Here is a 227062-nt window from a genome sequence, read left to right as displayed (position 1 = left end):
AAGTACTACATACTGTGGGGAGAATTATCTCTTATGTTAGTTATTGATTAGTGATGGTCATAGTCATTACCAGGATAGTTATGATATTTTTATTCTTGCAAGATCATCGATATTATAGCCCTAACAGAATAGTAGTAAACCAAACTCGCGCGCGTGTGTTTCTGCCCCTCCATCGGGCGCGTCCTAACGGGTTTCGATGACGTAGCCACTAGAATACTTAGTCAGTATGGTAATCTTGTGTATGGTACGGGGGTTATGTTACACGTTATTTTTGTATTATACACCCGAGATTATCAGATCATCAGTAAAATCAGTAAAACAATCAAGATCTCTTGTTTTCATTTGCCAAGACTTCCAACCCTACCAGATTACCCAGTAATACCTGTAGCTTAGCGAAGAAAAGAAACAAAAAGAACAAAAATATTGTTTTTTTTTCTCTGAGCCCTATCCACCGGCTACTCACTGCCACAACCATACTGGTAAATGTGGTAAACTCCGACTCCGAGCCCCGTCAAAGCGCGTGATCGGTTTTGCAACCCCACGTTCTAGGAAAATTAAACGACCGAGGGAAGAAAAAAGCAAAATGCTACCTGCAGCCCAGCATGCACATGGCCTAACTCAAATCCAATCAGAAATTTCCAGATACATACTCTATGTAGATGTCCAATTTAATTTTTCCTTTACAGCGAAGTTCGGAGAGCCCTGCCGATGATTATTCTAGCGGTGACTCAATAAGCGCAAGGGGGTCTTTTTTTGGGTTGTGTTTAGGACTGTGTGAGTACTGTACCTACTACAGTACTCCATACATAAAATGTCGTTGTAGTGTGGCAGTAATACTAGTACATACCTCTTGCCAAGTCTTCTAGGCGATAATCTGTTTCTTCTTGCCCTACCTTCCTAATTGGCAGGCCCAACCTGAACATGGGCCGAGTCCCCACTGGCTGTCGCCAAGAGAGAACGGGGGTTATATACATACTGTACGAAGTACTCCATACTTAGGATAAATACTACACACTTCGTACTATACGCCATGCAGACTTGATCTTTCATTGGGTTCCATCCACTGGTAGTAAGTAATTTTCTTTTTCCCGACATCGGGCACCTGCGGTGGCCCCGTTATTGTCCATCGGTAGACTTTTCTATTTCTTTTTCGATTTCCTTTTCTTAGTCAATCCCTTATTACTTATTTTCTTTCGTAATTCATGCCATTGCTTTTTCACATCTCTCTTGTTTTTCTGGTCTGGCTGCATGGCGTCTAGGTGCAGGAACATGGGGAGTGACTCGCAGAGTGGGGTAGTAGCATAGCTTGGGAAGAAAAAAAAAGAAATGTGGTATAATAGATCAACTCATAAAGAGTATATCGTATTATTCATTTATCTTAGTCCCAATTCCAGTCCCATTACACCGAGGTAATAACCCGGAATCTCTAGGAGAACAACCGATTTCATCGGGAACAATGGTGGAGACTGATTGATAACCAGAACCTTGGGAATAACACACCTCTTTAATCCTCGTCAACAGTCGGTCTTTTCTTCATCTTAGCGACCTTTTCCCCTAACTACTTCTTGAACTAGTGCTAGTCTCAATCTCGGTCTCATCATATTATTAGTCGCACGTTTCCGAATCAACTCCACTTTGAAGATGATTTTTTTTATCTGATCCGCTTGGACTCTCTCTTGTGGAGCCTGCGGGCAGTGAAACGTATTGTACGGGACTGTCAATTTCTTATTTCCTGTCAGTTTGAACTTGGTTTAATATGCTAATATCATCATTTAACCCCACACTCCATCTTCTCTCGCCGGCTTTCTGCTTTTTTGAATATCGCACCACCTTTTCGCATCGATCCGACCACCGAATTCTCCGGAGACCTGCTGGATGGGATCAGCTGTGGTCTTGTCCTCCCTGTGTACATAACCCAGACCTACTCCTCCTCTTCTAGGTCTTCTTGTTTTTACTTTCTGCATTAGCCTAGCTTCCTTCTTCTTTTTAAGCTCAGGCCCTCTCCGGTCTCTCTCTCTCTCTTTCTCTCTCCGCAGGTTGCTTTGCCTTTCCCTAGACCCGTACGATTGACCCTGGACTCAATCTTGTCTGTCTGGTTTTTATCCTTCTCTTTTTAATTCTCCCCCTTGGTCCCAACAACATAATACACAATGGAGCCGATTCCTCGAAAGTCCGAGCTCCCATTCCACTCCGAGATGGCGCCGCGCACCCAAGCTCCCACCAACCGCACTCTCCTCCGCTCCGTCCCCGCCGACGAGATGCACGACCTTCTCTGCGTGGGCTTTGGTCCGGCCTCGCTAGCCATCGCCATCGCCCTACATGACGCCATGGACCCGGCTCTGTCCCGCGCCGCCTCGGGCTCCTTCAAGCCCAAGGTATGCTTCCTCGAGCGCCAGAAGCAGTTTGCCTGGCACTCGGGTATGCTGGTCCCGGGTTCGCGCATGCAGATCTCCTTCATCAAGGACTTGGCTACTCTTCGCGATCCCCGCAGTAGCTTCACATTCCTGAACTACCTGCACAACAAGAACCGCCTCATCCACTTTACCAATTTGGGGACCTTTTTGCCGGCCCGGATGGAATTCGAGGATTATATGCGCTGGTGTGCGCAGCCGTTTGAGAATGTTGTGAGCTATGGAGAGGAAGTTGTGGATGTTGTTCCCGGGAGCAAGACCGATGGCGTGGTTGACTACTTTGTTGTGCGCTCGCGCAATGCGGAGACGGGCGAGATTTCTTCGCGGAGAGCTCGTAAGGTCGTTGTTGCGCTGGGTGGTAAGGCTAAGATGCCCCCGGGTTTCCCTCAGGATGCCCGCATCATGCACTCTTCCAAGTACTGCACCGGACTGCCCAATGTGTTGAAGAATGAGTCGGCTCCTTACAATATTGCTGTCGTGGGCTCCGGCCAAAGCGCCGCTGAGATCTTCCACGATCTTCAGCGTCGTTATCCCAACTCGCGCACGACACTGATCCTCCGCGATACCGCTCTTCGACCTAGCGATGACTCGCCATTGTACGTTCAAACCCTTCCCTCTTCGTACTTTGTAGGCTCCAGCTTGCACTACAAACCACCATTCATGAACCCCCACTAACACCCACCCAGCGTCAACGAAATCTTCAACCCAGAGCGCGTCGAAAAATTCTACCAACTCCCCCAAGAAGAACGCCACGCGCGCATCGCCAAAGAAAAAGCCACAAACTACTCCGTCGTCCGCCTCGAACTCATCGAAGAAATCTACAACACAATGTACCTCCAACGCGTCCAAAACCCCGACGAATCAACCTGGCAACACCGCATCCTCCCCGAACGCAAAGTCGCCCGCATCGAGCACCACAACCCGGCCCACCGCATGCGCATCCACGTCAAGTCCGTCAACGACGACGCCTCCGATGGCAAGGAGGTGCTGGAGGTGGACGCACTCATGGTGGCGACAGGTTACCAGCGTGATGCGCATGAGCAGCTCCTTGAGCAGGTTTGTGGTTTGAGGCCTGTGGGTCAGACGGCGTGGGCGCCTGGGAGGGATTATCGGGTTGAGTTGGATGGGGGGAAGGTTAGTGCTGGTGCGGGGATTTGGTTGCAGGGATGTAATGAGAAGACGCATGGGTTGAGTGATAGTTTGTTGTCTATTCTTGCGGTGAGGGGTGGGGAGATTGTGGACTCGGTGTTTGGGGATGAGTTGGCTGGGAAGACGGTGCAGGATACCCGGTTGCGGGCTATGCTGTGAGTGTCATGGACTGAGCTGAACTGTGAACTGGGAATTTTGGATGTTTTGGATATCGTGCCATGAGTTCACGGAGAGGAGGGGTGATACTAAAAGATCTTTGTTTTCTATCTGGCCGTGGGAAGAGGCATAATTGAGGCCTTGAGGATTTACACCACGCATACCTCGTCTTGTCTTGCCGCTACGCTGTATGCTATACGCTATGCTATATTAGACACCTATCATGTTTTCTAGATCGTTGGTTTGTTTTATCTTATTTGGTTAGGGTTTTGGTTCTGGAATTGTGTTATTCATTTATTTGTCACTTTTCTGCTCTCTAATGATATCGTGTCGCTTATTGAATATGAATCAGGGGGATCGAGATCTATTGGAAAGTCAATGCTCTATAGACTCTACCTGGACATGCAGAATAGAATCTATCAGTATAATTTCCGAGGTCAAAAGCAACAAAGTACACCCCGTTCGCACGTTTACTCTACTCCCAAGCTAGAGCCTTTTTCCTGAGGACACATGTAAGACTGGCCCGCCAATTCCTTAAGCATTCACCTCTTTCCTTCAGAAAATACTTAACTCCGAATCCCCGCCAAGACCTCCAGAGAAAGGGGTCTTCGGATATCGCGCGAAACACGGAAGTGAACCCTGCAGAAAGGGTTTGAGGGTTAGTACTTTAGGAAGGACATGGATTTTCCTATCTGGGCTAGCTAGATGGACCTGCAGAGACTTGCTTTTTCGCTGCTTTGGGGTATGAAGAAGCCAGCCTTGTCTGAGTGACAGAAGGTCTATGTGTGGTCATCCTTGCAGGTACTGGGTGGTCAGTGTAGGGCTATGTATAAATACTACTACTACAGCAGGTCTCTTTCTTTGGCGGGTCACTCTTGTCGTGATGAACAGGCTAAAATACACTGGCGGACAAGACAACGATGGATGGTGAATATAAGTCTCACCATGGCCTACAGCTATCTTTTTTTCCTCTTCAAGCTCCAGGGTAAGCAAAAGCAAGCCTGGACTGCCCAAAATTGACGCTGATCGCGATCGGCAATTACTGACCACGACCACGACCACATCCAAGCTCGGCCGAGGCCGAGCCTGAAGGACCCTCTTGCAGATATCCACGCAGAAAAATAATATTAATTGATTAGAAATAATCAGAGATGGAGGGCGTATTACATCTTGTATGAGGGCTTGTATAAATTTCCATCGTACCCAGTTTTGGATACGAGAAAAGTGGGCTGGAACATGGGCTTGGCTCGGGATACTGTAGACGAATGGCATACGTAGGTCTTGATTCTTAGTCCCGGTTAGTCTGGTCTTGGCTGTAATGTTATGATCTGATAACGAAATCTCCCGCATCGGTCTTTTATGGGTCAGATCCGGTATCGCAGGGATTTTTTGGATCTCTGCGCTACACGCTACAGAGCTCTCTCTGTACGAGACGAGGTAACTCCCACACTACCTACGAGCATATTAGCTTGTAGGAGGTTTGAGCTTCCAGGAGGAAATGCCTACTCTTTCCCTAGCATCCATCACTAACGGTGAAGATCTTTCGTGTCCAACAATTGTTAGACTAGTTCCCACAAAAGATACAAGTGTACCCGTCCTTTCCTCAGTTGTACGAAGCTAGCAATGACTTACAGTACCTTAGTTCTTACTCCCTGTGTACAGTAACAATAGTACGGTCGTACGTATGTAGTACCGATGTTCTCTTTGTTTCTTTCCAGGCCGAGACATAAAGTGGATCCCCCCCTGCGTGGCGCCATCAGATAACACAGTTTTAATATTAAAAAGGCTGGGAAAATTTTTATCTGATCAGAACGCCACCTCCGATTCCCGGTTCCGTGGATTAGATTATTTCTGTTTCTGGTTTGTTTTACTTCGTACTTTATACACCGTAGTATAACTAGGGCCCGGAGGAATTGACTTTGGGTTCCATTCTTTTGTGTGTTTCTTTAGCACTGGAGACTGACGGATTGAATTTTGCTCGGTTTCCTCGGGCGGAGGGATTCCGTATGGCGCGGCTTGGGGTGATTATAAGCTTAGGTACGCATACTAACATAAGGCACTGCATCCACTGTATAACCACTGTGTTTTCTGGATTACGGACCTGATTGTCCCGTCTATCACTCCCCTTCTCCGCCTAGTGGGATGGAGCCCTCGAAAACGTGATAAATTACTAGGTCCTCTGCCCTGCCCTACCCTGCTCTGTCCTGTCCTGACTTTCCGTTTCTGTCCCCGCCCTGCCCACCTACCAGGCGCTTTCAACCGAATAAGACATCTACTTCTTGTAGTAATTGCTGTACTGTATGTAGGAACTTGCATATGCCATATGACTAGGCAATGCATCCCCATTAGTAGCTCAATCCGTCTGTCATGAACATTCCCATTGCGATTACACTACACTACACTATACTACGGACACGTAGCACAAAGCGCAGCCTACGTACTGAACCGAGGGACCCGCTATATACCCATTCAGGCGAGGAATCCCGAAGTGGCTCGCGCCTTGTCCTGCTTCAGTCAGTCCAGTCAAATCCACTTCAGTTCAGTTTCGGTCTGGCCAATGCAGCCATGCAGGGGCAAGCTGCCATTCCGATTTCGTATGTACGTACCTCACCATGAGGCATCAGGCATCAGGCATGGACTAGACTAGTATCCTTTTGGACTGGACTCCACTAGATGAGTGGCATGTTGCAATGCGATGCGATGCGGTGTACAGTACATACGTTGTTGTTATAGTGTTATGCTCACTGCTGTCCATCTGTCAAACTACTCCAATTCCGAGACCGGGACATGACTACGGCCGAGTCAGACATCAGATGATCCTGTAGATACCGATGCCAGCGACGATCCTTTGTCCGCGTTAGCCGCACTTCAAAAGTGGGTGCTATGTATTGTCAAGAGCATGAGGTAATTCAAAGGCAGTACAAAGAGTACCTAGGTATTCGTTTCCAATGTAAGCTTCTTCAGAAGCCCGCGTGATAGCTGCAAGCTACTCTATTGCCACTCGAGATGCTATGCTGGTCACTCGTAAATACAGCCCTGTATCTTGGCCTCACTAGCCCAGGTATCCAAATCGGACTTGTAGTTGGAATCGGTATTCTTCGAGGAAGTCGTATAGAACTCTCGTGCAGAATTCAATGCAGGAATCGACCTGTGTCGGCAAAGTCCCTCGTGCTAGAGTCCTAGGTAGATTTGGTATGAAACTACCTTAGCTGCAGGACCCCAGGACTCTATCTTGATAACAGCTGTACTGCGGGAAGAATATTTGATACTTAGTCTAGTACGCTAATGTAAATAGACCAAGAAAAAGAATGACTGTATATACGATAAAGCACAAGTCAATCCGAAGAAAAAAGTCATTTCTAGCATTCATCCACTGTACAAAATCTCTAAATGCCGTCAAAGAAGCAGGAAAACAATAACCAAAACAGGTGAAAAGGAAAAGGGATACAAAAATAGAATATGCCACGCAAACAATGCAACACTGAGACGAGACGCTGCAGCTCAGTTAAGTTCATACATGAAAGGGTAGGGGGGGTCAATAGTCAATAAGAAAACGTAGATTATTATACGTCATCAATGCAAAGTCTCCAACACCAACACCATCGCTGGTCAGTTGAAATCTTCGTCTGCATATGTCACAGGGGTAGGGGTGGGGGAGTGGTAAATACTATAGTCAGGTAGAACGTCCACAATGGAAAAGGGTTCAAGGCATGAGATCGAAGAGGAGAGGAGGAATCATTTCAAACCATCTGCTCGGGATCATCACCCGCCACACTGCGATACGCAGCACCATCACCGCTGCGACTCCCACCCATACGCATGCGCGTCGGAGTCTCATACATATCGTTGTAATTTACAACCTCACCACCCAGCATCCCTGAGCCCGTGGTACGTTTACCAAAGATAGGCGCCGGATCACACCAGAAGTCGCGGCAATTGGTAGCGATACCGTGGGAGAAGGGGTTACGTGGTCGAGCAGCCTGCGGTCCATCGCGAAGACCGTCCCTTGCTGTCGCGAAGAACGTGTCGATGCCCAGCAGGGAGGACCACTGTGTGCAGAAGCCGTGTCGTCGGCGGGGTGGACCGGGGCGGGCGAGTGCTGGGTTGGGGCCGGCGCCGGAGGCAGTAAGACCGGCGCCTTCGAGGGAGGTTGTGCCGGCTGTCATGGCAGAGGCGAAGGCTTGTGAGCTTGGGTATGATCGGTCGATGTGGTGGCCGCGCATGTTCTCGTATGTGGTTTGGTTGCGGGAGACTTGCACGAGCTGGACGGCGCAGAGCATCGTGACCCAGACTAGCTGGAGGATGATCCAGATATCGAGGACGAGAGTGAAAGTGTCGCGAGTCACGATGTCACATAGTGTGTCGTTAATAATGTTGCACTTGGCGCCGGTGACGGGTGGTAGACCTTGGATATCTATGGAAGCCAAGTTAGCAAGGTGAGTCCTATCAAGCGGGTGAGTTTTTTCACTTACAGCCAATGCTGAGCTGCACAAAGAGAATGATGCCGACTTCGAGAGAGACAATATACATGACAAAGTGGCGCAAATTGTTCGCTCCAACGCAGTTGTCAATCCAGGGGCAGTGACTTGGGCTAGTTAGCAAAAAGATCCAAATGATGACAGTCAGTTTGGTACATACTGGTCATGCTTGGCAACACAGCGGCCACAGCGGCGGCAGTGCTTGCTACGAAGGGGCTTTCTCGACATGCAAGGAACGCAAAAGTTCTCTTCGTCAAACTTCCACTGCTCAAACAGCTCTTTCACCATCTCCCTCTGCTGGTTCCGGCTGCTGAGCTTGGGCACATAGCCAGGATCTTCAATCATAGCCAAAGTGTAGAAGTAGGCCGTGAGACTAAAGAAAGCGGCAAACAGGATATTCAAGATTGGGGCAGAAGAGTAGGTAGCTGTCATCATCGGTCAGAAATGGGTTTGAAATGGTTGCTAATTTTGAAAAACTCACCTGGCAACACTTTGAAGGCATAACGGAATCCAACCCAGAACAGCGTCGCTGCAAAAACACCAGCCAGATACGGCTAATCAAGTCAGTTTAAAGTCAGGATAACAAAATACCCATTAACAAATGAGAACATACCGTCTTCTGCAAAATCCGATACTCGGCAGGACCCCGATTCGCCACCTGCTGCGCAACATATTGCATACCAAACACCGTCGCAGCCGTAAACGGAACACCAAACCAAATAGGCATATGACTGAGCATCCAAATAGCCAGCAAAAGAGTCAAGAACGGCCACAAGAAGAAGAACTTGCCCATAACGCTCTTATTCCGCATATACCCCGACAACCCCATCGGTACAGCCTTCTGCGTACCATCAGGCTCGTACCCCCGCTCAGCAAGAGCACGCAACCAAACGCGCGAAGTGTTCATTTCCTGCGCAACAGTACTAGGAGACTTGCCATCGCGCGTTTCCGCAAATCGATCCGCGCCGTACTCCAGCAGCTTCAACACGCTGGGTAAAGAGCCCTTGACCAGCGCCCAGTGCAGCGGTGCCAAACCACCCTCGTCCACGGCGTTGGCATTCGCGCCCCATCGCAAGAATAAATCCACGCATGCTGGATAGCCCTTGTACGCAGCCCACATCAGACCCGTGTGTCCCTGCTGGTCGACTACATCGACGGGGATCTCTTGGTGTAGGAGGAGGAGCACGAGGAATGCGTTGCCGTCGATGGTCGCCAGGTGAAGGATGTTGTAACCTTGCACGTCGGTCAAAAGCGGGTCTGCACCGTAGGAAAGCAAGAGGTTGACAATGTAGTAGTGGCATCGCTGCGCTGCCCACATAGCCGGTGTAGCTACTGATTCTCCGCCTTTGGCGTTTACGTCGGCGCCCGAGTCGAGGAGGAACTTGCACATGGCATATTGGTTGTTGATAGCCGCCCACTAAAAAAGAAGAAGCTAGTTAGCCAACATCCACCCACACTGTTATATTACTCCCTCTCTGAGCGCACGCAGCTCGGAGATACCGATAACCGCGCCGTCTTTCTCGGGGATGGTAGAAACGGAAACATACATGAAGCGGCGTAATACCCTCCTCATCCCGATGATTCGCAGTCAATTTCTTCGTCGCAAACATATTCTGCATGGCGCCAATCTCGCCAATCCGAGCCAACTGCATAATATCCTCACCCAACGGGATCGAGCCCTTGGGCGCATCGCGCTGGATAGGCTTCATCTCGACCTCGTTTGCGGGCGACGCGGTCTTGCTGTTCATCGATGTGGATCCCGAGGTGGTGCCCGCGGGGCTACTGCCCTCTGTATCGGGCGACGACGTGGAAGCCATGTGCGCGGAGCGGATGTGTTGTGTTGCGAGTATCGTCGTGGGGAGAAGGGGAGAACGAACGGGAGGCCCGCCGGACACGACACGGGCACGGGGTTTGGGTGGAGGGAGAGGCGATGCGGGAGGGTTAGAGAAGTGGCGAGGTAGTTTGCTTTTCTCTAGTATTTCATTGCGAGTTTTTCCTTTTGTTTCCCGTTGTACTGTTCGTGAATCTGGTCGACCACCGATAAAAAGGGGAGTTGTTGTCGGAGATGATCGACCTGGAGAAAGCGGCGAAAAGGCGGAACCTTTTTTTTGGAAGTCGGGGAACAACTGTCTAGTGCTGACGCTAAGGTTGCCCCTAACACCTAATGTTGAGGTGTACAAGATGGTCGATGGAATAGATGTATCGTCTTTTATTTCTATATCTCAGAGATTTTTCCTCTAACCTTGACTATTATCGATGCCTACAGTATGCACAGCCGTACTCGTGTTCCTGATTCTTCTTAACCGTGGACCTGCACTGTGGAGATTACTCAGCCGCATAGGCAGCCGCATTTCCTTGGCTGGTCAAGACAAGAAGCATTTGAATTTCGAATTTGGATATGGATTCGCTATTTACATTCACTAGTACATATGAGAGACACGTTGTCAAACAAGGGAGAATGAGGAGGGAGAGGGAGGGAGGAAGCGGAATAAATCAACCACTCTTCTCCTCCAGAAAATCAGTTTCAGATAACTGCAAATGTCCAGTGCAGTGTATCCTCGCCTCATCCATCAGCATCCGCGCATCCACACGCAGGTCAAAGTCAGCCAAGAAGCAAAAGGCCACTTCCAGTTTGGAGAGCTCCTGCTCAGAGACTCCGCCGACTTTGGCCACGCGACTATGCGGGAAACTGAGATCTTCAAGTGCCTTCGTGGCAACTAAAAGTCCCGCAAGAACGAGTCGGTGCATGTTCTTCGGTGATGGACGAACTACTTTCTCCACGAAGGCCATCCTCGTGATATAGACGCTCGCAGCGAGAAGGACCGCGGTCGACATGGGACAGTATCGGTGTAGACGCTGGAGGTAATCCTTCAGCGCAATCGGGGGGATATTCTTGGAGAGGAACTTTCGCGAGAGCATCCGTAGTTGAAAAGTGTCCTCTTCGGATCGGTCGCCGTTCCCGTCCTCGGTATCACCACAGTGTAATCCTACACTCCTCATCGGTGGTTCTTCTTCCGTCGGTGTCTGGGGTTCCATCGGGGTCGAGCCATTGGAGTTGGGATAAGAGGAGGTAGAGGCAGGCAATGTCTCAAAATGCGCAACCAATTTTTCGATATTGTTGCAGATCAGTAGGAGCGCAGTCTCGGGCGCAATGTCAAAAACACTGGTGGCGCCCTTCAGCAGCGCTTCTAGTCCCATCGACTCTGCATCGTGAGGCGGCGAGCCCAACTTTAGTACAGAGCCTGGGGATAAGGTGTCGTCCGAAGAGACGCACTGGGTTTGTGTCATGACCGCGGCCATCTTGCCGGAGTGGAATTATTGTCTGCTGCGGGAGTAAGCCGCAAGCGCGGCTGTCGAGTATGGAAGAGCACACCTGGACCTGCAGGTTGATAGCGGCTCCCCAGGTGGAACTCTCATTGTATAACCGCAGACCACAATAGAAGGAGGCTCTTCGGGCGGATGTGGTGGTGTGATGTCAGAGCTGTTCGGCGGAGGAAAGATAAGGGAGGGCGGAAGGTAACGTTGGGACGAGTACGACGACTTGGGAGGTCGAGGCGGGCGCAGTAGAAATAAAGTGTTTCAGCGCAAGATATGGGAGATGCGATCGATCGAGGTTTGTGAAACCTGTACGGAGCTGGCTGCCTGATGGTTAACAATGTCCCCTGCCCGAAAAGCCACGGCAGAAATACCACAATGCGGCACTCACTGCGGTCCAATCGTTCACGGCGAGGGCGGTCGGGAATGGTCAGAGTAAGAGCGCTCAATGATGAGCTACTGCAGATTATATATAGAGGGTCAATGCATAATAAACCACTGATGGGGGGGAGGAATCGAATGGCTAGGGGAAGAGGCGACAGAGCGAAAGATAAGGGTGTTCTTCGGTCCGCCTGTGACGCTTCTTACCGGATTGGGACATGCGATTCCCCACTGTTTCCACTGTTCTGCTGCCACATGGATAAGACTTCCAAGTTTGGGCCAGTTTGATTTCTAACCAGGAGGAATTGTGGCGTTATGCTCTCGAGATTAACGTGCTTGTTTTACCGAGGGGCTTTATACAATACATAATCTCTAAGCGAGCCCATGTAGTGGTGGTGCAGTAGTAGGTCGATGATTACCTGTGGATATATATCGGATCGACACCGAACCTTGAATTAAAGTGTGCACTAACCTAATACTCTGATACTCGACCGAGAAAATTTAACAAACGAGAGACTGATAAGTGACATCATCATAATTATCATCATAACTCTGAAAGAACCCAAAACAATCGAGGGATAATAAGCGCCGAACCTTTTCTATGAAATTCATCCAAACGCTGCCAAAGACCAACAAACAACCATAAATAAGACAAACAACAACAAAGGAAACAAAAAAAAAAAAAATGAGAGTCAAACATCAGACATCAAACATAACGCCTTGAATCCCGTACCCTCCTCCCCTGCCCTCTCGGCTCCCGATACTCATACATCACCCCCTCACTACTCACATGCTGTCGCTCTCGCCCTTGTCCTCGATATGACAGCCCACGCATCTCACCCATTGGAGTCAACCCTGATACCCTCCGCTCACCACCAGGCCAACTACTCCTAGGACTCCGCTCAATAATCCTCGCCGAACTTGTCCTCTGCGGCTGCACCACCACTACCGACGGTCTTGACCTTGACCTCGGTCTAGGCTGGGTGCTTGCACGAGACGGCGAACCAGGACGGCAATCCGAATCAGAGCCCGAGCTAGAGTCAGAGTCAGAATTGAAGTAAACCGGGCCACCAATTTCTTCGTGACCCTCCACAAAGCGGACTTTCCTTGATCGGGGCGGAGAAGTAGTTTCCGGGGAGTGAATGCGTTTTCGGCGGTTTATGCGTTCGCGAATGGAGTTGTGTGTTTGAATCTCTACGTTGTGTGGACGGGAAGGCCCTGGATGAGAGGATGGGTAGGGTCGGGTTTGGGGGGAGATGCCTCTGGGACTGCGTTGGATTATGGTGGTAACTTCTCGTCGTGAGATTGGTTCTGGCGGGGGGAAAGGCGAAATACGTCTTCCGCGTCGAATAGGTATCCGTTCATTTACCGGGCTGGATGGTCGTGCAGGTCGTACCGGTGAAGCTCTCGGCCTGGTATACACTGATTCCTGTGGTCTGTGTATATCTCGTCGGGAAAATTCATCTGAACGAGGACGCAAACGTGGTTCGGACGATATAGACCGGACGACTCGTCGTGGGAGAGAAACACCTCGTCGACGAGGAGGTCGTGCCCGTGGAGGCGAGGGTGCACGTCGAGGTGGATTGATCCTTGGACCTTCCCATCTATACTCATCCCTGTACCGCGGATCAAGATCAACGAGTCGAGTGTACGTGTATGTGTATGTATCTCGAGGTTGTCTCGGCCGTGGTCTTGTTTCCTTCTTCCTTCGCTGGAAGATATCAAAGTACTCCGATTGGAAGATTGAGCGCCAAGAGCCTCGTGGCCGGTCCCGGTCCATATCCACGGTTATGAAGTTCGATCTTGAATTGTGCGCGGTGAATGTCCTAGCCCTGGTTCTGGCCCTGGGGGATTGAATCCAGTACAGATCTTCGGGATCTGAGAAGCTGGTATCTGAGAATGAAGTCGGAGTGTAGGTATACCTCCGGCGTAGACTTTGACTGGAATATACACGCCGACGGAGACGATAGCGTTTTTGTTCGTTCGGTAGACAGGTATCGTAGTAGTTATGATTGGAGCATGTATCTCGCAACCTGAGTCGACGCAGCTGTAGGCGTAGTTTCTCGAGCATGGAGTCAAGGAACACGGCGAGGACGTTATATAAGACTTCAACAACCCTTGTTCAAATAATGCCCCGAACGATACGAAGATTCTCAAGTGAGGGTTAAGCAGAGACAAAGGCATGATCGAGGGAGAACGGATGGATGGAGGCGGCACAGTTGTGTTTCGAGTTGACTACGTTCGTAGTCAAAGTATTCGTAAAGTGTAAAGAAGAATAGAAAATAGAAACAACCTTCATGAAGAAAAGAATAACAACGGGAGAAAGATGTTAGAAACAAAGAGTCAGGACTGGTGAATATCCTGTGCAGGTGTGTGGGTAGCAAGTCATAGGCCCGCTGCAGGTGATACTTACATACAGTAGTCCTCCCGTCTCTTTGTCCTGCGCGATCAGGGACGGCCCATTGTTTTTCTTGTTTTGTTTCTGGATTTAGATTTCTTTCTTTTGTTAAAAAGATTTTAGCCTTGATGCTTTGTTGAAGAATGTATCAGGATCCGATCCGATCAGAATAGAAAGATGATGTGGAGGCTGGCTGGTCTTTACAAAAAAGAGCCTGGCACAAAGACCGTCGAGTCTGGCGATGCAGCGCCCATTTTGTATGTTGCACTTTGGCTTTTAGCGTAGCGTTGATATTGAGTCTTGCTCTGCTCTGGGTATGGCATAAGGCAACAGTCTGGATCTAGTGTGTTTTTCTTCCATCTTTTCGATTTTTTGAAGAGCCGCAAAGACTCGAATCGAACGATTTTGATATTCGGGAATTATCTTTTTGTTTCTTTTTTGTTTTTTTTTTTGTCTTTTTGTCCTTTGGGTCACAGGGGCGCAGTTCGAGTCAGCAGGGGCCACTGGCCACTTACACAGGTGACTCGGCCATGTTATGTTATGATGAACAGGATCATATTTTAACCATCACAATAGGATCATGATTATTGATATTCAAATAGCGTTCCCATTATTTGGATCAGAAACTTTTGCTTCATACACAGTCCATTGTAAATAATTATTCATGACACCGTTCATAGCCCATCACCATCACCGTCCATCCCCCAGTATCCTCAGTCCTGCGAGTCAGTCAGCCTCACGGGAGCGACCGTCCCGTAGCCGACGCTAATGCCCGCAAGAGGCTCTTTGGTGCCCGATAGGCACAGAAGTAAGAAAGTAAAGAGAATGAGTCCCTGGCATAGGGCGAATTGACATCATGAACAATGCGCGAAATAACGGTCGAGAATCAAAGCTGGGCGAGACAGTCTAGTCTAGACTAGAGACCAAAGCAAACGAGCACAGCTGTGGCGCACGTCTTGCTGCACCAGCCACACTCCCAATCGAATCAGAGACTCAGATGTAGAATCAGACATGCGGGCAGCGGTGCCTGGTGCCTGATTCTTACCATGATGTGCTTCTCATAGCGGGGATTCACAGGATGAGAAGCTATGAAAATGGCCCCGTGGCTTGGACGTGATTCTGTCTATATCTGTGCCCTCCATGATATTGCGGCCCACCCACCGCTTCCGCTTATGGGTGCGCCCTAAATCCCCGTCACCCCTAAATCCCCGTCACATTTTTACCATTCGATTTCAACTCCCTTTCCCAACCACCCAATATGCCTAAATACTCCAATTTTGACGAGGATCGCCTGCAGAAGGCCTGTAAAGCCGTTCTACACCAAAAAAAGCCGAATATCGCTAAAACTGCGCGTGAATTTAGCGTGTCTCGAACTACCCTTGCCGATCGCGTCAAGAAGGCCCGATCGCCCTTTTCTACCACTGAATCGCGCAAGAATGCGCTTACATCACATCAGGAGAAGGCTTTGACTGCTTGGATAGTCAAAATGTGCGATTGGAACCTACCGCCTACTGCAAAGCTTATAGAAGCGTGGGCAAATCAGGCCCTTACGCGCGCTGATGCGGGTCGGCAGCCGGTTGGCAAGAATTGGGCATACTACTTTATATCACGCCTTCCAAAGCACCTATCCCTCGCTCCAGTGAAGCAGAATCTAAAGGAATCAAAGCGCATTCAAGCCGAAGATGCAGGGGCTCTCTCTTTCTGGTATGATCAGCTTGCAACCCTGCTAAAGGATATCCCTGCAAGGCTAGTCTATAACTTCGATGAGTGTGGTTTCCAACCTGGCCAGGGCCAGTCTCGTAAGGTTATTAATGGTAGATTGCACTGCCCTGACCTTGCTGAAGCTGAGCGAGGCGAAACTATCACTGCACTCGAATGTATTGCTGCTGACGGCTGGCAAATGGATCCGCTATTTATCTTTAAAAGCGGCGGGGTCTTTATGGAGAGCTGGTTCCATAATAGTGAGGATTTACCTCTAAACACACTTACTGCTACCTCACCGAATGGCTGGATTTCTGATGAAATTGCTTCTGAATGGCTATATCATTTTATTTCAGCTACTGCTACACCCGACCGTCTAAAAAAGGGTGAAAAGCGCTTCCTACTCTTTGATGGCCACGGAGCACATCTTACCCTCGAATTCCTTGAGATATGCGAGTTAGCTGATATTATACCATTCGGCTTTATACCTCATTCAACACATCTCTGTCAGCCACTTGATGGTAAGCCATTTTTGAGCTATAAGCAGCAATTTCGGCTTATGAATAATGAGCTATCTTTCTGGGGTGGTCAGCCATGTGGTAAACCGGATTTTCTACGGGTAATTGGGCCTGTACGAGCGAAGGCATTTAACCAACGAATTATTCGGCAATCCTTCAAAGATCGTGGTATTTGGCCAGTCAACGGCCAAAATATAGTGGATAAACTAGCTAGCCAGCTAGAATTTACTCCTCTTCACGCACCTGATCTTCGCGCTCATGGAGAACCCCGAACTCCATCACCGGAGCCTACAAATTTACTATCATCAAGCGTGGAGAATACCCCTCCGAAGTCAATTGAAGCGCTAGAGAAGAATCAGAAGAAGATATCAAAGAAGGTGGCTACCTTTGACCCGAAGGTTCAGCGAGATATTGCAATGCTTCACAATCACCACAGGATAATCTACGAGCGGCTTATGATGGCGGAAGCGACTGTTTCGCGAATTAGGGCCGCTCAGGAGCCCTTGAGGCGCCCAATTACCAAGCGCCAGGTTAAACCGCTTAGCCAAACTGGTATACTAAGCGTTCGCGATGCGAATCGGTCAATCAAGACTAGAAAGGAGAAAGAGGCTGCTGCGGAGGAGAGGAAGCTTGCGAAGCAGTATAAGCAGGCTACTGGTTTGGATATGCCAAAGAGGCCCCAGGAGGATATTGATAGGTCTACCGAATCGGCTAGAGTAGCCCTGGAGCGAGGAGATCTTTTTTATTTAGGCTAGTTATCTAATTTGATGGTTTTTTTAGACGCATGGTAAAAATGTGACGGGGATTTAGGGGTGACGGGGATTTAGGGCGCACCCATAGGCGGAAGCGGTGGGTGGGCCGCAATATCATGGAGGGCACAGATACTCAGTGGCGAAAATCCAACATATACCGTTGTTGGGTCAGAAATCAAGTAAAGGAATGATGTATGTCTATGGATTGGCATCATCTACCGTGTCATTTTCTAGGCAGCATACCCTTACAGACTTCTATTCCCCCCTGTGCTCTAACCTTAGCCCTCATCCCAGGTAGGAACAGTCAATTCCTCCTACCCCCATCGCTCAACAAACCGATCCCGCATCTTATCCCGCTGATGCAAAACATCCAAATCAAGCCCCTTTACACCCCTCTGCAACTCTTCAAGCTCCCCCTCCAACCCATTCAACCCCCTCTCCAACTCAGTATCCCGTAAAGAAACCTCATAATCCGAGTTCACATTTAACGCCGACTCAAGAAGATACAGCGCCCTATCCGCCGGAGCTAACTCCCTAACCAGCGGCGTATCAACCGCCATCCCCAGTGCGCGTAGAGTCTCAGATAATTGGATCCTCTTTTCGTGTAGACCCTGGGCCCCGCCGTCCTCGGCTCGTGGGCGAATCACTGATTCGGCGGATACACCGATGCGTCGGAGGAGGCTTTCTAGCGCGGGTTGTTCGGGTAGCGTGGTGGGATTGGGTGGGGTGGTGAGGAGGAGGTTTGTTTGTATGGAGCGTCGTCGGAGGGATTCGCGACGTGAGGGTGGCTGGGTAATTTGTTGGGTAGTGCCTACTTCGGTTTGGTAGAGGGTTGCTAGTTGTTCGAGGAGTTCGTGGGAGGATTCTTGGTTGTTGAGGTTTTGGGTGAGGGTCTTTTTGGATTCGGTCATGTCGATGAGGACGTCGAGGGCCTGATGGAGTGTTAGCATGAGAGATGTATATTTTCTGTGTAGCGGGAAGCGTACCCGTTCTAGCTTTTCCTTAGATGTAGCGTGGAGCTGGTTGTGTTGGTTATGGATCTCGCGTAGGATAGGCTCGTGGAATTGTTGTTTCGTAGACATTTCTGCCAGGATTTCGATCTCGGGGTATAGAGACTCGAGCTCTTCTTCTAAGGCCGCTACAGTTTCACTTTCTGTGCCGATTTGACTTGATTTTGACGGCCTAGACTGGATGGATTCATGGTGGATAGTTTCGAGGTATAATCGGTCAAGACGGTAGTGAATCTCTTCTGCGTTGTAGTCTGCTAGCATGACGCTGAGCTGACTAGCTCGTTCAACCGTCTCTGCATCGTTGCCGTTCGATTTAATCCCGGTTATAAGCGTCTCGATATCCGCGAGAACTTTGTCATCTTGCTTTAGTTGGCTAGAAAGTAAAGAGAGAATTTGCTTGTTCTTCGTACTCGTCTTCTCCGTCGCACTCCTAAAGCTAGCCTCGAGCTCGTCCGAAAGGTCGTTGGCCTGTAACAGTTTTTATAAGCTTTAGTTAGCGATGACAGCCATATTTTGAGTAGCAAATAGGCTAAGTTCGAGTAGTAAATACTAACTGCAATAATCGTGCTTTGCCTTCTAGCTTCATGCTTCTTCCGCAGACGTGCAATATCCCGACTTCGATCTTGTTCCCAGTTCACCTGTTGACGCAATTGCTTTTTGAGCGTCTCACACTGGAAAGACAGAGTCTCTGTTTGTTTCTGAATAGTAGCTGTCGACGCCTCGAGGGATTCTATCGCGGACCGAATTTCGTCCTCCAGAAAGGGTCGTGTCGTACCGAGTTCGGGGTCGCGGAGGATTGGTTGGAGGGCACCGGAATGTTCGAGCTTGTTATATCTAGGTAAATAGTGTTAGCTGGAACGCCACAATGCTGGAACGATGCAATGAGACAATCAAGCCGAGACACATACAAGACGAGCTCCTCCCGCGAGAGCAGAGTGCTTGGGTTTAGGTGTTTTGACCCCCATTCTTCGGTCGCCGGATCCGTTAGAGCCGATTCGATCACCTCCCGCTTCGCTAGAAGGTCTCGTTCCTTCAGGGTGGCGAGGATCTTGTCGGTTAGGGTGTCGGTTTGCATGATGGGCGGGTTGTTTATGGCTCGCGGAGTCGCGGGGCCGCGGCGTGGAATTGGAATGCGGCAAGCGGAGCTCGGCAGGGGTGGGGCGAGTTAACAAAGGGGAATACTGCTTCAAGCAAGTCCAGCAGCAGCTTCGGAGTCAACAGGACGAGTCTCCTGGTCTGCAGAGATGTGGCCAGCTTAATTGTCAGATGTCCACTTGATGTGATCAGTCTTTTAATAATTTGTGACGCGAATGTTGTGGTATCTACAATCACGTGATGGTATACAGTTTCCTGCTTTGAGTGAAGAAACACGAGTGAAAGTGAATGCTGAAATAACCCCTGCTAATAGGATGACAAGACATTATAGTACTGTAGTAGGTGCAATAGCATGCATATTTGGCCAATATCACAAGAAATTTCCCCCGCCTCCTATCACCAAATGATGAATGACGATGATCAGGCACTGTTCGTCGCAGCAATGTCCACCTTAGGGTAGTACCACGAGGTGACGGCAATAATAAAGTAAACGAGAACACACAACGTGCCCTCCAGGTAATTCGACTTGCCGTCACGTAAGAAATTGCCAACGACCAAAATGGACAACACAAGTAGAACGACCATGAAAATCTCGAAATTGAGACTCATATCCTTGCCCAGACCCCAGCCCACAAGCACCGCCAGCGGGGCATTGAGCAGGGCAGTCTGGATAGAGGGTCCGAGACAGTGGAAAAGGGCAAAGTTGATCTGGTTGTCCCAGGCCTCATCGACAGCAGTAAGATGTTCGGCGGCCTTTTCGACGAGGGGGACGAGAATCAAACCCATGAAGTTATCGGACACGCCGAGTTCGACAATGTGTTCGATTTCTTGGACTAGGAATACGGCAGACATGCAGACGCAGGCTAGCGAGATGACAATGGCGAGAATGCACTCGGCAAAGGTGAGTTTGGCTCGTCGGAGCTCCATGTGTCGGTCTTCATCTTGTGCCTCGTCCTTTTCGAGGATCTCGTCGAAGATCGAGTTGTGGCTGTGGAGGTTGAAGACGAGATATCTATTGTTATAAAATAGTGTTGTTAGTCATGTTCAAAATGTAGCTAGGAACTGTCAGGACTTACGTCACGAAAGCGATGAGGAGAATAACAGCCGTAGCACGACTGATCTTCAGCGAATAATCACCCAACATCTCGATTGTGAATTCTTCGTTGACAGCGCTCTTTAGCGCAGAGTAGAATGCGCTGGGAATCAGCAGACCAAAGCCTGCTACCAGCAGCAATCCCGTTCCAACCTCGCTAACTGCCTCGTGGAAGACCTGCTCAGACCGCCGAAGACCACCGACAAAGAAACACGTTCCCAAACAGAGGAGCAAATTCGCCAAAATCGAGCCAAGAATCGCAGCCTGAATGACAGGGAGTAGGTGGCCGTCATGATCATTATGGAGCAAGACCATGAACAGCACGATTTCAACCACCGCGCCCAGGAACGTCTCTAGCAAGATTCCAAGCACCTTGGGAAGCTTCTTTGCCAATTCACCACCCGCGAACCCGAGGACATTCGCCGACGGCACCATTGCGATATAGTTGAGGGCGAAGACCCACACGTGCAGGTCCGGGCGTGCGAAATGCATGGCGATTGCGGCCGGTACGAACGGCCATAGGACGTTCACGATCATTGATGCTGTACAGATACTCTTGAAGGTTACCTTGAGAAAGTGGACTGGGTGGATGCCCGTCCGCCCGCTCTCGCCGGCACTGTCCACGCGAAAGAGACCCAGCACATACCGGGATGGATGGTGCTTGTGCTGGTGGTTTGTTGGCAGGATGGAGTTGGAAGTCGCCCTTGTCACCTTCTCCTGGGACATGGATTGGAGTCCATCGCCTGCAGAGGTCACGCCCGTGGCGGACCTGATGGAGGCCATTCCTCTCTGCCTGGAAGCTGGAGGACCGGGAATCAGGTCAAGAGAGATAAGCGAGGTTGCTCACGCGGAGTCGAAGCTTGGAAGAGGATGATGAAGATGATATGGTATACAAGCTGGGTAGAGTCGACAGGAGAGAAGAAAAGAGAGCACGAGGGTCGGTCAAAGATGAAGTGGGAGGTTCAGGTGAAGCCACCACAGGGAAAAAAGCAAGTTATCAGTAGTGGAATTTCGTATAGAGTTACAACCATAAACAAGCGACAGGAGGGCAAATCAAAAAGCTCCTCTCCACACTGCTTCGCTGGCCGTGTCGCGCAGCCAATCATGAGGAACAAGATTGACTGACGGGAAGCTGCAATGAGCCTGGAAGGTCTTGGCAGTCCACTCCGATCTGATCTCGCTTTGACCCTTTTCCTCCTTTTTTTTTCTGTGCTGAGTGCAGGACTGTACTGCAGGCGTGTACAGTGTTTTTGTCTGCCCAACCCCCCTCCTGCACTGTACGCCCTTGCCAGCAAGCAACTCTGTCATCCATCACTGGATGCATTGAAACACTCCCAGCCAGACAGAGACATGTCATATTATTGTGCCAGATTCTCTTTCCTCAGGGATGAAACACACCCGAATTGTGGGGAACAATCACAGAGCGCCATGGGCTATGCACAGCCACACGATTAGCTTCTGGCCATCTCCGCTGGCGCCGACCCCTGAAGTTAGGATCGTCTGTGGTGGCGAGTCTGGCGACTAGACTAGCGGAAGTTTCATTCACGGTTGGGTGTGATGTTCTGCGGTAGTAGAGTGGTCCTGAAGAGTGTTATTAAGGTTGAAGATGGAAGGACAGAGGGGAGTAGAAATCAATAGGATGAAACTCAATGACGAAGTGCATACCACAGTCTCGGTATGCAGAGGAACCGCAGGCCTGGAAAGTGGAGCTTTTGCTGCAACGAGGTGGACAGGCAACTGCTTAATTCTGGTTAAGCAGCCGATGAAGTACAACTTGCAGGTCGCATCAATAATAATGAACAGGAATCGGGTGCATCTTAGAGTGGAGAAACTATGAACACTGATCTTATACTATTACTGCTGACCGAGGTTCATACAGTACATGGCTGGTTTGAGACTGCTCCTTACTTAGTCTCAAAGGGTGCGATCGTCCATAATGTTTACTCCAAAAGGTTTGCAGAAACCGTCTATACCTTTCCATATGCTAACCAGCTGAATATATTGGATCTCTTTGAAAAGTACTCGACATATTCAACCCGAACACCAATTCAAGAAATGGTAAGAAGCCTGCCTCCAAACTTGAAATCACGAGACTGTGTTCGCGCATCTCCATATGTACTTATCCCACGCGCCTTGAGTGTCTTTCGCAGCGTCTCTGCACACACAGGTAACTCGAGGTCCGTCACAATCTGGTGCGCAGACTTGGAGCGGTTATCCGACGAAGCGTGCATCCATTCAATCACACCGTCTATCCGATCTTCCGAGAGCTTTGAACGGCGACCACGGCCTTTTCGTGGGGTGGCTTGATTCAATTTGCATACATAGTGGACTTGGTGGGATGTGCAGCCCATTTTGATAGCGATTCGATCATAGGTTTGGCCGGTCTCGCGTAAGGTGAGGATTTTGAGGCGTTCGTCGCGAGAGAGGTGCTTGTGAGTGGGTGTGGAGGGCATTGTGACAATGGGTGATGGTTATGAGTAAGTTGTACAGGTTGAATGGTAGCTGATTGCTAGAGAGCTTCGTGGATCTTTTGTTAATTAGATTTCTCTATTCATTTTATATGATGTTTGTTTACATATGAGCTCATTGGTATCTCTATCCGGTAGGCGGAGGAGGAGTTGGCGAATCTGTACCTGCACGAGCCGGATACTACCTTAAAAAGGACGTAATATGTAGGACGAAATAAGGATTCGATGAGACCGTCGAAAGGAATAGCTTAAATAATTTAAGATGAAGATCCTATCAATATGCTATGCTAATCAAGACTGCATAAACTTGTGTCGCCGAGTTCAGATCGAAGATCCTACTGGAGTGATAGATAAATAAGCTCAGAAATGATCGCCACGGAAGGGCCCCTCAATATGTATGATAGCCTCGATGCGATCCCTATATAAAACTTGCACCAGCAAGATGTACTTAGTCACCCCCTCTTATTAACTTAGACATTTCTCCAATGTTTTTAGAAGACTCTCTCTCCCCCCAATTTACATTTGTCACAGGGCCAAGACTGGGCCCTGTCAAGATCCACCAGGTGAAAAAACGAGACCCGCGGTTACCCTCGGGCGGGGCGATAAACCTTACAGGAAAATCCCAATCCGATCAGACGATGGCGAAATCTTCCACCTGTCCTTCTTCCACCTCTTCTCTTCACCACCTCCTTCCTCCTCCAAATCTCAACAATTGGGTGCTAGAAACTCGCATCCATGGCGTCGACTACTAAGCCCGTCATCCCTCCGGTGACGCTGGACTCCATCACCCAGAACATCGGCAACACCCCTTTGGTCCGCCTGAACCGTCTGCCCCGCAGCCTGGGAATCGATGCTACCGTCTACGCCAAGTGCGAGTACTTCAATGCTGGTGGCAGTGTGAAGGATCGCATTGCCCTACGCATGATTGAGGAGGCTGAGCGCGAGGGTCGCATTAAGCCGGGTGATACTCTTATCGAGCCGACAAGTGGCAACACGTTCGTTTTTCCTGGTGCCGGAAGTTGATGTTGGGAATGCACATGCTAATTCTTCTTGACATGACAGTGGTATCGGTCTGGCGCTGGTTGGTGCCGTCAAGGGTGAGTTCGAATTCATTGTTCTGAGATTCAATCTTCGGTGATACTAATTATTGTTCTCTCCAGGCTACAAGACCATCATCACCCTTCCCGAGAAAATGTCCGCCGAGAAAGTCGCCGTTCTCCGCGCCCTCAATGCAACCATCATCCGTACTCCCAACGAGGCCGCTTACGACTCCCCCGAGTCCCACATTGGTGTCGCTAAGCGCCTGGAGAAGGAATTGCCTAATGCTCACATCCTCGACCAGTACGGCAATGTGAACAACCCCAATGCTCACGAGTTTGGCACCGCCCAGGAGATCTGGACCCAGACCAACGGTCAGATCAACGCTGTCGTGGCCGGCGCGGGTACTGGTGGTACTATCACAGGTATCGCTCGTGGCCTGAAGAAGCACAACCCCAACGTGGAGGTCATCGCGGCCGATCCCCACGGCTCTATTCTGGCCCTGCCTGCGGCTCTCAACGATCCCCACGCCAATGAGCCTTACAAGGTTGAGGGTATTGGTTATGACTTCATTCCCGATGTGCTGGACCAGAAGATCATCGACCGCTGGTACAAGACTGGTGATAAGGAATCTTTCCAGTACTCGCGCCGTTTGATCGCCGAGGAAGGTCTGCTTGTTGGTGGTAGCAGTGGTAGCGCCATTGCTGCGTTGGTGCATGCCAACGAGGAGCGCAAGTTCTCCAAGGACGATGTGGTTGTCGTTGTGCTCCCTGATAGCATCCGCAGCTACCTCTCCAAGGTACGACCTCATTACCGGTATCAATGGGTTCTTCACAAATGCTAACTCTTTACTACAGTTCGCCGACGACGACTGGCTCGCCGCCAACGACCTCCTCCCTACGCTCCCCACCGAGCCCGCCAAGACTCAGCAGCCCCCTGTTACTGCTGACCCCCTGGCTGGCGCCAAGGTCAGCGCTCTCCGTCTGAAGCCCATCACCGCCGTGACCTCCACCTTCGCCTGCGAAGCCGCCATCGAGATCATGCGTGACAAGGGCTTCGACCAGCTGCCGGTCCTTGCCCCCTCTGGTCGCCGCCTCGTCGGTCTGGTCACCCTGGGTAACGTTCTCAGCCGCCTGACTCACGGCCGCGCCACCGGCAAGAGCCCTGTCTCCGAGGTCATGTTCGACTTCTCCAAGATCCCGGAGGTTGTCACCGACCCCCGCGCTCTCGGCCGCTCCGCTGGCGCTGGCGCTCGTCGCCAGTTCATGGAGATCACCTTGGATACTCCCCTCACCGTGCTGAACCGCTTCTTCGAGTGGAACAGTGCCGCCGTGGTCACTGAGAAGGACGAGAGCGGTGCGCTGAAGCCGTTGGCCGTTGTGACCAAGGTCGACCTGCTCACTTGGATGCTGCACAACGGCAAGGCCAACGGCGCTTAGATGAGATGAAATGATTTTGACGACTGTTTGCCTGTGGTAGGATGGGTTACTATTGGGTTCATCTGCATTCTGCGAGGTATTGAATGTACCTCGTAGATGGAGTTTCAACATCCCTGGATTTTTGAATGATTTTTCTTTTACTTCTGTTTTTGTTTGGGAAAGGCGTTTTCTTCTTGAGGGAGCTGAGATGCCCCCCCCCCGATCTGGTTCAACACAACTTGTGGTGGAAAGGACTCTTCTATATATCATGCTTCGCGGATGAAACGCGTTGCATCTATACATAATACACATCTTCTATAGATCCTCGTCAAATTGACATGGACAAGATTAAACCTGTTTCGAAACATGAACTTTGTACTTTGTAGGGTTGAGGTTTTCTTGCTTTTTTTTTAATTGTCGCACTGGTCGTGGGTATGACATGACGTAGGTATCTCCGATTATCTGTCACCTTATCGCCTCCGAGCTTTAAGCTTAGTTTACTTTAATCTAGACAACTTCCCACGACAATTCACTCAACACATTCAATATCACTCAAAATGTCAGGAATTTTTACATATCACAATTTCTCGTTGCAGGATACACCATATCTGGAAGGTCAGGTCGCAGTGGTAACAGTATGTCTAAGACACACACTAGTTATCTACCACACATGCTAACTAATTTCTCAGGGTGGTCAAGCAGGCATCGGAAAAGGTATGCCCAAATCATCTCTACGCTTTCCGATCAGTATAAAGAGACCCATCGATCTCATATTTTCCCCTTTTCAAATATAGAAATCACAGCACAACTCCTACTCCACGGCATCGAAAAGGTCATTGTTGTCGCCAGGGACGAGAACAAGTTCAAAACCGCCTATGATGAATGGAGAGTTAGGAAGGGAATTGAACTTACTCAAGATGATAGCCGAGTTACTTTTGTGAAGTGTGATCTGGGTGATATCGAGGATGTTTATGCCGCGGCAAAGAAGATTAAAGAGCAGACGGAGTATATTCATATTTTGATTTGCAATGCCGGTATGTGTATACCCCCAATCCTGGTTCATACATACCTTCCAAGTATACACTAATCACGACTCTTCAATCCAGGCCTCGGCATCCAACCCATAACCCCCCTAAACAACCATGGAATCGACCCAATCTTCACAACAAACTGCATCGGCCACCAAATCCTAACAACCCTCCTCCTCCCCCTCCTTAAAAAAACCACCTCAACCACTCCCCACGGCACCCGAATAGTAATCTCCTCCTCCAGCCTGCACCAACTCTGCCTCACCCTCTCCCTTCCCGCCCTAACCCATCCAACAAAAAAATGGCCCGCAATTCACGACTCCGTCTGGCGCTACGCCCGCTCAAAACTAGCCAACATCCTCTTCGCAAAGGAACTAACCCGCCGCCTACAAGAAGACGACGATCCCGGCGCGAAAAAAGTGTACGTGAACTCGTTTTCCCCGGGGAATGTGGTGACTCAGCAGTGGCAGGGGTGGAGTGAGCATTTAGGGAGGGTGGTGGGCGTCGTTATTAGGGGTTTGGGGAGGTGGTTGGGTCAGAGTGTTGAGGAGGGGGCGGCGACGGCGGTTTATTTGGCGACTAGTCCCGAGGTGAGTGAGAGGGGGATTAGGGGTGGGTATTTTGTGCCTATTGCGAAGGGGGAGGAGCCGACGAGGTTGGCGAGGGATGGGGACCTTGCGAGGGAGGTTTGGGTAGGTTTGAATTGCTTTTCTTGGTGATGATTGTGGTGATTGTTGTGCTAATGGGTTGATATAGGATTGGATTGATGATCGGGTTGCTCAGATGTTGGGGGAGAATTGGCAGAGTGGGAAGTGACTTTGGTTCTTTTATTACTGTTCAAAGCCGTCACTATCTATTCCCAAGAAGATTGAATATTGGGCTGTCTAGTCTTGAAACGTGGGATAACGCATATAGGTTACCTGGCTAAACACGAGTCAAGATGTGTGGGTAGTTAATACCGTGGAATTTTCAATTTTTGTAAGATATTCCTTAATTTACTACCTTTTAATGCAATACGCTCAGAGATTTGGATCGAATTCGTTGCGAACCTGTAGTAAATTCCCTCGAGCCTCGAAAATACTAGGACTAGATCAGTCTACCGAGGCCATTCGCGACGAGATCAGAAAACCTTTTGATCAGGTTGATGCTCGACTGCTCTCATCTGGGATTGATATTCGAGCCTTATCCAAATGGGCAGTACTTTCCAAATAGCCACAGCCAAATATCAAACATTTGGAAAGGAATCGAATCACCACTCTCATGAATCGAACCGCTGACCTTCTCCTCCCCTATATACTTCACCTTGTTACTTCATCGCCATCCACGGACACCGAAGAACATCGCCAGTCCCACCCCGCTTTTTATATACACCATTACACCCTCATAACACCTTTGAAATGGCTATTAGAGAATTGAAATAATATAACAATAAGGCATAGTAGGAAAAATCTATGTCAGAAAATAACATAACTAAAAAAATCTCCAAAACAGAAACTCCCCCCGCCTAGCGGTGTGCCCGGCCGTCCGTGGAGCTCGAAGCGTCAACACTGGCTCAGTAATTTCTTTTCTTCTTTTGTTTGCCCTTTCCTCCAGGGCACACCATTGGTTCACCAATTTATGGTGGATACCAACTAGGCCATCGGAGGGGGTGGAGTTGTTTGCTTGACCTTAAGAATGGCAATAACCCCCGTTATTGCCTAATTGGGATTGCCTTCTTGGATCTTGACAGAATCAGCGAACATGCCTACTGTTTTGCTCAATCCAGAAGCAATACTGTTATATTTTATAATCTTCTGTATGCTCAGATCTGCCTCGTCCCTCCAGGCGAACTCTCGGGCCTGTGATAGCCTTGATCTCTCTGGAGCCGAAGTGGCTAGACTATGTTGTCGGCCTGACTGGAACGTCACTATGAATTAGTAGGACTGCAGATCAGGATATTTAGTCACGGTACAAGGTTCAATACAAGATGGTTCTGGGAATAGCGTTTTTGAATAAGATTGATAAGCGGGGAATTTGATTTCATCAAGGGCCGAGCTTGTGATGCTACCTGCGATCACAACCAGCAGCCCAGTATAGGTACAAGAAGTGCATGTCCAATCCAAAGGTCAAGGCTAGATCCAAAAGTGCACCAGCGATAGCGCAAGAACTATTCAGAATATCATAGCCAGAATAACTCCAGATCAAGCGAAAGCTTGGAGATTCTCATCTCTCACAGGCACATGCCCACCCACTCTTCCCAGCGACGCACGCCAGAGCCAAACTCCTCCTGTTGGTCGCCCTTGACGGCACCACCAGTCACGTCAACCTTGATGCCAACTTGCTCCAGAAGCTTGAAGCCGAAGACACCCTGAGCATCATCGTCGCCCAGAACATCCTCCTCCTCAGCATCCAGGGCGGCACTGTCCATGCTGGCGTCCATGAGACCCTTAGTCTTGGACTTGCGGATACGATCAATCTCCGCTTCCAGTTTCTCCCGCACTGAACCTGGAGGAAGAGCCGTGAACAGGTCCTGCTTGTTCGCGGCGACCAGAACGGGGATCTCGGCGGCCCGTTTCGTGGACGACTTGCCCTTGCCCAGCGCGCGCTGCTGAAGAACCAGAAGAACATCGTGCAGGTAGGTTGCGGTGTCCCGGAGAATGGTCTCATCCACCAGAGCGGCGGTGTCTACCATGAAGATCACGCCACGAAGCTTGGTCTTGGTGTCGGTGGATGTGGCCATTGCCTGGAGCTCGGCGATGCCCTGGGAGGCACGCAGCTTGCCATGGCCGGGGGTATCCCGCAGGCGGTACTGGACCGGGTTCTTCGAGGCTTCTTTCAAAGAGGGATCATTCACGGATCGGTAGCGGTTGGACGCAGTGGGGACCGTCGGGGGTAGAGTGACTGTGATGAGAGTTGAGGTCTGGGAGGTGTGCGTGCTGTGCAACTTTTTGGTAGCTGGCGCAGACTTGGATTCGAGCTGTGGAAGAGTGTAAGTGAGGAGTTTCGTACTAAAAACATGAGAAAGGCGGTCTTACCAGGGTCGTGAAAGCTGTCTTGCCAGCTCCGCTGGGGCCCAACAGGAGAAAGTTACTCGACGGCGGCGACGCTGCTGCGCGATAGAAGACGAGATGCAGAAAAATGGGAACGCCGAAGGCGATCACGATCGCAATAGCAATGGCAGTCAAATTGCCATCCAGCAATAGGGTCGCAATGCCCGTTACTGAATTCCAACCTGCTTGACTCGACATGGTGTGGGCTGATGCGGATGGAGAAAGCGGCGAGTCGACTGACAACGGAACAGAAAGGCCCCCGATAGCACGGGCCACATGGGCTTATCGTCTTATCGCGTTATGGCCTGATCCATTAACTTATCGCTTATCTTAGCGCTGCATATCATTTGCCCATCTTGGAACTACATTGGAATGAGACACTCGTCTCCCTTCTTCACGACGTACATACCAGGGGCCAAGGGGGGTGCAAAGAGGACAGCAGAACCTCCCTTGGCCCAGTCGTGTCTTCCAATCTGTTCTTCTCCTGTTCAATCTCCCCGACAAACCCCAGTATGAGATTCGACCGATTGTTGCCAGCTCTATACTCCTTGTTTACAGCGGCGTCGGCCCAGACTCTGAGTGGTCTGACCTTTGATAGCCGCGATGAAGTGAGTCTGCTATGGGCTTTCGATGGCCAAACAACGGGAAGTTATGACTTCTATCTTTGTGCTGGTGACGAGTCAACGGGGGCATATGTGAGTGGAACTGTAACTACAAGGTCATGGTCCGGAACTAAACAGATCTATACAGGAGTCTCTAACTCGTGTAATCACCGACGGTACCTTTGCACCTGGAGACTTCGTGTCCTTCCGAGTTGCCCAGGACGTCGGCGGCAATGACCCTAATGCATAGTACGGTGACACAAAGAGCCCAAACACCAACAATGGCAATTCCACCTATACTAACAATACCCGAATCAGCTTCCTCAAGGTCGTCCCTTCAAACTCCAAGGATCACTGGTCTGGATTTACCTCGCATTTCACCTTAATCAACATGAAAGGCACATTTTCCACCACAGTGTCCAACGCAGTCAAATCAATCGAATTCATTACCCTCCCCATGATCCCAGGCGCAGACGCAAACCTTCTCGACGCATCCAACCTACCCCCAACCCTCAACGGCTCAATCCTCACCAGCGACATCAACGATGATACGAAGAACTCGCTGCTACAATTCCCCACGCCGACCATTCCCACCGAGATGGACCGACATGAGCTGCGAAAGCGTTACGTGGATCAGCACACTGTTCCCTACGGAATGCAAACGGGCCTAACCAAGTATGCCCCGATGCCAAAGCGAGCCGGTACCACTATTGCAACCAGATCACCTACACCTCAATACCCGCCTTTCCCTTTCTCTATTGCGACTACGTACCTGGGGGCGCCGACGGTTCAATACACTGATACGGCGTATTTGACCTGGACCACGCACAGCATTGAGAATACGGTATGTAGAGAGTGTGATATCAGTTCTTATAGAAATATGCTAATATGTGTAGGCTGCCCCTGCTGCTGCGCCTACGCTGGATAAGAGAATGCAGCAATGGTTGGAGCGTTGGAAGGATTAAACACAGACTTTTTGTACCATCTATTTACTTCTGCGGAGTTGAATTGCGGGCTTGACGGTTGAGTGCAAGTGTTGAACTTGCGCTCGACTTTTCAAAGTGTTGATTCTTGATCGTCTAATGTTTTTTTCTCGCCATAATCGCAATGCGATGAAACTTTTGTGCTGTTCCCAGCATCCTTTATAACCTCCAACCAGTGATGGTGGCCTGGAAAATGTTCTCCTAAATCTCATGCCTTCGTATTTACAGCTCCACATCTATGAAATTTTCCCCTATTCTTTCATTTTCACATTATTCGTGCAACGTTATGAACGCCCGTTGGGTGGTGACCGGGGCGATCTGGGTGATTTCCACTCCTCCAGTGCGGGAGTAAGACACGGCGTGACCGAACGGCTTTCTTGCGGGTGGAAGGAGATATTCTCCCGCAAGGCAACATATTCGCTTTCAGACCAGCCAAGCAATGACTCAATATGTGTGCTTCGGTGGCCCTTGATGAGCGCGATCTCCATGGAGCCGTAATTCACCAGTGCGCGACCCACTTCCCGAGGCTCCTGCGCGTGGTGGATAAAGTCACCATCAAGGGCATCAGGCGAGGGCTTCTCCGCGACTACCAGCCGCACGGCTTCTTGCTGTGCGAAGTGTCCTTCGACACCGACTACTCCAGCGGGAAGTAGACTGGCCTTGTGGTTCAGGATCGCGTCGTAGGCTCCTTGGTCGATGTATAGCGTGCCGTGGGGTGTCAGGCCATGGAGTAACCAGAAGGTGACGGATTGGATTGGGGTATCCGAGGGGAGGAACCGAGTATGGAGAGGAGGAGGTGGGATGTCGGAGGCCTGCTCGTCGGGGTTTTCTTGAAGACGTTGTAAGTACTTGACAATGTCGTGAACGTTTCCGGGCTTGGAGCTCTTGGTAATGATAGTGGTCACACCAGCGCTAGTTCCGAGCTTGGCAGCCACAATTTTAGTGCTCATGCCACCGGTTCCAAGGGCTGAGCCGGCAGAAGAGACATCAGCCTCCAACAGCGAGATATCGGATACAACTTCGATGGGCTCGGCGTCTGGGTTTGTCCGAGGGTTGGCCGTGTAGAGACAATCAACATCGGTCATCAAGAATAGATAGTCGGCCTTGACGGTGGCCGCTGCAATCGCGGAAAGGGTATCGTTGTCGCCAAATTTGATTTCCTAGAAGATATTAGACCGGGTTCTTTTCAAGCTGACGAAGGGACGTCCATACAGAAACAGCAAGGGTATCATTTTCATTGACAATGGGAACAACACCCATCTCGAACAATTGCTCAAAGGTATTTTGAGCATTGATGTATTGAGTTCTCTGTTTTGGTGTTAGAGACAGGCCATGCATAGATAATAGGGGTTTGCATCTTACATCTGCAATGTCATTTCTCGTCAAAAGAATTTGAGCCACTGGGACTCGGAGATGTGAGAACAAGTTGTCCCAGAGACTCATTAGCCGACATTGGCCAACGGCAGCGAGTGCCTGTAGAGCTCCATTGTCAGCATTACCACCCAGAAGCATGTTGCCCTCCATTCCAACATCACTGCTTGTTTAATCATCAAGCTCGTACCTGTATTCGGGGCAGGTGTGTAGGCCGTTTATCCCAGTCCATCCTCCGCAAGCCAACACCAACAGCACCAGACGAGACCAATACCACGCGGTGACCATCTTTGCGCAATCGGGCTACCGTCTCGACAATCAATGTGAGAATTGAGAGAATTGGCTCGTGGGTTTTTTCGTCGACAATTGAACTGGTCCCTGCCAAAACATAGAAAGTGTTAGTTGAGTCACACCTCTAGTCAATCGCAGAATATATATCTCCGCACCCAGCTTAATCACGATCGTCAGCCCCGTGGCTGCCATGTTTGCGCAAGAAGATCAATCAGTAAGAAACAGACCCTCCCCCGAGGCACTTGATCGCAATAAATAGAAAAAGATCGCTGTACCCCGCAGTTTGTCTTACGGGAAAGATTCGTTCATCCCGCCTGCATCGGGGCATCTTCGGCCGTTTCTGCCGGCATCTTCCGCCCCATCGGAGTTTCTTCGTCTCTGCCGACGTGCTTCTTTGGAGTCCGCGAGCCCAAGATGTCCGATTCTCAGTCGCCAGGTGCGGCTGCACCTTCAAATGACAAGCCGGAGACTGGATATGTTGCTGGAGATGACACGTTCACCCAGTTCCGCAATATCTACCGGATCTTGACGGGGAAGATGACCTCCGAGGGCATTGAGCAGTTCCGCGTTGCGCGAGACTTGCGCAATGAATCTGCGGATTGCAAGCGCTGCGAGGACCAGCGTGATTATTTGCTTCAGTACAGTGAGTGACAAGATCCTGGTGGAGTATAGTCAGAATGGAGAGACTGAATTTTTATTTTTACAGGCCCCGTCATTCGATTCCTCAGCGATAACATCCGCCAGCTTGGAGGCGATCTTCACAGTCACAACATCTACTGCCGCCGATGCACGAGTCGAAAGGCAGGTGGATTTGATCCTGAATTCGGCATTCTGCTGTGCGCCAATGAGATGAAGGATCAGGGTCATTTGGAGGACACCATGGCTCACGAGATGGTCCACGCATACGACCACTTGCGATTCAAGGTCAACTGGACGGACAACCTGCGACACGCTGCCTGTACAGAGGTATGTACATTCAGTGGGAATCCGTGCCTCCATCATTCTGACCTCCTGCTGACTGTTTGACTCGTTCTAGATCCGAGCTAGCTCCTTGAGCGGCGAATGCAGATGGGCGCGAGAGTTCTTCCGCCGAGGCCAATGGAAGTTCACCCAGCAACATCAGGAGTGTGTACGCAGGAGAGCAATTCTCTCTGTGAGGGCACGCCCGACCTGCCGAGATGAGGCTCACGCGGAGCAGGTGGTGAACGAAGTGTGGGATAGCTGTTTCCGAGACACGAGGCCCTTTGATGAAATTTACCGATGATACCAAGTTCCCCCTGCCGTTGTGTTTCTTTTCTGTCTACGACTCCACTCGCCCTGCACACCGAATACTCTGTACCATAGAATTGATTTGAATGTACCATATTTTGCATTGGCATCGATTGAAAAACAAAGATTAAAAAGCCCATATTTCCCCATATCGCAAATGCCTGCCCGACTATACGCCGTGAAAGAAAAACAACTCCAATGATGCACAAAAACCGACGCCTAAAAACCTTGTCGTAGGCAAGGCTGGATGAAGAAAAAATAGAAACCGGAACACCAATCTGTCATGCATAGTTCATCATGCTTTCCCATCCTTGGAAGAACCTGAGCTTCGCTTTGGGTCCTTCACACAGTGCTTGACAATCCAAGGGTGACGCTGAATCTCGTCAAGGGGAATGCGCTTCTCAGGGTCGAGAACGAGGAGCTGTACTGAAGTTAGAAATTGAGTTCGTAGATGACATTGAGGGGGAAACTCACTCTCTTGATCAGATCCTTCGCCTCGGGGCTGACGAAGGACGGCACAGACATGTCTGCGCGGGCAATTCGTCGCTGGGTCATCACCGGGGTATCCTCGAAGGGCGCCTCGCCAACCAAGAACTCATAGGTCAAAACACCAAGACTCCACAGATCAACCTTCTCGCTGTAGTAGTTGTCCTGCGAGCCGGGCTTCAACATCTCTGGGGGCAGGTAGTCGAGAGTTCCACACATCGTCTGGCGCCGGTTGTTGGGAGCGTGGACACTCCAGCCAAAGTCACTGATCTTGATCTCGCCGTGGATGCCGACCAGGATATTCTCAGGCTTGATGTCACGGTGCATGACATGCTTCTTGTGGAGATACTTCAAAGCTGCTGCCATCTGAGCGATGTACTGCGCAGCCTTCCATTCCGGGAAGCGGTGCTCCTTGCGAAGATGCTTGTACAACTCTCCACGACCAGCGAACTCAAGGATCAAAAAGATGCGCTTGCTGTCATGGAAGTGACCATACAGTCTGAGGACGTTGGGGTGACGGAGGTTGCTCTGGATCTCAATCTCACGACGGACCTGCTTTTGGACACCACCCTGCTGCAGCTCCGACTTGTGAAGCACCTTGAGAGCGCAGACGAAGCCCGAGGATCGTTCCTTGGCAAGGTAGACACGGCCAAACTTGCCCTTGCCGAGGGGCTTGCCGATTTCAAACATGCCCAGGTGCAGCGACCTGGGCTGATCGTAGAGTGGAGTGGCGCTGCGCTGATCACCGTTCTCATCGGTATTCCGAGACACAATCGCACCCTTGCCAGGAGAGGGGGGAACATTCATCGAATTGACCTTGTTGTCGTTGGTATTTTGGAGAGCCAGCTTCAGCAAGTGTGCCCGGTTGGAATTGGACGCGGAACCACCAAGACCAGACAGAGAGACGGCGGTCGAGACGGAGCCCTTCAGCGAGATCGAGTCAGCATGTTATTGTTTTGTCCCATAATTGAAGCTCGGTAATACCTTGTGCTTTCCATATGTGCGATCGTTTCCGGTTTCCTTTTCGTCCTTAACGGACAAATGCTCGAATCGAGCTTCCAGCGTCTTGGTCGCCATTGCTAGAAAAGGGTGCGAAAAATGGAAGAAAGCGATGGAAGGGAGAAAAGGGAGAAGTGTGGTTGGTGTTGGTGGGCAAAAAGCAAAGGAACACAAAAAAATCAATTCAAGCCTTCACCAGCATAGTTCAGGTTGGGGTGTTTGTCGAATTGGTCGGATGGACGGATGGAGAATGGAGACGGAGATGGAGAAGAGAGGAACGGATGTTTGGGTGCCCGCCCCAGCCCGTCGTCCCAGCAACGCATCGGCCCGCCTCTTTCTCCGTGCGCCGCGGGGCTATCGCTATCAGCACGAGATCGGTCGCTAGGCTAGATAACGCTTTCTCTGTGACGATATGGTCGAGTTTTGATCTGTCCATGGCTTCCAGACCCTCTGCCGCGCCTACGGGCCATGGGGCAGTCTCCCCTGAGACGCAAAGGCCTCATGTGATTTTTGTTGGGGGGTTCCGCATCGCCACCCAGAAGCTCCCCATCCTCAAAGCGGAGCCCATTGAGGAGATGACGAAGCAGCTGGGCATTGCACCGCCTGAGATGATCTTCGGAGACAACCATGTCACCATTGAACATGAGAAGACTGGTTGGGGAATCGACTTCAACGCGTTTGACGCGCTCGACCGGGTTGACAAGACTGGGCAGTCCATGCTGCAGGTCGCATATTCAAAGGAATGGCAACAAAGCAGGTAATGCAAGTGATTCCCGGTGAGGTACTCGCTTTTGGTCTGACAGGATACCTCAAATAGAGAGAAAACACATGAAGGAATCAAAGAGGTCGTCAAGCCGTTCGACTGGTCCTACAGCACCGATTACAAGGGCACACTCAGTCCCAATGCGCCCCCATTTGAAGAGACCGAGAAGCCGATTCCCATCGAATTATTGAAGCGCCCTGACCCTATCCTTTTTTTCGACGAAGTTGTGCTATACGAAGATGAGCTGGCCGACAATGGAATTGCAATGTTGTCTTGCAAGATTCGTGTCATGCCTGGCAGACTCCTGCTATTGTCGAGGTTCTTCATGCGTTTGGACAATGTTTTGATACGTCTTCGCGACACTCGGGTTTACGTTGACTTCGAGACTCGCGAGGTGATTCGGGAATACCAGTCGAAGGAGTGTGAATATGAGAAAGTTAGACAAGTAGGACCCCTTTGCCAGTGTCGTGTCTCGGTAGAACATACTGACATTTCCCAGATCCTAGCAGGTACTCGCGATGACATTCCAGCATTGATGAGAGATCCAAACCGGCTGTCAGAGATCTTGCCTATCGTGGAGAAGCGCTCCGAACAAGTGGTTCTTGGTGGCTAAAACCCTAAACTATTCGGGGTCCCTTAGGACTCCGTTCTCAAGCCTATGAAGTATGAATATCACGCAAAATGAGAAAGAGACGAAACAAATATTCTCAATTGAAAATAGAAGGTCAATCAGACTAAGCAACATAGCCCTTTCATCTGTGATTTGCACTGGCAATGTGAAAAGTCAACCTGGAGGTTTTAACAATTTGGTAATCTAAAAAAGCCGATCATGCAAGCGCTGTCTCGCGATTGCATCTTGTAGCACTGCATCCTGACATGGCTACTAGCTAGACGACTCATTGTTCTTCTCATCAAAGCATATACACAATGCGGCGATCAATGCTGCATCAACTCCTGGAGCCACCACGACGGCGTAAGTCTGCTGGCCAAATATAAGATCACGGCCACTAAGCAGCTTTCGGTCGATGCGGGCCACAGTTTTACCGCTTCTTTCATCTACGATGTCGGCGGTACGGTCGAACCAGCCCCCTTTCATTTTCAGAGTCACGGCCTTCCCTTGCGAATCAGTGAAAGTGGCGGTTGCTTTGGAGCCGAGCACTAGTATAATCAGCCTTCTGGTGACATTCAAATTCCAACCAGATATTAGGATAGGCGGAGATTGATAACAGATGGAACTTACATGCGAGGCTGTTCTTGACCTCAGCAATCTTCTTGCCATGCGAGTCTTCAATCCCATAGGTCGTATGCAGGTGCAGATGCTCCTTGACAATATCAAAGAGATGCTTTCCATGAATGTCTTCAACCTTCTTCCGACCGGAAATCGAGACCCAGGCTCCGTGAACTTTCAGAAGTGACTGCCCACTGGCTAACTTGACCTCAAAGCTATCACCAGAGACAGAGAGGACTTTCTCCTTCATAATAAGCGTCTGGGGCTCATTCGCCACGAATTGGTTGAAAATGGCAATAGGTTCGAGGAAAGGCTCGAGATTGTGGTTACCGAGGATACCCATGGCGGTGGTATAATACAATATGGCAATGAGATTGACTCGAATCGATGAGATAGATGAATTATTATTTCAGAAGTCCTTCATGGAAGACTCGCGGGGCAAGATCGCCTTTTAAGTTGATGATCACCTAGATTAAGCGGGGCAGGGGGGCTGTCGGCCCAATCCGGCCTTGTGACGAATTACCCAGTTATATTTGGTCTACCCGACCGCCTACATTGGCTATACATATAGAGTACTTACATAGCTTATCGAAAAGTGAAAGTGAAGAGGCAATAGGGTCTTAAGATTGGTGGATGGAGTGACCAGTTCAGCTTCGGGCAAGGAGTCAATTTAGTCAAATTTGTCCAGATCCAGTGCGAAACGGAAATTCAACTGCATTACGTGCCCAGGCATGTGCCTACAGTATATCATAGCCAGGTTCTAGCTGATCCATATGTAGATGAATATTCGAGCAAACTATCACAGCGACAAGGCCTGATTCCGCCTTGAGAGGCACTCTAACTACCAGTTCTTCTAAGATCTTACCTATCCCGACCCGGTGGTGGCTAAGTGCATATGTTCTCAGCCCAAGTGGGTCAAATAAGTCGGTTTGGACGAATAGTATCAAGACCAACTCATCATTCAGCGCATAGCCTGGTCCAGCAAGCGTGCGGCTGATTATTATCCTATCAACTGTGAAGTGAATGTATTATGTATTTGAGGATGCTAAGCGCCCTGCTAGGCCCTCTTTCACAAGTCTCAAATCGCCCCTTCAGGGATTAATCGACCTTCAGTACCTGACCAAGGTAAATTTCAAGTATAAGTTGTTCACAAGATTGAACTTTCCACGACCAACGATTTTTAAATCTCTCCGCGTTGAGGGTATCCACCACTCGGGCCAAGCATGTCTCAGACTCGGCAGTTCGTCCACAGGGACTATACGGTTGGATGGATATGTGCTTGCCCAAGACCGAGCTGGTGGCAGCGACAGTCATGCTCGATAAAGAGCACCCGATTTTTCCGGCAGTCGACCCAAAGGACAAAAATTCATACATCCTTGGCGAGATCGGTACTCACAAGATTGTCATCGCATGTCTGCCATCTCAAGCAACAGGCAAGGTTTCAGCGGCCACCGTTGCTAACGACATGCTCCGCAGTTTTCCATCCGTGAGATTTGGACTCATAGCCGGACCGGTTGTTCAAATCAAATGTTGTTCATGTGGACAAAAAGAAGTCGTGCAAAATATGTTGTGGACCGGACAACGTCAATCTTGTCAAGCGAAATCTACGCAATGGAGCCGATCCTCATATTCATAACGGGACCATTGGCTCTGCGGACGACGTGATGAGGGACGCCATCTTGCCGGATAAGTGGGCCCGCGAGGGAAATATTATTTGTTTTGAGATGGAGGCTGCAGGTCATTTTGGCACACTACGCTAGTGGCATTTCTAACATCTCTGGTAAGATTGATGGACTCGTTTCCCTGTCTTGTCATTCGAGGCATGGGCAACTACGCCGACTCTCATAAAAGCAAAGCCTGGCAGCCATATGCAGCGGCAACGGCGGCCTTCTACGCAAGACAACTTCTACAAGTGATACCAGGGCAAGAGGTTGAGAGTCTGCCTTTGGCCAAGCAGCGTATGTAACCTAGCAAATGTAAATTAAGGCAGATCATCTGCTGAAGATATGACATTTCGCAAATCTAACAGAAGATCAGGGATGAATATGTTAAAAAGAAATGGGGAGACAATCGAAAAGATTAGATCTAAGCTTGATAAAAGGGAAGATTGCGAGATACTTGACTGGATCACAACCGTCAATTTTGCATCTCAGCAAAGGGACTATTTTCAGACGACAGCCTGGGACCGGCGAATGGTTCCTTAACTCTATCGAATTCCAGAACTGGCGCCAAGAACGCCGAAAGACCATGTTTTGCACTGGGACTCCAGGGGCTGGGAAGACCATCATCACTTCGATTGCAATCAACGATCTCCTTCAAAATGCCGTTAACGACGAAGGTATAGGTATCGCCTATTGCAATTTTCGGCGCCATGAATGAGCAACGCATCGGAAGTCTACTCTCGAGCCTGCTGAGACAACTAGCCGAGACACGTTTATCTTTACCGACAGAAGTGAAAATGCTGTTTAAGCATCATAGCGAAGGAACACTACATTTAATCGAGGAGGTATCAGCTACCCTCGTCGCTGTGGCGATGAGCTACTCGAGGGTATTCATCTTCATCGACGCCCTTGATGAAGGTCCGAGCTCTGAAGGTGGTCTCGAGAAGCTTTTAGCAGAATTCAAATTACAAACCAAGTGCGGAGCTAACGTTTTGGAAACATCGTGTGAGAGTACTGAGATACAGAAATATTTTGGGAACAAGAAGCTATTTCGAATTTATGCGCTTGAGGACGACGTGACAACATACCTCGAGCAAAAAATGATGCTCCAAGATCCAGAAATTTGGGACAATGCCCTAATGCAAGACGTTAAGAGGAAGGTTGTTGGGACTATTGATGGAATGTTAGTTTGCGGTTCATGGAAATCCCGAGAGATGCAATATACTGACAACTGCAGGTTTCTACTCGCGGAGCTTTACATCAATTCATTGACTCCTTTACCAACGAAAGGGCATGTCAAACATGCTCTGCGAAAGCTCAAAAAGGGTGCTATTGGATTGAATAACCTCTACAACGATACAATGGAATGGATTGGGAATCAAATTCCAGAGAGACGAGAAGTTGCAAAACAAGCACTAGCCTGGATATTCTTCGCGAAAAGACCGCTCATGATTGCTGAGCTCCAATCTGCTCCTGCCGTCAGACTTAATTCCGGGTCTCGGCCCAGGGCCGTCACCAGACACAGCAAACAGGAAGACACAATTCCGTCTGCTTTTGATGAGCCATTTGATGCTGAACATCCAAAATACTGGCGGTTGTGTCTAAATGAGCCGCTACTGATGTCCTTCGGCGACCGGCTTCAACCGCGAGTACCAAGAGGAATGTAATACAAACAAAATCCAAGCAAGTAACACACCCAAAGAATTCCAGCCATGGTTCCGAACTGCTTCAGTGCTCCCTGGGCAGTATACCAGTCGACCGTACAATAGGTCATGGCAAAGGAAAGAAGGTACGTGATCATTTGCACAACAAGTCCAACATGTCCAGCTTTTTGCTTGAATCGGTCGATAGAATAGGTCAGTAGAATGCTGCAGGAAGACGTGATCCCGAATGCCAGCATTCCCCATCCTGCAGCAAAGCCCATCCAATGCCATTGGTTTTGGAGGCTCAGGCCCATCAGCAGACATCCAAGGGGGGATATGATACCCCCGATCAGGAGGAGAACCAGACGACCCCTTGGATCAGGGTCTTCCTTGTTTTTGGCGATATAGAGAATTACCTTGTCAGCCACCGGGCCTCCCAGTGGGAATCCAAGGACAAGGCCAACAAAAGGGCCCAAGTTGAGAAGACCGATTTCCTGGCTACTCCAAGAGAATGGAGGACTACCATAGTAGATTGCCGACATAATGGAGGCAACCAGCACCCACCCAATTGTACACGCCCACATGAGGACTGTGACAATTATTTCGGGTGTGATAAGCAGCAACAACAGGTCAAGCAGGTACTGGAAATACGGCTTGTAACTCTTAACAGTTTGCGGAACATAAAATGATCTTTCAAACCACAAGTGGATGAGAGGCTGTCTTTGAGGAACTTCATCGACATGTTCAACAGTGTTGCAGTGGTCGCTCTCCTCATTAGATTTGCCCTGTTCGAGGGATTGGCTTTCTTGGCTGGGGTCGCGGTGGTTATGGTGAGTTTCTGGCAGCATAGCGAGACAGGAAAGGAGGTTGGCTCCTAGAAGGATTGATGTTATCCTGAATAACCATCGCCAATCATGCAGATGATCCGCAATGATGCCCGCAAATGTAGGCCCCAACGACGATCCCATAGACATAAACAGAACATACACTGCCATCGCCTTTCCAAGCTGATTATGTGGGAACATCTGGGGTATCATCATTGGTCCTATACCCTGTACAATTCCAGCGGCAAAACCCCCAATGATTCTCGTGGCGCGGAGAGAGCTATAGGACGCTGCGAACGCTGCCCAGATATTGGAGGCCAAAAACAGACTCAACGACACCAAAACAGTGTATCTTGTACCCAAAAGATATACGGCCGGGAACATCGCTAGATTCTGAAGACTTTAAGGTCAGTAATCAAGTTGACCATATTGAACACACTTGAGCCTACCGCTGCGCCTATGGTAAGCACGGCATAGGATGCAAGTTGAGCTGCGTCATTGGGTGTGATATGGAAGTCCGCTATAATGAGGCCAAAAAGAGGAGAGATGTCAGAAATAAATGCATTGGTCATCATGCTAAAAAAGCTGAGGTTCAAGAGGGCGGAAGTCCGCCACCATAGGGGCCATTCCTGCGTGGGTTTGTTAGAGATCACAGTCGTTGAGAGTTGCGAGTCACAAACCTGCGAATTCATATTGACAGTCGACAAAATTGCCTAGCTTTGAAAATATGGTCTAGTTTTGAGTTGTTGCGAAGGTAAAACAGTTGATTTATACTTCAACTTTTCGTCTCTACATATGTCAACACACCCGCCCCCCCCACGTCCTTTCTGTATCCATCCCCACATCCCCCACAATTTCCTAATTCCCCAGATTGATCTTTACAATGGCTATTACCAACGAACGAGCTGTCAATGCTTCAAGCCATCTAACTACGAACACGCGGGACCAAGTTCTGGAAATGGCGAGGCACGCTTCTGATTGGTCATACGTAGCTGATCCGACCCTTGTACCAACCAAACGTGCATCCTACACCCTGTATCGATGTTCGCTTAACCCGGGGGAAAAAATTCATTACAGTCCCGCAGAGCGAGCTCTTCGAGTTATGCTGGGATCAGACTCGGAGGCTCTAGCCCCGATGACTCCCCGTCTTACTACAGTTCCTAAATACTTGCGCCACGTGGCTGTGTTGCCAGTCAGGCACCTGACAGCAGTTGATATCCTCATCTACATTCTCAATCATGATAAACGTTGCGAAATTCGATCCTGATACTCCCTTTCCCTTCTAACTACAATGCGACTGAAATGGTATTGTCATATCAGATATTCTTGTTGCTCCACTTGGTGGACACGAGCGTGTCCTGGCCTACTGGAAAAAGAGCCTTCTGAGTTGATGAAAGGTCAGAAATAAATTATTAAAGTTCAACTATACAAGGAACGGGCCAGAACAATATGCTTACGGATATTCCATTGTGGGAATCTATTGAAGATTTAAGAAATGTTCTCGCAAGGCCTGAGTTCCGGGAAGTCGCAGAAGTCTACCCCAAAGGCACAGTGGTAAAATGACATATTTACCAGAAGGATGCAGTATGTGCTTAGTATGGTTTAAAGCAGTGAAATATATTCCATTCTTTATTTTTGTTTCCTATTCTTCCAAGCTGCTAGCAAACTTTGCAATGAGGACACTGATAGAGCATAGCAGCTATCCTTCGTGTCTTTTCGAAGGCTTTCTCTACCTCTTAGCTTATATCGCAAAATTCCTCAGTATACAGCTTTCCAACGCCGTAAAATTGTCATTGAATACTACCTGCACGTATCACGCAGTCCAAAAATGCATATCGTGACGTTGTACAGCTAGTCAACTCATTGATTTTAAACCAGCAAATATCATATCCACCCTAGAACTACTAGACCTTAACAAATTTACTGCTTCAGGAGACACGGAATGGTAGTGACACAGAGTCATTGTGTGACGGCTTCGCACCCCCGCCTATCTCGTTTAACTCGCTCTGCGAGCTATAAAGAATGCCATGGCGCTGGTCAGCCCACAGAGCAAGCTTACCGTTGTGGGACATCCGACAATACCGACAGCTCCCCGGGATTGAAGACTAAACGAACTTATTAAAATATCCAATGTAATCGTCATGAGTACCACCCCCGAGGATAAATGTGGATAGGAGATGAGATAAGCTGAGGCTAATCGCACGCCAACTTCTGCTTTCGCACCACAGACTATTCTATTTTCGGATATGGTGGAGAACAGGTAGACTGGATCCTTGATATCTAGACTAGGGGAACCATTTCAAAATGTAAATATATATGCTTTAACTTTCCCTTTATAAAAGATCTTTCTAATAGTCTTTTGAACAGTCTTTTGAATAGCTTCGGGGAAGGGCCTAGTAGGTATTATGAGAATATCTAGGTACTCGGTGCACCTGTTATCCACCATATCTGAAAATAGATTAGTCTGTCGTGCGAAAGCAAAGTTGGCGTGCGATTAGCCTCAGCCATGAAATACTGAAAAAATCCACGGAATCTGCCAAAGCCCGCGCAAAACCCGGTCCCCCGAAACCCGGCCTGAAACACGAGTACCCACTACAAGACGTAAAACAAGTAAAAGGGTCTGTCAACTCGCTTCAATTGCACTGTACTGTGTCTTCCACCCCCATATGTGGCCTCATTTCAAAGCATAGTATAGCTACACAATGACTTTATTAATCTCGCCGAAAGTTACCTCCCTCTACATCCAACTGGAATGCAGTAACGTAACTCCATAATCTCTATTCTCTTTTCGCCTAGCCTATAATACGTAAAGCAAGGAAACACTCCGATCTTTTCGTAGCGTCACGGTTTTTGGCATCACCGGTCTTTTCGTAGTATCTAATCTTTTCGTGGCATCACGTATCACGATATTTCGCATCGCAATTTTTAGCATTATGGCCTTTAGCTCAATAACTTGGTGGGATTCCGATGTTTAGCACAACAATTTTCAGCATCATGATTTTTTCGTGGCAATCCTTAGAAAGACATATTGTGCTATACTACAACAATTCCGACGGTTATGTCTATAAAAATCGTGAAAATTCCCCCGTGTTCAGAATGATCACAACTCCTACATCTAGGTGTAACTAAACACTAATATTTCCTGGAAGTTTAGACCGCAGAAAGTCAAACAAACTTAACTAGATTCACCCTGTATCTATTCAGGTTGCTTGATGTATTGACTAATTTTGTATCACAGATGTCCGGCATCTTGATAATAGCGCTTTGCACCATCATGAAGCGGAACCGGTGTTTGAGCCATCTTAACAGGATCAAGTGGATAGGTCAAGGGGGACCTGTTGGGTTTGAGGTGCATATATTGACCTTCAATCGCAAACCTAGTCTCCACTAGGCACCAGGTTAAGAGATGGGCGACATCCTCCGGTAGGTCCTCACGAACTAAAATGACAAAGTCCGAAAAGTCGAGCGTAGAGAGGGGCTCAGCGAGGGTCGACCAGAATCCCGCCGGGACAGGATTGGCCATCATATTCGCCGTGTTAGGGTAACCCTTGGCGAAGCGCTCTAGAGCCGCCGGCTCCGCGGGCAGGGCATCGTATTTGCGATTCTCCATGATTTCCGCCCACCAGGGCGTCATGATAGCCTCTTGTAGTAGCGCATCAGCCTCGCCGGCCTGAATGAGGCCGATGGCCTGCTCAGGACGGTGCGCTGTGACATACTTGCCACCCCAAGACTCGAGCACCTCAGGTGTAATGCCATGGCATTCCATGAAAGCGTAGGCCGTGAAGCCTATAAAGTTGGTGCCGTCATTGGTAGATGTGGCAATGCGCAGTGGAGGGCGCTTCTGGCGCAAGTCCTCGAATGATTTGATCCCATACTTGGGGTGGATGGCGAGAATCAGACGGTCATTTTGGGGCAGCACACCGAGGGCACGCAACGAGGGCATAGGGCCGTGAGGGGCGAAGATGCCCTGTCCGGTGAGAGCAGTGCTCATCATCTGTGCGGGTGTCGCAATGGCAAGCTGTGCCTCCCCGCGAAACACCTCCAGCACAGCTTCGATGCCGCCATAGCGTACATTCCAAATCCCCACGCGACTATCCGGCCCTGCTCGATCGCAAAACTGCTGTGTCAACCACGAGCATATGCGATGGAAGTTTGCCATGCCCCAGTCGCCCACGAAGTTTAGTTTAATGGACCGTTCCAGTCGAGGGCCGCGGCTCTGCTGTTCGATCATGTCCTTCACATTGGGCGTGGCCATGATTTCTGTCTTTGAACGGGCAGTTGGATGATATGATAGGATTGAGACGAACAACCCTCTATGTTTCAGAAGGACCCAAAAAAAGGAAAGAAGATCAAGAAGATTGTAACCAACAATAGTGATGTGAATAAGGAGGGAATCTAGTCAAAAACCACAGGCACACCTCTTGGCAATCTATTCAAAGGCAAGTGTACATTGCCCGCTGGTTCCGTTCGTTCCCCGGCACGTGGATGGCTTCAAACTCCACTGGATTTGGCCTGTGTGAATGTCATACAAATAAGATCCTTGGAAGAGGGACGAGTATGAAAGTGCTCTGAGCAGCTTGACGAAAAGGATTTGTCAAGATCACCATAAAAAGCAGCCGTTTTTGTATCATTTGATAGAACATGAAATCCACTATTTCTTGTGATCTAGCTAAAGAGCTTTTGACATCTTTGATATGCAAAATTCAGGGTTCAAGTCGGCCCCGACATACAGTGCTTCGGAATCCCGAACGGCCGAGCCCCCGCCATGTGTGGAGATGTGGAGACTTTAGTGGGTCAGTGGCTAACTTTTTTGGTAAAGTTGTGTAAACACCGACAAACCGAACCGTCCAAGTACTACATACCTCTACTATTGCGAGCATTACCAAGCAAACTCGGATCTGGGGTACATTCTTTGAATCAACAACTTTCCGCTGGTTCCCCGGACCCGGGATCGAGTCGACTTGATTTAACTACCTGGGGAAATGGTTCAAATAGTTCCAAATGAGCGGTTGAACGACAGGAATCCGGTACAGCATTTCAATCGACGGACCTCGTTTCTCTTTATTCCACCTACTGCCTTGCAGGAAACTCTTTCTGTTCACGATGACAACAATGTTGGCTTTACATGCGCAAGACGCCTCATCTGGGCTGAAGCTAAAGCAGCTGCCAGTACCCTCGCTAGGACCTGAAGATGTACTGATCAAAGTATACTCGGCGGGAATCACGCCAGGAGTAATGAAGCTCCTGAAGATGGGCCAGTCGGCCGTGCCAACCACTGTGGGCCACGAGGCCGCCGGAGTGGTAGAAGCTCTTGGTGAAAACATCAAGGACGGCTTGAATGTCGGTGATCGTGTGCGCCTCCACCCCATTCTGTCCTGCGGTGAATGCCACCAATGCCAGCTCGGGTTCGACTCCATGTGCGATGAGGCGGCACAAATGGGCTTCGCCAAATTTGGAGAAAGGACAGGTCTCTACGCACAATATCACGACGGGGCGCTTGCCGAGTATGTCCGCGTGCCGCGCAGGTTCGTCGACCGCCTCCCTGACAACGTTTCCTTCGACATTGGCGCCAAGTTACACGATGCTGCCACTGCCCTGCGTGTCCTTAAGTTGGCTGAGGTCACCAAGCCCAACTCGACTATAATTCTTACGGCACCAACTGGAACCATGGGCACGGTGACGCTGAAGCTGGTCAAGTTTTTCCCCAATATCAAGAAGATCATCCTTGTGGGCCGGTCAAAGGAACGCCTCGAATCCATCCAACATTTGACTGAGGTTGAAACAGTTGTTTTTCCCATCTCGGCACCATCCCAAGATTCAAAGCCTTCGTCGGGGCCTCCAGGTGAATCCATTCCTGGCCCTCCCCAGCCCTCTCCGATCGTCCGGCAACTCAGGGAGCTGGCACCTGAAGGAATCTCTGCAATCATCGATTACGTCCCCGCTGGGCCAACTCTCAGCCAGATTCTACCAGCCCTAGCTACCCGTGGAACTATTGTCCACATGGGTGGGAGCCCAGCGCCTTTGCAGATCCCGCTGGTTTTTATCATGAGCAAGGCCTGGCGTCTTGTGGGCAATCGTGCCCACACGAGAGATGACGCTCAGGAAATTCTGGATTGGCTACAAAGTGATCAGCTTGTCATTTCTGACCTCATCACGCACCGTTTTCCGTTAAAGGACGCTCATCGTGCTATCGATGCTATAGAGACACGGGATGAGCATGTATGGATGAGCATCATTGAAGTCATTCCGGAGAAAGTCTAAGCGAGAGGCCTCCATCACCAATTCAACTGTCGCGAAAGGAGAGGAAGATCAGACAAGAAATATATTCTGCGATTGCAGTTCTCTCTGTTATCCCGTTGTAAATCTCTCCCTGGTGGAAAGGAGAGTGTACAGGGGCACGCTAAAAATTGACAAGGAATGAAAGAAGCTGAACTATCTAGAGGATGAAGAGATCTAAATAGTAGTAGATGGGGCCCACCATGTTCTAATCTAACACTCCCATATTGTACATCTCTCCAATTACACTCTCTGGCATTATAAATCCCTCCCATTGTACATATCTTCCTTCCCTAAACGACATTTCTTTTGGCAAAGGTTTGTATTTTATTTCCCGAGAGCCTTCAGTGGCTAATATTCTACTCATTTCTGCCAGTAGTAGGATGTAGTAGCCGATGTGTCGATCTCTTCCATTTAGTCGTCTTTGACTGCTCGAGAAAAGTACGCGTCTGAATGGCAACCATGAATATTTCTCCCAACCGCGGCTAAGAGATGAGAAGTTACGGCTGATTCTACGATTCAGGGGGCTAAATAAAATCCTGAACGAGGAACAGAGTGCGACACAACTTCAATTGTTCTCATTTTGAGCTGCCAGGCTCCGGGATGATGTTTACTCTGGATTTAGACCGAGACTTCCTTCCTTATGGCTTCCACCTTCTCTAATGTGGTCTCACTGGCCGCTTTACTGTAGGGCGCCTTGACCGGCGCTACCTCGCTGGTCAAGATCACAACGTACTGACACTGGCTCTTACTTATGTTCGTGTATGCGCAACCTTTGGGAATGCATATGTAGTCTCCTGGGTGCAATTCGATAGTGCCACGCTGGGTTACCAGAGTGCGGGAACCTTCCAGCTGGTACTGTATAGCGTCGGCGCGACGATGACGGTGATAGACTGTTCCGTCTGTCTTGTCGAGGCTGACGTTGCCGATCCAAACGGTAGCCGATTTGTATAACCACTCGGGGTTCTGTGGCTGGCTACCAGATACGGCCGGAGTGACAGCGCGCTGGATTAGAAGAGCTTCTTCAGGCTTTGCGAATGATGTGCTTTGGGCAAGAGATGGGTCGAGTAAAAACTCCTCGTCGGCCAGAGACACGGCCATGTCGCACCCCCGGGCTCCAAGACATTCGGTCATCATCTCGATGGTAGCCGGAGAGGCCTTCTTCCAACCAGGAAAAGGTCCTTCTTTCTTGACCTCCGATCGAAGCGTGACATGGCCGACATCGGTGACGGGGGCAATAATATAGAAGAGCAAATGGACCTCCTCGCGGCCGAAATTATCATGAGCCACACCGACTGGGATCCTTGAGAAGTCACCAGGGCGCAGCTCGACGCTACCTAGCTCAGTCATGAGCGTGCGTTCCCCGGAGACCTGGAGGGAAATCTCGTCAACGTCGGCGTTGCGGTGGTAAAAGGGCTGACGGGCATTCATCTGTTGCCACTCTAGACGCAATGTATCGCCGCAAAATACATCTTTCGGGGGTGAGAACTTGGCCGGGATGTAATCGTTCGGAAAATGAACCGCTTGGAGGAGATCATGCTCGCGCCACATCTTCATGGGGTTTTCGGGCGGTGGTTGCAGCAAGAGGTCCTCTCGCCGAGGGATGACGCGGACGTCATCGGCCAAGGGCCAGGCATCCAGTAGCTCTGTGATAATCGCCATGTTCAAAATTGGAATCGAGAAATAGGTCTGGGTTGCACTTTTCTGGGGGTGAGGATGGCTCTATACAAGCTAGCTGGGCGGGGTACGGTAGATATATGTAGTGGATAGATTGGCATACTCAACATGCCAACCTCGCTTTGTGGCAAAGTATTCAGCGAATGAAGACAGGAAGTACATTTAATAGAGCCCGTATCTGACCACGTCTAGTAGCAGCAGTCGATCTTTCCGGCTCTACCCCACGACCAGCGGGTACAGCTCCCATCATCGCTTCCTCTCGGGGCAAGGCCGGGATCCTCGGCGCTTCGGCTTTTGGAGATTAAAATACGCGCCGACACAAAGACATCACCCATATGAAGGTCCTTTTGTAGTTTCAAGTTCGGCAGATACTTTTGGTCCGATAGCAGTAATAGACCATTACTGGCATCTCAACCCGGGAGATCCCCGCCCAAACACCGTTTATAATACGTTCTGAATACACTCACGCGTTCCTTCCACTAGGATTTGGCTCTCGTGTCCAAGAAGGCCTCTTCTGGATAAATCTCATGGTTGCTGGATTCGCGAAATAAATTGACGAATGCTTGTTATCAACCCACGACGAGAGAATATGTCTCCAGAAAACTCTTTGCAGCAGACCGCTGAGAGATCAGCCCTTGAACAAGCCTATTATCGGAAACTTGTGGACGGCTCTCATATTCTCCACTACCACAACGTCCTCGATGCATACGGCCATCTCTCTTTCAGACACCCCTACAAGACCGGCGTGTTCGTCATGTCACGTAGCGTTGCACCTGGGTCTATCTCCGCGGCGGGTGACCTCATCAGCTACAGAATTGAGGACGCCGAGCCGCTCGATCAGGGAGCGGCCAAGGGATACGCTGAACGTATGATTCATTCTGAGATCTATAAGAGACACCCCCATGTCGGAGCTGTCGTGCACAGTCACTCAGAGGCCGTTGTTCCCTTCAGTATATCCCAAGTGCCATTGAAAGCCTGTTACCATATGGCACCATGGCTCGGGACTAGGAGCAATGGCCCGGATAGCGCGGCGCCACCAGTCTTCGATGTGACTGATTATCTGCGTCCTAGTGATGTGCCAGACATGCTCGTCAAGTCACCTCATTTGGGTCTGGCTTTGGCAAAATGCTTTGACGGCGGTAATGCCGTCACCTTGATGCGCGGTCATGGCATGACAATTGTAGCCCCGAACATTGAGAGTGCAGTGCTTCGGGCCATCTATACACAGAAAAACGCCTCCATCCAAACCACGGCTCTGCTGATGCAAGCCGCTTATTTCGGGAGTGGCACGACAACACGCGTTGCAAGGGATATTGGCGCTGCTGAGGTCAATGCCACCACTACCGGTGAGGGGATCGATCTCCATTATCTTAGCGCGGAGGAGTCTGCTGCGGCCACGGAAGCGACGATTTGGTCCGTTCAACGGCCCTGGGATCTCTGGCGTAAGGAGGTAGAGGCGTGCGGATTGTACTCGAACTCCATATAGTTAAAATATAAATTTTCAAGGACGACTTCCTGATCCTTTCCTGCCATGGCACGAGGGGAGGGTAATTTCAAAATTCTGTGTTTTGTACTGGAGTTGGATATGGAAACGGTCAAAAACAAAAGGTCACTGAGTAGTAGTTTTAGAGCGTCACTCAGATTTATTTAGGCAAGTGAAGATATGTTTTACGTGCAACTATCACCTATAAAGCTTGCTTGACCTTGACAACTTGCGCAGCTCGATACAGATAAACGGCCCTGGAAGTAACCTAACCCTCTGCTATTAAGGGTCATTCACTAAATTGGCATGAGAAAAGAGTACAGTATCTAGCTTCGGTGTTACTACGCGGGCCCGAAGGGCCTGTCTGGACTGTCTAAGATCGGCCCGTCCGAGGAATTAGCCTCAGGATGCAGCCATACCCACTCTGCAAGAAGTTTTGCAAACGGGGATTTCTAGCCGACGTACCCCCGTCGACCTAAGTATAGTTCAAATTTAAATGTCATTGACTGTTATAACCTTCACTTCAAAAGCAGAACTACAGCAAACACCCCTGCGTTAGTCGGCCGCTGTAAGGTACTCACTTGATATTTCTCTGTGGCTTGAAAATGGCTTCCAACCCGCCTGGTCACTGCTGCACCGCCGGATTCCAACATGAGTAAGTTGAACTCGAATTTCTCTCTACTCCATTATCAACAGTCCTACCTGAATGTCTCCCAGCTCCCTCTAGTTAGGCCTTGTCAACCTTGCTCCTTCTTCTCTATTTTGCTGCGCAACTACTTGAGTCATGGGCTGACCGATGTCGGTTTTCGTTAGAGGAGAGCTGGTCGGATCGATGATCAAGATTGCAGATGGAATCAATGCTTATCTTGCGGTTCCCGCCGCTGGGCGGGAAAAGAAACTCGGGACAGCATTGCTGTATATTCCAGACATCATGGGCGTCTGGCAAAACGCCAAGCTCCTTGCTGACCAGTATGCCGCTCGTGGATATCTCTGTCTTGTTCCCGACATTTTCCTCGGCGATCCCGTCCCTATAAATCGACCTGATGACTTTGATGTCAAGAAGTGGATCATGCAGGGTTCGGATGGGAGCTCTCCTCACACATCAAACATTATCGATGATATCGTAAAGAGGGCCATTTTGTATCTTACCAGTCAACATGGCGTTGTCAAGCTTGGCGCTATTGGCATTTGCCTTGGAGCTAAGGTCAGTATCTCTCTCCAACCTAATAATTGACTTCATAGATGACTGACCTACTTTCGTAGTATGTTGCTCGTCACTTCAGCTCCGGGATAGCTGTGGGCTTCATTGCTCACCCAGCATTCATGGAGGAAGCGGAGTTGGAAAATATTACAGGGCCCCTCTCCATCGCTGCCGCCGAGAATGACTATATATTCACCACCGAAAAGCGCCACAAGTCTGAGGAAATTCTATCTAATAAGACACCTAAGGTCCCGTACCAGGTTTGTCTGTACTCAGGAACTACCCATGGATTTGCAATTCGTTGTGATCGGAGTATTCCTGAGCAGAAATTTGCTAAGGAACAGGCGTTCTTACAGGCTGTTAACTGGTTTGATGAATATCTTCTTGGATAAGCGTTTGAAAGATTGTATTTGTTATTTGAAACATAAATGTATGCTGTCTTGCATATGGATACCTAGTGAGCCTCAGGAAATCCGAGCTGCGCGTTGGAAGGTTGCGGGAGAGCCTTTATCTCTTCCCATATGGATCAGACTTGTAGCAACTCATACCTTACCCTCGACTTGTTGTGAGAATTATCGAGTTCAGTAATTTGTCACGAGCAATAGATTGCACCGGAAATGACTGCCGACCGGAGCATTTGCTACCATCTTATTGGTAGTGAGTAGCGTCCTTTTTCCGACACCCCTATAAATAGAACTATGTGCCTGTACATCAGTATGAAAAATGATCATTTAGGCTATCCGTGAGCAAATTACATCCTTCTCACCCAAATAGAAAATCTCTTTTCTACAGTCTTGTCTTAGGCCATCATCTGGTAACTTTTTAGGTTGTGAAGCAAAATGCTTCGTGAAATTGCCTTGAAACAGTATGACCTCTAACCTTCGCCCTCTTAGCCCCTGCAACTCAGAGATAACACCATCGCCAGGGTTAATAAAATCCTTTCAACCCGGTGTTCAACTTCATCGTATGGTTTGATTGAGCTACGTCTTCACTTCCAAATCATTCCTCCGATCCTTGCTTGAACAGCACTTTGTAGATGTCTGTGAATCATCCTTGCAATGTCTTGGGGAAATGCCAAGTAATCGAAATAAAACTGGCCATCATGAGCATCCTTGATGATTTTCATGGCTTGCAGTATATCGGCGTCATTGGATTTAAGATTACGTTAATTAACTAAACAATAAGCTAGCCATCTCAATCAGCGGCACCCAAAATAGAAGACTAAATAAAAACGAGAGGCACAGCACAGGTTTAACAAAACCTCGCTTAGTCGATTTTCTCCACATTCGGTGGGTTTTAGCGGGATTTTAGCAGGGGTTGGGCTTTGGGTCGGGGTTTGGCTGGACGGATTTTGGCGGGCTTTGGCCGTGGTCGGCCCATGCCGTTATTACCCTGCCGCCTACGATAGAAGTTCAAATAGCCATACAATGGCTTTGTTGCTTGTCGTATTACCTGTGGCAAATTCTTTCTAGATTTATGAACCTCACGTCCCACAAGGCTTTTTGTCCCTCGGGGAAACGTCGGATATCTCTGAAAGGACTTAGACTAAAGTCTACCGTATTTATTTGGGGTTGACTCGAAGCTTTGAATTTACTCTTTGTCTCCGCTGGTTGTCTCACCCTTCTCGCCGCTCCCACAAATCGTCCTCTATCAAATATGGCGATCTTCTTAGACAACATTAGCCCCGCGAAAGCGACTCTGCTGTGTGGCACTGCCGGAATCGTTTCGAGCTCTGTCTTCTACTGCATGAACACGACCATCAACTACTTGACCTTCCCAACAATTCTTCTTGGTCAACCTCCCCGCCCAGGATCCAAAGCCTCTGGAAACTTCTTTGTACACGCTATGGATGTCCCAGCGAGCAGTGTGTCGCATCTGAACCGGCAGTGGCAGGAGATATATTTCAGAGGACACCGCATTGGCCCTGCATTGGCCATTATAGGAGGAACTGTGTTTAGCACCGCTTCGTACCTTTCTGATCAGGTTTTTGTCAAGCAAGTCTTCGCAGCGGCTACTATATCATCGTTTGCCATTGTCCCCTACACACTTTTGTTCATGCTCTCGACCAATGACGAGCTTCATCGGCGCTCATTCGCTATCGTCAAAGATCCGTTGGCCTCAAAGAACATGGATGAATCAGAGACAGCTGCTCTAATATCAAAATGGGTTGCTTTGAGCAAAGTTCGGGCAAACATTGCTTTGTTAAGTGCATGCCTTGGTGTCGTCGGCATCATAGCCTTGAGCTGAGCTGAATAGCAAGTCATCTTGAACAATGTCTGATGTATTTAGCAACATTGACGGATTTGATACTACGATAATATCACACTGCCGCTAAGACAGTATAATCTGTAATTTATTAGATCCCTGAGTACAAGAAATTAAGTTGTGTTGTGCGACCGAATCCATGTACGTTCAAATTCTCTGGGTTCTTTTTCTACGTTACCTATCTAGCATCCAACAGCTTGAGCCGCAGAAATTCAGTGTAGCTAAAGGGACCTGGACCCACGCTGATGATGGCTTAATTTCGGATGAGAAATCCAAACAATCCAAAATGACTATAGATATATATGCTTCGACTTCTAATTCTATAAAAGATCTTTTTTAACGTCTTTTGAACTGTCTTTTCAAATGGCTAAAGTAAAAGGCTTAGTAGGTATCATGAGTATATCTAGGTACTCGATATACCTGTTATCTACCATATCCGAAAATCGAATAGACTGGCTTGCGATTAGCCTCACCCTTCTTATGATAGCTTCAGCCTCCTTACCGTGGTTTGGAGAACTCTGTGAGTTGCTGTGACATATATTCAGTAAGTGAAAAAGGCGATATGACAAAAAGATGAATGTATGTTTCCTTACTGACGGTGTGGTTGGGTAGGGTATTCACCTTGAACGAAGGCGTACCTCGTGGGAGTAGACTTTATTTCGGAGATAATAGTCAGCTCAATTATTCCTAGCGAATCAAAACTAACAGAGGCAAACATTGCAACAAACAGCCAATTCGAGCCACGGATCGGTGTATGGAGAACGAAGGGTCAATTCATGGCGAGGGCTGGATGTTCTGTTTCTGACAGAAATGCTTGTCGCCATATGATCAAGTCTTGGGAAGTAGGTATTTAAAGGGGGAAAAACTTTGTTGGATAAGTTTCCGGGAGCCATTGGAATGTCCTGACCGTATCTTGCCCTTATTACGGAAAATATTGTATTGGCAAAATATTGAGCCCAATGACTTAAGAGAGACACTGCCTGAATTCACCTTTGAGGACTTGCAGAATCTGCACACTATATTTGTGACTTTGTTGAAGTCCACGTTCATTTGAAGTCGACGTTTATTACGCACTCCAATCTTCCCAGATCTTTCTCATCATCACATCCAATCCAGCGATATGTTGGATGAGGATCAAAGGGTTTTAGCAATCAAGGTGATTGTAGCCGTTTTCATGCCAGTGGCATGACAATGCAATCTAAGGACAGAAAGCCCTATCCGCATCAAGTATCACAAGAGAGGTGGATTTTCAGGCCACAATATCCGGACCGCAACGCACTTGCGCTTGTACTGTAGGATTACGATGGGGAAAAGAGTGGGACTGTGGGACCCCGGATACGCAAACCGGATGCGCTCTCCGGATACAGGCTCTCAGAAGGCCCGCACAAAAGGAACGGCGGCGGAAAGGCTTTAGCACCTGTTTTACATAATTCCGTCGAGGCTAATCCCTCGAGGGCGAAGAAGAAATCTCAATCACGTTCAATATTATATCAGTAGCCAGCCGCGACCCAATCCACCAACATCGGAGATCTCACACATCAAAGCGTCGGGGAAGTCCTCTCGTTTCCAATGATCTCGAAGGATCTTTGAAGCACCGATCACGTTTAAACAACTCGTTGAGTCCCAGAGTGCCCGTAATGATTCCATGACGAAAGCCTGTTGGCTCTTTGCCCAGCTCTCTAGCCCTGCAATAAAGGTCGGCCAAAGGAGACACTTGAAAAGTATGGCATCATTCTGTAAAGCTTCGATGAGGCTAAGCAATTGCGAAACTAGCTTCGCGTTATTGGATGTTGGTTGTGTGCTTAGGGCGCTGAGCACCCGTCTTCCATATAGTAGAGTCGCTACTTTGTATGCTTGTGATAACATGCATAGGCTTTTGACTTCCGTTGTAGGAGAAGCTGCTCGTCGCTTAAAGTCTGACGCCCACTCGAGAGAATCAAATCCTTCGGTCAGCTCAAGCATTTCCATGATGTCTCGTAAAATTGAAGAACTTGGAGGGTGCTCTCGTTCCTTGACGTCCGCAATCAAACATCTTTGGTCGGAGAAAAATTGGACTGCTCTCAGAAGAAACCCTGGGCACCCAAGGAAACTCCTGACAACCGACTCTTGATGCTTGGTTCCATCATTCCCGGTAAACGCTTCAGACACTGTCTTGGGATATGAGAGCGCACTTCCAAGAGTTTCAACCCTGTTAAGTGTCAACGACGAACTCCATGAATTTTTCGGATAGCGTACAATAGTAACTGTTCGATTATGAATTGTCTCGTATCTCGCACCGTGTCTCCAGGATCGATGTTCGAACCACGTTCTGGATTGGGATCGACGAAGCACTGGTTGAGCATAAGCAAGCTTCTCGCACCTTGGAGGTGAGAGTTCCAGCCGTCAATCCCGGACTCGAGAAGGTCTAGAAATATGAGAAGAAGAATAGTCGCCATTGTTGTTTCCAATCTCCGGGACCCCGCGTCTAGCAGTGACGAGGACAACGCCTCGATGGTTTGCGTTTTGAACACAAGCGCATCCGTGTTAGCTTTCATAAATCGAGATGGGGCAACCGCATCGGTCGCATCAAATGAGTGGCCTGTATTGGCAAAGTGTCGAGCTGCAAGAGCGACTATGGATTTTTGCAAAGCCAAGTTCTCCATGCCTAACGACAGCAAGTTCCGGAACGGATTTTTGTCACTGTCGAACAAGATATATAAGTTGCATATTCGTTTGTTATCTGTGCCCAATTTTTAGCATACTGAGAAATTTGCCTTTCGTGCCTATCAGTATCGAGACTTACAATAATCGATATAGTACTTTGATAACTGATCCAAATTATGTATACGGGGATCTTCCATTGCAAAGGAGGGGGTATGGAGGATTTGTAGCCGCTTTGCTGAAGTGAGCGAGACTTGATTCCTGCCTGGTCGTGCAGTCCGTGGATTTCCAGATGCCTTAGACGTTTGCTCAAAGATATGACCCCGTAATTTACCTCGAATCGCCACACCTTTGACCCATCTCAGAGGTCTTTTATCATGGCATTCAAGCCCCGCTTTCTCGCATTTTGAGCAAGGAGACCGGGATTGATCGCATTGAATCGTTCGGCTGCGGCATGTCCAGCATGGCCTAAGCATCTAGTAGAGTTCTTGCAGATACTTTGCGCGGGTATGAGTGACTAGATTGCAAGGTGAGAACAGGCTACGAAAAAACTGAAAGATACCTTAGTTACACTGGATGCGACAAGATTGTGACTCAATGACTCTGATCGGAACGGAAGTACAATAGCCCGCTCCTCTTTCTGTATGAAACTAGGTAGTTATGCTTGATCTTCAGATTACAAAGAGGTCTTTAGACCGCCTTTAAGCAATTTGACGCCTTCTGATTAGTTCTCTTATCGGCTCATAGCGTATTAATGTAAAAGCTTGGCGGTAAAAATGGGCTTATTCAACGCTTTGATCTCAGCGGTTTTAAAAGAACTTTGATCTGAATTCACAATTGACAAATGTCAGTTTATCGTGCCTTTAATTGTCAAGCTACTGTCCTCAATGAATTTAAATAAAGATAAGTGTAAACCCCCTTTCATGAGGCAGATGCATCAGCGATTTCGATTCATCCGTTTGACTAGTGATGTTTAACATCGAAGTGTTGGATTTTGGAGCGCCACATGTTGCAACTTCCTATCTCGAGTACAGCTTACCAATTCGACAATAGGTTAGAAATCGGTCTCCGTAATGATCCCGAATGATTTTCTAAGATACTGAAGTTTGCCTCTATAGGTGCGTCATGGATGCATGTCATGAGAGTAGATTTGGGGGTTGCGAAGGGTATCATCGAGGCCCCACATGTCATAACTTCCTAATCAGGTAAGGCTCCACCAGGCTTAGCAAACCATCCGGGGTCCCGAGCAATCTTCGGGGTGGCGAGGGCAGTGTTTACTTACGAATCATGGCAGATAGAATGGGTAACAGCTGGGTAACGGCTCATTCTTTCCTGGGAAGAAGGAAACTTAATCATCTATATCCAACTCCATGATGGAGTGTAGTCATAACGGAGAGCATTATTTAATAACTCCAACCCCTCCCCGTGTATGCTTTTTCTTTTCCAACTCCAGACAGAGACTTATATTCGTTCAGCATTTGAATTCTTTTCATTCCCGCGATTGCTTCCACCACCATGTGCCACGAAGAGATTGCAGCTAATGGCTGGACCAGCATGCCAGTCAACGCTGGTGCCATCTTCGGCGACCGGCCTTTCATCAACCAACCAGGGTCTCTATCTCTCAGTGACATCAAGTTTCCATTCGATGACCCCACGGTCGCAAGAACTCTGAAGTATGCAAAGGAGACCCTGCACCCCAAAACCTTCAATCATTCGATGAGAGTCTACTTCTATGGTATGCTTGCAGATGGCCCGTAGCTCTTTTCATGCTAAGGTCTGTACCTAATCTTTGTCTAGGAATGGCAATCAGCAAGCAGCAGTTCCCTGAGCAAGCTGCTGCTTTAAGCCCAGTGACATGGGCTTTGACATGTCTACTACACGATCTCGGTACGGCTGAGGAAAATCTGACAGCAACCCGAATGTCCTTCGATATCTACGGCGGTATCAAAGCTCTCTATGTTCTCAAGGACTTTGGTGCCAGCACGGATCAGGCCGAAGCAGCTGCCGAGGCAATCATCCGACACCAGGATCTGGGAGTTGATGGAACCATCACGTTCATCGGCCAACTCATTCAGCTGGCTACCATTTACGACAACGTCGGTTCCCATCCCCACGTCAAGGATTTCGGTGAAATCATCCACGAAACCACTCATGCCGCAATCAATGAGGCTTATCCGCGTAACGAGTGGTGTTCACTCTTTGCGAGCATCATTCGTAAAGAGGAGGAAATCAAGCCCTGGTGCCATTCTACCCATATTGTCAACTTCGACAAGGAGATCGAGGCCAACACCCTCATGAAGAAGTGGGAATGAGGGCTGATTATGAGCCAACGGCTACAATGCCCTACGCTCATAGTTCCCGGGAGCGTCCACTCAAATCTAGACTTATTTCTTGGGTTTTAATCTTTGGATATTAGACTGTTATGAATGAATTTGGATAACGAAAAGCTTGACAATCTTCCTATACCCGCTGGGTGATTTATCTACGTCCTCATCGGGCTCCTGCAGCAGCTGTAGTAGACAGCCTGCAGTGAATTCGTACGCTAGATTATTTCAAAGCTTTCCTGCTTTTTCTAGGTTGACTAGAATGGTTTGATTCATGAAAATCTTTCTAATAATATTTTCAGCGTGTTGGTACTTTCAAACGGTCGCGAGGGGCAAAATTGTTTAGTTCGGACGCTGAGATTACAGCTCAGAAGGACAGTATCCAGGTAAGTAACTTGTAGGTCACCACATGGCCTGGGAAGCAGGATATTCCGTAGTACAAATTATCGATTCAAGACTCACAGTAGTAGATCTGAAGGTTCAAGCTTGTCCGAATTAGGCAGTTGAAATAGTTGGGGCTTCATGGTGGAGTTGTGGAAGCTTCCGCACGATCGAAAGGCTCATTCAACTCTTCCATTTCATATTTTTCATTAATCAGCTCTGTCCATTCAGAATTTTATCGAGAATTTATGACCTGCAAACAATTAGGCGGCAACTCGCGCCAATCCTAACATTTGAAGACTCCTCTGGACATAAGGGAATTAGGTCCGGTGCGGCCTAAAGGGTCGTTGATTCGCTCAAAATGGAATAGGAATACACAGTAAATAGTATATTGCTGGGTAACGTTTGACCCTTGATGTCCCATGGGTAAATCATCCAAAACTGGAAAATCTGTCGTAATCCACATCACCTGATAAATTTGCCCTGTATTCATCTCATGTCCCGGTCTCCTCCACCCGGCTTTCTTCATCCTCTCTTGCTTTGACTGAAACACCACCACTACTGCCAACTATAACTATGGGGTTTCAAAGTTATTGTATTGAAAGATACCTCAAGCGCCCACAAAAGGAGATCAGCCCTGGTTCTGAGATTCCGTGTATCACTACACTCGCCAGACTCCCTCCAGAGCTGTTATTGTCAATATCCGACTTCCTTTCACTTGTTGACCTCACTTGCTTGTCCTTATGCAATCACCGCTTCTTTCAGACATTCATGGAAAAATTGAGCCGGCTACATCATTTCTCATACGACGAGAAGTTGAATTCTTAAGCCTATTACAAAGAGATATTCCAGGAGTTCGGGCTTGTGATCTGTGTGATACCCTTCATTGACGACGGATCTGACCGGTTTAGACTCGGTGAACATCCTCGCGAGAGATTTTGCCGCCTCTCGTGTGTCCGAAAGGGCAGGTGCGGTTTGATGTTGATAGAGATTCCCTCTTATCGGTAGATTTCTTGTTCATCCAGCACTGCGCCTTTTGGCTCTTTCCTGTAGCCCGCCTATCCTTGGCAATGTCTTGCGAATAAATTGCCGTTCCAAAAACAACCCCGTCAGCTCTTCCCTGGTTATCTCCAGCCTCCTCTTCTCCAACGAAGCCACACTTTGCTCCGGCTTTTTCGCCCCGCCGCCCTGGCTGGTCTCCTAATTCGGGCTTCTCTTGAAGCTGTGTACCCAAGCTCGGATGCCCTGGTCATCCTTCTCCACATTCACTTGAGTCTTTGCCTCCTGATTCATCCACTAAGCCACGCCCTTCTCACTGGCGAGGATGCCGTCGGCCGGGATACCTGGTCTTGTAATTCTTGTGATAAAGGAGTCGAACAGGTCAGCTTCAACATTGTGGTCCGCCGTTCATGTATGCTAGGTTAGAATATCCTCGGATTCAGACACCAAAGCTCACGTTTCTGAAGCGCTCGAGAAATTTCGGTCGGCTGAGCAAGATCGACAGAATATCGACTGTCCGAATGTGGACTGGAAAGAGGACCAAGAGGGCCCGCAACGAGCTCGTCCAGGATCATTTGTAGATTTATTAGTTAGTATCTGCACGGGTGCACGAGGTTGATTCACAAAAATTCAATATTCTATCAAGTCTTACCAACCAGGGTCATCAAGAGACTGAAGGAAGATTGAAACAAATGTGAGAAGAAGATTTACTAATGGAACTGATAAGAAGTTTCAGTTAGACTTACTCTGGATACTTCAATTTCCCTCTTTTAAAACACCTTTCTAAACATATTTTAAATACATAGTTTTAGAGTTAACTCTCACGTCATCTTTCGAAAAATAATTATAGGATGATTTTGAGGATCAGGCTTTAGTCGAAGATAAGTACACCCGTGCGCTTTTACGGATTTGACTGTGAATTATGCAATATTTATCATAAGGATGGTTCCGAGAGGGCCATTGCCAATTCCCCTACAAAGCTCTGTTCTATACAGACTCGCTGTCTGGCAGGCAATCGAGCTAGTGTAGCGTCGTTATTCCTGTGAAACCCGATTTGATCCGTCACAAGTTTGCAATATGCCAGAGGCGAATTCAGTGCATAATAATCGCGGTAGCTTGAATCTTCTGTTTTACAAATACTGTCCAGCTGCCGGAACATCTTCCTCGTGGTAGAAAAGCCTAGTATATGAACTACTACCGCCCATAGAGCGGAGGATTAGCAATGTGACGTATTGTTAGGGCTGGCGGTTGGCTGTATCTCTCCCAGTTACGTAGAGACCTGCCCTTTGATCTACGACATGCGTTGAATAGTAGTTGTTCTTAAAGGCCTCAGTAGGCGTGGAAGAAACAGGCCAATCTTCGTTTCTCAACCTACTAGCATTGAGAGAAAAAAAAATACTGCCAAGTTACTTGAAGAGAACTTGTTCCTTAAGCACCCGCTTTTATTGTCTGACCGAAGTTCTTAGCGACCGCCTGGGCAACATACTCGCCAACGGTTACGGGGGCACTAAAACTGTCAAGGTCAGTCAAAGGAACTCATATATGAGGTTTGGTTTGCGACATGCTATTTTTTCAGCGGTCCCTGCAGTACAAAATCGCGCCTTGCTTGATTGAAATAAGCAATTGAGTATCGAGACGGCGATATACCCTCGTCTTTGGCCCGCACTCGGTGAAAGTTGGATTTCAAACGGTCATCAGACCACGCCACTTTGAAAAAGTATTTGTGTTAGCTGAGCTCAGGCCAGGTTGGACTTGTCCATTTTCTCCACTTACTGAGCATGTCTCCAATATTGACGACAATGGGACCTGTTTCAGCTGGAAGAGGAGTGAAGACATCGCCGCTTGCAAAACTAGAATGGCTTTCTCGGCCTGGGCAGATTTCAAGTCCGTCTTCTCCATCGCGCTGGAACAAAAGAGTAAGACATCCAACATCAGTGTGACTTCCGGCTCTCCATGTTCCGACAGCTTTTTCGGACGCTGGATAGTGTATTAGTCGGAGTTGAGTCATGCAGTCCGTTTGAGAAGGATCGTTCGCTATCTTAAAATAGTCTCACTCAAACCCAAGTGCAGTGGCGAAGCATGTTACTAGATAATGTCAACAAAGATCTCCTACTAGGAGGGATTTTCACAGATTTACATACAAACCTGGTCCGAAATGCCAGCACATTTGCTCATGAATTCACAGGTCGTATCCTTAAACCCCGGCACATCATCATCACTTGGCCAATCAGAATTTCGTTGGAGCTAAAGCGACTCCTTCTGGTTGTATGTGCCGGTACTGGGACGCAACTGGGCCTAAATAAGGGAGTAAATATCAGATTGCTGTCTCAGTGGTTCAAGAGCTTACCTTATATTCCCATCCGCTGTTGGTTATGGGATCATGGGCAGTCTTGCTCTTTATCTCGGCTGGGAGATCGAAGAATGTTTTAGAAATGGAGAATTGGGCCTCGATTTCTGACTTCGAAATGCCATGATCAACCAAAGTGAAGAAGCCATCATTTTCGGCCGCTTCGATCAGCTTTGCTGTGATTTCATCCCTGCGTTGCTCAAAGTCTGACATATATGAGTTGGGTATGCGGCATGAGGCATGATCGAGATCTCACCTCTGAGCGAAATGACAGGAACCTGTCTTTCGGCCATGATTGTTCTTCGTAGCTTTGTTATTTTGAAGTTTCGTGTTGAATATGCGAGAGAGTCTCTTTCAATGAGTCATCTTTATACCTTGCTGTGACTGGTGCCATCGGCAATGTACCACATCTGCGCATCGCTGACAATACCCGAAGCAAGACCATGGAAAGTAGGGTACGGGGATAAACTTTACTAAAACTGAAGGACTACAGGCTCTCTCTATTCTTCCATGGGCCCAAATCCGAAAAATCGGGGTAGAACGAACTCGAACAGATTAAGCGCCAGATTAAAAATTGCTCGAGAAATATCAAAACAAAATATTTCAATTTTTTCAAGAAGTCGTCGGTGCTAAAACGCTTATCTTGTCCAAGGCCCTAGGTGTCGGTCTGGACTACTCTCACCCGAGCAACCTATAGAACTTATATGGAGGAGAGACTACGAAGTGAGTATCTGGGTAGCTCTCTGAGTAGAATAGACTTGAGGACTATAAATATGATATACGTAGTGGTTCTGGGTGCTGATCTAGAATCCTATTATTTTGCAGTACTTCTCGCAGCTAAAGACCGATCTATACAATACTATCTCGAGCATAGAGTGCTAAGACTATAGGGACTTCCGCACACTTTTCCAAATCTGATTCCCATTACTAGCCACATGGACCGTTCGATTCGTTACGCACTACGTTCGCAGAAAGCCAAAACAAACTGCATTAGGTAGTACTGACCATCTAGTGGATGATTGTTTTTGCCCCGTACGCTCAGCTGGGAAAAATGGGGTCCTGTGATGAATTGACGGGGCACCCAGAGATTCGTTCATTTCTTTTTTCATTTCTTATCATTTTACAAAAAAGAAGATAGTAAAATCCTACTCTTACCACCGAGTTCATTAATCAAGGGAATCATATCATTCATTGCGTTAACCAATTTCTGCCACCAAATTCATGATCACGTTGAACCCAAGTTACAGCTAAAAATGAATTTCACAGTCTCCCTGTCTCTGCATGGCTGTCGAGCAAGAACAGCAAACTGAACCGAGAAAAAAGAAACAAAAATTCTCTGCGACCTAGAACTCCTCCTTTTGTTCAGTCCAACTGAGCCCAGGTAGCCATGACACGCGGTGCTTAGAGAATAATTCCACCATCGGCTTTGCCTGTTCAAGTCCCTGTGGATCGTCCAAGGTTCCCGCGAGGATAACAACCATCCCAGGGAATAACTCGTGTGTCTTGTAAATAGTCGTTCCGCAATCACCACAGAAGTAGACTGTCAGCTTCTTGCCGCTCTCGTGGGTCCCAGTCCAGTTCTTAGCGGAGCCAGCAATGACTTTGAACTTGTCCTCTGGGAGCAGAAGATTGAGTGTGTTAGTACTGCCACTAATCTTGCGGCAGGACAAACAGTAGCATGGTCCCTGGATGTACGTATAAGTCAATGTTGAGACTGGATCCACGTGTTTTAGTTTCTTGCCTTCGTTATAGGGTCCCCATGATACTCGTATTCGAGTTTGTGACATAGACAGGATCCTTTCGGCATTGCGGGTGGTTATCTCTTTGTGGTTTGTAGCTGAAGAATTGATGTAACTGATGTTCTTGTGGACAAGGACAAATTGATTTAAGAGATAAATTGTTCAACTGATGGATACCTCCAGACGGTTGGTACTTTATATAATCCCTTGATCTTCCCCTACCGCTCTTCAAGTCGTGATGCAAGTGGCACTGACAAGTAGTGAAATCATTCTCATTTTGCCGAGCCCAGAGTTTCGGAAGAGAGATCCGCATTCCCCATCTTTACGAATAAACCTCAGGTCGCGAGGAATTACTTTAAATGAGATTTCTTCCCGCAAGTTAAATTGATAGAACCAATAGAAAAATAATAATTACATCCTCAGCGCAATGAGCAGCCTTTCACGTGACTAATGAGTTGGTCGTAGCCCGGTCGAGACCTTTGAGTCTGTGTTCACGTGAATTACGAGTGGTTCAAGCGGTTCGTATAAACGAGGCTAAGCCGATTAGGGCGATTTATGCCTTAATGCCTTACGACCCTTTGGCCAATGAATAATCAAATGCTACAGACCGCCTCACCGTGCGATTCTTCTTTGCGAATAAACTCTGAACTTGAAGATACGAGATTGCTGAAAGACCGTTAGAGACCTTATGGTCAGGAATTTCTCACCGCTGCTCCTAGCGGTGCGGCTGACTTCTCTGAACTCTTTGGTAAAGATTAATTCAGCTTTAGCGATATCCCGTCGGGTTGCGGTGCATTTATTGTTTGATCCTTGTTTTTGAATGCTGATGTGGATAAATTAAGGGAGCTATATAATTGAAATACATTACTTGGCGACAAATCCAAGTCCATGGGCCAAGCCGGCAACTATTTCGTAGAAGGCCCAAGCACCTGGGTCTGGTAGCTCCTGGGTCGACGCCTCCCCGACATATGTTGCCCTACCAAACTTTGCTTTCAGATATCTGGTTTCCTCAGCTCTTTTAGCCGCAACCTTAACTGCTGAAGGAAGGTCATTTGTTCGGGAAAACTCCTCCTCAAATGGAAGTAGCACGTCCATGACTGTCCTGTCTCCTATCCTCGCTCCGGTATGCGACTTCAAAGATGTAACCGCAGATTCAAGTGCAGTAGCGTAGAACTCTGCCGAACTCGGGCTAATCTTGCTCTCGGATGCATTTTTTCTCAAAGATGTCGAGAAAGCAGATAGAAGAACTCCGAAAATTGCTCCAAGCGTGCCGCCCATGTCGTCGACATCCTGCAATATGGAATGAATGACCTCTAGGACATCGCCAGATTCTGTGCAACCCTTGTCGACTCGTTGCAAGATAGATTCGGCTAGGCCCAGGACAGCCTCACCACAGTCACCGTCGCCCATAACCATATCCCACTGAGTCAACCTTGGCTCGGCTGCAATGGCCCTCTCGCACGATGTCCGAATGGCACTTTCAAGGAGCTTAGAGTCAAATTTGATGCTAGGAGAGTCAGCCGTGTGCCCATTCGCTTGGGCATCAAGATGGTCCAAAGTGATTCTTTGCTGTGTAGGAGAAGGACGGATAGTATTGGGCCATGACACAGCGGTCGTGGTACTATCAAATTGGCGAATCAAGGTGGCGACAGGCTCCTTCGATTGCCGAGCTGCGGCTGTGAGGTTGCATAGAGAGATAGAGAAGCCTGGTGCGTTGAGAGATGTCTCAAATGCGCCAAAAAGCGTTCTGCGTGGCTTGATATTCCATCGTGAGCCCAACTGAATTTGGATCTCATCGGCCAAGGCGTGTAATTCGAGAACGGAAAGGCCACCGTAGTTGTTGACCAGTAAGCCAATTTCATCATCTCCCTCAAATTTGACAAAGGCTCGCTCAGCATCAGATTCATCACAAAGGAGTTTGAGACACCGCTCGATAAGTTCTTCGACTGGGGGAGCTGGAGAAATGTGAAGTTGACCGGGTTCATTGTGGATGCCGGCACCAATGACGACCACATCGTCTGAGACAGATGACTGTTGAGCTCTGCCGGGCACATGGCAATGGTCAAGTGCCGAAGCGATGGTGACTGTGTGTGCGTTGACTGCTTGTCCCAGTGCAAGACACTGCTCAAATGAGTAGCCTTCTGCGGCAGCAGCTCCAATGATCTTCATGGCTGTGGTAAATTAGTTATGTGTTTCCTAGAACAGGGAATGAAAGGCTTACTGAAAACATGACCAGGGAGGCCTCTCCGGCCCATATGACTGTTCTTGCTCCTTCCGATCGAAACATCATCGGTGGCATGCAGAATGGCGATGTTCTCGACTAGCCCTTCAGCCTTGGCTCTTTCGGCAGCCAGACCGAAGTGAAGACGATCGCCAGTATAGTTGGTAATCAACAAGATAATTCCTTTCTTGGATGGAGCCATTCGGATGGCAGCCAGAATTTGTTTTGCGCTGGGCGAGGCAAAAATATCACCACATGCCACTGCCGAGAGTAGGCCATCACCGACATAGCCACTCCAGGCAGGTTCGTGTCCCGAGCCGCCTCCACTGATAATGCTCACTTTTGAATCATCGTGGAAGGCATTTGCAACAACTCGCTCTGCAAAGTCCAAAGTCAAGTGATCATTCGCAGACACGAGCGCCCGCAAGGCTCGTGGAACCAAAGAGTTGGCACTCGTGGAAGGGAAATAGTGTTTATCAGACATGATTTAACGACACGCCGAACTTGCCCGCTGAAGATTGTTTGAGGGACTTTGGAGAAGAGGAGGTCTATTCAAATAAGTCAGATTACAATCGAGTTCCGGACTGTGTCTCATATAATAGTCACATCTGACATGATTTCGGCTTGCGGCAACGATAACTTCATCATGGGATCTTCCGAATTCGGTAAATCCGCGAGTTCGAGACGAAGTGGAGATGCATCTATGGATAAGTTGGGGTAAGTGGAATACAGTAAGATCAGGCATTCATTCGAGACTCAGTACTACTGTAGTCTGCACTATGTATCGGCCGGGTAATGAGGCGCAAACTTAGTCGTGAAGAGCTAATCAAAGCTCCCGAACGCTCGGCAAAAATGGCCCAGTTCAACGTTGGTCGGGATCCGCCCCCACGCGGAGGGAAAGAACATCCTCGTCTCGAGGTAATTTAGCCTAACTATCGTCTGTCAAACGCGAGCAGTTGATCGATCTCTGCGTTCCCCAGGTCCCCTCGGTCCACTATTTGTTCTTATACTGTATACACCTTCGCTACGGCTGTCCTGAATTAAACCCCACCTATCGACCCTCCGACCCCATACCTAAAAGTGCATTCCCGGAAAGCCTACTTCTCGGGAGACCGAACATGGCATTACCGTTCGAGTACCTAAATCTCACAGTACAAACACCATCCTACTCGGAAAACCAGGCTGATTTAAATCAGCACACCTGAAGAAATCTTGCCAAGCTGCAGATTATGGAAATCCCCAACTCGTAGGCCTTTACTAGATTTGATATATCGTGGACGTCCCTTATTGCTGGATTCCTCTAGAAAGAGGCTAACTACGGCGGCGGCTGACAAAGTCTTGACTCCTACTTTCCTCGTTCTAATGTGCAAGGTTCGTATCCGTCGCTGGGTTTGTATCTCACATATTATGTTTTGCACGATGGCCACATCATCGTGACTTAAACCCCTCCAACATCGAAAATATCGGAGAAGCTCCCGAGGTATGAAAGGCATGAGTGCTGTCGATAGAAAGACGTCAAAGCGAAACAAAAGTCATTTCGCTTGTGATATTTGTGAATTGGCAAGTAAATTGGCGGTCGCATTCTGTTAAATGGGTGATAGGTATGCCTTGGAAGTCATGCAGGTTGGTACAGCCTCTTCGACTGTGGCAATGAACTTCTATGGCCCGACAAGCGGCTTATCTGAAAGCTACATATGATCTGAGATTAAAGTCGATTAAGGGCCTTTTTTTGCTGTAAGAATCCTAGCATAAAGTTTTCGGCCCTAGGCTTGATATTCGATAAGATGGATTCCGATGGGTTGAAGTCACAGCTCTTCTCGAAACACATCATGAGAATAATATATTCCGAATCGAGACGCTTGTGGGATTTTCATGGATCGCAAAATCAGAATCAGCATATCTCGGAGTTAAATAATTAGTAGGGTACAGTGTTTGCTGAAATTTTATGCATTACGAATGCAAAGGCTCTTGGGGAAGCTCTGGATCGGCCACTTGGCATCCAGAGTAATTGTCCAACTCCAGCATAATTTTCATGATCCGATGGCATCTAACTGTCATGAAGCGACCACCACAGAATCCACGTAAGGCTATTTTGTACACACCCATTCCTCAGCACAGAGTACAGTAATAATAAGCTCTACCGACAAGTCGGGCATCTTCGGCCACCTGCCATAGCTAACTTTATTCTCGGATAAGCTGACTAAACTTAAAACCAGACCCATGATTGGTCGATCTATGGGTTCTTCCCCGTCTTGGTCCACCAGTTCATGCATACTAAAGTCAAACTCGAGGACCTGAAACGAGCCGAGTCTCCTGGAGCGGCCGAAAGGGTCCCCAACTTGCCACATATCCAGGCGTTCAAATTCTAAAGATTGTTCCTTGAAGCTTAGTTCAAAGCATACAGTAAGATGCGCCAACTACCTTTCTATCGCTCTAGGCCACCAGCTTATAGTTTCTAGCTTGCTAATTTCAATATTACTTATGGAAACATGCAATACTGTAGCAATTCGATTCGTACAGGGTAGCTCAACTGTGGAAATCAAAAATATATTGAAAAATCTATGAATATACAAGTTTTCAAAGGCCGCTGGGCTTTACTGTGGGGCTTTGAGCAGGAACCCCCAGCGGTCCCTGTAAAACGGGCTTCAAGCAGTATTCTCCGGGCCAGATACCGGGAAGACCTTCGCCGAGGTAGTCGCCGACTCAAAGCTATTTTCAAGTCTATTTCAAATCTATTGTCTCTATATAAAGCCAGGGGTAAATGACTATTCCAATCTTCAGCTCATACTTTCTGTCTCGACAATTGTCTTACATTCGCTCAAACTCGAAATGACAATGTCGGACACAGTATCATCCCCCGGTAACACCGTGGTGGACCTGGAACTGAACCACAGCCAGAGTGGTTATCTTGCCAATGACTCGGTCTAAAACTTCAGTTGGCACAATCTCTAGGTCAAAGTCAAAGATAGAGCAACCATGGCCCCTCTCTCCATCCTCACGGAGGCAGCTGGCATTGTCAATGCCGGTGAAATGCTCGCCATTATGGGTCCTAGCGGATCAGGCAAGACAACGCTTCTCAATGCGCTCGCCCATAGAGTTGCCGCAGCTGGAGCTATTACCACTGGCGACATATCTGCCAACGGCCAGAAATTGACCCTTCAACTGGTCCGTGATCTATCGGGTTACGTGGAGCAGGGGGACGCTCTGATCGGCAGTCTCACTGTCCGTGAGACTGATTTTTGCTGCTAGACTTTCTCTACCAGTGTAAATATCCCTATCCAAATCAAACGATCAGAGTCTATACTGATAATCTTCAAGTAACGTTTCCAAGCAGGAGGCCTTCCGACGGGTCGACGATTTGATCAACAGCTTTGGCCTCGGGTCCCAGGCGAATACGATTGTTGGAACACCCATTAAAAAGGGATTGAGTGGAGGACAAAAGAAGCGACTGGGAGTTTCGAGCCGTTTGGTCACAAACCCCAAAATTATTTTCTTGGATGAACCAACAAGTGGTCTGGACTCTGCTCTGAGTCTAGAGGTCTGCAGCTGCATCAAAAGCAGTGGACGACGCAACAATGTGAGTAATCATCAAGTACTCGTTCAATAAGAATCCCACTAACCTGACCTAGCTCGTGATGATTGCATCCACCCACCAACCTTCTTCGACAACGTTTCAGCAATTCGATAAGCTCTGCCTTCTATCCGGCGGCAAGACTTGCTACTTTGGTTCCGTCGCAGAGGCAGCTGCGTACTTTGGGCGCATCGGTCACCCCATCCCTGCCGAGACAAACTCAGCTGAATTTTTCCTGGATCTGATCAAGACTGATTTGGATAAGAATGGTGAAATCAAACAGCGCACTGAGCACGTCTGTGAGATGTGAACAAGTCACCCGAACGAGTTCGGCTACACGAGTCTATCCAGAAAGTCTCGGAAGGCGCATCCAAGGACCTGCTCCAATACAAGTCGGAAAAGCCAGGTGTCTGGACAAGACCCTTTCGTGCTGCTACATCGATCCTGGATCAAGTCCTACCGCGACATCATGGCATATGGCATCCGCTTCGCTATGTACTTTGGCTTGGCTGTCCTCATGGGCATGGCCTTCCTGCGATTCAACACGGAACAAAAATACATCAACGCCATACATCAACGTTTTCGTCGTCGCTTTGGCGATGACCGCATTCCTCAACGATCTCTGGATGTGCGTTGACGGATTCTTGGCGCCCATGGATACATTGAATGTGTTTTGGAAATATGTCTTCCATTACATTGATTATCAGGCCTATGTGTTCCAAGGTATGATGATCAACGAGTTCCAGGACCGCGTTTATCAATGCGTGAAGAGCGCAGAGGATACTTATCAGTGCAGTTACCCAAGCGACCTCAAGTCTGTTGGGCAAATTCGAGGAACAGACGTGTTGAAGATGTTCAGCATCGATACTGGACTCGAGGGTACATGTTTTGGTAGCATGATTGGCATTATTGTTGGATACCGGCTGCTTGCCTCCATTGTGTTGGTCATCCGCAAGTAGGCTCTCTCAGACATGTTCGGATATACTCGCGTTTGCTTCTTAACCACTTTCTCTAGACCTATGAATTTAATTTAGTTTTGTATTTGTTAATATATTTGTACATACTTCTCAGAACCTTCTCTTTATCATCATAAACTTGACTTCCTTTGTGGCTAAGAACGAAATTCTCAAGTAAAGTCTAGTTTCTCCAATTTAACGAAAGCAAGATGCTCTGTCTACTATATACAATGCCTCGAGGACTCTGCTTTCAAGCCTGATAGACCAGGAATACGATGCATACTCTCTTTTTCCCTGTCGAGCTTCTTCCTCCAACCTCAGTGTCTCATCTAAGACTACGGTGAGTTTGACTTCTATATTTCTTTTCAAAGAAATCTCCTAAATCGTCATATGAAAAATTATTCGATAATTCCTGCAGGTAGGATGAATAACTTTTGGTCCCCGTGAATCGCCGGTTGAACATCGGGGACCATTTGGAGCACTCAGATACGGTGCTTGGGATCATCGATAGGCCCGACCCAGTGATTAGCATTAGAGAACGCCGGTTCTTACGTTGTGTACCCCGCAGAGATTCATTTGACAAGACAATTGACAAAAAATAGAATGACTGAAGAGGGCAAGTATTTAGAGTAAAGTTTGACCAGCTAATCTGACTTTGGTCAAATAAGGAATGGTATCGTCTGGTTGTGAATGGCTTCCTTCACCTACCGTTTTTGGTCACGGACGCAAGATAGCAACCACACAATGTCGTCACATGTCCGGAAATGTTCTAGTTTGTACTCAAAATAACACTTTGTTGACAAAAACTAGCCCTTTATAGTATACAGGCATATTTGGAAGAGTCTCAATATAAATTATCGATCGTTATTGAAGCTAAACTCTTCCATCAACACCAACCTGACTCTAACTGACAACACACACAAAATGGACTCCCTGTTTCAATCACCCGATATTTTCGCCAAGGCTGATCAGCTCAAAGCACTCAAGAAAAGAAAACATAAAGCTAAGGTCTTACTCGATGAAACTCGCAAGCCATGGAAGGCACATCAGTCTTTTGGGTATACCTTCTGGGTACACGCCTTCACCATGGAGGCGATTCGACTCGAAAGATCCAAACTAGACCGCGAGATTGACGTATGTAGCTTTGAAGAAGACGAAACGGCGTGGGACAGACTGATAAAGCAAAGGCTTATTTGGAGCAGATCAGGGCGCGAGAGCAGTCCCTCAAGATCTACGAAGGGTGTGCTCAAAGAAGACTCGACACATCCTGTACGAGATTACTCACCACTTCTAAGATCGGCTCAACTATGAAGCTCGGCGCAGAACAGTATAAAGTGCAGCGATCTCAGTTCCGGGCCAAGTTTGTTAAAAAGTAAGCCACTGAAGGCATTCTAGGGGGCCGCCATTGGTGCCCGATTATGCACGATTGGCGTAACCCATGTGAGATGACAGTCTTTCATCTTTTCCCCTATATTCGCGGCCAAGCAACTATGAATGGAATCTTCGGAAAATTCAGCTCCAGGGACCTCTTTTCTGCACGAAATGGACTTCTGATTTCGAAACCTGTCGCGGAGTACCTCGATCGCGGCTAAATAGCCGAGATAAAGATCTTGGATTTGTTATGGGAGCTTTTGGGAAGCAGAATCTCCGTGCATTCGACACTGACTTGGGGCCAATTGGACGGTCGGAGCTCCAATTACGTTCTTCGTTTCGGCCTGCCACACGCTATATGTATTTTTACTATTGCGTGCAACTGATCAGAGCAGCATGGCAACGAAATGGCACGGTAAAAGCGAGCGAAACTCTAGGAAATCTTGAGAAAGGCACCAGAATCCCGATCTGGACGACTCCTGGGCACTATATCTCCCAGCCTATGTTGCTTGCAGTGGTGCACGAGCTTGGAGATGAGTATACCTCACTGATGAATGGTGCAAGAGGCTTCCCAATCGGAGACTTCCCCAGGCAATTTGCTGTTGGAAGTCATTGCGAAACAAGTGAAGTGCCATCGGCCGGAAGTGAATTCGGACAGCTCGATTGAGGGTAGTGACCTGGAGTATTATTATACTGACAGCGATAGTGAGGAAAGTGAATCTGATGGCGATGATGATGATTATGACGATGAGAAGTATCAATCTGAGGCGGAATTCAACGATTTGGAGAATGTTGCTCCGTCAGCCGAGGACGTTCCTCGAGAAATCAGTATAAAGAAATGCCTGTGATCTCAAATTCTGATGATGTGCTGGACTATTGTTAGCACCCTTGGGGGAGTTTTTTCAGGGAACCTTTGTTAAACAACGTCTAATCCTAATTGAATGAATACTTTGTATTTTCCATCATTTAAAAACTTCAACTCTCTCACCCCGTACTACTCCGTAGATAATGAAGATTGACTTGATTTGCTGACCATCAGCCCATCGGTGATCGGCCACCCTTCCCAAACAAACAGTGCAAACACAACCCGGATATCCAAAAAAAGATCCCGAATCAGCGACAATTCAACCGGATCCTTGAAATCAATTCCAAAAACAACAACAACCATGTCCACGGCACGATTGTCAACGTTATGGGTGCGGGAACTCCGCAGCTCCCAAAGCCAATGCCTCCAGGTATGTCACCCACCTGTCCCAATCTCGTTTCTCCCCTTCGCCTGCCTAGCAAAAGCATCCCTAACCCGTATACAGCGACAGCTGAATCAGCGCGCATATCTCTCCTCCACGACCTCAGCCCCTATCTGTGGTGGTAGCGGTAGCTGCAATGTTACCGGAAAGTCGCGACTTGCCTCCTCGACATCTTCCCCCGCGCGCTCCTATTCTCAGGGCTCTGCTATCTCCCGTCTCGCGAAGAGCGCCTTGTCTCCTGGCGCATCGGCCGAAACATATATCGCATACGGCATGACCCAGAAGCTGTTCCAGGCATGCTCAAGCCAGGCAGACTATCAAGTGCCGCAGGCATCGCAGAAGGGCGTCGCCGTGCCGACTACCGAGTCCGGCGAGCATCTCGGTACTTCGGAGAGTTGGTGGTATAAAGGTGAGCTAGCGTTGCACTACAATGAGTTTCATACAATTCCCGACAACCAAATAACTAACAATCTCTCCTCCAACGTTCCCCAGAACTCGGCCTAGTCCCCACATTCTCAACCTGGTCACAAATCACCTTCCTCCACATGTACCTCCTAACAGTCCGTCTCCGCGCCCTCCCCAACCGCGAAAGTTTCCAAACCTACTCCCGCCACCTAATCGACCACTTCTCGCACAACGCCGAACACCGCATGGACGACCTCCACGATATCGGCTCCCGCTCCATCCGCAACAAATACCTCAAGGACCTGTTTATTCAATGGCGCGGCATCATCGCCGCCTACGACGAGGGTCTGATTAAGGGTGATGCGGTGCTTGGTGCGGCTGTTTGGAGGAATCTTTGGAAGGCGGAGGCTACGGGCCCGGATGGAAGCGAGTTGGATTGGAGTAAGGTTGCTTGGGTGGTGGCTTATATGAGGCGGGTTACGGCGCAGTTGGCGCGTATGGATGAGGCGGATATTGTTATGGAGTTGAGTGGGGCGAGTGGGCAGGAGTCGAAGATTTTTGGGTTTTCCGAGTTGGATCGGAAGATTGTTGAGGCCTCGAAGTGAATAGGGTGAAGGGGATGATGGGGTGGAATGGGGGTTATAGAAAAGTGGGTTGTTGGCGTTGGGACTTCTCCATTCTTTTTTCTTCATATTGTGTTAATAACAGGAATGGGGAGACCCGTTCGTTTACGAGATTAATCCGTCATGTACAATATTTGAATAGACGAGGCTGCATTCATTGAAAATTGATGTATCAAAGAACAGAACACAATTCTTTCATTTTGATTTCCTTGCTAGCTCTCCATTATATCTCGAGTCTACTTCTTACCAAACAAATCCTTCTCAACCATACCCCGGCAAATCGGGTGATAAAAGTCCTTATACTTCTCAAACGTCTCCAGGGCAACAGGACGATTAATCTTCTGCAAGTTGCGGAACAAAGGTCGCACAAACTTCATCCGACCAATACGACCTAATAACTCGGTAGTCGGCTCAATAACACTCTCATCACCGGCCTTCATACCAACCTGCAGATACAAATTGGCCACCTCGATGTTCGTGCTCTTGGACAAACTGTAGACCTCACCCATCAGCTTGGACAGCTCGGGGGTCAGAGGCTTCTCCCACAGCAGGATCTGCTCCAGGAAGACCAGGATTTGGTTCGCGGCCAGACCCTCGAGATCGCTGGGCGCGGGCTTGAAGGAGGAGTCGGGCAGGAACTCCCATTTCTTGGCGAGTGTGTAGACAACGTCGACCATGGAGGTGTCGAAAACCGGCTTGGGGGGTAGACCCGGGGCGTAGAACCACTTGTCCCAGTCTAGCTCGTTCAGGAGCTTGGAGGCCTCGGCGTCGGATTGGAAGAAGTCCAAGATGGTGGCCTTGAACTCGTACGAGTCGAGAGACTTGCACTTGAAGGTTGTGAAGTACTAGGGGATAGATTTAGCAATCAGATATAAGGTAAGTGGCTGATGCAGATGCAGGGTACGTACGTGAGGAATGAACTTGTCAAACTTGGGCTTGCCCACGAGGTTCTCAATGTGGAACAGGAAGTTGAAGCCCTTCTCGTAGGGGATGCTGGAGAAAGCATCATCGGGGTCCTTGCCCTTCAAGTCGGTGATGAGCTTTGTGAACTCGTGGTCCTCGCCAAAGTGCTCCACAGAGTCCTTCAGCGCCTTCCATCCGATGATGGCGGAGAAGTGGCGGTAAGCCTCGCCGTGACTAGAAAAGTTAGGATTAATCAAGAAAGGGTGTTGATCAGAGATACATACACGGCAGCAAGAATCTATGCGTGAATTGGTCAGTATAGTCAAGAAGTGGGCACGGGGTACAAGGGGGTTACATACTCGGCGCTCCAGGTAAACGGTCCAACCCTCGTTCAGCCAGAAGTGCTCCCAGGAGCAGTTGGTCACCAGGTTGCCGCTCCAGCTGTGGGCCAGCTCGTGGGCAATAACATCGATATTCTCGCGGTCCTTGGAGATAATACTAGGAGTGGCAAAAGTGAAAATAGGGTTCTCCATGCCACCGTAGGGGAAGCTAGGAGGCAGAATCAGAACATTATATTCGCCCCAGACGTAAGGGTAGACGATTTTCTGCACAATTTTAGCTTCAAAGATTCGGCCTCTAAGGGGTGACTAATACTACTAGGTGGGACATACCTCGATCGTGTTGATAAAGTTCTCAGTGTCGTTCTCGAGCTCCCACTTGCACTCATCCAGCTTATCCGGGCTGGTGGCAACCACACTACGAGGGCCAATAGGTGCCTCAGCGACATCGCTGGAAAGTACAAGGTCAATTGAAATTCATTCCAGGATCATTGAAGACGGAAGAGGTGGCTTTCTTACCCAGATGCGATGGCAAACAGATAGCTGGGAATTGGGACCGACTGGTGGAAGCGGTACAGCTTGTTTCCAGTCTGGGAGGTCATGGAAGACTGCCGGATGGGCAGACCACTGGTCATGACTGGGAGCGGCGAGGTGATGTTGAAGTCAAAGGTGCTCTTGACATCGGGGGTATCCTGGCAAGGGAAGATAGATCGGGCGTGGATAGCCTGGCATTGCGAGACTGAGGGAGAATTTCAAATCAGACCCGAGATACCGTGGTTTAATCATACAAGAAGGGTATATATGGACACCACCTACACATATACGGATGCTTCTTGTTAGAGGTCTGAGCCGGGGTGAGCCACTGCAGAGCCGTGCACTTGTCGGTGGTTTTCACGGCAATCTACCCAATTAGCAATGTGCTGAACTCAGTTGACCCGAATTTATACATACATCGACCTCGACGGTACCATTGAGCTCGACCGGCTTCTCCAGGACGATCTTCAGCGGGGTGCCGTAAGGAGCGACGGCCGGCAACCACTCCCATTGGGAGAGCTGGCCATCGACCTTGATGTCACCAATGTCCAGATAGCTGGTGTCGAGGATGATCTCCTTGGATTGAGCCTCGGTGGTAGACTTGAACTTGTGGACGACATTGCCGACCAGCTTCTTCTGATCAAAGAGGATGTCAAAGTTGGCGGTGACGTGGGTGGAGCGCCAGTTGTTGTAGTTGCTCAGCGTGTTAGGATCACGCGGGGTGGTGGAAGCTACGGCCATACTGGATAAGACGCGGGGACGAAACAGAAAGGAACCGAGATGAAGCTTGGAAGACGAGTAGAGACGTCCGAGCGGGCGGAAGAAGGTGGAGTTATTCATGCGGTGGTGGTTGCGTGTTGATGGAATTATTCCAAAGGGGTTTTTTCTTTTTTTTTCTTTTCCCTTCCTTTGGGATCCGGTGCTAAGCGGGAGGGACAGTTGAACTTCGTAGAAGTAGGGTTACATAGACAACAAGAGAGATCAAAAGGAAGCTTTCTTATGTATCGCCTGTATGCGATATGTGATATAATATTACTTATTTTATACATAAGACAAGAGTCTAGCTAGTAGCTCCCTATGGTGGTTTCGGATCTTTGATAACTCTAAAACCTTCGTGGTCTGGGCTTTAGATGTATAACATCAGCCTAACGTTAATCATTTGATGAGAGTCATAACGTCTCTTTCTTTGCAGAAGATCTACAAGAATTCTAACCTCTGCTAGTCTCATCCAAGACCATTGAATAAATCCCTAATCCCAAATCCCTTGTATTTTCTACGACCCGCTAGGGAGAACAGAAACCAGAGAAGAAAAAAACCAGCAGCCGACCACCCCCTTTTCAATGACCCGCCCTGTTTTCCATAGTAAAAAAGCAGAAGAAAAAACATCTAGAAAGTTGATCTTCTTCTTCAGCTGCGCCTTTTGTACTTTTTTTGCTTTTTTACTAATCTGCCTCTCCTCGTTCTCCCACTTATTCTTTCTTCTCACCCCTCTTCTTGGATCATTATCATCTTCTTCTTCTCCTATTATTCTTTCCCCCCGCAATCGACCAGTTTTGCTCTCTGCCACTCACACACGGACCACCCCTGAACCAACAACCAACAACCAACAACCAACAACCAACAACCAACCACCCAAACGGACCCAATTTGGATCCAAGCGCGGGACCGCGGCCCCCCCTGACTCTTCTCTCTTCCTCGTTATACACATCACACACACACACACACACCACTCACCTATACAGTTGCGACAAAGAAGGAGTCAGTCTCGCCCCCGACCGCGGCTCTCCTTATCTCCTTTTCTCCGTCCTGCGCCGTCGAGTGCGGATCCTCCTATCACTTTCCAATTGTGCGACATGTGTTGCCTGCCTGCGACCACCTTGCGATAGACACCTCCGACCAAGTGATGTATAGGAGAAGCCTATCTCTGACCAAGTAACAAGTGAATCCGCCGTGGCCGAATCCAAGAACGAACCCATCGAAGAATGATCGAGTCCATTTCACATATACTGCAATCAACCGATCCATTTGCCCGCCTGATTCCCTCCGAGTTGTCCAAGATCACCGCTTCACACTCCCCGCTACTGTTGTGACCATCTACGTTTCCTCCAATGCCAGGCTTCGGCCTATAAACCGACTATAATTCCCTGAATCTCATCTGCTCCGCCCACCTCGAAAATGCTACACCGCTCGACCCTGGAAGATGAACCGCGATCGTTCCACCCCAGACGTCCCTCCGGCCCTATCACAGAGCCCCCGTCTGGCCACCTCCCCCATCGTCCAGACTCGCGCACCTCACGGCCAGCCTCGCGGAATAGACTAGGGAACCCGTCCAATGCAGGTACACCCGCGGGATTGGGCATGGTGTCGGAGAACGGGCCGGATCGACCGGCCATGTTGGCGCCAACAAGTCCCATTAAAGAAGGATTGGGAAGTCTGAACCGCTGGTCGCAGTCCACTGCATCCAGCAGGAGTCCCTCAGAATACAATGGCCACCGTCGCGGTAGCTCCAAGATGTCCATCTCGAACCACAGTCCACACCATGCCCCGGGGCTGAGTGAATTGCCCGAATTGAGCCTCCCAGAGCTAAGAGCATCCGAGATGTTTGCGACCGACCCAACCACCGCCCATCTCGATCTCTCCTTCACAGCGTCCAGCCATATCTTCCAGAACTCTTCCGGCAATGACCCTCGAGATTTGGGCAATCTGCCATCCTATCAAGAACCGACCGTAATGCGCACGAGTGATGGCGCGACATCTGCAGATGGGGAAGGGGACGGAGAGAATCGACAACATGGACAAACACAGAAAGCAATGCTATCCAAAGCCCTACAAAAGGCGAATACGGCTGTGCTTCTAGACAATGCTGCAAATTTCGAAGGCGCCATGGAGGCTTATACGGACGCCTGCCAGCTGCTGCAATTGGTGATGCTGCGGAGTAATGGAGGCGATGAGGAGAAGCTCAAACTCCAAGAAATCGTAGGTTTACCAACCTTCATCAGTGATATCTTTGTTTGGTGAAAGACCGCGGTCCAGGCTAACTCCCTTTCTAGCGCGATACATATATGATCCGAATTACCGAACTACAGCGCATGGATTTCCCCATGCCAGATGATGATGGCAAAGCGCTTCCCGAGCGTCCGTTGAGTCAAGAGTCCTACGGCGAGCTTCTGCATGCCCCGCCTCTCGATGACTTCCACATCGACAGCCAACACAGCTCCGCCCATTCCAGCCTAGGTCTTCAACCGGCCTTTGAAGATTCAAGGTCTCTGCCTGCCGAGGCGATCCCTCCCCGCCGTCAATCGCTGCGACCAACTGCGCAATCAGGCAGAACGACTCCTGCCGGCCTCGGGAACAATCTGGCTGCATATAATGGACAATTCCTCGAACCCACGGCGGTGCAAGAGACCAACGAGTCAACCTCTTGGCTGGACACGATTGACGAGTCCGGCGCGTCCTCTCCATCATCTGCAAACTCCAAGGCTTCGTCGGTGTACCTGCGCCGGCGGACCAGTCGTCGTCTTAGCACTGATACCGAAGCCGAATTCGATGCAGCATTGGACGCCGCGGTGGAGGCTGCATATGACGAGGGCCTCGAACCTGTGATGGAATATAAGGAAGAAGAGAGCGATGACATCGTAGCTAATGCGCGCAGAAATATTGAGCTGGCGAAGCAACGAGTACGAGAAGCTGAATTGGAGGCCGAGGCCGCCATGAACCGTGGTCGCGAGTTCCGCCATATTCAGGAACAACCCATGATGGACAATGCCGTCGGCCGAAATTCAGAGTACCTGGATGAGGAGGCCGAGGAAGAAGAGCGTCTGCTAGAGGAGATGACCAAGGGCTACGTAATGGATGATTTTGAGTTTGGCATTCAATCCAAGTCTGCCTTGCCTCGAGAGTCGGACTCTAGCAATATGTCTGGACGGACCTGGGAAAGCTCGGCGGCATCAAACGTCACTGGCACTGGCGGTGCGACGTTGTCCACGCTTACAGAGGATGATGATAATATCCTACCTCCCAACTTGACGGACAGAAACCTATTGCCATCCTCTCCACCTACGGCGGCACTGCCTCCTATCCCTGTTTCGTCTGATTTCCCCAGTCTTCCACCTCACCGAGAATCGTTGTCGGGACCTCCTCCGCTGCCTCCTACGGGACCTCCCCCTGTTCCTGGGGTACGGGCTCGAAGACTATCGGGGCAGACTTCAAGTGAACTAAAGATCGAGACAAACACACGTCCTCGTGGAGATTCAACCATCTCGAACGTCGATCCCCTCACAATTCCCTCAACGAGCCTACCCCCACCGCCTATCCCCAAGGATGAACCTACGCCAGACCCTCCTAGGTCTTCAACGCCCAGCTTCCGTGCCAATCTGCATCCATCAAAACGCAACCCTTCCGTTGGCTCTGTCGTGGACATCAACCTAGCCAAGGCTCGCACTCATGAAGATGATGAGCCTGGACTTCCCCCTCTCCCTGCCTCTGCACGCCCAATAGGCAAAGTCCCCTCTGCTCCAGATGGCCTCGACAGGGTCCATACCAATTCCAAATCCTTCCGCAGTCGCAACGTCTCTGTTCCTATTCCGGACACCGCTCCTGGTTCTCCAACCACCCCATGGAGTGGTTCATTCCCATCTTTGGATACCCAGAAGGCCTCAATGATACCGAGTGTTCCCGTTCTGCCTACCCCAACGGCTGCACACTTCACGCAAAATGGTCTTCCCACTGGTGGTCTCAACCTCTTCGACTGCAATATTCACTCTCCTACTGCTCTGGGGCGCCCGAACTCGCTCGTGAGCAATGCCCCGCTCCCGCTAGAACCTTGTCCGGAGTCCTTCCTCCTCCGTCCGTTCTGGCTCATGCGATGCCTATATCAAACAATCTCTCATCCCCAGGGCGGTTACTTGTCTGCCAAACTCTTCATCCCCCGTGACGTCTGGCGTGTGAAGAATGTCAAGATCAAGGCTGTAGAGGACAAAGTGTCCAACTGCGATCTCCTGACAGCGGCTCTCCTCAAGCTGGCCCAGGTAGATATGTACGACGCGGATGCCGTGCTAGAAGAAATGCAATCATTCGAGAGCGTCCTGGATCAGGTCCAAATTGCATTGTCGAAAAAGCTAGGCAACGAAGTTGGCGTTCACACCGCCATTCCTTTGTTCAAGCCTAATGCCTCTTTCGATGATTCTGCTCACTCCGAGCCGCCCTCCTCCAGAACTTCCGGTACTTCCAATAAGTCGTACCGGCCGACGTGGAAACGTCTGCGATCCAAGACCTCGGGTATTGGCACTACCACCCCGACGGTCTCGACTCCTCGCGATAGCAACAAGGAGCACTTGACTTTGAACTCGGTTCCCATGACGGCGGCACCTGTTAGCCAGGCCCGGCGTAGTGTGACGTCGCTGGACTTTCAAGGACCGAACTCCCATTATATGGGCGCATTGGCGCGTCTTTTTGATGCCGCTCAAATACTCGGTATGTGCCCATTCACAATCGGTTTTCAATCCCAGCTTCCTCACTAACAAAATTCAGATCAAATCGCCCAGCAAGTCGAGGACCCCGGGCTCAAGCACTCCTCTCCGACCCACGTAGGCCTGGAGCTAAGCACGCGACACGCAGCCGAGTTCTTCGGCTTCTACATATGTCGCTTCGCTCTAGCTGATGTAGGTCTCATGCTTGACAAGTTCATCAAGCGCGGCAGTGAGTGGGTGTTGATCTAGTCCGTCATGCTATGTTGTGTTATGCGCCTCTTATACCGGAGAATGATCCGTGCCTCCCTCCCAATCCACCACCCTCTTCATACACTCATACTCATCCCTTGTCTATGTCCGTCCGCAAAGGATCAGGCTTTCGTCCAACCCCCGAATGCCTGATCTATCCATCCTTCGCCCCGATTTTTACCTGCCCATATTACTTTTGACGTCTATATACTACATTGACTACCCGCCATGTCTTTAAGATACCATGATTGATTCGCCTCGTTGAGATATGATTTGAAGAACATAATTGCCATTGTGATGGGACTGACTGAATTGTACTTACCTAAACCATGGTTGTTTCTGTCTTTTTTTTCTCTATATGCCTCGCTTTCCGACTCTGCTAGTGCTACTCTCCTCATCTCTCATCCTAAATCTCGATCCTAACACCCCATGGATGGGATTACATCCCCTTTTCACCATTCAGCTACGACTGCCCTTGATTGTGATCCCATTCAATTCTTTTCTTTCATATGAACATTGGATAGAATATATACATCATGAGAGAAATATAAGTTGATCATAAGCCCATTCATAAATGCTTAGTGTAAAACCAAACACCACCACATCCCATCCATCCATTAACCTTTTTAGCTTTGCCAAAAAAATCCCCCTCCCTCTCACTCAGATACTAATCCCCGCCGAACGAAGACAAATCTGCCTCCGCCGCTCCGCATCACGAATAATCTCCGAAGATAACTTCAAACTCGGCGCTAAATGCGCATACCGCTCCACCTCAGCAACAACACTCGAAATAATCGCATCCACCCTCAACGGCGGCGGAAGCAAAGTAGATAAAGTCGGCGACATAGTCGCCCCCATAATAAGCAGTGTTTGAGAAACCATCGACAAAGCCCCCTGCCAGAGATACGGCAAATGGCCCTCTCGATGACTAGTGACGTGATCTAGCTGTCGCAGTGTCGCATCGAGACATCTGCGACAGCACTCTCGCACGCCTGGGTCTGCACCGGCTTGCTCGTTTTCGAAGACGGCTAGGATGTAGGGGCGGTATATGATTGTTCGACAGGCGTTGTAGCGTAGGCGTAGGACGGTTTGGACGGAGTTGGAGAGTGGGGATGATGTGAGTGGGAATTGGACGGGTTGGGGGAGACTTTCGTACCATTGGGAGAGTTGGAAGTCTAGTTCTGAGACTATAGGGCCGAGGGAGGAGAGGGTGTGTGTGCTGTCTTTTTGGTAGATGAGGTGGCTGACTCGGTTGAGGAGTCTTCGGAGTGCGATTTCGGCGAGGAAGTACCAGAGTTCGTCGCGGCCTGTGTATTCTTCGGGAGGTCTAGCGTTGTGTTGCTGGTCTTTTTCTTCGTTGTCGTTGTTCATTCCTTCGTCTTCGTCGTCGTCTTCTTCTTCGAAACCGCCTGGTAGATCGACGATTTCTTCGAAGTTTACGATTCCGGAATGCGGGAGGTCGAGTTCCGCGAGGAGATCGCTTTCGTAGAGGAGGGAGTTCCAGTAGACTCGGACGCTGAGTTCTTTCCATTGTGCGGGTACTCGGTTGGGGTTGCCCAGGAGGAGCTGCAGCTTCATGCTCACGTTGGATAGTAGTGTCCACGCTTCGAGTGGTCGCACGAGGTAAAACAGGTAGGCCGATGCGAGGATCATGCATTGTGCGGCGATTGCAGAATTACGCATCATCACAGAGGGTAGGATTGCCCAGGCGGCAGCGAAATATGGGAGTCCTGGTGGTTCCTGATCCGCAGGTAGAAACGAGATGCTGCCGCTGCGACTAGCAGCTCCAAGGGCTAAGACTAGTAGCACGAGACAACTCACGGGTCCATCTTGGAATCCTTGCGCAAGCGCAGTTCGGTAGTATCGGTTCCATGTATATGGATTCACGCATGCATACCAAATATTTGCATGGTTGAAGAATGCCTGCACGTACGCAGGCGCGTTGGCCAAATCGAAGCCAGAGTTCGGATTCAGGCGCAGTGGCTCACGGGCCATTTCTAATTGAAGAAGATTTTGTGGGTCGTATGGTCCCGATACGAGATCCCGGATCAGGGGCCATTGGAGGAGATGTAGAGCCGGGGTGCTGTGTACCTTGGGCATGGTGGATATACTAATGCTGGGTGGCGGATTGGCCCAGGAACCCAGTCCTACCGCTGCCATTCTCCCGGATGTTGACAACCCACTCATCTTGGTGCTCGGATCTTCACTTCCCATGCCGGTGTCGTTGCTTGTCGCAGGGGATGTCGACATGGCTAGATGGTGAGGACCCTGTGCTGCTAAGCTGGAATGAAGCAACCCCTCGATCCGGGTCAGGTGCTCTAGAATCAGCTTGTCGCCAGCATCAAGCTTGATTCCTGGCTCACGGTACACGCATTCTGCATCGAGATCGGAGCAAAGCTGGCATTTCGGCCGGGCTCCATTGCATCGTGTCTTGCGTAGTCGGCATATCTGGCACTGTCGAACGTCTAAGCTTGCCGGTTTCTAGCACTATACGAGTTGAAACTAGAGAACAACCTACAGCAATGGTCGCCCGCCTCCGCGGATACTCTGATGCATCTTCACTGGAGCGCTTCTTGGTGCCGGATAGATCGAGCTCGGCTCCTGTGATGGGATCAATGTCCCTCTCTGGGGGCGGGGTCATGATTGCCAGAAACGAGTGAAATTTGAGTGAGAAGCTCCTTTTCCCAAACGGAGGTTCCACTAGCAGGCTGTTGGACTCTTTTCCACTGGCGAAATTGTCATGTAGCTTCTCATGCCATCACTGACTGAGAGCTTGTACATAGAGGTCCAGAGATAGTCCCACAATGATGGACGGGACAGCCGACTATTTGAACATGGTGTTAAGAGATCAAATACTAGTCAGACGGGGCATTGGTTGCAGTGCACAGTATCATTGAAGGAGTCAGATTTGCGACGACATAGTGCGCTCAACAGAAAAAAGTCCGGGGAACGGCGGGGCAGTACATTGTTCCTGATTGCGTTGAGCTGTTTGGCCCCTCGAGATCTAACCAGTCTTGGTTTAGTGGGCCGGGGGCTCTCATCGTAGCAAATCACCGTTGACTGTGAGGTGTCGGCAATTTGTCCGTGGTTGATTTGGCAGTCTGGCAGTCCGATCAGGATCAGGCCATCGGTCCGGTTTCACACGGGGTGATAAGCCGTCGGTGAGTCGGACTGTATAGAGCTGATTGAGGACGTATTTGAACTTCTTTGACTGTCCGCAGTCCTGGTCGAGTGCATCTTTTGGATGTATTTCTGTTGTTTGGAGTCAAAATGTCTAAAAAGTCCCGATGGCAGGTAATTCGATAACCACGATAAGATAACACGATAAGCTGATAAGACTATCACACGTGGACGCGTTCAACCCAAAACAAACGCGCCTCACTTTTTTCGTCCTTCAACCAAAAGAAGCAGCCGTTCCCAATTTCACCACGATGCCTCGTCCTGCGACTAAGCGAAACCGGCTGACAAAAGGCGCCAAGGTTGTCAAATCCAAAGCTGCTGAGCGACCCGAGCAACCAGAACAGCCCGACCAGACCGACTCCAATGTCGCGAAATCACCCCCCGCAGAAAGCGCGTCTGAGAATCTCCAACGTACCCTTCGAAGCCAAACCCCCTTGAACCAGCGCAACGAGCATGCGATCGAGTCCTCCCCTACTGGCAGCCGCCCTGGAACAGGCAGTCGGCCCCCTACGCGATCTCGTGGTTATTCATCAACACTATCCTTTGCGGGGCGCAAAGGCGATACGGGCTCGCGTGTTCCTGGCACTCCTGGGTTCGAGAACTCTGTTCTCAGCAACTTTCGGCGGCGTCCACGACAGCAAAGTATCCTGCAGATGATGCAGGCGGAGGATGACTCATTGGAGTTGGACGACGATGATTTCCTGGGTGGACTTAGCCCTGAGGATGAATCTACACCACTGCATCTTTCTCGAGGAAAGTCGCTTCTGATCAGACAAGATGATCGGTCGCAATCACCCCAAGAATCTCTACCTTCGTCCGGCAGTTCGCGCAAGCGCAAGCGTGGTGAACAAATCCAAGTCCCTCAGTCGCCTTCCGTGGTTATTACGAATACCATCGTAGACACCGTCGAGGACACCCCGAATCCTACACCTGATGTACGCGAACAGACTCCTGACGTCCCCGATGAAACACCTCGACCCTTGCGCTTCGCCGAGATTTTGAGCCAAACGATGCTTCCCCCGACAGCAGTCCTATGAGTTCCATCGCAACAGGCCCTGGGTCTCCCTCCGTTATTTCCCAGCTTGGCCCAGCAGCCAAAAAGTCCAAACTTCCGGCTCACTTGGCAACCGCTGTATTACAAGAAAAACTACTCCCAAAACGACGACAGCGTCCGCGCAGAGGTCGGCGTATGGACGAGTTTGATCTACCAAGTGACGAGAGTGACGATGGCATGCACAATGAGGCGTCTGGCGATGAGGATGAACTAAACTACCTTCCTGTACGACGATCAAGGCGGAGTGGGAGCTCGGCCAAACCCAAGCCTTTGGGCAATGCCCGCGATAAGTCCAAACTCAACAATCAAAAGCAAAAGACACGGCGGTCCAAGTCTGCACCACCTGCGAAGCCGGCAGATGCACAGCAGCCGAAAAGACGATCGCGATCGCGCAAAAGTGGAGATGTCGACAAGGAGAATGAGCAGCACGAGTCTCCACGATCGTCCTCGCCCTTATCCTCTCCACCTGATACAGAGGCCTCCGAGTCCGAAGCAGAAGTGCCACCGCGTCGTTACATGAGCGAAGAGTTGCGAGCGGCGGCAAAGAAATTTGCCGAGGTTGATAAGTGGGAGATGGAGTTTGAAGACGTCTCTGCGTCGGAAGTATAAGCTTTTTCTAGTGGAGTCTTGGTGACAATTTACAGTTTTGATGCTACAGTTAATGATTCCATATATCCCCCCAAGCAGAGAAATCAATGGTTGAATGTGTAATGAGACAAATAATAAACTATTTACAGTATAATTATTCTTCTTCTTCCCACTTGGATCTGTTTCTCATTGCTAAAATACCGCCAATAGCCGACGCCCCTCTTCCTCAACCAAAGAAAAAAGGCGAAGAAAATGAAAAATGGAGAGCCCCGCAGTCTGTGGTGCCGATGTCACACCCCGCGGCTTGTCACTGCCGCCATCATCAATTCTAATCTCTAATCCTTTGTTTCTCTCCTCAATCAATCAGTAAACTTCACAATGCCGTCCGTCGATGAGATTCTCGCCGCCAAGTACCCGGCCAAGGCTCATGCCCGCCGTGTCGCTCAAGTCCTCAAGGACAAGCACGGCGAGGCCGGCGTGATCTACCTCGAGGCGCAAAAAACTCGTCTTATCGAGGACAATGACGAGGCCATGCCTTTCCGGTGAGTCGCGTAGTTGTCCACTGGATTTCACTGCCTATTGTTTGATCCTACTAAAGGTGGATAAGCTAATTGAAGCTCCCTTCCAGCCAGCGTCGCCCGTTCTTCTACTTGACCGGATGTCTGGAACCTGACTCCTCAGTTGTCTACGACGTCAAGAAGGACGAGCTGACCCTCTTCATTCCCCCCATCGACCCAGACTCAGTCATCTGGTCTGGTCTGCCCCTGTCACCCGAGGAAGCCAAGAAGCTCTACGACGTCGACCACGTCCAGTACACGACGGACGTCAACGCGACTCTGGCCTCGATCGCGTCCGGACAGGACGGAAAGACAGTTGCTTTCGCTATTGAGGAGCAGGTCTCCGAGGGCGTTCAGTTCCAGGGCTTCGCGCAGACAAACCTCGCCGTTTTGAAGAACGTTATCGGTGATGCCCGTGTTGTCAAGGATGCGTATGAGGTTGCCCTTTTGCGGAAGGCGAATGATATTTCCGCCCTGGGTCATATTGCTTCTATCAAGGCGGCGAAGACGGCAACTAATGAGCGTGAGGTTGAGGCTGCGTTTATCAATACCTGCATTGCTAATGGTGCGAGGGAGATGTCTTATCACCCTATCTTTGCGGGTGGTGCTAATGGTGCTACGCTGCACTATGTCAAGAATGATGAGAGCTTGACTGATGCTGGATCTCAGCAGCGCAAGGGTAACTTGTTGATCGATGCTGGTGGCGAGTATCAGACTTATTGTGCTGATATTACTCGTGTCGTTCCTCTGGCTGGTACGTTCCCCCTGGAGACTCGCCAGATCTACGAGATTGTCCTGGAGATGCAGAATGAGTGTATTGCTGTGTTGAAGGATGGAGTGTGCTGGGATGATGTGCACGCTCTGGCGCACCGCATCGCTATCAAGGGTCTGTTGAAGCTGGGAATTCTCCAGGGCTCGGAGGATGAGATCTTTGAGAAGCGCGTTAGCGTGGCTTTCTTCCCTCACGGTCTGGGTCACTATCTCGGCATGGACACCCACGACACTGGCGGTTATCCTAACTATGCCGACACTGACAAGATGTTCCGCTACCTGCGTGTCCGCGGCAACCTGCCTGCTGGCTCTGTGATTACCGTCGAGCCTGGTGTAAGATTATGATCCTCAATTGCGCTCTCTTCTCGTGATCAACCGCATCTAACCTTTAATTACAGATTTACTTCTGCCGCTTCATTATCGACCCCGTCTTGCAGTCCCCCGAGCTGAGCAAGTACATCAACACCGAGGTTCTGGACCGCTATTGGAGCGTTGGAGGTGTGCGCATTGAGGACAATGTGCACGTCACCAAGGACGGCCCCGATAACTTGACCACGGCTCCCAAGGCGATCGCGGAGGTTGAGAGCCTTGCGCAATAAGCAAGATCTCTGAAGAAGAACTAGACAATACAGTTATTGAAATATGGCAGCATATAGCGAGCTTTTACGAAATGGAAGTAATACGGACGCCTGGTCGTCACGAAGACACATACAGGTCGCTTTGTGAACTTTGTATTCGAATTGAGACCTACTAGATCGCTGGTAGATGGGTATTAAAGGTATCTTCTCGTGACATGTGTGAATTGTACAGTTGGGGTTTCCTTTTCCCAGCCCACAGAGTTTCCCTTCACTTCTCACGCGCGTAGGCGCTTCCGTACTCTTGGGGTTGACTCCGCCTGCTCGGGCCCAGCCTTCTCCTTCCAGTCCATGAGGATTCTCAGCACATCGGTCGTGAACTCAGGGACCTCTAGACATATGCTTTCCCAGGCCTCCTGAACGTCATGACGCAGCAAATGGCCCCGAGCGGCCCAGTATGAGGCGACAGGCCTGCGGATAGTGGTATCCTCGCGCGAGGTGTGTGTGTAGACATATCGGGCGTATGACAGCTCGCCGCGAGGAGTACTGTCGACACGGTGGATCTTGGTGTGGGCCAGGCTCTTCAGCGCTGGTAGACCGAGCTTCTCGGCCAATGTGTAGATGCGCGCGTGTCGGAGCAATTCTTCCCCAGACTTATCGGTCGCCCCCTCGGGTTCCTCAGATGAGGCCGGTGTGTCTGGTTCTGAAAATGTGTAGTCGCGCGTGTATCCGAATTGCAGGAAGCATCCAAAGGCCTCGACGTCTTCGTCTGGGAGATCGATGCGGCGCTGGTGAAAGTACACTTTTCAGTCTTTGAATTTTCCGCCACAATCAGAAACGAACTGTTGAACTTACTTCACTTGATGAATCTAACTTATCGACAAATTCGGACAGGAATGGAGAATCCAGGAGGAGAGTCTGGTGAGCAGTCATTTTGGTCTGCTTCTCGCCTTGTCCAACGTAGATCTCGACAATCGGGGCGGTAAGGAAGCTGATCGATTTGAGCAGAGAGTTGACAAGAGCCATCTCCCTCGGTGGAAGATGCACTTTGTTTTGCGCCATGCAGATTGGGGCCCAGGGGACCTCGGGTGGATAGTGATAGATGGAGTTGGGGGTCTTACTCGAGGAACTTGAAGCCCCCGCTCTTCTTTGCTGGAGTGGGAGGTTCAGGTTCATTTTGCGCATCAATCAGAATGATGTCCTCCGTAGCTGTGGCAGTTTGCTCAGACTTCTCCGTCGGTTTGGACTGAGGGTTTGGTGTCTCCTGAGTGCCGCCCATTTCGACCTCGTTGGAAGCGTTGTTTGCGGTGTTTTGGGGGTCGGGCTTAGGGGTGCCGGAAACTTCAACTGTGGGAGTGTCGTCCATGATGATAGGCCGTCAATTGCGGGCTGTGATGTGAGTTTGAGAGAGGGAGAAAGGATGGGGGGGGTTGAGGTGAGAGAAGAAGGGGAGTTGGAGAAAGACGCGCAGTTTCCAGTCTCCCCCAAGTTTCTCCTCACGGGCGGAGTCGAGCTGCTTCTCTTTTTCCCCAAGTCCATCAACTTCTCAATCACCTCGATTAAACACCTCACATATGGAATTAAATATTTCAAACAGTTGCCAAAGTTAATTTGACCAGACTATTCACCCGAACGGGGATCTACGAGATTTGTCAGATTTCGGACATTCCAATTGAATTTTGACTTTGTTGCCCAGGCGGACCTCGGACTTCGGCCTTTCAACGTCTTCTTTCTTCCTGTCAGATGTATAACTGCGCCCAATCAATAATCACTCCCGAGACTCCTCCTTGATGTCATTTGTTTATTCACCTTGGTCTTGCCACTGAAGGTCCGGACTACCCGACCCGTTAACTAGCCCTATAAGAGGGGCCAGGTAAGGTACAGAGGAGTCAATACTCAGCTGCTCACGCCTCTCTGGAGCTAAAGACAGCCCTACCGCATGTGGATCTCCGATCGCCATGAGCAAACCCCAGAGTGGCGAAGCGGAGCTGCTGAACGGACAACTGACGGGCACACCTCCAAGCTCCAGTTCAACTTCTGTTTCCAGTAATGCCACATCTCAGCACGAGGATTCAACCAGACACTGCAGCATACCGGTAAAACTTCGGGAAGCCGACCAGGCCGGCCAGTACATTCTGAAGGCTGAGGATGCGGAGCTTCTGCAAGAAGTCTTGCGGAATAACTTACTCCTGGAGAAATCCGATGCTCCTAAAAAGCGTCCTTTTCTCTTTCGAGACCTCCAGTTTACCAGTCAACGAAGCGCCTTTGATCGCCAGAATCCATCGTTTTCTTCCTCGCAGTTCTATGGCTTCTTCACACTCTTCTGGCTCGGTGTGGCTTTGATGTTGGTCAAGGTTGCTGCCAATAACTTCAGGGCTTATGGGGATCCATTTGGTACAACTGAAATTATCGAGCTCATGCTCAGCCGCGATGTGCTGGTGCTAGGGATCACTGATTTTATCTTGTGTTGGTCGACTCTGTTCTGTCTTGGCCTTCAACTGGCGATTTTCCGAGGATATCTGCGTTGGAGCGGCCTTGGATGGGTAATCCAAAATGTGAGATCCCCTGGTGCTACTAAAATTGGTCTTTGATTTATAGACTCACGTTGCCAACTTGTAACTAGGTTTGGCAAACTGCCTACCTTGCGGGCTTTATCTGGTGGACCTACCATCGAGACTGGCCATGGACCCATACTGTCTTCATGGTCTTGCATTGTTTGACAATGTTGATGAAGCAACACAGCTACGCCTTTTACAACGGCTACTGTAAGTGAATACTCGACTTTGGAACCTAGTATTGGGCGACCTCACTGATGATGATAGTGTCTGAACTGTACAAAAAGCGGGACCTACTCAAGGCCCGATTGGATCGGCTAGAGGAGCATAGCAGCCAGGACTCCGTTTCAAGCAGCTACTCATCATCAACGCCGAGTGCTCTGGTTTCGGAAATCACAAACTTGCGGAAGCAAAACAAGCGGCGCAGCTCGTCTGAGTTTAAGAGTATCCATGCCACTCGCGATACGGATCATCTCTTGTCACTGTCTGAGACTTTTGAAAACGGCACAGCCCTGGAACCGGCTCAACTGGTGTCACTCAGAGGTCTGCTAACCAAAGAGATACACCTCCTATCTGAAGGGCTACAGGGCCAGCTCTCCACGCACAACCAGTACCCTCGGAACTTGACGGTTGGCAACTTTTGTGAATTCATCACTCTACCTACATTGGTATATGAACTCGAATACCCACGCACCGAGCGGATTGACTGGGCCTATGTTGCGGAAAAGGTAGTAGCCACTTTTGCCACCATCTTCGTCATGATCGTAGTCTCCCAGTACTGGATCTATCCCGTGGTCATGAAAACGGTACAGATGAAGGAGCAGGGCTTGACAGTGCAGCAACGGCTTCAAGAGTTTCCCTGGGTGCTCAGCGACCTTCTTTTCCCGTTTATGATGGAGTATTTGCTGGCATTCTACGTGATATGGGAGTGTGTGGTGAGTATTACGTCTCCTCTTTGCTGCCTTTTCAAGATGCCCCACTGACTAACAATTTTTCCAGCTCAATGCTCTAGCCGAGATCACTAGATTCGCTGATCGGGGATTCTATGCTGACTGGTGGAACTCTGTATCTTGGGACCAATTTGCCCGCGATTGGAATCGACCGGTGCATAACTTCCTGCTGCGACACGTTTATCACAGCTCTATCAGCTCATTTCATCTCTCTCGCGTTTCGGCAAGCTTGATGACCTTTCTATTGTCGGCTTGTGTGCATGAACTGATCATGTTGTGTATCTTTCGACGTCTGCGGGGATACTTGCTATTTCTCCAGATGACCCAATTGCCACTAGTCTGGTTGAGTCGCACGCGTTTCATGCGTGGGCAAAGACTCGTGGGGAATATCGTCTTTTGGTTGGGGATTTTCACGGGGCCGAGTCTGCTGTGCAGTTTGTATTTGATTATCTAGAGTAGATAGGAGAAACTAGAAATAAATATGCAAATCTCCACACTCTGTCAATTAGAAAGCATTTCACTGTATACGAGATCAGCGAAGGCTATTCAGACGATGTGGGGACTCTGTACACATGAAATAATTCCACGAGATACTATCCCTTTCTATCAAGCTCCAAATCGTCTAGTCAAGTATAAACTAACTTTAGCTCGGACTTCCGATACTACCACACCTCGCAGGCACCCACCGCCACGCGGCGTCGCGAAGCCGAATAAAATGCGGGACACTTGCCCCGCTGATCTCATTTTACCCCATTCTTCCCTTCCAACTTTCTCCTTCTTTCACACCTTTCCATACACCAATCAATCAATCATCAATTATACTACTTGATACTCGAAGTCATCATGGCCTCCAATCCCCCAGGAGCATGCTGCACCGTTGGCATCAAGCACGAAGGCGAAGCAAAGGGTTCATTCCAGCAAGTCGGTGGAGGTACGCTACACTACACTATACCTACCAATCCAATCCAACCCAACCCCACACACTCACATCCACATCCACATCCACATTAATAGCTAACTCAGTCCAAAGTCGAAACATACATCTCCTACCCAACCGACCGCTCCACCAAACGCGCCATCCTGCTCCTAACAGATGTAATCGGTCACCGATTCATCAATGCTCAGCTCATCGCCGATCAACTAGCTGCCAACGGGTACTTCGTGGTCATGCCTGATCTTTTCCACGGTGACCCCGTGCCATTGAATCGTCCCGCCGGCTGGGATTTGATGGCCTGGTTGAACGGTCCGCCTGGTCATTTGTTGCCGCGTGTGGAGCCGGTTGTTAAGGCTGTGTTTGGGGAAATGAAGTCTGACTTTGGGTGTGAGAGGGTTGGGGCTATTGGGTATTGTTTTGGGGTAGGCCTTATCAACTTTGGGGACATAACCATTTATACAGTTGGGTTTTGTGCTGATTATATGGGTTTTATGCCAGGCTAAATACGCTGTTCGTCTGCTTCAGGATGATGGTGTTGATGCGGCTTATGTGGCTCATCCTAGTTTCGTGGATGCTGAGGAGTTGGCGGCGATTAAGCGGCCTCTGTCTATTGCTGCGGCTGGTGAGTTGGGATATCTTACTGATCTGAGCGTGCATTTTTCATACAAGCAATGGCTAACCATAGCTATGTAGAAACCGATTCTATCTTCCCCGCTGCAAAGCGTCACGAATCCGAAGAGATTCTGGCCAAGACAGGCCAGCCGTACCAGATTAACCTGTTCGGTGGTGTCGAGCATGGCTTTGCGGTTCGTGCCGATATCTCGAAGCCTATTATTCGATTTGCGAAGGAGGCTGCATTTACTCAGGCAGTGGCTTGGTTCAACCAGCACCTGTAGATCTCGGCTCTTGGCATATACCTTATTCTAGAGCCCCCTACGGATACGATCATATCTGCTAGTGTCTAGCACAAAATATAACATGCAAATGTCTCTCACATTTTGATTTCGTGCCACTCCTTGCATTCGCCATGTTGACAATACAAGGTGTACATACATCGTAAAAACTTGAAGCATAAGCGGAGGGGTGATGAAAGATAGAAAATCGAGGATATTCATAAGCCACTGCCAAAGTCTACTCTGGCATAGCTGGCCCCATACACACAGAGTGGGACAACAATGGATATGGTATGCAAACGGTTACGAGGACACGAGCACTTCTTACATTTTCTCGTGAGTCGCCATGAGGGAACCTATAAATCCAGTCAGAAATCGGACGCCCTCGAACAGGTTAAGTGTAATAACATACCGATGAAAGTGAGCACCAGGCGAGAGCGCACTTGGCAAATATCCTCCGGCACCAACCAGATGGTAGCACCCATCTTTCTGGCAATACTGATACTCAGCTTGGCATTGGCATAAGCATCTTCGTCGGACCGGCCCGGGGTAACCAGGTCGTAGTCGACATAGCTGCTCTTCATGCCGTTTAGCACGTCCAAGAGGAAGCAACCAGTGCCAATGGACGGGTCCTTGAAGCTGCGGATAGCGCTGGTCTGTCCACCGCTCTTCGACATGTCGTTCGCCCAGCGAATCATCTCTTGGTCGGTAATCTCACGCTTGCCCAGGCGCTGGGCCAGCGCAGATAGAGTACGGGTGATATCACGGCGCATCAATTGCCACACCAGACCCAAAGTAAGCGTGCGTTGGCCGTCGGTAATATCCGCACCCTGCACGCCGACCAAAGAGAAACCGTGGTGCTTTCCAAGTTCAATAGAGTAATTTGTGTTTTCCACGGCCTTGAAGCGCATCAATTCACCTCCAGACGCGGGGGGCTTGTTCACATGCCTCCAGTTGACGCTGCCCGGAATCACCTTCTCGTAGGCTTGCAGGAGAATTGTACCATCACGCAGATCATCGAAGAGAGAGTTGACAGCAGGCTGCACATCTAACGAGTTCAGCCAGAGAGTAAAGACACGAGCCTCCCGCTCGCCCTCGGCATCGAAATCTTCCACCTCCAGCTTCTCCTCCTCAGTGATGGGATCCAGTCCAGGGTGAGTGTTGAAGAGGTTCGCAACGAAGGCAAGGTTAAGCTTCGGGTTACCGGCGACCAGGGAGGTGGGGGTCAAGAACTTCCGGCAATCCAGCTTCTCCGCATTGGTGAGGACCTCCTCGGCACGCTGGAGCACATCCCGAGTCTGAAGAGGGCTACGAGAGCAAGTCTCTGGTGCCAGTTGATTCAGGAGAATAGTATAATTCTCGCCATCCTTCACATCAGTGGAGAAGTTCGTCACTCTATAAAGAAATATTATTAGTCATGGCAGTCCATTCGACAGGTGCACTCATCCACGGGGTACGGGTGAATTCTGGGGAATGCCTTACCGTCGCTCCCACTTGGCGTTCTTAAGGTGATAGTTGAACCAACGGAGCAGGATCTGCTCTGGGGGCAGGCGCAGGAACTGCTCCAGAGTCTCGTCCTCCTCCAGCAGACGGTAAAGCTCGGGGTGGAGCTTAATGTCGATCTTGCCCAGCAGACCGCGGCGAATGACCTGCCAGATCAGACCCAAAATCAAGTGCTCGCGAACCTCAATGATATCTCCACTACCAATGTTCACCACAGAGCAGCCGATACCCTTGGCAGAGTTGATCACAATGTTGTTGTTCTCCGTCATGTGGAAAGCGTTCAATTGCTTGATCTTCTTGCCAGCCTTGTTCAACACACGCTCATCAATGGTATCCGGTACGCTGTCGTTGATCAACTTGGCCAGGACCAAACCATCCTTGCACTTGTCGAACATCTCGAAGGTATCAGTCGGGAAAGGCAAGAGGTCGCCAATATCGGGATCGCCGGCGAGGACAGCATTGATGTGTCTCGTGAACTCGGTTCGTTCATCCTCGTTGATAGTGTGGGTAACGTTTGCCGAGGAGCCCTGGACATGGATGCGACCACCACCAACGCTGCCCTTGGAGATATGACGGGCTCCACCCGCGCCCGCGCCAGCGCCGGCTCCAGCTCCTTTAATCACGGCCGCGGGGCTCGCTGCGCTCGCAGCACCAGGAGCCGGTCCTGTGCGGAGTCGCGAAACCAGCTATTGACTTGTTAGTACCTTGTGACCAGATTCTGGAGATGAAGACGCCATATGATGCAATCAAAACACGGCCACCTACATCAATATAGTCTTCGAGCTCGACACGGCGGGAGCTATCGAGCTCCACACCCTTCAGGGCCTGGCGCACCACATCGTACGGCTGGCGCTCAGACTGCTGGGTAGCCTTGATTACGGAGGCTTCGTCTAGGTAGCCGCGGTCATCGACATCCAGTCTGCGGAATGCATCCTGAAGGGAGAAAATCTCGCCCTGGTCCAGCTGCGGGAATCGCCTAAATAAGACAAGAATGATGCAGTTAGCATCAAGTAATTCCAGCGACGATTGAAAAGGACGCACTTCTGGAGCTTGAGGACATTCATCTTGGGTGAACGGCCGAGGTGGGGGTAGAAGTTGAGGTGATCAGGCGCAAACGGGATCACGCCGGGACTCGACGGGGAGGGGCAAGAATGGGAGAAGAGGAAGAAAAGACAGATCCCAGGAACGGATCCAATAGAAGTAACGAAACGGAATGGCCAGGCAGAATCAATGGTCTGGAAGGGGGGAGAAAGGAAGAAGAATTGGGCGCGTAAGACCTGGGCAGTGCAAAGAGGCAAGAGGGTAAGAGGCGGAGACGACTAGTAACTACAGTCAGTCAGTCTGGACACTCTGCCGCTTTGGGAGGTGGGGGGAACTTGGGTGGAAGAGGACTGTAAAGGGTATCCGCGTATGTTTAGCGGGGTATGGTATGGTAAGGTATGGCCATATTACATAGGGGATAGGCTGCATTATTCACGGTATTTTACAAAAGATACTCAAGAGATACTTAGCTTGGACATACTATTTGCATATATCACTCAAGTACTTTTTGGGTATTTCTCCCCTTAATCCAATACCAGGCCCTCCAATTGACCTTACCGCCTTGCCCTGATGACGTCGCGGAGGCTGAATTGCACCAATAATACCAATTGAACTAGTCCAGGTAAGAAACATAGTATTCTTGTCCTCCCCAGCGAACTCTCGCTAACTTCGTATCCTCGTATCCTCTGTCCATCCTTAATGCTCCCAGGCAGACAGGTTTATGTTTACCATGGCTGAACACCATCTCGGCGAACGACTTTTCCAACATCCCGGTCTCGCGCTCCTTCAACCACATCGCGTACAAGATTCGCCCCAGTAGCCGGGTCAATGGCTCCCATCCGCTTGTTGCGCTCCGCATTCCCGCCTAGTCCAGTGGCCAAAAAGCCCGGCGAAACACACCAGGTCTTTACTTCGTCATTGCGAAGAATTCGCGTCCATTCGCGCATCAGCATGTTCATGCCCGTCTTGCTGGCTCGATAGGCCGAGATCGAGGGCGAAGTCTTTGGCCAGCCCTTGGCTGGGGATTGGTTCATTCGAAGCGTCAGGTTCCCCGACTCGGTCAGTGTGGATGTGCCGCTGGTGATGAAGAGCAGTCGAGGATCCAAGGACTTGAGCAGCAATGGGACGAAGGTATGCGTGAGGACCTGTGTTCCGGTCGTGTTGGTATCCCATGATTTGTTCCACATCTCGCGCATTGTCAGGTCTGCCGAATCCACCTGAGGGTCAAATTGTCCTCCTGGGTTATTCACTTGTGAGCGAATCATCTCTCAATGAAGAATCAACAGACATCGACAAATTCAACTTATCGGGGTCCGGGTTCCTACCAGCGTTGTTGATCAAGACATCCACTCGGCCATACCGTTCCACAACAAAGCCAAAGGCCCTCTCGATTGACAGGTCATTCTCGAGGTCCACCTGCACTGGGGCCACCACTGTGGCACTCTGGGGGAATTCAGCCCGTAACTGTTGGACCGCCGCATCGGCCTTCTCTTTGTTGCGAGCTCCGAGGAGGATGGTGTAGGATTTGGGGGATTGGAAGAGGGCCTTGACGGTTTCCAAGCCCAGTCCTGTATTCGCTCCAGTAATAAAAACGACTGGTCTATCCATGGTGGCTGGACAATCTGAAGGGTGTAGCAGTTCAAATGCATGCTGCCCGAGGATTCGGGTGACTTTTATATCTTCCCTCATCGTGAACAAAGAGGCCCTCCGAAAAGGACGGTATGTCGGAATGGATATCCATCACGGACTTAAGATGTCGAAGTGACCTTGATCACTACTGATGAAGGCAAAGCATTAACCCGATCAGGCAAGTTGGCCGGCCGGTAAATATTTATTTCCTGATGCAGAACAGTTTCCTTATCGCTGCTTATCGGGTACGGGCTTGTGCGCGGTGGCCGATAGTGTGCGTTTTGGCAGAAACCCAGCCACATAGAGCAGCCTGAAATATTATACTACAACGAGGCGTTATATCCATATGAAAAGTGACATATAGAAAAGTGTAAAGCCAGATGTAGAGAGAGATAAAGAGGGTAGGCGGTATAAAAATGCTACTGGTATGAGGGTGGACACTACCGGCCACCGTTTTTATCCACCGTGATTCCTTCATTAAATGATTCAGCACACAAAACATCTATTTATGAATGCCTTGGAAATTTCTAGGATCTCACCTTATTATGAGCAATACATGGCCACACTATCTCCTACTAATTCAGCAGACAATTCATCACACTTCCGTCGAGGATCATAGTCAAGCACTTATATAATGTCCGATTTGAACTATTCCCGAAAGCACCTAATACCTAAATATGCCTTCAGGACCAGGAAAATTCTCCATCTCTGAAGACAGCACTGTCGGTGCCGGGCAAGTTGAAACAAATGTCGTCGTATGGGCACAAGCCCTCCCAGGAGCTTTCAATAAGGCACGCAATGCTACCATCTTCACTCACCTGGAAACTTGGTACTCGCAACAAGAACTCGGAGCCGCATTTGAAGCCACGGCCCAATTTTGATCGGGCATTTTGTCTATCGGTCAACAACATGATTCTCGTAACATGCCTAGCAAAAACATTCAGTTCTACTGAGCCTTTGTACAACGCTGGTAATGAACCTTGAACATGACTGCATTCAATCACTAATAGCCGAGTTATACCTATCGAGATGTATTGCGCGCTAATATGTGACTTCAAAGTTGCCTCAGGAGAGCCGGGAAGATCAACACAGTTGTTTCGTAGAAAGATGATCGATGGTCTATCGATGTAGGTGGGTTTTCGCCCCCACGGGAGAGGACCGTGCAAGGCAACCTATCCGCTCTTCGACACCCGTCCACGCATACCCCAGTATTTTGTTAGCAACTCACTATCCACACAGCATGCATCTAGAAGATATCAAATGCTACTCGTCAATCTAGAGAGCACCGAAAATGTCTGATTTTTCAAGCTTGACGGGCAAGTTTCGGATTAACAAAGAAGCGGGACAGGATCCAGCTGCCAAAGTCACTAAACGGCCCCGAGAATCACTGGCCTGTAATCAATGCAAAAGAGCCAAAACCCGCTGCGATCGACGACATCCATGCAGCTCTTGTACCCGAAAGGATGAAGCCGCAATATGCTCCTATCAGCGAGCCTCACCGGGCAGCAATCGTTCAGCCACGGCGGAAGACCGACTCGCCCATCTGGAGTCACTAGTTAAGGATTTGATGCAGAATCAGAATCTCAGACAGCCTGAGCACAACAGTGCTCCTGTGGAAGACCAGTCAACAGAAGACCCAAGAGTGACTGATCAGAGTCTGGAAGAAGGTAGATATGTCGGCTCTACTCATTGGTCTGCGGTCCTGGACGATATTCAGGAGCTGAAGATAGCGGTGACCCGCCGAGAAGATTCTCCAGAGCCCAGCCCGAATCTATCATCATCCCCGGATTCCAACAAAGCATCCATAATATTTGGATCGCCTAGTGATTACCCCTTGGAGCAGGTCATGGACCAGCATCTTCCTTCTAGAGTGGAAGTTGATCGATTGGTTTCAATCTACTTTCAGGGAGAAAGCTTCATCATCCCGTTTATCCATACGTTTCAGTTCCAACGCCAGTATCGCGCCTTCTGGGCTGAACCTACCCAGGTCAACCCCCTGTGGCTTTCCATGCTATTCTCGATTTGCGCCGTGTCCACCTTGATTCGCGGCACAATTGGCATCTACCCCACCGCGAGGGAGGAAGTCATTACCGAGGCCTGTCAATTGCTTGCAGCGTCTGAGAAATGTCTGGTTCGAGGTGAATACCATCGCCCGCAGCCATTAGTCCTGGAGGCATTGATCATGTATGCACAATGTAAAAATATGCAATCTCTCGATCCGTCGCGCGAAGCGGGTGCGATTTTCGGGATGGTCGTTCGCATGGCTTATGAGATGGGGTATCATCGGGATCCGGACTCTCTGGGATCCTTCACGCCTTTCGAGGGCGAGATGCGGCGGCGCTTTTGGTCGCTGTGCAAGCAGGTGGACTTGATGGTCTCTTTTCAGCTTGGTCTTCCCAGCAACATCTGCCTGGAGAATTGTGACACCAAATCCCCTCGAAATTTAACCGACTCAGACTTTGATGTTGACACGGAGGTTCTTCCGCCGTCAAGAACTGAAGATGAACCGATTGGACTACTTTGGTTCATTGTTAAAGATCGACAGATGGTCAGTTTTTATAAGGTGTGTCGCGACGCTCTGAGCTTCCATGAAAAGTCCCATGCAGAGATTCTGCAACTGGATAGTGAAATTCGACAAATATTTACGACCATTCCAAATATCCTTCGAACAAAGCCCCTGGCTGATTCAATTGCTGATCCGCCTTTTTTGATCATGACCCGTATCTATCTCGAGTTTATCTATCTGAAGAGTCTGTGTGTCTTTCATCGGAAGTATATGACACGAGGCAACCAGTTCAGTACCGATTCTTGCATGGAAGCTGGCCAACGGCTGGTCCGCCTATTTATCGAGACACACGCTGAGTTTTTACCTGGTGGTCGATTAGATGGTCATCGTTGGATGTTGACGAATTTCACGATGAATGATTTCCTCCTAGGAGTGATGGTGCTCTGCCTGGTGATTCATGTTCACCGAAGGGATCCACAATCTTCAGTCATTAGCTCAAAAGCTGAAGAGGGCATTCTGCCGTTGCTGAAGCAGGCACATGCGATTTGCGTGGAAAAGTCATCTGTGAGTCGGGATGCTCGGTATGTTTCACGTGCCATCGCGGCTCTTTTAAATGGACCGGTGACAAAAGTGGTGGCGCCTGCCTTACCTGTGGACGGTTCAAATATCAATGCCGTGGATAATATTTCTTTGGGGTGGTGGGATCCATTCTATATTGAAGACAGTAATGAAGGTTTGGACTGGGGGTTGCTTGAATCGCTCCTGTTGAATCAACCGGGAGAGGGGGCGGGGGATGGATAGTCCTAGAGATCGAAAGTCCCGAACAAGAAAATTGTGCTTAGGAGGTGGTATACTTTTTCAGCTATTATATTTGTGCCAGGTCGGCACGTGTAATTGAACCTGCTCTAACCATACCGAGGAAAAATATCCTCGGAATCTCTGGTGTATATCCATCCCATTAAGACAGAATCGAAGGAAGGAAAAGAACTACCGTAGACCCAGCTAACAAAACTAAGCTTTTTCCCTACATTTCGCACACAGAAGAATACTCTACCATAATTATTCATCACGCCTACTACTATGCTAGTGTTGTGAACAGAATTCACGTCCGATATAAGCCTCCAAAATGATTAAATCAGCACATACGACCATAGGGTGTGGAGAACAGGGCTTCCCGTCCGCTCAGCCGTACTTAAGCCACACGCCGGCCAGTTAGTAGTATGGTGGGTGACCACATGCGAATCCTGGCTGTTGTATGTTTTTTTTTTTCGTTGGGACTGACAAGTGCCTTTGTCGTGTTCCCCTTCAGACCCTTCACCCAAACTACCCTAAGACCCCTGAAGCGCTGACGTGGCCCCTCGGCTAAACCTTCCTTTTCTCCCACCTTCACAATCGCATAACGGCCCCAATTGTATAACGTTTACAGGTCTAAACTTCATTTTTCGAATTCTTCGACATCGCTCTGCGATGCGTATAAGTGCATACTCAATTTGCCTTGTAGGATCATTTTGACAGCAAGTTGCATCCATTCTCTTTCCGGAGGGGAGCTGGAAGCTTATAACTTTCGATGAGCTTGCACGAATTCCTCGGACAGTGTATTATGCACCCAAATGGCAAGTCTTAAGTATTCACTAGTCGGAACGTTAAGGGAAGTTCTTGTTTGGCACTAGAAAGACATATAATGTCAATTATGCCAGCTTTACTCCGTAGAACGCGATGGAACAGATATCACCTGACGCCGTGGAGGTGTCACATAAGGACGCGTGACCCCACATGTCCCCTGGTGCAAATGGATCCTGTTTTGCCCCGAATCAATGGATTCAACAATATCATTTAACGGGGTCAACTATGGATCAGAGATAGCAATTAACAACGGTTTGGTCACGAATGAGTTTCGTGTTCCATGGGGTAATTCACCATCATATGTTCAGTGTTGGCATTGCTAACTTTTAGGCAGATGCTGAGTTACCTGACGTGCCTGGTGCTGCGTTTGACTCATACGAAAACCAGCATAAAGATCCGTGTCTTCCCGGAACACGGACTGATATCCTCGATCAAATTAGCACATGGGCTTTATCACCACATAAGAAAGGCATATTCTGGTTGAATGGAATAGCTGGAACAGGGAAGTCGACCATTTCTCGAACAATGGCGAAATTGTTCAGTAAAGCCCAATCGCTAGGAGCAAGCTTTTTCTTCGAGAGGGGCGAAGGGGACCGAGGGAATGCAAGGAAGCTTTTCCCAACAATTGCAAGGCAGCTAGCAATTACTATCCCTCAACTGGTGCCAGTCTTGCACCAAGCGGTCCGTGATAATCCTGGTATTGTAGCAAAGGCAATGCGGGAGCAGTTCCAAAAACTCCTTCTTCAACCACTCCAAAAGCTCGAGCGATCCGCTATTTCAGCTCGCACGATGATCATAGTACTTGACGCATTAGACGAGTGCGAAGGAGATAGTGATATTCGGCTGATACTCCAACTCCTCCCGCAGCTTCAAAATCTGTCTACTCTATGTCTACGAGTGCTCTTGACTAGTAGGCCCGAATTACCGATCCGTCTCGGGTTTTCAAAGATTGCGAACGATGATTATGTGGACTTTTTTCTTCACGATATTCCATTGGGAGTGATCAAACACGATATATCCTTATTCTTTGATCATCGGCTAGCAGAGATAAGGACAGAACGCTGCCTACCTTCAACGTGGCCGGGTGAGAGAGATCTTCGAAGGCTAGTAGAATTATCTGTTCCATCATTTATATTCGCTGCTACTATTTGTCGGATATTTGAAGAGCCTCATTGGGACCCTAAAGACAGCCTTACCGAGATCTTGACATACCAAAACGATCAATCCAACCTAAATGGGACATATCTTCCAGTTCTTGATCGGCTGCTTAGCAGGCAACACGAGAAACAAAAAGAAAAATTGGTCTCAGAGTTCCAGCAAGTGATCGGTGCTATTGTTATACTTGAGAGTCCACTCTCGGTGAAATCACTATCGAATCTTCTAGGCCTTCCTACGAGGGTTATAAACCTTCGACTGAGCGCTCTGCACTCAGTGCTAAGAGTACCAAATGACGAAACAATACCTATTCGGCTCTTTCACTTATCATTTCGGGACTTTCTTCTTGATCCAGAAATCCAAAAGAAGACTCCGTTAGGGATAAAGGAGAGAGATATACACGATATGTTGACTAGCAAATGCCTTCTTATGTGCCAAAATCTAAGAAGGAATATTTGTCAACTGCCGAGCGATGGAACCCAACGTGCAGAAGTTGATCACCAAACTATCCAGAATTACCTTTCTCCTGAGTTGCAGTACGCTTGCCGATACTGGGCACATCATCTATTACGATGCGCGAATCCGACTCATTTAGCATACAATGCTTTCTCATTTCTCCGGGTGCATTTTCTGCATTGGGTAGAAGCATTGAGCCTGCTAGGCCTCACGTCGGAAATTCTAAGTATCATTAATTGCCTACAAACATCTATTTGTGTAAGTTCTAAAGAAAGAATTTTTAAATCATCCTGACAGCTTTAGGGATACAAATCTTCCTTGCTTTCGGAATTTCTTCACGACGCTAAACGCTTTATTTTAAAAAACCGCCAAATAATCGATCAGGCACCACTTCAGGTCTATTGTGCAGGACTTATTTTTGCACCCAGGCAGTCAAAATTCCGCACCCTGTTTGAGCACGAGCTTCCTCATTGGATATGCCAGTTACCACTAGTTGAGGAAAATTGGGGTGCAGAGTTGCAAACTCTTGAAGGCCATTCAGCTTCAGTCCAGTCAGTAGCCTTCTCGCCCGATAGCCACCTCCTAGTGTCCGGATCGGATGATAAGACAGTGCGGCTTTGGGACCCGGCAACGGGCGTGCTACGGCAAACACTCGAAGGCCATGCTGGTTCAGTCCAGTCAGTAGCCTTCTCGCCGCATGGCCACCTCCTAGCGTCCGGGTCGAATGATAAGACAGTGCGGCTTTGGGACCCGATGTCTGGTGCGCTATTGCAGATTCTCGAAGGCCATTTAGGTTCGGTTACGTCTGTGACATTTTCGCCCGATAGCCGCCTCCTAGCGTCCGGGTCGGATGATAAGACAGTGCGGCTGTGGGACCCGGCAACAGGCGTGCTACGGCAAACACTCGAAGGCCATGCTGGTTCAGTCCAGTCAGTAGCCTTCTCGCCGCATGGCCACCTCCTAGCGTCCGGGTCGAATGATAAGACAGTGCGGCTTTGGGACCCGATGTCTGGTGCGCTATTGCAGATTCTCGAAGGCCATTCAGGTTCGGTTCAGTCAGTGGCCTTCTCACCCACAGACCGCTCACTAGCATGCTGCTGTGATAACGAAACAGTACACATCTGGGACATAGATACAGGTATCTTGGGGAAAACTCTCCATGGTTGTTCGAGATCTCTTCTCTCGGTTGTCTTCTCGCCCGATGGCCAGCTACTAGCGTCTGGTTCTGTTGATTGGATAGTGCACCTCTGGAACCTGGAGACAGGCGCGATAGAGCGGACCCTTGATGGCCAAGGGAGCTTGGGATTCATGGGGTGCGAGGCCTCCGAATCAGTAGCCTTTTCAGCTGGTGGCCAGCTACTGGCGTCTTGCTCAGCTAACGATACTGTACGCCTTTGGGACCTGGCAGTGGGCGAGCTCCCACAAATCCTTAAAAGCGGTGACTCTGAGCCTCCTGTCCAGGTCATGGCCTTCTCGCCCGATGGCCATTTCCTAGCTTCCGGTTCTTACGAAAGTTCAGTGGTGCGGCTTTGGGATGCAAACTCAGGCACACTCGCCCATATTTTCGAAGGGCATTCCAGTCCGGTGAATTCAGTGATTTTCTCGCCCGATAGCCGGATGCTGGTATCCTGCTCTTGCGATCACACGATATGCCTCTGGGACCTAGTGATGGGCACAGTACAGAAGACTATTAGCCACTCGCATACAGTCTACTCGGTGGCCTTCTCGCCTGGCGGCCGACTATTAGCGTCTTGCTCTGATCACAAAGTGCGCCTTTGGGACGTAGCCACGGGCGTACTGCAACAGACTTTCGAAGGCTCGGATTCAGCGGATTTGAGGCTTAATTCATTGGACGGATTTACCTCGGCAGCCTTCTCACCTGATGGCAGGCTACTGGCGTCAGGCTCACATTGTGGAATAGTGTGCATCTGGGACCTGGCAACAGGCGCTCTACGTCATTTGATTGATGGCCATTCGAATTGGGTTTATCCTTTGGTTTTCTCACCTGATAGTGCGCTATTGGCAACCGGCTCCATTGATCGCACGGTGTGCCTCTGGGCCTTGACAGGGAGCGTGCTCAACCGAATTGGGAGTTGGGAATTCATCGAGGATTTTTGCGTCGATGGTTTATATCTCCAGACAGGCTTGGGCTTTCTTGATATTGATATCTCATTTTCACCTTCTGTGAATCTCAATGTCTCTATTGAGGATGAAAAATGGATTAAAATAAATGGTGAGAGGATTCTGTGGCTTCCTGTCGGTTCTCGGCCTAGCTGTTTCAAGGTCAAAGGTAATACTCTGGCTTTGGGACACGCATTGGGGGAGGTTTCTTTCATTCGTTTTTGTATTTAGAGAATAATTATAATCAATCAGCCAGTGAGTATATAAATTACCATTAACGAGGGTGACACTTAAGACAGTCCAGTCAGTATGAACAGGTGGAGGAGCTAGGAAGATATCTGTTTTGGGGCAGCCAACAATATCAGCGTGAGTGGACTAAGTAGCCGTATTTGACGAATGAAAGGCATTCAGAGATCAGATAATAAGAGGGTGCCTGTTCATGCATCTATATTTAAGAATCTGCTGATAAATCAGAAAGCCACTTACAGAGTAAAAATAACGAACGCTATAATCTACAAGAGACCCACTCAGAGCCTCCCCATATTCCTTATGAGTAAATAATCTCAATCTCAATCCACTCAAAGTCCTTTTTACCTTTTACCTTGCCACTTGCGCAGTCCCATGATAGCAATTTGCCTGGTTTCGCTTTTTTCATCTCTGTCTTTTCTCTCTGGATCTAAGACTATGCCAGTGCTCCTTGATAACATACGAATCTACCACGGCCCTTCGTGGCCTGAAAAACCGCGATATTTTGCCTTTAACAGCAACCAGAAAGGATCTAAGGGTTCTAAATCTTTTCTATCGGGCGAGCAAGCCGCATTATATTAAAGGACAGGACATGGTGTCTACTTCCGCGCCGTGAAATCGCTCCCTTGATCAAAATGTCCAAAGCCACATTTTGGGCAGGGGGTTTACTCCTCTGGATGAACAAAATTTAGGTGGGTGAATTACGGCCTGATGACTGACTGGATAAAGCGGCGAGCCGCCCAGCACCAAACAACGGGTGCTAGGTGAGCATAGCCATAGTATGGCTTTATTTTTCACTCAATATTTTTTTTTCTTGGTGCTTACAGTGGTTGCTCAAAAGTCTGAATCTAGAGACCAAAGAAACCACCCAACAGATATGCTTCCGCTTGAAACTTTTTCAAAAGTTCTTTCTAAAGGTCATTTCAAGCGTCTTTCTTGGTAGCTAAAATGTCATATATTAGTCTTTCATGCAACTTGTGCCTTATAGGATACTTTTGAACCTTGGTCATAATTTCAAACTTGTGATACCCCGCTATATACTGTATGCTATATCAGCATCGGTAGCACCTTTCCAATCCTCTCCATAACCAAGCTAGACAAATAGAGACCAGAAATTATGTTCAGTGGCATTGTAAAGGTGCTGCAGGCTTTGTCATGATCCAAATAATATCTAACCTTGGCAGTTGTAGTACAGTATCTGGTGGATGCCAAGAATGATCAGCTGCCTGCGCATCCCCAGGCGATTACATCATATGCTCGGCCGATCCCATCTGGACCCGAAGCCAAAAACACCGGAAGCTCCAGCTGGTCACTTCTGCACACCTCACTCTCTTGACAAATCTGTACAAATAAATGGCTCCTATCGGCTGTGGATGCCCCTAAGTCGGCATCGTATCCTATCTCCCATTCTCACAATTCCCTGGCCTCGAATCATCCGCTCTGCGCACACCACTTCCTCCTCCACGCTGGTTCGGCCCACAGTTTTATTACGGACGCGCCCGACCTCCATGGCGGGCGCTGACCAAAAGTCCTTCCTGGGGACACTCTCTCCGTGGAGTACCCCGAGAAGCTCCACTCCCCAACCCTCTGATCGCCCATCGGCAAACCCAGACGTTTTGCAACGGTCGCATGGCGAGGACCATACGGTGACCCACCGACATAAGTTGAGCTTGCGACACTACCCTCCAGACTGTCCACCGTTGAAAGCGAGATGGTTCTATGCCGTGGACTCGCCCAAGCGAAAGCCTGCTCTACTGGACCAGAAGAAACCCGATCAGAAACCACCGCCTCCGCCTAAGAAATTCATTGCCTTCTCCCCGGGCGACTCACAGTCAATTGAAACCACTTATCAGAAGCTGTCAGAAATCGAGGACTCGCATGGGGATGAACAGTCCCGAAAGGCTGCATTACAAGAGGTGTCGACTAAAGTACCCGTGAACGAAGATTACTTGTTTGATGTGGATGTGGAAGCACGAGAGCTCAGCCCGGCTTATTGGATAGGTCCCGTGTATGAAGTCCGGCGAGGAACGTGGTTCTTCCAGGAAGGGTCTATTTTTAAGCCATGCGAGGAGAATTTGGCAACACAGCTCGAGGAAGGCTATGTGAAGCTACGGCCATGGAAGATCGAGACGGGAGAAGAAGGAGCAGGTAGGTCGCCCGATACCGCCTCGGGGGGGAAACACAGTCGAGCAAAGGAAGGTGAAGACGGTACACCGGGCACACCTCGATCTGCAAAGCCCCGCGAGAAGCCTCAACCCCTGGGAAACTCAGAATTCCAGCAGTATCGTCTGTTTGGAGCCTACATGAACACGACAGTCGCGTATCAGGATGAATCGACCGCCTGGCTCGCCACTGATGATTTTATGTCACGTCTCAGCACCACCGTGTATCAGAAACTCGGTGGCGCGCCAGGCATTAAAGTGGTACGTGGGTTGGCAGAAGCCAGACGACCAAGGGAGCCACTGGACTCTCGGGGCACCGAGCAGAAACAGGACGAGAAAGTGGCAGGAATACCTCCTCGTGAGACCATGCCCGCTTCCCGCACTGCGTCAAATCCGAGACCCAGTACAGCAGATGTAGCAGCAAGCGAAGCTGAAGCGGAGGCCATGGCAAGACGCCCCATCTCAACATTACAGCGACAGATGTCCTCGCTTGCGGGTGAGCCCCAGAATCCCGCGGAACTCGAGGAGCAGGCCCGTATGCAGGAGGAGCAAGAGATGGAAGATTCCAGGGAAGTTGAAAGCGAAGATCAAGGGCGAGAAGTCGATCATTTGGTGCTGGTCACCCATGGCATCGGCCAGCGACTCGGCTTGCGACTGGAGAGCATCAATTTCATACACGACGTCAATGTGCTTCGCAAGACTTTCAAGGGGGTCTACAAAGCCTCACCTGACCTCCAGGCATTGAACTCTGCTTTTCCGGACAGCAATAGTAATTGTCGTGTTCAAGTACTCCCTGTGTAGGTCTGATGTCTTCGAAAGACTTCGCCCATATCCAAGCATACTAACAATTCGATAGCTGCTGGCGTCACCTTCTCGATTTTCCATATCGTGGAGTTCGACAGAACCGAAAGGAACTTGATTTGACTGATGCGGACAACCTCGAGGACGATACGTACCCTAGTCTAGCCGATATCACTCTGGAGAGCGTCCCCGCTGTTCGAAATCTTATCTCGGACCTGGCAATGGATGTCCTGCTCTACCAAAGCGGATATTGTGACCATATCGCCAACATTGTCAAGCAAGAGTGCAATCGACTACTTCAATTGTATAAACAGCGCAATCCATCTTTCAATGGAACTGTGAGCCTCTGCGGTCACTCTCTTGGAAGCGCCATCCTGTTCGACATCCTATGCCACCAACTATCTGATACGGATTCCACTAAGAGCGGCAGAGCGACTGCTCGGAGCACCGATGATATGGCTGATCAACGAGGGGGGTGCAAACAGCGCTGAACTTTGACTGCGAAGAATTCTTCTGCCTGGGATCTCCCATTGCCCTCTTCCAGATGCTGAAAGGAAAGACCATTGCTGGATATTCTCCTCTGGGGGCCAAGGATCGTAAAAGTGGGCTGGATTTTGGTGATATCGGATCTCAGGGACTGGGTTCCATCGGATCCTCCAAACGAGACTCGCATGGCAGCAGTAGTCGAGACTCGATCGAAAAGTCGACTATAATCTCCGCACCCAAATGCCGGGACATCTACAACATCTTCCATCCCTCGGATCCCGTGAGTTATCGAATTGAGCCGCTCATTTCACCGGCAATGGCCAGTCTCAAGCCCCAGCCCTTGCCTTCGGTCAAGAAAAGCCTGTGGGCTACTTCCGGGCAGAGTCTCTCCATTCTAGGCACCCGTATGGGCCAAAGTGTTGGCTCTCTCTGGAGTAATTTCACTTCTGGCGTGGCGAGCAGCTTGCTGAATCGCAGTCTCGGCTTGACTGAGGAAGCTTCTGCGGCTCGGAGTACTGCTAGCGGCAAGGCAACAGATGACGGGACTGGACATAGACGAACTCAATCGGGCACTAGCCAGCATATCTCTTCACATGAGTCTGATGATCATTGTGAGACCCTCATTGATCATGATCTCGAAACCCTGTATGATGGTTTCCAGAAGAGTCGGACCACCCACAAAAAGGATGCAACACGGTCTTCTGGCGAGACGGAGTCTGGATTCGAGTCGGAAGACCAGGAGCGCAAATTGAAATTTGAAGATGCCAAAGTGCGAGCCTTGAACTCCAATGGCCGTGTGGACTACAGCATTCAAGAGTGAGTTGGACGGACCGTTTCCTACTTCTTTTCCCTCTATTGCTTCGACTTCCCACTCAGCAATCAATGCCTTTGTGGCTAACTCTTACTTCTATGTTAGGGGCGCATTTGATATTTCCCTGATTGCCAGTATTGCCAGCCATCTGACCTACTGGGGGGACGAGGATGTGAATCACTTTATGCTCTCCCAAATGTTGTCGCGCAAGTCGCGACATCGGCTCAAGGGTAGCAGCGCGGTAGATAAACGCTAAACCATAGATTCATACGGAGTACATAGATCAATCAGTACATAGATCAATCAGTACATAGATCAATCAGTCCATAGATACCTAGCGATACATTTCGTGGCACCAGTTTCCACCAAAATCCTACTTGGCCTTCATTTTCTCTCTTTGATTCTTAATTATCCGTGATTTGCCAATTCACCAGTTCACTAGTATCATCCGCTTAGCGAAAGCCCCACAAAAAAAAGATCCCGCGTAATAATAATTCCTTCGCCGCTGGGAACTTTTCCTTTCCTCCTCTTGAATCTCCTCTTTTTCTCTCTTCAACCTCCCTGGCTCATCTCGACCTCCCCCTTTCAAAATGAGCGCAGAACTCCAACAGGTTCACAAGGTGTGGGAGCGCATCCGCGCCAACAGCCCCATCTATGAATTCCTCTTGAGCGAGGTCGACATCTACGAGGCTGAGCCAGGGGTGGTTCGGGCTCGACTCCAAGTGACTCCCCGTCAACTCAACTCCAAGGCCACTCTTCACGGGTCCTTCTCTGCCACCGTGGCAGATTGGGCTGGTGGTCTGGCTATTGCCTCTTGTGGATTGGACGCGACCGGTGTTAGCACTGATATTCACGTCAACTACCTCTCCACGGCCAAGGAGGGCGACTGGTTGGAGATTGAGAGTCGTGCCAACAAGGTCGGCAAGTCGCTGGCCTTTACCACGTTTTCTATCTCCAAGAAGACCGATTCGGGATTGACGATTGTCGCCCAGGGCTCGCACACCAAGTATGTTCGGACACGATGAAGTCTGATCGGTGTGGGTTTCCCCTAAATCTTCATATCTCACCAGATAATTTTCTCTTTTCACTCCTCCCCCATCCACTTTGATATGTTTACCAGGTAGATCAGGACCAACTTATAGATATATACCCATCTCTTCCCCTTCCCACCCGCAATCTTTTATCATCCGGCATGACACATGTTCTTTGAATGCCTGGGTTCACTCGGATAGCGGAGAGCAATCTTCCATTCTGTTTAGCTTTAGATTCCTGGCTGTCTCATGACTTCAAGGAAATGATGAATGGATACAACCATCAGTAATTACTTGAATATATTCTTTCGTTTGGGTCTACCCTTGGCTTCTCTTTCTTTTTGTAGTATTTCAAATGTAAGGTTGAACACGGCTCCTAATGGTACCAAGCACCATCTTCATTTTCATCTTCGTGAAGGCGTGCTTGAGCACAGGCAGTGCTAGTTGGTAATGGTATAACATTACCCGTTAGGTTTACCTATGTAGCTATGAGGAATGTGTTGATTTATGAGGCAGACTGAGTCTCACCTTCCATTAAACATTATCGGGTTGATATCCTGGCGGGGGACGCAGAGATATTATATATATCTAGATCACGTGTCCATGCATCAGGCCATGGAAGCGACCGCATTGTTAAGGGGAACCTAAACAACCGATTCCCGTCTATTCAACTCTTTTGTCCGAGTTCAACATTGTGGTATGCTCAATACCATCCATTCTCGTGTGCTTCCAATATTCCATACACTCAGACTGATTTCTCCACATGCGGAAAGGCGCCTCCGCATTGACCAGCGTTAAAGCCGCGCCTCGGCCTGCTTGCGGAGCCTGCGCTGATCTGACCTCCAGCCAGCACTCTCGCTTCTCTCTACCCCACAACTCCCAAGCCTGACCGGTTTTCCTGAGAGGCATGGAGGTTGGTCTTGCCTCTAACTAAATTGGATTCCTTCATTGCATGCTGATCATTTTGTTAGAGTCAAAATGGACCCATCCAGCGATGATGCGGCGGCTGCTCGAGCCACGACTCCCTTCACGGAGGTACCGGCTTCTCCTGACAAGCCAACAACACACGGCGAATCCCCGACCAAACCACACGCCGCGGATGGAGTACGACCTCAAGAACTCATGGACCGCGCCCTCGATTTCCTAGCCACTGCCAGCAATGAAGCTCTCCTTGTTGTTTTCGCCCTTCTGGCTTTCGTGACTTACATTGTGTTGGGTAGAGTGGGCCTGGTGCTCATCGGAATCGGATTGGGTGTCATCTTGCACGCCTCCTGGGAAGGATCAATACAGACAAGATCGGGCGAAGAATCATCCACGCCCAAGAAGCGCAGGGAATTGGCGCTAGAAGTATCCAAGAGACTCTTGGATTGGCCTACACGCGCCGCGTCAGATCAGATTACCACCCACAATGACAGCGGGACTATCGCGGCACCCGAAGATCTATCGATCGCGGATCTAGAATTCACAACTTTTCGACCTGCGACCGCCGCTGCTCTGCGATCGTTCACGGATGCGGTGGTCAAGGACTATGTCAAGTAAGACGCCATATCCTTCCCTTCTCCCTTACGCCCGCTCCCTGCTAACTTCAACTGTGAAGGTATTGGTATGAACCAATTCTTCCGAACGAAACTGTGTTTCCGGGATCGTGCCGGAGAACCTTGACATACTTTGTCACGACCATCTCGTCCCATCTTTCGCGCAAACGAACGGAGGATACATTCCTACAGTTCCTGACGAACTCTTCGTCTATAATCATTGTGTTCTTGAACGAACTGGCGGCTGCATTCGCCGCTGACCCTGCCTCCATGGAGGCTTCGCAGGTTGTCGACCAATACCTCAAGAATTCCCCGGACAGTAGTCTGGCAAATGTCTTATCCGAGGAGCAACAACGTAAAAAGCTCAATATGGTTGCAGACGACATTCTTTCGAATTTCTTGGATTCAAAATCGTATAGTTGCTCCCCCGTTAGGGATTTCCTCCGAGAAGTCTTTGCCAGACTCGTGCTGGAGTCGACGGTCACCAGCCTTTCTCGGCCCGAGTTTATCAACGACTGGCTCATTTACCTCCTCCAGGATGGCGAGTCTGAAATCATGCATGCAATCGATGCCGGCGTCGAGGGTGCGCGCAACCAGAGTGTTGGTGTTTCAAAAGTGCCTGAAGACTCGAAGAACGCACTGTTATATTCAACTAAAGAAGAGGTCGCTTCGCAGACTGCTGGGCTACCGTCAAGCAACAAAGACAAAGCAACAGAAGAAGCGCTTCAAGAGGCAAAACGCCTGAGCGCTCTGATTGCGTCCCAAGACGTACAGAAGTTGTCCCACGAACCGGCCACTGAGCCTGTGCAACACCAAGAATCATCTATATCTACAGAGAAGACTAATGGCTCAATGAATGGATTTACAAGCGACCCTGCCGAGCCTACAACAGCTATAGAACCTCCAGCATCGCTCCCCGTGTCCCCAGCGGCACAGACAACCGGCCTGGCTCCATCATCGCCTCGAGAGGAGGCTGCAGCACCTGTCACGCTCCACGGTGCTAGTGTCTTGGTAGATGACGATGCTGCCCGCAGTGAGAAAGGATTAATCAAATCACGGCCCACGTGGGATTATCTGCTTCAGATCGAGCCCGCATCAACCCGCGCGACGGGCTGGATGGTATTTCGCAAATACGCAGACTTTCAATCTCTCCATGAGATGCTCTCAACTGTTTCTCGACTAAACCAAATTCGGAGTTTCTCTGACCAGTTTCCCACCCTGCCAGCCTGGAAAGGCAAGACAAGACAAGCTCTTGCTCAAGATCTGGAACGGTATCTGCGCGAAGCGATGAAGCATGAGTCGCTCGCCGAAACTGAGCGAATGCGGCGATTCGTTGAAAAGGAAGGGGTTCCTACCGATACGGGCACTCCCAAACAAGGGTTTTCCTTCCCGAGCCAGACTTCCTTTGAGAATATGGGTAAAGACCTACTCGGAGCACTGACCAATGCCCCTAAGGGCATGGCTGGAGGCGGTAGAGCTGTTTTCGACGGCGTCACGGGGGTCTTCGGTGGTGGTCATAACCGGAAGCTGTCGAGTACGTCAGACCGGCAGTCTCAGCACCGGAAGAGCCCATCGAAAACGGATCGCGATAGCTTGAGTAACTCGGGCTCAGCAAATGCTACAAGCCGTGTCAACACTCCAGTCCTAGGCTCGATATTGGGCGACTCATCGGCTTCTCCCAGGCCGAGTGTAGAGCAAGACTCTCCTGCACAGGACTCGTCGCCAATAACGGCCCCGCTGGGTCTGGGATTGTCGAAGGAAGATGATGCCCAGTCTCCACAAAGCAGCGATATGGGCAGCAGTGACAATTTAGCAGCTAATGAACAAGATACGTGGGCCTCGGAGTCAAGAACCCTCCCGCCATCGGAAGACCGAAAGTCAGTCGACATTGTGGAAGATCCAGAGACAAAGCGGGATCCTGTCGCGACCTCGCCCGAGCCTCCAGTCGAGAGCGAGCCCGTGAGTGGCGCCCAGGTTGCTCCTTCTCAAGGCTCTCGACGACAACAGATGCCCATCACTGCAGACGAAACTCAGATCGCGGTAGAGCTTATATTTGCCGTGATCAATGAGCTCTACACGCTGTCATCTGCGTGGAATATTCGTCGAACTCTCTTGAACGCAGCCAAGACGTATATTCTGCGTCCTGGAAGCCCAACATTGGAGACCATCCGGGGCTTGCTACAAGAATCTATGATCGAGGCCCATACATCGGACGACGCTCTCGGGGAGTATTTGAAGAAGCTCCGGGAGAACGCCCTTCCCACGGAGAGTGAGCTGAAGGCCTGGCCTGCTCCACCCAGCGAGGAAGAAAAGGCACAATTGCGGGATACGGCGCGCCGGCTATTCGTTCAGAGGGGTATTCCCCAGGCACTCACGAGTGTTATGGGTGCAGCAGCTAGTCGGGAAGCGCTTGAGAAGATTTTCGATAGCTTGCAAGTGGAAACTGTGGCTCGAGGTTTTGTCTTCTCTTTGATGTTACAGGGGTTACGAGTGTTGACACTATGATCCTTAAATGGAATATACCGTATACGGACGTTTTCTCCAATAGGTTGAATGAGACATGCATGCTATATGGAGACAGCCCTTCCAGGAGAGAAATCACACTGGAGTAAACGTTTTAGCTTTTAGGACCGATATAATGGATATACTTTCACTCACTTGTATAGTTGTTTGTGGTAGGTAGCACCCAGCATCTGACACATCTCTTATAGCTTGACCCTTCAATGATTTTTTGAGATTTGTCTAGCTCTCTTTTCAACTCTTCTTCCTTCTAAGCTTCAACTCTTAGACTCTTGTCTTCACAATTTCCTTCCAAGCTTCTTCGTCCTAACCCGCCAGTGATATTGATACCCTCCAAGAGACAGCAAGATACTAAAAAACAAGACCCTTCTGAGAGAAGAGACAGGGTTTACCAGGCCAGGCCTCTGAACAAATTCTCAAATTGCCCAAAACATACCGACTGGGGCATCCGATTACTCAATCAGGCGGGCAACCTTCCATCCTTATGACGTGAGAGAGATAAGCGGAGCTATCCCTTATCAGCACGTGGCTCGACGCGTCTCTCCGCGTTTCTTCAACTCAACTGCGTAACTGCTCGCTCCTCTTTGTCTTCCACATCGATCCATTCGATCCCTCACCATCATCATGCCTCTTCGAAAGCGTGCTGCCGATAATCAGGGCCCTGCTGGCGACACAAAGAAAGCAAAGGTCAACTCAGGCAGTGATGCAGTCAGCAACACCGATTCCAATGGAGATCAGTACTGGGAAATCTCCAAGATGCGCCGTGTGACTGTCTCCGAGTTTCGGGGCAAGACCATGGTGAGCGTGCGAGAGTACTACGAGAAGGATGGCCAGGAACTTCCTGGCAAGAAGGTGAGCTTTTCATGACACTTTTTTTGTCTTTCATTTTGAGATATCTTGCGCTGTTTAAATATCTTGGAGCTACTTGTGCTAAATTCCACATAAAACAGGGTATCTCCATGACGCTCGACCAATTCTCCGCCCTCATCAAGCTCCTCCCGGACATCGAACAAGCGGTCAAGAAGCAGGGCGAGTCGTTGCCTCGACCCGCGTACACTGGAGCTGCGGAGCAGGTGGATGCTGAGGACGACCAAGAGATCAGCAATGCCAGTCCCTCCAAGCAGAATATCGAGGCTACGAGCGATGAAGACAGCGACTCATAGCTCGAAAATTGACAAAATCGGTTATCTCGAGCGGCGTACAATGGCGAACTGCTTGCTACCTTTTTCATGATTTTCTTTGGTGCATTAATACCCTCATAATGAATTCTTTCATATCGTTTCCACTGTTCTTTACCATATCTTTAGTTGATGAATCCAATATTCTCACATGCTTGCTTCCTGCGTTGCCAAACGAGTGGCCAGGGAGCCGCCTCGCCAGGCATGACGAGCATCTATTTCATGGACAAGCTGGTGCTGATCTCCAACTCGGCCCCATCCTCCTCCACCAGGAGTGCGAATGATAATTCGCTCTCCGGCTTGCATTTGGACCGAGTTCTTCCCCCCTAGACTGATGCGTCGCTCCTCACAGCTTCCGTCGGCTTTCTGGACTCGCCGTACCCAAAGGTTCTGGCCACATTGGGCATCCTCGCCTCCCTCCAGGCCGTAAGGATGATAAACTCGACGCTCAGAGAGGATGGAAACCTGCACGGGGGTGCGGAATTCAATGTCTCGAATTACACCATCTCCGCCACGGTGCTGACCAGCGCCTCCGGAATTGGCCCGGAGACTGAACTCTCGAAGTAGAACGGGATATCGTCGTTCGAAGACCTCTGCGTCCGTGATTCGTGTATTGGTCATATGGGTGTGTACTCCTGATGTACCCTCCCAATCTGGGCCTGCTCCACTGCCACCTGCAATGGTTTCATAGTAACCAAAGCCTTTGGTTTCGGTTTCGCCTTGTAGATTGCCTCCAAACCCGAAGGTCAGGTTATTGGTGTCTCCTTGCGAGGCAGCGCAGGCCTGGAAGCATTTTAGGATCACATCGGTGACTCGTTGACTCTGGGAAAGTTTGGAGACAGTCAGTTACACAGTCTCATTAGGCAACAGCAGACAGGAAAGTGTAATTCAAGGCTTAACATACCGTCAGAACGTTTCCTCCTACGACCGCTGCAGACTCAGATGGCGACAAGAGACTCTTCGGCGGTATGCGGACATGAATCGGCTTCAAGCAGCCTTGATTCAAAGGAATATCGGCTGAAATCAGACATCGTAGACAATAAATGATCGCCGAGTAGGTGACTGCTTCCGGAGCATTGATATTACCTATTAGGGTTAGCAGAAACTCGACCTAGCGGTCCCCATGTGGTGTCTGGTCACTTACCATATACCTCTGGACCAGTTCCATCAAAGTCAAATACCGCTTCTCCTTTGTCTGCGTCAATCGATATCTTCAACTGGATCGGGGTGCCGTCGTCCATGTAGTCAACCGCGCTGAGATTTCGGCCTGCAAATTTTTGGCTGACTTCTTTCAAAAGGTTGCGCACACTGAGCTCTGCATTATCTTGGATTTGATGCATATAGAAAAGCACGACCTCCTCGCCGTATTCCTCGATCAGGGCATTAATCAGGTTGATTCCTTTTTTGTTGGCGGCTATCTGAGCCTTGAGGTCATTCAGGTTGTCTGCAAGACAGCGAGTCCCACTGCAGTTGGGGTACTGGGCCGGCTCGTTGTACAATAACTCGGTGATCCGCTTTTCGTTAAATTTGCCTTCCGACACCAGCTTCTCACTTTTGATGGCGGCCCCTTCTTGGTATAGTTCTTTCGAGTGCGGTGGCATTGATCCAGGCAAGATACCGCCGATATCAGCTGGAGAAGGGAGAAAGTTAGACTAAGACTAATTGAAAAACCGCGGTTGCGAGTGAGGGTTCATTCTTACCATGGTGTGCCCTCGAGGCAACATAGAAAATGATCTTGCCCTTGCTAAAAGCAGGCTGGATGACAGTGATATCCGGCAGATGTGTGCCACCAAATTCAGGGTGGTTCGAGACAATCACGTCGCCCGGTTGAAGTTTGCCACGCCAAAGCTGAGCTTGTATCCGGACACAGGTCGACATGCTCCCCAGATGAACCGGTAGATGAGGCGCATTTGCAACTAATCCGCCATCCGGATCGAATAATGCGCACGAGTAATCGAGGCGTTCTTTGACATTGGTACTCACGCTCGTTTTCTGCAGCGCGCGGCCCATCTGCTCTGCAATGGCCATGAAACGGTGCGAAAAGACACTTAGTAGAATCGGATCTACCGTGTCGGTTCTGATTTGGGGGGCACTCGCATCGGAGTCTCCGATATTGATAACGACGTGGGTTTTAGTTAGAAGGGCGGAGGCTCCAGGGGTGACCACAATGGTCTGTGTCTCATCGGCAAGAATAGCTGGTCCTTTCACACGATCGTTGATCTGCAAGTCGTCGAGTTTGTAGATGGGTGTTTCGCGTCGCCCACCTTCGAAGTATACCTGGGAGGTTCGGTATTCGTGGCCAACCACATCCTTAGGCTTTGACTCCTGGAGCTGTTGATCAACTGTCTTCTCAGAAGCCTCGAAGCTCTTGCCAATACCTCTCACACGCACATCATCCACGATGATGTCACGGTCAGGTAGGGTGAAACCGAATTCTTGCTCGTGCTGTTGGATAAATGCTTTGCCAAAGGCCCACTCATCACCATTAAAGGCCGCATCTGCGTCTTCCTTGCTGGGCTTCAAAATCATAAGGGCTGATTCCGTGCCCCGATATCGCATGTTCAGGTATTCTTCGAAAACAATGGATTCATCATTGAAGCCTTGGTCTTGTAGCCTTTTTGTAGATCTCTTTTTCAACTCTTCAAGTCTATGTGCAAGCTCCTGGCGTAAGCCTGGCTCATCGCGCCAGGTTTTGGATTCTGGCTCTTGGGTTTCATCGACCACGTCGGCTAGCGCCATTCCGTATGCAGAAAGCACGGATGAATACCGATGAATCAGGATTTGTCGAATGCCCAGACTTTCAGCAATGGCCACTGCATGCTGTCCACCAGCACCCCCAAAGGTCGCCAGCCTATGCTTCGAAGTATCATGCCCCTTGGCTTCGGTCAAAGACCGAATAGGTCGAGTCATCGTCTCGTTGGCAACCTTGATAAACCCGAATGCCACCTCATCGGGTGTCATTTCTTTGTTCTGATCCCCTTGTGATAACTCCTGATTGATTTCTTGTGTTAATTGCTCGAAAAGACGCCGGCTGGCCTCTTCATCAAGGCCTTGGTTCTCATCTGGACCAAAAATCTTGGGAAAGAAGTCAGGGACCAGTCTACCAAGGAAAAGGTTAGCATCGGTGACGGTCAACGGGCCATCCTTGCGATAACACGCAGGTCCCGGGTGAGCTCCCGCTGACTCGGGGCCAACAACAAAGAGCCCGTTGCGGAAGAACAGTCTGGAGCCACCACCGGCGGCTACTGTGTTGATGTCCAACTGAGGGGATTGAATGGTGACCCCAGCCGTCGTAGTTTCAAAGACATGTTCGTAGCGGCCTGACCCATATCGGCTCACATCGGTGCTCGTTCCACCCATATCGAACCCTATCACGGGGATTTTGGATACAGGGTCGTATGAAGTCAACGCATATCCGACCACTCCACCAGCTGGTCCAGACAGGATGGCCCGGAGACCTGAGAATTGGTCGACGTCAACTAAGCCGCCATCCGATTGCATGAATTCGCAACGTGCGCCTCGAGAGCCTTTCTCGTTTTTAACACTCTCGCTCCCAAGACCACTGTTGAAGCCAGCTTGGAACCCCGAAATGTACCTCTTGATTGTCGGGGTCAGATATGCGTCCGCGCAGGCTGAAGTGGCTCTTGGGACGAGTTTGATCATCGGCATGAGCTGGTGGCTCAGGCTCACATGATGGAAGCCAATCTCTGTAGCCAGTCGGCCGACTAATGCCTCGTGGTCGGGGAACGTGTATCCATGCATGAGACATACTGCTATACTTCGAATGCCGCGATCGTACACTTGCTGCAGTTGTGACCTCACCGTCGCTTCGACGGGGCGTTTGAGGATGCGAATTGCCTCGGACGAAAGTCCCCGGACAACCTGCGCATTAGACTGAGATTGATCCCGCGGAGCTGTGGTTGTCACATTGCGTTGTGGATCCTCTGCATAATCCTCCAGAGTAACTCGCTCATCTACCTCCACGACTTCTTCATACAGCACGTCGGGTCGCTTGATGGCAAGGTCAAATATGCGAGGGCGAGATTGATTTCCAATCTGCAGGCAATCACGGAAGCCTTTGCTGACCACGAGAGCAATCTTTTCTCCTTTACGCTCGAGCAGGGCGTTAGTTGCGACGGTTGTCCCCATACGGATGCTGTGGATCAACGAAGTATCGATGGCTTCTCCTCGTGGGATTTCGCGGCCGGTGACTCTAGACAATATACGGCGGATCCCTTCCAGGGGGCATCTTCATAGTTGTTGGGATCTTCCGAAAGCAATTTGATCACAATGTCATCTTCCAAGCGTCCTGTACCGGGATTGCCCACGCAGTCTGTGAATGTACCGCCTCTCTAGCCTTTAGTCAGTCTCCATTGTAGGTGAACGTGAGCGAAGAAAGATACATACATCGATCGCGATACTGATTCCTTTTCGCCTGGGCTGATCCATGGTAGTAGATTCAAATGCAAGGTCTGCTTTTAGTAGCGGAGGAGTCGGTTAGAAGTCGAGATACTAGGTACTCCAAATATGGACTGAAACTCTTTCCCCGCACGATGCCTTCTCTACGTCATTCGAGGGGAAGTTCGTCTCCACTGTTGCAGCACATACAGACGAACAAAACCGAATGTGGAAGGATCAATAATATTTAAGATGGAAAGGAGAAAAGACTGTGTGTATCGAATAAAACTGATTTGGATAGGGAGAGAGCTGCTGGGAATTCCCGCCCCTCCTGTCACTCTATTGCTACTATCACAAGTGGACACTTTCTGTACTACTCTGGACGACCTACCACTCACTCTTGTGATTTTCCAGGCAACCCCGCGCATACCGAATTTCAAAGACTCGTGTGATGGTCTAGCACGACCTGGTAGAGCCGCGTATCACGTCCTTCAAAACTTATCCTTTTTGTGCTTACAAGAGCCCAAATGCATACGCTACGGCAGGAGAGGTCGGTCGAGGTAAGGTCAGGGCCTTCCGAGGATATCGGCAGATCGTACAGGGCGGAAATGGATGGGTAGAAGGAGAATCGTTTTGGAATTAAATCTGCGAATAAGACGGGCGGCGGGCGGTTTCATCGTGGAGAAATGCAGGGACGTGAGAGAGTGAGAGAGACGTGGGCGAGAATTTCAACACGATCGCTCGACGTTCGTTTCGGCGGAGTCCGAGCTGCTGACCAGAATAAATACCGAAACTCACAGAAAGAAAAGTCAAACCAAGGGAGAAAAGCCATTCGTGGAACCCCCGCCGGTGATAAAGAACAAAGAAAAACCGCGACAAATCCAAGCTCGCCAGTGGGCTGAACTAGGAAAGGGGACAGGAGCGGAAGACAGAAAAGGAATAACAATGGTCCAGCGGAGAGAGCAGAAAGTTGACCAGGAGATCATGGGAGATGTGCCACGATATGTGACCAGGTCAAAACCGAGTGATGGTCAGAAGCGCCGAGTTGCACCTTGAGAGACGTAGCACCTGCGGTCACCGCGATCAGTACCAGGCTATGTCAATGCTGCAAGCAGATCGACGCCGATTCACAATCCTCGACGGTGGCCCGCAGGGTCGGTTGGACTGAGCTGATCTACTCAGCAGTATCAAGCTCATCATGAGCAGAAGGAACGGGGTCCAGGGGCACTTCTCAATTTTTTATCAGCGGGCCGCTCAACGAGCAGGACGGGAGGGACCAATACATACCTTTCCTGTCTTCACCATTGGTAACGGTCTCACGCTCCTCTTCAGGGCGCTCGCGATCATCCTCGCGTCTCTCGCGATCATCCTTAGCATCGCGCTCGCGGTCTTCAGGGCTGCGCGATCGGTCGCGAGAACGCTCACGGTCACGATCGCGACGATCATCGCGGTCACGGCGATCATGGTCGCGATCACGGTCACGACGCTCGTGGTCACGGTCTGTACGATCGTGATCCCGTTCGTAGCGGTCGTCCCGTCTGGGAGAGTAGTCACCGCGGCTGCGGCGAGGGGGGGGGAGCGGCCACGGCGAGGAGGAGTGCGGTCACGACGGCGATCACGGCCCGAGTCGAATCGCCAGGAGGCGGAAGGGGGAGTACGAGCCCACTGAATGCCAGGTTAAAATACCGATCGAAATGAGGGGGGAAGGATAAGAAGAATTACCTCGATCTTCAGGAGATCATCACGCCCAATGCGCTTGTTGTGCATCTCGTGGTAGGCATCATCGGCATCACGGCGGCTCTCGTACTCGACAAAGGCAAACCTGGTGAACGAGTCAGGGATGTGCGGCAAGAGCAAGCCATCGTTCGGCATTCTGGGGCACTTACAGTCGGCTGGAAGGAGTGCGTGGTGCAGGAATGTCGCAACGAACGAGGCGACCATAGCTAGCCTGGGGTTAGTAAATTGATTCCGATACATCGAGATGAAAAGGTTATAATGACAAATGACCGCTCGACCAATGATCACGACCATAACCAGCATTCGGGAAGAGAAGGGGGCTTTCGGAGGCGGACATGGTAGGGAGAGCTTCATGGTCCTAGTGGAACCCAGCTCAGGAATCGATCGGTGGTCATCGTGCCGTCGACTCGTGGGGGATAGTAGGAGGAGGAGGAGGAGGAGGAGGAGGAAGGTCGAAAGTCCGAGAGCTTAGAAGCTTGAAGGTATAGGCGTCACGTACCGTTCGAATTCGTAGGCAAGATCACGAGCTCGAGTGCCATGACCGAAGCCAGTGACATAGAGGGTTGTTCCCGACCGAGACGACATGGCTGAAGGAGGTATTCGGCAATGACAGACGGGGGTGGATGAAGGGTAGTAAAGGAGAGGGGTCGAAGGAAGGAGAAGCGAAGAAGACATCCGGTAGCAGTAGTTCATCCGGCTGAGGAATTGGAGATTTGAAAGGCGGTGAAGCATTACGGGGACCTGTTTAGGTCACTTGCGCCGACCATGGCAGACAGCGAAAACTTGCCTGGTTCTTAGTTTGTCTGTGTACGATACAGCTTGTATACTGTATATAGGTAAAGTACTGATGCCTAGTAGAGCACATTTTATAAGAAAGGAATAGCTAGTAGATTGAGCAGACATATTGTGAGAAGGGGAAATTCTATTTCTATGTACTTAGTCTACTGTGTTCGTGTGATCCTGGCCGCTACTTTGGACGGTTCATAGATCATATAGGTAGAGCACACGATATTTTATAATGTATCTAGGTTAGGATAGCTATTCATACTTAGATACTGAACTTATTAGTAGCGAGAGGCTCTTTAACTTTCCCGAGGGCTGCTACATATAAGTGATACTTAGACAGTAGTAATAATACACATCTCTAGTACGTGGCTTGGTTCCCCATAATAGTATGTAATAATAAAACGTACTGTACCCCATAGTTACCGTACTAGCTGGCCTCGGGAGGTACCGTGAGCTTGTCGGCAATCGGGATGATGTTTTCCTCTGGCTCCTTCTGCTCCTCCTCCTCCATTCACATCGCCTCCACTCCACCCACCCAGTTCACCTCATTGCTGCTGCCGACTTGGTCTTCCCTCGCAGCGACCCAGGAAGCAACCTATACTTCTCCGACACTGACTGTTTGCCCCAATCTCCGCTCCTTCCTTCCTCTCCACACGACCTTCGATTCCGCAACCCCATTGTCCATATCTTCCCTCCTCCTCCTCCTCCTAACTTCGGAGGGATCAGCACCAATCGCACCGCCGGGGCTGGACTTTAAATGATGGACCTTTAGAACAAAAGCGAGTGACGACATTGGACTCCCTTCCATGGCCAGCACGATATTTCTTGCCCCGAACTCCTAGTCATCTCTCTCTTCCTTTTCTCGGGTCATCCATACCACCCGTCTTGACCCCCCTGTCCCTCCGTCGCCATCTGTCGCATTTGGTCCAAGCAATTAGGAACCAAAGCGCATGGGGGGATTCTTCACTTCGCCCCGCTAGCTTCCCTCTTCATCGCCTGGACAGATCGAAAAACATAAGACATATTTGGCCAAGATGAGCCTCAATCGCCAGGACGCAACGCAGAAGAATGAGTCGGATGCCACAACAAAGCCTACAATGCAAGGTTTGCCATTGCCTTCACCCGCCGGTCCAGTCAAGGTGAGTTCAAACGCCAAATGGCTCTCGAGTAGCCACTTCCCATCGTCCGTCTGCTCACTCATCTCTCACTAGGATTCGATCTCTGGATCGCCCTCCGTGCTACGTCGGACACGAAACAGACTAGCCGACCCTGTAGTGGCTGCATTTATGGCCGGAGGTGTTGCCGGTGCCGTTTCGAGAACAATTGTATCCCCTCTGGAGCGGCTGAAAATCCTACTCCAAATCCAAAGTGTTGGCCGGGATGAATACAGGCTGTCGATATGGCAAGCCCTGAAGAAGATGAAGCGAGAGGAAGGCTGGCGAGGCTTCATGCGAGGTAACGGAACCAATTGTATTCGCATCATCCCATACTCGGCGGTGCAATTTGGAAGTTACAATTTCTACAAGAAAGTGAGTTCAACTACTCAGCCCCGCGGACACAGTCACCGCGGGGCTCGTCGATGTGATGACCCCTTGAGAAACTTAAGGATATTGAGGGATTGCGGGGCTAACATGGTCGACCTTAGTTTGCGGAGACTCCCGAGGGTGAGATGACCCCAACACGTCGCCTTATCTGTGGAGGTATCGCAGGCATCACGTCGGTCACGGTCACGTACCCTCTAGATATCGTCCGAACCCGACTGTCCATCCAGTCAGCGTCCTTTGCGGGTCTGGGATCCCGAGATCCATCCCAAAAACTCCCTGGCATGTTCACAACCATGGTGACAATATACAAAAATGAAGGCGGCACGATTGCCCTCTATCGTGGAATCGTTCCTACGGTCGCCGGAGTTGCCCCCTACGTAAGTTGGCGCTATCTGAGCTGATTCCTCACGTTTGGTCACTGATGCAACTTTAGGTCGGGCTCAATTTCATGACCTATGAATCGGTCCGCAAATACCTTACTCCAGAAGGAGACAAGAACCCCAACCCCTGGCGAAAGCTGCTTGCCGGTGCCATTTCTGGGGCCGTGGCGCAAACCTGCACATATCCTTTGTAAGGCTCTCGTCTCCTGTCGAAGTTTCCGAATTCGTGTGGATTGGTTGGACTAACAGAAACTCTAGTGACGTGCTACGGCGGCGCTTCCAAATCAACACCATGTCCGGCATGGGGTATCAATACAAATCAATCTGGGATGCAGTGCGGGTCATAGTTGCCGAAGAGGGAGCCCGCGGACTATTCAAGGGTATCGGACCCAATCTACTCAAGGTTGCACCCAGCATGGCCAGTAGCTGGCTCAGTTTCGAGTTGACGAGAGACTTCCTCGTCGGCATGGATGATAGAGATTAGTGGCAATATACTTAGACCGTTCTTTCTCGAATGTGATTAAACTTCATACCTTGCTTATTTGGTTGGAAAAAACGGCTAAAATTGGGGTGATTCGGGTTGTTCCTCGTAGGTGGGTTGGGTTGTGCTGGCGAGAATAGCGAATGAGAGATCTCGTGAGGAATATGTGCATATCAGAGTATTAGATAGCATGCTCTCTTAGTTGCTTTTCGATCGAACCGAGTTTTGAGTTTTCATCAGCTGGATGGTGTTGGCAGAGCACGCCATGCTGATTGGTACTCGTCGCTAGTACTGATGAGTGGCCATGCTGACAAGTGGACTAACAAAGTATGTCCGCGGTGTAAAAAGTAGCAGCCTCATTAGGCAATGCTGAAATGAGTTAAGTCTTTCACTGTGTACTACTCCTCGGTTTGTCCTTTAGCTCTAGAACCATAGTCGGAGCACTAATCTAATTCAGGTGGGCTCCACCTTATCTGGATGGATTACTACAGTACAAGACATAGATTGGCAATTGGCAAACTACGTAGCGAATAGTGCCCTTCATTGAAACTCAAGCCTTCTTCTATTGAAATGAAATCATCCTGAACAGCCAGGTAGGGTTTTTACAGTGTTGGGAGTTAGAGACGTACTTTAGTTCATGTCGACCAAAAGTCTAGTGCCAATGCCCGAAAACCGCCACTCGGCGGTGGATTGGCTGAAAAGCCGCGCTGGATTACATAAGTGCCAGCCCATCCACTCACGAGTCCCACATCAGGTGACTCGTTTTATCACCCGATTCGGACTAGCGTAGGGCTCAACCCACACAAACCCGCGCAGCCGAAAGTTGAAGACCAAAAACCTCCTGCACTTTCCATACGGGTGCGACAGCAAGCTAACTCCCAGGTGTTCAATTCATATCAGCAGCCATGGGTATGTTCAACTACTCCAGCATCACCCTCTTGATTATTCCATTCTTTGGAGAGATATCTGCCTTCTCTCCCCCCCCTCTCCATGTTCATCTGAGACTAACCGATGTCCGAAATATCCAGGTATCGACCTCGACCGTCACCATGTGCGCAGCAGCCACCGCAAGGCGCCCAAGAGCGAGAACGTGTACTTGCAGGTTCTGGTGAAGCTGTACCGCTTCCTGGCTCGTATGACCTCCTTTCCCTTTCCCATCCAGAATCCGATTCTCGTGCGTCGCAGCAGACAAGAGGCGAAATGACGAATTTTTTTCTCGAATATGAGCCGGGACCGAAAACTGATCTGGGATCTCTTCTGACAGGCCGCACGGAGTCCAACTTCAACAAGGCCGTTCTCCGCCGCCTCTTCATGTCGCGCATCAACCGCCCCCCGGTTTCGCTCTCCCGCATCGCCTCGAACATCAACGAGTCGCAGAAGGGCAAGACCGTTGTTGTGATCGGCACCATCACCGATGACAACCGCCTCCTGAACGTCCCCAAGCTGTCCGTCGCTGCTCTGCGCTTCACCGCCACTGCCCGTGCCCGTATCGAGAAGGCCGGTGGTGAGACCCTCACCCTGGATCAGCTTGCTCTGCGTGCCCCTACCGGTGCCAACACCCTGCTCCTCCGTGGCCCCAAGAACGCCCGTGAGGCCGTGAAGCACTTCGGCTTCGGTCCCCACTCTCACAAGGTCCGCTCTTCTCCTTGTCCCCCAGGGTTCATTTGGACGCTGCTCTCTTGCTTCCAGCCTACTAACCATAATTGTGAATTTACAGAAGCCCTACGTTGCCAGCAAGGGCCGCAAGTTCGAGCGTGCTCGTGGTCGCAGACGCTCCAAGGGTTTCAAGGTCTAAACAGACTTTGTGTGGATTGTGGGACGGACGTGAACCCATCGGTGCAAGGACGCATATTCCGGGTCGCACTGAATACTCGGGTGTTTATCTCGCCGAGTCTAACTGGAGACCTCTATTCGATGTACCTAAAGTGGCGAAATGTCTTTGGTTGGAAAGAGGGATCAGAGTTTGTGGGTGGAAGAGGGCAAAAGAAAAATGCATCCGGCTTAGTCCTCAACCTTTCTTACGATTGCGAAATGTTTCAACAAAAAAAATACGTTCGAACTTTTTTTCTTTTTCTCGAAGTTCCATAAGGGAAGGTTTCAAGTATATGTTTATTATGTACACAGACAGCCCTTAGTCACTGATGGGCAGATTTGTATGCAGGTACTTCCGACCTCCGACCCCATCATGATAATCCCCCGCACCATGACCGTTGCCTCGAATCAGGTATTTATAGATGGTCAGACCCTCCAGACCAACGGGGCCCCGAGAGTGGATTTTGTTGGTGCTGATGCCAACCTCAGTTCCAAAGCCAAATCTCATTCCATCCGCAAACCTAGAGGATGCGTTCCAAAAGACTCCGGCGCTGTCAATGCTGTTCATGAACAAGGTGGCCAGCTCGCGTGACTCGGTCAAGATGATATCAGTGTGTTTGGACGAGTGCGTGTTGATGTGCTCAACAGCAGCCTCTACTGCTGACGCTGGAGAACCGGTAACAGAGATGGTCTTCACAGCCAGCACCAAATCGAGGAATTCAGTGTCGTAGTCGGCCTCGGTAGCCGATTGAACTTGGGCAAATTGATCGGCTGTTAGCGTCTTCGAAAGTACAGCCTGGGAGGCTGGATCACAGCGAAGAGAAACACCCTTGGCCAGGAGGGCCTTTGCCACGGCGGGGAAAACAGTCTCGAGGACCCCCTCGTTGACAAGAAGAGTCTCGAGCGCATTGCAAGCAGCCGGGTAGTCCGTTTTGGAGTCCACGATGACTTTCACAGCCGTGTCGACCTTCGCATCCGAGTGTAGGTAGGCTGAACAGAGGCCATCGGCGTGACCCAGGACTGGGATCTTGGTATTTTCCTTCACATAGCGAACCAACTCGTTGGATCCTCGAGGAATGACAAGGTCAATGAATGAATCCTGGGCGAGAAGGGAGGAAACTGCATCACGGGTTTTGACGAGTTGAACCGACGCCACAGGCACTTGAGAGCCCGCAATGGCTTCCGAGACGACATTGGCGATGGCCACGAAGGATTCCATGGATTCCTTTCCACCTATCGATGTATAAGCATTAGTTTTGGAGGCCAAATACTTCAAGACAATCGAGAATTGGTCGACCTACCTTTCAAGATAGCGGCGTTGCCCGACTTGATGGCCAGGGCGGCAATATTTGCGATTACCTCCGGACGAGCCTCGAAGATGATCAGGAGGACACCAATAGGGCAGCTCACCCGCTCCAGGGTCAGACCTTCGTCCAACAAAGTCCGTAAGGTCACTTTGCCAACTGTTATTTCCAACTTGGAGTTAGCCTAACTTGTATCACTTCACTGCAATTGTACAATGGGAGAAATTCAATGGGCGGGTCATACCAGGATCCTCCAAGTCCCGAACGTTCAGAATTCCTTGTAGCATGTCATCGTATTTGCCGGGTCGTGCAAGGTCAAGTCGCTTCAGCACACTGTGATTGAGGCTGCCGCTGTTGGCAGCCTTCGTAGCCGCTTCCAGGTCTCGGGCATTGGCCGCTAGGATAGCATCTCGATTCCTATCCAGAGCTTGGTGAAGCGCGGTCAACGCATCGTTTCGGGCACTGTTGGAAAGCGTAGCTAAGTGACGAGAGGCAAGCGATGCGCTGCGAGCGACATCTACAGCAGCTGAATCCGTTAACGACATTGCTTCCTTTCGATCTCCGACCAGAGAAGGATTTGGTTTTCAATGGTTTGGGCTAGAATCGGTCCTTTCCTAGGAGTAGAGACGCCAATTGAAGTGAGGGATGACGAGTAAAGAGAAAGAAATCACAGTATGGTGGGGCTGGGACAAGGTTCATGAGCGAAGGTGAGTCAAGGTAGGCGGACCATAGTAATAATAATTATAGTGGGGGGAGACCTCCGCTATCGGCTTATCTGCTTATCGACTTATCGACTTCCCCGACCGCTTTGCTTCTCCGGAGCTCTCCAATCTCCAGATCTCCAACTCTCCAACTCTCCAACTCTCTACACCAAACTACCTCACTATTCATTGTTCTCTGTCACTCAACCAGCAACGACTACTGTGACGACAACCTCCCTGTCTTCCTAAGCCATCTTCGTACGAGATCCTGGGCCTACACGGCCGATCGGACCTTCAAGAGGCCTTATTTCTCCCGCTATTCACATCTCTCCTTCGAACGTTTCCATTTCTGTCAGCCCCCAAGCCTCTCTCACGCACTCAACCATCAAACTCGGCCGCTCTACTCGTGTTTGCACCTACGGCCAGCCTTGTAACTGAGTTTTTCGGCTTTTCAAGATGGAGGTCATCGAGGGGCTCATGACCCAGTCCGCCCAGTTGCGTGAAGCCGCGTATCTGTCCGACCAGAGCTACGATCGCCAGATCCGTGAGAATGTGGCATCTCTAAGACATGTCGTGTCCACCAAGTCTCTTGGTGCTTTTGCTAGCAACGACTCTCTCCTTGACGTGAGCAGAGATCTCTCCCCTCAAAATTGATCTTGGTGAGAAGGTTCTAACCAGTCTCTCCTTGACAGCATTTCGACCCAGTTGCAGACTCTCTCGTCTACTTGTTTCTTCTTCGCGCCCAAATACAAGCCTTCCAAGAGCAATCACGGGAAAAGGTGCCAGCAGCCTTGCTTCCTCCCGGGAATCTCTGGTCGAGGGTCGTATCCTACCTGAGGACGTTCGATCCAGTCCCGGTGAGATACGCGGGCCAAGAGTGGCGCCAGCTGATTGAACTTGTTGCACAGGCTGCACAGGTGGTTTCCAAGGCATGATAATTTCCTTTCTTAACTCTGTTCCATCGTCGTCAAGAGTCTAACCCTTTTCAGCATATCCTAGCCGTGCGAATGGTCAGGGATGCCATGTTGCGGCTAGATCCTTCATGTGCTGTCTTCACTTCGACGCACCTACTTTTTGTCCGTCTCTGCTTGCGTGCAAGGGCATACACCTATGCGTTGCCCGTACTGGACAAATACGTCTGCCACTTCCCTACCTCGACTTCCCACCCTGCGTCCAAATCCTCTGTGTTGCCGTGTGCGGCGCATGACTCAAGCTTGTCCTTTATCACAGAGACCTCTGGGATTTCGGCCAAGTTGACGTACAAGGACTATCTACAATATTTTCTTTGCGGTGGAATGGTCTATATGGCACTGAAGCAGTGGAGTAAGGCAGCACGTTTTCTTGGGATTGTTATCTCGATGCCAACGGTGGGCCCCATCAGCATGATCATGGTGGAGGCTTACAAGAAGTGGATCTTGGTGAGCTTGCTGGAGAAGGGCAAGGTGGGTTACTATACTCTCGGGCTATGCCCACCCTAACAAGTGTTTCTTGATGCTAAGATAATCCGGTGCTAGTTGTCTTCGCCTTCGAATCTGATTTCACCAAATGTGGTCAAAGTTTATCACTCATTGGCCAAGCCCTATGTCAACCTGGCCCACAGCTTTCAAAGAGGTGACTTGAAGCATCTGGAGGCGGAGGTTGACGCAGCTCGGGACATTTGGTGCACTGTAAGTCGACCATGGTTCTAGAGACCACTCTACTCGGCCTTGACTAAAGTCTATTCTTTTAGGATAACAACATGGGCCTTGTCTCTCAAGTCCTTGGTGCCTACTCCAAACATACTGTCCTGGGTATCAAGCAGACCTTTGCTGCCTTGACGGTCAAGGAGCTTGCGGATCAGGCATCACCCGTGCGGATGAGTGATGAAGCCACAGAATCGGTCATAGCTTCGCTTATTATGTCAGGTGCTGTGAAGGCCACTCTAGTGCAACATTCAAGCCAGAACAGTTCAACTATGCTGCGATTTTCGGAGGCCCACTCTTTGACCCAGCTCTCGGATGAGAGTAAGACACAAACTTGTCTTGCATGGGAAAGACAGTCTCTCGGGACTCTGATGGGCCATCTTGACGAAATCAGCCATCATATGGAGCTCAGCGACGAATTTGTTGATGGTATGCAGAAAGGCCAGGTCTGGTCAAATACGGGTGATGTTAATCCAGGCATAGGCGAGGACACTGCACTCGAGATAGATGAGGATCTCATGGGTGAGGTATCGTAGGAATGTGGAGCTTTAGGGATACAGAGCTATGATTACCTACTATTATTCTTCATACTAGCCAAGCCATCATATTGCCATTCAGTACAGAGTGTTGTCTTTGTAACAGCTATGCCTTTAGGGAGATCTTGATGCGGATTTTTTAGGTTTCTGTCCTAGAAAGCCCTAGTAAAGAATTATAATTGAGTATTGACCTAGACAGACTTCTTAAGGCAGGTAGATGAAAGTACGTAGGTTATAGCTTACTAAGGTCACACTATAGCATTGACTACCCCTACCCCTTCTGAGTTAGGGGTAGTCTAACTTTTGATGAAAGAAATTTCCCTAACTACCTACGTAGAGATTCTAGGGCTGGCCAATGCGTTCCTGGAGTCGATGGGCCTGTGAATGAAAGGGAAATCACTGTACATGAAGCTTTTCCTTATTCAATACTGATTCCAGAGAAATCGGAACGAAATCCTAACAAGGATTAGTTAGCTGACATAGAAGAGAATACGCTCCCCTAAATACTCGTGAGATGGAGAGGTTACCCCGAATTACTTTATCCCTACCTAACCCGTCATCTCATATCACCGTCTGCTTCTACTGTAAACCCCCCCCCCGCGCAGGAGACTACGGAGAACATCATCTGATATCTATATATAAGCCCCACCCTTCTAAAGTCCGAAAAAACACTCTCCTCACAACCGCTCGAAACAAAACACCGTCGCATATACCTTAATCCCCGTCACTGGCGAATGCCACACTGACCGCCGGAACTTCTTCGTCAAGGACCACCCTGGTGGGGTGGGGGTACAGAATGTCTTCTCCATCTGCGCGAGGTGGTTATGCCCGACTATGTAGGAATGCGGGGGCCATATCTCGATCAGCTTCGCCTCGTAATCCTTGGGGGTCTTATTGACGCAGACAATGACGGATTGCTGCGCGAGTTAGAACGCGCGTACCATCACTAGGGAGAAGTCCACTGGCGGGAGGAAGTAGAGGCCGGAGATGCTGATAATGTAGTCGATTCTGGGAAGGTCAAGGCTGCATAGTAGCTCCTGTATGGGGCCATGGTGAACTGTGAACTGTGTCGTAGGCGTCTATGCTACGGCATTCATCGACCATGTCTTATGACACCTCGATGGCGGTGACGGAGAGGGCAAGTTTCTGTGAGAGGAGGAGGGGTCGTTGGTGGTGATGGTTGAGGAGAGCTCGGACGGGGGAGTCAATTGGAGCTTTTGGAGCAGGGCGCGGCCAAACAAGCCGGTATCCGCCCCGATATCGAGAATCGTGGCATAGCTTAGATCGACCGTGGCCAGGACCTCATCGTAGATGTCCCCCAGTCGAGTCATCTTAGCGATGCTGTCGTCGTACTTGTTGCTTATGCAGTCGTAGACCTCGGCCACGCGTTGCTGGCCTGCGTGCAGGTCCAGCGGCCCATCAGATGTGTGGCGATGAGGGTATTCATCAGGGCGCGGTGACCGCCAGGGAAGCACTTCCGGACCGAGGCATCATCCCAATCCTGGGGCGGCGGGAGAAAGACAGGCGGGCATGGGGTTGACTTCGATCGCGACACGCTCACCCTCCCCCGGTGGCGGCACGCGAATGTCGACGTTGCACCAGCTCTGGCCTTACATCTCGTTGGCGTAGAAGGCCTCGACGGCCACCGCCTGCAAACTTTGGAATGGCACCGGGTCCTCCTCGAATTCCATAGGTGTGACCCTCGTTTCAGGGTGGAACTTGATCTCAAAGGTCAGGAAGTCATCATAGGGCCGAAAGCCCTGAGGGTAGGTGTATCGTTCGGGAGCCCGTGGGACAGGAAACTCGCCGACTTCAATCACCACCATCGAATGATCTCAGTCCCGAATATATTCCTGCACGCCAACGACTGCGGTGAGATGAACATACTGGCACAGCTGGTGGCCGCCTTCACAAAGAGCGGGTAGTTGGTCATTCCGGGGACGCGCGGTCGGTTAGTCGCTCGCGCTCGCTGATAGAACTTATTCTTCGACCGCCCCAGCACGACGCTCCCCTGGCCGATGGAGGGCAGGTCGAAGCTATCAAAGTACTTGCAGGCGTCAATCCCAGCAACCTCATCCTCGTGCTGCCCCCACATGAAGTTGAAATAGAAGTCATACTCTTTTGCGATGGCTTCGTCGATTTGCTCTTTGGCCGTGTCCTTCCGGAGCTAGATATACTCGAAGGTATGCTTATCCGCGAAGTTGGCCGGGTCCTGCCAGGGACTGAACTACTCTACTGGCTGAGCGCTGGTGAAAGCGGATTGAAAAACATAGATTCTTATCGTGGCAGGGAACAGAAGTCTAGGGGTGTCTGGATTCTATCGAGGTTGCTGACATCTTTTTAGTATCGGGAACTGGAAATCCGAACCGCTCTATGATTGCATCTTCAGGAGAGATCCGCCAGCCAGCCACGACAGTAGCCAAGCATCGTCGCTTTTATAGCCCCTAAAGAAAAGAAATCAGATCGCAAACAGACGAAAGGTGCTGCCACGCGTCTTAATGATTAGAGAAATTTTCTATCTCACCGGAAAGATCCACTCTAGTCGACACCAGCTATTACTAGTTGGTTGTTGCGGAGGCGGCGGTGGTGGGGGTGGTGGCTTCGTGGTTTTCGTTTCAAACCTATATCAAGTGAATTGCTAATGGCACTACATGGACGTTTATGACACTACAAACTAGACTACTTTCGGGCTAGCCCGCCCCACCACTAAAATATACATTCGACCTCACAAATACTGCTCGGGCCTTATATATATATAATAATAATATAGACAAGTGCTTTCTGCGGTTACTCCGGAATATCACCTTAGCCTCAGACACGTGCCTATATAACCTACGGCTATAATAAAATCATTGTTGCTATAATAAATAGTGCCCTATAGTAATACCCCTTATACCTCTATATTCCCTAAACCTTTATATACTATTTAGCTATCTCCTAGTAACGCTCTCTATCTACTACCCCTCCCTCCTCTACCCCCTTCCACTATATAAACCCCCTCTACTAGGGCTCATGTCAACACGTGGATATGCTTACCCCGCACTAAGCGTGTGCATAAGCGATGCATATCGGACCAATCGGATCAACATCTTATAGCACGCTACACAATACGATATTAACTATCGCCTCAGAGGGGAAAAACAACGAGTTTCCTAACACTCTCGTATGCCCCTATGTTATTTCGGATTCTCATCAGTCTTTTCTTGTGACATTCTGCCATATACCCAAAGTTATAAATACTGCCTGTTTCCCTAGCAAAATACACCCCCTATCAAAAAATTTCCCGACACTCGTGATTATGTAATTTTTGTCGGATTTACCCCGTGTGCATAAACCCTGGTGTGGTGTGCTTGTAGGCGCATACAGGTCGATCGAATACCACGATTATAGAAGAGAGATGAAAGTGCAATAGAGGTAGGTCGGCAGCGAACAGGTTGAACAGTAGAGGGTCAACACAGTTTAATCAGAATTGCCTTAAGCTCTATTCGTGAGTGAAAATAGTGTCAAACTTATTCAATTTAACTAGAGAAACAGGCAGTATTTATAACTTTGGGTATATAGCAGAATATCACAGGAAAAGAGTTATGAAAGTCCGAAATAATATAGGGGTATATAAGAGTGTTAGGAAACTCGTTGCTTTTTCTATTTAATACAGTAGTTAATAATTAGTATTGTATATTATAAAGCGGTGTATAGGGATACAGATTTATGTATCTGATTGCATTAGCGCACGCATATATACATACGCTCGCTTATTGCGGGGATACGCACACACACATATATTGACAATATATACTACGAATATATTTTTACTAGCTGATTTAGTTAAATTAGTTAATTCGTTTATTAGTTCTTTAGTTAATAATTTGTCTAATTCTTCTGATTCGTCTAATTTTTGACACTTTTTGATTATATAATTATAGGCTATTTGAATCTTAGTAATAATTCGTATTGTTCTTTAAAAGCTTACTAGGCCTTTTTGTTAGGCTTCTAATTATTTAGTCTGACTAGTAGATTAATATAGCTATATTAATCGAAATTGTGATCGCTATTACTTAGTAGACCCTTATATAAATAGGTGCCCTTTCGGCCTAGTTTCGATAGCTTTTCGTTATATTCGTTATTAGGGTTTCGGCCCTAATAGGTCTAGTATACTATTCGCCTATAGCTAGGTAATACAATTAGTTAATATTAGTTAACAAAGAGATTAACTAGTTTAGTAAGTATAGGCTACTATAAGTCCTAAAGGATAGTATTATACTAGAAAGTATAGAAGCCTTAGTTACTTAGTTAAATAGCTTTAAGGAAGTCGTAGACTAAAGCAAGAGGGTCTTAGAAGTAAGAGATATTAGCCTAAATTCCTTTTAATTAGCAGATAATCTATTTCTAGCTTTATATAACTAGTTTAAATAAATTAATTAGTAGATTCTTACGTTTTATTATATCCTAATTACGTAAAATTTAGCGATTCTTTGATTAGTCTAATTAAGCGAATATAGTACGTAGCTATATAATTATATTACGTAGTAATAGGCCGTTAATAATTCTTCTTCCTTCTAGTGTAAGAGATACTTAAATACTATACTTAAGTAATTAAATTGATCGTATATATTACTTAAAATCAGATCTAGCCGAATTGTATTCGTTAAGAAGGATTCTATAGATCGATATTTGATTTAATATACGATCAATTAGGCGTATAGGGGTCTTTTAGTCTGTATTAACTATATCTAATAGCTATAGCTTTATTAGCTCCTATAACAGCGTAGCAGGTTATTAATTAGGATTAGCGTATTATTATACACTATTTTTTACTATATAGTCTTATACAGCAGTAATCTAGGAGGTCTAGTATACGTAGCTTTTTAGTGGATATTTAAGCTAGGTAGCTTATATTTCTGTTAAGTCTATTACTTATAAGACGAAAGTGATAGAAAGATAAGGTGAAAGTGAAGGTAAAGTAAGATATCCGAAAGCTTTTAGCAAAGGGCTGCAGCGATCGGGCTTATAACTGTCGGATTTACGCTGTATATATAAACCCTAGTATAGTGTACTTGTAGGCGTACACAGGTCGATCGAATACCACGATTATAGAAGAGAGACGAAAGTGTAATAGAGGTAGGTCGGCAGCGAACAGGTTAAACAGTAGAAGGTCAACATAGTTTAATCAGAATTGTCTTGAGCTCTATTCGTGAGTGAAAATAGTGTTAAACTTATTCAATTTAACTAGGGAAACAGGCAGTATTTATAACTTTGGGTATATAGCAGAATATCACAGGAAAAGACTAATAAGAATCCGAAATAATATAGGGGTATACGAGAGTGTTAGGAAACTCGTTCTTTCTATCCGATGCAATAATTGATAATCAGTATCGTATATCATAAAGCGGTGTATCGGGGATACAGAATTATGCATCCGATTGCATTAGCGCGCATACGCATACATACGCTCGCTTATTGCAGGGATATACACACACATATGTTGACAATTTTCATATACCCTACCTACCATTTTCAAATATATATTTTTACACTAACTATATAACGACCGATTTATTTCTAGCTCCGCTAGTGTATTTAATATTAAGCTCTTAAGCGTCCTTATATCGCGATATATTAACTATTTCTCTCCTAGTTTGTACTCTCTAGAGGCTTATACAGATAGTAATATAAATATAGCTGACAGATAATATTCTAACTACTAGAGCGTAGTAGGTATCAAAAGCAAGCAGAAAGTAGCCTATTGCGATAAACAAGTCGAATAGAGTAGGAAATAATCTAAAGATAACCTGTTCTAGAAGCCTAGTAACTGATTTACCTTTATTTAATACCGATATCACTTCTCCTGATTTTTTATTTAAATAAAAGTCTAAGCTAAGGTTATAGATATACTTAAAGGCAGCTGTAGATAGCTCTATATAAGAATATTAGCTTACTAGTATCTAAAGTACAGAGCGTAGAGAGCTTAAGCCTATCTGTAGCTATCTATAAAAGATATAAAGCATAATCTGTAACTATATAACGTAGAAGGTATATACTTCTTAGTAGTTTACGATAACTATTGTGATTACTGTCAACATGTGGATGTGCGATACCCCGCACTAAGCGTGTTGATAAGCAATACATATCGGACTAATCGGATCAATATCCCAGAACACGACTACACAATACGATGAAAAGATATCAACTATCACATCATGACGCAAAGAACAACAAGTTTCCTAACACTCTTGTATACCCCTATGTTATTCTGAAAATTTTATCAGTCTTTTCCTATAACATTCTGCTATATACCTAAAGTTATAAATACTGCCTGTTTTCCCAAAGCTAGTTGAATCAAGTTTAATTATTGTGATAAAGTTGGGGTATTCTTCTATCATAAGCTAACTTCCGATTCTGAGCCGAATCGTACGACCTGACCTGACCCTTAACGATCTACGACTAGATCGTTCGACCTGACTTATACGATTCTTTGCCAGATCGTATACTGATTTGACCTACCGTGTACAATTGCTTGCTTGTGCACGCAGAAGGATTTATGCCGACCTTTTAAATCCGACAGACCCTCTATAGAATATCAAATTAGGAGCTATTTACTATTATATACTTATTTAAATATTAGTAGTATTACCTTAAAGGGAGTACGTATTAATTGAAGTGTTCTTAGACTATTTAGACCTTTAAGCTTTTATAGAATAGTTAAGGCTAAATAATAAGTAAGTATAGTAGTGCTTATCTCATACGCTGTTTAATTTTGTGATAAAATATTACGCTAGGAAGAACAATCGTATAGATAAACCCTCTTAATATTAGCTCCTAAGTAATTATAAGGTTAACTTAATTTTGCTATTAAGCTATTAAATAGATAGCGAATTACAGATAACTAATTACTATTCTATTATAGTCTAATCGTTAACTATAGGTACGCTTACCTTTAATATCCCATACTTCGAAGAGAATAAAGATAAGGATAAACCGATTAGTGTAATCGATTAGGGGGAGCTTAAGTATACGCGCTGTCTCCTTAATATATAAGTAAAGCCTACTTATACCTCTAAGTAGGTATACCTTATTAAGGTAGATATAGACCTTAAGGAGCTTATTAAGTAACTTTAAGGTAAAGACCTAGAGACTTAGCGCTAAAACAACCAGAGAGTCGTTCTTCGCTTGGGAGTTGACCTGCAAATAGACGTTCTTCATGCCATCTTTGGATTCGCCGGCGTCGAGGCGCATTTGAAGTTTCGAATCGTTGTCTTTCGCCTGCGCAGGCGCAATGCGCTTCCCTGGTGTCTGCTTTTGGAAAAGCTTCTTATAGAGCCCTCCTTTGAAGATAGCATCCTCGAATTGCTTAAGCACTTTGGACATTTTGAAAGATAAAATTGGAAAGAAAGTGAACTTGAAAGTCCCACTCCGAACGAGATCGACCGGGCTGGCGTCCTCGAGTATTTATAACTCCAGGTCAGGGTCTCATCTGACTCCTGTTTAGGCAGATATAGCCGATATAATAGGCAAGACGCTAAACGCAGAGACGCAGATCTAAAACTTTCCATAGAGCTGATAGTAAAGAAGGTTAATATAGCTAAGGTCTTCCATATCTAAGTTATTAATACTAAGCGTATAGAAAACCCGTTAGTCCTAGGCTATCTATTCTATGTTAACAGCCAACCAGCTCGGATAAGCTAGTCTCGAAACGTGTAAGAATATACTCTATAAGTCAGGATAGAGGTCTGTCAATCAGGTAGGAGAGAGGAACCAAATCAAATTGTTCAGAAAGGTCAAAGACTGTTTCTTGAGGGGCGTAGAACCTCCTCTTCAGAAAGTAGTATATATACATTCTCATCATCTAGAACAGGAAGGAGATGCATCCTTGGAGGGAGAGGGGAGACAGGAAGAATACAAGGCTTCGTGTAACCTTTCCATGCATCCCCCCGTAGGGGATCCCCCCGCGGATGGATGGCGAAGAACCGCCGATCCCTTGATGGAAGCTTGCCTGTTACGATATACCTGACATGAGGTTATCCACAAATGCCGGTGCCTCAGGCTACCAGGACCCTGGTAAGCCGCCAAGCTTTCGGTGGAGGTTCACTGGGGCTTCACTGCCAGTACGTGTACGGACTCCTGCAAGGAACGCCCTTGTAGAGGTTACACAAGCCTCGTGTTTTCCCCCACTCCCATTCCCCTACCAAGGATACATCTCCTTCCTGTTTTGAGCGATATGACTGTATATAAATTGATCCATGTTGGAGAGGTTTTACATTCCTCAAGAAACAGTCTTTGACCTTTCTGAACAATTGACTTGGTTCCTTTCTCCTACCTGATTGACAGGCCTCTATCCTGACTTATAGAGTATATCTTTACATTGCCGCTCCGGTAGAGGTTTGTGAGCCTCAGGCATCCACATCCGTGAATAACCTCACATTGAGTATATCATAACAAAACGCAAGGACATTCGTATATAAAGAAGACCGTAATAAATATTTACTAGTAGAGGATATCGCGAGAACGATCATATATAGGCTCCGGTATAAGGGTTATATTTCAATAGAACTATTTTCTAGGTCGATAGCCGAGATTAGTCAACATATTCCTAACGAGTATACTATAAGGGGCATCACAGCTTAGAAGACTTCCCAACGCAACATTTTATAATGCTAGCCTCGAGAGTAAACAGGAGCCAATGGTCAGGTCTATTTCTTGATCCGCCAGAATCCTGGCAGCTCGGACCTATCCCCCCGTCTTTCCGGTACCTGACCGTCCATTAGAGGCGGCCTCATATAAAAGGCGTACCACATATCAAAATAGGACCACTCGAACTTATCATATAACTCCACATATTCATCGGCACACATATACATCCATCCGACATCTTCTTCATCCATCTCCGTGGTTCCATCATGCCAATCAGGGTGGATCTTATAGTTTCTCTCCTCGGGAGTCAAATTACCCCACTGTTTGTACAAAATTTTAACCACAGGCGACGTCATATGGTCAAGAGACTCTAAACAGATATCGTCCACAAAGAGGGCATAATTGAAACGCGCTCCAAATGAGTATTCTGGACATGATCCTCCGAACATATGTAGTCTTTCAGGATAGTTCGCCACCAGCGATAGCTGCTCCTTAACCCAGGCATTAAAGTGGTCGCGAATCTCGTGAGAGGTTGCACCGTCAAAATTTGTAACATCATCATTAATAACAAGCTGGTGGTAGGGAATCAGATCAGGGGCGCCCTCCTCAAGGAACTCCTCAACTGAATCCTGGAGTAGCTGGAGTATTCGCTCCCACGCTTTATCGTCCTTGTACGTGCAGCGGTAGATAGAAAACCCCCATGGGAGATCGGGTTTTTTGAGGTGGGTGTTGCAGCGGGACATGTGAATGCCTTCCCAGGGGACCTTCCCTGTTGGAGAAAAGGGGATACGTCCATCAGAAAAGTGCGTCCTACGCCCTGGATGGCGAGACTGGATGCACGTGGGCTTGTTGAGAATTCGTAGTAGCGGACATGATCTCACCGGCAACATGAAGTTGAGATGTCCGATAGCGTGCAGAGCCTTCATGACGACAAGCGTTCCTTGCCCGTGTGAGTGCTGGTGCTGGCAGAAAACAGCGAGAAAAACTAAGATAGGAGGGAAATATCAAGGTTTGGAATAGAGGTTGCATATCAGCAAACAAAGGACAGGAGGTCTCGTTTGTGAGATGTAACTCTGTCTTGTCGAAACGGAAGAGGTGGATCCTCGAGTATGGCAGGGAGTATGAGCAGGTGGTCGGATGGGCTTACCGCCTGCTACAACTGTCTACATCTATAGCACCATTTTCTAAAGGTATTAATCGCCCTAGTGAAAGATGATACTGTAACTTTGATCCGTCTCCAAATCGCCCCTTCTCCTCTTCAACGAAACTGCATCTTACGTGAAATATCGCCTATGAAAAATCTAGATGCTCACAAAGTTCTCATTAGAATGAGATCGTGGATGAGTTTAAGTCGCGACCTGGGGCGGCTTCAAAGAACTCGGGTCTTGGTGGCAGAACTTTACTACCGGCAGAATACTGAGCAGAATCTAGGCCACAGCAATAAGTCCATCTGGCCACCTGCTCACACTTGCATGCCAGACCCGGATGCAGGATCTACTACATCAAATCCCTGGAGCAGGTAGGAGCCATGGAAGGTATCCCGCAATTATTAGTCCTATTTAGGCCTATCCGGGCTTGGATTGATCCGAATCACTACATATCTGACCTTTCGGGGCTGTTGAGCACTTCGGACCTATTATCTATCTCGTTGGAGTACTTGTATGATGCACTCATGTATCTAGTTACTTGGGGCCCCGATTTGGCATGAACAGGTTTACTAGGTCTACTACTAGGTTGTTATTAAAAACTCCGTATGAAAATTCTGGTCTGAGACAGATGAATGTGAACTTTTTTGCGCTTGCGGCTTTCTGGGAAGGATCCTGGAACAAAAAAATCCTTCCAGGCTGTAACATTTAATTTTATCTGGTCCTTGGAATCAGACGATGATAGTTGTCTACAACACCCAATCAAGCAAATAATTACAGTTTAAATGCAATCTGATCTACAGCCTTCTTCAACTGCTCATACTCATAGATCATCTTGGTCACAGCATCATTGCTCACAGATCCTCCCAATGGGTACTTGGCGGCTATTTGTGAGATCCTCGACAAGAAATTATCCTGTGCGACCTTCACCATGTTCGAATAGAATGCTGGCTCGAACTCCTTCCAAATAGCCAGAATACCCTTGAGCTCAGGCATGTGCTTATCTGCGTATTCCATCCCCTTTGCCACCTGAGCCCAAGCCGCGTCCATGTACGGGCGCAGTTCACCATAATTCAAGTAATTGAATATACCGACAGTCTATAGGTAGTTAGATAAGGTTTCTCCTTTGTTTTCATGAAAGAGGAAAGTCATATATACCTGTTGCAACTTGCCCATGATTACTTTGGCACCCTTGATGTCACCCGCATTGACTAGTTTGATATTGTCTCTCCATAACTTGTCTCCTATGATCTGGTGACCCAGGAAGATTTGTTTCTTGAGGAGATTCATATTGCCGTCGAGATAAGACATTCCGGTTCGATAAGCGTAGGATCCAAAAATTTCAAAGACACGCTGATTGGGCGTGGGAGGTCTAACCCATCCGTCGACGTCCGTGATCAGCTCTGCGTGAGTGGTAACGAGGAATCGTAGAGCTTGTCCCAGCCTGCCATAAAGTTCAGCGGCCCCAGTGTTGCGGTCTTCATGACCTGCCCACCAGGGAGAACTCCGGAAAGTGCAGTTTTCAGAAATTCAGGCAGCATATTGTACTACAGATCTCATTAGCCCCGAGCATTGAGCCGAAACAGTCCATTTATCTACCTCTATCATGTGTTCGGCATGGATCCCAATTTTGGTAGGCATATCCAAGAGATTATTAGACTAGAAGGGGGCAACGAATATAGAGAGGGGAGAGAGTATCGGCAGGGCAGGGGGGCTGAGTAGGATATTAGTGTATCTACCATACAGTATTTTTTAGGGCCAGTGGCCTGTGCACGGCGCAAGACTTTTGAATTGGTCCTCCGTATACTATTACTTTTTCTAATTTTGTATTTTCTCGATATACTCCCTTACTATACCTAAATATAAGGCTAACTTATTTCTCGAAGGTACCCCGAAACTTTCTACTAGTTATAACTAAGTTACTAGTTATATTTATTAGGTTAAGTATATTATTATTAATAGTTTTATCGCTTTAGTTCCTTATAATTATTATTATAAGTCGGGTAAAGAGTGTATAATAGATCGGAGTTATTATTATTCGAAGTATATATTATATACTTATACTAGCCGGGTATATAGATAGGATTTCTATACTAGTCGCGAATAGGATTTATTATATTATATAGAAGATAAGCTATTTTCTAATATTAAAAAGAATAAGGATAAACTCGATTTATTAAAACCTAAGTTAAATAATTTATAGCCTTACCTTATAGAGTTATTGTCGACATGAGTGGGTGCATAAGCCTATGAGAGCTATCGAACTTGACAGAATGCGGCGGAACGTCCACGTGACGACGAGCTTCAACGATTGATATCAACAATTTGTATATATAACGAAAGAGCTTCAACACTCTACATTTCTCCTGATTTCTATAAGATTCTAGTCTGACGTATTACCTCGATTTTATAAAGATTATAAGTACTGCCTGTTTTCCATAGCTAGTTAAATTAAGTTTAATGATTGTGATAAAGTTAGAGTATTCTTCTATTATAAGTTAACTTCCGATTCTAAGCCGAATCGTACGACTCTTTTGACCTGACCTATACGATTCTTCGCTAATCGTATACTGATTTAACCAACCATGCACACTCGCTTACTTATACACGCCTAAGGATTTATGCTGACCCCGTAAATCCGACAGTTTTATTAATAGTTATTAAATAAGTAATAATAGTATTAGGAGGCTGTCGGATTTACGGGGTCAGCATAAATCCTTAGGCGTGTATAAGTAAGCGAGTGTGCATGGTTGGTTAAATCAGTATACGATTAGCGAAGAATCGTATAGGTCAGGTCAAAAGAGTCGTACGATTCGGCTTAGAATCGGAAGTTAACTTATAATAGAAGAATACTCTAACTTTATCACAATCATTAAACTTAATTTAACTAGCTATGGAAAACAGGCAGTACTTATAATCTTTATAAAATCGAGGTAATACGTCAGACTAGAATCTTATAGAAATCAGGAGAAATGTAGAGTGTTGAAGCTCTTTCGTTATATATACAAATTGTTGATATCAATCGTTGAAGATCGTCGTTACGTAGACGTTCCGTCGTATTCTGTTAAGTTCGATAGTATAGGCTTATACACCCACTCTCTTAGGGGCTTATACACCTACTTATGTCGACAGAGGCTATATTAAGGTAGTATTAGCTATAAAAGTAGGTAGCTTTTTTAAAGTAAAAAGGTTTTAAAATATCGGAAAATAATACTAAACTATTATAGATTTTAGATAAAAAGATAACGTCCCTTAAGTAGACTACTTTTACTATTAATATTTAATAGTTAGCTTCTACTATTAAGAATCCGAACTTTAATTAAATATTCTAGGAGATTACTTAGTTCCCCTCTTCCTTTTAAGATAGTTTAAATATCTCTAAGTTGAGTAGCGATTCTTTATCTCCTATTAATAGAATTATTAAATTAGCTAGTAGTAGCCTGTTAGGTTCTTAATAGGTTCCTATATATTTTCTAAGATATTATATTCTCTCTATTTTATTAGGTAATAAGGTTTTCTGCTAATTTTATTAATATCTAAGATCTCTTTAAACTTATATTTATTTTCTATTTCTTCCTCTATTTCTATATTAATAGCGATTTTAGTATTTTGAAGTACTTTTTCTAATAATAAGATATAAAATATTATATAAATACGTTATATACTATTAGGTAGCTTTAGACAATAATTAAGTAGTCCTATTTTTTCTATAATTTTGAATAGTCCTAATTTAAGGTAGTTAAGTTTTATATTAGGTTACCTAGTATAAATATTACGTTATAAAAGGTAAACTTTCTCCCCTTTTTAGAAGTCTAGCGCCTCCTAGCGTAATTAATTATAGTATAATTTTATATATATATTAAGAAACTTAATATCTCTAGATAGTTATAGGTATAATTACTTTAAGCTAGTCGCTAGTAGTTAGTATAACTCTATAAGTAGTTATTTTCCGATTAGCTCTCTAATAATAGTAAGATTAAACCTATAATTTATAAAGAATAGTGTTTCTTTTATTATAGTATATATTATATTATTATATACAAACTATACTATTAATAGTAATCCTATCTAGTTATCCTACTAGAAGTTATATAGTGTCGACATAAGTGGGTGTATAAGCCTATAAGAGCTATCGAACTTGACAGAATGCTACGGAACGTCTACGTGACGATGATCTTCAACGATTGACATCAACAGATTGTACACATAGCGAAAGAGCTTTAACACTCTACATTTCTCCTGATTTCTATAAGATTCTAGTCTGACGTACTGCCTTGATTTCATAAAGTTATAAATACTGCCTGTTTTCTATAGCTAGTTGAATCAAGTTTAATGATTGTGATGAAGTTAGAGTATTCTTCTATTATAAGTTAACTTCCGATTCTGAGCCGAATCGTACGACCCTTTTAACCTGACCTATACGATTCTTCGCTAATCGTATACTAATTTAACTAACTGTGTATACTCACTTGCTTGTGCACGTAGAAGGATTTATGCTGACCCCGTAAATTCGATAGTTATAAGCCCGATTGCTGTAGCCTTTTGCTAAAGCTTTCGGATTTACTCTTCTCTAATCTTTCGACTACTTTCGCCTTATCTATCTCTTACTTTTGTCTTACCTATCTATCACTTTCGCTTTATAAGTAATAGATTCGACTAATATTCAAGCCACCTAGCTTAACTACCCTTTAAAGTGCCACACGTATTAGATCCCTTAGTATACTACTGTGTAAGACTATACACTATCTAATAGTGTATAGAAATACACTAATCCTAATAAATAGCCTACTACGCTACTACAGGAGCCGATAAAGCTATAGATATCTAATATAGTTAAACGACTATCGAATACGTTCACTTTAGACAAATAACCTACACACCTAATTAATCTTATACCTAATCAGCTATCAATCTATAAGATTCTGCTAAGCGAGTATAAGTCGTCGAAATCAGACTACCTTCGCTATATACGCGCAATCGAATTACTAAAGTAAGGTATTCGCTTATTACTTACGCCTAAGGGAAGGCAAATCGTTAACAGCCTATCCCTACGCGAAGCTATTATAAAGCTACGTACTATATTCGCTCTATCTAGCTAATCGAAGAACCGCTAAATCCTACGCAATTAGGATATATTAAAGCGCTAAACGCCGCCTACTAAGCCTTCTAATCTAGTTATATAGTACTAGAAATAGGTGATTTGCTAAGCCGACGGTGAACAGGCTAATATTGCCTAGTTCTAAGATCCCTTATCACTAATTTATAACTTCCTAGAGGCTATTCAACCTTACGATCAAAGCTTCTACTCGTTCTAATATAACACTATCCTTTAGGGGATAAAGCAGCCTACTTTAATAGAGCTAGTCAATTAATTTATTAACTAATATCGATCAGCCCTACTATCGTCTACTAGCGGAAGCAGACAGCAGATTGCTTATATAACCTATTAGGGCCGAAATCCTGATAATAATAATAACGAAAAACCACCGAAACTACACCGAAAGGGCACCTGCCCTTACTAGGGTCTACCTAATAACAGCAACCACGATTTCAACAGATACCTATATATCAACCTATACGCTAGGCCTAAGGGCTAGGCCTAAGGGCTAGGAGCTAGACAAAGAAATTCAACAGACCTTCTAAAGGATTTACGAATTATTACCTGTATTTAAGACTACGTACGACCTTACAGTCAAAAGACACTAAAAGCTAGTTAAATCAGGCAATTAGAAGCGTATACGTAAGCTAGAGTAAGCTCTACTAGACAAAGAAACGATAACTAGGGATACTTTCTCTGCCTATATCCCGAAATAGTAAGCTAAAGACCTCTTCCGAGCCGAAGATAGGAAAGCTATAAGCACGATTTAGATCCTAGCTAAGAAAAATAATACCTAGTGCTATAATACTAGAGTATCTATCTATATTACGAACAACAGAGATCTACTATTAAACTATAGGCTAGTCGTTTCCTCTGTTATAGTAGGAAATACTAAGACTACTATCCTTAGATATAGAGAGCTTATCTTAAAGCTAATACAATCTCTTAATAGAACTAGTTTTCCCTTAAGCACGTTATATATTACCCTAAATTCTATATCAACCTAATCTCTGTAGAAAGAGCTATAAGCGCTAGAATCTATCTAAATAGTAAAGACTATACGCTAGAGGAGAAGGATAGTACGCTAATATACCGATTAAAATACGAAATTAGGTATTTATCTAATTAAATAGGACGAAATATCTACTACTAGATACTCTACTAATCACGTTTCCCTTCCTTTACCTATCCTTCCTTTACCTATCTCTTAGCTATCTCTTACTTCTAATTCACTTAATAATAATATTACTAGCTAATTCGATCAGATTACCCTATCTTTATACACAAAGAAGCCGCTAGATAAAACTATTAACTAATAGCACCGACGATTAGGCTATATTAGCCACAACGTTATAGCACAACTACTAGAGCACTTATTAAATATTACTATTAAAGATATATCCTCGCCTATAAGCTATTACGAAGTATACAAACTAGCTAATTCACTACGTTAAATCTCTCGATTACTAATACAATATAATCGACTATTCGAATCTCTGCACTAGGACTTTATTTACTTCGAGTAATCGCTTACAAAAACGTCCTACCTATTATATTCGGTTAATCCTATAACTAAATATTAGCTAGCGTAAGACCTTCCTTCGAAGACTAATTTAATATAATCACTTTCTAACTAAATCGATTTCGTACAAAACTAATTTAACCTAAGCGTCCTTATAGTGTATTTAAATAACGAAAAGACACTATCTAACTTCTTTAATTAATAAGCGACTACTTACGGAATTAAGCTAGAGACTACTCTGCCCTATTAGCCTAACTAAAATAGCTACGCTAAACAATATAGTGTATTAATATCAAAGATAGCTAGGCAGATAACGATTAATATAAACCTACTAAGCTATCTATAGCCTAAAGCAGCTAAGATAGCTGTTTATATTCAAAATTGTATACTACACTAATTAATCAACTAGTAATCGCTATATAAGGTACTTATAGCCTATCTAGGCGACAATACCCTATATTAGCTATAAGCTAAACCTAACCTTTCGAATATATAAATCTTCGGATATAAAGCGTACGTACGTATTAACAAACTTCCTAGACTAGCTAAGCTAGCGCTACGTATAGCTATTAGCTACCTAGTAGACTATAAAGTATACAATATTTAGCGAATTTAGATACCCTCTAATCGCTGAGTGATTTGTGTATAGGACGTATAATTTAACGAGAACGAATTCTACGATTCCTTACTACCTAATTAGAAGATTCGTATCTATAAAGATAGCAATCTATCGTAGCCGATTACTACTCTTAATAATAAAGAAACAATAAGAATCCTTAACGATATCGATATACTAATTACCTCCTAACAGACGATATAGTATAATCTAGGGGGAGAAGCCCTAGTATAACTACTAATTTATATCCTATTAACCCTCTTAGCCTTCCGAAACCTTATATTCGCCTTACTTTCAGCTTACTTCTAATTAAAATAACACTGTTCTAAGCGATTATAACGAAATTCTTAGAGACTAACCGCTTACTCCTCTACTTAATCCTAAAGTAGACGAATTCGACTAATCTAACTAATCAGACCCTTCTAATATTAAAGATACTAGCTAATCTAGCTAGATATAGCCTTTCGTGCTTATTAATAACACTAATTTCGACCCTTCTAGTTACGAATTACTAATATCGACTAAACGCCTACGTTCTAATTCAGATACTAGTTAAGACTATAGTAAAGCTAAGCGCCCTTATATTAACCTTATAGCGTTTATACAGGCCTTCCTACTAGACTAAAGTATATAAAAGTAGCTAAAAATTCTAATATTCTCTATTCTACCTATACTATCCGGCTATAATTAGCTAGCTAGCTACCCTTTCGAGAGCTAATTTCGTTAAGCTATACAGATTAAATTTAATAAGCTTATAGATATACGTATATTTAAACTAATAAGCGTATATCTAGTTATATACGTATACTAGACGAATTATAAAGGAATTAACTAATTAGACTACCCCTACTACTAGTTTATCCTAATACAATAGGTATTCGCTTATAAATCAGACGAATTAGGCTATCTTATATACTTTAAAGCCCGCTTATATATACATAGAGATATATAAGTTCCTAACAACTAAGACGCTTATACTAGTACGCTCGTAGCTAGAACGTTTTATACACTTATCGCGATTATTATACGATTTAACCTTAAAACCTTTTAGATAGATACTATCAACGCCTTCCTAAATAGCTCGCTAAAGGAAGAAGTTTACTACTAATATCCCCTAGGATTAGGCAGGAAATCGATAGTTTTACGCTTATATAAAGTAGTATATAGCTTACGAATCGCTAGTAAGCGATAGGAAGATAATATTAAAGAGATACTGCTCTTACTTAGATTTAAACCTTACCCTAATAACCCTGCCCTTTATACCGATAATCGTATAATTATTATAGTATTCGTCGACGATTTCCTTACTACCTATTACAAAAGTAAGAGTTTATACGCTTAGTAAATTAAAAGACTACTCTTAGAATAATTCGAAATAAAGGATTACAGCGAACTAATATAATTTATTAGTATTCAAATCGTACGTAATCGATTAAAACGAAAGACCTAGCTAAATTAAGCAGCCTATATTAAAAAGATAGCTACTAGATTTAACCTGCTAAATAGCTAGAAAGCCCTAAAACTACTACTTCTAATTACACAAAAACTTAATCTAATTCTAACAGAACTAATCGACCCGAAAATTGTTAAGCTATATTAACAAAAGTATAGATCTACCCTTTTTCCTACTATTTAGACCTAACTAGATACTATATTCGCTAACTAATTACTAGCTAAATCGCTTACTCGCTGCAATAAGAAGTATTTAGTAGCTATTAACTATTTAATATTATATCTCTATACGATAAGATACCTTTCGCTCTACTTTAATAGCGAAATAAGAGCTTCTATCTTTACTACTACCTTAAATACAAGCTTTGCTAATAATCCTAACTAAAAGAGCTCTAAAGGATTTATCTTCTGCTTATTTAATAGCCTAATTAAATAGAAATCGCGTAAGCAGAAGACTATTACTATATCGACTACAGAAGCCGAATTACTAGCTATTAACTACGTAGCTAAGTAACTATACTAGATTAAATACCTCTTTTCCTTTATCTAATTCGAAACTAACTAATTAGATATAATCGAATACAATAATTAGTAGATAGTTAATTTACTTACGCGTAAGAAATTAATATTTTAGACTAAACTTTGTTATATTAATATCTACTAGCTTTAGATTCGCTAGGAAGTCTAAGCTAAATAACTGCGAATCGAATAGGTTAAATCGGCCGAAATAATAGCCGATAGCCTTACGAAGCGTTTATCTACAGAAAAATATACTACCTTTATTTAATAGCTAAGTATAGAGATCTTACCTACAGAGAAATCCTCTTCCTTCTAATAATATCTCTTATTCAGCTCTTACTTTGACCTTATATTAAGAGCTAAGGGGGTGTATCGATATAAGTAGGTGTATAAGCCTATAAGAGCTATCGAACTTAACAGAATACTACAGAACGTCTACGTAACGATGATCTTTAACGATTGATATCAACAGATTGTATATATAACAAAAGAGCTTTAACACTCTATATTTCTCCTAATTTCTATAAGATTCTAGTCTGACGTATTGCCTTAATTTCATAAAGTTATAAATACTGCCTGTTTTCTATAGCTAGTTGAATCAAGTTTAATAATTATGATAAAGTTAGAGTATTCTTCTATTATAAGTTAACTTCCGATTCTAAGCCGAATCGTACGACCCTTTCAACCTAACCTATACGATTCTTCGCCAATTATATACTAATTTGACTAACCGTGCACACTCGCTTGCTTGTGTACGCAGAAGGATTTATGCTAACCCCGTAAATCCGATATATAGTATTAAAGATATTACTCTAGAGTTTAGTTAACTTATTTAGTCTATCTATTAATTTATAGATAATACGTAATAAAGAGTCTGTACTTAATACTAAGTTAATCTGTAAGTAACTACTATATATTAAATATAAATAGCTTATCTCTGTCTAAGGTAATTTTGCTTAATATTCTATAATAAATAAATATATATCTAAGTAATAGATTAACTATTTATTATATATTAATAGTTTATGTTATTAGGACTATATAGGCGTATTTAGTTAGTTAATTAATAACTACTATAATTATATTATTACCCTCTAAAATAGGTAATTTTATAATAAAGTCTATTATAATCTATTCCTATAATTATTTAGGAACTTCTATTAATTATATTCCTCTATATAGTATATATTATAATAATTTATTTTATTAATATAAGTTATATTACTAAATATAATTTTTAACTTTTCTATATAATACTAGGATATACTAATTCTATATAATTTTCTTAACTATTTTTTTAATACTAAGGTATCCTTATATAGGTTCGTTATAGTTTAATTAAATAATCTTATTTTAGAGGTTCTTAGGAATATATACTAAGCTATAGATAAGGATTAGACTATTATTTATTAGGGCTATATTATTACTTAGAACCCTTTAAAGTAACTTATTAGTTTTAGTATTAACTCGAATTTTCTTAAGCTATTCGTTATTCTATAATTTACTAGTTACTATAATAATTTAATGGTTATAAATAATATACCCTTTACTATCTATAGTTAGGATAGTAGGTACTACCTCCTTAATTCCGAGTTTATAGTCTAGTTATTAACTTAGCGTATCTACTATTATATTCTTAGTTCCCTTATAATATATAATTTTAAAATTATATTAGGCTAGTATTTCCGCTTATCTAGCTTATTATTATATAAGCTTTTTTGTTATTATAAAGTAAGTAAGATTATAATAATCTATCTTAATAATTATAGTATACTTAACTCCTTTTAAGTATACTCTCTGTCGGATTTACGCTGTGTGCATAAACCCTAAGGCGTATGCTTGTAGGCGTACACAGGTCGATCGAATACCACGATTATAGAAGAGTGACGAAAGTGCAATAGAGGTAGGTCGGTAGCGAATAGGTTAAATAGTGGAGGGTCAACATAGTTAAATCAGAATTGCCTTAAGCTCTATTCGTGAGTGGAAATAGTATCAAACTTGTTGTATTTAACTAGGAAAACAGGTAGTATTTATAACTTTGGGTATATAGCAGAATATTAAGGAAAAAGACTGATAAAAGTCTTAGAGTAATATAGGGGAATACAAGAGTGTTAGGAAACTCGTTGTTCTTTCTATTTAATAAGATAGTTGATATCTTATTATCGTATCGTGTAGTAGTAGATATCTGATTAGTCCGATATATATTGCTTATCTATACGCTTAGTGCGGGGTATTGTATATCTATATATTAATATACCCCCTTAGCTCTCGATATAAGGGCAAAGTAAGAGCTGAATAAGATAAAACAGAGGAAGAAAGGAAGTTTAGGTCCTTCTAATAAATAGGGAGGATTTCTATACCTAGCTATTAAACGAAAACAGTATATTTTTTAGTAGTAAACGCTTAGTAAGTCTATTAGCTAATATTTCAGCTGATTTAATCTATTTAATTCGTAGCTATTTTGCCTAAACTTCCTAGCGAATCTAAAGTTAATAAATATTAACGTAACGAAGCTTAGTTTAGAAGGAGGATTTCTCTTATATAAGTAGGTCAACTGTCTGCTTATTATTACATTAAATTATATCTAATTAGTTAGGGTTAAATTAGATAAAGGAAAAGAGGCGTTTAATCTAACATAGCTACTTAGCTACGTAGCTAATTGTAAGTAATTCGGCTTCGGTTATAGATATAGTAATAGTCTTCTACTTACGTAATTTCTATTTAATTAGGCCTCCGAATAGGCAAAAAATAAATCCTTTAGAGCTTTTCTGATTAGGATTATTAGTAAAGCTTATATCTAAAGCGGTAGTGAAGATAGAAGCTCTTATTTCACTATTGAAATAAAGGGAAAGGTATTTTGTCTAATATAGGTAAGAAATCAGATAATTAATAGCTTTTAAGTACTTCTCGTTATAGCGAGTAAGCAATTTTGCTAGTAATTAGTTAACGAATATAGTATCCGGCTAGGTCTAAATAGTAGGGAATAAGGTTAATCTATATTCTTATTAATATAGCTTAACGTACTTCGGATTAATTAGTTCTAATAAGATTAAATTAAGTTTTTAGGTAATTAGTAGTAGTATATTAATAGGCTTATTATTATTTAGTAGGTTAAATTAGGTAGCTATCTTTATAATATACGCTGCTTAATTAAGCTAGGTCTTTTGTTTTAATTAGTCTTATATAATTCGAATACTAATAAATTAGGTTAATTCGCTATAGTCTTTTATTTTAAATTGTTGTAAGAGAAGGTCTTTAATTTATTAAGTATATATACTCTTACTTCGATAATAGGTAGTAAGGAAATCGTTAACGAATACTATAATAATTATACGATTATTAGTGTAAAGAGCAGGGTTATTAAGGTATAATTAAAATCTAAGTAAGAGAAGTATCTCTTTAATATTATCTTCCTATCTCTTACTAGTAATTCGTAGACTATATACTACTTTATATAGGCGAAGAATTATCGATTTCTTACCTAATCTAGATAGATATTAGTAGTAAACTTCTTCTTTTAGCGAGCTATTTAAGAACGTATTGACTATATCTATCTAAAAGGTTTTAAGGTTATATTATATAATAATCGTAATAAGTATATAAAAGGTTTTAGTAGTAAGGGTACTAGTTCGAGCGTCTTAATTATTAGGGATTTAGGTATTACCTTATATATATAAGCGTACTTTGAATTATATAAGGTAGCCTAATTTATCTAATTTATAGGTAAATACCTATCTTATTAGGATTAATTAGTAGCGAGGGCACTCTAATTAGTCTAAACCTTTATAATTTATCTAATATATATATATATAATAAGGTTTATATTAATTAGTTTAAATATATATATATCTAGTAGTTTATTAAATTTAATTTGTATAGCTTAACGAAATTAGCTTTCGAAAGGGTAGCTAACTAGGTAATAATAGCTAGAAGGTAATAGAGGAATTAATAAAATTAGTACCTTTAATTATTTACTTTAGTCTAGTAGGAAGGCCTACGTAAGTAAAGTAAGGTTAATATAAGGGCGCTTAACCTTATCTAGGTCTCGGCTAGTATCTAAATCGGATTATTATTACTTTAGTATAGAGAGGGGTTCGTAACTAGAAAGGTCGAAGTTAGTATTATTAATTAGCACAAAAGGCTATATCTAGCTAGATTAGCTAGTATCGTTAATATTAGATAGATCGGATTAGTTAGATTAGTCGAATTCGTCTACTTTTAGATTAAGTAGAGGAGTAAGCGGTTAGTCTCTAAGGATTTTGTCGTAATCGCTTAGAACAGTGTTATTTTAATCAGAAGTAAGCTAAAAGTAAGGCGAATATAAGGTTTCAGAAGGCTAAGAGGGTATAGCAGGATCTATATTAGCCGCTATAGGGCTTCTACCCCCTATATCTTGCTATATTATCTAGACTAGAATATCTATATCGTTAAGGATTCTTATTGTTTCTTTATTATTAAGAGTAGTAATCGGCTATATTAGATTACTATCTTTATAGATACAAATCCTTTAATTAGGTAATAAGGAATTATAGAATTCGTTTTCGTTAAATTATACGTCTTATACACAAATCACTTAACGATTAGAGGGTATCTAAATTCGCTAAATATTATATACTTTATAGCCTATTAGATAGCCGATAGCTATACGTAGCGCTAGCTTAGCTAGTCTAAGAAGCTTATTGTCGGATTTACGCCGTATGCATAAACCCTGAGGCGTGTGCTTGTAGGCGCACACAGGTCGATCGAATACCACGATTATAGAAGAGTGACGAAAGTGCAATAGAGGTGGGTCGGCAGCGAACAGGTTGAACAGTGGAGGGTCAACACAGTTAAATCAGAATTGCCTTGAGCTCTATTAGTGAGTGAAAATGGTGTCAAAACTTGTTGTATTTAACTAGGGAAACAGGTAGTATTTATAACTTTAGGTATATAGCAGAATGTCAAGAAAAAAGACTGATAAAACTCTCAGAGTAATATAGGGGATACGAGAGTGTTAGGAAACTCGTTGTTCTTTCCATTTAATAAGATAGTTAATATCTTATCATCGTATCGTGTAGTGGTGGATATCCGATTGGTCCGATGTGTATTGCTTATCTACACGCTTAATGCAGGGTATCGCACATCCACATATTAACACACCCCCTCAGCTCTCGATGTGAGGGCAAAGTAAGAGCTGAATAAGATAAAACAGAGGAAGAAGGGAAGAAAGGGTCCTTCTATTAAATAGGGAGGATTTCTATACCTAGCTGTTAAACGAAAACAGTATATTTTTCGGTAGAAAAGCGCTTAGTAAGTCTATCAGCTAGTATTTCGGCTAATTTAATCTATTCAATTCGTAGCCGTTTTGCCTGAACTTCCTAGCGAATCCAAAGTTAATAAATATCAACGTAGCGAAGCTTAGTTTAGAAAGAGGATTTCTCTTGTGTAAGCAGGTCAACTATCTGCTTATTGTTATATTGAATTGTATCTAATTGGTTAGGGTCAAATTGGATAAAGGAAAAGAGGCGTTTAATCCAATATAGCTGCTTAGCTGTATAGCTAATCGCAAGTAATTCGGCTTTAGTTGTTAACGTAGTGATAGTCTTCTGCTTACGCGATTTCTATTCAATTAGGCCTCTAAATAGGCAGAAGATAAATCCTTCAGAGCTCTTTCGATTAGGATTATCGGTAAAGCTTGTATCTAAGGCAGCAGTGAAGATAGAAGCTCTTATTTCACTGTCGAAACAGAGGGAAAGGTATTTTGTCTAATATAGGTAGGAAATCAGATAATTAATAGCTTCTAAGTGCTTCTCGTTACAGCGAGTAAGCGATTTTACTAGCAATTAGTTAGCGAATACAGTATCCGGCCGGGTCTAAACAGCAGGGAACAAGGTTAATCTATATTCTTGTTAATATAGCTTAATATACTTCGGATTAATTAGTTCTAATAAGACTAGATTAAGTTTTTGGGTGATTAGTAGTAGTGTGTTGATAGGCTTGTTATTGTTTAGCAGGTTAAATCGGGCAGCTATCTTTTCAATATACGCTGCTTGATTAAGCTAGGTCTTTCGTTTTAATCGGTCTCGTACAATCCGAATACTAATAAATTGGGTCAATTCGCTACAGTCTTTCATTTCAAATCGTTATAAGAGAAGGTCTTTAATTTGCTGAGTATATATACTCTCACTTCGATAATAGGCAGCAAGGAAATCGTCAACGAATACTATAATAACCATACGATTATTAGTGTAAAGAGCAGGGTTATTAGGGCACGATTGAAATCCAAGTAAGAGAAGTATCTCTTTGATATTATCTTCCTATCTCTTACTAGCGATTCGTAGACTATATACTGCTTTGTGTAGGCGAAGAATCGTCGATTTCTTACCTAATCTAGGTAGATATCAGCAGTAAACTTCTTCTTTTAGCGAGCTATTTAGGAACGTATTGACTATATCTATCTAAAAGGTTTTAAGGTTATATCGTGTGATAATCGCAATTAGTGTGCGAAAGGTTCTAGCAGCAAGGGTACTAGTACGAGCGTCTTGATCGTCAGGGATTTAGGTGTCACCTCGTACGCATAGGCGTGCTTTAAATCGTATAAGGTAGCCTGATTCATCTAATTTATAGGCAAATACCTATCTTATTAGGATCAATTAGTAGCGAGGACACTCTGATTAGTCTAAACCTTTACAATTCGTCTGATATATATATGTGATAAGGTTTGTATTAATTAGTTCAAATGCATACATATCTAGTAGCTTGTTGAATTCAATTTGTATAGCTTAACGAAATTAGCTTTCGAAAGGGTGGCTAACTAGGTGATGATAGCCAGAAGGTAGTAGAGGAATTGATAAAATCAGTACCTTTGGTTGCTTGCTTTAGTCTAGCAGGAAGGCCTGCGTAAGTGAAGTGAGGTTAATGTGAGGGCGTTTAACCTCATCTAGGTCTCGGCTAGCATCTAAATCGGATCGTTGTCGCTTTGGTATAGATAGGGGTTCGTAGCCGGAAGGGTCGAAGTTAGTGTTATCAATTAGCACAAAAGGCTGTATCTAGCTAGATTAGCCAGTATTATCAATAGAATCAGATTGGTCTGATTGGTCGAATTCGATTGCACGTCTCGTGCACGAATCACTCGTCGATTAGAGGGTATCCAAATTCGCCAAATATTGTGTGCTTCATAGCCTACTAGATAGCCGATAGCCGCGCGTGGCGCTAGCTTAGCTAGTCTAGGAAGCTTATTAATGCGCACATACGCTTTGCATCCGAAGATTCGTATATTCGAAAGGTCAGGTTTAGCTTGTAGCTAATATAGGGTATTATCGCCTAGATAGGCTGCAAGTGCTTTATATAGCGATTGCTAGTTGATTGAGCGGTGCGGTATACGATTTTGAATATAAACAGCCGTCTTAGCTGCCTCAGGCCAAAGATAGCTTAGTAGGTTTGTATCAATCGTTATCTGCCTAGCTATCTTTGATATTAATGCACTATATCGTTTAGCATAGCTATTTTGATTAGGCTAATAGGGCGGAGTAGTCTCTAGCTTGATTCCGCGAGCGGTTGCTTGCTGATTAAAGAAGTCGGATAGTGCTTTTTCGTTATCTAAATACACTATAAGGACGCTTAGGTTAAATTGGTTTCGTACGAAATCGATTTGATCGGAAAGGGATTGTGTTGAATCAGTCTTCGAAGAAAGGTCTTACGCTAGCTGATATTTAGTTATAGGATCGACCGAATGTGATAGGTAGGAAGTCTTCGTGAGCGATTACTCGAAGTGAATAAGGTCCTAGTACAGAGATTCGAATAGTCGATTATATCGTATTAGTAATTAAGAGACTTAACGTAGTAAATTAGCTAGTTTATATACTTCGTAATAGCTAATAGGCGAAGATATATCTTTAATTATAACGTTTAATATATACTCTAATAGGCGTAATATAATATTATAGCTAATATAGCCTAGTCTTCGGTGCTACTAATTAATTATACTATTAAGTTATTTCTTTGTGTATAAAGATAGTATAATTTTGCTAAATTAGTTAGTAAGGAGAGATATATAATTATAGGGTGAGGTTAATAGCACTACATGAACGTTACTCGCACTACAGACTAGGCCCTTTTCGGTTAACGTCCGCCCCACCATCAAAAGGTACATTTAAGACCTACAGAAATATCGCTGTCTTTATGTGTAGTCATATTCCTCTAGTCCTTATAATAAATAGCTATAATAATTATCGAATAATAGGTAAATATATAGTGACGTGCTCGAAGAAAATACTAACCCTAAGAGCGACCGCAAAAAGGGGCTTATTATTCATAGAAATATCTAGACAGAAGCCTTAGTAGACCGTAGTTGTTTTTTTAGGTGTCGGATGTACCTTTTTAGTAGTGAAAAGTTGGCAAGGCGGGTACTGACCCAAAAAGGTTTAGTATGTAGTGCGAGTAACGTTCATATAGTGCCATTAACCTAACCCTAATTATATATAGTATAGGTAAGAGATAAGTAAGAGATAGGTAAAGGAAGAGAGATATAATTAGTAGTGTAGCGCTCTATATCTATCACTTTATCCTATTTAATTAGATAATATAAGCAGGCTATAACGGATAGGAAGCAGGGTTAAATAGGTAAAAGAGGAATTACTATCCTTAGTAAGATAGCAAATATTCAGATTAGAGAATAAGAAGAGACTTAGAATTCTTATCACTCTGCTTAGGGATTTAGATTCCTTATATAATTAAGAAAGCGGGAGATTTAGGCAGATTGTATTGATGTCATTTAGTTCTGCTAGGTTCTATATAACCTAGTTATAGTATTATATAGATCAGCTAATATCTAGTCTTAACATTATAAATATCTTAGTGGTTACCACATAGAAGATTCTAGCAGATTCTATAGCTATCGATATAACATTATATTAGTCTATATACAATAGATAAATACCTAATTTTGTACTTAATTAGCAAATTAGTATTCTATTACCCTCTTCTAGAGTAGAATTCTTACTATTATAATAGATTCTAGCGCTTATAGTATATTCTACTAATATAAGGTTAATATAGAATCTAGGGTAGTATACAATATACTTTAAAGGAAAGGTACTTCTATTAAGAGATTTTGTTAAGGTGACTATAAGCTCTCTATAGCTAAGGATTATAGTCTTAGTATTTCCTACTATAACAGAGGAAACGACTAGCCTATAGTTTAATAGTAGATCTCTGTTATTCGTGATATAGATTAATACTCTAGTATTATAGCACTATATATCGTTTTTCTTAGTAGAGACCTAAATTATACTTATTACCTTACTATCGTTGCTTCGGAAGATATTATTAGTTTGCTCTCTCGGAATATATACTAAAAATATATCTCTTTTAGTCGATTTAGGCGATTCGTCTAATTTAGCTATTTCGTCTGATTCAGATTTATCTAATTTTTAATACTTTTTAATTATATACTAGTAGGCCTTCTTAAATCCTAGTAAGTATTTATATCGTTATTTAAATACTTACTAGGCCTTTCTGTTAGGCTTCTAATCCTTTAGCCTAACTAGCGGGTTGATATAGCTATATTAATCAAAATTATAATAGCTATTGCTTAGTAGACCCTTATATAGGCAGGCGCTCTTACTCTTTCGGCCCGGTTTTGTTAGTGTTTCGTTTAATTCCGGTTCTTTATTAGGGTTTCGGCCCTAATAGGTTTAATATACAATCTGTTACCTATTATATATAGATAGTGTAATTAGTCGATATTGTTTAACGAAGAGATTAACTAATTTAGTGAGTATAGGCTACTATAAGCCTAAGGATTATATTACACTAGAATATATAGAAGCCTTAGTCGCTTAAATTAAATAGCCTCTAGGAAGTCGTAGACTAAAGCAAGAGAGTCTTAGAAGTAAGAGATATTAGCCTAACTTCCTTATAATTTACAAATAATCTACCTTTAGCCCTATATAGTAAGTTAAGAGGATTTAGATAATAGCGCTTAGCGCTTAATTTTATCTTAATTACGCAGGATTTGCTAATTCTTCGATTAGTTTAATTAGGCGAATATAGCGCGTAACTATATAATTACGTCGCGTAGTAATAGGCTATTAATTATCTTTCTCCCCTTAGGTGTAAGAGATAATTAAGGGTAACCCTGTTAGCACGACCTCAAAACCCTAGCAGCACGACCTTTTTGCCTAATTTCTGCCTGACTTTTGCTAAGCCTTACATACCTTACAATTACTAATTCAACCACCCTCTTTCGTCTTATATATACACACATCCTTCTACTAGGCCTATCACATAACTTTATACTAGCCCTGCTAGAATTATATAACCTATATAACAATCTATTTCAATCTATCTACTAACTAGGCTAATTCGCTACTTAGTAGTCTGCTGTGCCCTTCTCTTTATTTCCTTCTCCGCTATCACCAATTTCTTAGCCTTCCGACCGCGGCTAGCCCTACGCCCTTACCGAAGTTTTGTCTCCTAGTTTGATAGTATTCGCCTTATCGATATATCGGTTCTCTTTAAAAGCGGTAGTACTACAATTCCTATAGTTTTATCTATAGAAACGTAGGTATTATAGCTTCGCTTTGCCCTAAACTTCCGACCGGTAAAATACTTCCCCCCTATCGTTACTAACGCTTTACAGTCTCTAGCAGTTTCGGCCGTCTAACCCCCTTTACCTGCGCAGGCTTATTAATCCGAACCCTTCCTATTCGTCTAATTTGCTGCCGATTCGTCTAAATTACCCGATTTAGCAGGATTAGCTAGTGTTATTAGTTAAAATAGGATAGAAGAAGAGATTAGCCACAATCTATAAGATCTTTTATTATATAATTATATAGAAGACTAAGAGATTTCTAGTAGTATTAGGTATAAGAGGGTAGTAGCTTCCCTACTTAGCTAAATTCCCCTTATAGGTTATAAACCTTTCAAATTACGCTTCGTAAGATTCGATTAAGGAGATTACACAAAATTAGAACTTAAAGCGAGATAGGGTAACAGTGTATTTCGTCCTAGATTAAGTTAAAAGCCTATAAATTTGTATAGGAAATAACTCGAGAAACGACTTATATAGTCGTAAGAATATCGCTAGTTAAGGTACAAAGTTCTCGCTTAAGCTTTACGTAGGCTCCTTCTATACAAGAAGAAGTAAGCTTATTATAATAGAGAATTCTGTTAAGATAGTAGCGTATAAATTGCTTTGCCCTCTCACTAAACTACTACTTTTGAATATATTCAACTACTAATTAGTAGATTAAGTAGCTAAGGGCTTCTAGAAAAGAGGCCTTTCTTACTTCTATCCTATCCTTAGTAGGCTTAAGGATAATCTATATAAATTTAGCCTTAACAGATCGCTATTCCTCGATAGTCTTCTTTAGAATGTCTAAATTAGGGTCTTATAAGAGTAATTGCTTTAAAATTATTAGCTATATATAAGTTTCGATATTCTTTATAATATACTAGAGACAGAGTATATAAGTTAAATCCTTAAAGACCTCCTTATATATATTTAAAAGAGCGTCTGTATCGTCAGAGAAGATAATATATAGAGCTTAAATCTTTACCTGTATAAGCTATATTTAGAGAGCTTAAAATATCTAGAGATACAACAATTCTTACTTATTATTAACAAAGTAATAGGCTATATAGAAGGTTTTCTTTATTAAGGTTTGTCCGATAATATTAATTATTAGTATATTATACCTAGTTATCCGAAGTAAATTAGTTTTATCTTATCTTTCTCTTATTTATCCTATCTTACTAATTAGTCTTATAGGTAGTATCTATCTATATAATATTTAGATAAACACAAAGAAATTAAAGGCTAATCCTTAAGATAAAAAGGATTCTAGTTAGCTACTGCCTATTATCTAATTCGTGTTAGATAATCCACCTAGGTAGGCTCTCTATAACTACTTTAATTGATATACGACTAGCAAGAAAAATTGATCTAGTTCGGGCGCGAAGGTTTTTAAGGTCTCTTAAGTTTAGGAGACTCTTCTTAGACTCTAAAAGTATTGAAATTACTATAGGTTTTAGGCCTTTTTCGAAGTAATCAAGGAGTTACTCTTCCTTTTCTTTCCTCTCTTTTTGCCGAAGTAGAACTAGGAGATTTAATAGAGTTAGGCTATAATTGTGTTCACTATATTTAACCACTATCTTATAATAATCAGAGACCCCTTTCCTACCCTTCCGATAGCTAATATATATTATATATAGGCAATTAGTCCTAATTTTAATAACCTCGCGAGATTTAGCCTTAGATAAGACTAAAGGGTCTCTCCTAGTAGGCTCTAGTTAAAGGGAATAAGATAGTTTAATCCTTTTTGGATTAGACCTTCTTATTACTAGGGTAAAACCCTATTCCTTCGCTAATTCTTAAAGGGCTTCCTTTGCAAGGTTAATAGTTGTATAGAATTATAGTAGGCTTAGTAGTTGCGTAGGTAATATTAGATAAGACTCTAGAAAATCTATAGTTAATAGGGTAGGGGGTAAGAGGTTTTTAGTAAAATAGATTGAAATAGATTGTTATATAGGTTATATAATTCTAGTAGGGCTAGTATAAAGTTATATAATAGGCCTAGTAGAAGGATATATATATATATAAGACGAAAGAGGGTAGTTGAATTAGTAATTGTATAGTATATAAGGCTTGGCAAAAGTCAGGCAGAAATCAGGCAAAAGGTCGTGCCGCCAGGGTTTTAAGGTCGTACTAACAGGGATACCTATAATTAAATACCTTACTTAAGAGACTGAATTAATTATATATATTACTTAAAATTAGACCTAGACGAATTGTATTCGTTAAGAAGGATTCTATAGATAGATACTTAATTTAGTATAAGATTAATCAGGCGTATAAGTAATAGTTTATTAGATATAAAGGTATTAGACAGCTGCCTAGCTATATCAGATATCTATAGCTTTATCGGTTCCTACAGCGGCGTAGCAGGTAGTTAATCAGGATTAGTGTATTGCTATATACTGTTTTCTACTATATAGTCTTACACAACAGTAATCCAGGAGATCTAGTGTACGTAGCTTTTTAGTAGATATTTAAGCTAGGTAGCTTATAGATCGGTTGAATCTATTACTTATAAGATATAAGTAATAGAAAGGTAAGGTAAAAGTAAAGGTAAAGTAAGATATCCGAAAGCTTTAGCAAAGGGCTGTAGCAATCGGGCTTATAACTATCGGATTTACGCTATATATATAAACCCTAAGGCGTATACTTATAGGCGTACATAGGTCGATCGAATACCACGATTATAGAAGAGTAACGAAAGTGCAATAGAGGTAGGTCGGCAGCGAACAGGTTAAACAGTAGAGGGTCAACATAGTTAAATCAGAATTGCCTTAAGCTCTATTCGTGAGTAGAAATAGTGTTAAACTTGTTGTATTTAACTAGGAAAACAGGCAGTATTTATAACTTTAGGTATATAGCAGAATATCAAGGAAAAAGACTAGTAAAAGTCTCAGAGTAACATAGGGGAATACAAGAGTGTTAGGAAACTCGTTGTTCTTTCTATTTGATAAGATAGTTGATATCTTATTATCGTATCGTGTAGTGGTGGATATCCGATTGGTCCGATGTATATTGCTTATCTACACGCTCAGTGCGGGGTATCGCACATCCACATATTAACACTCTCTATATCTAAAATATTAATACTATAGCTAATAGTTCTTTATTATAGATATTATAATTTAGTTCTACTAGGATTATCTTATATAACTAGAAAGCGATAGATTTAAGCTTATTATCTTATCCTAATTATATAAGTTAAGCCTTAAGCGTAAAATCTAATACGTTAATTTCTATAATAATTAATATATTATAATTAAATATTATAATAATTACTTCTTTTACCTTTTTATTATATATTTCCTTAGGTATAATATACAATTTTTCTGCCTTATCGTTCTATTTAAATAGTACTCCCTTCTTAATAAATTAGTAAAGTCCTACTATATATTTTAAGTATTATAGTATTAACTTTTAATAGTAGTTAATAAGTCCGAGGAAGCTCTATATATCCTTAATATATATTAGTATTAACTATTTAAGTATACTTTAAACCTTATCTTATTCTATTTTAAGTCTATTAGGATTAATAGTATACCTAAGAAAGCTTATTTTTTAAATATAAAACTTATACTTCTTAAGCTTTAGTATAACCTTTACCTCTCTTAACTATTATAATACCTTCTTATTATACTTAATATATTTGACCTCTATCTTAAAGTATATAAGGATATTATCGAGGTATATAATAACAAACTTATTAAGGTACCTATTTAAAATAGTAAAGATAAATTATTAAAATAATATAGGTATATTAATAAGTTTAAATAATATAACCTTATATTTATAGTATTTAAACTTAGTCCTAAATACTATTTTTTATTTATCTCCTTCCTTAATTTTAAGTCGGTTATATATATTAATAATTTATCTTTACTATAATATTTCGCTCCTTAAATAATATCTTAAATCTTATTAATTAATAGTAGTAGGTACCGGTCCTTAATAGTAATATTATTAAGTTATTAGTAGTTAATATATATTCTAAGTTCTCCTCCTTTCTTTAATATAAATAGGATTAGATATCCTATTAATAATTTTAAGTATCGAATATTTCCTTTCTTAAGGTTATTCTTAATATATTCTTCTAATACTATTAACTTTTTTTATAATAGTAAGTAGATTAATATAAATTTCGGTTCCTAGTTATCTTAATCTTAATTTTATAATTAAATAGACTATACTCTAATAGCTTATTATCTAATAATAGCGTAAATATATCCTAGAATTTTATATATTTCTTAGGAATCTTATATTCTTCTTCTAGTACTCCTATAGTATATAGGGATATTTCCTTATTACTAATAAGAACGTATTCTTTAAGTTCCTTATCTATTATATCTAATTATTATTTTATAGTAGCAATATCCCTAATATTAGTTATTTATTTATTTAGCCTATCTCCTAGCCGAAAACTTCTCTTAAGTTCTTTATAAGGGTTCTTATAAGTACTTATTAACTTAGAGCTAGGCCTCTTTAGTATTATTAATTTAATCTTTCTAGTTTAGACCTTACTAGTCTATTAGTAGTTATATCTATCGAAAAGTATATACCTTACTTACTAATTAATAATTAAGTTATATTTCCTTAGCTAAGGTACTCTAAGTACTATATTATACTCTTTAAGGCTTATAATATTAAAATAAGGGGCTTACTATAGGGACCCCCCCTTAGTCTAGACAGACCCCCCCCTCGAGTACCTCGGACCCCCTCTCTATTAGTAGGACCCCCTCTAGCCTAATTTTTTAGGCAGACATTCCTATTTAGGTTTAGCCTCCTTATATAACTACTAAGTAATAGAACATTAATTTTCTACTATATTTTCTACTACTTTTCCTCAGATTCTACTAACCTTTCTCTAGGCCTAAGCCTGCTATAATAAGTAACGATTTAAGGATAAGTTTAATAGAAAATCTGATAATTCTAATAGTAGATTTAATAGTGAATCTGCTATATAAGCTAGGAAGAAGATAATATAGAGGGCGAATTAGAGATAGAGAAATTAAGAAGATAAAGATACGGTAGAAGATTAGGTAGGCAGTAGAGTAGCTAAAGGCAGTAGGAGTATAGAGTAGAAAGTAGTTAGGCAAGTAGTAGGATTTATAACTAATTATGCTTAAGGTATTTAATATTATTAATTTCTGCCTTACGCTAAACCCGAATAGGAATATATACCCAAAGAATTAGGTATAGGGGATCCGAGTAGCTAAGAGGGGGTCCGAGGTACTTAAGGGGGGGTCCGTTTAGACTAAGGGGGGGGTCCCTATAGTAATCCCCTAAAATTAATTACCTTAGAATAGTCTTTAATAATTATTAGTAAAGGTCTACTTTTATATATAATTCTTAGTCCGAGACTCTCTCTATTAAGTCTAATATTAAGTATAGGTTATAACTTCTTTATACCTTAAATCTTATATTAATACCTATATTATAGGCTTATAAAGTTCTTTATTACTCTTAAGTTAAGTATTACTTTAGTTAATCGAAATATAATATTAATAGTAATCTTTATATATATATCTTATATAGTAGCTGTCGACATGAGTGGGTGCATAAGCCCATGCTATCGAACTTGACAGAATGCGACGGAACGTCCACGTGACGATGATCTTCAACGATTGACATCAACAACTTGCACACATGACGAAAGAGCTTCAACACTCCATTTCTTCTGATTTCTATGAGATTCTAGTCTGACGTGTTGCCTCGATTTCATAAAGTTATAAATACTGCCTGTTTTCCATAGCTAGTTGAATCAAGTTTAATGATTGTGATAAAGTTGGAGCATTCTTCTATCATAAGTTAACTTCCGATTCTGAGCCGAATCGTACGACGACCCTTTCGACCTGACCTATACGATTCTTCGCCAATCGTATACTGATTTGACCAACCGTGCACACTCGCTTGCTTGTGCACGCCGAAGGATTTATGCTGACCCCGTAAATCCGACAGTAGCTATAAGGTACTATTATTTAGTATTTATCCTTTAGGTTCTATATTAGAGTCTTACGTATTCTAGTTTCTAGTTTAGTTTTCTTTCTTGGTATAGCGGCTTTAGTTCTAGGCTTTGTTCGATCTTTCCTATATAGTATATTATATAGTTATCGTTATAATATCCTAATATAGTTCTTAGATTATATTTAGGGTATTATACGTATTCTATATATATATATATCTTTTACTATTATAAAGATATTATCCTTTTAATAGTAATTTGTTACTTATTTCCTAAACTTTATTAAGGATATTAATAAGCTCTTATAATAAATCAGCCAGTAGGAGGTTAGTCTTAATTAATCCTTATACCTAAAGTACCTAATTTAGATATTTAATAATTAGGTTATTATTAAAGTCTTCTTAAGGCTACTTAATAGTATCTATACTTAAAAGCTAAGGTAGAGTTTCTAGGATCTCTAAGGTTCTTAGAATCTTAATTAATATCTTTAGGATCCCTATTCCCTAATTATAAGAGTTATTAGATAGTTCCTGTCGGATTTACGGGGTTAGCATAAATCCTTCTGCGTGTATAAGCAAGCGAGTGTGCATAGTTAGTTAAATCAGTATACAATTAGCGAAGAATTGTATAGGTTAGGTTGAAAGGGTCGTACGATTCGGCTTAGAATCGGAAGTTAACTTATAATAGAAGAATACTCTAACTTCATCACAATCATTAAACTTAATTTAACTAGCTATAGAAAACAGGTAGTATTTATAACTTTATGAAATTAAGGTAATACGTTAGACTAGAATCTTATAGAAATCAGGAGAAATATAGAGTGTTAAAGCTCTTTCGTTATGTATGCAATTTGTTAATGTTAATCGTTAAAGATTATTGTTATATAGACGTTCTATAGTATTCTGTTAAGTTCGATAGCTCTTATAGGCTTATATACCTACTTATATCGATATACCCCCTTAGCTCTTAATATAAGGTTAAAGTGAGAGCTGAATAAGAGATATTATTAGAAGGAAGGGGATTTCTCTATAGGTAAGATCTCTATACCTAGCTGTTAAACAAAGGTAGTATATTTTTCTGCAGATAAACGCTTCGTAAGGCTGTCGGCTATTATTTCGGCTGATTTAACCTATTCGATTCGTAGTCGTTTAACTTAGACTTCCTAGCGAATCTAAAGCTAGTGGATATTAATATAACAAAGTTTAGTCTGAAATATTAATTTCTTGTACGTAAGCAAATCAATTATCTACTAATTATTATATTAGATTATATCTAATTAGTTAGTTTCGAATTAGATAAAGGAAAAGAGGCGTTTAATCTAGTATAGCTACTTAGCTACGTAGCTAATAGCTAATAATTCGGCTTCTATAGTCGACGTAATAATAGTCTTCTGCTTACGCGATTTCTATTTAATTAGGCTATTAAATAAGCAGAAGATAAATCCTTTAGAGCTCTTTTAGTTAGGATTATTAGCAAAGCTTGTATTTAAGGTAGTAGTAAAGATAGAAGCTCTTATTTCGCTATTAAAGTAGAGCGAAAGGTATCTTATCGTATAGAGATATAATATTAAATAGTTAATAGCTACTAAATACTTCTTATTGCAGCGAGTAAGCGATTTAGCTAGTAATTAGTTAGCGAATACAGTATCTAGTTAGGTCTAAATAGTAGGAAAAAGGGTAGATCTATACTTTTGTTAATATAGCTTAACAATTTTCGGGTCGATTAGTTCTGTTAGAATTAGATTAAGTTTTTGTGTAATTAGAAGTAGTAGTTTTAGGGCTTTCTAGCTATTTAGCAGGTTAAATCTAGTAGCTATCTTTTTAATATAGGCTGCTTAATTTAGCTAGGTCTTTCGTTTTACTCGATTACGTACGATTTGAATACTAATAAATTATATTAGTTCGCTGTAATCCTTTATTTCGAATTATTCTAAGAGTAGTCTTTTAATTTACTAAGCGTATAAACTCTTACTTTTGTAATAGGTAGTAAGGAAATCGTCGACGAATACTATAATAATTATACGATTATCGGTATAAAGGGCAGGGTTATTAGGGTAAGGTTTAAATCTAAGTAAGAGCAGTATCTCTTTAATATTATCTTCCTATCGCTTACTAGCGATTTGTAGGCTATATACTACTTTATATAAGCGTAAAACTATTGATTTCTTACCTAATCCTAGGGGATATCGGTAGTAAACTTCTTCCTTTAGCGAGCTATTTAGGAAGGCGTTAATAGTATTTATCTAAAAGGTTTTAAGGTCAAATCGTATAATAATCGCGATAAGCGTACGAAACGTTCTAGCCGTAAGCGTACTAGTATAAGCGTCTTAGTCGTTAGGAACTTATATATCTCTACGTATATATAAGCAGGCTTTAAAGCGTATAAGATAGCCTGATTCGTCTGATTTATAAGCGAATACCTATCGTATTAGGATAAACTAGTAGTAGGGGTAGTCTAATTAGTTAATTCCTTTATAATTCGTCTAATATATGTATATAACTAGATATACGCTTATTAGTTTAAATATATATATATCTATAAGCTTATTGAATTTAATCTATATAGCTTAACGAAATTAGCTCTCGAAAGGGTAGCTAGCTAGCTAATTATAGCTAGATAGTGTAGGTAGAATAGAGGATATTAGAATTTTTAGCTACTTTTGTATACTTTAGTCTAGTAGGAAGGCCTATATAAACGCTATAAGGTTAATATAAGGGCGCTTAGCTTTACTATAGTCTTAACTAGTATCTAAATTAGAACGTAGGCGTTTAGTTAATATTAGTAGTTCGTAACAGGAAGGGTCGAAATTAGTGTTATTAATAAGCACGAAAGGCTATATCTAGCTAGATTAGCTAGTATCTTTAATATCAGAAGGGTCTGATTAGTTAGATTAGTCGAATTCGTCTGCTTTAGGATTAAGTAGAGGAGTAAGCGGTTAGTCTCTAAGAATTTCGTTATAATCGCTTAGAACAGTATCGTTTTAATTAGAAGTAAGCTAAAAGTAAGGCGAATATAAGGTTTCGGAAGGCTAAGAGGGTACAGCAGGATCTAAATTAGCTGTTGTACTAGGGCTTCTACCCCTTAGATTATACTATAGGGAAGTAATTAGTATATCGATATTGTTAAGGATTCTTATCGTTTCTTTATCGTTAAGTATAGTAATCGGCTACGATAGATTACTATCTTTATAGATACGAATCTTCTGATTAGGCAGTAAGGAATTGTAGAATTCGTCCTTATTGAATTACACGTCTCGTGCACGAATCACTTAGCGATTAGAGGGTATCCAAATTCGCTAAATATTGTGTACTTTATAGCCTACTAGATAGCCGATAGCCGCGCGTAGCGCTAGCTTAGCTAGTCTAGGAAGCTTATTAATACGCACGTACGCTTTATATCCGAAGATTCGTATATTCGAAAGGTTAGGTTTAGCTTATAGCTAATATAGTATATTATCGCCTAGATAGGCTGCAAGTGCCTTATATAGCGATTACTAGTTAATTAATCGGTATAGTATACAATTTTGAATATAAACAGCTGTCTTAGCTGCTTTAGGCTATAGATAGCTTAATAGGTTTCTATCTTCTTTATATACAAAGAAGCTGCTAGATAGAACTATTAGCTAATAGTACCGACGATTAGGCTATATTAGCTACGACGTTATAGTATAACTACTAGAGCACTTATTAAATATTACTATTAAAGATATATCCTTGCCTATTAGCTATTACGAAGTATATAAACTAGCTAATTTACTACGTTAAATCTCTCGATTACTAATACGATTATAAGGATATACTCTATAAGTCAGGATAGAGGCCTGTTAATTAGGTAGGAGAAAGGGACTAAGTTAATGTGTGAGATAGCTAAAGACTGTTTCTTAAGGATCGTAAAACCTCTTTAATATAGGTTAATTTATATACAGTCTTATCGCTTAAACAGGAAGGAGATATATCCTTAGTAGGGAAATAGGAGCGGGGTAAAGCACAAGGCTTATATAACCTTTATTAAGGGTGTTCCCTACAGGAGTTTGTATACGTACTAATACTAAAGCCCTAGTAAGCCTCTATAGAAAGCCTACCGGTTTATTAGGTCTAGGAAGCCTAAGGTATTAACACTTAGGAATAACCTTATACTAGGGTATATTATAACAATTATCCTCCCTCTAAGGATCGCTTGCCCTTAAGCGAGGTAAACAGACGCGTAAATAATTATAAAGAGTAGTAGTTAAATAAGGAAGGAGCGTATAGGCTAAAAAAAGGAAGGTTAATACTAGGGGGTTACCTAGTAGAGGGGTAAACAAAGGAAACGCGTTTCTTTGTTAATATCGCTAGTATTACCCTCTTCCTTTTTATCTTCCTCCCTTATCCTCTTCTATCCTCTTTCTATATATCTTATTAAAACGTACCCTTTCGCTATCGTTTTCCTATCTATTCGCTCCCGAAAACCTTACGATATCTCCTAGAAACTATACTATTACTTATCCTCTTCTAGATAATCCCGTTTTTATAATAATTCTCTAGTGTATACACTATTTACGTACGACGATTACTAAGTAGGACGTAACTCTAGGCTTACCTTTCGCTATTAAGTATATTCGCGATACTAAGGCTTCGGTTTTGTGTAAGTAGTGTTCTAGTTACGCTTTAATATATATTCCTATAGGTTTCGCTAAGTTTTTTGAAGACAAAGCTAATAATTCTGTAGACTACGACTATAATATTAGGAGATTGTTAAGATCTAAATCTTATATTTATGTAGGCTTAGTAGGTATTTTAGATAGTTAACCTAGCCGATCTAGAATAGTTTATAAAGTAGCTATATCCCTTAGAGGTCCGCTAAAAGGTCGCTAAATTTATAAAGGAACTAGCGTATTACTTTAACGTTTCGGAATAGGCTTACTATAAGGAGTATTAGTTAACTAGGAATAAGGTATATATTAAGGTATAGTTAATAGATTATAGGTTTCGGTATATTCTAACTACTATTTCGCTAGTAAAACTATATTAATTATAATATATTCTTTATAGCCTATTACTCTAAGCTTCTCTCTGTTTCTGCTCCTAGTCCTCTTAATATTAAGGAGGAGAAAGCTATATAGTTTTTTAAGTAGCTCCTTCGCTTACTTCCTAGGGATAAGGGATATATTACTTAGACTTTAAAAAAATAGGCCTTTTTCGATAGTATTTTATAGGTAGTTTGTAAGGCCTAAGATAACCGGGATTTAGATAATAATAGTAACATTTCTATTAGTAGAGATAAGTTAAAAGAGCGAATAATAATCGATTTTCCTTTACCCTTAAAGGAGATTTAGGGGTTATCTTTTTCTTTCTCTTTACTTAGTAGAGCTAGGTACTTTTATTATAGTTTTAGTAGCTATTTATTACTTTTCTAGTAGGGATCTTTTATATAGTCTCCTTACTAATAATTTAGTTAGAGGTTACTCTTAAGGCTTCCTCTATCTGCCTATTTTACTAGCTTTTACTAGGGATTTAATATATTTTCATTACTTCTTCTTAGTAATTAGGGGATTCTTTACTTCTTTTCGCTTCGAGTAAGATTATATTACTTCTATAGTATTTTCTATATTTTTATAGTCGACCTATTAATTATATTTAAGAGCTAGCTCTTCTATTTAATAAGGAAGTAGGTTTCTCCTTTAATTAGCTTCTTATTATATACTTCTTCTACTTTATACTTATCCTCCTACTTAAGTTTAGGTATTAGTAAGGGTTTATTATCCTTTCTATCAAGATTCTGCTATAGCTCGAGTAAGGATATATAAAAGATATTATAGATTTAATTATATTATTAAGCTTAAGTAGTAAGCTTATTCTTTAATAGTCTATAAGACTTAGAAGGGGCTAATAAAGTAAGGAGCTAGTTTCCTACTTCCTTTTAACGTTAGGTTCTTTATTAATAAGCTAATAAGATCTCTCTTCTTAAACTATATAGGAATATAATCTTTATTATAGTATTTTGTTATAATTTCGCTTACCTTTCGCTAGTATTCTTATAGCTGTTAATAAAGCGCTTCGAGTTTTTTAATTTATACAGATACTACTAAGACCTCTCTCTCTATAAGAAGTTTCGCCCTTAAAAACGTTAACAAAAATCTAGTAAGTAGACTATTAATACTTAAAATAGAGAGATACTAGTTATTACATTCGCTATATTAATTATATATAAACTCAGCGGATTTAAGGAGGTTTAGCTATATTACTTAGTTATTAGCTACAAAATATCGAAGGTAGTGTTTAAGTGTTTAGTTTATATACTCTATTTAATTATTAATTTAGGGGTAAAACGCTATTAAAAGCCTTAGGTATACTTAAGTAAGGTAATATAGATTTAACTAAAACTTACTAGTAAACAGGGACTCTTAGTCTAAAATAATACCTTTAGGTAATCTAAAGCGTAGCTTAATATAATTATAGAAGAGTTTAGTAAGTTCTACTATAGTAATTATTATAGAAATAGTAAGGAATAGTAACTATTTCGTAAACCTATTAATAATAACTAGGATTATATTAACTAGCTTCCCTTTATAGGTTATTAGCGGTAAGCCTATTATAAAGTCTATTAAAATTTCTAAGAAAGGCTTTAAAGGAATTAGGAGTAGCTATAGCTTCCTATATAGCTTATGTCTTTTTACTATAATACCCTAGTAGGTTTAATAAGCCCGGATATATTTAGCGATATTTATATAGATATTTAGCTAATAATATTTCCTTTTTATTAACTTAAGGGTTCTTATATAGCTAAAGTAGCTAGTAAGGGGTTATTATACTATATACTTATTAGTATATTTCTTAAGTTACTCCCTATAGGGATATAAATACGTTCTTTAAAAAATTTAAGACCGTTAAGTCTAATACTTTAACCCTTAGACCTTAGAGTTAATAATTATATAGCAGTCTTTTAGTATTAAGTCTCCAAGTCTTCGCCTTAAAGTTACCTAATAAGCTCCTTAAAGTCTATACCTACCTTAATAAGGTATACCTACTTAAAGGTATAAGCTAGCTTTACTTATATATTAGGGAGATAGCGTATATACCTAAGCTCCCTCTAATCGATTGTATTAATCGATTTATCCCTATCTTTATTCTCTTCGAAGTACAGGATATTCGAGGTAAGCGTACTTATAGTTAACGACTAGACTATAATAGAATAATAATTAGTTATTTACGATTCGCTAGCTATTTAGCGGCTTAATAGCAAAATTAGGTTAACCTTATAATTACTTAAGAGCTAACGCTAAGAGGGTCTGTCTGTAAGATTATTCTTCCTAGCGTAATATTTTATTATAAAATTAAATAGTATAAGGGCTAAGTATAACTACGCTTACTTACTATTAGGCTTTAGTTACTTTATAAAAGCTTAAAGGTTCGAATAGTCTAAGAATACTTTAATTAAGTATATACCCCCTTTAAGGTAGTACTACTAATATTTAAATAAATATATGATAGTAAATAGCTCTTAATCTAGTATTCTATAGAGGGTCTCTACCTTATTAAACTTCTATAATTAGAATACTATTAGATATTATATCCTACTCTTATTAGGCTAAGAGAGGATCCCTACTATAGCGCTATTAGATATATTAGTCTCTAATTAAATAGGCTTTAATAGATTAAAGTATTAAAGAAGAGGTATAGACTAAAAGGTAGTAATTAAGTAGCAAAACGCTACCTTACTAAGATGATGACTCGATCCCTTTGACCTCGATAGGATTTGCAGGGTTTGTCGTCTTCTTTGGCCCTGCATAAAGCAGGCCGGGGTTTTCCTGTCAGGACCAGGCCTTGTTCCTTTCCTTTATGCTTCAGGGCCTTATAGACCCTGTTCTGTTCCCTTCTGCTTCTTTCTTCTTCTCCTAGTCGTCTTCTCTTTATACTCTAGATAGACCAATTTGACTCAGTCTCCCTCTCTCTCTCCGCTTCCTGTGCCAGCAGTGCCGTGGGCGCTGTTAGGTTATATAGCCCTTTTTGATTCTTCTTCTAATTTGATCAACCTGTTACTATAGCACAACGCTAGGATCCTATGTTCGCTAAGTCTGTAGCGGCACAAATTAACTACAGTGACTACGTTTTTACTAATGCAGCTTCGCAAGGTAATCTAAACCAGGCAACTAATACCCCTAATAAGTATTAACTCAATCCCCTTAATAATTTGGAAAATATCAACGACTTTAACACTTAGCTTAACGATATATATTGTGTTCTTCGTCAGAAAGGCCTTTAGCGCTTTATTGATTCTTTAACACCTCGACCTCTAAGAGACTCCCTACTTACTAACTGATAGGTAAAGATCTCACAAGATATACAAATTTGGATATACCAATCTGCTGCAAAGGATATTAACCGAATAGTAACCTCTCGTATTTTTCGGATTAAATTCGCTAACGAATATATTGAAAACCTCAAAAGTATATTAAACGTCACTAGCTACAATACAATAAACAAGGATTGTGTGACTTAGTGGTCTCTTCGCAGATCCTAGTACGCTTCAGCGGTTAACTATATCAATTCTTTTAGAGATACAGTCACTAAAATCTTAAAGAGAGTTAAAATCAATCCGATTCTCCTGCGTTAAGTTCTGTTATATAAAATTCGTAATAATAATCCAACAATAGTTGCTTCGAAACACTCTTCTTTTAATAAAAAATATACAAAAGCGACAGACTTTAATATTAGTGAGTTCTATAAGCTTTGCACTAACCTCACAACCGAATTAAAAACATTTCAATCTATCTAGTTAGTTACACTTACGTTAAGGGCTAATCCAAATTCCAATCTAGGTAGTTCTAATTTAGAATTTTAGCCTTTAAAGAATAAACCTCCTAGTAGTGTTAGAGCTACTAGCAAATAGGTTAAGGACTAGATTAAAGGCCTAAACTAAGTTACCCCTTAAGGTTACTATTTATTTTGTAGTAAGTATAGCTACCTAGCAAAGGATTGTATATACTTGGTGTATAAAAAGCGTCTACCTATATAGAAACCTACAAGCGGCCTTTAAATTAATTTCCTATAGAGGAATAGAAACAATGTAGATAGCTAAAAACCCTAAGGTTAGAACTATAATAACTAAATCCGAAAGGATAGCACTACTCCACTAATAGTTCTACCTATCCTATATACAAAATCCTTCTTCTTTAAAATTAAACTAAGTACTAATTTCTTCTTTAAATAAGATTAATCCTTAGTTGTTAATTATTAACAGATCCCCTTAACTAGTTATTAAATATATACTACTAGTTCAATAGGATTCTTCCTCTTCTTCTTTGTAAACAGATTTAACTGCCTAGACAATTGTATATTACTACCCCTATAGCTACTTAAGCTTAACAGTCGAACTATTTAGAAATAGCCCTAAATACTATTTTGTAATAGTAATAGTTGAAACTGACGAATATTTTAATAAAGCAATCCCTGTAGGGGATAAAAATAATTTTGATACAGGTAGAATAGACTCTTGTGCACTGAATAGCCTTAAAGTTAACTAAAGATTCCCTTTTCTCTTATCCTTAGCTACAATTACTTATTTAACGAGCGAATAGATAGTTAACTTAGGTGCCTTACGCTTAATTTATGTTAATAGCGATGCAATTATCTACTTTAAACCTTACAAACTAAATAAGGGTTACACTTACTAAACCTTAGAAGGTAGAACTTTAGTTACTAAGGGAAAGGTAATTATAAGAATTAATTTAATTCTCCCTAATCGAATTGTTAATTTAAACGTATAATATAAGTATATACTAGAAGGACTATTAAACTTGCTTTCGATAACTAGGGCCTATTATAACAACGTATTAGCTTAGAAAGATTAGAAGAATATAATAGTAGACCCTTAGGATAAATCTATTATTAAGGTATATATATTTCGTTGATAGGGTATACTATTTTTATACACAATTTCAATTCGACTATTATTATTAATTAAATTAATTACGCTAAAGTATATTTCTTAGGCCTTTTTACTTACAACAATTTCGCTAGAGCTAGCACACTTTCGTTTATGTTATATTAGTTAACCTATAGCTAAAATCAATTATTATCGAATTAGTAATAAAGTATAAGGCGACTATAAATTTAATTATAAACCCTACTAATTAGCTAAGTCAAAGAATATTATTTTATATATACCTTAGAAGCGTATAACTAAACTATTTAAATTTCTTTATATTAATCTTTAGCCTTATAAGCTAACAGGGATTAGAGGAATTGATTATACCCTAATTATTTGCGATAATACAACTCGACGAAGATAGGTAATACTAATTAAGACAAAGGGTAGTTTCTCTAATATCTTAATTAATTAGGTAACCTAAATCTTTAACATTATAGGCTATTAGCTATTTAAAATACGAACTAATAGCGATCTAAGCTTTTTAAGATTTATTATATAAATCAAACAGAAAGGTACTATATTTATAATCTCTCCCTAGCTACTCACGAACAGAATAGTGTTACCGAATCCTTTAGGTATATTGTAATACAAAGAGCAAGGACCCTTATAATTTCCGTACCTAATATACCCGCCTATCTTTAGCCAGAAGCAGTAATAGCGATAACCTATATATTAAATCGAATTCGCTAACTAAGTAAAATTGAATCTCCAATAGAAAAGTAGAACAATAGTTTACAACTTCGTAAAGCTAGCCTAATTAACTTAGGTTTCCTGCGTATATAGTTTTCTAAAGCCTATATTTATATCCCTAAAGAACAGAGGGTATAAGGTAAAAAGATAGAACTACGCGTATAGATTAGCTATTTAGTTAGCTACAAGGGCAACAATAGCTATATCTATAGAATCTACGATCCTTCGAAAAGACAAGTAGTTCTCCGTCGTGATATTGTATTTTAGGAAGAACTATTGCTAATTCGCTATTTACCGAAGTTAGAAGATTCAAATGCAATTTTAATTGACTAGCAAAAACCTTATAAACCTCGCGAACGCTACCCTTTAATAATTTCGAGAAAGAAAGATAAGATTCGAATTAAACATAAACAAAGATCTCCTTAAGCCTTAATTCAACCTTCAACTTAACCTTAATCGTAATCATAATCCTAATCGCAATTGCAATCGTATTATTCGAGTCCTATTACTTATAAATATATTAAACTAAGTATAACACTAATACTAATTAAGGTGCTATAACTAAATGCACTAATACATCAAAGAGCAATTACTCTACTACTCTAGACCACTACGAGACTAATTACACTGCTAAAGGCAAGGATTTAGTATTTTTAACTATCTCTACCTACTTTAGAAACCTAAATTAATCTATCTCTACTAATTCAATTATCTTCTCGTAAATCTTTATTTTCAGGAAATCAGAATATTTTAAATATTTCATTTTTACTAATTCAACAAACTCGTCTAGCTATTCTATTAGCTTTATTACCCCCAATTAAACAACTTCGACCTTACAAAGTTCGTGGATAACCGCTAAATACGCTAGCAAAAAGATTGTTTAGTGAAGTTATGCGTAAGTAAGATCCCGACTTACTAATTCTAAGCATTGAAAGTTTAACTACACTAATTGCCCTAGGTGGATTTCTAAGAAGTTCCTTATTAATAATTAAATTCCTAATTCTACACTCTGTTCAATCACTAATTAGTCGTTTAATTCGAGAAATATCTTCTATTAACCTAATTGCAATTGTTTCAATATAACTAACATAGCTAATATAACAAACTTAACCTAGACGTTATGCTAGAGAAAGAAAACTAGCCGACCTTAGCCCTAGTATAGTTAAACATCCTGCGAAAGGCCTAATAGCATTAAATCCTTTATTAATTACAATTAAAGAAGGAATAGTAGGTGATAAGATTGCTTATTATATAGCAGAGCGCTTTTGTACAGGAATAGTAAAGATCCCTAATACCTATATAGAAGCAATAAAATCCGATTTTGCAGACTATTAGCTACAAGCCGAAAAAGTCTAATTAGATAAAATTGCTACTTTAAACATAATAGTCCTTGTTCCTTATCCTCTAAAGGGTATGTCAATTTTGCTAGGGAAATAGGTCTATAATTTAAAATCTAACAGTAATAGCTACGTTTTGGAATTTCGTGCTAGATAGGTTATATATAGTAATCGCTAAGCACTAGGAATTGACTTTTAACTAGATAAGAGATTTACCCTAGTCGTTTCTGATACTGCTGCTAAATTGTTTCTTATATTAGCAGCTACTAGGAAGTAGACTATTAACTAATAGGATATTGTAGGCGTATATCTTAATACTACATTAGATAACCGAGTGATTTTCATAAAATAACCTACTAGCCACAAATACTAAAGCCCTAATAGTATTAAATATATTATATTACTACAGCAGGCACTATATAGCTTACAATAAGCAGGCTACCTATAACACAACGTACTCGATAAGGATTTAAAAGATATTAGCCCAACACTATTACCGACTGAACTATATATCTACACGAATTATAAGAAAAACACGTTTGTGTTAATCTACGTTAATAATATACTCTCTACTAGCCTTAACAGTGAAATTAAGCGAATTCGCAATGCAATAGCTTTAAAGCGTAAGCTAAAGATCCTACTATTTAAAAGATTTTTAGGATATAACATTTTCTATGACTAGGAGAAAGGCATTATCTTTATAAACTAACAGATTTACCTTTTAATATTAATTTCTAACGAGGGCTTTGCTAATACTTCCCCTACTTTAATTCTAATAGATCCCTCTTAGAGAACAACTAACAACGATATAGTTAATAATATTAATAAGCTTAACTATATAAGGAAAATAGGTAAGGTCGGATAGTTATTAATTAAAATACGACTAGATATTGCTGCCCCTGTATCAAAATTACAAAGGCGCAATAAATCTCCACGAAAAGAAGATACTAATATATACAAAGACCTCCTCCGCTATCTCTCAGGCACAATTAACCTTAGAATACTATTTGGAAGAGACCTAACCCGGGGATTAGAAGGTTTTGTTGATTCTTTATACGCTGATGCTAAACGTAATAAATCCACTAAGGCCTATATTTAGTTCTTTACAGGCGCACAGGTTTTATAGTCCTCCTATAGACAGGATATCGTTGCAATATCCTCTACAATAGCTGAATACTACGCAATAAGCACTGCTGTTAAAGAGGGTATTGTATTAGCTAAATTGGCTACCGATTTGACACTCTCCCTACTATAGAATAAAGATAACCCTGAAATGAATCCACTCCTGCTCTATTGTGACTCCGACAATACGATAAGAATCGTCACCAACAGCAAGTTGAGCACTAAAGTGTTATGGATCAATACTCGATATCACTTAGTACGCGATTTAGTGAAAAAGAATCTTGTTGCATTAATCAACATTCCTAGCAAAAAGAATACAGCGGATATCTTGACGAAGGCAAAGCCGCATAGTGTTTTTGAAGACAATCGTGATAAATTGCTATACATAACGAAACCCCTATTGATCTCCTTGACGAATTGATTTCCTTGGTGATTATTATATTTAACCAAATTGCAACCTTTTACGTATTTTATGTTTACAGAATTGTTGATTTTGGATGCTTTCCTGCATGATTTCCTACTATTGTTTCCTATCAAAAGATACTGTTTCCTAAGCCTGTTTACTTGATTCTATCACCAAGAAGATTGTGTTCAAATTACTTCAGTTACAAGAAAGTTTTAGTGACTTCGGCCTAGGCCCTGTAGGGGATATAATGACTCGATCCCTTTGACCTCGATAGGATTTGCAGGGTTTGTCGTCTTCTTTGGCCCTGTATGAAGCAGGCCGCTGTTTTCCTGTCAGTACCAGGCCTTGTTCCTTTCCTTTGTGCTTCAGGGCCTTATAGACCCTGTTCTGTTCCCTTCTGCTTCTTCTTCTTCTCCTAGTCGTCTTCGTCTTCATACTCTAGATAGACCAATTTAACTCAGTCTCCCTCTCTCTCTCCGCTTCCTGTGCCAGCAGTGCCGTGGGCGCTGTTAGAATTAGCGATAAGGTGCACAGTAACGAATTATTCGATTGTGAGCCTTGTAGACAGGCGAAGTCACGCAAAATCATTTTATATACTCCTCAGAAGAGAGCGAGTAAACTATAGCACTTTATCCACATTAACATACAACTATATAAGCCAACAGGAATTAATAGAACGAACTATATAGTGGTAATCTGTGATAATACTATAAGAATGCGATAGGCTCTCCTAATTAAGATAAGAGATGCTTCCTCTTAAGCCCTAATTAAGTAGGCTACTATTATCTTCAATATCACAGGATACTAGCTAATTAAGGTTAGAATAGATAGCGACCTCGTATTTCGCGCGTAGATAGTGTAGATCAAGGGGAAAGGTATATTGATATCCCTATCAGCACCTTACACACATAAACAGAATAGTGTTACAGAATTTACAGGCCATATTATTATACAATCCGCACGAACCCTTATAATTTCCGCCCCCGAAGCCCTAGCGTTCCTGTAGCCCGAAGCCGTAATTGTATCAATATACATTCTAAACAGAATCCGCCGCCTAAATTAAGAAGAATCACTAATTAAGATATAGAACAGAGAATTAAATCTACGCTAATCAGGCCTAATCGACCTAGGCTTCCTACGAGTTTAGTACTCTAAAGCTTATATTTATATTCTAAAAGAGCGCCGAGTGCAAGGAAACAAAATAGCACCGAGGGCATAGATAGGCTATCTTGTCGGTTACGAGGGTAAAAATGGCTATATTTACCGAATCTACGATCCTTCGAAGAAGCAAGTAGTGCCACGAAGGGATATTGCATTTTAGGGGGAACCACTACTATTACGAAAGATCCCTAAGCCGATTAAACCTGATAAAATTGCACAAGAGGCACCGAAATCCTAATTACCGACCTAGATAACGATTTATGGAGAAAAGGATATTGAACCTATCCCACGAGCGAGAACACTACTCGTACCCGCCGGGGTACGATCACAAGAGCCACCGGTAAACCCCTAAAGGCGAAGGAAACAACCTCGTATACAACTTACGGCACCGATTGCACTAATATTACCAATTACACTAAGTACACCGAATCGACTAAACTTAACAGTATCGAGTAGCTATAAAATAGCTCACACTACCCTAATAGCTGCACGAATCTCGAATCTAACAATTGCACGAAGTAATACACAGAAAATAGTATCTCCTACACCGGTCGCACCGAGGATAGTACCGGTAGTAGAGAGGCAATTGCTAATTCTTCTATATTTACTAAATCTACCAACTTCGTAACTTCGATTATTTCAACAAAATCAAAATACCACCTCAATTTCCTTTTAACCACATTGGCCTAGCATTCAAAGGGCTACAATACCTTCGCCTCGACAGATTAAACCACATACAGTGCGTAGATTGCAGCCGAGGACACTAATAAAGAGGTTATTTAGTGATTTGTATAATCCTGATACACCATTACCGACCGTAGAGAATCAGCCCGACGATGATCTACATAAACACTCTGAACATTATCAAGACATACCTACCCCAACCACTACTGAATCAATTGCAGAAACGATCACATCGTCAAATGCAGAACTATTACCTGCATCAAATCGATATACCTTAGAAAGAGAAACATCTTCGGTTAACCCAATATCAACAATTTCTGCGAATCCTCCAATTGCACCGAATCGAAGAACTAGAAAATTATCTTCACTAGAACCAACCCGCAGATCACAAAGGGCACTATAGCCACGCTAATTAACGCTAGGTATAACAACTTACCCTGCTAAAGGTGCAATAGTGCTGCGGGAAGACGATGGATTATACTACACTAGCAATATTGAAGATAATAATGTGATTAGCCTAGGATTGATTTGCACTACAACCGAGAGAATCAGATCCGGGATAGTAAACATCCTATATACCTACCTCTAAGCAATAAAAACCCCCTACGCAGAATATTAGCTATAAGCAGAGAAGGTCTAATTAGAAAAGATTATAGCGGCTAATACTATAACTTTAGTTCCACGACTACCTAAAGGTATATCGATTCTCCCTAGTAAATAGGTCTATAACCTAAAACAGGATAGCGAAGGATATATCCTTAAATTCCGCGCTAGATAGGTAGTTTGTAGCAACCGCTAAACCCTAGGAGTTGATTTCTAACCTGATAAACGATATACACCGGTCGTATCGGATACTGCAGCGAAGCCTTTCCTATCAATAGCTGTAATCAGTAGCTATAGAGTGTAGTAATAGGATATAGTGGCTGCCTATCTTAATATAGCACTCGATAATCGTGCAATTTTTATGAAACAGCCTACTGGCCACGAATTAAACTTTGTAAAATGTTTTCCAGAACCTTTATTACTTAATAAAGGTTTTACTTTTTACTCTATTTATTATAGCCCTAATAGAACCGACTTCGTTTGTCTGTTGAATTAGGCCCTCTACGGATTGCGTTAAGCGGGCTACCTTTGGCACAAAGTGTGCACAAAAGACCTTAACGAATTAGGTCTTAAGCCACTAGAATCAGAGCTATATATTTACATAAACCCCGATTTTTTAGTCTATATTCTGATTTACGTTAACGATATACTTGCGACTAGTGAAGAAGCAGAAGTTGCTACTATTAGACAAGGTCTTACGGGTAAAAGAAAGCTAAAAGAGCTACTATTCAACAGATTCTTAGGATACGATATCACACAAGAAGGAAGTATAATCCTTACCAACTAACAGGCCTATTTAACTCACCTTATTCCCGACGAAGGCTTATAAAATACTAATCCTGTATTAATTCCAATAAACCTATTATAGAAGACCCCTATTAAAAAACTAGTCGATTGCGTTAATAAATTGAATACGCACAGAAGATAGGTAAGGTCGGCTGGATGTCTATCAAAATACACCCTGATATTGCTTCGGCTGTTTCTAAATTGCAAAGGCGAAGTGGTTCCCTAAGGGAAGCAGATATATTAGCCCGCAGAGACCTTTTGCAATACCTTGCTAGCACGATTGACTTAGGAATCCTATTCGGAAGAGATCCTACAAAAGGCCTCGAAGGCTATATCGATTCTTTATACAGTGATACAGAAGATAGTAAATCTACCGAAGCCTATATTTAGTTCTTCGTAGGCGCCCCGATCTCCTGGTCTTTAAATAGACAGGAGATAGTAGCTGTATCGTCTATAATAGCTGAATACTGCGTAATAACACCTGCCCTAAAGGAAGGTCTTTACCTAGCTAAGTTGTGCGCTAACCTTAGCCTAAGGGACCTATTGAATTAGGATAAGGATTTTGAAAAGAATACCCTATTACTGCTTTACAGCGACTCCGACAACGCGATTACAACTGTTATAAATTCAAAGATTGCACCCAAAATGAATTGGATTAGCACTTGCTACTATTTAATACGCGATTGCATACGAAAGAATTTGATTACCCTAGTCAATATACCTAGCAAAGCTAATCTAGCTAATATCCTTACAAAGGCGAAGCCCTACCCGGTTTTCGAAGAGAACAGAAGGGATTTACTACATATGCGATCCCTAGTGATTTAAGTGCCCCTATTAGCTAAACCAGAATGTTAAGCGAGTTAAGCGAGACGCGTTTAGATTAGATTGATTGACTGATTTTCCCCTGTTCCTGTTGTTTTTCTGTGCTGGCCCTATAGGGGGTGTGATAGAGATCCGATCGGGATCTCCCTCGAGGATTCCCTCCCCGCTCGTGATTCTCCTGGAGGTTGATTCTAGGGCCAGGTTGATTGCTTCGGCCTATATAGGCCTATCCCTTCCTTTGTTTCCTTTCTTCTGCAGAGATAGTTCTCTATGTATTCGAACTAGATTGTTCCTCTCCTGCTTCCTGGCGTAGTGGCGATAGATCGCCATCAAAGTTCCTAACGACTAAGACGCTTATATTAGTACGCTTACGGCTAGAACGTTTCGTACACTTGTTACGATTATTATACGATTTAACCTTAAAATCTTCTAGATAGATACTGTTAACGCCTTCTTAAATAGCTCGCTAAAGGAAGAAGTTTACTGCTAATATCCCCTGGGATTAGGCAGGAAATTAATAGTTTTACGCTTATATAAAGTAGTATATAGCCTACAAATTGCTAGTAAGCGATAGGAAGATAATATTAAAGAGATACTGCTCTTACTTAGATTTAAACCTTACCCTAATAACCCTACCCTTTATACCGATAATCGTATAATTATTATAGTATTCGTCGACGATTTCCTTGCTGCCTATTATAAAAGTAAGAGTTCGTACGCTTAGCAAATCAAACGACTACTCTCAGAACGATTCGAAATAAAGGATTGCAGCGAACTAACACAGTTCATTAGTATACGAATCGTACGTGATCGATTAAAATAAAAGACCTAGCTAAATCAAGTAGCCTATATTAAAAAGATAGCTGCTAGATTTAACCTGTTAAATAGCTAGAAAGCCCCGAAACTCCTACTTCTAGCTTATAAGCTTAATCTAATTCTATTAGAACTAATTAACCCGAAAATTATTAAGCTATATTAACAAAAGTGTAGATCTACCCTTTTCCCTGCTGTTTAGATATAATTAGATACTATATTCGCTAACTAATTACTAGCTAAATCGCTTACTCGCTATAATAAGAAGTATTTAGTAGCTATCGACTATTTAATACTATATCTCTATATAACGAGATACCTTTCGCTCTGCTTTAATAGCGAAATAAGAGCTTTTATCTTCACTACTGCCTTAAATATAAGTTTTGCTAATAATCCTAACCGAAAGAGCTCTAAAGGATTTATCTTCTGCTTATTTAATAGCCTAATTGGATAGAAATCGTGTAAGCAGAAGACTATCACTACGTCGACTACAGAAGCTGAATTGCTAGCTATTAGCCACGCGGCTAAGCAGCTATATTGGATCAAACGCCTCTTTTCCTTTATCTAATTCGAAACTGACTAATTAGATATAATCGAATACGATAATCAGCAGACAGTTGATTTGCTCACGCGCGAGAAATCAACGTTTCAGACCAAACTTCGTTATATTGATATCCACTAGCTTTGGATTCGCTAGGAAGTCTAAGCTAGACGATTGCGAATTGAATAGGTTAAATCGGCTGAAATAATAGCCGACGGCCTTACGAAGCGTTTATCTGCAGAAAAATATACTACCTTTGTTTAACAGCTAGGTATAGAGATCTTACCTGTACAGAAATCCCCTTCCTTCTGATATCTCTTATTCAGCTCTCACTTTGACCTTATATTAAGAGCTGAGGGGGTATATCGATATAAGTGGGTGTATAAGCCCCTAAGAGAGTAGGTGTATAAGCCTATGAGAGCTATCGAACTTGACAGAATGCGGCGGAACGTCCACGTGACGACGATCTTCAACGATTGACATCAACAGATTGCACACATGACGAAAGAGCTTTAACACTCTATATTTCTCTTGATTTCTATGTGATTCTAGTCTGACGTATTGCCTCGATTTTATGAAGTTATAAGTACTGCCTGTTTTCTATAGCTAGTTAAATTAAGTTTAATGATTGTGATGAAGTTAGAGTATTCTTCTATTATAAGTTAACTTCCGATTCTGAGCCGAATCGTACGACCTAACCTGACCTATACGATTCTTCGCTAATCGTATACTGATTTAACCAACAGTACACACTCGCTTGCTTATGCACGCTAAAGGATTTATGCTGACCCTGTAAATCCGACAGAAATTATAAGGGTCCTTACTCCTTATATTATAATATACCTAGAGGATTCGGCAACACTATTCTGTTCGTAAGTAGCCGGGGGAGAGATTGTAAACGTAGTACCTTTCTGTTTAATCTATATAATAAATCTCAAAAAACTTAGATCGCTATTAGTTCGTATTTTAAATAGCTAATAGCCTATATTATTAAAGATTTAGTTTACCTAATTAATTAAGATATTAAAGGAACTACCCTTTATCTTAATTAGTATTGCCTATCTTCGTCGAGTTATATTATCGTAAATAATTAAGGTATAATTAATTCCTCTATTCCCTGTTAGCTTATAAGGCTAAAGATTAATATAAAGAAATTCAAATAGTTTAGTTATACGCTTCTAAGGTATATATAAAAAAATCTTCTTTAACTTAGCTAATTAGTAGGGTTCGTAATTAAATTTATAGTCGCCTTACACTTCTTCGCTAATTCGATAATAATTAATTTTAACTATAGGTTAATTAATATAACCTAAACGAAAGTATATAAGTTCTAGCGAAATTGTTGTAGGTAAAAAGGCTTAAGAAACACACTTTAGCGCAATTCATTTAGTTAATAATAATAGTCGAATTGAAATTATATATAAGAATAGTATACTCTGTTAGCGAAATATATATACCTTAATAATAGATTTATCTTAAGGGTCTACTATTATATTCTTCTAATCTTTCTAAGCTAATACGTTATTGTAGTAGGCCTAGTTATTAAAAGCAAGTTAAATAGTCCTTCTAGTATATACTTATATTATACGTTTAAATTAATAATTCGATTAAGGAGAACTAAATTAATTCTTGTAATTACTTTCCCTTTAGTAGTTAGGATTCTGCCCTTAGAGGTTTAATAAGTATAAGCCTTATTTAGTTTATATAGTTCGAAGTAAATAATTATATCTCTATTAATATAAATTAAGCGTAAGGCCTTAGAATTAATTATCTATTCTTTAATAGAACGTGTAGTAGTAGCTAGGGATAAAGGAAATAGTATTCTTTAGTCTAATTCGTAGTGTTAAGTATATAAGGGTTCGCTCTATCCTTATCGAAATCAAAATTATATTCTTTATCCCCTACAAGAATTAGATTATTAAACTATTCGTTAGTTTTAACTATTACTATTACGAAGTAGTATTTAGGGCTATTACTAAATAGTTTAATTATTAAACTTAAATAGCTATAGAGGTAGTAATATAAAATTGTTTAAGTAATTAGCTCTGTTTACAAAGAAGAAGAGGAAGAAGAGAATCCTGTTAAATTAGTAGTATATACCTAATAACCGGCTAAGAGGATCTATCAATAATTAACAGCTAGGGATTAATCTTATTTAAAGAGGAAATTAGTATTTAGTTTAATTTAGAAGAAGAAGGATTTTGTATATTATAATCTAGGATAGGTAGAACTATTAGTAGAGTAGTACTATCCTTTCGGATTTAGTTATTATAGTTCTAACCTTAGGGTTTTTAGCTATCTAAATTATTTCTATTCCTTTATAGGAAATTAATCTAAAGGCCTCTTATAGGTTTCTATATAGGTAGACGCTTTTTATACTAAATATATATAATCCTTTACTAGGTAGCTATACTTACTATAAAATAAATAGTACCCTTAAGGGGTAACTTAGTTTAGGCCTTTAATCTAGTCCTTAACCTATTTACTAGTAGCTCTAACACTACTAGGAGGTTTATTCTTTAAAGGCTAAAATTCTAAATTAAAACTACTTAGATTAGAACTACCTAGATTAGAACTACCTAAATTAGAGTTTATATTAGCCCTTAACGTAAGTGTAACTAATTAGATAGATTAAAACGTTTCTAATTCGGTAGTAAGGTTAGAGTAAAGCTTATAGAACTTACTAATATTAAAGTCTGTTACTTTTATATATTTTTTATCGAAAGAAGAGTACTTCGAAGTAACTATTGTTAGATTATTATTACGAATTTTATATAACAGAACTTAACGCAGAAGAATTAGATTAATTTTAACTCTCTTTAAGATTTTAGTAACTATATCTCTAAAAGAATTAACGTAGTTAACTACTAAAGTATACTAGGATCTAGGAAGAGACTATTAAGTTATATAATCCTTATTTATTATATTATAGCTAGTAACGTTTAATATATTTTTAAGGTTTTTAATATATATTATTAGCGAATTTAATCCGGTAATTACGAGAGGTTACTATTCTAAATTTATATATCTTATAAGATCTTTACCTAGCGGTTAGTAAGTAGGGAGTCTCTTAAAGGCCGAGGAATTGAAGAATTAATAAAACGCTAAAGGCCTTTTTAACAAAGAATACAATAAACATCGTCGAGTTAAGTATTAAAGTCGTTAATATTTTCTAAATTATTAAGAGGATTAAGTTAATACTTATTAGGGGTATTAGTTACCTAGTTTAGATTACCTTACGAAGCTGTATTAGTAGAAATATAGTTACTATAGTTAACTTACGCTGCTATAGACTTAGCGAATACAGGATCCTAGCGTTATACTATAGTAACAGGTTGATCAAATTAGAAGAAGAATCACAAAGAGCTATATAACCTAATAGCGCCTACGGTACTACTAGCATAGGAAGCAAAGAGAGAGACAGGGGGGGAGATTAAGTTGATTAGTCTATATAGAACAGGGAGACGAAGACGACTGAAAAGGAAGAAGATACACAAGAGAACAGAACAGGGTCTATAAGGCCCTGAAGCACAAAGAAAAGGAACAAGGCCTGGTCCTGACAAGAAAACCCCGGCCTGCTTTATATAGGGCTAAAGAAGATAACAAACCCTGCAAACCCTATCGAGGTTAAAGGGATCGAGTTATTAAGATTGTTAGATAAAGCTTTATTAATCGATACAGTAGTAATTAAGTAGAGTTCTGCTAATTCGAGTTATTCTCGAGTTCGTTAAAGAGCTTATATAAGTCTATATCTTTAAAATCCTCTAGGTTTGTATAGTTTCTATTATTGTTCGTGTGCCTCGCTATAATTATAGTAGGAATATCTTCGCGGATTTATAGAGGAGCATACTAGCGATTAGAAATAGTAGAGTAACTATCTTTTAAGCAGTCTTTGTATATTAGTTACGGAAAGCTTTTAGCAATTCAATACTAGATATAAATTAGGAAGTCTTATCTCCTACTATATAATATAGTCCTTAAAAGCTGTATAGTATCTAGTTTTGTTAAGGGTTTCTTTTAATACACTGATATACTTATCAGCGAATTAGGTAGGTGTATAGCGTAAGAGTATTAACCTATTAATCTCTTTCGAAACCGATTAGTGTAGCTATAATTGAATATCCTTTAAAACTCAGAACTATCGTGCTGTATATAGTGAAGTAATAGGTAGGCGCTTAATTTATATATTAATTAGTCTATATAAATTCTTTTACTAAAGGATTCGTGGTATATTATCTAGCTAGGTATCAAAATCGTTAGTGTTAGTAAGCTTATTGTTAATTGTATAAAGTGTTTAGTATTCAGGAATATTAGTGATCTAGGTAACTATACCCCTTGTAGTAGTAGATAGGTCTGTAATAAAGTTACTATAATTAACCCTCGTAGTAGGTGATTTAGTAAAAGAAGAGTTGTGTTATAGACTTATTATAAAGTTAACTCTTAAGTGGTCTCTCGAGTAGTATCCCGAGTATTATCAAAGTTAGTCAAAAATCATTAAAATATCAAATCGGGCTGTATAACCTAATAGCGATCTATCGCTACTACGTAAGGAAGCAGGAGAGAGGAACACAAATTTTATAGTTAAACTTACTTCTTAATTATATAGAAAGGATAGCTAGCCCTTTAAGTATAATAAGTAGGTACCTAAATATAATATAGAAAATACAAAGAAATCTATTATAGACTACTGAAGAAAACAAAACAAAGGGTCTAAGCGAAACTAGGGAATAATAAAGATCTTATACTAGTACCCCTCTAATACCTCTCCTCGAAAATCACTACTATACTCTAGGATTATATTATAGATCGCTAAAGCCTTTACTATAAGAGCACTATTCACTAGCGTATCGGCCTATATCTGTTCTACAAACGCTATAACTCTAATTTATTAAAGAACAAAACTAGTATTACCCTCTTTCAAGCCTAGTAAGGCGTCCTCCTAAGATACTAGTAGTATATAGTAGCTAATCTATACTTATTAACGAATCCCTATCTTCCTATTATATATACAACGTTTTTCTATAAAACTTAGTTAATATAGATTCGCCCTCGATTCGATCTTTCTATAACCCTTCTATATATATTTAGCACTCTCTAGTAAGTTCCAAGACTTATAGGCTTTTAGAACCCCTACGAAGGTCGCTGTAAGATCCTTACTCCTGATCTAAGCCTTAAGACCTATCCTATCAATATATAGCAGTACGTACGAGGCACCGGGTAGTATAATAATTAATAAGGTACCTATATTGATCTCTTTATATAACTCTAATAGCCGTAAAAAGGCTAAGGCCTCCTAAATTATCCCTATCGGAACCTATATAAATCGTTAGCGATTACTATCTTTCTCCTTCTTATAGCCTATACTTACTATCTTATAAATATCGTAGCCTGTATTATATATAGGGTGAGGTTAATGGCACTACATGAACGTTACTCGCACTACAAACTAGGCCCTTTTCGGTTAACGTCCGCCCCACCACCAAAAGGTACATTTAAGACCTACAGAAATATCGCTGTCTTTATGTGTAGTCATATCCCTCTGGTTCTTATGATAAACAGCCATAATAATTATCGAATAATAGGTAAACATATAGTGACATGCTCGAAGTAAATACTGACCCTAAGAGCGACCGCAAAAAAGGGCTTATTATTCATAGAAATATCTGGACAGAAGCCTTGGTAGACCGTAGTTGTATTTTTTAGGTGTCGGATGTACCTTTTTGGTGGTGAAAAGTTGCCAAGGCGGGTACTGACCCAAAAAGGTTTAGTATGTAGTGCGAGTAACGTTCATGTAGTGCCATTAACCCGACCCTATATATACAGCACAGGACTAAGCCTAGCCGATTAAATTAGTAGTCTACCTAGAAGGGCGTCCCGGCTATAAGTCTATTATAATTCGCCTTAGCCTTACTAAAGCACTTTGTATATTATAGGAATAAAGGCCGACCTATCAAGAATAATAGTGCTAGCAGAGCAGGACTAATACCCCTAGCAGTAGTATAATAATAAGTATTTCGAGAAGGTATTTTAAAGACCTTATTCTACCGGAAATAATAATTAAGAGTAAATTAGGGCAGACTCTATAAGGTTCTTATCCTTATAAAGATCCCGTATAATACTATCGGCGCTGTATCGCTAGCCTTTCACTGCCTTCTTAGGAGGCTGCTTTATCGTTGCGATATAAACAAACTTCCTTTTATAACCCTTTCACTGCCTAACCTTACTTTACTTATAATTAAATTCTTGTAAGATCTATTGTAAGGATATACTCCATAAGTCAGGATAGAGGCCTGTCAATCAGGTAGGAGAAATGGAGCCAAGTCAATAGTGTAGAAAGGTCAAGAACTGTTTCTTGAGGGTCGCAAAACCTCTTCAACATGGGTCAATTTATATACAGTCTCATCACTCAAACAGGAAGGAGATGTATCCTTGGTAGGGAAATGGGAGCGGGGTGAAACACGAGGCTTGTGTAACCTCTGTCAAGGGTGTTCCCTGCAGGAGTTCGTACACGTACTGCAGCCGAAGCCCCAGCGAACCTCCACAGAAAGCCTGACGGCTTATCAGGTCCGGGAAGCCTGATGCACCAACACATGGGGAAGGCCTGCCGGCTTATCAGGCCCGGGAAGCCTGAGGCACCAACACTTGGGAATAACCTCTCGCCAGGATATATCATAACATCTATATTCAAAATCCTTTAATCCTAAACTAGCTATTAAAGCTAGAAGTACCCTTTTTCTAAGACCCTTGCGTAAAGGGTACCTAATTACAATATTTCTTTCTCTTCCATCTTCTCCTTTATTACCTTTTTCTAAATCCGGCGATTCGCTATCAGATCCCTATTAACTATTTATATTCCCTTCTTTGTTTCTCCTCTCCTCTTTCTTTTCTTCTCCTCTTTCTTCTCTTTCTTCTCCTCTTCCTTATCCTCCTACCTACAGAAAATTAATAACGGAATTTAATCGAGAAGGTTACTAAACACAGCTTAGCAATATATAATCTATTATTACAGAAGTCGATTAAGGGATAAAACCGCCTATATATAGTTTCACAAGTATTTAGATTAATAGCGCCTACGGTACTACTAGCACAGGAAGCGAAGAGAGAGAGAGAGGGAGACTAAGTTAATTAGTCTATCTAGGAACAGGAAGACGAAGACGACTAGGAAAAGAAGAAGCAGAAGGGAATAGAACAGGGTCTATAAGGCCCTGAAGCACAAAGGAAAGGAACAAGGCCTGGTCCTGACAGGAAAACCCCGGCCTGCTTTATGCAGGGCTAAAGAAGGCGATAAACCCTACAAACCCTATCGAGGTTGATGGCGATCTATCGCCACTACGCAAGGAAGCAGGAGAGAGAGGAACAATCTAGTTCGAATACGTGGAGAACTATCTCTGCGGAAGAAAGGAAACAAAGGAAGGGAAAGGCCTATATAGGCCGAAGCAATCAACCTGGCCCTGGAATCAACCTCCAGGAGAATCCCGACTGGGGATTCCCTCGAGGGAGATCCCTATCGGATCTCCATCAGAGGTCAAAGGGATCAAGTTATTATAGATATATTGTCCGGTCTTCCCTATAGGTAATCCTGCGCCCGTCTATAATCGATTAACTTCCTAGGAATTACTAGATTACTCTCGATTACTATTCAATTAATATTAAAGTCTATAGCTCAACGGCTTAACGTAGTCGAGGGCAACTACCGTAAAAGGAGGAAGCAATTATTATAAGGGTACCCTATAGATACCCTAGGATTTCGGTAGATCCTTAAGAGCCTATATTCTCTTTGTATAATAGGATTGTGCGTCCGGGCTGTTTCGGTTCTGAAGCTTTAGCGAATCCTCTCTATATATAATCGTAGGAGATCGTTACTAGAGATCTCCAAGATTTAGTCTTGTTTTAATACCACTATTTCCTTTGTATCTTCTTTTCCTTACCTAGTTAATAGGCCCCCTATCCTATATTACAGCCCTTTACATTATCAATATTCTAGTTAATTTCAATAACGATCAGACGATATAGTAAGATCTAGGGGGGAGAAGCCTTAGTTCTATAGCTAATTTAGATCCTGCTATACCCTCTTAATCTTCTGAAACCTTATATTCGCCTTATTTTTAGCTTACTTCTAATCAAAACGACCCTATTCTAAGTAATTATAACGAAATCCTTAGAGACTAACTGCTTACTCCTCTGTTTAGTCTAAGAGCAGACGAATTCGATTAATCTAACTAATTAGACCCCTCTAATATTAAAGATACTAGTTAGATATAGCCTTTCGTATTAATTAACAATCCCGATTTTAACCCTTCTAGCTATAAACTACTTATATATATTAACTAAACGCCTATAATCTAACTCCGATATTAACCGAAACTAAGATAAGATTAAATATACTTATATTAATCTTATTATATTTATAGGGTTAGGTTAATAGCACTACATAAACGTTACTCGCACTACAAACTAAACCACTTTCTGATAACGGCCAATCCACCCCTAAAAGGTACTTGTAACCTTTGTAGAAACTCTGCCAAGCCCTTATATATATACTACTATGTATAAGCGTCTCCTACGGTTACTTTAGAATATTACCTTGACCTTAACTGCGTGATTTTTGCAACCTGCGGCAATAAGGTCGTTAGTGTTACTATAACAAATAGTGCTGTATAGTAACACCCCTTCTACCCTAAACCCCTTAGCTTATAAACTTGGATTTCCCTATTCCCCTCTATCTTTTCTCTCTCTATCTAAATCACTTAAATCCGCAGAGTTTATAAAGTAGGTACGATTTCCTGATTAGGAAGCTAAGATACTAAGGAATAGGTCGATTTCACTAGCTCTTTCGCCCTCCCTTTACACCCTTTACACTATTTATACCCTTTGCAGGGCCCTTCGCTCTATTCGCACGCCTAATATAATCCGTTTCCTTCCTTACAATCTCGAATCTAGAGGGATCCCGCTTCGTAGACCGGGATAACTGCGTTGACCGGTAGGTTGCTGCTTCTTGATAGGTATTAGCGATTTTCTAGCGAGCAGCAGCAATAGCGGCCCCTTTCGCTGCTACTACCTTAGGATCCTCTCGAGCGTGATTAGCTGCTCAAGCAGGCCGACTACTCACTTTGATATTCGTAGGTTTATTAATCCGAAGTACTTACTCTAAGTAAAGTAGCTAGTAATTATCTTCGGTCGATATTAGCAACTACTACTACTAATAGAACTACGACCTAGTAAGAGGCTTATTGCCTTCTAGGGCTACTAGAATCTCGTGAATATAGGGTAATCTAAGCGCCTGCCGATAGTAGTAGGTATAATCTACTATTATCAATTTATTCGCCTAATATATAACTAGCTACCTAGCAACGAGCTATAAGGTATACAGGGCTACCTAACCTAATACTAACCGGAACAAGGGAATAAGGAGGTTATTAGGGAGCTTCTAATAGTGTTCTATAAGCGATTAGTTAATTTTAATATAGCGCTCCTTAGCTACAGTTTAAACTGTATATATAAGTAACACTTAATAAATTACTGATTAAGGTTTTAGTGAATTTTTTAGGGCGACGCTGCTGGCACCACCCGGGGCCTGATTTCTGCCTGATTACTGCCAAGCCTTTCAAGCCTTACAATTACCAATTCAACCACCCTTTTTCTTCTTACACACACGCATCCGTTCCACCTTATCTTCTATCTTCTACTACTACTTGGAAAGTCACATGACCCACACACTTATTCAATTTAAAATCTATCTACTAGGCCTACTTCCCCCCTACCTCTATTTACTAACTAGTTAGGCCAATTCGCCACTTAGTAGACTGCCGTGCCCTTCTCTTTATTTCCTTCTCCGCTATCACCAATTTCTTAGCCTTCCGACCGCGGCCAGCCCTACGCCCTTGCCGAAGTTTTGTCTCCTAGTTTGATAGTATTCGCCTTGTCGATGTGTCGGTTCTCTTTAGAGGCGGTGGTACTACAATTCCTGTAGTTTTATCTATAGAAACGTAGGTACTATAGCTTCGCTTTGCCCTAAACTTCCGACCGGTAAAATACTTCCCCCCCCTATCTTTGCTAACGCTTCACAGTCTTAAGCAGCCTCGGCTGTCTAACTCCTTTTACCTAAGCCGGCTTATTAATCCGAATCCTTCCTATCCTTCTTATTCGCTGCCGATTCGTCCGAAGTACCCGATTTAGCAGGATTAGCTAGTGTTATTAGTTAAAATAGGATAGAAGAAGAGATTAGCCACTATCTATAAGCTCTTTAATTACATAATTGTATAGGAGACTAAGAGATTTCTAGTAATATTAGGTGTAAGGGGGTAATAGCTTCCCTGCTTAGCGAAAATTTAGCTATATATTATAAACCTTTTAAATTACGCTTCTTAAGATTCGACTAAGGAGATTGCGTAAAATTAGTACTTAAAGCGAGACAGAGTAATAGTATATTTCGTCTTAAATTAAGTTAAAAGCCTATAAATTTGTATAGGAAACGACTCGAGAAACGACTTATATAGTCACAAGAATATCGCTAGTTAAGGTTCGAATTTCTCGCTTAAGCTTTACGTAGGCTCCTTTTATATAAGAAGAAGTAAGCTTATTATAATAGAGAATTTCGTTAAGATAGTAGTGTATAAATTACTTTACCCTATTACTAAACTACTACTTTTAATATAATTAATTACTAATTAGTAGATTAGATCGCTAAGGGCTTCTAAAAAAGAGGCCTTTCTTGCTTCTATCCTATCCTTAGTAAGCTTAAGGATAATCTATATAAATTTAGCCTTAATAGATCGCTATTCCTTAATAGTCTTCTTTAGAACGTCTAAATTAAGGTCTTATAAGAGTAATTGCTTTAAAATTATTAGCTATACACAAGTTTTAATATTCTTTATAATATACTAGAGACAAAGTATATAAGCTGAATCCTTAAAGATCTCTCTATATACGTTAAGAAGAGAGTCTACGTTGTTAGAGAAGATAATATATAGAGCTTAAATCCTTACCTATATAAGCTATATTTGAAGAGCTTAAAATATCTAAAGATACAATAATTCTTGCTTATTATTAACAAAGTAATAAGCTACGTAGAAGGTTTTCCTTGTTAAGGTATATCCGATAATATTAATTATCGGTATATTATACTTAGTTAGCCTAAGCAAATTAGTTTTATCTTATCTATCTCTTACTTTCCTCTTATATTTTATCCTATCTTACCGATTAGTCTTATATATAGTATCTATCTATAGAGCATTTAGATAAACACGAAGAAATTAAAGGCTAATACTTAAGATAAAAAGGATTCTCGTTAGCCGCTACCTATTATCTAATTCGTATTAGATAATCTACCTACATAGGCTCTCTATAACTACTTCAATCAATATACGACCGGTAAGGAAAATTGATCTCGTTCGGGCGCGGAGGTTTCGGAGGTTATTTAAGTTCAGGAGACTCTTCTCAGACTCTAAAAGCATTAAGATTGCTATAGGTTTTAGGCCTTTTTCAAAGTAATCGATAAGTTGCTCTTCCTTCTCTCCTCTCTCTTCTTACCGAAGTTTAACCAGAAGATTCAGAGGAATTGGGCTATAATTGTGGTTACTATATTTAACCACAACCTTATAACAGTCTAGAATAACTTTTTTCCTATCCTTCCGCAGCCAAATTTGAATCTTATATAAGCAATTAGTCCTAATCTTAATAACCTCGCGAGATTTAGCCTTAGACAAGACCGAAGGATCCTTCTTAGTAGGATCTACAGAGAACAGTGTAGGTCAACCCTCTTCGTATCAGATCTCTTCACTACTAGGGCAAAACCCTGTTTAGTGGCAGATTCCTAGAGGGCCTTTTTCGTAAGGTCACAGGTTTCGTAGAATTGTGGTGGGCCTAGTGGTAGTGTAGGTGGTAAAATAGACTGTGAAGAATCTATAGTTGTTGGTAGGGGTAGGGGGGGGGGGGAGTAGGCCTAGTAGATAGATTTTAAATTGAATAAGTGTGTGGGTCATGTGACTTTCCAAGTAGTAGTAGAAGATAGAAGATAAGGTGGAACGGATGCGTGTGTGTAAGAAGAAAAAGGGTGGTTGAATTGGTAATTGTAAGGCTTGAAAGGCTTAGCAGTAATCAGGCAGACATCAGGCCCCGGGTGGTGCCGCCAGCGTTTTGGGGTGGTGCCAGCAGCGCCGCCTATTTTTAAGATATATATAGGCCCCCTTAACCCGGGAGGATAAGGTTTCTTCGAAGTAGAGCTTTTAGTTTGTATAATAACAGAGAAATCGCTGCTTTATACTATCCTTTATCTACTGATTAGTGATATATTAAATTACTTCTGTAAAAACCTTATATTTAAATTCCCTTTTAAAGCTCTTATAATAAGCCTCTATCTTATATACTATGGGTATAAAGATAAATTAATTAAAGAGCTCTTTCGCGGATTACTAACGTATATTTGTTTCTAGTCGAATATTGCCCTCTATCTTAAGATAGACTAGTATATACTATTAGATTATTAGCTATAATCGCTTCTTAATATTTATCTAAATATACTATATATTAATATATAGATATACAATACCCCGCACTAAGCGTGTTGATAAGCAATACATATGGGACTAATCAGATAAATACCCTAGTGCACGACTATAAGCAATACAATTAGACTAGTTATATTAACACCACAGAGCACAACTATACAATACAATAAAAAGATATCAACTATTATATTATAACGTAAAGAACAACAAGTTTCCTAACACTCTTGTATACCCCTATGTTATTCTGAGATTTTTATTAGTCTTTTCCTGTAATATTCTACTATATACCTAAAGTTATAAATACTGCCTGTTTCCCTAGTTAAATTGAATAAGTTTAACACTATTTTCACTTACGAATAGAGCTTAAGGTAATTCTAATTAAACTATATTAACCTTCTACTATTTAACCTATTCGATGCCGACCTACCTCTATTATACTTTCGTCTCTCTTCTATAATCGTAGTATTCGATCGACCTGTATCCGCCTCTAAGCACACCCTAGGGTAATATACAGCGTAAATCCGACACTATATATATAGTAAAGCCCTTATATTAGGTAAAGTAGTATTAAGAGTGGCTAATAAGCTTTTTTATATTATTAGAGAATATAGTAATAGGAAGGGGGATCGAACAGGAATATAGGAAATTATATAGCTTCTCTAATACCTAATAGTAAGAGCCCTCCTTTCTATTAAAAACAAAAGTAATAGTAATATAAAAAGTGCCCCTATTCGCTAATCTTCTGATAATATTAACTATAAGTATCCGAAAGCGATTAGTCTTATAACGTAGTTCCGGGCTTACCTGATAACCTAGTTAACCCGATAACCCACCCCTATTAGAAAATTTCAAAATCGATAATCGCAACACTAATTAATCTAACTAGATAACACGATTTTTATATAAAGTAATCCTGTAGCTAGTTTGTCTATATCTACTGCAGGTAGGCGGAGCCCTCCTAGCCGGTTAAATCGGCTGATTAGGTAGATCGACCTCCTTATGCGATACTACCTTATTAGCTTCTACTAGCTGAATTAGCTACTGAGCTAGCTGTAGGCCCCCTTCGTGTGTAATCCGTCTAGTCGATCGAGTGCACTTTTGACGTTTCTTTTTATTCGTTGTGCGTAGATCGGCGTTCTCCTTTACTGATAAAGCAGTGTTGTGTAATGCTTTATAGTGGCCCTTAAGAATCTGATCAACTACTAATTTCAACGGGCTTAGAGGGCTTTTTGACCGCCGATCTATTAGATCTTTTATTATTTTAGCCTGCTTTTATAGCTAGGCTACTGTTCTAGGCGTTTCTGGTGTGAATTAGCTAGATCTGCTGCTTAGTCGGCTTGATAGGGGTGAAGGCGTTCGAAGTGATATAGTAAGCTTAGAAAGCACCCTTTCAGTGTTAACTAGTATAATACCAGCAGCTCCGAAGCTATTCTGAATAATATTCGACTAAAAAGCTTCTAGCTATACGCGTAGGTAGTCGGCTAAAAAATCAAGCTTGTCGATATAATTATAACTAGTTCGGGTCAAATCGCTTACGAAGCGACTGTACGTACGTTTTAGCACTGCGAAGCACCTAATATTAAGCGGTTGTAGTAGATATAAAGAATACGACGGTATACAGAGTAGTATAATATCATTTTCGACACAGATTCGATCGAATTAAGGCGTAAGATAGCTACTACGCCTGTTAAGGATTAACAGCCGAAATCGCCCTTGTATACGCGAATTAGTATACGGAATAAAGATCTTTTGGAGCTAGCGAAGGCCGATTTTATTAGTAGTCTAGCTATTATTTAATACTTGGATTCCCTAATCCCTAGGGAGATTTGATTTAAACTAACTAGCGATATAAAACGAGCCTTTAAATATAATACAGGGCGGCAGCGAATAGCTATTAGCGTATATAGTTTCGATCGCAGTAACCTATTCGCGATTTCCTGGCTATAGAATTGATCGCTAACCGTAGTATTCTGCTTATATAACTACCCTTTGCGATAATATAAGGCCCATTGCGAATGGGTAAGACTGTTGGCACGACCTCGATTTACTGGCGGCACGACCTTTTGCCTGATTTCTGCCTGATTTTTGCCAAGCCTTACATACCTTACAATTACCAATCCACTACCCTCTTTCGTCTTATACACACACATATCCTTTCCTTCTTCTCTTCTATCTTCTACTACTAGGCCTATCACATAACCTTCTACTAGCCCTACTATAATCATATAACCCACATAACAATCTGATTCAATCTATTTTACTGAAACCTCCACCTCCCTACCCTACTAACTATAGATTTTCCAGAGTCTTATACAATACCACCCACGCTACTACTAAGCCTACTATAATTCTATATAACTATTGACCTTGCAAAGGAAGCCCTTCAAGAATTAATAAAGGAACAGGGTTTTACCCTAGTAACAAGAAGGTCTAATCCAAAAAGGATTAAACTATCTTGTTCCCTTTAGCTAGAGCCTACTAGGAAAGACCCTCTAGTCTTATCTAAGGCTAAATCTCGCGAGGTTATTAAAATTGGGACTAATTGCCTATATATAATATATATTAGCTATCGGAAGGGTAGGAAAGGGGCCTCTGATTATTATAAGATAGTGGTTAAATATAGTGAACACAATTATAGCCTAACTCCACTAAATCTCCTAGTTCTACTATAGCAAAAAGAGAGGAAAGAAAAGGAAGCGCGACTCCTTAATTACTTCGAAAAAGGCCTAAAACCTATAGCAATTTTAACACTTCTAAAGCCTAAAAAGAGTCTATTAAACTTAAGAGACCTTAATAACCTCTACGCCCGAATTAGATCTATTTTCCTTACTAGGCGTATATTAATTAAAGTAGTAGTAGAGAGCCTACCTAGGTAGATTATACAATATAAATTAGATAAAAGGTAGAGGCTAATCAGAATCCTTTTTATCTTAAGGATCAGCCTTTAATTTCTTTATATTTACCTAACTATTCTATAGATTAATACTATATATAAGACAAATCAGTAAGAGAAAGATAAACTAATTTACTTCGGGTAACTAGGTATAATATACCGATAATTAATATTATCGGATATACCTTAACAAGGAAAACCTTCTACGTAGCTTATTACTTTATTAATAATAAGTAAGAATTATTGTATCTTTAGATATTTTAAGCTCTTTAAATATAGCTTATATAGGTAAGGATTTAAGCTCTACGTATTATCTTCTCTAACAACGTAGACTCTCTTCTTAACGTATATAGAGAGATCTTTAAGGATTCAACTTATATACTTTGTCTCTAATATATTATAAAGAATATTAAAACTTGTATATAGCTAATAATTTTAAAGTAATTACTCTTATAAGACCCTATTTAGATATTCTAAAGAAGACTATTAAGGAATAGCGATCTGTTAAGGCTAAATTTATACAGATTATCCTTAAGCCTACTAAGGATAGGATAAAAGCAAGAAAGGCCGCTTTTCTAAAAGCCCTTAGTAATATAATCTACTAATCAGCAGTCGAATATATTAAAAAGTAATAATTTAGTAAGAGGGCAAAGTAATTTATGTCAATATGTGTGTGTGTGCGTATCCCCGCAATAAGCGAGCGTATGTATGTATACGCGCGCTAATACAATCGGATGTATAAATCTGTATCCCTATACACCGCTTTATGATATACGATGCTAATTATCAACTACTGTATTAAATAGAAAAAGCAACGAGTTTCCTAACACTCTCGTATGCCCCTATGTTATTTCGGACTTTTATAACTCTTTTCCTGTGACATTCTGCTATGTACCTAAAGTTATAAATACTACCTGTTTCCCTAGTTAAATTGAACAAGTTTGATACCCTTTCTACTCACGAATAGAGCTTAAGGCAATTCTGATTAAACTGTGTTGACCCTCTACTATTTAACCTGTTCGCTGCCGACCTACCTCTATTGCACTTTCGTCTCTCTTCTATAATCGTGGTATTCGATCGACCTGTGTGCGCCTACAAGCACACGCCTTAGGGTTTATGTATACAGCGTAAATCCGATAGTTATAAGCCTAATCGCTGCAGCCCTTTGCTAAAGCTTTCGGATATCTTACTTTACCTTCACTTTTACCTTATCTTTCTATTACTTTCGTCTTATAAGTGATAGATTCAACTAAAATATAAGCTACTTAGCTTAAATATCCACTAAAAAGCTACTTACACTAGACCTCCTAGATTACTACTATATAAGATTATATAGTAGAAAATAGTGTATAGCAATACGCTAATCCTGATTAATAACCTATTACGCCGCCGCAGGAGCTAATAAAGCTATAGCTATTAGATATAGTTAATAAAGACTAAAAGACCCCTATACGCCTGATTAATCTTATACTAAATTAAATATCGATCTATAGAATCCTTCTTAACGAATATAATTCGTCTAGATCTGATTTTAAGTAATATATACAATCGATTTAGTCTCTTAAGCAAGGTATTTAATTATCTTTTACACCTAAGGGAAGAAAGATTATTAACAGCCTATCACTATATAACGTAATTATATAGCTACGCGTTATATTCGCCTAATTAGACTAATCGAAGAATTAGTAAATCCTGCGCGATTAGGATAAAATTAAGCGCTAAGCGCTACTATCTAAATCCTCTTAACTTACTATATAGAGCTAAAAGTAGATTATTTATAAATTATAAGGAAGTTAGGCTAATATCTCTTACTTCTAAGACCCTCTCGCTTTAGTCTACGACTTCCTAGAGGCTATTTAACTAAGCGACTAAGGCTTCTATATATTCTAGTATAATATAATCCTTTAGGGCTTCTAGTAGCCTATACTTACTAAATTAGTTAATCTCTTCGTTAAACAATATTAACTAATCGCACTAGCTATATATAATAGGCGATAAATTGTACACTAAACCTATCAGGGCCGAAATCCTGATAATAATAAAGAATTAGAATCGAATAAAACACTAACGAAACCGGGCCGAAAGGGTAAGGGTACCTACCTATATAAGGGTCTACTAAGCAATAGCTATCACGATTTTGATTAATATAGCTATATTAACCTACTAGTTAGGCTAAAGGATTAGAAGTCTAGCAGAAAGGCCTAGTAAGTATTTAAATAATAATATGAATTCTTACTAGGATTTAAGAAGGCCTACTAGTTAGGCTAAAGGATTAGAAGCCTAGCAGAAAGGCCTAGTAAGTATTTAAATAATAATATGAATTCTTACTAGGATTTAAGAAGGCCTACTAGTATACAATCAAAAAGTATTAAAAATCAGATAAATCTGAATTAGATAAAATAGCTAAATCAGACAAATTACCTAAATCGACTAAAAGAGATATATTTTTAGTATATATTCCGAGAGAGTAAACTAATAATATCTTCTGAAGCAACAATAGTAAGGTAATAAGCACAATTTGGGTTTCTGCTAAGAAAAACGATATATAGTGCTATAATACCGGAGTATTAATCTATATCACGAATAATAGAGATCTACTGTTAAACTATAGGCTAGTTGTTTCCTCTGTTATAGTAGGAAATACTAAGACTATAATCCTTAGCTACAGAGAGCTTATAGTTACCCTAACGAAATCTCTTAATAGAAGTACCTTTCCTTTAAAGTATATTGCGTACTACCCTAGATTCTATATTAACCTAATATTAGCAGAACGTACTGTAAGCGTAGGAATCTATCTTAACAGTAAGAGCTGTATACTAGAAGAGAAAGATAGAACGCCTATCTACCGATTAAATACAAAATCTAGTATATATCTAATTAAATAGGATAAAACGATAGATATAGGGCGTTATACTGCTAATTATATCTCTCTTTCTTTACCTATCTCTTACTTATCTCTTACTTATAATTTATATAATTATATATCTCCCCTTACTAACTAGTTTAGTAAGATTATACTATCTTCCTATACGAAGAAATAGCTTAATAGTATAACTAATTAGTAGCACTAAAGATTAGGCTATATTAGCCACGATATTATATCACGCCTATTAGAGTATATATCAAACGTTATAATTAAAGATATATCCTCGCCTATTAGCTATTACGAAGTATAAAAACTAGCTAATTTACTACGTTAAATCTCTCGACTACTAATATAATATAGTCGACTATTCGAATTAATACACTAGGACCTTATACACTTTAAGTAATCGCTTATAAGAACCTTATACCTATTATACTTAGTTAATCCTATTACTAAATATTAACTAGCTAAAGATCTCTCTTCTAAAACTAATTTAATATAATCTCTCTGTAATCAGATTAATTTCGTCTAAAATTAATTCAACCTTCGCGTCCTTACTATCTATTCTGATAATAAGTAATCCCTATCTAATTTCTTTAGCTACGAAGTACTATTGCGTAGAATTAACCTAGAAACCACTCCGCCCTATTAACCTAATTAAAATAGCTACGCTAAGCGATATAGTGTATTAATATCAAAGATAGCTAGGCAGATAACGATTAATTTAAACCTACTAAGCTATCTCTAGCCTAAGGTAGCTATAATAGCTGTTTATATTCAAAATCGTATCCCTTACTAATCTCTTAATTAGCAGTCACTATATAAAGCACTCGTAGCTTACCTAGGTAATAATACACTATATTAGCTTTAGACTAAACCTAATCTATCTAATATTAGAATCTTCGGATATAAAGCCTATATACGTATCACTAAGCTACTAAGGCTAGCTAAGCTTGCACTATACGCGGCTATTAGCTACCTAGTAGGCTATAAAGTATATAATATTTAGCGTATTTAGATACCTACGAATCGCTGAATTATTCGTGTACAAGACGTATAATTCAACGAAGAAGAATTCTATAATCCCTCCTTACTAAATCAAAAAATACGTATCTACGAAGACACTAACCTATTATAGCTAATTATTACTCTTAATAAAGAAGAAATTACACGAATCCTTAACGATATCGATATATAATCAGACTAGATATAGCAAGATCTAGGGGGTAGAAGCACTACTACTGCTAAATTAGATCCTACTATATCCTTATAACCTTCTGAAACCTTACTTTCACCTTATATTTAGCTTACTTCTAATTTAAATAAGCTAGACGACGAAATCCTTAGAAACTAACTGCTTACTCCTCTAATTGATCTAAAAGCAGACGAATTCAACCGACCTAGCTAATCTAGCTAGATATAGCCTTTTGTGCTAATTAATAACACTAACTTCGACCCTTCTAGCTACGAACCCCTCTCTATACTAAAGCGACTACGATCTGATTTAGATACTAGCTAAGACCTAGATAAGGTTAAACGCCCTTATATTAACCTTACTTTACTTACGCAGGCCTTCCTGCTAGACTAAAGTAAGTAACTAAAGGTACTAATTTTATTAATTCCTCTACTACCCTCTAGCTATTATTAACTAGTTAGCTACCCTTTCGAAAGTCAATTTCGTTAAGCTATATAAATCGAATTTAACAAGCTTCTAGATATATATATATTTAAACTAATTAGTGTAAGCCTTATTATATATATATATTAGACGAATTATAAAGACCTTAATCAATTAGATTGCCCTTAACACTAGTTAATCCTAATAAGATAGGTATTTGCCTATAAATTAGATAAATTAGGCTACCTTACACGATTTAAAGTACGCCTGTGTGTACGAGGCGATACCTAAATCCCTAACGATTAAGACGCTCGCACTAGTAGTACCCTTACTACTAGAACCTTTTGTACGCTTATCGCGATTATTATACGATATAACCTCGAAACCTTTTAGATAGATATAGTTAATACGTTCCTGAATAGCTTACTAAAAGAAGAAGTCTACTACTAATACCTACCTAGCTTAGGCTACAAGAAATTAATAATTCTTCGCCTATACAAAGCAGTATATAGTCTACGAATCGCTAGTAAGAGATAGGAAGATAATATTAAAGAGATACTTCTCTTACTTAGATTTCAATCGTGCCCTAATAACCCTGCCCTTTACACTAATAATCGTATAGTTATTATAGTATTCGTTAACGATTTCCTTGTTACCTATTATCGAAGTAAGAGTATATACGCTTAGTAAATTAAAGACCTTCTCTTATACCGATTTGAAATAAAAGACTATAGCGAATTAACCTAATTTATTAGTATTCGAATTATACGAAACCGATTAAAACGAAAAACCTAGCTTAACTAAGTAGTATATATTAAGAAAATAGCTACTAGATTTAACCTACTAAATAGTAAACCTGTCAAAATACTACTACTAATTACCTAAAGGCTTAATCTAATACTATTAGGACTAATTAATTTAAATATTATTAAGCTCTATTAATAAGAATATAGATCAACCTTATTCCCTGCTGTTTAGACCCGGCCGGATACTATATTTGCTAACTAACTGCTAGCGAAATCGCTTACTCGCTATAACGAAAAGCACTTAGAAGCTATTAATTATCTGATTTCCTACCTATATTAGACGAAATACCTTTCTCTCGGTTTTGATAGCGAAATAAGAGCTTCTATCTTCACTACTGCCTTAGATATAAGCTTTACTAATAATCCTGATCGAAAGAGCTCTAAAGGATTTATCTTTTGCCTATTTAGAGGCCTAATTAAGTAGAAATCACGTAAGCAAAAGACTATCACTATATTAACGATAGAAGCCGAATTACTTATAATTAGCTACGTAGCTAAGCAGCTATACTAGATTAAGCGCCTGTTCTCCTTTATCTAATTTAACCCTAACTAGTTAGATATAATTTAATATAATAATAAGTAAACTATTGATCTGCTTACACAAGAGAAATCCTCCTCCTAAACTAAGCTTCGTTACGTAGATATTTATTAGCTTTAGATTCGATAGGAAGTTCAAGCAAAACGGCTACGAGTTAAATAGATTAAATCAGCCGAAATACTAGCTAATAGACTTACTAAGCGCTTTCCCGCCGAAAAACATACCGTTTTTGTTTAATAGCTAGGTATAGAAATCCTCCCTTTTTACTAGAAGGATCCCTTTATCCCTTCTTTCTCTGTTCTATCTTATTCAGCTCTCACTTTGACTTTATTCTGCCCTTACATCGAGAGCTAAGGGGGTATATCAATATATATATGTGTGCGTATCCCCGCAATAAGCGAGCGTATGTATATATACGCGCGCTAATACAATCGGATGCATAAATCTGTATCCCTATACACCGCTTTATAATATACGATGCTAATTATCAACTACTGCATTAAATAGAAAAAGCAACAAGTTTCCTAACACTCTTGTATACCCCTATATTATTTCGGACTTTTATAACTCTTTTCCTGTGATATTCTGCTATGTACCCAAAGTTATAAATACTGCCTATTTCCCTAGTTAAATTGAACAAGTTTGACACCCTTTCCACTCACAAATAGAGCTTAAGGCAATTCTGATTAAACTGTGTTAACCCTCCACTGTTTAACCTGTTCGCTGCCGACCTACCTCTATTGCACTTTCGTCTCTCTTCTATAATCGTGGTATTCGATCGACCTGTGTGCGCCTATAAGCACACGCCTTAGGGTTTATGCACACGGCGTAAATCCGACAATTTATACGCTACTACCTTAACAGAATTCTCTATTATAATAAGCTTACTTCTTCTTATATAGAAGGAGCCTACGTAAAGCTTAAGCAAGAAATTCGAACCTTAACTAGCGATATTCTTATAACAATATAAGTTATTTCTTAAGTCGTTTCCTATACAAATTTATAGGCTTTTAACTTAATCTAAGACGAAATACACTATTACCCTGTCTCGCTTTAAGTTCTAATTTTGTATAATCTCCTTAGTCGAATCTTACGAAGCGTAATTCGAAAGGTTTATAATATATAGGGGGAATTTAGCTAAGTAGGGAAGCTACTACCCTCTTACACCTAATACTACTAAAAATCTCTTAGTCTTCTATATAATTATATAATAAAAGATCTTATAGATTATAGCTAATCTCTTCTTCTATCCTATTTTAACTAACAACACTAGCTAATCCTGCTAAATCGGGTACTTCGGACAAATCAGCAGCGAATTAGAAGGATAGGAAGGGTTCGGATCAATAAGCTAGCTCGGGTAAAGGGGGTTAGACAGCTAAAACTGCTTAAGACTATAAAGCGTTAGTAACGATAGGGGGGAAGCATTTTACCGGTCGGAAATCTAGGGTAAAGCGAAGGCGAGGTACCTACATTTCTATAGATAAAACTATAGGAATTGTGGTACTACCGCCTTCAAAGAGAACCGATATATCAACAAGGCGAATACTATCAAACTAGGAGACAAAACTTCGGTAAGGGCGTAGGGCTGGCTACGGTCGGAAGGCTAAGAAATTGGTGATGGCGGAGAAAGAATTAAAGAGAAGGGCACGGCATATTACTAAGTGGCGAATTGGGCTAGTTAGTAAAATAGTTTGAATCAGATTGTTATGTAGGTTATATGATTATAGTAGGGCTAGTAGAAGGTTATGTGATAGGCCTAGTAGTAGAAGATAGAAGAGAAGAAGGAAAGGATGCGTGTGTGTATAAGACGAAAGAGGGTGGTGAATTAGTAATTGTAAGGTATATAAGGCTTGGCAAAAATCAGGCAGAAATCAGGCAAAAGGTCGTGCCGCTAGTAAATCGAGGTCGTGCCAACAGTAAAACCCTTGCGAATCCGGTCTTATTAAAGTTGTAGATATCCTCTGATTAGATACTGTTCTCCTTAATCACACGTTATACTATCAAAAACTACTTGTTTATAGCCTTTGGATCCTTCTTAAGAGCGCGCTAATAGTTATATCGCTTAGAGAAGTATAATCGAAGCTTATTGCGCTGTTAAACAAAGGAAGATAGCTAATTTTTGCTAACAGTAGCTGGTAGGCTCTTACTACACATAGCTAGTAGAATATTAGCTATATCGCGTACGGTAGAGGGCCTAGGGGCTGCACTACGCGTATCTATAGATATAATCTACTTAGCTAGCGAATCCTCTTCTAATTAGGTTAATTTATGACAATACTATTATGTATCGACGTATAGGGCTACTCTGGAAGAGCGCGTATACAGGGTAGCGTAGGGTATATTATATAGCTTCGTCGCTACGTATAAAGATTTGATTCGACCCTCTTTAATATCTTAGAGGGTTAATTAAATCTTGCCCTCCTGATTGGCCGATTTTAGCCAGGATTTAGAGCGGATCGGTGGTATGGTAGGTGGTTGAAGTTGGTGTGTTAGTAGGAAGACGCGAATTTAGAGGGGGTTATCGGGTTAACTAGGTTATTAGGTAAGCCGGGAACTACGTTAGGTAATATTAATCTATAGTAGAGAAGGGTATTAAGCTAGTAGGTTAAGATTAGATTAAGAGACACAGATAATACTCCGAATACACTATTAACTACCCGCCTCTATATCTTAATCAAGTTCTTAACTATCTACCTGTAGCACTGACTACCTAACCCCTACCGGGATTAGGTGGTCTAACTTCTAATAAAAAACACTTTCTAACAATAAAAATTACCCTATTTCCTAATCTACTCTCTTCGCTAGCCACTACTATAGCTAATTCTTATTCTGAAGAGGAAAGCTGTATTATTAGTGCCTTAGAAGCCTATAGAAGTAGTAAAAATCGAAATCTCTCTGTATTAGCGCGCGAGTATAGCGTTCCTTACTAGCGCCTAGGAAGAAGATCTCTCGGTACTCCGTCAAAAATTGATAATCAGAATCGCCTACGCCTACTTATAGAGGCCTAAGAGGGTATAATTTTAAGTACTATTAATAGTTTAAGCCGCTTTAATATTAAACTAAATAGGAAGGATATCGAGTATCTTGTAAATCTCCTTCTTTAGCGGTAGTACAAAAGGGATTATCCTAATATAACTGTGCTAAAAACCTTAGCAATCCTCCTATAGCTAGCTAAAGCTTATAAGGCCTAGGATAACTAGGATCCGGATAATAATAGTAATATTTTTATTAGTAGAGATAAGTTAAAGGAGTAAATAATAATCGACTTTCCTCTACTATTAGAGGAGATTTAAGGGTTATCTTTTCTCTTCTTTTTAATAAAGTTAGGTACTTTTATTATAGTTTCGGTAGCTATTCGTTACTTTTCTAATAAGGATCTTTTATATAGATCTTGTCGGATTTACGAGGTTAGCATAAATCCTTCAGTCGTGCACAAGCAAGCGAGTGTGCACGATTGGTCAAATCAGTATACGATTGGCGAAGAATCGTATAGGTCAAGTTAGGTCGTACGATTCGGCTTAGAATCGGAAGTTAACTTATAATAGAAGAATGCTCTAACTTTATTACAATCATTAAACTTGATTCAACTAGCTATAGAAAACAGGCAGTATTTATAACTTCATGAAATCGAGGCAATACGTCAGACTAGAATCTCATAGAAATCAGAAGAAATAGAGTGTTGAAGCTCTTTCGTTATGTGTAAGTTGTTGATGTCAATCGTTGAAGATCGTCGTCACGTAGACGTTCCGTCGTATTCTGTCAAGTTCGATAGCTCTTATAGGCTTATGCACCCACTTATGTCGACACACCCCCTTAGCTCTTAATGTAAGGTTAAAGTGAGAGCTGAATAAGAGATATCAGAAGGAAGGGGATTTCTCTGTAGGTAAGATCTCTATACCTAGCTGTTGAATAAAGGCAGTATGCTTTTCTGCAGATAAGCGCTTCGTAAGGCCGTCGGCTATTATTTCGGCCGATTTAACCTATTCAATTCGCAATCGTCTAGCTTAGACTTCCTAGCGAATCTAAAGCTAGTGGATATTAACATAACGAAGTTTAGTCTGAAATGTTGATTTCTCGCGCGTAAGCAAATCAACTATCTGCTGATTATCGTATTCGATTATATCTAATTAATTAGTTTCGAATTAGATAAAGGAAAAGAGGCGTTTGATATAGTATAGCTGCTTAGCTGTGTGGCTAATAGCTAGCAATTCGGCTTCTGTAGTCGATGTAGTGATAGTCTTCTACTTACGCAATTTCTATTCAATCGGGCTACTAAATAGGCAGAAGATAAATCCTTCAGAGCTCTTTTAGTCAGGATTATTAGTAAAGCTTGTATCTAAGGCAGTAGTAAAGATAGAAGCTCTTATTTCGCTATTAAAGCAGAGCGAAAGGTATCTCGTGGCATAAAGATATAGTATTAGATAGTCGACAGCTACTAAATGCTTCTTATTGTAGCGAGTAAGCGATTTAGCTAGCAATTAGTTAGCGAATATAGTATCTAGTCTGGTCTAAACAGCAGGGAAAAGGGTAGATCCACACTTTTGTTGATATAGCTTAACAATCTTCGGGTTAATTAGTTCTGTTAGAATTAGATTAAGCTTTTATATAGCTAGAAGTGGCAGTTTTAGGGCTTTCTAGCTATTTAGCAGGTTAAATCTAGCAGCTATCTTTTTAATATAGGCTACTTGATTTAGCTAGGTCTTTTGTTTTAATCGATCACGTACGATTCGTATACTAATGAACTGTGTTAGTTCGCTGCAATCCTTTATTTCGAATCGTTCTGAGAGTAGTCGTTTGATTTGCTAAGCGTACGAACTCTTACTTTTGTAATAGGCAGCTAGGAAATCGTCGACGAATACTATAATAATCATACGATTATTGGTATAAAGGGTAGGGTTATTAGGGCAAGGTTTGAATCCAAGAGCAGTATCTCTTTAATATTATCTTCCTATCGCTTACCAGCGATTCGTAGGCTATATACTGCTTTGTGTAAGCGTAAAACCATCGATTTCCTGCTTAATCCTAGGGGATATCGGCAGTAAACTTCTTCCTTTAGCGAGCTGTTTAGGAAGGCGTTGACAGTATCTATCTAGAAGGTTTTAAGGTTAAATCGTGTGATAATCGCGATAAGCGTACGAAACGTTCTAGCTACAAGTGTGCTAATGCAAGCGTCTTAGTTGTTAGGAACTTATATGTCTCTACGTATATATAAGCAGGCTTTAAAGCGTATAAGATAGCCTGATTCGTCTGATTTATAAGCGAATACCTATCGTATTAGGATAAACTAGTGGCGAGGATAATCTAATTGGTTAATGCCTTTGCAATTCGTCTGGTATGCGTATGTGACTAGATATGCGCTTATTGGTTTAAATATACGTATATCTATAAGCTTATTGAATTTAATCTGTATAGCTTAACGAAATTGGCTCTCGAAAGGGTAGCTAGCTAGCTGATTGTAGCCGGATAGTATAGGTGGAATAGAGGATATCAGAATTTTTGGCTGCTTTTGTATACTTTAGTCTAGCAGGAAAGCCTGTATAAACGCTATAAGGTTGATATAAGGGCGCTTAATATCATTATAGTCTCGGCTAGTATCTGAATCAGAACGTAGGCGTTTAGTCGATATAGTAAGCGGCTTATAGCCGGAAGGGTCGAAATTAGTGTTATTAATAAGCACGAAAGGCTGTATCTAGCTAGATTGGCTAGTATCTTTAGTATTAGAAGGGTCTGATTGGTTAGATTAGTCAAATTCGTCTGCTTTTGGATCTAGTAGAGGGGTAAGCGGTTAGTCTCTAAGGATTTCGTTATAATCGTTAGGATCAGAAGTGAGCTGAAAGTAAGGCGAAAATAAAGTTTCGGAAGGCTGAGAGGGTACAGCAGGGTCTAAATTAGCTGTTGTACTAGGGCTTCTACCCCTTAGATTATACTATAGGGAAGTAATTAGTATATCGATATTGTTAAGGATTCTTATCGTTTCTTTATCGTTAAGTATAGTAATCGGCTACGATAGATTACTATCTTTATAGATACGAATCTTCTGATTAGGCAGTAAGGAATCGTAGAATTCGTCCTTATTGAATTACACGTCTCGTACACGAATCACTCAGCGATTAGAGGGTATCTAAATTCGCTAAATATTGTGTACTTTATAGCCTACTAGATAGCCGATAGCCGCGCGTAGCGCTAGCTTAGCTAGTCTAGGAAGCTTATTAATACGCACGTACGCTTTATATCCGAAAATTCGTATATTCGAAAGGTTAGGTTTAGCTTATAGCTAATATAGTGTATTATCGCCTAGATAGGCTGCGAGTGCTTTATATAGCGATTACTAGTTAATTAAACAGTGTAGTATACGATTTTGAATATAAACAGCTATCTTAGCTACCTCAGGCCAAAGATAGCTTAGTAGGTTTACATTAATCGTTATCTGCCTAGTTATCTTTAATATTAGTGCACTATATCGTTTAGCGTAGCTATTTTAGTTAGGCTAATAGGGCAGAGTAGTCTCTAGCTTAATTCCGCGAGCGGTTGCTTACTAATTAAAGAAGTCGGATAGTGTCTTTTCGTTATCTAAATACACTATAAGGACGCTTAAGTTGAATTAGTTTCGTACGAAGTCGATTTAGTCAGAAAGCGATTATATCGAATCGGTTTTTAAAGGAAGGTCTTACGCTAGTTAGTATTTAGTTATTAGATCGACTGAATATAATAAGTAGGACGTTTTCGTAAGCGATTGCTCGAAGTGAATAAGGTCCTAGTACAGCGATTCGAACAGTCGATTATATTGTATCAGTAATCGAGAGATTTAACGTAGTAAATTAGCTAGTTTATATACTTCGTAATAGCTAATAGGCAAAGATATATCTTTAATAATAATGTTTAATAAGTGCTATAGTAGTTATGCTATAACGTCGTGGCTAATATAGCCTAGTCGTCGGTACTATTAGTTAATAGTTCTATCTAGCGGCTTCTTCGTATATAAAGATAGGGCAATCTTATCGAATTAGCTAGTAATATTATTATTAAGTGAATCGGAAGTAAGAGATAGCTAAGAGATAGGTAAAGGAAGGGAAACGTGATTAGTAGAGTGTCCGGTAGTAGATATTTTGTCCTATTTAATTAAATAAATACCTGATTTCGTATTTAATTAGTATATTAGCGTACTATCCTTCTCCTCTAGCGTATAGTCTTTGCTATTTAGATAGATTCTAGCGCTTATAGCTCTTTCTGCAGAGATTAGGTTAATATAGAATCTAGGGTAATACGCAACGTACTTCAAGGGAAAACTAGTTCTATTAAGAGATTGTGTTAGCTTTAAGATAAGCTCTCTATATCCGAGGATAGTAGTCTTAGTATTTCCTACTATAACGGAGGAAACAACTAGCCTATAGTTTGATAGTAGATCTCTGTTATTTATAATATAGATAGATACTCTAGTATTATAGCACTAGGTATCGTTTTTCTTAGCTAGGATCTAAATCGTGCTTATAGCTTTCCTATTATCGGCTCGGAAGAGGTCTTTAGCTTACTATTTCGGGATATAGGCAGAGAAAGTATCCCTAGTCGTTGTTTCTTTGTCTAATAGAGCTTGCTCTAGCTCGCGCTTGTATATATACTTCTAGTTGCCTAATTTAGCTAGCTTTTGGTATCTTTTAATAGCGAGGTTGTATGTAGTCTTAAATATAGGTAATAATTCGTAAATCCTTTAGAAGGTCTGTTAAATTTCTTCGTCTAGCTGCTAGCCCTTAGGCCTAGTGGGTAGATTAATGTATAGATATCTGTTAAAATCGTGGTTGCTGTTATTAGGTAGACCCTGGTAAGGGTAGGTGCCCTTTCGGCGTGGTTTTAGTGGCTTTTCGTTATTATCGTTGTTATCGGGCCCTCGGCCCTAATAGGTCGTATAAGTAATCTGCTATCTGCTTCCGCTAGTAGACGGTAGGGCTAATCGATATTAATCGATAAAATAATTAACTAGCTCTATTAAAGTAGGCTACTTTATCCCCTAAAGGATAGTGTTATACTAGAACGTATAGAAGCTTTAATCGCAAGGTTAAATAGCCTCTAGGAAGTTATAAATTAGTAATAAGGGATCTTAGAACTAGGCAATATTAGCCTGTTTGCCGTCGGCTTAGTAAATCACCTATTTCTAGTACTATATAGCTAGATTAGAAGGCTTAATAGGCGGTGTTTAGCGCTTTAATATATCCTAATCGCGTAGCATTCAGCGGTTCTTCGATTAGCTAGATAGAGCGAATATAGTATATAGCTTTATAATAGCTTTGCGTAGGGATAGGCCGTTAACGATTTGCCTTCTCTTAGGCGTAAGTAATAAGCGAATACCTTACTTTAGCAATTCGATTACGCGTATATAGCGAAGGTAGTCTGATTTCAACGACTTATACTCGCTTAGTAGAATCTTATAGATTAATAGCTAATTAGGTGTAAGATTAATTAGGCGTATAGGTAAGGGTTCGTTAGATATAAACGTATTCAATAGTCGTTTAACTATATTAGATATTGTCAACATATGGATGTGCGATACCCCGCACTGAGCGTGTAGATAAGCAATACACATCGGACCAATCGGATATCCACCACTACACGATATGATGATAAGATATCAACTATCTTATCAAATGGAAAGAACAACGAGTTTCCTAACACTCTCGTATCCCCCATGTTACTCTGAGAGTTTTATCAGTCTTTTTTCTTAACATTATGCTATATACCCAAAGTTATAAATACTGCCTGTTTCCCTAGTTAAATTGAACAAGTTTGACACCATTTTCACTCACCAATAGAGCTTAAGGCAATTCTGATTTAACTGTATTAACCCTCCACTGTTCAACCTATTCGCTACCGACCTACCTCTATTGCACTTTCGTTACTCTTCTATAATCGTGGTATTCGATCGACCTGTATACGCCTACAAGCACACGCCTTAGGGTTTATACACACAGCGTAAATCCGATAGTTATAAGCCCGCTTGCCGTAGCCCTTTACTAAAGCTTTCGGATATCTCACTGTACCTTCACTTTCACCTTACCTTTCTATCACTTATATCTTATAAGTAATAGATTCAACCGATCTATAAGCTACCTAGCTTAAATATCCACTAAAAAGCTACGCACACTAGACCTCCTGGATTACTACTATATAAGACTATACAGTAGAAAATAGTGTGTAGCAATACACTAATCCTGATCAACCGCCTGCTACGCCGCTGCAGGAACCGATAAAGCCGCAGATATCTGATATAGCTAGGCAGCTGTCTAATACCTTTATATCTAATGAACCCTTACCTATATACCTAATTAATCTTACACTAAATCAAGTATCTATCTATAGAATCCTTCTTGACGAATACAATTCGTCTAGGTCTGATTTTAAGCAATACATACGATTAATTTAGTCTCTTAAGTAAGGTATTCAATTATCTCTTACACCTAAAGGAAGAAAGATAATCAACAGCCTATCACTACGCGACGTAATTATATAGCTATGCGCTATATTCGCCCGATTAGACTAATCGAAGAATCGGTAAATCCTGCGTAATTAGAATAAAATCAAGCGCTAAGCGCTACTATCTAAATCCTCTTAACTTACTATATAGGGCTAAAAGTAGATTATTTGTAAATCATAAGGAAGTTAGGCTAATATCTCTTACTTCTAAGACCCTCTCGCTTTAGTCTACGACTTCTTAGAGGCTATTCAACTAAGCGACTAAGGCTTCTATATATTCTAATACAATATAATCCTTTAGGGCTTACAGCAGCCTATACTCACTAAATTAGTTAATCTCTTCGTCGAACAATATCGACTAATTACACCGTCTACACACAATAGGCGACAGATTGTATATTAAACCTATTAGGGCCGAAACCCTGATAAAGAATCGGAATTAAACGAAACATTAACAAAACCGGGCCGAAAGGGTAAGGGCGCCTGCCTATATAAGGGTCTACTAAGCAACAGCTATCACGATTTTGATTAATACAGCTATATCAACCCGCTAGTTAGGCTAAAGGATTAGAAGCCTAGCAGAAAGGCCTAGTAAGTATTCAAACAACAATATAAATACTTACTAGGATTTAAGAAGGCCTATTAGTATATAATCAAAAAGTATCAAAAATTAGATAAATCTGAATCAGACGAAATAGCCGAATTAGACGAATCGCCTAAATCGACTAAAAGAGATACATTTTCAGTATATATTCCGAGAGAGTAAACTAATAATATCTTCCGAAGCAACGATAGTAAGGTAATAAGCACAATTTAGGTCTCTACTAAGAAAAACAATATATAGTGCTATAATACCGGAGTATTAATCTATATTACGAATAACAGAGATCTACTATTAAACTATAGGCTAGTTGTTTCCTCTGTTATAGTAGGAAATACTAAGACTATAATCCTTAGCTACGGAGAGCTTATAGTTACCTTAATAAAATCTCTTAATAGAAGCACCTTTCCTTTAAAGTATATCGTATACTACCCTAGATTCTATATCAACCTTATATTAGCAGAACGTGCTGCAAGCGCTAGAATCTATTATAATAGCAAGAATTCTACTTTAGAAGAGGGTGATAGAACACTAATTTGCTAATTAAGTGCGAAATTAGGTATTTATCTGATTAAATAGGATAAAGTGATAGATATAGGGCGCTACACTGCTAATTATATCTCTCTTCCTTTACCTATCTCTTACTTATCTCTCACTTATACTGTATATAATTATATATCTCCCCTTACTAACTAATTTAGCAAAATTGTGCTATCTTCACACACAAAGAAACAACTTAATAGCACGATTAATTAGTAGCACCGAAGACTAGGCTATATAAGCCACGATATTATATTACGCCTACTAGAGTATATATTAAACGTTATAATTAAAGATATATCTTCGCCTATTAGTTATTGCGAAGTATACAAACTAGCTAATTTATTATGTTAAGTCTCTCGATTACTAATATAATATAATCAACTATTCGAATCTCTGCACTAGGACCTTATTCACTTTAAGTAATCGCTCACGAAGACTTCCTACCTATTATATTTAGTCGATCCTGTAACTAAATATTAGCTAGCGTAAGACCTTTCTTCGAAGACTGATTTAACACAATCCCTTTCCGATTAAATCGATTTCGTACGAAACTAATTTAACCTAAGCGTCCTTATAGTGTATTTAGATAACGAGAAAGCACTATCCGACTTCTTTAATTAGTAAGCAACCGCTCGCGGAACTAAGCTAGAGACTACTCCGCCCTATTAGCCTAATCAAAATAGCTATACTAAACGATATAGTATATTAATATCAAAGATAGCTAGGCAGATAACGATTAATATAAACCTACTAAGCTATCTTTAGCCTAAGGCAGCTAAGACAGCTGTTTATATTCAAAATTGTATACCGTACCGCTCAATCAACTAGCAATCGCTATATAAAGCACTTGCAGCCTATCTAGGCGACAATACCCTATATTAGCTACAAGCTAAACCTAACCTTTCGAATATACGAATCTTCGGATATAAAGCGTACGTGCGTATCAATAAGCTTCCTAGACTAGCTAAGCTAGCGCTACGCGCAGCTATCGGCTATTTAGTAGGCTATAAAGCACACAATATTTGGCGAATTTGGATACCCTCTAATCGTCGAGTGATTCGTGCACGAGATATGCAATTTAACGAAAACGAATTCTACGATTCCTTATTGCCTAATTAAAGGATTCGCGTCTATAAAGAAGACCTATCATAGCCGATTAATACACTCGATAATAAAGAAACGCTGAAGATCCTTAACGATATCGAACAGACGATATAGCATGATCTAGGGGTAGAAGCCCTAGTATAACAGCTAATATAGATCCTGCTATACCCTTATAACCTACTAAAACCTCACTTTCACCTTATATTCAGCTTACTTCTAATTCGAATGAGCTAGACAACGAAATCCTTAGAGACTAACCGCTTACTCCTCTACTTGATCTAAAAGCAGACGAATTCGACTAATCAGACTAATCTGATTCTATCGATAATACTAGCTAATCTAGCTAGATACAGCCTTTTGTGCTAATTGATAACACTAACTTCGACCCTTCCGGCTACGAACCCCTATCTATACTAAAGCGACAACGATCCGATTCAGATACTAGCTAAGACCTAGATAAGGTTAAGTACCCTTATATTAACCTCACTTTACTTACGTAGGCCTTCCTATTAGACTAAAGTAAACAATTAAAGGTACTGATTTCATTAATTCCTCTACTACCTTCTGGCTATTATCACCTAGTTAGCTACCCTTTCGAAAGCTAATTTCGTTAAGCTATACAAATTAAATTTAATAAGCTACTAGATATATATATATTTAAACTAATTAATACAAACCTTATCATATATATATATCAGACAAATTGTAAAGGTTTAGACTAATTAGAGTGTCCTTGCTACTAATTGATCCTAATAAGATAGGTATTTGCCTATAAATCAGATAAATTAGGCTACCTTACACAATTCAAAGCACGCTTATGCGTACGAGGTAATACCTAAATCCCTGACGATTAAGACGCTTGTATTAGTACCCTTACTACTAGAACCTTTCGTACACTGATTGCGATTATTACACAATATAACCTTAAAACCTTTTAGATAGATATAGTTAATACGTTCCTGAATAGCTCGCTAAAAGAAGAAGTTTACTGCTAATATCCGCCTAGATTAGGCAAGAAATCGACGATTCTTCGCCTACACAAAGCAGTATATAGTCTACGAATCGCTAGTAAGAGATAGGAAGATAATATCAAAGAGATACTTCTCTTACTTAGATTTTAATCGTGCCCTAATAACCCTGCTCTTTACACTAATAATCGTATAGTTATTATAGTATTCGTTAACGATTTCTTTGCTGCCTATTATCGAAGTAAGAGTATATACGCTTAGTAAATCAAAGACCTTCTCTTATAACGATTTAAAATAAAAGACTATAGCGAATTAACCTAATTTATTAGTATTTAGATTATACGAGACCGATTAAAACGAAAGACCTAGCTTAATTAAGTAGTGTATATTGAAAAAATAGCTGCCCGATTTAACCTGCTAAATAACAATAAGCCTATTAACACACTACTACTAATTACCTAAAAACTTAATCTAATCTTATCAGGACTAATTAATCTAAAGTACGTTAAGCTATATTAACAAGAATATAGATTAACCTTGTTCCCTGCTATTTAGACCCGGCTAGATACTGTATTCGCTAACTAATTACTAGCAAAATCGCTTACTCGCTGTAACGAGAAGCACTTAGAAGCTGTTAATTATCTGATTTCCTACCTATATCAGACAAAATACCTTTCCCTCTGTTTCGACAGTGAAATAAGAGCTTCTATCTTTACTGCTGCCTTAGATATAAGCTTTGCTAATAATCCTAATCGAAAGAGCTCTAAAGGATTTATCTTCTGCCTATTTAGAGGCCTAATTAAATAGAAATCGCGTAAGCAGAAGACTATCACTACGTTAACAACTAAAGCCGAATTACTTACGATTAGCTATACAGCTAAGCAGCTATATTGGATTAAACGCCTCTTTTCCTTTATCCAATTTAACCCTAACTAATTAGATACAATTTAATGTGACAATAAGCAGACAGTTAACCTGCTTATACAAGAGAAATCCTCTTTCTAAACTAAGCTTCGCTACGTTGATATTTATTAACTTTAGATTCGCTAGGAAGTTTAGGCGAAACAGCTGCGAATTGAATAGATCAAATCAGCCGAAATACTAGCTAATAGACTTACTAAACGCTTTTCTGCTGAAAAACATACCGTTTTCGTTTAATAACTAGGTATAGAAATCCTCCCTATTCAATAGAAGGACCCTTTCTTCCCTTCTTCCTCTGTTTTATCTTATTTAGCTCTCACTTTGCCCTTACATCGAGAGCTAAGGGGGTGTATCAATATATAGATATACGATACCCCGCACTGAGCGTATAGATAAGCAATACACATCGGACCAATCGGATATCCACCACTACACAATATAATAATAAGATATCAACTATCTTATTAAATAGAAAGAATAACGAGTTTCCTAACACTCTCGTATCCCCTATGTTACTCTGAGAGTTTTATCAGTCTTTTTTCTTGACATTCTGCTATATACCTAAAGTTATAAATACTGCCTGTTTCCCTAGTTAAATTAAACAAGTTTAACACCATTTTCACTCACTAATAGAGCTCAAGGCAATTCTGATTTAACTGTGTTGACCCTCCACTGTTCAACCTGTTCGCTGCCGACCCACCTCTATTGCACTTTCGTCACTCTTCCATAATCGTGGTATTCGATCGACCTGTGTGCGCCTACAAGCACACGCCTCAGGGTTTATGCACACAGCGTAAATCCGACAGATATCTATAGCTTTATCGGCTCCTGCGGAGGTATAGTAGGCTATTTATTAGGATTAGTATATTTCTATATACTATTCGATAGTATATAGTCTTACACCGTAGTATATTAAGGGATCTAGTGCGCGTAGTACTTTAAAGGGTAGTTAAGCTAGGTAGCTTAAATATTAATCGAATCTATCACTTATAAAGCGAAAGTGATAGATAGGTAAGACGAAAGTAAGAGATAGATTAGAGAAGAGTAAATCCGAAAGCTTTAGCAACAGGCTGCAGCGATCGGGCTTATAACTATCGGATTTACAGGGTTAGTATAAATCCTTCTACGTACACAAGTAAGCGAGTATACATAGTTAGTTAAATCAGTATACAATTAGCGAAGAATCGTATAGGTTAGGTCAGGTCGTACGATTCAGCTCAGAATCAGAAGTTAACTTATAATAGAAGAATACTCTAACTTCATCACAATCATTAAACTTGATTCAACTAGCTATAGAAAACAGGTAGTATTTATAACTTTATAAAATCAAGGCAATACGTTAGACTAGAATCTTATAGAAATCAGGAGAAATATAGAGTGTTAAAGCTCTTTCGTTATATGTGCAATCTGTTGATGTCAATCGTTGAAGATCATCGTCACGTAGACGTTCCGTAGCATTCTGTTAAGTTCGATAGCTCTTATGGGCTTATACACCCACTTATATCGATAATAGCTATCTTAGCTACCTTAGGCTAAAGATAGCTTAGTAGGTTTATATTAATCGTTATCTGCCTAGCTATCTTTAATATTAATATACTATATTATTTAGCGTAGCTATTTTAATTAGGCTAATAGGGCAGAGTAGTCTCTAGCTTAATTCCGTAAGTAGTTGCTTACTAATTAAAGAAGTCGGATAGTGCTTTTTCGTTATCTAAATACACTATAAGGACGCTTAAGTTAAATTAGTTTTGTACGAAATCGATTTAATTAGAAAGGGATTGTGTTAAATTAGTCTTTAAAGAAAGGTCTTACGCTAGCTAATATTTAGTTATAGGATCGACTGAATATAATAAGTAGGAAGTCTTCGTAAGCGATTACTCGAAGTGAATAAGGTCCTAGTACAGAGATTCGAACAGTCGATTATATTGTATTAGTAATTAAGAGACTTAACGTAGTGAATTAGCTAGTTTATATACTTCGTAATAGCTAATAGGTAAAGATATATCTTTAATTATAACGTTTAATATATACTCTAGTAGGTATAATATAATATCGTGGCTAATATAGCCTAGTCTTCGGTACTACTAATTAATTGTACTATTAAGTTATTTCTTTATATATAAAGATAGTATAATTTTGCTAAATTAGTTAGTAAGGGGAGATATATAATTGTGTATAGTATAAGTAAGAGATAAGTAAGAGATAAGTAAGAGATAGGTAAAGGAAGAGAGATATAATTAGTAGTATAGCGCTCTATATCTATTACTTTATCCTATTTAATTAGATAAATACCTAATTTTGTACTTAATTAGCAAATTAGTGTTCTATTACCCTCTTCTAGAGTAGAATTCTTGCTATTATAATAGATTCTAGCGCTTATAGTATATTCTACTAATATAAGGTTAATATAGAATCTAGGGTAATATACGATATACTTTAAAGGAAAGGTACTTTTATTAAGAGATTTTGTTAGGGTAACTATAAGCTCTCTATAGCTAAGGATTATAGTCTTAATATTTCCTACTATAATAGAGGAAATAACTAGCCTATAGTTTAATAGTAGATCTCTATTATTCGTAATATAGATTAATACTCCGGTATTATAGCACTATATATCGTTTTTCTTAGCAGAGACTTAAATTATACTTATTACCTTACTATTGTTACTTCGGAAGATATTATTAGTTTACTCTCTCGGAATATATACTAAAAATATATATCTTTTAGTCGATTTAGGCGATTCGTCTAATTCGGCTATTTCGTCTGATTCAGCTATTTCGTCTAATTCAGATTTATCTAATTTTTAATACTTTTTAACTATATACTAGTAAGCCTTCTTAAATCCTAGTAAGTATTTATATTATTATTTAAATACTTACTAAGCCTTTCTACTAGGCTTTTAATCCTTTAGCCTAACTAGTAGGTTAATATAGCTATATTAATCAAAATCGTGATAGCTGTTGCTTAATAGACCCTTATATAGGTAGGTACCCTTACCCTTTCGGCCCGGTTTCGTTAGTGTTTTGTTTAATTCTAATTCTTTATTACGGTTTTAGCCCTAATAGGTTTAGTATATAATCTATTACCTATTATATATAGATAATATAATTAGTCGATATTATTTAACGAAGAGATTAACTAATTTAATAAGTATAGGCTACTATAAGCCCTAAAGGATTGTATTATATTAGAATATATAGAAGCCTTAGTTACTTAGTTAAATAGCCTCTAGGAAGTCGTAGACTAAAGCGAGAGGGTCTTAGAAGTAAGAGATATTAGCCTAACTTCCTTATAATTTATAAATAATCCACTTTTAGCCCTATATAGTAAGTTAAGAGGATTTAGATAATAGCACTTAGCGCTTAATTTTATCCTAATCACATAGGATTTACCGATTCTTCGATTAGTCTAATCAGGCGAATATAGCGCGTAGCTATATAATTACGTTACGTAGTAATAGGCTATTAATTATCTTTCTTCCCTTAAGTATAAGAGATAATTAAATACCTTACTTAAGAGACTAAATTAATTATATATATTACTTAAAATTAGACCTAGATAAATTATATTCGTTAAGAAGGATTCTATAGATAGATACTTAATTTAGTGTAAGATTAATTAGGCGTATAGGTAAGGGTTTATTAGATATAAAGGTATTAGACAGCTACCTAGCTATATTAGATATCTATAGCTTTATTAGTTCCTATAGCAGCGTAGTAGGCAGTTAATTAGGATTAGTGTATTACTATACACTGTTTTCTACTATATAGTCTTGTATAGTAGTAATCTAGGAGATCTAGTGTGCGTAGCTTTTTAGTGGATATTTAAGCTAGGTAGCTTATAGATCGGTTGAATCTATTACTTATAAGATATAAGTAATAGAAAGGTAAGGTGAAAGTGAAGGTAAAGTAAGATATCCGAAAGCTTTAGCAAAGGGCTGCAGCAATCGGGCTTATAACTATCGGATTTACGCTATATATATAAACCCTAGGGTATACTTAGAGGCGCATATAGGTCGATCGAATACCACGATTATAGAAGAGAGACGAAAGTACAATAGAGGTAGGTCGGCAGCGAACAGGTTAAATAGTAGAAGGTTAATATAGTTTAATCAGAATTACCTTAAGCTCTATTCGTGAGTGAAAATAGTGTTAAACTTATTGTATAAATAGGGAAACAGGTAGTATTTATAACATTAGGTATATAGTAGAATATCAAGAAAAAAGACTGATAAAACTCTCATAGTAACATAGGGGATACGAGAGTGTTAGGAAACTCGTTATTCTTTCTATTTAATAAGATAGTTAATATCTTATTATCGTATCGTGTAGTAGTGGATATCCAATTAGTCCGATATATATTGCTTATCTACACGCTCAGTGCGGGGTATCGCATATCCACATATTAACAATTACTATATATAGGCGAGTAAATTAATAGGTTATATCTCTAGAATTAGTAGCCTTTAAAGGGATATTCTATACTTTATAGGTAAAGGTTACTTATTTATTAATAGTATTAATAAGAGGTATAGTAAGTTTTACTTACTTAAGCTTATACCTTTTAATAAATTTAAAGCTTATAAGATTAATCTTAGTATAACTATTAGGGTGATTCTGCTAGCACGACATCAAAATTCTAGAGGCACAACATTTTGCCTGATTTCTGCGTGATTTCTGCGTGATTTTTGCTAAGCCTTATATACCTTACAATTACCAATTTTACCACCCACTTTCTTCTTACACATATATATCCTTTCCTCCTTCTATTCTTTCTTCTACTATTAGGCCTCACATAACCTTCTACTAGCCTACTAGCCCTACTATAATTATATAACCTACCCACTAATCTTATTCAATCTATCTAC

The 227062-nt window shown here is 43.4% G+C and overlaps 64 protein-coding genes across 64 annotated transcripts; 34 read left to right on the top strand and 30 right to left on the bottom strand.

The window, feature by feature from the left end:
* Positions 1 to 2150: 2150 nt before the first annotated feature.
* On the top strand, positions 2151 to 3719 carry N7473_005993 (lysine N(6)-hydroxylase/L-ornithine N(5)-oxygenase family protein; the record flags this gene model as incomplete). Its single annotated transcript, XM_057151933.1, has 2 exons — positions 2151 to 3007; positions 3098 to 3719. The coding sequence occupies 2 exons, from the start codon at positions 2151 to 2153 to the stop codon at positions 3717 to 3719; spliced, it is 1479 nt and encodes a 492-aa protein (XP_057009738.1).
* Positions 3720 to 7456: 3737 nt separating this feature from the next.
* On the bottom strand, positions 7457 to 10011 carry N7473_005992 (ankyrin repeat domain-containing DHHC palmitoyltransferase family protein; the record flags this gene model as incomplete). The annotated part of the gene is made up of 6 exons (XM_057151932.1): positions 7457 to 8130; positions 8189 to 8301; positions 8355 to 8619; positions 8676 to 8748; positions 8808 to 9611; positions 9742 to 10011. 6 exons carry the CDS (start codon positions 10009 to 10011, stop codon positions 7457 to 7459), a joined length of 2199 nt encoding a protein of 732 aa, XP_057009737.1.
* Positions 10012 to 10687: 676 nt separating this feature from the next.
* Positions 10688 to 11494, bottom strand: N7473_005991 (putative cyclin-dependent protein kinase complex component; the record flags this gene model as incomplete). Its single annotated transcript, XM_057151931.1, has 1 exon — positions 10688 to 11494. One exon carries the CDS (start codon positions 11492 to 11494, stop codon positions 10688 to 10690), a length of 807 nt encoding a protein of 268 aa, XP_057009736.1.
* Positions 11495 to 17573: 6079 nt separating this feature from the next.
* N7473_005990 (uncharacterized protein) lies at positions 17574 to 19344 on the bottom strand (the record flags this gene model as incomplete). The annotated part of the gene is made up of 4 exons (XM_057151930.1): positions 17574 to 18191; positions 18246 to 18737; positions 18824 to 19103; positions 19178 to 19344. 4 exons carry the CDS (start codon positions 19342 to 19344, stop codon positions 17574 to 17576), a joined length of 1557 nt encoding a protein of 518 aa, XP_057009735.1.
* A 440-nt stretch (positions 19345 to 19784) lies between these two features.
* On the bottom strand, positions 19785 to 21240 carry N7473_005989 (hydrogen/calcium exchanger domain-containing protein; the record flags this gene model as incomplete). The annotated part of the gene is made up of 2 exons (XM_057151929.1): positions 19785 to 20376; positions 20441 to 21240. 2 exons carry the CDS (start codon positions 21238 to 21240, stop codon positions 19785 to 19787), a joined length of 1392 nt encoding a protein of 463 aa, XP_057009734.1.
* Positions 21241 to 22505: 1265 nt separating this feature from the next.
* N7473_005988 (uncharacterized protein) lies at positions 22506 to 22910 on the bottom strand (the record flags this gene model as incomplete). The annotated part of the gene is made up of 1 exon (XM_057151928.1): positions 22506 to 22910. The coding sequence occupies one exon, from the start codon at positions 22908 to 22910 to the stop codon at positions 22506 to 22508; it is 405 nt and encodes a 134-aa protein (XP_057009733.1).
* A 750-nt stretch (positions 22911 to 23660) lies between these two features.
* Positions 23661 to 25402, top strand: N7473_005987 (cystathionine beta-synthase CYS4; the record flags this gene model as incomplete). Its single annotated transcript, XM_057151927.1, has 4 exons — positions 23661 to 23920; positions 23988 to 24022; positions 24086 to 24762; positions 24821 to 25402. 4 exons carry the CDS (start codon positions 23661 to 23663, stop codon positions 25400 to 25402), a joined length of 1554 nt encoding a protein of 517 aa, XP_057009732.1.
* Positions 25403 to 25938: 536 nt separating this feature from the next.
* N7473_005986 (putative short chain dehydrogenase/reductase) lies at positions 25939 to 27225 on the top strand (the record flags this gene model as incomplete). Its single annotated transcript, XM_057151926.1, has 5 exons — positions 25939 to 26016; positions 26071 to 26095; positions 26176 to 26415; positions 26488 to 27101; positions 27166 to 27225. The coding sequence occupies 5 exons, from the start codon at positions 25939 to 25941 to the stop codon at positions 27223 to 27225; spliced, it is 1017 nt and encodes a 338-aa protein (XP_057009731.1).
* Positions 27226 to 28398: 1173 nt separating this feature from the next.
* On the bottom strand, positions 28399 to 29655 carry N7473_005985 (signal recognition particle receptor subunit beta). Its single transcript, XM_057151925.1, has 2 exons — positions 29424 to 29655; positions 28399 to 29365 (listed from the first exon to the last, which is right to left on the bottom strand). The coding sequence occupies exons 1-2, from the start codon at positions 29634 to 29636 to the stop codon at positions 28619 to 28621; spliced, it is 960 nt and encodes a 319-aa protein (XP_057009730.1). The 5' UTR covers positions 29637 to 29655; the 3' UTR covers positions 28399 to 28618.
* Positions 29656 to 29950: 295 nt separating this feature from the next.
* On the top strand, positions 29951 to 31005 carry N7473_005984 (putative beta-1,6-glucan biosynthesis protein (Knh1); the record flags this gene model as incomplete). The annotated part of the gene is made up of 4 exons (XM_057151924.1): positions 29951 to 30133; positions 30189 to 30289; positions 30359 to 30884; positions 30937 to 31005. The coding sequence occupies 4 exons, from the start codon at positions 29951 to 29953 to the stop codon at positions 31003 to 31005; spliced, it is 879 nt and encodes a 292-aa protein (XP_057009729.1).
* Positions 31006 to 31307: 302 nt separating this feature from the next.
* Positions 31308 to 32877, bottom strand: N7473_005983 (glutamate 5-kinase; the record flags this gene model as incomplete). The annotated part of the gene is made up of 5 exons (XM_057151923.1): positions 31308 to 32183; positions 32236 to 32331; positions 32386 to 32496; positions 32585 to 32772; positions 32841 to 32877. The coding sequence occupies 5 exons, from the start codon at positions 32875 to 32877 to the stop codon at positions 31308 to 31310; spliced, it is 1308 nt and encodes a 435-aa protein (XP_057009728.1).
* Positions 32878 to 33099: 222 nt separating this feature from the next.
* Positions 33100 to 33949, top strand: N7473_005982 (mitochondrial inner membrane protease ATP23; the record flags this gene model as incomplete). The annotated part of the gene is made up of 3 exons (XM_057151922.1): positions 33100 to 33328; positions 33392 to 33651; positions 33722 to 33949. The coding sequence occupies 3 exons, from the start codon at positions 33100 to 33102 to the stop codon at positions 33947 to 33949; spliced, it is 717 nt and encodes a 238-aa protein (XP_057009727.1).
* Positions 33950 to 34249: 300 nt separating this feature from the next.
* N7473_005981 (aurora family serine/threonine-protein kinase) lies at positions 34250 to 35517 on the bottom strand (the record flags this gene model as incomplete). The annotated part of the gene is made up of 3 exons (XM_057151921.1): positions 34250 to 34375; positions 34429 to 35364; positions 35425 to 35517. 3 exons carry the CDS (start codon positions 35515 to 35517, stop codon positions 34250 to 34252), a joined length of 1155 nt encoding a protein of 384 aa, XP_057009726.1.
* Positions 35518 to 35873: 356 nt separating this feature from the next.
* On the top strand, positions 35874 to 36815 carry N7473_005980 (TIP41 family protein; the record flags this gene model as incomplete). The annotated part of the gene is made up of 3 exons (XM_057151920.1): positions 35874 to 36196; positions 36257 to 36647; positions 36702 to 36815. The coding sequence occupies 3 exons, from the start codon at positions 35874 to 35876 to the stop codon at positions 36813 to 36815; spliced, it is 828 nt and encodes a 275-aa protein (XP_057009725.1).
* A 270-nt stretch (positions 36816 to 37085) lies between these two features.
* Positions 37086 to 37773, bottom strand: N7473_005979 (LURP-one-related/scramblase family protein; the record flags this gene model as incomplete). Its single annotated transcript, XM_057151919.1, has 2 exons — positions 37086 to 37360; positions 37443 to 37773. 2 exons carry the CDS (start codon positions 37771 to 37773, stop codon positions 37086 to 37088), a joined length of 606 nt encoding a protein of 201 aa, XP_057009724.1.
* Positions 37774 to 38703: 930 nt separating this feature from the next.
* On the top strand, positions 38704 to 39190 carry N7473_005978 (purine and uridine phosphorylase; the record flags this gene model as incomplete). The annotated part of the gene is given in 2 exon segments (XM_057151918.1): positions 38704 to 38916; positions 38936 to 39190. The coding sequence occupies 2 exon segments, from the start codon at positions 38704 to 38706 to the stop codon at positions 39188 to 39190; spliced, it is 468 nt and encodes a 155-aa protein (XP_057009723.1).
* A 29-nt stretch (positions 39191 to 39219) lies between these two features.
* N7473_005977 (uncharacterized protein) lies at positions 39220 to 40758 on the top strand (the record flags this gene model as incomplete). Its single annotated transcript, XM_057151917.1, has 4 exons — positions 39220 to 39388; positions 39532 to 39768; positions 39854 to 40274; positions 40329 to 40758. The coding sequence occupies 4 exons, from the start codon at positions 39220 to 39222 to the stop codon at positions 40756 to 40758; spliced, it is 1257 nt and encodes a 418-aa protein (XP_057009722.1).
* On the bottom strand, positions 40731 to 42250 carry N7473_005976 (major facilitator superfamily domain-containing protein; the record flags this gene model as incomplete). The annotated part of the gene is made up of 3 exons (XM_057151916.1): positions 40731 to 41951; positions 42008 to 42187; positions 42239 to 42250. 3 exons carry the CDS (start codon positions 42248 to 42250, stop codon positions 40731 to 40733), a joined length of 1413 nt encoding a protein of 470 aa, XP_057009721.1.
* A 2540-nt stretch (positions 42251 to 44790) lies between these two features.
* N7473_005975 (TAXI family TRAP transporter solute-binding subunit) lies at positions 44791 to 45813 on the bottom strand (the record flags this gene model as incomplete). The annotated part of the gene is made up of 1 exon (XM_057151915.1): positions 44791 to 45813. The coding sequence occupies one exon, from the start codon at positions 45811 to 45813 to the stop codon at positions 44791 to 44793; it is 1023 nt and encodes a 340-aa protein (XP_057009720.1).
* An 857-nt stretch (positions 45814 to 46670) lies between these two features.
* Positions 46671 to 47819, top strand: N7473_005974 (alcohol dehydrogenase catalytic domain-containing protein; the record flags this gene model as incomplete). Its single annotated transcript, XM_057151914.1, has 1 exon — positions 46671 to 47819. One exon carries the CDS (start codon positions 46671 to 46673, stop codon positions 47817 to 47819), a length of 1149 nt encoding a protein of 382 aa, XP_057009719.1.
* A 636-nt stretch (positions 47820 to 48455) lies between these two features.
* On the bottom strand, positions 48456 to 49496 carry N7473_005973 (uncharacterized protein; the record flags this gene model as incomplete). The annotated part of the gene is made up of 1 exon (XM_057151913.1): positions 48456 to 49496. One exon carries the CDS (start codon positions 49494 to 49496, stop codon positions 48456 to 48458), a length of 1041 nt encoding a protein of 346 aa, XP_057009718.1.
* A 604-nt stretch (positions 49497 to 50100) lies between these two features.
* On the top strand, positions 50101 to 50997 carry N7473_005972 (class II aldolase/adducin family protein; the record flags this gene model as incomplete). The annotated part of the gene is made up of 1 exon (XM_057151912.1): positions 50101 to 50997. The coding sequence occupies one exon, from the start codon at positions 50101 to 50103 to the stop codon at positions 50995 to 50997; it is 897 nt and encodes a 298-aa protein (XP_057009717.1).
* A 602-nt stretch (positions 50998 to 51599) lies between these two features.
* N7473_005971 (uncharacterized protein) lies at positions 51600 to 52587 on the top strand (the record flags this gene model as incomplete). The annotated part of the gene is made up of 3 exons (XM_057151911.1): positions 51600 to 51649; positions 51808 to 52198; positions 52258 to 52587. 3 exons carry the CDS (start codon positions 51600 to 51602, stop codon positions 52585 to 52587), a joined length of 771 nt encoding a protein of 256 aa, XP_057009716.1.
* Positions 52588 to 53851: 1264 nt separating this feature from the next.
* On the top strand, positions 53852 to 54442 carry N7473_005970 (anthrone oxygenase family protein; the record flags this gene model as incomplete). Its single annotated transcript, XM_057151910.1, has 1 exon — positions 53852 to 54442. The coding sequence occupies one exon, from the start codon at positions 53852 to 53854 to the stop codon at positions 54440 to 54442; it is 591 nt and encodes a 196-aa protein (XP_057009715.1).
* Positions 54443 to 55855: 1413 nt separating this feature from the next.
* On the bottom strand, positions 55856 to 57652 carry N7473_005969 (Zn(II)2Cys6 transcription factor). Its single transcript, XM_057151909.1, has 3 exons — positions 57243 to 57652; positions 56696 to 57179; positions 55856 to 56648 (listed from the first exon to the last, which is right to left on the bottom strand). The coding sequence occupies exons 1-3, from the start codon at positions 57574 to 57576 to the stop codon at positions 55946 to 55948; spliced, it is 1521 nt and encodes a 506-aa protein (XP_057009714.1). The 5' UTR covers positions 57577 to 57652; the 3' UTR covers positions 55856 to 55945.
* A 963-nt stretch (positions 57653 to 58615) lies between these two features.
* On the top strand, positions 58616 to 59412 carry N7473_005968 (uncharacterized protein; the record flags this gene model as incomplete). The annotated part of the gene is made up of 2 exons (XM_057151908.1): positions 58616 to 58835; positions 58898 to 59412. 2 exons carry the CDS (start codon positions 58616 to 58618, stop codon positions 59410 to 59412), a joined length of 735 nt encoding a protein of 244 aa, XP_057009713.1.
* A 2956-nt stretch (positions 59413 to 62368) lies between these two features.
* On the bottom strand, positions 62369 to 62812 carry N7473_005967 (uncharacterized protein; the record flags this gene model as incomplete). The annotated part of the gene is made up of 2 exons (XM_057151907.1): positions 62369 to 62511; positions 62578 to 62812. 2 exons carry the CDS (start codon positions 62810 to 62812, stop codon positions 62369 to 62371), a joined length of 378 nt encoding a protein of 125 aa, XP_057009712.1.
* A 236-nt stretch (positions 62813 to 63048) lies between these two features.
* On the bottom strand, positions 63049 to 63444 carry N7473_005966 (2-oxoglutarate and iron-dependent oxygenase domain-containing protein; the record flags this gene model as incomplete). Its single annotated transcript, XM_057151906.1, has 3 exons — positions 63049 to 63099; positions 63152 to 63357; positions 63408 to 63444. 3 exons carry the CDS (start codon positions 63442 to 63444, stop codon positions 63049 to 63051), a joined length of 294 nt encoding a protein of 97 aa, XP_057009711.1.
* A 1050-nt stretch (positions 63445 to 64494) lies between these two features.
* On the bottom strand, positions 64495 to 64938 carry N7473_005965 (GFA family protein; the record flags this gene model as incomplete). Its single annotated transcript, XM_057151905.1, has 1 exon — positions 64495 to 64938. One exon carries the CDS (start codon positions 64936 to 64938, stop codon positions 64495 to 64497), a length of 444 nt encoding a protein of 147 aa, XP_057009710.1.
* An 816-nt stretch (positions 64939 to 65754) lies between these two features.
* N7473_005964 (uncharacterized protein) lies at positions 65755 to 67595 on the bottom strand (the record flags this gene model as incomplete). The annotated part of the gene is made up of 2 exons (XM_057151904.1): positions 65755 to 67061; positions 67112 to 67595. 2 exons carry the CDS (start codon positions 67593 to 67595, stop codon positions 65755 to 65757), a joined length of 1791 nt encoding a protein of 596 aa, XP_057009709.1.
* Positions 67596 to 70087: 2492 nt separating this feature from the next.
* On the top strand, positions 70088 to 70992 carry N7473_005963 (uncharacterized protein; the record flags this gene model as incomplete). Its single annotated transcript, XM_057151903.1, has 3 exons — positions 70088 to 70333; positions 70446 to 70688; positions 70741 to 70992. 3 exons carry the CDS (start codon positions 70088 to 70090, stop codon positions 70990 to 70992), a joined length of 741 nt encoding a protein of 246 aa, XP_057009708.1.
* Positions 70993 to 71281: 289 nt separating this feature from the next.
* Positions 71282 to 71641, top strand: N7473_005962 (ATP-binding cassette sub-family G member 5; the record flags this gene model as incomplete). The annotated part of the gene is made up of 1 exon (XM_057151902.1): positions 71282 to 71641. The coding sequence occupies one exon, from the start codon at positions 71282 to 71284 to the stop codon at positions 71639 to 71641; it is 360 nt and encodes a 119-aa protein (XP_057009707.1).
* Positions 71642 to 72562: 921 nt separating this feature from the next.
* Positions 72563 to 73014, top strand: N7473_005961 (uncharacterized protein; the record flags this gene model as incomplete). Its single annotated transcript, XM_057151901.1, has 2 exons — positions 72563 to 72772; positions 72811 to 73014. The coding sequence occupies 2 exons, from the start codon at positions 72563 to 72565 to the stop codon at positions 73012 to 73014; spliced, it is 414 nt and encodes a 137-aa protein (XP_057009706.1).
* Positions 73015 to 73563: 549 nt separating this feature from the next.
* Positions 73564 to 73857, top strand: N7473_005960 (uncharacterized protein; the record flags this gene model as incomplete). Its single annotated transcript, XM_057151900.1, has 1 exon — positions 73564 to 73857. One exon carries the CDS (start codon positions 73564 to 73566, stop codon positions 73855 to 73857), a length of 294 nt encoding a protein of 97 aa, XP_057009705.1.
* A 318-nt stretch (positions 73858 to 74175) lies between these two features.
* N7473_005959 (uncharacterized protein) lies at positions 74176 to 75266 on the top strand (the record flags this gene model as incomplete). Its single annotated transcript, XM_057151899.1, has 3 exons — positions 74176 to 74244; positions 74320 to 74665; positions 74749 to 75266. 3 exons carry the CDS (start codon positions 74176 to 74178, stop codon positions 75264 to 75266), a joined length of 933 nt encoding a protein of 310 aa, XP_057009704.1.
* A 254-nt stretch (positions 75267 to 75520) lies between these two features.
* N7473_005958 (bifunctional aminopeptidase/epoxide hydrolase) lies at positions 75521 to 77899 on the bottom strand (the record flags this gene model as incomplete). The annotated part of the gene is made up of 8 exons (XM_057151898.1): positions 75521 to 76129; positions 76193 to 76421; positions 76472 to 76485; positions 76547 to 76792; positions 76859 to 76976; positions 77045 to 77264; positions 77342 to 77426; positions 77477 to 77899. The coding sequence occupies 8 exons, from the start codon at positions 77897 to 77899 to the stop codon at positions 75521 to 75523; spliced, it is 1944 nt and encodes a 647-aa protein (XP_057009703.1).
* Positions 77900 to 79234: 1335 nt separating this feature from the next.
* On the top strand, positions 79235 to 83317 carry N7473_005957 (uncharacterized protein; the record flags this gene model as incomplete). The annotated part of the gene is made up of 3 exons (XM_057151897.1): positions 79235 to 80035; positions 80110 to 82531; positions 82589 to 83317. 3 exons carry the CDS (start codon positions 79235 to 79237, stop codon positions 82774 to 82776), a joined length of 3411 nt encoding a protein of 1136 aa, XP_057009702.1. The 3' UTR covers positions 82777 to 83317.
* Positions 83318 to 83436: 119 nt separating this feature from the next.
* N7473_005956 (Zn(II)2Cys6 transcription factor) lies at positions 83437 to 85417 on the bottom strand (the record flags this gene model as incomplete). Its single annotated transcript, XM_057151896.1, has 2 exons — positions 83437 to 85230; positions 85295 to 85417. The coding sequence occupies 2 exons, from the start codon at positions 85415 to 85417 to the stop codon at positions 83437 to 83439; spliced, it is 1917 nt and encodes a 638-aa protein (XP_057009701.1).
* A 790-nt stretch (positions 85418 to 86207) lies between these two features.
* Positions 86208 to 86993, top strand: N7473_005955 (uncharacterized protein; the record flags this gene model as incomplete). The annotated part of the gene is made up of 1 exon (XM_057151895.1): positions 86208 to 86993. One exon carries the CDS (start codon positions 86208 to 86210, stop codon positions 86991 to 86993), a length of 786 nt encoding a protein of 261 aa, XP_057009700.1.
* Positions 86994 to 87145: 152 nt separating this feature from the next.
* Positions 87146 to 87619, top strand: N7473_005954 (uncharacterized protein; the record flags this gene model as incomplete). The annotated part of the gene is made up of 1 exon (XM_057151894.1): positions 87146 to 87619. One exon carries the CDS (start codon positions 87146 to 87148, stop codon positions 87617 to 87619), a length of 474 nt encoding a protein of 157 aa, XP_057009699.1.
* A 357-nt stretch (positions 87620 to 87976) lies between these two features.
* Positions 87977 to 89525, top strand: N7473_005953 (aminopeptidase P family protein; the record flags this gene model as incomplete). The annotated part of the gene is made up of 3 exons (XM_057151893.1): positions 87977 to 88140; positions 88227 to 89259; positions 89325 to 89525. 3 exons carry the CDS (start codon positions 87977 to 87979, stop codon positions 89523 to 89525), a joined length of 1398 nt encoding a protein of 465 aa, XP_057009698.1.
* A 254-nt stretch (positions 89526 to 89779) lies between these two features.
* N7473_005952 (uncharacterized protein) lies at positions 89780 to 90867 on the bottom strand (the record flags this gene model as incomplete). The annotated part of the gene is made up of 3 exons (XM_057151892.1): positions 89780 to 90289; positions 90357 to 90492; positions 90623 to 90867. 3 exons carry the CDS (start codon positions 90865 to 90867, stop codon positions 89780 to 89782), a joined length of 891 nt encoding a protein of 296 aa, XP_057009697.1.
* A 592-nt stretch (positions 90868 to 91459) lies between these two features.
* N7473_005951 (uncharacterized protein) lies at positions 91460 to 93270 on the top strand (the record flags this gene model as incomplete). The annotated part of the gene is made up of 5 exons (XM_057151891.1): positions 91460 to 92056; positions 92125 to 92266; positions 92324 to 92991; positions 93056 to 93160; positions 93235 to 93270. The coding sequence occupies 5 exons, from the start codon at positions 91460 to 91462 to the stop codon at positions 93268 to 93270; spliced, it is 1548 nt and encodes a 515-aa protein (XP_057009696.1).
* A 579-nt stretch (positions 93271 to 93849) lies between these two features.
* On the top strand, positions 93850 to 94836 carry N7473_005950 (Hydrolase tropI; the record flags this gene model as incomplete). Its single annotated transcript, XM_057151890.1, has 4 exons — positions 93850 to 93937; positions 94037 to 94362; positions 94439 to 94562; positions 94634 to 94836. 4 exons carry the CDS (start codon positions 93850 to 93852, stop codon positions 94834 to 94836), a joined length of 741 nt encoding a protein of 246 aa, XP_057009695.1.
* Positions 94837 to 95157: 321 nt separating this feature from the next.
* sac6 (fimbrin) lies at positions 95158 to 98985 on the bottom strand (the record flags this gene model as incomplete). Its single annotated transcript, XM_057151889.1, has 8 exons — positions 95158 to 95189; positions 95246 to 96228; positions 96316 to 97022; positions 97102 to 97312; positions 97378 to 97655; positions 97936 to 97990; positions 98107 to 98614; positions 98703 to 98985. 8 exons carry the CDS (start codon positions 98983 to 98985, stop codon positions 95158 to 95160), a joined length of 3057 nt encoding a protein of 1018 aa, XP_057009694.1.
* Positions 98986 to 99683: 698 nt separating this feature from the next.
* On the top strand, positions 99684 to 99887 carry N7473_005948 (uncharacterized protein; the record flags this gene model as incomplete). Its single annotated transcript, XM_057151888.1, has 1 exon — positions 99684 to 99887. The coding sequence occupies one exon, from the start codon at positions 99684 to 99686 to the stop codon at positions 99885 to 99887; it is 204 nt and encodes a 67-aa protein (XP_057009693.1).
* A 410-nt stretch (positions 99888 to 100297) lies between these two features.
* N7473_005947 (Fusarisetin A cluster transcription factor) lies at positions 100298 to 102313 on the top strand (the record flags this gene model as incomplete). The annotated part of the gene is made up of 1 exon (XM_057151887.1): positions 100298 to 102313. The coding sequence occupies one exon, from the start codon at positions 100298 to 100300 to the stop codon at positions 102311 to 102313; it is 2016 nt and encodes a 671-aa protein (XP_057009692.1).
* A 6014-nt stretch (positions 102314 to 108327) lies between these two features.
* N7473_005946 (uncharacterized protein) lies at positions 108328 to 110567 on the top strand (the record flags this gene model as incomplete). The annotated part of the gene is made up of 2 exons (XM_057151886.1): positions 108328 to 110072; positions 110132 to 110567. The coding sequence occupies 2 exons, from the start codon at positions 108328 to 108330 to the stop codon at positions 110565 to 110567; spliced, it is 2181 nt and encodes a 726-aa protein (XP_057009691.1).
* Positions 110568 to 110620: 53 nt separating this feature from the next.
* On the top strand, positions 110621 to 111701 carry N7473_005945 (DDHD family phospholipase; the record flags this gene model as incomplete). The annotated part of the gene is made up of 2 exons (XM_057151885.1): positions 110621 to 111378; positions 111479 to 111701. 2 exons carry the CDS (start codon positions 110621 to 110623, stop codon positions 111627 to 111629), a joined length of 909 nt encoding a protein of 302 aa, XP_057009690.1. The 3' UTR covers positions 111630 to 111701.
* A 262-nt stretch (positions 111702 to 111963) lies between these two features.
* On the top strand, positions 111964 to 112398 carry N7473_005944 (PaaI family thioesterase; the record flags this gene model as incomplete). The annotated part of the gene is made up of 1 exon (XM_057151884.1): positions 111964 to 112398. One exon carries the CDS (start codon positions 111964 to 111966, stop codon positions 112396 to 112398), a length of 435 nt encoding a protein of 144 aa, XP_057009689.1.
* Positions 112399 to 113067: 669 nt separating this feature from the next.
* On the bottom strand, positions 113068 to 113313 carry N7473_005943 (uncharacterized protein; the record flags this gene model as incomplete). Its single annotated transcript, XM_057151883.1, has 1 exon — positions 113068 to 113313. One exon carries the CDS (start codon positions 113311 to 113313, stop codon positions 113068 to 113070), a length of 246 nt encoding a protein of 81 aa, XP_057009688.1.
* A 69-nt stretch (positions 113314 to 113382) lies between these two features.
* Positions 113383 to 116444, top strand: N7473_005942 (uncharacterized protein; the record flags this gene model as incomplete). The annotated part of the gene is made up of 2 exons (XM_057151882.1): positions 113383 to 113939; positions 114002 to 116444. 2 exons carry the CDS (start codon positions 113383 to 113385, stop codon positions 116442 to 116444), a joined length of 3000 nt encoding a protein of 999 aa, XP_057009687.1.
* Positions 116445 to 117083: 639 nt separating this feature from the next.
* Positions 117084 to 117622, top strand: N7473_005941 (transcriptional coactivator p15/PC4 family protein; the record flags this gene model as incomplete). Its single annotated transcript, XM_057151881.1, has 2 exons — positions 117084 to 117311; positions 117410 to 117622. 2 exons carry the CDS (start codon positions 117084 to 117086, stop codon positions 117620 to 117622), a joined length of 441 nt encoding a protein of 146 aa, XP_057009686.1.
* A 162-nt stretch (positions 117623 to 117784) lies between these two features.
* Positions 117785 to 122086, bottom strand: N7473_005940 (uncharacterized protein; the record flags this gene model as incomplete). Its single annotated transcript, XM_057151880.1, has 6 exons — positions 117785 to 118459; positions 118542 to 118723; positions 118782 to 119267; positions 119338 to 121793; positions 121850 to 121989; positions 122045 to 122086. The coding sequence occupies 6 exons, from the start codon at positions 122084 to 122086 to the stop codon at positions 117785 to 117787; spliced, it is 3981 nt and encodes a 1326-aa protein (XP_057009685.1).
* Positions 122087 to 122358: 272 nt separating this feature from the next.
* On the bottom strand, positions 122359 to 124449 carry N7473_005939 (RNA-binding protein). The gene is made up of 5 exons (XM_057151879.1): positions 124272 to 124449; positions 123922 to 123978; positions 123758 to 123857; positions 123319 to 123700; positions 122359 to 123262 (listed from the first exon to the last, which is right to left on the bottom strand). Exons 1-5 carry the CDS (start codon positions 124445 to 124447, stop codon positions 123210 to 123212), a joined length of 768 nt encoding a protein of 255 aa, XP_057009684.1. The 5' UTR covers positions 124448 to 124449; the 3' UTR covers positions 122359 to 123209.
* A 1143-nt stretch (positions 124450 to 125592) lies between these two features.
* N7473_005938 (putative mitochondrial carrier protein) lies at positions 125593 to 126966 on the top strand (the record flags this gene model as incomplete). The annotated part of the gene is made up of 5 exons (XM_057151878.1): positions 125593 to 125697; positions 125770 to 126087; positions 126204 to 126479; positions 126536 to 126672; positions 126741 to 126966. The coding sequence occupies 5 exons, from the start codon at positions 125593 to 125595 to the stop codon at positions 126964 to 126966; spliced, it is 1062 nt and encodes a 353-aa protein (XP_057009683.1).
* Positions 126967 to 127868: 902 nt separating this feature from the next.
* N7473_005937 (60S ribosomal protein eL18) lies at positions 127869 to 128758 on the top strand (the record flags this gene model as incomplete). The annotated part of the gene is made up of 4 exons (XM_057151877.1): positions 127869 to 127872; positions 127992 to 128096; positions 128228 to 128595; positions 128681 to 128758. The coding sequence occupies 4 exons, from the start codon at positions 127869 to 127871 to the stop codon at positions 128756 to 128758; spliced, it is 555 nt and encodes a 184-aa protein (XP_057009682.1).
* Positions 128759 to 129094: 336 nt separating this feature from the next.
* On the bottom strand, positions 129095 to 130624 carry N7473_005936 (glutamate-5-semialdehyde dehydrogenase; the record flags this gene model as incomplete). The annotated part of the gene is made up of 3 exons (XM_057151876.1): positions 129095 to 130008; positions 130077 to 130238; positions 130324 to 130624. 3 exons carry the CDS (start codon positions 130622 to 130624, stop codon positions 129095 to 129097), a joined length of 1377 nt encoding a protein of 458 aa, XP_057009681.1.
* A 294-nt stretch (positions 130625 to 130918) lies between these two features.
* On the top strand, positions 130919 to 133134 carry N7473_005935 (putative COP9 subunit 3). The gene is made up of 5 exons (XM_057151875.1): positions 130919 to 131404; positions 131473 to 131709; positions 131770 to 132222; positions 132295 to 132447; positions 132510 to 133134. Exons 1-5 carry the CDS (start codon positions 131237 to 131239, stop codon positions 132996 to 132998), a joined length of 1500 nt encoding a protein of 499 aa, XP_057009680.1. The 5' UTR covers positions 130919 to 131236; the 3' UTR covers positions 132999 to 133134.
* Positions 133135 to 134077: 943 nt separating this feature from the next.
* Positions 134078 to 134329, bottom strand: N7473_005934 (ATP-grasp fold subdomain 2; the record flags this gene model as incomplete). Its single annotated transcript, XM_057151874.1, has 1 exon — positions 134078 to 134329. One exon carries the CDS (start codon positions 134327 to 134329, stop codon positions 134078 to 134080), a length of 252 nt encoding a protein of 83 aa, XP_057009679.1.
* Positions 134330 to 134608: 279 nt separating this feature from the next.
* On the bottom strand, positions 134609 to 135093 carry N7473_005933 (ATP-grasp fold subdomain 2; the record flags this gene model as incomplete). Its single annotated transcript, XM_057151873.1, has 2 exons — positions 134609 to 134808; positions 134886 to 135093. The coding sequence occupies 2 exons, from the start codon at positions 135091 to 135093 to the stop codon at positions 134609 to 134611; spliced, it is 408 nt and encodes a 135-aa protein (XP_057009678.1).
* Positions 135094 to 140123: 5030 nt separating this feature from the next.
* Positions 140124 to 140363, bottom strand: N7473_005932 (uncharacterized protein; the record flags this gene model as incomplete). Its single annotated transcript, XM_057151872.1, has 1 exon — positions 140124 to 140363. One exon carries the CDS (start codon positions 140361 to 140363, stop codon positions 140124 to 140126), a length of 240 nt encoding a protein of 79 aa, XP_057009677.1.
* Positions 140364 to 141685: 1322 nt separating this feature from the next.
* N7473_005931 (uncharacterized protein) lies at positions 141686 to 142552 on the bottom strand (the record flags this gene model as incomplete). The annotated part of the gene is made up of 1 exon (XM_057151871.1): positions 141686 to 142552. The coding sequence occupies one exon, from the start codon at positions 142550 to 142552 to the stop codon at positions 141686 to 141688; it is 867 nt and encodes a 288-aa protein (XP_057009676.1).
* A 993-nt stretch (positions 142553 to 143545) lies between these two features.
* N7473_005930 (uncharacterized protein) lies at positions 143546 to 144082 on the bottom strand (the record flags this gene model as incomplete). Its single annotated transcript, XM_057151870.1, has 2 exons — positions 143546 to 143869; positions 143930 to 144082. The coding sequence occupies 2 exons, from the start codon at positions 144080 to 144082 to the stop codon at positions 143546 to 143548; spliced, it is 477 nt and encodes a 158-aa protein (XP_057009675.1).
* Between the last annotated feature and the right edge of the window lie 82980 nt (positions 144083 to 227062).

Source organism: Penicillium subrubescens (genome assembly GCF_028828155.1).
Source record: "Penicillium subrubescens strain IBT 31985 chromosome Unknown utg000004l_segment0_segment0, whole genome shotgun sequence".
NCBI classification, from domain to species: Eukaryota; Fungi; Ascomycota; class Eurotiomycetes; order Eurotiales; family Aspergillaceae; genus Penicillium; species Penicillium subrubescens.
The sequence above is the reverse complement of the archived record's forward strand: the minus strand, read 5'-3'. Positions and strand labels throughout refer to the sequence as shown.

Excerpts from the sequence above, each read along its gene's own strand:
- N7473_005969 (XM_057151909.1), bottom strand. The coding sequence starts at position 57,576 with ATGCTTAGGCCATGCTGGACATGCCGCAGCCGAACGATTCAATGCGAT. Across the intron at positions 57,180-57,242 it reads AAAGTACTATATCGATTATT|ATAACAAACGAATATGCAAC; the intron begins GTAAGTCTCGAT and ends AATTGGGCACAG. Across the intron at positions 56,649-56,695 it reads ATAATCGAACAGTTACTATT|GGTTGAAACTCTTGGAAGTG; the intron begins GTACGCTATCCG and ends GACACTTAACAG.
- N7473_005935 (XM_057151875.1), top strand. The coding sequence starts at position 131,237 with ATGGAGGTCATCGAGGGGCTCATGACCCAGTCCGCCCAGTTGCGTGAA. Across the intron at positions 131,405-131,472 it reads GCAACGACTCTCTCCTTGAC|CATTTCGACCCAGTTGCAGA; the intron begins GTGAGCAGAGAT and ends TCTCCTTGACAG. Across the intron at positions 132,223-132,294 it reads GCTTGCTGGAGAAGGGCAAG|TTGTCTTCGCCTTCGAATCT; the intron begins GTGGGTTACTAT and ends ATCCGGTGCTAG.
- N7473_005939 (XM_057151879.1), bottom strand. The coding sequence starts at position 124,447 with ATGTCTTCTTCGCTTCTCCTTCCTTCGACCCCTCTCCTTTACTACCCT. Across the intron at positions 123,701-123,757 it reads ATGATCTCCTGAAGATCGAG|TGGGCTCGTACTCCCCCTTC; the intron begins GTAATTCTTCTT and ends CCTGGCATTCAG. Across the intron at positions 123,263-123,318 it reads GGTGAAGACAGGAAAGGTAT|TGCCCCTGGACCCCGTTCCT; the intron begins GTATTGGTCCCT and ends AAAATTGAGAAG.
- N7473_005985 (XM_057151925.1), bottom strand. The coding sequence starts at position 29,636 with ATGTCGAGTCAAGCAGGTTGGAATTCAGTAACGGGCATTGCGACCCTA. Across the intron at positions 29,366-29,423 it reads AGACAGCTTTCACGACCCTG|CTCGAATCCAAGTCTGCGCC; the intron begins GTAAGACCGCCT and ends ACTCTTCCACAG.